At 37.6% G+C, this 288,358-nt stretch overlaps 4 protein-coding genes and 1 long non-coding RNA gene across 8 annotated transcripts in view; 3 read left to right on the forward strand and 2 right to left on the reverse strand.

Annotated features, from left to right (window-relative positions):
- Nucleotides 1–36,181, forward strand: part of RPGRIP1L (RPGRIP1 like) — a 72,160-nt gene extending 35,979 nt beyond the window's left edge. Inside the window, exons 17-26 of the mRNA XM_084294407.1 lie at nucleotides 1,268–1,631; nucleotides 4,276–4,487; nucleotides 5,665–5,748; nucleotides 7,263–7,334; nucleotides 8,887–9,049; nucleotides 10,164–10,264; nucleotides 19,461–19,644; nucleotides 25,664–25,748; nucleotides 31,561–31,694; nucleotides 35,545–36,181. Of these exons, the coding sequence (XP_084150533.1) occupies nucleotides 1,268–1,631; nucleotides 4,276–4,487; nucleotides 5,665–5,748; nucleotides 7,263–7,334; nucleotides 8,887–9,049; nucleotides 10,164–10,264; nucleotides 19,461–19,644; nucleotides 25,664–25,748; nucleotides 31,561–31,694; nucleotides 35,545–35,648 (1,503 nt within the window). The 3' untranslated portion in view covers nucleotides 35,649–36,181. The remainder of the gene's footprint in view (nucleotides 1–1,267; nucleotides 1,632–4,275; nucleotides 4,488–5,664; nucleotides 5,749–7,262; nucleotides 7,335–8,886; nucleotides 9,050–10,163; nucleotides 10,265–19,460; nucleotides 19,645–25,663; nucleotides 25,749–31,560; nucleotides 31,695–35,544) is intronic.
- A 43,194-nt stretch (nucleotides 36,182–79,375) lies between these two features.
- On the forward strand, nucleotides 79,376–91,577 carry AKTIP (AKT interacting protein). 2 transcript variants are annotated; one of them, XM_084294758.1, is made up of 10 exons: nucleotides 79,376–79,421; nucleotides 82,883–82,996; nucleotides 84,224–84,429; nucleotides 86,387–86,451; nucleotides 86,539–86,639; nucleotides 87,953–88,041; nucleotides 88,115–88,213; nucleotides 88,428–88,535; nucleotides 88,932–88,992; nucleotides 90,660–91,577. In XM_084294758.1, exons 2-10 carry the CDS (start codon nucleotides 82,955–82,957, stop codon nucleotides 90,768–90,770), a joined length of 882 nt encoding a protein of 293 aa, XP_084150884.1. In that variant the 5' UTR covers nucleotides 79,376–79,421; nucleotides 82,883–82,954; the 3' UTR covers nucleotides 90,771–91,577. The 2 variants fall into 2 exon arrangements, with proteins under 2 accessions (XP_084150884.1, XP_084150885.1); XM_084294759.1 differs by having other exon boundaries at nucleotides 90,663–91,577.
- Nucleotides 91,578–96,166: 4,589 nt separating this feature from the next.
- Nucleotides 96,167–118,248, reverse strand: RBL2 (RB transcriptional corepressor like 2). The gene is made up of 22 exons (XM_084294748.1): nucleotides 118,002–118,248; nucleotides 117,735–117,865; nucleotides 116,277–116,477; nucleotides 114,790–114,854; nucleotides 110,005–110,133; nucleotides 109,271–109,431; nucleotides 109,104–109,168; nucleotides 108,215–108,401; nucleotides 107,130–107,296; nucleotides 106,345–106,454; nucleotides 105,260–105,363; nucleotides 104,766–104,903; nucleotides 104,068–104,232; nucleotides 103,701–103,812; nucleotides 102,855–103,127; nucleotides 102,093–102,367; nucleotides 101,380–101,556; nucleotides 101,145–101,216; nucleotides 100,645–100,759; nucleotides 99,405–99,607; nucleotides 98,810–98,974; nucleotides 96,167–98,114 (listed from the first exon to the last, which is right to left on the reverse strand). Exons 1-22 carry the CDS (start codon nucleotides 118,236–118,238, stop codon nucleotides 97,944–97,946), a joined length of 3,423 nt encoding a protein of 1,140 aa, XP_084150874.1. The 5' UTR covers nucleotides 118,239–118,248; the 3' UTR covers nucleotides 96,167–97,943.
- Nucleotides 98,135–101,619, forward strand: LOC311214251. The gene is made up of 3 exons (XR_014618828.1): nucleotides 98,135–98,399; nucleotides 100,681–100,942; nucleotides 101,494–101,619. It is a non-coding gene; the product is annotated as an uncharacterized lncRNA (long non-coding RNA).
- A 3,353-nt stretch (nucleotides 118,249–121,601) lies between the features above and the next one.
- CHD9 (chromodomain helicase DNA binding protein 9) lies at nucleotides 121,602–215,047 on the reverse strand. 3 transcript variants are annotated; one of them, XM_084294781.1, is made up of 41 exons: nucleotides 214,963–215,047; nucleotides 207,273–207,344; nucleotides 206,517–206,602; nucleotides 197,675–199,278; nucleotides 174,610–174,947; nucleotides 165,369–165,480; nucleotides 161,736–161,882; nucleotides 160,300–160,368; nucleotides 160,158–160,213; nucleotides 159,468–159,585; nucleotides 158,864–158,950; nucleotides 157,609–157,746; nucleotides 155,345–155,466; nucleotides 153,761–154,004; nucleotides 152,465–152,641; nucleotides 151,514–151,657; nucleotides 150,603–150,858; nucleotides 149,598–149,808; nucleotides 147,463–147,658; nucleotides 146,672–146,839; nucleotides 145,903–146,082; nucleotides 144,260–144,370; nucleotides 142,581–142,777; nucleotides 141,070–141,269; nucleotides 140,424–140,583; nucleotides 139,405–139,494; nucleotides 138,370–138,473; nucleotides 138,140–138,257; nucleotides 137,432–137,489; nucleotides 137,058–137,100; nucleotides 136,687–136,906; nucleotides 136,340–136,542; nucleotides 135,140–136,048; nucleotides 132,904–133,064; nucleotides 131,763–132,035; nucleotides 130,786–130,954; nucleotides 129,808–129,947; nucleotides 129,099–129,320; nucleotides 128,196–128,324; nucleotides 125,846–125,950; nucleotides 121,602–125,021 (listed from the first exon to the last, which is right to left on the reverse strand). In XM_084294781.1, the coding sequence occupies exons 4-41, from the start codon at nucleotides 199,109–199,111 to the stop codon at nucleotides 124,158–124,160; spliced, it is 8,676 nt and encodes a 2,891-aa protein (XP_084150907.1). In that variant the 5' UTR covers nucleotides 199,112–199,278; nucleotides 206,517–206,602; nucleotides 207,273–207,344; nucleotides 214,963–215,047; the 3' UTR covers nucleotides 121,602–124,157. The 3 variants fall into 3 exon arrangements, with proteins under 3 accessions (XP_084150907.1, XP_084150908.1, XP_084150906.1); XM_084294782.1 differs by having other exon boundaries at nucleotides 131,811–132,035; nucleotides 132,904–133,067; XM_084294780.1 differs by having other exon boundaries at nucleotides 132,904–133,067.
- Between the last annotated feature and the right edge of the window lie 73,311 nt (nucleotides 215,048–288,358).

The following is a 288,358-nucleotide window of genomic DNA, read 5'->3' on the forward strand; positions in this document are numbered from 1 at the left end:
GGAACAGAGTGTTTTGTTGTAATTATTGTACAATTGCAAATTCAAACATGGCAACTGAAATACACTGATTATAAAGGAGAAAACAGGAGAACCGTCAGAAATGAATAACTGTTTCTAAAGAGCTGTTTGAAACACTGCAGTTATTAAAGATGTTTCATGGCGGAAACAAAAGTCATGTAGCTATAGCACAGATGGCTACATTATGTTAGGGATCCTATGAGTCTGCAGCTGCACAAGTAGCTTCAATTGTATGTTCCAAAATTTAGGCTTTCACTAGTTAAACATATATATAAAATTTTCTGTCCTGTGTAGTGGCAGAAGTCATGGAAACATGAACTATACACAAACTGCTATAAAGACTTTTTTTTTTTATTTTTATTTTTTCCAGTTCTGTGTGTAGCTAGAAATAATAGTCTTAAGGTTGCATATTCAGGACAATACGAAATTGTCAGGGTAGCTGTCTCTACCAATTCCGGTGTGGATTATTTAATCAAAATATACAACATTTTATCACACACAATTAAATTGATAGGTGTTTCTCCATATACCAGAAGACAGAACTCTGCCTTCCAAAAGCAAGATAATTTTGTACAATGAATGAAAATAGCTGTGACACATTACAGCAAAACAAAGTAGCCCTTTGAGATAGATGAAGATGGGGATTACTACTTTAACATAACCATATTATTTGTTTTCTTGTTATTCCTTAATTTTTATTAAAATTAATTTCCTAGTTTACCAACTTCCTTATTCCACTTCAAACATTTATTATTGCTTTTCACATACTGATTTCTATTTTTTGTGAATTCTTTGTGTAGATAAATATTTTGAAGGAAAAAAAAAACTAAGACAAATCTGCAGCACAGTTTTAATTATTGAAAAGTGTAAATAAAAGAGACTGCAGTTATAAAAATTATATCTTGACACAGAATAGCTGTCAAGGTCAGAATCTGGAACTTTAAAGCTGCACTGGTTATGAATCACTCTTAAAACATAACTGCTTTATGGATGATCACATGACAAGTAGATCTTAGTTTTAGAAGAATAAGGCAAATAATCACAGACCTGAAAGGTTTAACCTTTTATTTCCTTATACCAAAAGAGATGTAGTTATATTTATAGAACAAGTAAGATTTTGTCATAGAAAGTTAAACAGTAGTTAGAGTGTCATCCAAATAAGTTATTTGTTCTATTTATAAATTTCTTAGAGTGCGCCACTATAAGAATTCTAATGTTTTTAATTCCACTTCTTTTTCATTTAAAGCAGCAGATACTCAGAACTGCCCAAGTCAGCACTTCAACAGATGGCAATTTAAATGAACTCCACATTACAATAAAATGTTGTAACAGTCTACAGTCCCGAAAAAAACATCTTCAGCCAAATCCATATGTTGTCTACAAGTTTTTTGATTTTGCAGACCATGATACTCCCATCATTCCTAGCAGCAACAACCCAGAAATAGATGACCATATGTGTTTCCAAGTGCCAATGAATGCAGATTTAGACCGATACCTAAAATCAGAATCCTTAACATTTTATGTATTTGATGATGGTGAAACAGAAGAAGGTGGTTATTTAGGGAAAGCCAGTGTGCCTCTTATTTCTTTAGCACATGACAGATCTATTTCAGGTAAGAATTTGACCTCTCTAAACACAACAAAATCCTCACTTCCTGTTTCATATCTCTTTTAAATCTCTTTAAGAACCAAACCAAGGAAAAACCCTTATCATTCATCTGCTCCTCTTGTCTGACAGAATTTTAAAGTCCAATGAAATCTTGGAAAGAAATTTTGCATCACGGTGTTACTCATGGCTAAAGAAAAATCTGTGACAGAACTTGGAAATGGATGAATGATTTTTTTAATATAACCATTAAATTGCAAACATTAGAGAAAGAAAAGAGCAAACGAGAGAAGAAGCTTCAAATATCTCTTTTGCTTACTAAGACAGTACTAACAGAATGTTCCAGGATTGTTGCAGTTTCTAACAAAAATACTAAATTAGTGGGTGTTTGTTGTGGTTATCCACAAACTGCAATGAATCCTGTATCTTACAAGAAGGATGGCAATAGTAGAGTTTTCTTCAAAAACTAAAAAGTAAAAGAGGAAATTGAAGTCAGAAAAGCCGGCTGTCTGAACATTCATTTATGATGATCCTTACAGGGATAAAGAGTCTTAAAATTCTGGTTTGTTCTACTTACTGGTCCTGGTATGGAATAGCTAGGTTTTGATAAATAATCATAACTGGAATGATGTTTCACTCTAGCACTGACTAAATGCTAATAAATTATTGATATTTTTGTTTTTTCTTTGCATTTTAGTAATCTGTTTGCACCTTGTCTCTTTTACTACTGATTTTTGCCTTAAGAAGCCTACCAAATTTAGCAGTTATATTCCTCACACTACTGTATGAGTATGAGTATATTGATTATTAAATAGAAAGGCCCTCTTAGTCTTAGCATCAGGTGGGAAGGGGTGTTTGAAACTTGATTTTCAATATTTGCTGCTTTCATAACTGACAAGATATTTGTGTAAGAAAAATAGTAGGTGCTTTGCAATAAGTCTTGGGGAATAAAATAAAATAAACATTTAGTGCTTCTCTCTGGTACAAAAAGTAACCTAGAATTATTTAATATTTCCTTTTACTGGCTCTTTCTTAAATTCTGGTGATTTAAAAAATAGTTCCTTGGTATATGTACGCTTTCTCCCTCCTTTTTTTTTCTGTTGTTGCTGTTACTTCAGTTTGTCAATAATTTATAACATGGTTTCTTTCTCTGCATGTTTTAATTTTTTCTCATTAGTTTACTTTTCTAGCTTTAGCTAATGTGCACTTAAAAATAGATTATAAAATTGACATGAAAAATCAGCCTGTCTTAGGGAAAAAACATCAAGATCTAAATTTGGACTCTTAAAATCATTGTTGACTGGAACTCCAGATATGACCTAGTCTGACTGCCTGACCCAGTTAGACCAAGTTGCTTAGAACCTTGCCCGGTTAAGTTTTTGAATATCTCAGAGGACAGAGATCTATTATTTGTCTGGCCAACCTGTTCTGGTGTTTGACCACCCTTGTAATGAAAACCTTGTTCGTTTTCATTTTCCATCTCGTGCCTGTTGACTCTCATCCTCTTCCTGTGCACTGCTGGCCCCATCTTCTCTGTACCCTCCCATTAGGTGGCTGCAGACAGCAATAAGATCGCCTCAGAGCTACCAGTTCTGAAGGTGAAACAAATCCATTTTCATCCTTTTCTTCTATGTCATGTGCTCCCTGTCGCTCTTGGTAGCCCTCCACTGGACTTGCTCCAGGATGTCACTGTCTTGTGCTGGAGAGGCCAAAATGACACGGTGTTCCAGATGCCATCTCGTAGATATTAAACAGAGCAAGAAACTTCCCAGGGCCTGCTGGCTGCTGTCTTGCTGTTGAAGCCTGGGGTGCAGTTGGCCTTCTTTGTTGCAAAGATGCACCTTTGCTGGCTCATAATTTTCAAACAGGACCAGCTTCTTTTCTGTAAGGAAGGCTGCTTGTAGCTTCTACTGCTGCTTGACATTATTCAGGTATGCAGGACTTTGCATTTGCTGTTGGTGAACTTCATGAGTTTCCTGCCAGCCCATCTTTCCAGTCTGTGAGAAAGCAGCTTTGCGTTCAGTGCATCAGTTGCTCCCCACGACTTGATATCATTTACAAATTTGCTATGGTGTTCATAGCATAAAAGCTGATTAATTAATATTTCACTGTCAACTATAAGACATTTATGGAAGTGTTGAAAATTTTACAGTATGATTATTGTAAAATATAATTACCCCACAAAAGTGGATAATAAAGGAAAATTTGCAAGTAAATTTAAGGTTTCTTCTTTGATAAAAATGTATCAATTTAATGTTTTGGGGTTTTTTTTAATCATTTTATTTTCCTTAACAAAAAATAAACATTAGTAAAAAAAAAAAAAAAAGGGGGGGGGGATATATTTAAATTAGATATGAACCATATTAGTAAAAATCAGTTATGTCATTTCAGATTACCTGAGAAACCTACAAAACTCCTTGAAAGACAGTAATCCAGTCCCTTCCAAATCATGTATTTCTGAACGTTCTCGGTGTTATATTGGGTATATTTGAATCTACAAAACAGTCTTGACATTATTTCAATAATGAAATGGCTTCTAAAATTAAGACCATTAAGCTATTTTATTCTTGAATCACATTCAGCGTTGCATTGCATTTTATTGTATATATATAGAATAAGATAATTAGATGGGATTTGCCTTTTGCTTTCAGGTATTTTTGAACTTACAGATTCTGAAAGACAGGTTACTGGTGCTATCAGAGTTGAACTAAAATGGAAATTTGCCTACCTACCACCAAGTGCCTCTGTAATGGCTGCAGACTTACGGAATTACATTCAAAATGAGGAATCAATGGCAAGTAAATTACTAGTAGAGGAAGAAATGCAGAATCCAGTCCCGTCTCCTCTTACTTCATCAGTGACAGTGAGTAATCTAACCAATTTACAGAAGCTAAAAGATACAAAAGATCTATTACAGCAGGTCATTTAGTTCTTCCCTGATGACCAGGATTTGTTGTTACTGTAAAACGATGCATACTACAAATGATTCATATAACCACCATCTTGGACTTCCTTTGGGAAGTGAAATCTTTCTTGTGTCAAAAATTTTTTAAAGTCATAATGTAATGGTAGACAACTGGGTAGTAAAAGAAAGAGTAGGGAGAAGAAATAACAAACATTGAATATCATCCTTATCAACTGTATTTTCAGTGCTGCTGTCCTATGTAAAATGTAGCCACATTAGTTTAACTCCAGGACTAAGGTTGAAATTAGTGATAGTTACAAAGTTAGCTTTGTGCTATTTCTGTCATCTCTAAGAAACTCAGCCAGAACTCAGTCAACTGGAATAGCTTTGGGCCTAAAGTACTAAGAAACCAGATCCAAACCTTAGTACAGACACTTAGGTGTATCTGCAACGCTGTCACTATTCTGGCGTCTACAGCAGGGTGCTAAGATATCCAATAGCTTCATAAAAATCACTCAAATAAAAAGTGGCACAAGGATTATTTTTTTATATAAAAGTCAGTAAAGTGGATTATCAAGAGAGTACAGATTGAAGAGTAATGAGCCCCTTTTTATTTGTTATTTTTTGTCTTTTGTATTATAAAGTCACAGCTGAAATACTAGTGGATCACTTTATTAGTTTTGCAACTATTATCAATCTCTTATCTGTTTGTGACTTTAAAATTTTTTTGGGGAGTCAGGGGTAGAGAAAGGTGTCAAAGATATGGCAAGCCTATAGAAAAAGAAATCAAGCACGCAGTAAACAGTAACAATTTATTCTGCCAGATGCATGATGCTGCTGAGTTTAGTCCTACAATGATTTTGCACCTGGAACTCACTTTGCATTCCATGGATGTTCTGTAGAGTGTTACGCCCATTTGTGGCTTAATTCTGAAAGGCATCTCCATTTTGTGTGGGGGGGTATTCAAACAAGAACTAGATCATCTTGCCCATTTAGAATTGAAGGTAGTACAATTACATTTGTGTACAAGTCAAAAAAAAAAAAAAAAAAAAAAAAGGATTTCTCAGAATTTACTGTAAATAAGATAGTTAACATATGCTAATAAATGGACTTCAACCATATTTTTGTATTATAGGTACCAATACCCAAACCAAGGCACCGTGCAGCTCAAACAGAGAAGAAAGTATCTTTTCTGGATGCTAGTTCAATACAGACGGCAGTAAGTTTTAATTGCTTAATTAGTTTTCTTGCATGCTGAAGCAAGAAAGACTACTTATGTCACAGTATGGACAAATTGTAGAACTAATAATTGTGAACACTCAGTTGTTTAAGCAACAGACTGGCATGTCCAAGGCAGTGAGTGATAGAATAGCAGTGCATATAGGTGTTGGAAACAGTGCAGGGGTATCTATGATTCCCTCAGAATTGCTTGCTATCCTGCACAGCTTATGAGCTTCCCCTTTCGTGGACTTAGGGCAAATTCAAACAGAACCAATTAACTGTCTCTGCACTGTTTCTTAGCTCTCTAGGTTATCAAAATGTCTTTAATTAACCAGTCACACTGAAGCACAATTGGTTGATTGAAACCTATCTGAAGTGTGCCAATGGTGTTCGCAAGTTGAAACCATTTATAGCTACCTCTTTTCAACAAAGTTTGTCAGCTGTGATCACAAACACTGTGAGCCCCAGTACACTTCTAAACTTGCGATAAACTCATTTATGTTCTAGACTCTAGGAGGCTTTTCATGGAATTAACTCAAACATTTGCTAGATGGTATACGTTTTCTTTTTGGTCTTAAATAAACTGTCTTCTGAGGATAGATTGTATTAACTCCAGTAAGCTCAGGTGAGTTCTTTAATAGCTAATTATAAAGTTTATTATTAATATCATGTTGCAGTTAACTAATAGTCTTAAAAATACCAGCTGTTTTCTCTATTTACAAATACCTTGATTGAATTTATTATTTGAAATACCAATTTCGATTCACAGCTCCTTCTGCTATTGCTGTGGCTACAACTTCGTTTTGAGCTGTACTATACAGATGAGAAATAGGAAAAAAGGCAAATGTCAGAGAAATCAAATCTTTTTAAAGCTAACTGACCCATTAGCCATGTAGTTAAACGCACATAACTTCAGCTGTCCAGATTAGAACCTCTCAAAATCTGTCAGTTTTTCACAAAGGATGATTTTCCAAGGGAGAGGTTTAGCTATTTTATCTTTATCAGGAGTCACTCACTACCAGCTTTAAAAATCCAAATCTCACTGTCTGGTTATAGACAAGTAATGATAGTACTAACTAATGAAATATTTGGGGTTTCTCTGAAGTCTAAATCTTGTGGTGACGTTGCAAGAGTGTGCCCATGTAAGAGAATTAGAAGCTTAGCAGATAAAAAATGAGCAAGAATGGTCTGCTTCATTTTCTAAATAGCAGAGAATCTGTTCCTCAGATACTCATGTGACACGTGCCAAAGCAAATAGTTTTGGGAAAAGGAAGCTCACTAAAAAATTGGATGAATGGTTTGACTCTCATTAGGACCCAAACTGTATGAATTGTCCAGTGTCATGGGTGGAACCTATAGCAGTTGGTAGATGCAGTAATGCTAATCCAGAAAAGCAAAGGAGGGTGTAATTTCCTGTCCAAATGCTTCTCCACCAGTAAATTCATACCTAGGTTTGTGTTTTAATTATGTAGTATGCAATAAAGTCTTCCCCTTATTTTACCCATAACTTAGGGCTCTGTTGTTGAAAATGACATGGAACATACACGGAAGACAAAAGCTACAACAGGTCCAAGCACTTTAGAGGTATGAGATTATTCAGTTTTTGCAGTTTATATAATGTATTGCATTTGAATTCCAGGTGTATGTTATCTCTTCAGAGCCATACATTAAAAACCAAACTATCGTTAAGTAACATCTCCTAAACTTCATTGAAATATGAGGGGGAAAAGTGATTCTTTGTGATGACATTCTTCTTTTTTTTTTTTTTTTTTTGGTTGTTAGAAAAGAAGGAATTTGTCTCCTTATTTGTCTCTATGTTTGGATGAAGTGTTTGTCTTCACTCTAAAAATTATCATTATAAAGTGGGGTAGGAAAGAAGAAGAAATATATTATCTTTGGAATCTTGCTAAATACGTAGCATTTGTAGGAGAAGATAAGTATTAAATGCTGTAGTACCCCTGTTGGCTTTGAAAGTAAGTTCCTGTAGCAGATTGGCAAGCTCTTGGTTATGGTGGTGTTAGTGTTTATTCACTGGCTGTTAACTTCCTTTCACTTTTCTACTTAAAAGCGCATTCAGGGGGTTGAATGAAATGCAAAAATCTTCCTCTACCACATCAGGTCATATTGGTCAGGTAGAATAGTCAAAAACTAATCAAAAATTTTATCCACCAAAATGTAACTTTCTCACTGAAGGAATTCTTTATAAGGAATGCCGAAACATTGTCTAAAATAGTGTTTAGTTACAAGAGATCATGCGTGCCAAGGAGACACAAAGTCTGTTTCACTTATAGAAGGTTCCGGTGTTTTGTGAATATCGCATTGCTTTGTGTGGCTCCAAATGTCCTGAAGTAGTTAAGTTAAAATGGTTAAACTATTTTGTGTCCAAATATAAAACAAGTTTGGAAAATCTGGGTGTTCTGTGGACAGCTGAAAGTTACCTCACGTATTCTGAGGTTTGGTAGATGAGGCATGACTCTAGCTGTGAAAACCGCAGTCCTGGAAGACAATTATTAAATAATAAATGGAATCTTCCACTGAAATTTGCAATATCTCTAATGTTATGTCACTGATAAGGCATTATTATTTGTAATTGTGCTTAAAGTGAAAGAAGGGAATAAGATGATTACTTCAGAGACGGTTTGGTACTAAAGTTATTTTACCTTAGATAACATAGTTGTCATATTTTATAGCAAAACTGTTTCTGTCTTTTTTTATCTTTTACTTTATTTTTCGAAAAAGAAAATGTTGTATGAAATATGTTATAAAATTGCCAAGTAAGAATTTTTTTTTCCTATTTTTTTTTTCAAACTGAGTCTGTTAAAACTGAAACAGCTGAAATACAAATGAATCTCCAGAAATTTAATTGTATAAGTTGACAGTCACCAAATTATTATAATAGCTATGTTTTCACAACTGTACATTTATTAGAGGATTGTCTGTCTTCCATATCAGTTATCTGTTACTGCAGTTGAAAACTTTCAATTGCTTGTTATATTGCATAAACAATACAGTTGTTTAAAAGGCATTTGTGTAATGAATGTGAACCATAACTTTTCAAGTTTTGAACCTTCATAACTTTCAAGGAATGTTTTAAAAACTGAATTTATCTATTTTTATGTTGCATGTGGTATATAAGGTTAAACAAGAAAGGCTGGCAGATGGTAAGGTGAAGGATGTTGCTGAAGAAATTCAACAAGAAAAAGAAGACCTCTCACATCTGTCAGAAGGGCAGTTGGCTGACCAAAGCCCAGTTACCTCTGGAGATGAGACAGAAGTAACTGAAGAATTGGAATCAGAAGGTAGAATTCATTTTTTACGAATAAGTAGCTGTATTTCCTTAATAAATCTATCTTTCCATTTTTTAAGCATTTCTTACTAGCAGTGGGAGCTGCCTCATTATGAGAAGCTGCATGACAGAAATGATATTCTGGTGTACTTCATAGCTGAAGCTGGCTGGTGGGTATGGTGGTGTTATTTTCATCCCAAATGGAAACTGTATAGTAATTGAATGCAAAGATCTGGTATCTGACCTAGATTCATAAAAAATTAAAGGAAACTTGGCTTCTATTTTAAATGTCTTTATATTCTCCCATGGAACTATACTATTCTAAAGACTATTTTAATGAATATGCTCCTTTGTCTGCAGATAACAGCCAGTGCTGATACTGGAAATCCTTTCAGACAGTGAAAGGGTAGTATGTCTTACCATATTTGTGACATAAATTTGTTAAGAGGTAGATGTATTTCAAGATTATAAAAGCTGGCTCACCTCGTTGCAACTCTAAGCTTAAACAGTTTATTAGCAAAATAAACCAAGCCTTTGGTGTACCGTATTTAAAATAGACACACAAACAAGATGTTAAAATTTCAGATTCTTCTTCACAGCTTCTGTGTAAAAATTCATTAGTAAAATTGGAAAAACATGAAGTTGAATCCCTGTTGTGTTTTTAAGTAATTTGCTCCAGAAAAGAGAGACCTGAATACTCTTCAAAGTAATTCATCTGTGTTATAGAATTACTTTATTTAAGAAAAAAAGAGTACCTCTTTAGATGTGCATGGTGTTAAACTTAATAAGAGCAAATGCAAAAGTTCAGGCCATATCCTACCTATGAACTGTTGTTCATACTTCAGTTCATGGCAAGACTTGTATCATTGCACTTACCAACTTTTGTCTTGGAAATATTAGTATTTTTTAGCAAAGCAGAAAAAAAAAATGTATTTAGACCATGTTAAAGATCATTGATTTGCTAGTCTTATCTTTCGCAAGGAAGAGATTTACTTGATGCTGTTTTGCTATATTTATTAGAAATAGCTAATATATCGCTATCAGGTTTCTCAGCAAATCTCAGATGGACCACAAATTCAGGGTTGTTTTTTTAACTTCATTGATTCTTTTTTTTTTTTTTTTTTTAGCAGATCAAGATGATAAACATACAAATGATGCCATTGAATCAATAATAACTGACAGCGATGACTGTATTGTTGCAAGTCCGGTATCCAAGAATATTAAACAGGTCAGCTGGAATATTTTATGGCAATTACTTGTTAAGTCTAAAAAAACAAATGAACGAAACTTTTTAAGCCTAATTCCTCTAAGAGTAGCTTTCCTATTTCTAAGGTCAGGTTCTAAGGCATTTCCAATGAATTTGCGTTTTCCTGTTTCTGGTTGAAATAGACAATTTTTCACAGGAAAAGGAAAAATTTACCATAGCCATATTGTTCATGTGGTTTAATGTTTTGTTTTTAACTGGGAAACTGACTACCTGATGATGATTTTCCTAATTTTGTGCGAAAATAACATTTCTAATATTATAGTTTAGGAAATTTTTAGAATGTACCAAGGACTTTAAGGTAAATATTGTTTAACTTTGGGTTAATTTCAGCAGATTTTGGACCTTTAACTGTGACTATTTGTTGTCATCTTTTCCACTGTTGTCACCTGATATTTTGTTGCTAGCAAACCCTTCTTTTGCATGGCTGGGATTCCCATGTGCTGTACATGCCTGTGTTGAACCAACCAAAAACCAACCGTAGAAAATTAGGAGATAGTAATGATGACCGTTATCTTGTTCTGTTGCATTTGTTATGACTACTTAAAAGACTTGGAGCTAGAGATTTCTAATGTTTTTAAATCTGAAAGCAAATTTTAGTTCTGGACAATAGACAAAGATAACCGTTATAATGTGAATAATTATAATGTGAAGATCTTTGTCGTATTGTTCCATGCTGCCTGTTGTCTTCATGGCCACATTTAGGAAAATGTGCTTTTCTACTTCCTTTGGTGCTTCCTGAGGAAGGAGAGAATAATTTAATTTGTCAAGGCCTGTAGTAAATCTGCTGTGTTTTATCGCAGTATGGTGACTTGATGGAAAGTTGTTAAAATTGCATAAGCTTGGCTTGAATACATTTCAATGCAACCAAATGGATTTCTTTGACTTCACAATAATTTTAGAGCTAAAGATTTGTTTTCAGAAAAATTTGTGTATACAGTATCCGGTCACTTCAGTGTACGTTTTTTTAATAGACATGGACATTATTTTTTTTTTGGCATGGACAGTAATTGTATTCTTTTGGATTGTCCTTAGAACCTGCAATTAATGAGCATGAAGTCATACATACAATGTATCCCAACATAATACAAATGTGGAAAATTTACTTAAAGAAGTATTTCAAGAGCATAGTTCTCTCCAAACACAAGAATATTGTATACTTTTATAATGTTCACTGAACAGTCTTGAAAAATAGACATCTATTGTTTAATTGTAGTACTTCTGATAGTTAATACTTCTCTACTACTGGTCTGTCTTAGCCTTCTTTTAAAGGAGTAAGGGTATGCCGTTATATCAGCCTTAACTTTTTTAATGTTCTGAAATATGACATTCTAGAGGTAGTTTGATTTTTGTATTCTGTATTCAGGTGAAGGCTGTGTGAAATCTTACAAACTATCAATGTCAAGTAATGCTTCCTATGATAAGTATTGCTCCTTTTTCGTAAGTTGTAGAAGAGATTTAGAAATGCTACCACTTTTATAAGCTGAAGAGATATGCAAAAGGTGTTCTTGAAAATGAAATTGCATGGTATATATATATAAAATAGTTATTTTTTAATTTTTTCCTCTCTACCTGTGAGAACTAAAATGACTACTACTCGTCACTGTTAAGTCAAACTATAATAGGGTCGATCTATACATCCCTAGTACTCTTGGATTTTATGAAAATTATTTTAAAATATTTTGGAGAGGATTTTGAGTGTAGATTCATTTCAGATTCATTGATTTCTGTCATCTCAGATTTGTTCTTCAAGTAACAGTGCATGTTCAAGAAGGGTAGATAAGACAACAAAAACCTATAAGCTATTAAAGCAACACAACTGATACAAATTTCAGGTTAAAGTTATGCATTGATGTATTTGAAATCTTTGCAGAATACAGCATGTGACAATTGAGATCGAATTCATATTTTTTAAAAGACTAAAAATCAGTGCCTTTTATCTTATGAGATAAATATCCTGCTGGTAATCAAACACTGTAAATAAGACTTGTGATTTTTAGTGATCGTTATGCTAATTATCCTATGAATCTGAGTTGTATGCCAAACTGTTTAAGCCGTTTAAGATCATACTGTTTCTTTTTTGCATGTTGCAAATTAGACAGTCCATGGTTATTTCTTAGATATGTTGATCATAAAGGGAATCTAACAGATTTTCCAGTACTTAGCTATACCACTTGCTTCTTTCTCTTTTCTTCTTGTCTATGATGTATAATTAATCATAGATTACTTCATTTTGTTTCATTTCATTTACAACATTTATGAGGTTCACTTTGTCGGTATGAAATGCTTGTCCCCTTCTTTCCTTTCCAAAGTGGCGTAATTAGTGTTAGCATCTTTTTTAACAGGCTACATAAAGTTTAGTGGCTGGATTAAATCAAGTCATTAACATAATGTTCTATACAATTTGCCCCTATCTCTTTTCGTTTCCAGTACATCAAAGTGCCACCGAGTGCCAGTGTAATTGGGCCTTGCTAGCTTGTCAGGTTCAGTCAGGCTGATGGCTGCTGCTTTTACTAAAAAGCTTCCAGGCATGATAATTAATAGAGAAAAGAAGTCTGAGAAATGTAAAAGTTTGGACAGTTCTCTATGAATATTTCATACATTTGAATAATCAGAAGTTAACATTATCAATTTGATGTATAATACATTGATTAAAAGCCTTGTTTCAGATCCTCAAAATAGACATCAAAACTGGGAATTTGCATTTTCTGTGGCATGGTCTTTATATTTAAAAAAAAAAAAAAAAAAAAAAGGCTTTTCTCTCTCATCCCTCCTCCCCTTCACCCCCATGCCTATGCTTTATCTGTATAGGAGATGATAAAGCATTCGGTTATCACAATAAAATTTACTGCTGTCAGCTTCCAAGTTTTCTTAAAATGTGCCCATAAAGCAATTACTGGCAAAAACAATGTATTCTGTGGTAGTCCCATTCCTTGCTTTAGGAGTGTTTACGTCTCTCTTTTTCATTGCTGATGCTGTGAGTGCATTATCTTGCACTAATAGCAGTTTATTGAAAACTGTCCTTATTGGCTCCTGCAAGGTTACATCTCTGGGTCTAATTAATGTTGACATTAAAGTCTCTCTTAAACACTAGTAAAAAGCAACACCAATTCCTTGTGGCTCACCTGGAAAAAGAAATGTTATTGAAAATTTGGGTAGATTTAAATATAAATCCCTATATAAATTCCCTATATGTATAGGGAAACAATAAATACTTTTCCTTTTAAAATGTCATTTTTGTACAGATAGCTAAATAGTACACATCCTCCTATGAAATACCTGCATTCATCAAAAAAAAAAAAAAAGTGATTTGGACGCTGTGTTACAGTTTTACATTGTGTTTTACATTGTGTTACAGTTTTAAACTTTGGTTTCGTCAATTCCTCTTTTAAATTTATTTTCTGCACAACTTTAATACCTTTGGTGGACCTTCAGGAAAATTCCTGAGTACTCGATGCTTGTCTTAAACCGGCCTTTTCTGTGAATACCCAATCTGAATTTATGGATCTAAAAATTTAGGTTTTTAATATTACCCTGTGTTGTTGAGTCGCTGTGATTCTACTTTATCATAAATACTAATTCTTTAGTATTCTCTTGGTCTTGTCTAGATCTAACCTTAGCTGCTTTGTGCTTTCTTTTTTAAGAAACTAGGGAAGTAAGAATATTGCACCAGTATATTTAATGAAAAAGGAAATAGAATTTATGAAATAGAGCTGTTAGTAAGTAAATGGTACTTTAGTAAAAGCTTTATAGTCACTATTTTCAAAGAGTACCGATAGGTCTAAGATTAAAAATCAGCTTATGCTGTTCTCCACCTTAAAATAATTGTTGGCTACAGCATGGTCACTATTAGGCAGGAACTCAGGTGAAAGAAAGCAAGCTTGAAGGATCTGGGAGAAGCCTAAGTTGTTTGTTTTTTGGTTTTTTTTTTTTTCCTACTGATAAAAGCGTGATGTGGACCCTGTTTGATTGCGTATTACACTGAAATAATGAATTTACAAATTCTAGTGCTTGACAAATAAACTTTGAAGTAATAATTAAAACCATGTTTACAAGCCATTGGTCTTGATGGGAGAACTGAGAGAAAAGGGAGAAATAATACCAAAAAACAACAACAAAACACAGCTTTTAAAATGATTCAAAACCGCAGTCTTCAGTCTCTTAAGACTCTACCTTTACCTTAAGTAAAGGTAACACATTACTTTTTGCATAACAATTAAAGCTAATCATTCAGAATGCTAAATTCAGTAAAAAGACTTAAGACTGAGTATATAAGCCCATAGGAAAATCATCAACAGGAGCCATTTTTAACCTAGCTGGTAATGTTTACTGTGGTTATGAATATGAATGCTCCTCAGTTCTCACTTGGGGGGCTATATTTATCAGAGCTCATTGACATGGAAGTAAGTTACGGTCATTTCACAAGTAGAAATAAGTTGTTGTTTTTTCTAATTGGAGGCCTAAAAAGCATAGCATGGGATTTGAAACTAGACTTGAGTTTTGATTAGCTGCAACATATCACCAAGCAGAAGTTGTTGCGTGCTATGGGTAATATGAAAGAGAATCAATTCCATTCATTTATACGCATCTATATGGTCCCCATACGATACTCTAATGGGAGGTTGGAGAACAGTATCAAATGTTATATATTAAGCCTCTAAATAAAAAGAACAACTGTATTAAAAATGTGCGCTTTGATATATTCTGTCACTATAGTTACCCTCTTAGCAAATGAAAATGCTATACTGATACCTTCTTCCCATACTAAGGCGTTTTTTCCTAAATGGATTAACTTTCAAATAGAGATTTTATTTTATTTTATTTTATTTTATTTTATTTTATTTTATTTTATTTTATTTTATTTTATTTTATTTTATTTTTGAAATCAAGTTTATGATCCGCATATAGAAAAATACATGCATATATAAACAGGAATCCTCTCATGTTTGGTTTTGTGTAATTTTATATAATACTGTTTTTTTATTTCATCCTATTTCTGTAGCTTAAATGTTGATGAGTATTAATGTAGCTGAAATGTACGAAGTAACAGCTCTTTAAATTGAGAATTCTTCTGTCTTTTATGCTTATTCACCTAAGGATCATGCTTGCTTGTGAAATTAAAGATATTTTTAATTTACAAAGCATTTGAATTAAGTAATTGTGTGACTAATTTATATTGATATGAAGCTAACTGGCTTTGAGATTTGATATTTGTTGTTCATTTTATCAGTTAAGGAAGCTTATATCTTAGCGGTCAAACAGGTCCGGATATATTTGCTTTTATTTTTTTTTTTTTCCCATTTATTATTTCCCAGAAACAGTTTATCTTTACAAACTCTTAGTTGAGGCACTGCTGCAGGCAAATTGCAATAAGAAATGTTAAGAAAATAAATCATCTTCGGGAGTAACATTGAACAGTTTTATGTTAATTCTTCAGAAAGGATTGGGGTGGCAAGCCATTTGGAGGCAAAAAAGACAATATTTTGTTCAATTGATCAAAAGTTAGTATTATGAGCACTGTGCAAAAAGTTCAGGTGTGTGGTTGTGGTTGGAGAGCTTCAGATCCCTCAGTACCATAGTATTTTCTAAAATATTTAGTGTTTTGTACTGAATTAGAAATGGTCTTTTCTGGGAAAAAAAAAATACGGTGAATTGGTGGGCATGGTACAGATTTGTGCAGAAGAGGCAATATTCAATCATAGAATTGTCTCAAGCTGTAGCAAGTAATTCACGCCTTTGAAGATACTAAAGACAAAGTCATGCTCTGAAAATGGTCACTTTGGACTCTATGCGCTAGAAAAAAAGGCAGTAGAGATGTGCTAATGCAAAAATTATCACAAACTGTTTTCTTCTTTAGTGTACTCCTAGCTCTAGAAAGAGCTGATGGGATTGCACTGAACCTTGTTCCTATGCTAACCCTGTAGTGTTGCATTCTCCTCCCAGCACACGGCAAAGGCCAGTGATCCTGTGGGAAAGCCACGTGCCTTTCCATTCCTCCCAGTAAGTCTGACTCTAAAAGAGCTATAGAACAAGGAGAGACCTCCTTGCCCCTGTTTTTTTGGGGAGATTCTAAAGTGCATGCACTTAGGTTAAGTTCCTTCTGTTTGAAGAATGGACATAGTTACATCCCTCTTTATTTCCTCACATTTACACACTTACAGGGAAAACACATAAGTAGAGGGTGTTGATCCTGATATGAAAAGTTACTGCATTCTGAACACCAGTGCAAACCTTTGCTTAAATATCCTGACCAAAAAGAAAACTGAAATGTGGTATATACATCTTTTTGAATATGGTAGTCGACTTGCTATGGAAATAGACTAAGCTTTATTAATCTCAGATATCAGACAAATGAGAAAAGTTACATTGGGACTTTAAATTCTGATGTCATGTCCAGTGCATTAGTACTTGACTTAATCCCAGACTTTGTTGAATGAATTCAATGATTCTTGCAAATCTTTAGTTAATGTTAGTTACACATAGTTGATATTGAATTGCACAGGAAGAGAGAATATTTCCACAGACTAAGAATATTTCCCATGTTTTGTTTTTTTGTTTTCCTGACTTGAAATAAAAGCCCTGAACCAGTTTCTGAGAGCCACTCTTTTAAAGCATTTGGTATTCTCTATTTTTATATGTACTTCCAGCCTCTCTGTTAGAGGAAAAATCATATTAAATTGTTGTTTTAAATATTAAGTTTAAAGAATAATTGTATTCACCTCAAAATAGAATTATTTGCACAAAGTAATTGATCTAGACAAACTTTCCATTTTCACTTGCATAGTACCTAATAAATAAGAACAAGTTGAGGAGGAAGGGGGGGAGGGAAGACCTCAGGAAAAGAAAAGAAAATACTACACTATGCATCACAGAAGTGTAATTGGTTGTTGTTAAATATTAATTCCTATCATATATTGGATACGACATATTTTCACCACGGCTACATAATATGACCATTTTTATATTAGTAGTGAAATACAGCTTTGCTGCTCTTAAGCACTTCTGTATTTTTATTTGCAAATATTTTAATGAGCTTGTATTCTCTTTTATTTATGCTGTATCTTTGTTTAAGATTAATAAAACCAGACCTTAAAATATTTTTGACTGTTTAGCTCTAAAGTAATTTTTATTTTTTTTTGCAATTTTGTAGTGGCATGACTCAGTTATTTGTTTTGTTCTAAGTTAACAAAGTGCCATCAATACCTGATTTATTCTGCCCTCCTAGAAAAACTGCAATATTCTTTGCCTGCAGTGTGCAATTACAAGGGTTAAATATGTCAAACAAGTTTAAGTTACGTAAAAGAAATACTTTGTAATACAGGGTATTGAATTTGGACTTGATTCATAAACTACTTGTCTGTGTACAAACTAGTTTGACATAACTACTAAATACTTTGGGGCGAACAAAACCATTCAGCATATCACTTTAAATACAGATGCTCATACATCTGTTCAGTGCAAGAAAAAAGGAGTTGTTTCTGAAGTAAAATTAGACAATGGAGCCAATTTCATTTTTTATGCATGTGAATGTGGAGTGCTTGAGGTTATTAGTTGAAACTGAGTAACCTTTCCAGGCTTTCATCTCTTTCTTTTCAAATTTGAATATGAAAAGCATATTCAAGTCAAAGACCATCACTTTAATGACATTTGGCAGTCATTTGATTTATTAGATTTTGGAAAAAAAAAATTCCTTTAAATATTTCATCATTCTATGCTAATCCTAGTAATATTGCCAGCTGAAGCCGTGTACCTGTATTAGTGGAGACAGAATGGTGTGGAATTTTCTCTGTCATCCTAGTAAAATTTCCATGAATCTACTGAATAATAAAACAACCTTATTGAAATATTCAGATTTGGGTTTTTAGTTAAAGTGTCTTAGGATACATAATAAAAGGAAATGTCTTTTGAAAGGAGGGGGTAAAATTACTTCATCAAATATTGAAAGGGCTTGACAGCAATGGAAATTGTTCTATATGATGGATATTTTTACAGTAGGATACACCTGCTTTTCAGTTTGATTAATTATATAATTTGCTTGGAAAAGCATAAGCTATCTCCATAATAAATTAGAATATTGATTTGCAGTTCTAACTGAATCTAGAAAGCTGATCTTTTGAATATAATTTGACTTCAAATGATTTATATTTACCATAAAAATTTGTCAGAATATTTCCAAGTAGGGGAAATAATTTTAATAAAGTTATGAACTTGAAAAGAACTCAATTTTTTTGACATTTCTGAACTGCAGGGAGCTCTGTTTATTATTTGAAGAGTCTCATCTTTGAATGCTCACCTATGTACTCCAATTTTGAAACCATAGTGGCTTTTCTTTCTTTTACAGAGTTACTTAGGGAAATATTTGTGACTCCTTCTGATGAGTGTGACATTTCCATTTAAACACAATAAAATTTATTAACATTTCTATGTACACAAATAATACAGATGTTGCTGGGTGGTATGAAACAAGTTCATATGAGTAATAGAAAAATGTCATTATAGTTTTAAAAAAATAATTTTTATATATATATATGATAAAGGGTTCTGATGAAGACCAATTGGGATATTACTTTTATTATCATGTTGTTAATTTTACCTCTTCAATGTGCATTTGATATTACTAGAAAAGTTGAGTATATGAAACTGAGTTCCATGTATGTACAGTGTTACTTTACATACTTAAGTACTTCGTAACTTGATGGATTTTCATCAAAATAATTGTAGAATAGTCTGCAGTAGGCACCACATCTATTAATTTTCTTTCATTGTGAAAACATTGATACCTGGTATTGCTGAGACTATTTCAAGCAACTACAGGATTAAGATACAAAAGACTTTGTTGTGTAGCTAAAAATAACAGCAGCTGAAGTCTGTGGTTCAGATACCATTTATAAATGCAGATATCCTTAACTTAATCTCCTCCAGTAGAGTATGACTATTGTAAAAGTATTTCAACACTGCATGTAAATCAGGATCTGTTGCAATGATGCTCTTGACTACAAACCCTGGGGCTTTAGAATCATATTGTGTCTATGTCAAAATCAATCAAGCAGTGTTAACCATTCAAAATACCCAGTGATTTACATACATGTATATTTGTTTTAGTTAACACTTCAAGAAATGAAAAATATTTTTATTGCGTTTGTGGTTTGTTTTTAAATAGGCAACTGAAAAAATCCGGATTGAAATTATATCACTTGGTCTTACTGAGTCACGAATTGCAGCAGATGAAACAATACAACAGCTGTTTGTAGAGTGCAGATTATACAACTTAGTTGTAGAGGAGACCCCAGTGTCACTTCCAAAGCCAACAATTGGTCAGAGGGTTCACTATAACTACAGCAACGGTAAGTATAATGTCTTTCTTCTTTCCTCTCTTAAATTTTGTCTTTGGAAAAGCCTGTTGATATCTCCTCTATGTTATAGTTGGATTTGTCTGTGTACTAATTGTATTTGTTTTGTTCCTGGATAGTTTAGGAAACATTACAAGTGTTTTTAGAAATGCTAGGGATGCGATTAGCAAGTATAAAATCAATTGTTGAAGTAGGCTGCTGTATGAAGTGATAACATTACAATATATGTAAACATCCTGTTAGCCTGTAGTTTTTTAAGTTAGATTTTAAATTACATTTTTAAGATTTTAAGTTAATTTTTAAAGTTAAAGTTACGTATTCTTTCTCAAAGAACATGAGGAAATGATGTTTCTGTTGGTACGTGATGATACAGCAGAAGAAAGGCATTCCACATAACCATGTACAACAAATACAGTTCAAAAGAGAAAATATGTAATTGGACTAGAACATCACTAAGGAATATTCAGTGTTCCTTTAATAAGAACTTTTTGAAATAGGAATTATTTAGCAATGTCTAATACTACTACGTTTGTTTTTCATAGAATCATAGAACGGCTTGGGTTGGAAGAGACCTAAAAGATCACCTAGTTCCGACTCCCCTTCCATAGGCAGGGATGCCACCCACTAGATCAGGTTGCCCAGCGCCCCATCCAACCTGGCCATGAACACCTCCAGGGATGGGTCACCCACAGCTTCTCTGGGCAGCCTGGGTGTCCTGGTTTCAGTTAGGACAGAGTTAATTTTCTTCCTAGTACCTGGCAGAATGCCAGCTCTGTCCTAACTGAAACCAGGACACCGGGCCAGTGCCTCACCACCCTCTGAGTGAAGAACTTCCTCCTAACAGCTAATCTAAATCTCCCCTCTTTCATTTTAAAACTATTTCCCTTGTCTCTAGTTATCCTGCTTGAGTAAAAAGTTATTCTCCATCTTCCTTATAAAACTGCAGTGAGGTTTTCCTGGAGCCTTCTCTTCTTCAGGCTCAACACCCCTAGCTCTCTTGGCCTTTCTTCACAGAAGAGGTGTTCCAGCCCTCTGATGCTCTTTGTGGCCCTCCTCTGGACCTGCTCCGTATCTTCCTTGTACTGAAGGCCACAGAAAGTGGGGCCTCACAAGGGCAGAGCAGTGGAGGATAATCATCTCCCTCAACCTGCTGGCCTTGCCTCTGTTGATGGAGCCCAGGATGCAATTGGTCTTCTGGGCTGCAAGTGCCCTCTGAGTCACGTCAAGCCACATTTTCTTGACCATAGGGTGACTGCAAATTTGAGAGGAAATATAAAGGCTGGGGCACAATATTTTGTTATTTTTGGTAACTTTGAAAAAGACAGTCGTATGCCTTTATTTACAAAACACTGCAGACTGAATTTAATTCACTGAGGCCTGCTTGCTTTTAAAAATGTGAGATTTCTGACATCATGTAAGAGACATTAGACACCAAGTAAATAACTTTTTATTTTAACAATGCTCATCTTGCTAGTTGCTGTAAACACTTTTCCAAATGTGCTAGATAGGAAGACATTATTGAAATCAAATTTGTAAAACCTCATTGAAATAACACCTTAAGCCAATAAAAGAAAGCTGTCTAACAATTTCAATTTCTCATCATTCTTGAGTTCTCATTGCTTTGCATATAAGAAGCATTCAGGAGGTACAAAAATAAATTCTTGCACAATCTTTTGATTCCTTTGTATTTTGGGTATGATCTAAGCATAATACTAGATTTTTTTTAAGTGCTGACTACACAAAGTAGAACTAGCAAAACATAGCCAATTTAGGGCAGATACATTAAAAGTGGGAAAGTAGAAACAGAGATGAGTACAAGATGAAATTTCAGTCTCTTAAGACAACGATGAAACTTAAATGCATTTCAAGCTGGGATATTGGAAGACACTATTATGCTCTGCAGAGTCTGATGCATAAGGCTAATTCATGAGCCTAATTCATAAGGCTTTCTGAACTGGTAATGCTGTATTATACTATTTCTGCTAGTTAAAACTTGGCTTGATAATTGATCTTTCTGTTTGCTGCTCAAGTGTAGAAATGTTTAAACTTCAAAATTGCCTAACAAACAAATATCAGAATGTGGTTATTAGCAGCTCCAGGCTTGTATTCTGCAGCGTTATACTACCATGATTATTAATTGCAGAGTTGTGCTTAGATAATTGGTTATATAATTTTTACTTAAGGTTAGTTTTGCATATAAGAGAAGAAAAAAACATGTCTGCTGTTTGATAATGTCAGTTGGAAAGCTAGTAAGGTAGTAGTAATGAAATCTGCATGTGTGTTTACTATGGCTTTACTGCATCTCTTATTTCACACAGAATCACAGAATTTATTTGTCTAATATTGTGTTATTATGTCTAGCTAGATTTGAGTATGTTGAATATTTGAGGTTAATTGAATATTTTCTTTAATAAAAATGAGATTTGCATGGGGAGAAAGAAATTTACTTTGAGATTTGAAGGAAACTGATAGTCTTCTAGATTTTGTATAGAAAAAAAAACACATGGTAAATCCATAAGTAACCTAAGAAATCATTAATTATATATAAAATATTTTTTATTATTTATTACTTGAGCAGCTTGAGTGTTTTAAACGTGTTTTAGATGATACAGAAGGCTCCATTAGATTCTTTGTATAAAAACCAGATGTATTGTTTCTATACCTTTTGCATATCCTTCACTTTCATTGCTTCATATGTAATATACCAGAAGATTAATGGAATCTTGCTGAAAAACAATAGAGTAGATCTACATTTATCTGGACAGAGAAGACCTTATGAATTTCCCTTTTCACAAGTGGTTAGAGTATGTAATTTGACATTAATTACTTATTTTGACTATGACTTTTTGAGGAGAGGAGGTGTTAAGAGTTATCAGAATACCCAAGAATGCTCCCAAACACCCTAATCCCATGAACTCAGAGAAAAGGGGAACTTCCCAAAATGTGCTTACACCATGATTCTGTCCTGTAATTTATTTTAAAATAAATAAATAAAGATTCACGTCTTTGATAGGATTTAATTTGTGTATGATGTTAGGAAGTGTTAGAGATCATTATAAGCAATGTGTTCGTACTTTAATTTTTTAACGTACTTTAAAATTGTGTGCTGGAAAATACAGTCATGTCACAATAGATAACTTTAAATTGAACGTAATAGCAGTTTGCCATCTGAGAAACATTGGGAATCATCAGTTGCTTCAGGAAAACAAAGCTCAGTTACACTCATATAAATGCATCTGTTGATATTGGACTCAATTTCAGTAAAAGGAATACTTTCCTTGTAAAAGCCACAATTACGTTAATTAACAAGGTAAGGACAGTACATAAATGTTAAGAAAAAGCTTTCATGTTGTATTAAATATGAAGATTTAACTACAAAAATGCTGAGATGGCAGGAAAGCTACTAGAAGGTAACAGAAGATGCAAGATGTGCCATTTTTACTGTATGCAATGATTCTAGAGAACAGACAGCAGCAGAAGAAAATTTTCTGAAATCTTCCAAAGATTTTGAGTTCCTTAATCAGACAACTTTCTCAGTGAACAGGTGGTTACTTGGACAACCCAAAGTACAATTTCACCAAAGGGAGTAGGGAAGGTGGGGAGGAAGATGATGGGTTTTATTTTCATTGAAAATAAATTTCTGAAGTTCCATACCCTTAAAAAATGGCTGGTTTCTTCAGAATAATTCAAATGAAAGGCCTGGTATCAGAAACATAGTCATACTTCTTGGTGTTTATTCTTGTTCTCCATTAAGGCTCAACACAGTATGAGACATTGTTTTTCCATCGTTGTAATGAACCTCTGCTTCAAAACAGACTCATTTAGTTCTGTTAGAAAGTGAATTATGAAAAAAGTATGTTGTAACACAGCCAGCTATGTTAATGTTTAGAATTGCAGTGGCTTTTAACAAGGTTCAGGGGCATTTTAATCTTTCAGGTTTTAACGCTTCTTCAGGACAAATTTAAAAATTATAATTTTAGATGCAAACTGTCACAAGTTAATTTTGGATGATTTTTGCAATTAATTGGATAGAAATATGAGATGTTCCACGCCTTGGAGCAGTGTTATAATTCAGTGTTATAAGCAGTAGTTAGGGGTGATATGAAAGTATGTTATTCATCATTATCTAAAAATGTAAGTTTCTTTTCACTGCGGTTCATCATTTTTCCTGATTTGAATGGAGTTCTTGTGCTGAATGTTTTACTTGTTAGTCTGAATTTTTCCACTGACTGAAGTGAATTCAAATTCTTTAGGTTTGTAAATAGACTTCCATGTAAAATTGTTTTAGATACACAATTAGTAAACTTAGGAAGTTCCAGTTGGAATGCTTATGGGGAAGGGAAGAGTCTGTGGATGTGACAGCTCCTTTGAAGTTCTCTGGCTGTCCATCTGTCTCCCTGCTGCCTCCCCATCACTTCCTGTGGTGGCCCCAGGAGGACTTGGCCATGAGAGGAGCACATGTGGAAAGTCATCCACATACCCAAAAGAAGAGCAGATGGCAGTAATAGCTTTTTTTTTAACCTGTCCAAGAAAGTAACAGTGTTGTGGGTGGAAATTAAGGATCCCAAGATGGAACACCAGTGCTTTGCTTTCTGCTAGTAGGGAAAAAGGTGTTAGAAAAAAAGGTTCCTTCCATTGAGTGATTCAGATCCTGGCTGTTGTCTGAAAGTACTGATTTCTAGTAGCGGTTCTGCTGGCCAGGTAAGAGTTGAGGAGCTTTAGGCAAATTGGAAGAACAGTGGCTCTGCATGATGTGCTTCCTAGAAGGACTTTGATAGGGATATGACCACCAATAAATCCCTTTGCAAGGAGTTAATTTGAGCCTTCTTATCTCTATGTTGTATGCCTATATTCCGATACTCCCTGATCCTTGCTGGTAATAACTCCTGTTTATACGGATAAGTTTACTTTGGATAGCAGAGGAGGGTATGAAATTCATAACAGAGTATGTCAGCACAAAGGAAAAGAACCCTTAACATGATGTGCAGAGTGAAGGAAAGGTGGAGATTGTCATATTTTTTTTTCTGCAGTGACAGAGTGAGCCACGGTGGGAATAAAGATGCTGGAATTGAAAGAGAGCCAAATTTCTAGCTGTTCCTCCTGTTCTCTAAAACAAATGCAAAATGTTCCTAGGAGCTATGCTTATTTCCCAGAAACTTATATTTCTGTCCTAGTATTATTTTTTTTTCAGCTATGTTTCTAACTTCTTTTTAAAAAACAAAAATGTGTAATTCCTTTAACGTTGTTGTTCACATCCAGAATTTTTTATAGTCCTTCACAGTAGTTTAAGTTCTTCTAATACTTGTAGGCTGATACCATGTGTGAAAAAGAAGTGACTTTCTTAATACAAGATTCCCAAAAAAACGTTGTAACAAATTTCCTAAAACCCTGTTTCGTATTATTTTATTGTTTGTCCAAATCTAGACTATTTTTCACTCTAGGTTATATTAATGGTACAAAAATTAAACGCTGGGTCTCTTGTTTTTATTTTAAATTAAAACAATAAGAGGCTTTTAGAGCATTTGCACACACTCCCCGGTCTGTGGATTTTCTTCCGTCCATTGGTCTAGTTGTTTCTCTTACTGAAATATTGTGGCAGGAAAGGAGGATTAAATTACTGAGGCTGTCAAAAAGGACAAGCATTCTGCCATACATTATCATTATCACTAGCTTCCTCAGTGGAAGAAAATGCGCTAAATCCCTTCAAATACAAAGCAGTAAAGACCATTGGCTTTTAAAATCATGACTGCTATTGCCATTAACAGAAAATGACAGCTATGTGGCATGCTTAGATGCTGCTTGTATCTTTTCTGACAGCGTGCACATAGAACCGCCGGTGACATGCCATTAGATCACATGACCTTTCAAATTTGATTCTAGCGTTGTTGCTTTTCCTTAGGAAAGACAAGGGAATGAAATGTTTATTTTTCTTTGTTCTTTTCTTCACGCTTTTTCTCCTGGAAGATGAAAAACAGGCGGTAACTAATTATATTAATTCCAATTTGCTTTGCAGTGATACATGTGGATAAGGCAAACAATCGTGCAAGAAGAGAGTATCTCAAGTCTATACTTCAAAAACCAGATCTAAACGCTGACAGGTACATATTAGTGCTGAAAAACTCCATAAAAGGTCTTTGTAAAGAATGCTTTACGTTTTGCCATTTGGCTTGCCTTGTTCTTTGACTGTATTGAGGAAATACCCAAGAGAAGTTAATACGTAACTAACGAACAAGAGAGAATTTTGTTTCAGCTGGGAATTATACCTATGTTCTGATGTGGTGATTGATAATCGTTTCTTCCCTGAATAGGTTTGTGTGACGTGGAACGTTGCTATCTCTCTTAATGTTGTTTTAGTGCTGTGTTTTGTTTTTTGTTAAGTCATGTTTCACAAAAGAGAGATTCTGTCTTCAGCATTCTATCAATGATGAACTTTTAAAGCACATCTATCACAGTAATACGTCTTTTGCTTTCTGAATTTGAAGAACTAAAAGTATAAAAGCTTCAGAAAGTATTCCTTAGCTCTGGAATTTCCAGAAGCCTTGTATATAAATTGAACCTATATAAAAATTGATTTAGTAGTCAGCTATTGTATTTATACTTATGAGAAGGAGTATGGATTGGTCTAGTCTGAGCTCGTAATAATAAGCTTGTTTATTCAGATTTTTTGATTGAGATAGGATGTACATTCCTTTGAACACATGAATAACAAATGCTGATTCTGTTTACTCTTGAAGGTCAATCTTAATAAAAATGGGACTATTATTAATTTAAAGGTTGATTTTATTTGCAGAAGAGGAGAATACATTCTGACTGTGCTTGAAGTATAGGTGTTACTTGTTTTTGTTTTAAAATACTTGTTTATTCACCAGACACAGATTCACTCTGCAGTAGGACAGAGTGGTCCATCTTCATTCTATTTCCCTTCTAAAGTTGAGTTCTGTTCCTTGGCCTGTTAACAGATTTTACCAAGATGTAGCAGGGAAAACTGTGAAATGAGCTTTGTGGGAATAGGAAATATCGCACCAAAGCATTCTGAGGTTGAGATAAATATTAAAAAAAAGTCTTCATTCTTTAAAAAAAGCAAAATATTTTGGTGAAGCAAAATATTTGCTTTACCATACAGAATGGGAAAATGCTATATTAAGAATTTAATGATACTGAGGATAAAATACTCTTTTTTTTCTCTTTTTTTTTTTTCTTCCCCTTGGGGATAATTTAGTGAAGGAAACTAGCTAGTCTGTAGGTTGCAATTTCACCAATAAATACTTAGGTATCTATACTAAATATTCACCAGATCTAATGTAGATATGTTCTATTGAAAAGTTAATTTTTAGTATGAAATAAGTAACAGCAGCAAGCTTTTTCTCCAGAACAGAAGCATTCATCTTTTATTTTCACCATCATATAATGATGTTACAAGGTAGGTTGTTTTCTTTGTTGTCACGTGGAACAAACTGTTCTGTGGTGAAGTTTCGATTTGGTGTCGACTGAACAGTGAGGCAGGAGGTTCATCAGTAGTCCAGTTCCCTGCCTTAGCCTAGCACGAGGACCACCAAGAAACAAAACTTATGGAAAGATTCTTTTACACCAAACGTTTTCAGCCCTGCGCGTTTTTAAACCTGGCCTAGTTCTATCTTCAGCACATGTTTTCTATCACAGGCCTTACAAACTAATATCAGAGCTTTTTCAGCTGAAACAGGAACTGAACTAAACTAATGCTTTAAAGATCAGGAGACCAAATTATCAAGGATATAAATATCATTGAAAATTGTCTGCACATGGGTTAGCCTGACACTCTGTTGGTGTTTGTACAGTGCCAGATTGTAGGAGCAAAGTCAGTGTATTATGTGTTTAAGTTTTCAGGTGAACTTTTTTTTTTTTTTTTTTTTTGGTCACAAATGTTGTTAGAAATGATACTCATAAAGATTAATTCCATATTGGAACAAACACAGGTACCTTGTTTGCTATGTTTTTTATTCCAAAAGCAGAGTCATGTTGAAGGATATCCTTTGAAACAAATAAATATTCTCAAGTGTTAAAAGAAAAATTTGAATAGAATAAATAAAATTACTGCTAAGCCAGAACTCCAGGTGATAACCTAGTCCTATAATTGAATTGGGGACCAGTTAGACAATGAGAATAATGAATTTCACAGCTTTATATTCTTTAACTTTATACTTACAAACAAATAAATGTATATTGATGTGGCATTTATATGGGAAAGTATATTTATTTATTGGGAGTGTGGTTTACTGTAAATTAAAAGATAAATTTTCTTAAAAAGAAGTTGCTTTTTTTTTTTCAATTGTATATTGTGTGGAATAATCATGATTTTTGTTGTTGTTGTTTTTTAATGTTGATTTTAGTTCCATATTGGAATAAATGGCTTTATTGGCAGGAAATGCAAGAATATTCAGTATTTAACACTTTGTGTTTTCAGCAGTATAAATAATCAAGAAAATACAGTGCTAAATAGAATGATATAAAGTCTAAAATACATGAGCATGAGATGGTAGGAGACATGGAGGACTCTTGAAATCCTTTTTAGGTTGGTAATTGTTGCATAGCACAAAGATGCCTCTTCTTTTTTGACAAGCGTCTTTGTTTTTATCTACATTTTCAGACAGGCGATGTCTTTATCATTACTATGGAAATTTTGTCAGAACACTTGCTTTTTCTTATAGCTCTGCTGTGTGACAAGGGTAGCCTTTATGTTTTGTTTCTGCTGTTGTATTATAGAGATTCAGTTTATATTCCTTTTTTATGTTAGAAAGCTATACTTAATAGTACTTGTAAAACCTTGTGAAAATGAATGGGATGGTACAAAATTAGTAGTTTTTTGTTGTTCTTTTATCATCTTAGCCTAATGTACTTCCATGTTAAAGTCTTTAAATCAGGTAGTAAAAGGAGGCATTTGAGCCAGTCCATTTAAGATAACTGGAACTCAATTGCATTTATGGTTTGCCCAGTTTGTGTTCATCTCTTACCTTTCAGCATTTTAAGAGTGTGGAAATTTGGGTCATACAGAGAAACATACCTGATTCCTCATGCCAGATGATACTTGCAGTACTTGCAGACCTGGTGATATAGTACATACTCATCTGACAAGTGTCAAAAGAGACGTGTGTGAAGAATGGAAGAATCCATTCTTCTAACAGTCACCCTGCTGTGATAACAAGAGTGAACAGGTTTGTGCGAGAGGTTTCCAGGCTGAGCCTGACAGGTGTATTGTTTCTTGGTAGGAAATGATTTCTGCACCAAGAAACTGACTGTATGAAGTCATTGTTCACCAAAGAAGCTAAAGCTACACATCCATATCATAAGAGTATAGAACACACATACAGTGTTAGCTTCACATTAATATATTATATGCAAGGATTTCTCCTTGCTGCTTAAAAATGGCTGATCTGAGTAAAGAATTGGAACCAAAATCTGCCAACATCACATCTTCTCCCAGGCATTCAAAATTACCTGCTGGTGATAACACCTTTAAGTGCTATCATAACAATGTTTGTTTCAGGTTTTTCTGCTGCATTGTAAAACGTATTTTTAAGGTTGAAGCAATTATTATTTTTCATTTGGTACACTTAAAAGATGAAAATTAATCCAGCACTATTTCCCCTACCTATCATTGCCTAGCTGTTTTCTCCCATTAATTTGATACAACATTGACACTGAATTAGAACAGAATAGATCCGTTCCCAGATCCCAACAGTTTTATCAGGCTTTGTTACAATTTTTAACTTGTTTTTATTTCATTTAATAGTTATCTTGAACACTTCATTAATTCTTCCATTTTGATTGAGTTTTGGCACTTATGCTCATCCTTAGCTCTGTGCCAAAAATCTTAAGTTAGATCCATTATACTCCGTCAAGCCACCTGCTGTTGGAAATAGCTGTGATATTTTTCTTTTTTTTCTTTTGTTTCTAGAACCTTTTTTTAAAACAACATTTACTTTCAACAGATGTCAGCTTTTAGCCATAAACAAGTATTTAATAATCAAAATAATAAATATTTTTAGTAAAAGCCAGAACAAAACCAAAATGCTATAAAAGCAGATTGCAGTCATTGTTACTATACTTAAAGGCTTTTAGGAGGATTTGATTATAATTTGTCTGAGATAGTCTTTCCCATAGGCTTGGATTTTGTGCAGTTTGATTGTTACTCCTTTGGAATTGTGCTTATTGGAACATTTTTAAGTTGTAAATCTCACAGGCATTCACTGTTTTAGTAATATTGCCAAGACATACCAAAAAAGTAGTTAAATCAGAATTCCTGTCATTTTGTCAGTCTCAGTGCTTTTGGCCCCAGCACAAGCCACTAACTCAAGTCAGCTCCAGCACAATACTGTAATTATATGTTTAACAGTAAAACTATACTTGAGTACAATGAGTGTAATTTAAGTTCGCAGAAGAAATGCAAATATTTTATATAGTTGTTGGGATCAACTTAGATGTTTGGGATCAACAAACAGGCTTGCATTTAAACAGGATGATAAATAGACGACGGCTTTTGTGTCCAGGCTGTACTCGTGGCTAGTTTTCTTTGATTGTTGTCTAAAGTGTAAAACAATAATGGAACAATTAAGGTAAAATAGGAGGTGTATTGGTCGGAGAGAATGACTACAGGACAAATGGCAGTGTAAGGTACAACTTGAAACAGGGAATGCATGATACAGTATTAGAAAGGTACTATTTTGAGAGAACTGCCTTTAGGTTCCTGTTCGGTTTTGTAGAATGTGTTCTGGACTTGAACAGTGTTCTTGACAAGTGTCTTAATGATGTGTGAAAACTCGCAGTGACTTTCAGCTAAATACTTTGCACATGGTGTTATGGTGTTTGGAAATACTTCATTAAATATGGTTAGTATTTCTGATAGCAGGGAAATGTTAGATATGGTTTGTCTTAAATACTTATGTCTCTCACACCACTCATTATGAAGACAAGAAAATGCATGGTTTAGGATTTACTGGGTCTGCATAATCAAGTAGTGTGGACCAGTGGGAGACAGAGAATCTCTAGAGCAAAGCAGTTGTTGCTAATGGTCTGATATTCAAAGTACATAGTTCTTAGGATGATTTTCAGAAGTCAGAATACTCCAAATTGATCCCATTGACTGAGTGTCTATTTTCAGTGCAGCGCATTAGGGGTACTCCTGGAGCACATCTTCAGTGTAGTTTAGTCCAGTCCAAAAATAATCCAACGTGTTCCAAGCTTGCTTTGCAAACAGAAGTACCCTAACTGGGGACAAATGAAAAGTTTTACTTCATAAGTATGTTCTGTATCCAAGCCCAATCAATCATACAGGTCCATTTTATGACTAAATGAAAGTAATTGAACTTTTCTTACAAGTTTTGCTGTCAAAGGTTTTAAACAACAAAACGTAATGTTTAATCTAAAATGAATATTTTTGCCATTTAATTGTTCACATCTAATGCATGGCAAGGTCAACAATCTAAAAACAAACAAACAAAAAACACAGAAGAGCTATCACTATTTTAAAATGATTATAAATGAATTTTCCTAAAAGCACATAGGTACAATCTTGATTTAATGAACAGAGGAAGATGTAAAGAAATTAAGTGACTTGAACATTTTATTCAATAGCTGAGCTAGGAGTTTGAAATGTGAAAAAAATCTTTCATCCTTAGACTATTCTCTGTCCTTCTATCTGTTCTTCTAGTATTGATAAATAATGCTAAAGAAGGAGGGAAGATTTTGAAAAAAAAGGTTCTCAAACTATTGTTTTCTTGGAAAATGTTGCACATCAGTAATAGAGATCTGGTTTATGCTTATCTGGTAAAAATAGTTCATTTTTTTGTTTATTTGTTTGTTTTTTGCCTTTCTAATGTGTTTTTGTGATACTTTTCAACTCTTTCTGAATGTAAATATATCTTTTTTTATGTTTAGTCTACTGTTTACAGTGGTTACCGATCCCCCAGAAGATGAACAGGATCTTGAATGTGAAGATATTGGGTTTGCTTATGTCAGTTTGAGAGAGATATTCCAGAAGGAAAGGGACGTCATTGAGCAAGATATTGATGGTAAGTTTTAGAGGCTAATTTGTTGTAACCTTCCATAACCACCAATTATTTGTTCAATTTCTGCTTCTCTCTGCAAGCTTTGCTGTGTAAGTAGTTGTTTGACTTTGAACAAGAATTTCTTTAATGGCCTCCATGGCCTCTAATGGCCTCCACATTTGTCTGAAGAAGTCTTCAAAAACTGTATAATTTTGTTATTCCTTAAAAAGTGCTTTGAAGAAAAAACAGCATTCCCAGCTCATAATAATCAGTTCATAAAACCTAAGAACTTTTAGGACATGTCTACTTGTTATGATTCTCTATTTTGTACATCATATTTACCCAATAAGACTGTGAATAGGTATTATTTTGTTATTAAAACTTCTGTCAATAATTCTGTATTGCTAATGTCTTTATCTTGTTGAAAGTAATTTTATGATCCCCAGAGTACCTCAAGATTGCATCTTCCATATCAAACATATTTGAGGCAAAATGAAATACCGGTGACTTTTGTTAGGTCTGTCAGTTTAGTAAGCATTATTCTGTAACAAACCATGACTGAACTTTCACTGTGATTTATTAAAGCATGGTGAGGCGAGTAGGAGGTGTTGAATCTTCCATTTCCTCTGTTTTGTGATAACGTCTTTATAAAGCAGATAAGAAGACTAGAGAAGGTTATTTGGTCCTTTAATAGACAGCTAGCAAAACTATCCTCCTGGCTTAGCCTTTCCTCACCCCCAACGTAGCAGGGACAGGGTTATCAAGTATGCATTTTCATCCTTACCTGTTCCACTCCATCCTCCTTCCCCATTGTGGTAAAGCTAAGTAAAGAATAAGCTGAGAGTATATTTGTTTAAAAAAAAAAAAAAAAAAGCAACAGGTTACTCTCCTATAAAGGTGAGCCAACATGATTCCTAGAGGCAGTGTGCCCATGTTTGCAAGGTATTCTTTGTGACAGCAGGAATTATAGGTTAGCCCCAGTCAAATACCACACTAATGTGGCCTTACTACTCCTACTGTTGTGCCTAATTACCATACCTTGAGTGATGGGAAGCTGAATGGTGAGGGAAAGAAATAGGCTTTCTTATCCGTTCCTGTTATCCTGCATGATTTACATCCTTGCTGTAGCTAAATTACCGAAAGTACGCATTGAAATTCCGGGAACATGATAAAGAAAATTCTAAGAATCAAATTTCTGTACCCTGGAAAAATAATAGACAGATTTGATGCAGTTCTTACTGTGGCTGAACCACTTCATCTTTTCTCCACCAATAATTTTTCTCCAAGTAGATATTCAAAAGCACATCTCTTCCAAAAAGGTATTTCACAGCTATGGAAAATCGTTTGTGTTCTGGATTTTATGGCCTGTTTGTCATAATTCGCATTTGATAAGATTGATTAGTGATGTAAATTAATTTTGTACCCTTGAAAGTCACCTTTCACGCAACTCTTAGAACTCCTAATTGTCATCTGAGATGATTATGAAGACAGAAGATACAGTTGTTTAGCATTAGTTGTTCTAGGTAATCATTATTATGCAACGCCAGCTGCTTTGGGATAGTGAGGATCATTTCTTCCCCTAATCAGAAGATATTCAAACTTGTTTTTTCCTTATGTATGTTGTACCTATGAAAGTGATAATAGTAGCAGATAGAAATACATTTACTCTTATTCCTACCCACACTTCTTCCCATCACTGCAAATGCTAGATTTGTTTCTCAGTAAGAATCTACTAAAGCTTACAAATTATATAGAGGATTTTTTTTAAAAAAGGGAAAACAAAAAAGGCAAACAAAAACTGTTGGCTTCTTTTTCACTACACTAGAAATCCCCTGTCTGGAATAAACCAAACTTTGTGTTGTCTGTTAATTGAAGAGCAGACACTCATGCTTGACAGTTACTATCAATAATAAATGGTAGGTTAGGATATTCTGTTTCCCAAAATCCATATAAGAAAGATAATGTATAACGTTGCCAAAGAGGTACTAAACACAAAGGATAATTGGCAGGTGATTTATATATATTGGTATTTGTTTTTCACTGTGCAGTTTAGATTTTTTTTTATTGCATCCATAAGCATATTTTCTTATAGTTAGAGCATTCAGAGAATTAAAATGAATTTTACATAACAATATATCACATAATGGCAAAAGTAGACTATATTGATCCATTTACTTGAATGAAATCATTGTAAAAAGACCTGTTCTTAAGATCTGGATGCTTTTATACCCAGATTTCAATTCTGTGTAGTGGCACAATAAATGGCATTCTTAAATAATACTATACACATTTTCAGAAGTGGATATTGCTTTGAGGGCAAAAGAATATACCTAGATGGAGGAGACTTAGTCTGCTGACATTCTAATCATTCTTAAAAGTTAGGTACCCTAAACTTCTTTCATTCTTTTTGAGGACTGCAAACATAGACCTTGTTCATATCTTGTTCTTTTTATTGTTAATTGGGTGGAAGTGGCCTATATGAAACTTGAAGCAGTTAGAAGGCTAACAAAGCAAGAAGCTGGATGTAAAGGAGCTTATACAAAGGCATATGATATATATATATGCCTCAGAGATAACATGACAATATTAAAACAGAAAAAAAATGAATCAATATAATTTTCTGATATCATCAGCTGTAGTTACCCTGCTGTTCTTGTAAGTTAAATACATACATATATATATATATATATACATATATATATATGTATGTATGTATGTATGTATGCACTCTGAAGTTTGCTTTTTAAGCTGACAGTTCACTGAATGATTTGTCCAAGGATATGTGAAATGGTTTGGATCTGTAAGAATAGCATCTCATCTGTCCTCTAATAGCTCTGTCAACAAAGTAAATGATGGTTTTTGTTTCCCCAAACTTATTCTGAGCTGTCCCAGCAGCCTAGTCATTGAAGCATGCATTATCATTGCAAGTTCCCAGAGTACTTATCCCAGTCCATTTCATAAATACATAACCTTGCCATTTCTTTGCTGTATAATTTGCTTTGAGGAGACGTGCTGTCAAGATTATTTGTTTTTATTCAAATTCCTCCTAGAGTCACGTTAGGCAGCCTCATTACTTTTTATGCAGAACTGGGAAAGAACCTCATTCTCGACTGTTAGCAGCATGTTTTTAATCAAAGCAGCAGAGAACATGGCCCTCAGGGCTTGCATAGATACTGTAGAAGAGAGCAATTTTAAATCATGTTAGCTAATTTCTGTAAAATAAAATTTTTAAATACTACTTTAAAACACTCATGAACAAAAATGAAGGTAGTTAAATAGTTTAGGCTAGGGGAAATACCATCTTTGTCTACACTTCACTATTTTATAGCACGTAAAAGCCTGGAATTAAAATAATGTTCCATTTTACCATATGGAAGTAACAATTTACTATTTAAATACTGATAGCTCTCTAGGCTAATTTGGCCTGGTCATATATACACTGTACAAAATGTATTCATTAGTATATTTTTTTACTTAGTATTTATAAGCATACATGCATGTCTTTAACAGTTTAGATTCTGAAGTCTGAACATCTGTTTATGTATTATGAAAAATAAACAATTTGTATAGGCAGCTTTCATACTGATAGTTCTCTTTACTTCAAAATAGTTTTACTGATGTACTTTCTAGTTCTTAGATTGCTGAGTTTCCAGTGGGCTGAGCACCATCCACTACATTTAATATGAAAACTGTCTGAGGTCTTTCTCAAAATCATGTAGGGCTGAGTGCCAGAACTGGAAGCTATTTTTTTTTCCTTTTTTAAGCATATGCTAGGTGCCTTTTCATCTGTCCAAATCCTGAGCAAAATTATCAGAACAAAACCAAAGCCTTTAATGAAACCAACTAATGCTGTTTTCTGATGTTTCCTTTCTAGTTTTTGATGCTGAAGATGATAGTGCAGTAATTGGAAAGCTCAAAGTAACAGTGGAAGCCCTCCATGCACTGCGTTCAGTCTATGAGGAATGCAAAGATGACTAGGAGGCATGAAAGGGAAGTTTGCCTACAGAAGTTCCTTCTCCCAGTGTAAATACATGCTTGATAGTGCTTCAAAGATGAGATCTTTGTAATTCGTACGGTATATTTAATGTATAATTTATACAAAAAGGACTCTTGATTTGTAGTTGTAAAGTTTTGTATACTTTTCAGTCTGTTTGTTTTTATATTTCCCCCCTAAGGCTAAGTATCTCTCCACAATGGACAACGTCTTGTAAATAATTAATACCTACATGATTGAATGATGTGCTTTATTTGCATTTTCAACATTTTTTCCTACATAAAACAGTAATAAAAATGCAAGTCAAATTTTTAATTTTTAATAAAAAAAACATAAGCCTCAGAAAACTGATTAAAAATACTTTTATGTTATCCCTAATCACCCCACTAAATGGAATGCCTGTGATTAGTCTCATTAAGAATTTTATACTGTGAAGATTTTATTAAAAGCAATATATGAAAATTACTTGGATTAATGTGTTAATCTGCCTCTTTAAAATGCTAATATCCATTTTATGCACATTAAATCTCAGTATGTGTTTTCTTTGATGCATGCAGTTCCTATCAATTAAATATAAAAAATGAGGCTAGTTGCAGGACTTATTAAATTACTGCAACCTTTTTTAAATAACTTTTGCCCTTCTACTAACATTATAATCAGCTGTTTATGATTATCATGATTTGAAGTAGGGGGAAGGGCAGGCACAATCATTTTTCTATACAGTAAAAGATTTACTTTCAGCCAACATCTGTCAAAGCACAAAAAGAAGCCATAAAGTATCAGATTTTGCTTCACATAGTTTGAGCTGTGGGGACAGGCAACTGCGTTTTCGTTTGTTTTCTGTCACTTTTAGAACTTATATCAAACATACAGTGAATTGTTGTATCTGAATAACCAGTGTCTAGCTTGGAAAGTTAATTTTATAGCTTTTAACCAATCTCAATGAAGGATTTAATTGATATTTTTAATGGAGCTGTGAATCAGTGCTGCAAAAGGATTGTCTCTTGAGAACGAGGATATAATACATTTCATTTTTTAATTTACTTTTTTATTTGTCGTTTTCTTCAAAGGGTTTTATAGGCTGTGGGTTTCCACTGTTTGCAAACAGGCTATGTTTCTTTATAAGCATATGTAAAGTATTCAGAGAGATAAGTAATTTATTAAAATCTACCTAATTTGCCGTGATATATTAAATCTCTGCTTCAGTGATCACAGACCATTTCATTTAGAGAATTAGGCATTCCCTCTTTGTGTGATTAAAGCTCTGGAAAATGAGTTCTTTGCTCCTATTTGTGAACATTCAAAGCCTGCTAATGGCAAGAAGATGGAATAGATTATGAGACAATTCATTACAGTTCAACAGGAGAAAAAAAAAGTAGCTATAATGCAGAAATGCAAGTATGAATATCTGCATATAGTTTGAACCATCTGTGCTCTAATGGCTTCAGTAATGGCTCTTCGTCTTCAGTAGGCTTTGAAATGACATCCATACAATATTAATTTGTTGATGTACATTATGAGGCCATTGGAATGAATATATTCTGACCACAGAAATCTTGAAATTCCACCATGAACTGATTGTTGACTCCATTTTAGGACCTACTATCTTCAGGAGTAGTGCTTCTCATCCAGCTTTCGCCAATCCTCGCAGTATTTCATGGCTCTGGAACTTGGAGGAGACCACAGACAGCTGCATTCCTAAACCCCTCCATTCTTCAGTTAATGGCCAGATGTTTGTTGTCATTCGGGCTGGCTCTTAGTTCATCGTTTTGGCCACTATTTCTAGCTTTTTTTGGCTCTGCGCATCTATATTGTCAATAAGACTGTTATTATACATTACAATAATTTGAAACAGCTAGATTCAACACTGAGATTAACCGAGTGGCTTTTTAGAAATTTAGTTGCGGTATTCTGCCAGGAGGTTCTTATTATTCTTCTAATACTTTGCAAACCAAACTAAATATCCTGCACATAAACAAAGAAGCAAATTGTCTTGATTTTTTTTGTGTGTGACTGTTTACTGACTTGCAGGAGAACTATGTAACTGGTGCTTGTTTTCTTCTGAAATAAGCCATGTGGTAAAATTAGAAAATCGGTGATGTTCATCTCACTTAAACGTTTACAGTAACACCCTTAGCACTTAATCTTCGCCATCTGAAGCTGAAAACTTAGAAACCAAGCATTCGTATATTCATTAAACACAGACCTCTTTGGTAAGTTACTGCAAAATATTCCAGTTGACATTTGGTTACATCGTGTTAACTGTTCTCAGTGACTCCAACATTACCATGCATAATTTGCCTCAGGTTGCTGAGCACATTTCTTTGTAAGTCTCACTATTATCCAGGTTTTGATTTAAAACAAAATAAAAAATAAAAAAAATGAAAACTTGATTTCTATTCATGTTTATTGCTAAGCCAGATATATAATATTCAGTGAGCATTTTTCCAACAGATGGATTGTATTATCTTATGCAACATAAACATGCAAACGTACTAGTAAGTTTTGTTCTTGTGTTAAGCAGTCTGCATTTCCAACATGATCTTGTACCTTAAGACCAAATTCTGTGTCGTACAGGGAAAGTAGGAAATGTAATCTGGTGCTGTTTTGTCCAGATTTTAGCTATAAGTAGCCTAGAGAAAAATTCTATCTATGTTCTGTTTAGCCAAAGGAGAAAAAATATCTTTTTTTTTTTCTTTTTTGTATGAGATGTTAATAAACACATTCCTTTTTGCATTTTTAAAGAGAGACTTTATTAATGCCTAATACTGTCATGATGCTATTTATTTATCTGTTTGTGGTAGTAGAATTTTTTTTCTAAAGTATAAAGTGATGTAAAGATGCAACGACAATTCTTCATACAGTGACATGGGCAAGGTCTGATGATGTATATTTCCCATCTGTTTTGTCATTTTGTGTTTTTTTTTTTTTTTTTTTTTTCCCATTATTTGTTACAGCTTTGCTGAGATACATTCTTATGTGATATTCTCTACTGTGCTATTCTTCATATGTCCTAGGTATGTCTACTGATATGTAAACCTAAATTTATCTTAACCCTGCTCTTTTTCATGTTGCTTGTAACTTGTTACAACCCGTAACCTAGCAGTGGACATCATAAGAGTAAGCACATCATGAAAGAAGGTAACATCTGTGTGAACTCAATCAGTTTTGCTGTACAATAAGTCTCAGTTTATCACGTTATATAAGAGTAGATAGAAGACAACAAAAAATCAGGATAATAACTTGCCTGTGATAAAACTTCTACAACTGATGATCCATATTCATGTTGATAATACTGTTTTAAAACATTTCTTATTGTTTCAAGACATAATAATAAGTTAGCATAACCCAAGATGTCAGCTAAACATCAGCTGTTAAATTTAATTTTCACGTTTTGTATCAGAACTGAGAAATAATTCAAATTCAGACTTATAATTGTGCAACAAACTTGCACGTTTCAGTGCTAGAGAAATATGCTGCAGATAGGGAGGTTTCCATGCAGGTGATGGTAATGATTTGTCCATTTTTTTGAGATATATTTCAAAAGGTAATAGATCTTCTTTATAAGAAATACCTAATATTACTGTTTGTGTTATAAACAGACCTTAGTAACTGGGCTAGGTAGGTACAAATCCTGCAACTAATACCAAGTTGAATGCATGATGTTGCCTCTATGAAATTAACTACAGAATCTAAATTCAAGTTGATAATTCTGTATGTGATGAAAACTTGCTTTTAGTGTAGTATGCTACAGCTGTATTGCTCTGTGCTTTGTTAGTTTTTTGGTATTTTTGACAAAATTTAAATTCTATTTGCATCTTTGAACATGGGATGCGGTAAGCTTCGACAAATATGATTTAATCAGAATAATTATTCAAGGGAAGTATTTGGTATATATTTTATTTCTTATCACAGTACAATCTTAGCACTCAAAAGACTTGATCATGAAAGTTATATATAACGTGGAGACCCGGGTCCTATTTCTTAAGCTCCAAATTCCTAGATCTTGCATCTTTAGATATTTAGAGGGCTTTAGAGATATTTAAAAGTTTCTTATTTCTAAGGTCATTGTTGAACCAGTCTTCCGACAAGCACTCAGTACTTTGTGGGATCGAGGTCTAACTTAGTCCTAGCAAATTTTCCAAAGAAAGTTGATTGTAAAGTATCAGATACCAACTGAGGGTAAGTGACTATAAATGGTCAAACAGAAATGTTTATAGACTTTTGACAGTAGTAGTTCTACCACAATACTGCAGTAGGATAGGATTATTTAGCTTAGAAGGGACCTATGGAGGAACTGCTGCTCAAAGCAAGATCTGCTGTAAGGTTAGTCCACGTTACTCAGGGCCGTGTTTAATCTAGTCTTGTAAACCTCTAACAATGTAAGCTGCACAAATTGTCTGGACAATCTGCTCCAATACCTGACTGTCCTCATGGTAGCAAAAGGAGATAATACTTCTAAACGTAATTTCAGTTCAAAGAAGTTTCATAGAATATTTACAGTCAGTTTCATTTTCATTTGCAGTTTAAGCCAAGTATAGATCTAAGCATGTGAAAACAGCCTTTACACATAATATACCTTTTAATCACCTAATTTTATTTTAATTCTATGGATAGCATAAACATGACCTTGTTTCAGCCATTTAGCATTTTTCAGAGAAAAATAAATAACTATAGGCATTAAGTGTTGATTTCCATGCCTACTGTCTTGTAGTATGTCATCAAGCTTCCATTCGGTTTTGTGGAAAACAAAAAATAACAACATGATTTGCTCAGATAATTTTTCTTTAGATTTCCAGTTGTAACATGTTTTCTAGTTTACTGTAGTTTGTTCCTACTTTTGTTATACTAAATTTAGATTATTTTAAGAGTAAAAAGAAGCAGATAAATTGAACAAGACCAGACTCACATCGAAACTATACACTTCTTGGCCTTCATTCATTAACACCTAAACTATGTTCCCTAAGCTGTAAGAAACAGGGATCATCTACACATGGAACCTCTGTCCACACCCTTCCCTTTATCAAAATAAATATTATTCCAGTACTCCAATATCAACAGCTGCAACAGTGCAAGACAAGTATTGCACATGATCTACCAATGATTTGTTTAACATTTTTGTGGATTTGGAAAATACTCTTATTTTCTATCAAGACAAACCAGCATTCTTATTGAATGCAAAATGACTTCTGTATGCATTAAAGCTGCAAAAACTATTGCAAAAATATCCTTCTATTACCGAGCCCAAAAACAAACAAGCAAACAATCGCCAAAAGCCACAATAAAGTGAAGTTTCTTTTCTAGTTCTGAACAGCTGTCATGCAAGCAGTGAATATTCTGACTACCTACATGTAAGTGTAAGTGTCTACAATAGCTGATGGCCTTTGACTTCAATGATAATGAATAACTGTAAATATGTTACCAAATATAGGGCAATTTTGCCAGAGAGATTAAAGGAAACACCACTGAGCATCCTGCTCCAACACATAGAACGTGAGCAGTAAATAAACCACAACAAACTTCAGAAGAGAACATGCAGAAAATCCTTCTATGTTTTGAAAACATTTTTAAACCCTTTTTTCTGTGTTACATGCAGTTGTTGTAGTATGCCAAGACTAGACCTATTTGGAAACTTTCCAGTAAGTCAATAATGTCACTGGTATAATTTACATCTAGATGAACTATACAAGAAGAGAACTATTTATAAAGCAGTATCAGTCGTGTATATCAGCATACAATAATTATAATCTGAGCAAGAATATATATATTTATATATATATATATATATATTTTTTTTTGTAGCCAATCTATATTTAAGTCAAACAAGTTGGCAAAACTAAATAGTAATTTATTTTAGAATGCAATTTATAGTTACCTATATAAAATCTTTAGTAACAAAGCTTTTCATATAACTTTGTGAGAGTAATGTTGGAATGACTACATTTGCAACATAGCAAGGGACCTGCAACGTAGCGTCTGTACAGCTATCAATGGATCCTGCAACACATGATTTGAAAGCAGTGATTCATTGTAGCTTTGTAAAGCATCTCTTTTTGATTTGGCCCGTTCAGGGAGAGCACAGAAGTTGACTGTTAAGAAGTGTGTAGGGCGTGAGATGTGCTGTTTCTCCATTTTCATCATTCTATGGGGAGCACTCTTCCTACAGCAGGTAATTGGAAGAAAACTTTCTATTAAAGGTGAGTTTTGTTCTTAAAATCAATTTATAGAAAGGTGTTGGGAGAAACTGACCCCTGCAGTAAATCAAAATATTTACTGGTTTTGTTGTTGTTTTCCTACTAGGCCTATAACCTTAGCTCTCATGCCTGGTTGATTGTAAATTTCAATGAACTCTTGACAATTTTCATGGAGACAGAAAAAGAAACACACAGAAAGATGTAAAGCAAAGAGATTAAGCTTGTAGAGATTGTAGAATTTATTCATGCTCAAGAGGCAACAGATTTGGATATTTCCCTATTATAACAGTGGATATTGTTAGAATTTATTTTGATGTACTCTCAATCTTTGTAACCAGAGAGCACTGTGTCAAAAATCCCAGAATCACAGAAAGGTTGAGGTTGGAAGGGACTTGTGGAAGTTATTTTGTCCAGCCCAAAAGTTTCCTTTCCCCTCAACAGAAACCAGCCTTGAAAAGGCACCAAATAAAAGCACTTGGGCTATTTTGGAAATTGAGGCTTCTTTTTAAATGAATTAGCCATTTTCCTGGAAGTCTTCATTTTACCTTTATGCTTAAAGTGTGATAAAATAAGGCTTTCCGGTAGAGAGAAGAAACAACTGTCTGTTGAATATTTTGTTGTATTTAAGATAGTTGTAGGCAACAGTGCCCATCATTTGGGAGAAAACAGAAAGGTCTGGCCATCTTTCAGGCTGGCACTTTCCTCCTTGTTGCAGAAAAGCCTTGTAACTCCAGTCTATCCCGAGCAGAGGGAAGCTGGGTGCTGCCAGTGTGGCTTCTGTGCTGCCCACTGCTGGCCACCACCATGGCCGGGTCAGAAGACACCAGCAAGTAGCCTGGCTGCAACTCTGGCAGATGTTGAAGAAGAAAGTGGAGGCCCATAAGACCTAAAAGCTTTGTATACTTAGAGTAAGTTAAGTGCCTGGTAGCTTTTAAATACCTGAGGAAAATGTATTCCTTAACAGGTTTGCTGTATTGCAGTGATGAAACGGTGAGATAAGGTTGGTCTGAGGTAGAGAAAGTCACTCTGCAGATGTGCTGGGAGACAAGGAAGGAGAAAAAAAGTATCATGAGGAAATGAAAAAGCAAATGGAGAGAGAAGTAAGCGTCATAAAGAAATCTGTCCTGTAAGAGGTGAGCTTTCATACTGAGCTTTTCCTCCTTGCATGAGTCCATTTGTGTCTTTGTTCATTCACCTCTTTTAACATTGAACCTGTTTTCTTGAAGCTTTTGTATTAGGAAAAAAAAAAAGAAAAAAAAAGTTTCCAAAATCCTCTGCTGCTGTTTTGCTTTTGGGGCACACGTAAGAGGGATGAGACAGGACACAACTGAACTCCGCAGTTTGGCTGTCCCACCAGAATGATGTTTCTGTGGCTTGACAGCTCATGTCCATTTGAAGTGAAACCATGTAAAAGGGAATAGAAATCAACTGTTTGGCTTCACCTGGCATTCAGTCCTGTGAGACCCAGTAAAACAGCAAGATATTTCTTAGCCTTGCATTAAAAAAAATGAAGAAATAAAAAGCCCCTAACTAATTTGTAAGCATAAATTATAGGATCATGAGGTAATAATCTCTTGCGGTAAAATGTCTACTTGGCTTTTTTTTTTTTTCTTTAGCTGTGTTTTTAATGATTAGTTTTGTTTCTACATGAATGCTTGATACCAGTTACACACATGCTTTTTGAATACTAACATGAAAATGTAAGTTCATTTCAGGAAATGCTGGAGGGTGGATGTTTTTCACATCTTGTAATCCTTGTTTATGCTATGCTCTGTCTATTAAGAAAAATACAGCTTAAGTGCACTAACAGAAGTTTTCTATTTTAAGGTGGGGTTATTTTTAGAGAAATAATTGCTAGTTAAGTAACTGAAAAAAGCAGATCCATAGCATGTTTGGGCTGGGGTTAAAGCCAGAAGAGACATTCATCATCACTTAGTCTGACCTCTGAGCAAGTACTGTTGCATTTAGTTACCTCCTGGAGTTATTGAAGGATCTCAGGACACTTCAGAAGAAAGGCTTGCAATCAGTTTCTCACTTAGTTATTGTAGCTTGTCATCCAGTGTACTTTACTTTCATGTTTGAAGCTTAAATGGAGCGTGAAGTTCTGTGTGATTTGATTCCCGGTGTTTGTCATCCTTTACTTGAAATCATGATTTTGCCTAAATTTACTAAATCTCACCCTAAGCCTGACTGCTTTCATTCTTATAGCAAGACTAGCCCCGGGTTTTGTGGATGTATTAGAAGTGTTTGCATTGTGCTGCTTGGTTGGGTTTAGCATGAAAATACTTTCAGGCTAGCCCTACTTCTTCACTTTCACCAATCTGTGCAGTTTAAAAGTGAACTAGGAATTTTAAAGGGAAATCAGTTCTTTGCATATTAAGTTCTATGACTGATGTTCTCTTCTAATTCAGTAAAAATCACAGTAATACAATATAATTAAGCACAATTGAAAAAATGCTGTGTTGACTGCTTATATCCTCTGATGCCATGCCTGCCTATTTAGCATGTCTGGCAAAATTCATAGCAAGATTTTAATTTTTTGAGTGATACAAAACATTACACATGATATAGAACATCACATCAATTTCTTCTTAAACTTAGATTTATTGTTAAACATTTTTTTTAATTTTTTTAGGTTAACATCATTAATGAATACTTTGCTGTTTATATTAGCTTTTATATTACTTCTGGCTCTGTTTTTAGGGTACTAAATTACTGTTTTTATAAATAGCTTATTCAGGGAAGAATTGTTTATCAGATTGCAAGCATGGAAAAACATGCTTTATGAGATTGGTTTCTCACAAATCCTATGACAGCAAGCTAGAGGAATATATTGTACTTCTTTATTTCTCAACATCTTTAAGAGCGTAGTTTCTTGCTTCATCTCGCACCATTCTCTTAGTATACATGTATAAACCAGATATTTCCTCAGCATAGTGCCTGGAGAACAAAACGGGTTTGAAAATAAAACCTTACATTTTATAAAATTGATACAGACCACACAACAAACTTAGGTAAGTATTTAAAGTACCCCTTTCGTGTCATTATATTATATAGCAGAATGCGTAAAGTGTGACTTGTGGGTGAAAGTTGCCCCCTACTGTCTGATGGGACGTTTACATACGGAATAGGAATTCACAATAAAATTTGAGATTATCTTGTTTACTGTTTATTTAAAGAACATATTTTAATTCTGAAATTTACAATTTTGTATGGAAGTATGATACATGCAAGAGGAAATGTTATGGGGAAAAAAATAAGCTCCAAGAGATTTGAGTAACTCAGAGATCCTCTATGTGCCAGTGTGTACCTCCTTGCAGCATCTGGACTGGTGTAAATCGTGACCTGTACTGCAATACTTTCTCCATTCCAAGACCAGTAAAAGTCAATGGTTAGCACTGAACTGATTAAATACTAAGAATAAGTGATCTGTTTAGTTCTCTTAAGGGTTGTACCTGAGTGTGAAGTAGGTTTGGCATTTAATTGTGTATATATGTATTAAATTAGAGTTGAAATGACCTTTTTTTTTTTTTTTTTTTTTTTTTTTTTTTTTTTTTTCCCACTGCTTGTTTATTGCAATATAAATTTCATGGGATTCCATACAGTGTGACTCTGATTCACCTATCACACAAATTCTGATGCTGTTAGATAAAAAGGGAAAAGAATTGGAGTTAGTATATAAAATTTGGAGCAATCTGTATCCATGCTGGGTGTTGCAAACCTTTAAAGAGATTTGGTTTTAAATATTCAGATGTAGTTTCTAGTTAATTGCTTTAGACTTCCCTTTCTGACCTCTTATTTTGATTATATGAGAACCATAGTGTATCCTTCTATGATATATTAGATTATATATTAGACAAATTTTTTTGTTGTTCAAAGCCTTGTGGACATTAAGAAACAAATATATACGTTTATACTTTTTATGTTTTTTAAACACCTTTTCAGAATACTGTAAACCGCCTTTTTTTTTTTTTATCCCTTAAATAGTAATAGATAGTTCAACTTAATTATTATATGTGGATGCTTACTGAGAACTCTTCAGCACTGCAAGTGAGTTAACAGTTCAGAACTGTTACATGCACAAATACATGAGGAAAAATTAGTCACAAGTGCCAAACCTCTGGGAATTTTACAAAGCATTGTCCTAGTCACAATGTGAGTATGTGTTCTTATTTATACTGCACAAATTGTACTTGAAAACAGCTTCAGCGGTAACAAAACACTTGCCAATGTTTGTTTTCAAATTATGTCTGTTGGAACAATTTGCATGTAAGGATCTTAAATTATTCAGTAATAAACGCCAAACATAACATTCTAGCAGATGACAACTGATATCACATTGTTGTTGTTATTAAGATTTATCACATTGGTTTTATTAAGATTTAAATACCATTTTTGTTAGATATTTTTGTGAAGTAACAGTATTCTCAAATCCAATCTTTGATTTGCAGTTCCCATAATGAATCCTTAAAGCATTTTACAAACTGTATAGCACATAATACTATTTTGAAAAAACAAAAAGTAGGAAAATCTGCCTGGCTGCAGTTGGTGAGAGTTGAGTATGTGTCAATGGCAAAGTGCAACACAACTGTACAAGAACTGAAATTGCAGGGACAATGGTGTATTACTAAAGGTAATACACATTCTTTTCCTTTCACTTTTAGTACCTGTTGCTCCTCTCTATATTTCTTAACTTCTGTAGAAAACCTGTTTCTAATTTGGAGGATTCATTGGTTAAGGAGGTGGCAGCTCTTCCTACAGTGTTGCTATAAGGGCTAAGCTTTGCATGTCTGCAGGGGACAACAGGACAAGTTTAAGGAAGAGAAATGCATAAATACTCACTAAATACTGTGCCACTTGTGGCTCAGAAATGCCATGAGCTGAAAATAGGTAGAGGGTGAGAAAATGTTAGGAGAATGGGCCATATATTCTTGCCCTATTATTCTTTAGGTGTTCTTAGACATTGCATCAATCAGGATAATCAGTTAGATGGACCTTTGGCCTGGCTTCTCAATATAAATTGTGACTCATTTATGTATAATACGAGTATTTATAATTATGAGTATTTATAATACTCATATTATTTATGAAACATGAAATTAAGCCATATATTTAAGCTTCTTCATTGTTAGGCTTTCTACATTGACGCCCAAAGGAACTCTTCAACAATATAGCACATCCAATATAATCCTGTCTGGGACAGCAGTATAGCAGATGCTTTTAAACTGGAAAAATAAAAAATAAAAAGTATGGGAAATAGCATTATGAAAGCTGAAGCACTATACAGACTGTGTATTCTAATTACTTAGGTTTTTTCTCAAATTCCTTGCATGCCGGAGGCTGTGAACTGTACAGTTTTAAGTTTGGGGTCACAAGGGGAACTTGACTATTCTGTAACCCAGTGATCAAATTATCACTCTGTGGTTTGCTGACTTGCCACTATCTGTGTTGTTCCATCCACTGTTATAATTTCAAGAATGTAGGGTTTAGTGCATATGCTTTGAAGTTATTAGTATATGTGAAAATACATACTTGAACAAGCAAACACTGTGTTGCACAAGTATGAACTTCCTCTCATCTCAACTGTGATGTGGTCCCAAAACGTTCAGTTTAACAAGGTTTCACTGTAACCCAAACATCCACTGTAAATTTGTCTGCATTAAATTAAAAACAAAAAGAGCAAGATGACAAAGATATTTGTAAGCGTTCACAAACAGGGTCAGACCTAGCAACAGATCTGATTCAGTATTTTGGAAAAAAATGTAGGATGATCAACCCCAAAAGCAGGTATCAGGCAATATTTCAGAGGAGAGAAAGGGAAAAAATGAGTGGAGAATAAAAAATAAAAAGTATTTAAAACCTTAAAAAAAAATAAAGGTTGAAAGGGTCTTCAAGGAGGAGACTTTACCAAACTTCCAGGGTTTTGCTTTTTGACATTTACAGTTGTAGTTCAGGTTTCTTTGTATGTATCAATGTTAAATCACTTCTTGATTTCACTTTTATATTGCCAACTTCACATCAAATATTACTGAGTTCATTGCTGCTCTTGTGGCATGAGCGTCATAGCTGCATGTTTTGTCTTGTCTAGATCTACCATATTCCCACCGATCAAGGTGACCAGAACTGACACCTTACCATTAATTTGTGTATATGGTTGTGTAAATTTGAGTCATTGTATAAATTTTGGTGCACATATAATATGTAGTATGACTGTAAATGTGACATAGAATGTTGACTTTTTTTATTTTCCTATATATTTTTACCCTACAGGTTGTCATTACACCCTGTAGGTTATCGTAACATATTCCTTAGCTGATGAAGCACTGCAGCTGACTGAATTCTATTGATTGTGTTCTGGATCTGCATAAAAGCAACACCAAAGAGAGATTACACCGGCCAATCTAAAGTATCCCAGGGCAAAGACTGTTTTTTTGTTTTGTTTTCAAATGTAGAGCAAGCCAAAAATCAATCTGTCAAATTAATAATAAGGTGCTGGTTAGAGAAACAAATTCCTGCTTGTGTCAATACATCTACTGTAGTTTCCCATTAAATGCTGTTGCAATTTCTTTCTTTCTTCACTAGATGCCACATATTTGACTGAAAAGTAGTTGCAATAATGTGAAGTTTTCTGGAAAGTCATGAATACCTTATGTGAGTGGAAATGCGTTCAGTTGCCTGTTGCTCCACAGCCATTAATCTGATGAATAAAGCGTTCGCACATGGGTTCACTCAGAGAGTTAACATCTGATTTTACATGGAAATATTTGAAAGAAAAAGTACAGCATTGCCTGAAGCCTGTTTAGAAAGATTTTAGAGATTTATTTAATGCAGTTTCTTGCCTTGGTTCCTGTTGTCTACTTAGAAAAGAATGCTGTTTTGAAATGTAAAATGAAAGAAGGGGAAACAACTCAATGTCTCTACCAGAGGGGCGGGAAAATCCCTTGCCTCAAACACATACAAAAACTGTATTTTTTTCATTGCTCACCTGTTGTTCTGCTATTTCATTATCATCTACATTAAATCACATTATTTTCCACCTCTACACTGGTGCTTTGAAGATAAAATATGGAGACAAGAATTACCTTCATTTATCAAAGTGAAATAGCATCATCTTTTGTACTGCAATAATATTTATGTCAGTAATTCACTAAAAAAAATAATAAATAAATTACTGTTTTTTTTCTGTGGATTCATGTTTGAAGCAGCAGCTACCAGTAAGCTGAATATCTTAAGTTACAGGGTGATACTGAATATCACCTTGAACATAGATTTAGAATGGTTTTAGGTTCCTGGTTATCTCAGGAAGTCTTCAGACATAAACTGTGTCCCTGTTTGCTGCCTGTCTTACTGCTTCTGAATGTGTTGGCTATGGATTGCTGTTACTTGGAGTTGGACAGAAGACAATAATTAATGTATTAATTAGCTGAATACATTGGATGCTCAGTAAGATTGTAAGTACACAGCTTCTGAGTTATCCCCGTTTTCTTATTATGATATACTATATGTGAATGATTAGAGTAATGCTTGGGTGGAATTATGCTTGCTTTTTCCTATAGTGTTTATTAATGACATTGAAGAGACTTGATGCAAACTCTCGTGCAACCAGAAGTTGCGTTGTTGTTACAACAAATATTACATGTTGGGTTTATACTGTGTCCTTGGCTTTAAAAAACAAGACCATTTGTGCCACCTTTAAATACTTGTGTTCATCAGATTGCTCTTTAAGATGCTGTATTTTAGAATCTTTTCTGACTTGAACCAGTAAATTGTCCTAAGCTGGTTTTGATAGAAAGGACTGCATTAAAACAGCTGTTCTGTGTCTCGTGCCTTTGGTCTGAGATCTGACACTTGCTTATTTCTGAGTGAATCCAATTTGTTAATAGTTGTACATACGAAGTGTTGTTTGTTTGTTTTCTTGTTGTTTAGTGGAATTTGGTGACTTTTACAGATTTTCTAACTACAGGTGGTTACGGACTGTACTCAAATAGCAGCTGAGTGTCCTTAGATGATAAACATGTAATGTTCTTATTGTATTGCATATGGGGGGTTGCCCATAGAGACCAGCTGTCCCATGTGTACGCAGAGAAAGCCAGGACTCTTTAGATCGCTCATGACCGAAAAAAGAGAGACAAAGGAAAGAAAATGAGGAAGTTTTATTTGCTTTTAGCTGCTGCCATAGACAGCGAACACTGACTAGGCACAAAAGCCTCAGCTGCTTCAGAAACCACTCGGAATGTTTGGCTGTGACTTGTCTTCTAAGGAGCTTCCCTAAGAAGGCTTCCTTCTCTTGCCAAATCTTCGTGTATTCAAACAAAGCTTGTTTCAAAGCAGGCTTTGTCTTCATTTAGCTCGATTGTTAATTTTGGAAGATTATAAAAAGGTACAGATATAGGCTGTGCAAGAAAGGGGCTTTATTGGCCTGCTGCAGAGAGAAAAATAAAGCCACGCTGAGTAAGAGTGGAGAGTAAAATAAAGCTGAAACAAAACGGTGTGGGGAGGAGATCTTTAACTCTGAGCTGCAGTTGCATGCTATGGTGCAATCTTTCATATGAGGATGTTTCCAGAAGCCAGTTTTTCGAAATGGACCACCATTGCGTTGAGGTGAGCTTACTCTTTGTTTCTTTACCTGATGTCTGAGAAATGTGCAATAGGCAGGTATGCTCAGGGTGTGGTTTTCAAATAGGATGTTGACATCCACCAGTTGCTTCTGATAACTTTCATCTGTACTTTGATTTATAAAAGAAAGCATTCTGTTCACATATTGCATCCTGTTCTATTATGAAATCGATTTGACTTAAACTTGACTTTCCAGAAGTTGAATGCTCTTGAGTGGCTAAAAATAATGTATTAAAGAGCATTTTGAGTAAGTAAATTCTTTATTGTCTTAATGTATAACCTCTAGAACAATAGAGGCATGTATGTCCTGGAGTTAATGCATGGATGTGTGTGGCAGATGCAAGGCCTGCATATGGATGTTCAAATCCACATCAAGGCTTGTAGCAGCTCAGCGTGCTACAGCGATTGAGAGTGGCTGTTTGCAGAACTCTGGCCAGCATTAGAAACAAATAAAAAAATTAAAAAAAAATAAAAAAGCTGGCTTTGCATTCCATAGTGGTGGTGTAAGTCAGGCTCTGTAAACCTTCCTTCATGTGGGTGCACATCATTCTTCAAGCACATCCTTGCTTTAGACTAACAGTGACTCACATGGATAATGTGTTAATCTGACAGCTAATCTTGCTAAAAGATGGATTAACTACTCTGTACACATGACAGAATATCTAGGAAGAGGTATGATTTTGCTTTTCAAATACTCTATTTTCTACCAGTGGAGTCCTTTTACTCAAGGGGACCATCTGCTCATCAAAAATGGGCTATCCTTACTACTGCTTCTTGAAGAAAGATGATTCCTTATGGCCATATAACCTCAGAAAACTTCTTGAGTTTTTTTCTTTCTCCCCGATAATTCTTCTTGACATTTTCATATCATCAAAGTTAACTATCTTGCCCGTGAAGCTATTGAGGATGCAAAAACATCTGTGAACCATGCCCTGTAGTTAAACACTTCCCAAGTCAGCGTTAGCAGTCACTGTTTTGTTTCTGTTTTTTTTTTTTTTTTTGTTCCCCGCCTCCCCAGGGGAAAAAAAACTGCATGAGTCCTCAAGCAGAGGATGGGTTTCTGATTAAGTGAGATGACACCTTCTAATTATTAGCTTGTCTGTAACAAAATGTGAAAGTAATTAAATCTTATTTTTAGAAGAGACTAACTTCTGTAATGTATTGTCACTATGAGCTCTGAAGTAACTTGACAAGAGCTTCACAAAACACATTGTAAAATAGGGATGAGGTGAAGGTCGTTCCACCTGCTGTGAAGGTACTAAAACTGGCCTTGTTGGCCTAACTGAAATTCACAAAAAAGTAGCTTAGGACAGAAAGTTGTAAACAATACTGAGGCACAGTGAATACCTTTTATTCTTAGAAGCAGTGGTATAGGTAAATTGTCACCCAATAATGGAATTTAAAATATTTAATTGATAACCAAAGAGTTCTTTTTGATAGTAAGATTATGAATGCCATCCTCTGTAGTTATTTAAAAGAAGCAGAAGTTCCCAAAGTGTTATCATATCAGTTATAAAACTCAAAAGCATGAAAAAGTCAAAGGAAAAAAAAAAAAAAAAGTACATGGATTATTGGAGATAGATATTGCTTTTTTAGTTTGTTTGTTTGTTTATTTATTGCAAAACCTGTTTCAGTTGCAGTAATTTCTGAAGCGAAATCCCAAATTGAATTTTCCTAATAATTTTTCCCAGTAAATGCTGCAGTGTATTGTTAAATATTTTGCCTTACAGAGGCTTTCTTGCACAAAGCTGCATACATCCATGTGTTGGGAAATTTGCTTATATATTCACTGCCAAGTAGGGTTGTACTACTTCAATAGTGATCAGATATTAGTTTGACCATGCGTGGAAATGTGCAGTAAATCAGTGATGAATTTTTCCATATGTCTTGCATAAAATCCAAAAATGGTTATCTAATGTAAGCCAGAACAGCAGAAAACAAATTCTAATGTCATATATTAAAGAAAGGCCTTAGCACAGATAATAAATAAATAAAGTGAAATGTTGACCTTAATAAAATAAATTGCTGTAACTGTTTTAGCTAAGTAGATTCTTTTGACTAATGAATTTCTTGAAATAGGAGATGCTCTTGTTACACCTAATTATGTACCACCTTTGCTGCAGGGTGTGGAAGCTGCAGATATGTGATTCACTCTGTGGGCCGCCAGGCACCTGAAGGTATGCTGCCCAGGCAAATTGGATTTCTTAACTTTTCACGTGTGACTCAAGTCATGAAGCAGGGGCTGAAATAAGTGCTTTCAAACACCTGAGCTGTAAGGAGGGATCTCTGAACTTGATTGTGTTATTTTAAATATATCTGTCACCATTGTAAATGATACCAAAACTCCCAGTCACCTAAGTTGACCCTAATTTTGATTTATCTAGCTGTTTTTAAAGACGTACACAAGTTAGACTATGTGCCAAATATTTAGGATATATGCTTGAAAGCACTCTGTGAAGGAAACTGGCAACTCTCTTCCTGTGGCTAGTTTCAGTATAGAACTGACTTTTTGTTTCCTCACTGCTCGCTCCTTTATTTATCTTTATGCAGAGAGAGAGAGAAATGGATCTCTTGACTTTCTACAGTGCCTAGATCTATTAGGTTGTATTGTGTATGTGATTACAGATTAAAATAATAAATAGCTCTCATGAATTTATTGAGCATCTTTTGGACAGGACAGTCTTTAAAAGCAATTTAATCTTACTTTTAATTATTTGGGCAGAATATGATAATTAGTATTTAAATAGAGCACAGAGACATCTATGATTTTTGTACAATATAATTTGGAGCACATCTCAGCATCTGGATAAGCTAAATTTAATATAATTCATCTGCAGACTACTTTCCATTGCATTAAAAAAATGTGCAAAAATTACCAGATATCTCTGTCTTATGACTGAAAAAAAGAAATTGAAGTACTTGACAAGGGTTAATATCATTCATTTAGGAAAATTTTCTGAGTGATAGGAAGATAACCATTTGTTTAAAAAAAAATCATTTCATTATAAACAATTTCACATTTTGTAAATGACTGCAAAATAATTTATTCCAAAATGAGAGAAATTAACAAAATTAGGCTGCAACTCAGTACAGTATGTTCTTAAACTAAATAGTTCAAGACCAACTGAAGGAAACAATTTACAATAAATAGGATTCATCATATTTTTCTTCTGAAAATCCATTACCATGCAGTAAGTCTGGATATTCCCAAGTGCTTTTGTTGTTGGCATAACACGTTAAACAAATCAGAAAATCATCTTCTTGGCAATTACTAACATTAAATATAAAATGTATTAAATGTATAGGGTCTGTAATTGACTTGTCTAATCAGTACTTTGAATTCCAGTTTGTTTGACTTCTGAGTCTGTAATCGATGTAAATATGTTGAACTTAGAAGTACTGGCTACTTCACAGGGTGCTATCTGCTCCATCATTAAGTACTGTAACTTGAACTGACAATGGTTCAGCTTTATTGGACAATCAAATTCATTTTCATGAGCATGAAAAAAACAAAAAACAACAACAACAAAAAAAATACTATTTGGGGATAATTAGAGCTTTTAAAACCAGGGGTTTCACAGATATTTACCAGAAGCTGAACTCAGTCTAAAAATAAATTTATGTAACTTTCTGTTTCACATCACATTTAGGGATATAAAGTATTTGGGATCAACTGATAGTTTTTGTATCACCTGCAGTTTGTATGAATTTGAGTGTGGATTAAGTAATTGTCTTCTGACTATGGAAGGCAACACAGGGGCTTGTAGCTTCCTTGAGCTGCAGACCTGAAAAGGGAGTGAAGTGACCCAACCCCTTCCAGCGTGCGGTACAGGGTCCTTATTTGTGCTTTTTGCATGTAAGCTGTGGTTTTCCTTCCTTTTTTCTCTGGCTCTTTTTAGAGTGACTTTTGGCCATGTGAACTTTTTGGTGCTCAGTGTTTAGACCCAGGCAGATTTGCCAAATGTGATCTAAAGTTAGGGTTTCCCTTAACATTGTAAAATAATAATTTTAAAAGTGTCTGATAGTTAGAGCTCTCCATGTTCAGACTGTGATTCTGAATCCATTACTATCAGTCTGCATATATTTTGAGTCCTTCAGTGATCACCGTGAAGTGACACTTCAGTGATACGTGTTGCTTCTTAAAGCATGCAGCAGAAAAAAAAAAATAAATCTTGAATTATGAAAGAATATAGTGTTTCAATATTTCCACTTGGCTTTGTGGAGGTTTTTGCTTATGTTATTGCAAGGAATCAATACTTTTTTGTGTATTTGTTTGTTTGTTCGTTCGATTGTTTTTAGTAAAGGAAAAGATTAATTATACTCATGAACCCAATGTTGTTAGCCACAGTGACAACTGCAGACATATTTTGCTCATTCCTATAAATAGCTCCTCTTTTATCTCACATCTTTCAGTCAGATGGTGCTACGATCCCTCCTTCCTCACTAAGACTCCTACAATCTATATTTCAGCAGTATGTTTTATATGTACTACAATAAAACCCACAAAACATGCTGTTGCCTTACCTTTTAGTACAGTAGCGTAAAATTATGAACGGAATAATGGGTGTAGAGGATGGGTAAGAATAATCAGGTTTGGATTTAATTTTCTAAATGGATTCAGCTGGACTGACAGCCCTAGAGGTGCCCTTAAGCAGAGAAATTGTTAGAGAAGGTTAGATTAGGTGATAATTGCTGGACAGTAGAGAAGTTGGACAACTTGTTTTTCTTTCTTTTCGGACTTGTGAGGAGAAATGAATCAGCTCAGCAGATTGAGAAACCAGGAAAACAGTGGGTTTCTCACATTGTTTGTACTGAAAATTAAAACCTCAATAATGTAAAAATGCTGAAAAGCTTCGAAGTATATTCTACAAAATTCCAAACTTGTATTGCCAAGAGGGTATTTACTTATGTTATGGCTCCATCTACAGTCATGAGGAAGAAAATCTTACCATTGATGGCAGCTATCTGCTTCTGGGTCTTCATCGATTCACCATGCCTAACATCATAAACACTCTCCTTTAATTTGGGAAATATACTTCAGACTGGTTTGCAGCCAAATTTAGTGTCTGATCTCTACTTATTTCCAGAAAATAAGGTTGTATTTACCATTTCTTTATATGTCAGTATTGTGGTGTGGTTGGCTTAAATTTGAAGCCATTTTATTAATAAAAGGCCAACAGGCACAGGAATTTCTTATTGTTTCTCACACGCTTATCAAGTTCCATTTTCAAAAAATTTAGTTTTTTTTTCCCCTCACTATTTCTTGTTTGAGAGGCTCTTTAAGAACATTGTTCCTCAGATGATGAGCACCATTCTCATACTTTATATGTAAATGTCTTAATAGGCTTCTTGTATCCTCCTGATTTTATGGTGCTATTGACCTTGATTTCAAACAAATTGGATATGATCTGCACACTCAATTTAAGATGAAGTTTAGAAACCGTTACAGTATTTGTGTAACTAAATGACTGACATAGTGCTATTTCCTTTGGCATTTTTTGCCATCCAAATATGAATTGGAATTTGACTTAGGCTTTCCTTTTTTTTGGAATAGTCAACCAGAAGAGAAAACAGCTGCTCATGAGGAAAATGGAAGCTGAGCAATATCTAATTGCAACTATTTTTATTTTTTCTACTACTGTCTGTATGCTAGTCTAGCAAATAATTAATCGTGTGTAGGTTAACCAAAAAAATCCTTATTTTACAGAACAAGGAGAAGTATAATACAAAAAAAAATACATAATACAAAAAATACATAATACAAAAAGAAGGCAAAAAAAGTTAAATATGAAAAATGGCAATAAAAAGTAGCACTAAACATGGGAAGATAGAAAGCATTGGCATGGTTTTCTGAAATTCTTGCACTTCAGCAAATAGACAATTGCAGTTGAGAGGATAAAGCTTGGAGGTGCAAAGATGATTCCCACAATTATTGTATATGAACAATTCATTGATACTAATGAAAGTTTAGATACTGATTGCAAAATGGTGGCTAAGAAGTGTATAGGATACTGGCTGCTTGTTTAAGCATGCGCAAGAACGTTAAAAGCTGATAAGAATCTAAAAAGAATTTTGTGGGACAACTGTCTAGTAACTAATCCTGAACACTGGACTTTCTCACTGGAAAAGGAAGACTCGGTAATTAGAATAATGAATAAACAAATAGTTCTTTTTTTTTTTTTTTTTTTTTTTTTTCTTCAGTAGTTTGCAAATGGTTATTAAATGGCACACAAAAAATCACAGTCTTCCAGTTGCTGCTATAGGAAAATGTCAAGAAAAGGGAGTTGGAGGTGAGCACAAAAATTACATCTCTGAACTAATTTCATTGCAGTGCTCCTCCCCACTTAAATGAAGAATAGCAAAATTATCAAAAAATTGTGCAATTAAAAGTCAGGAGTAGTGCTCGAAATCAACAAGACTGATCTAACAGAAAATGGAAAATATAGGAAAATGTTGCTAATGCACTTACCAGTTACCAGTAAGGTGAAGGGAAATTTCTTTACAATTTGTAGAGCAGATAAATCCAAGAGGCATAAAAAGTTCCCAGCCTGGCATATAGCTTAACTAAATAAAAAGATTGCAGTACTAGACAGTTGGTGAACTATAGGAAATTCCTGAAAACAATTTTGAAGGTGTAGAGTTTTTGTTTGTTTGTTCTTATATAGATCATGAATATATATAAGAACATACGATTATATATATAAGAACATATGAATACATATATATATTTTATATATGATGTATGTATAAAAGATATATATATATATGATATATATAAGAACATATGAATGTATATTAGAACATATATATAACCCTTAACACTGTAGCAGGTTTCTGCTGTTCTTATAGAGTAGATTGTATTGGCAAACTGAAGGAGATGGGGAAGACGAGGAAGAGACTGGTTAAAGAGCAGACAAGGTCTGTGGTCATTTAAAGTGATGACTTTTTGTCTTGTGTTTGTGTCACCGTGTTTTACAGGCTTACAGAATATTATTGCATTCTCTTTCAGCCCAGCTAAATTGTATTTTGTTGTATGCACAATCTGGATGAGGAGGAACCAATGCATTTATAAACACAGTAACTTTATAGCATGATTTTAAAATTTAATCCAAAGAAATGTGAATAGTTTTTTTAAATAAGTAAATTATTTTGAGTATACAATCAGCGAGGAGAAACTTTCACAATGAAAAGAAAGCTGAGGCTGTCCAAAAACTTGCCAACTCTTTGGATGCTCACATATGTTCAGAGTTTTTAGGCCTCCTATTACAAAAGGTTCATTTGTAGGTTGGCCAAAACAGCAAAACCACTACATAAGTTGGGTAAGGAAAGGAAACCATTTCAGTGATCAGCAGTGTGTGATTTAGCATTTTGAGAGTCAAAGAGGCTCTTGTGATTGCTCCTGTTTTAGTCTCCCTGTGTTTCAAAAACCCTTTCATATTGTGCACAGCTGCTAACACTTACAGTTTGGGGATAGTGTTGACACAGGAACACAAAGGGTTTGAGATATTGCTAGCTTATTACCAGGGTGGGAGGTCAGGGGGAGGGCATGGGGGGGTAGAAGTTTTTCAAAGACAAATCATTGCAAAAGTAACTCATGGCTATGGTTAGAGACTATTTTCGTAGTTGGAAATTTATGATCAGGACAGACCATGCATCTCGTTCAGTGATTCTATAGATTTAGGTATCCTGAGGGAAACTTGCCAGGCAGTTACAGATCTACCACAGTGTGCCACAGACATGAACGTAATCAGGGTAAAGCTACTGTTGCATTCGTATGGCATTTTGATTGCTAGTTGCAAGTATTTCCATAAACAGGACGGTAGGGAATTGGTTGCTCAAAGGAATGAGTGAACTTGGAAAAATGGCCTTTCTTTTCTGTTCTGGTCTTGTGACTTGCTGAGAGTTGAATCTTGAAATCTGTGCAAGCAGTTGATAAAGCAGTTATGTGAGAAAGTTGTGGGGTTTTGGATCTATCACAGTAAAAGCTTCTTAAAGGATTCTACATGAGATGAAAAATAATTCATGATGGCAAGGGGGGTGTTAGGCAAAGATGGGGCATTGGTGTGCAAAGATAAATTTAGTTGATATGTCAGGTCACAGGGTACATGGAAAATGAACAGAATATGGCCCCTCTAGGTGAGGCTCATTTTATTTATGCTGGCCAGTATAAATGACCTGTAACATCAGAGGGTACGTATTTTTTTGAGAAAAAGGAGATAACATCATGTTTTTTAAACTGGTGGAAATAAATCTGCAAAAACTTAAACAGTCTAGCAGGTAGACACCTAGGATACCTAGGTGTACATGTCACAATGTCTCCATCCATGATTTTACAACCCAAGGAGAAAGAAAAGCAGGACTTTCACAGGATCCAACAAAATACTAATACATATGTAGAAGTAAATATACATATAAGAAGTAAAGAATAGAATACGTTGGTTCCCAAGGTTTTATTCTGCATTGTTCATAATGAGTATATGATGTGATAACAAGTATTTCAGTAAAATTACCTCAGCATAATGATTGTATGATATGACGGCTAATGAAGACTTTGAAGCAAGAAGCGAAGAAACAATTTCCATCTGTTTGTTCAAGTATTTCTTTTCATTCCTTATAAATGCCCAGGATGAAAGGAAACAAACACCTGATTTCAACATGTGTTTTGTTGTTCTTTTTTTTTTTTTTTTTCTCCCAATGGAAGCAAACTGAAGGTTAGTAAGCTTTTTGCTGCTGTGGTGGGGTTTTGTTTGTTAGTTTTCAAAATTCAGGTCAAAAATGGGGTAATGATATACCCAATAGTAACAACTTGGTGTTGCATTCATAGGGGAAAGAGTTCAGCTTTTTGGAAAAGTCAGAAGGGGTGGAGGGGGAGGGGGTGAAAGGCCAAACTTCAGAAGATAAATTTTGTACAAAATGAACACATTAATATGTTTCTACTGGCAAACAGTGGGTTGCCTGTAACCTCCAAGCTGTTTTACACTGTGTCAGTCACTGCACAGAGCTGTACCTTCATCTGATCACGATGATGCAGGTGAGATGTTCACAATTCCCTTCTCCTCCGGCATTATTTCTGTAAAAATTCTACATACCCTATCCTGTTGTTATACCTTAATCTGCTTGTGATAACTGATTTTAATGCTAAACAATGCCGCCAAATTAGTTAATGATTACTGCAAATTGAGAGGTTGGAGCTGAAAAAGTAGGGAAGCAACTATTTCTTGAGATATCTTGCTGATTGCCTTCTAACCAGTGTGATTCAAATTAATTTACCTTTTCACCAGCAGCATAAAAAGCATCTGTCTGAAGAGGATACTTAAGGTCTTGACATGTAACATATTGGGCTGGACTTTCTCTCCACTCTGTAAAGCATCCAGTGAACTGCTGCTGTACAAATGGATTTATAAAAGTCTCATAAGCAAGGTCAGTTACTGACTTTGTCTCTTCTTTTGTGACCTAGAAAGTGCTAATGTGTCAAGTTCAATTGAAGTTGGTTGCAGCTTTCTAGAAGTTTACTAGATAAATTGTTTTTGTCCTTAGGGCTTTTGTCCTCTGCAAGGAAATAAAACACTGAGAAACTGATTGAGATGGGGGAAGCATATGTAGCTTTCAAACATTGTAAGAGGAAGGAAAAAAAAGTTATGATGTACAGAATTCAATCAGTAATCAGTTGTAGTTTATCTTTGCTGGATAAATTTACATACAGAAAGCTAAGAGAACAAAACATGGGTTTGTTATGACTGAAATCATGAGACGTTTGTGTATGTGGCAGGCAGAGTTTTGATGTGAAATGTGAAAATTTTCGATCTTGCTTATCAGCAAACAGACAAAAATTCTGCTTTTAGCAATATGTATTGTGTGTTTTGTGGTTGATTCATGGTTGACTTGAATATGTTAGCTGGCATAACTTGCCCAAACAATAGCTGTATGTGGTAGAGTAGAAGGGAGCGAGTATTTGAATTGTGTAAGCATCAAAGATGGTGTTTATTTATGCAACTCCAAAGTGATGAGACTAGCAGAAAGTAGATCACGCTTAGGAAAGACAATAAACTTCATAATGGTGAGATGTGTGATGTTCTAGATAAGTTTCACAAGTGAGGTTAGGGAATCCCCATTGCTGAAGATTTTGTAAAGCTATTCCAAATGTGATGCATGCTCCCAGCAATAATCTGGAACAGGCACGAAGGCTGCACTATGAATTACAAAGCCTCCTACCCCATCTCAGTCCTTAATATTTCTCAATATGGTCATAATATATCTCTGTGTGTAATAATCAGGGATATTGCTGTGGAAGTAATTTGTTACTTATTTAAAGACATCTAAGCTACACCACACCTATAGATCTGTCAATCAGTTTCCTCTGCAGCTCCAGTTATTGCTCTCCTTGGGTCATTAATATGGGAAGGTACCAGGGAGCACCTGTGAACTTCTCATTCACACTTTAGCTTACTTCAGGGTATTTTGTGCATATGTCTTAGTTGCTCCGGAGTTACTTTTTCCCCAGAAGAGTTCTGGAGGAACCGCTCTCCCTGTGGATTATCTCACAGATTAGAGGGACTGCAGTGCCCTGCTGGGGCTTGGCTGAGACGTGTTACGTAGCTACTGTTCTGTAAATTCACACCCAAGTTTACTGAGGACCGATTGTCTTCTGCAATGGATCTAATTTTTGTTCTTAAAAATTTAAGGTTAAATAATTATTTTTTACAATTGTTATTTTTTTAAACTTGAAATAAGTTAATTTGTTTAAAAATATATTTTTCTTAGTAGTAAAATCTTATAATTCTACTTTTGGTATAATGTTTTCTAATTTTGGCATAAGTTTTTAAAAGTTACTTTGAGTGCTATCTAGCACTTGTTGCTGCGAAGCAGAGTGGTTGCTTTATAATTACTTGGCATTTTTTATACTTTTAAGTTGCATGCTTAAGAAAGTCTGATATTATCCATCCTAAAATGTTGCATCTTCATTAGAGAACAATAGTCCCTTTAATAAGATCCCACGATAAACCCCATGAAGTTGTACAGAAGTTGTACTAAGCTGCCATTTCACTCTTGAGAAAGCTCAGCTATAAAATGTAATGCAACTTGCCTGAAGCCACGCAGCAAGTCTTTAAGAAAGCCAGAGCAGATTTGGATTTATTCTTTCTATCTTTTGTGTTAAATGTAAGATATTTCTTCTTCCAAGTAAGGCAAGACATTTAGGGAGAAATTATAATGGTTACATACCCCAGAAAATAAACAGATTATGCAGTAGTGTACATTAGCATATGTTTGCGCTTGCAAGTTAAGATCAGTCATGAAAAATTTCATCTTAAATGAAAATTTTAATAAGTATGTGCATTTGAACAACTATACAGCTTTATTATTTGAACTGTGGCTTTCTCTAAAAATGCATAAATATGCATCTACTTGAAAGATTTCTAATATTACTATATTAAAATTCTTATGATCAATAAAAAAAAAATCTCTGGAATAACAAATGATTTTTCCATATGCAAAAATCTTTAGAACTGTGTGGTCTAGAAATGAGACATTTCCAAATAAAATTGTGCTATGCAGAAGAAATTGAGGGAAAAGTCCTTAAGGTGACTTTTAAATGAAAATGAAATGTCTTTTAGTAAGTTTCAGAGGTACAATATTAGAGACTGGTAGAATTGTATCTCATTAATTTCAAACATAGATTTTATGTGAGGCTATTTGATTATAATTTGATTATCTGACCCTGTAATTAAAGTTTATTGCCAATTTCAAAGCTTATGTGTAAAATGAACTGGTTTTCTTCAAAGCAATATACAATCCATTGGTCTCATTGACTTCTAGTTTTGCATTTAAATCGAAAAGTCTGTTATAACATGACAAACAGGTTCAGTTTTTGATCATTAATCCTGCTAAGCAATATTCATAAATTCAATTTTGAATCAGTTGGAATACTTTTCTTTTATTAGTTTCTGTGTTATTAAATGAGATTGTTTCTGACTAATATATTTCTGGACTCAAACTGTAGCTCCAAGCTGTTATTCAAATCAAATAACATGCCCCTTACTTGTGCCTAGCACTAATAAATGCCAACTTGTGATACATTTGTGGGAGACTGTCACGAATATTAAAGGAGGCAATAATGCCTCTAATGTCTCATAAGTAAGCTTATTTTTCTAAAGGGCTGAAATCAGTCATCCTACTGAGGGGGGCAAAGGGGGAAGAACCTTTAAGACTTAAAGCCTAAAGCATTATTTTACTCAGCTAAACATTATTATTGAGGAGGTAAATGACCAGGAAATTACCACTGGAGAAAATGAAAAATATAACATGTAACTTCTGGTGCCACCCTGAGCAACAGAAATGCATCCACTGGCTAAGCATATGCTGGTTTTAGTAGAATTGCATGTTCATTGGTTTAGAGGCATGTTTTTCTTCCTCTGAGTGTTTGAATTAAAGAAAGAAAAAAAATCCACTTTTACTGTTATTGCCAACCTCCTACTTCAGACCTTTCGAGATGTTCTGGGTAACGGTTCAGGTGTTTGGTGTAGAACACAAGTCTAATACACTGACATGAAATTATCAGGTCCATAAATAGGATTAACTTGTCTGGGAAGTCATCCCTCAGCCTGGGTGACTTGGAGGGCGGGCATGGGATACACGGAGGCATGGCAGGACTGAGAGGCACAGGAGAGTGCACCACTTTGCAGGTCAATGCTGAGATTTATACTCGAACATTTTACCCATGTTGCTTTCTCCTCTCTCAGAACATTGAACATTCCCTCCCTGCCATTTTTTTTTTCCTGAGGTAGAATATTGATAATGAAAGTGTGCTGTGTGACTCTATGTACTTTTTTAATGCAATCTTGAGCCCCATCTTCATCCTCTCATTTCTCTAGGTTTTCTCTAAGTGTTTATAAACTTAATTTGTTCAATAAATAAGTGGCTGAGGTTTGTATGTTGTGCAGTATGGGTTCTTAGCTTTCCTACACTCTGTGCAATAACCTTGTCTTTTCTAAAACAACAACACAAACTCTTATCTTTGTTATAGTTTATTAGTGTCAGTATCACTGAAAGTACCAAAATAACTGATAGGTTCTAGTAGAGCAACTCATGTATTTGGGCTTAGTTCACTTTTATTTGTTTTTGATGATGATTCCTACATCAAAGATGTATTTAAGTGGAAAGGATTAAAGGATTGGTACAAAACTTGATTGTCTGTTTTGTGATTGCCTTTAGTTTTTACAAACTGTTCTGTTTTGTACAGGGTTTCTTCTAATTTGATTAAGTTTACAAATTATCTGTGACGTCTGCATGAGCTGTTTCAGAAAGCTACTCTTCTGGACTCAATAACTGTGTAGCCTGCCAGCAATGCCCCTACTGTTCACGTATCAGCTGTCCCGCCTTGCCTTGGGCAGGCATCTTGTTGGAGTTCAAACACTAACAGGTGGGACTAGATGGATGGTGAGCTGGACACCTCTCAGGAGGTGTCACTCTGTACCCTGAGCTAGCAGGGAACCACAGACCTAGTGCTTTGCTTACAGGTTTTCACTTTTTCATGTAAAACAGAAACTAATCACAACTTCTCATCATTTCTCATCTTCATTACCTGGAGGTGAGGTGGAGTTACAGCTCACAGAGTAGATGAACAATACCTGCCTAAAGTGTCCTGTAATAAACGGTCTTTTTTATTTTATTTTTATTTTTTTTGTAATTCTAAAATATTTCCCAATTTAACAAATGTTGTCATCCTCCCCAAAGAGGGATTCATATCAGTTCCTTCTCCATATGTATTTTTTTTTCTGAAGTGCAGGGTAACTGTTCAGATTGAAAGGTTCTATATGAATTTAAGTGGTAAATTATTATTTGACACTTATCGTTATATATATTGTATGCTTTCTCGTCTTGCCGTGATCATTGAAAGAATTAAGATTGTCATATGTACTGCAGGTTACAGCTGATAGCATGTAATCCTAACTTTGGGGACAGTATGATACCAAAATGAATTGAAGTATATTTCCATTTTCATCTTTTTGCAACCAATTTTACTGTTTTCTTAAGGTAGATCCTTAATTATTATTGGTTCTTAAGCATATCAGTTTAATTTTTCTGAGAAATAACAGAATATATGAAGATGCTTTTCTCTGATATTTAACAAAAAATAAATTAGGCTTGGTGTGATTGGTAAGACATTCCTTAGGTTGCAGTTCTGGTTTGAAGTTTTATTTTAGACAAATTTCATGACACTGGCTATCCTAACATCTGGTTATCTCCCTCAAAGCATCCCTGAAAATAATTAAATAGTAATATTTCAGAAAATAAATGTAAAACGTATTTCTTATTTATATTTTAGTTCTGGAAATATTTCTTTTCCAGTACTGGACTATTAGCATTTTATTGTTAACCATAAATATTGTGTTAAAATAGTAAGAGAGATAAGATTTTGATGATGTGAAAAAGGTTGGGTCAGTGAATACTACTTGCTGCACACTTGATTTCTAAACCTCAGGTCCGTTAGATTAGGGTCTAAAATCTGTCTACTGATACTTTTTTTTTTTTCCCCTTTTTCTTTCCATGAAGGCCAACCTTACTATAGCTTAGAATCCTGATTTCCCAGTTGCAAGGAATAAAGTTTGTAATTTGCACACTTGGAAAAGAAATGTTACAAAGTGAGTCAACTTGATAATCTACCCAGTAATCAGTAGGCTAATGCCTGGTTTTGCTCAACTTGCATATCCATACCTTTCATAGAATATACATATTATTTTTTTAATAAAATTGAATTTCTTCCTTACAGAGAACAGATGCATGTTATGTGCTGCAAAATTTTCAGGTTTCCAATCTAAGTGAAAAGAATCTATTTTTTATTTAGTTATTTTTAAGGGCATAATAATACAATTTTAAGAGTATAATACAAAGAAATAAGACTTCTATAGCATTCATTCTCCATCTCAGTCCTGTTTCCCCACTTGTAACAACTTTGGGGTATTGTTTTGTTTTCTAAATTTTTGAAAAAATAACAACTTTGTGGGTGTGCATTACATAGAACTTAAACTGAGGATGGATGCACCTACCATATCATTGTCACTGGTAAATGAACCTGAAGATTGAGGAAAGATATGTGAAGTTCTACTCATACACTAAAAGTGGAAAGTAGTGTTTCACCACTCTTAACAAACTCACTTCTTGGAAGAAGAATTTATTTTCAATTCTATTTAAGTGTCATAGAAGTGACAACAACAAATATGAAATATTTGATCTTTTTATTTCTCCTTTTTGCAATGGTTGGCAAAATCTTGAAACTTTCTAGTAATCAGCTAAATCTCCATCCGCACACTGATGGCAAGAAGTGAACACGTTAGTATGATGTTTTACTAAATTGCCATGTTTCATTAATTTCCTACAATAACTTTAAATATTTTTTTTCAGAGAACAGTTAACAGCGTCTCAGTAAAATGAACAGAGATTAACAATATTTTCTCAAATCAACTTTCTGTAGTCTTAGAAAACATTGCTGTATCAGTTAACTTTGAATATGTGGTTAATATTTTTGTTTTTAATGGTTACAGGTTGTAAACTATCTCTTAAAAGAAATTTTGCATTTTAGATCACAATATACACTGGTTTTAACCTGGCAATAATGGTGTGGTTTATGGTAGAAGGCTCACACAGATTTTAAGAAAAATCATCTAATTGTTTTAATCAATTAGTACTTAACTTAAATTTCAAAATTATCTACTTCATGTTTAAATCTTAAAACTTAAACATGAATTTCATTGTAAAATCTAAGACATCTTCCTAGAGGAAAATTAATTTTAAAAATAAGCTTGTTTGGGCTTCTTATTGACTTATGTAGATATTTAACTGCTTTATGATTAAAAATACTGAGTAGTGATTCAGTTTTGAAGATGATCAGAATCTGTTAACCTGAGTTTACTCTGATATTTAATGACCAGAGAGTGCATCAACTTGGAAATGCTTTAAAGAAGCATTTTAGGCATGCTAAAAATTTCTAGTTTGTACTTCTTCTTAAGTCTATCTACCTTGAAAGAAAGGAATGAATGAATAATATTCAAATTATATTTAAAAACAACAACAAAAAACCACCATAAACAATTTTAATGCATAGTAAATTCTGATGGTTTTATCCTGGTGTCTAGATAGTGGTTTCTATACTTTTGTTACATTTTACTCCAATTAAAATGATGAAAAACACATACCCGCATTCTGATTTTCATATAATCCACAAATTGCTAATTCATTTCCTACAGTGGGACTTGGCATGGTTATAGTTAGCTTAGTACATTAATGTGCTTTACTGAATTTTCTAGTGTATTTTTTGTTTGTTTGTTTGTTTTTGTTTTTGTTTGTTTGTTTTTTGGTGGAATCAATATCATCTCATTTTTAAAAGATAAATTATAATATTTGAGTAAACACAATACTTATTGTAACAGATTATACAACATACATGTCTATAATAGCAAATGGATTTTGTTTTAAATATTTTACTGTATTTTTTTATTATTATTTTTAGTTCATACCCCGTGGACTGTTCATCAGAAGGCTCGCATCATGGAAAATGTATCTGTGATATCTTTCATGTAAGTCAGTAATAGAAGGATTAATTGTTTTTTTATCAAGCCTCAGTTATTCTGAGCATGTCAGCTCTTGATGCCTCTGTTGAAGTTTACTTGCATAGTTAAAGTAAGGCACAAAATTTGTAGGAAACAGCTCAGAGTAATACAGAACCTTCCAAAATTGCTCTGTTTGAAAAATGTCCACATAGATATTCAAATCAGTATTACAACATGAATCAGAAATGCTTTCTACATTATGCAGCGTACTTCATGTGACAAGAATATTTCCTTTCAGATACAGTTCTTTTTCAAAGACTGAAAATCTTCAACTTGATGGTACTTGATGGCAGAAGAGTGTTAACCAAAGTAGGGTATAAAGCTGTTGCTTGTTCACATTCAAATTTAAAATAATAATAATTTTTTAAAAAATGGAGTGAAGGAAAGAGAGCTATTTATCATGTCTTACCCGGTCAAACAATTTAAACTTGTAGGCCCACATTTATTCATGATCTTAATACCATTAGAGCACAGGTGATTTTATTCCTGCTGCTTTTTTTCCATGGGTGTGCTGTCAAAGCTTCCCAGCCACCTTGGTTAATCCACTCCATGTGCCAAAAGTAATTATCCTGAGTTCTGTGCCGACTGCAACGACTGAAACTTTGGAATCCGTGCACCTATGATGTCATCAGGGAGCCATTAATGTAAGAGCAGCTTCTGTAGAGGCCTGAAGGTCCGTGTCAATTCATCACATGCCCAAATACCTCTGCATGAAAGGTATCGATTTAATCATTCTGACAGCAGGCCTGTCAGAAATGTAATTGTCCACTGAAAGTACAAGTGTGTAAATGGACATCCCAGCAAAAGGCAGCAATCTTTCAAGGTAACATTTTACATTATTCAGATCATTCCCACTTGTTTTCTCCCTCCTCTTGCCCCCAGCCCAAGCCTGTTATTGATATAAAGGTTGAAGCTCAGGCAGCTTAACTGTTATGTGGAATGACCTTTACTTTTAATATTAATATATTATTGTAAAGTCTATGAGACTCATAAATGCAATTTTAGAATTCATATGAAATGCCATGTGCTGAACCTATTGCAACTTTTCCTCTAGTCCTGTGGCAGGTTGCAAACTATGTGAATTAATATGCATCATATTCTTTCTCCTTTATTTACTTAGAGAGGTTTGCCGAGCAACTTTATCAAGAGTAACATTATCAAGAGCTTTCCTGCAAGCTTCTTTATCATATTCACATCCGTGTCTGCTCGACACTTGTCACTGTCAATCAAATCGCAATAATACGCAGATGATTTGCTCATTTGGTTTAATAAAATCTCTCTGCTTATTTGCACTGCAGTCATTATGCCACATAATTGCTCTGCCGCTGAGGTGAAAGGCAGCCAGTTGCCTGGGGGATAAGAAGAGACTATTGCTATATGAAGGATTTGTTTCTTTGCCTCTGTCTCTCCCTAGTCACTCATATCCCTAAAATTAATATTGTATTTGAATCCAGTCCTGCTATTCTTATGCAGGCTAACATTGTTATTACTTATTATTTGGATGTGAAGTCATTTATTTTTAGTTTTGATGTCCAAGCTGTCAAGCTAAATTTCATTGTGTACTGCCACATACAATTTTTAACTGCCATTTAAACTAGATTCAAAACCCAAATTATGAAGAGAACATGTTCAAAGGAATGGGCTGACAGGAAGTATAGCTACAATTTTTATTTCCCAGGAAATCAAAGTATAGATCTTGTTATTGTTCTGTGGTGGAAATATGTGCAGTTTTCATACTTCATAATCTTTTTTGTATTGGCTGGACACTGTGATTCAGAAGCAGAAAAAAGGCGGCTATTTATGCATATGAGCAGCCCTTAGGGTGCAAAACAAAGGCATCCGCTTCTAGAAATGACATAGCACAGAACTAGCTCAACTTACTGTTGTAAATTCCTGAATGATTTGTACTCCATTTTCCCATAGATTCTGCTGTGATGGATGGTGGGAGTAAAAATGAGGGATCTGTGTGTGTAACGTAAGCCTTAGCTCCTTCACTGCACAGTTAATATAGCAGTACCTGCCATGCGATGATAGTAATGAGCCCACATTTTGGGGGTGATTCCATCTCAGTGGTCTAATCATGAGGAGCCTAAAGTACTCGTAGCTTGGAATGTATTTCAAACACCAAGTACCTGATGGTTTGTTTTAAAGAAAGTGAAAAACCAAGCTAAAACTGACTATAAGAGAATACATCAGTGTTCAGCTTGCCTCTTTTAATTCAGTCCTGCGTGGAGCCCTGTCGGTGTGTCAGAGGAAGTGCTGATATTTTAAGGCACTTGAACCTGAGGACATCTTTTCTATTTGTATAAATTTGATCTAACAGTTCTCAGATACACAAAGAGATGGTGATTTGTAGCAATACTAACATGGGAATAGTTTCTTTCGCTGCTCAAACTCAGAAAGCCCACATTCAAACAGAGGAGCCCATGAATTCAGAGAAGTCCACAAAAGGACCATTAAGTCACCTCCAGGCTGTTCCACTTCATCCAGTCGATGTTAAAGTGAACCCAGTAGCTAAACAAAATAAATCTCCTCTAAGATATTCTAATAAATCTACATCTAAGAAGGGATGTAAAACCAACTCCTTCTGGTAGTTAGATTAAGTGGTTAATCACTCTCACTATTAAAATATTTACTTAATATCTCTTTGAAATTGGTTCTTGTTACAGCTTTCGGCACTAGATTAAAAAGATGTTTATCTCCCAGCATTTTCTCTCTATTTTATTTTCCCTGGTAACTGAGTTCTCTCCAAGTTTGTTTGTTGTTTTTTTTTTGTTTGTTTGTTTTGTTTTGTTTTGTTTTTCAAAATTGATGAGGAATTTCACCAGCTTTTTATGCATACATGGCTCTTTGTCTTTTTTTTTTTTAATACAAGTAATGACATCAGATACCTGGGCAGTGTTTGGTATAACATTAATATTTACTTTGGGGGGCATGGAGGCATAGCAGTTGTAATGGGCAGCTGATTCTGAGCTTTTTTAAAAATTTTGTGTTTGGAGATACAAGGTAGGACTGTGTTTCCATTTTTTCTTTGGTATTTAGCTTGTGTTTTGTTTGAATGATCATACCTAGGAAGCAGCTGGGATCACCCTTTGACTAGGTATCTCAGTCATTATTTACTACTGTGGAATGAATCAAAAATTATATTATCCAAGTACGCTGTGGCTTGTAACTTTAATTTCCTAGGGAAAACTGCATTAGGTCTGTTATCAGCGCTCCCCTGGAGTCTGTTGTTATGGCATAAAGCATTCTAAATCTGACCCTGTGCAAAAGACATCAACTGAACTATGTGTGGCAGGATGGAAGAGATACCCAGACATGAGCATAGGTGTCAGAAGCATGCTCCAGCGAGACGCCACAGTGTTATTTGGCCAGGCTGTTACTGCTTCAGGAATAATCTTGGATACTCCTATTCTACGTTACCCAGAGCAGTGTGTGATGGTGTGCTCCCCTCACCCCACAACCTGGCCTTTCACCCAAAACCCTGGTCACGTGATAACCACCAGTGGCAGTTGTGATAGATGTGTGTGGTCCTGGTGGCTGCAACTGGCTCAGTGTGCTTTCAGGAGAGATGGCTAACACACAACCAGGTGTTCAAGGAGTTTAGAAAGCAAGGGAGGATCTCCTGAATGACTGGATTTAACCCTCTATCCTGTAAATATTTAACCCTCTATCTTGTAAATAACTGCACATACCTTGCCACCAAATCTGAAGTCATTGTCTTATTTACAAACAAACTTTGTTAAATCACTATATCAGGTAACATATTGCTGCTTCTCTCTTGCAAACGAAGTACATCACTTCCTTGCCCTGTGACACTGTATAGATTTGTTCTAACTCACATTGTCCTTCCTGAATAACAAAATGTTCATCAAAGGAGATTGGTAAGGGCATATCAATTTCCTTCAGGTAGTTTTAGCTGGAGATAGCGAGTTGGAAAAGGAAATTAATTCTCTCTCTCTCAAATCTGAGACTTCTAAACATCTTTTCACTTGTCTGCATGGCTGCTACAGCTTACATGGCAATTTTTCTGTAGAATGCTGTTTCTCCTCCTGTCCTCTTTCATAACTTACCTTTGCTTTCAGCTTTTTGTTCTAAGCCAAAAAGCTGTTTACTACACAAGGGTGATCAGGCACTGGAGCAGGTCGCCCGAAAGGCTGTGGAGACTCCGTCCTTGGAGATAATCAAAACCCAGCTGGATGCGGTCCTGAGCAATCTGCTTCAGTTGATCCTTTTCTCAGCAGGGCGGTGGAGTAGACAATCTCAAGAGCTCCCTTCCCACCTGATCCTTTCTGTGATTCTGTAATCCAAGGATGCAGAAGTGCTGTATGACTGTAATCTTAATCTGCATTACCAGTGGGAAAGAGTTTTGTTTTGCTTGCTTGTTGTTTGTTTATTGTTCACAAAATATGGATCTATTTAGCTAATTTTAGGCCTGACTGATTCTATGCTATTTTAGTCAACAGGAGCAGACTGAAATATTTTCATCTAGTAAACACTAAGTTTTAAACCAGATTTCCAGAGAGGATGATCACAGAAAATTTGAATGCCAACCCCCTAAGTATGCTTGGAAAAAAAATATCTTTACTTCAGATTAATCACAAGTACCACTAAGAGAGGAAGGATGGAGGGTTTCATTTTCCTATCTTCATGGTGGTTTTGATCCTTTCTAATCTCTGATATTAAGATGATTTCAGTTCTAAATGTGCTTATTTTGTCATGGTGGCTGATTTGGCTCTAGGAGATACAATGAGCACTTGGAAGAATTATTAACTATTGTGTGCGTAATGGTTTGCTCACACAGAAGTGCAGCTGTTGTGTTACTATTGTTTTAGTGTTGGCTCACTTTCTCCTTTTTTATACTGTCTAGATATTATTATTATGTTCCTATATAGTTTCCTGGTTGATAAGCTAGGGGGGACAAAACAAACCTTGTAAAAGCGTTTGTGCATTATATGCTTCTAAGAAAAAAATCATTCTGTAGTGACAGAAACTTGTGCCCGGTCATGAGCACCAGAAAAGACACAGCTTGACAAACTGTAATTCCTGCATATTTTACAGGCAGAATTACATACAGATACGACATACACTATATATTTCTGTTTTGTGTATATATACAAATAGAAAAAGTCATTAATAAATAGACTAGCATTAAAATCTCATATTGCCTAATAATTTCTAACAAAATATTCAGCACAGATTTTAAACCAGATGCCAGTTCAACATCCTTTTTTTTTTTTTTTTTTTTTTTTTTTCTGACTCACAAAGCCCCTTGAAGTTGGGTTAAAGATAAAAACAGGAACAAAAAAAAAAAAAGTATTTTAAATGCTAATATATGTTTAATACCAGTTTACTGATGCTTATAAATAAAATCATTGCCAAATGTTTTACATTTTAGTTTAAAGATTGAGATATAACTGTTTTAAAGCAAAAGAAAAAACAAAAACAAAAACAAAAACAAACAAAAAAAAGAAACCCTTGCAAATAGATCAGACTAAAATACTAAGGCAGTACTATAGTCAGTTCTAATTTCACGTTCCTTTTTAAGAGCATGATTATACAATTCATGATGGGAAGTAGCAACAGCCTTTAAAAGCAACTGTTGCCTATATTTTTTTTTGGTAGAGATATCTTAGTTCCAGACAAATCATTTTTAGAAGTTGATAGGCTTTTCAAACATACATATAGAACATACAAATATATAGAAAATGAAAATAATATCAGTTTATCTCAAAATACAGTGCTCAGATTGGTGTGCAGCTGCCTTGATGACCTAGCTAGGGTATTGCACTGTTTTGGTTGGTAGGTTGGTTGGCTACTTTTGTAGACACAGACTTGTGCAAACACCTACATGCAAACACATACAGACAGATGTGCTCGTAAATTTATAGCAAATGGAGAAATTCCTTCTAGCCCAAATACCCAGAGCACCTGTCTGTGTTCAAAACTTTAGTGGGCAGGACTTTTAAAGGCCTTGAAAGAGAAAGTTTATTTGTAATTACACAGTTTGAAATGAAATAATGAAAATTAATTCAATTGTGATGGTAGCTCTTTGCTTGGCTACTTAACATTTTTCAGCAGTATGCTTTGCTATAAATTGGAACTAATATATAAAATAACACAGACACTGCTTCATAAGGGAACATTCTATCAGGGATTTTCATAAGAGAGACAGATCTAATATTATACCCCACTATTAATTAACATTAGATTTATTATCTGGAAGAAGGTGTTTAAAATTCTGCAAAATGAGACATAATTATCTTCATATAGTCTCTTTTTCATAATCTTCATTTTCCAAAGGTATTAAGGGACCTTATATTAGCAAAGTGGAAATTATTAAGGATAATTAAGATGAAAGTTTTATTTGATAGAGGAATTCTCATGATGTTTGGACATGCATGCTCAGTTTAAATCTAATCTCAATTCACACTTACATTTTTTTAGTATGAAATTTGTAATAAAGAGAAACCACAAACAGCCAAACTATGTTTCAAAACTGCAGAGGCACAACTTGTTCACTCAAAAGAGAAGAAAAATTAGATTTCCCAACATTTTGTGCTTCTGGTAACTGTCAAAGAGATAGAAGATAGGACTGAATTAACTGAGAATCACTGTAGCTTTGGGAAATAGAAATAACCGAATGGGAGGTAGAAACTTCAACTAATCTACAAAAAAAGGGTTGCAGATGGCATAGAAAAAAATACAAAAGTTCAGATAAAAAATAAAGCCAATGAAACAGATGTGGATGGAGATGTTCCGTTGAGGATTTCCTGGGCAATTTAAGTTCTTATTCATAGATGAAGCATCTAAACTGAAGTCGTATTGAAGTTAATAGGAAGTTTTTCAATACTTTTAATTGGTCTGTAATGTCCTTTAAACATAAATTTGTGACTAGTCACAATTAGTTTTGACAAGTCAGAACTGGGCAGGCAGACTGAAGTTTCTGTACCTTGGTTGTGAGGCTGTTAGTCTTTGATTTCCTTTCATGTAAATGTTCAGACCAATTCCTAGTCTAGCTTTAGAAAGTGCTAAATGTAGTAAATGTTGTCTGTATATACTGACTGTGGTATTTCTGCTTACTTTAAGCCATAAATATGAATACAGATAGTTAAAGACAAACAGCAGCAAACAAATGAGGAGTGAGAGGGGTGTTTCTGAGTTTTAATTCAGTTGTTTCCATATGCAAGTACAGCGTCTGTGCCCTGAGCTATGAGCTCTGAGCAGATAGTGCCGGATGTCGCTTTTATCTGGAGAGGAGAGAAGCAATCTTTCTTACAAATCTTTTATTTACTGAGTCTTTTGAATCTTTTGAATACTGAGGTGCCCAGCCTCCTGTAGCAGTCTGCATGACAGGGCTGTTAGTGACCAAGACTGGCTCATGAAAAGGTGAGGTGAGCCCTACCGATGACAGTGCTGCTAAGTGGCATTCTATTTAATTAAGCATGTCTCTTTCTGCATGAAGGTTTACTAGGTGTCATGTTCATATCCTGCCTTTTCTTACTCCTTTTGAAGCAAGGAGCCCAGTACCGTTTTGTATGGCTGAAACATTTTTCTAGCTGAAGGGAAAGATGGGTGTAAACTTTCAAATTCTCAAATTTGAGCAGTGAGGTTGAATTGATCTATTGTGATAGATGCTCTTTCTTCATGTAGTGGACGTTCAGCATTATCACAGAATATCCTGAGCTGGAAGGGACCCACAAGTTTCATGGAATTCAACTCCTGGCTCCACACAGGACCACCCAAAAATCAGACCCTACATCTGAGTGCGTTTTCCATACGCTTCTTGAACTCCAGAAGGCTCGGTACCACGACCACTGCCCTGGGGAGCCTGTTCCAATTATATGGCTAAATATTAGAGCTTGCCAATTTTTAATGATGTGCTCTGGACAAAAGAGCAACAAGCCATCTCAATTTAGACTTGGATTAGTTGGGATACACAGACACAATCTTGGGTAGCTGTTCATAGCTGTTTCTCATTGAATGTGATAGCTTCCTTTGCATATTCACCTCACAGCCTTTACTCTTCATATTCACTTCTTTGATCAGCTATACACTAAATTCTTTAATATGCAGCTTTTTTAAATAACCAACCACCTACATACCTGCTTAATATGTCACTTTACTAGGAAAGTAATAAGAAGATGAAAGGAGGGAAGTGACTTTTGTGTAAAAATCTGGCTCCAGGTGTGAGTGGAGAAAAAAATGGTCCTACTTTATTATGTCTTATCTTCTCTGAAATTATGTAGGTATTTTTCAGTCAACAAATTAATTTTCAGCTGGAAAATCACAGTTATGAATTGGTTTTGGTCTGCTTTTCACTCATCATATCATATCGTTAAAGCAGAAACTGGAGTTCATAATGATATTGTGGAAACTGCTGATCAAAGGTTGTTTACGTGGGCTGTGTTCACTGATTTGCCACGGTTGTCTCATACAGATGCGCTCTAATGACTATTCTCTGCAAAACTGATTTTTCAAAAAGATTCTTTAATCTGATTACTCTGTAATCCTTAGTTATTCCTGAGAGTGAGTTTACATGCATATTTGCTTGGAAGTATGTTTTACATGATTATGAATCAAAATATTCCATGAAAGGAATGTATTTAAAACAAACGAAACCCTTATCGGTAAGTAAATAGTAATTACAGCTGCAAGTCTAATTAACGCCTTATTCAAAACCATCAAAAATGGTTGGAAAAATCTAAAATGAGGAATTTCTATTCATCAGTAGACAAATTTAGGTATGAATGTCCATGATGAGACATACTGAGGAAAGCATAGTTTGAAGGCTGTGGTGTGATCCCTAAGTAGTTTGTCATTGTTAGCTTCTGCTGTTCAGGAACAGCCAAGCTCTCATGTAGCTGAATATATCAGCAGCCATGCAAATCTAAAAGTGTCGGGATATTATATACATATGTACTTTTATATGAAGTGAATCTAGCAAGATGAAAGGCTTCCTATAGGGAATAAATATATTTAATAATTCTGATTCTCTGTTAAAGAAGTGAGTTTGTAGTTGAAGTTTTACAGTGTTGCTGACAGAGCAGAGACCCCAAGAACTACATAACAGATTTTGATGATGCAGTTTGGGCTGTTTCTTCTTATCTCTTCCACAAGGAAAATAAATATACTGTTGTTCTGGTTTCGGCTGGGATGGAGTTGATTTTCTTCCTAGTGGCTGGTATGGTGCTGCCTTTTGGATTTAGGATGAGAATAATCCTTGTTATTTCCCCTTCCTTTTCTGTCCTGTTAGACAGTCTTTATCTCAACCTTATGAAAAGATATGAAAATAAGAGGGATGGTTTTGATGACATATGCCAGGAGTAAGGTTAGTGAGGAGGCAAGGGATGAATGGGCACTGTATCATTAGATGATGCTGTGGGGTTTCTGATGCTTCTGAACACTGGATCCCAGCACTGACCCACCTTAGAGGCAGAAGAGCTGAACTGACCAGAGAAATACCACATGAAGTGTAAGCTAGGAGCGGGTTGTATTTGACTTGTTTCCAATCTTGTCACTAAGAGCCTTTACTTCTAATTAGTTTTTACTAATTTGATGTTTCCTTTGTTGTACTATGTTACCAGGCTTGTGTTGCACTAAAATAAATCTAAGTGGAACTGAGAGAAATGCTTTGAAATCTGCATGGAGCAGTATGCCAAAGCAGCTCAAGAGACCCCAAACCCAGGGCATGTTACGAGAATTATGGGTCTGGACAGCATTTTCTGTCAAGCTATGAAGCCCTGTATGGGAACTACCATTCTGGGTAATAAGTTTTGGGAAGGCATTCACAAACCAAATAACTTTCTGCAAGCTGGTCTAGTGGAAGGTGTCCCTGCCCATGGCAAGGGAATTGAAACTAGGAGATCCTTATGGATCCCTTCCAATCCAGACCATTCTGTGGTTCTGTGAGATACCTGTCATTACCTAGCAAGAAGGGCTGAGATGTTCAATAGCTCTAGCCTTACCTGCACATATCGGTTCCAGTTTACCTAGATCTTGTTTGTGTTATTGCCCTTCAGAATGATGAGAGAACTGTGGCATGATGTATTCCTCCCCATAGAAAACCACCCCTGTGCGTTGTGAAATAAGCTCTTACCCACTGGCTTCTTTGTAAATGCCTTTAAAATGAAAATACCTGATTTAAAGTATTCTTGTACGCTTGCCATCATATTTTAGGAGCCTAATAGTTTCTCCTAACTACTTCACTGTTTTCATTTGTAATTATATTGTTCCATAAAGTGACGATAGTGTTTCTTGTAGTATCTAAATCACAAAGGAATTAATTGCATTTGAAAAGGTGTTCAAGGCTTTGAGTTTTTAACAGTGACTATAATTCTGCTTGTTAGCTTTGAAAAAAATATATTACTTCACCTTTTGTTTTGGAGGAGGAAAAAAAGGCATGTTAATACTGATAGTTATCAAGTAAGGTGATGTTTCGTGTAACTATATATGGTATTTTTTCAAAATTCTTTTGTCAGTGTCCCCATAGAACTGCTGGGGATGGCAGTAGGAGAGAAGCATGCATATTTATCTGCAGCTGGCAGCAAAAGCCCTGATCACTTCTTGTCATACAGCATATACAGGCTTTCAGTCAGTAAAGTATTTTCATCCTTCAGCTGTCTTATGGATCACTTTACGCGACTACAGCAGCTGCAGAACACCACCTAGTGGTGCTAAGCACTCCCTCCAGCTAATTAAATACATGGAACTTCCTTCGTGTCTCTTCCATTCAGTTTATTTCTAAAAACTGCAGCCACCACAAGGGGAAATTCTGGCCCAGTCAGAACTATCAGGGTCTTTGCACGCTGGGCAATTAAACATAATAGTGAATATGCCTTACAGGATGCAGCCATCGTGGCCCCCCTTCAGCAGCAGAGCTACAGGTAGGTGCTTGGCAATTTTAGGTTTGGGGTTATGAGGATATGTGCTTTTGGGGTATGATTCTATGTATTGTGGAAAATCTTGGCCAACACCTTTTTCCTATGCTAGCCTGAAGACATTGTTTTAAATTAAATTCCTCCCTGCATTTAGCCTTCTGGGTGAAACAGATATGCAAGTATGCCTAGAAAAAAATGGATTTAAATATGAATGTATAATAATTTGGTTCTCTGTATTTTACAGCTTCTCTCTTCAGTCTCCTGAAAGATTTAAAATTGAAGCTGATGAATTTCAAATGAGTCCGTCTCTTATATTTGTCATTTTCCAAGACATTCTTGGCGTGCTTACACAGTAATGAACCTGTAATGCTTTTTCAAGCTGATCCAACAAACCTTCAAGATTGTGCACTTCGGACCTAACAAATGTTTATATGTTTTCTTCAACAGATAATGAGATATGGAAATGGAAAAAAAAATGTTTTCTGAGATGATTTTTTCCTAACTTCGGATACAAAGTAAAAAGGAATAGGACTTTTATTAAACTTATTTTCAACAGGCACTAATCCCTAGAAAAAGAAACTTTTTTTCTAAGGTATACAAATAGCACTTTAGGCTAGTCAGTTAAAATACCAATATACATGTAGTATGAAAATCAGTTAAGATTTTCTTAAGTAGAATTCATACAGATCTGGTGTGACTAAGAAGGGAATCCTGACCCCCATGTGATTGTGTACTTTAGCTCATCTCGCAGGACCCATTCAGTCTTAAGTTTATTTGAGGTATTTGATGCCCCGTGCACTGTTATTTAGCGCTGTTCTGGTGTTAGTGCCATAGCCGTGCCTGTGTTATGTTTTCACGTAGTTTGCTGGAGGCGTCAAGCTCCAGAAAATGTGTTTGGGTGAGTGTTTCAGAGGCGCAGCAGGGATCACTTTCTTACACCGCCCACTCAGGTGCCCGTGAGGGGCCGGCCCCGCTGCCCGCCCGCCCCCGGCCGCCATTTTGGGGCCCGCACAGTCCCTCAGGCAGGGCCGCCCCAACCCGCCAATCGCATCTCTCCCCGCTCCGCCCCGCCGCCCAATGGGAGAGGCTCGCGTTTCCCAGCCCCCGCCCCGCCGCTCTCTTCCTGCGGCCTGACAGGTGCGTCACCCCCCTCCCATTGGTCCGCCCGCTCTAGACGGACAGCCTCGCGGACCAATCCCCTTCCGAAGGGCGTTCCCCGCAGCACCCTCCGTCCCCACCCGCTGAGGGGAGCGAAGCCGCCCTCATTACCTCACGCAGCGCCCGGCGGCCCCCATTGGCCGCTTTCCCCCTCTTCTCCCCGCCCCCCGGTGACGCCGCGGCACGGGAGGGGCTGCGATTGGCTGAGCGCGAGGCCGGGCCCGGCTGTGCGAGGCCGAGGGGCGGGCTTAAAGGGGGGCGGCGGCGGCGGCGGGGCCTGGGCGGCGGGGAGCGGCCGGAGCGCGGTGAGGGCCCGGCGGGGAGCGCGGCTTTTAACCAATTTCCTTCTTTTTCACCCCGTTTTTGCCACGGGAGGGAGGGGCGGCGAGCGGGGTGGGGCTCCCCGCGGCCTCGGCGTTGTGGGCAGGGGGGGCCGGGGGGCTCGGGGCGGGCCCCGCCGCTGGGGCCGGGCGCTCCTCACAGGGAACCGCTGGCAGTGGGGTGGCGGTTGGGGGGGGGGGGGGGGAGAGGGTTTGATCCCCAACGGCTCCGTGCCCCACAGGCACCGGGGTCCCTCACAGCTGCCCGGGGCAGCAAAGGGGACGTGCGTACAGCCCAGCTGCTGCCGGCCCTCAGCGCGGTCACCCCGTGTGGTGCTGGCGGTGCCGCTGCGGGGTGTGCTGGGGGCGGCAGGTGGCCTGGGCAGCCACGGGAGGGCTTCCACAGTGCGAGTGCGCTATAAAAGCCAGGAAGCCTTACCAAGAAGCAGCATTTGAAGTGGTATCTCTTCACCTTATTCGTGTTTTCAGTTGTTGTAGCAGAAGGCAAATACTAGAGGAAAAGGTGCAGACTGATACAAGGCCCGTGTGAGGAGGGCAGCTCAGCAGCGCAGCTGTGGCGCTCGGCTCCTGAAGCAGCAGAAATCTGTAAAGGCAATGCTGGGCAGCGCGGTGCTCAGCCTCTGCGGGTGATGAGAGGAGCCCGGGTGATCGTTCTGAAGGTGTTCGTGCCTTCCATGTAAAATGAGCAAAGCCAGTGCGTTGGGCTCTGCTGGGAGGCTGCTGCTGCCGGTAGGTGCAGCCCCACAGAGTGCCTTAGCAGCAGGTACCCCTGTGGAAGGCGCTGTAGCCAGGGTGACGCTGGGTGACTGCACTGCCTGGAACCACCCCTGGATGATGCTGGGATTTCGCTCCCGTGGCAGCTGTAGGCCTTCTCCATGCTGGGAAGTAGGATTACCAGGCCAACTGAAACACACCAATAGTCCATTATTTTAATTTTTATCTGTAATGACTTGTAATTAATCTAGGGTAGTAAATTTTTAGGTGCAGGACCTAGCAGTTACAGGCCACGTTTCTTGTGCTGATACCGTGCTCAGCTCCTGTATAGTGTACCTAGAAAGAGTGAGCATGATTCAAAAGAAACCAACTTTGAAACACCTTGAATGGCTTTTTCAGTGACTGCGTGGGAGACTGGCACTCCAAGGCCACCAGTTCGCCATCATCCATAGGATCCTAACAGGAGAGGCTGAGGGCAATGCAACATGTTAAGGGAAACGCTGTGTATCGCTTGTTACTGGGGGGCAGCTGGCTGAAGGAGCTCTGTGCAGGATCCTCTCTGGAAGTTATTCTGTATTCTAACTAGGACTAAAGTAACGCTTTATTTGGAGATGAAACTGGTTCTTAATAGCTTGTAAATAGGCATCTCTGTAATGCAAAGCGTTTCAGCAGAGCTGGGAGCGTACTGAGCACGTATGGCTGCTTTCTGCAAGGTGGAGTCAGTGACGGAACTGCATCCAGCAGTTATCACGCTTCCAGATCAATTCCTGTCTTGCTGGTAGTAGGTTGGGCTGGTCTTTATGTACATACCTTGTTCCGTGTCCTTTTTGGCTCCCATGTCTCAGCTCTTGTTCTGGAATAGGGCAGTTTGTGTTAGTCCTCAAAGAAAAAAAAAAAATTCCCCCAAACCCATAAAGTAATCACTCCAGGTTCCAGCTAATTGTTTTCAGACCTGTACCTCAGCTCCCAGCAGTTTGCTCGTGTCAGAGCCGGGCCCTCTGTGCGTCAGTTCCTCCACCCTCAGGTCACGCTGAAGGTCCCCAAGGAAATCTCTTGTCTTTTGGTAGCCGAGCATCTCGCTCTTGTAGTCTGGCTGGGTTTTGGGTAAGAGGAAGGGCCTGTGGCATGGCCCTCTGGCAGGGCTCTGCCTTCCAGACAGGGGATGGGGAAAGGTGAAAACATCTGCTGTCCCACCGCTGTCCCAGAGCGTGCCCCTGTTCTGCCCCTCTGTTTTTGCTGGCTCGGAGCGATGCGTCTCTCTGGCTGCTGAAGAGGAAAAATATCTGGAGGAATCGTGTCCTGGAATGTTTGCCTCAGATGCTTTGGGGCTGGGAGACTGAATTAATTTTTATCGCTTTCCTGAATGGTGCTTGCAATTTTTTACTGCTGGGCTGCTCAGTATCTAGATGGCTGTAGTTAGATAACTGCATTTGATATCAGTTTCTTTTAAACATTTGCACAGCTAGGATTTATTTTTTTTTTTTTCTGACAAATAGTCTGGCTTAATTCTTTTTTTTCTTTTAACAAGGTTAGCTTTGATTGTCTTAGGAAGAGTCTGGATCTTAACGTTATCATTTTCTCTATAAACTGTTCAAAGCAATGCGTGAACAGGTGGTGGTGACTTGTGTGCTGTAGAAAACACTTGGTGTTGACCTCAATATAACTTGTGCTGTCCTGTCTTTGTCTCTCTCATCCTCTGAATTGTCTTGGTTAGTGTTTTTATGATTCCATATTAAAGAAATCAAGCAAAATGTACTGTCTCAAAACTTACTGTAGTGAGAAAGGGTGGGGTGGGAGGTGGAATATTGGAAACCAGGAGGACTGGAATAAAAAAAAAAAAAAAAAAAAGAGGAGTAGAGGAAACAGGCAGTGCCAGATGAGGTGGTGTAGGCGAGAGAGCTCTTGCACAAACAATAACAAGACATTTTTTTTAAGAGGGGGGAAAAAAAAAGACTTCTGGAGTTTATACCCAAAGGGGAGCTGTGCGAATGGCTTGAACAGACGAAACACCGAAACTCCAAATACTGCTGAAGTCCTTGTAATTGAACTGCTGATCTAATGAGCATTAAGCTTAGTGCTCATAATGAGCCCATTAAATAGCTACAGAAAATCTTCTGTGTTCTGTGGCTTTGTCTGTTCCTGGCAGGGCACCAATGCAGATGAAAGCAGAATGACACATACGTAATGCAGGCTCCATGGGAGGATCATCTCGTGCCCTGGGAATGGCAGTGATTTTTCAGGCTGGAGTGCCTCTGAAACCTGCAGAGTGTGCAGTGTGTGCGAGGGACAGCCCTTGGCCATGCTGTGAGAGTGAGCTGTTGTAGAGCTGTCCGATGCTGGGTGTGAACGCTGAAGTGATAACTTTCAGCATTTGTGTGTGCAGAGGATCTGTATTGACTGTGCTGAGCCAATAGATGGTCTTTGGCAGTTGGCAAGACAAAGAATATGCTGCAGTCTTTCTCAGAATATTGTTATAGCAGGAAGAAGGGAGGCGTTCAAGTGCAAAAATACTGTGTAGGCAGCTATAGTACTGTCCTGGAGTCTAATCAATAATAGAGCTCTGGTGATTTTATCTACCATTGGTCTTAACTCCAAGAAGCTCTCTTCTTTTACAGCAACATAAAGCTGGGTGCAAAATTAGATCTGAATCCTATTTATATATTGAGTCCTGTTTATCTGTAAGGATGCACATTCATTCTGTGTATTTTTAGGGTGTAAACCAGAGAAGCCTGACGAAACGGAAGACACTGAAAAATTGCAGTCCTTTATTTGGAATACACGTTATGAACCCTTTCTGGAGCATGTCTACAAGTTCTGTGCGCAAGGTAGATATAATGAGTGGGTGCTCTAAGGTGTTAAATCCTGAGGGCTGGGATTGCCTTCAATAAAAGGGTCAGCTGGCTGTGACTTGCAGGAATTGGAATGTGCCTGTGAACGGAGCCTTCTCCAGAACTCACTGCAATGACTTGTCTTATCTGAAGCATTTTCAAGTAGGAAAGACAAATACGTGCAAATAGTTTAAGGACTTGCTGCTTATGACATTTTTTACTGTCTTAAGTAGACTTTAGTCAGGTATTGCATGTGCAGTGAGCACTGGCAAAACTGCATTTCTAATGCTATTACTTGCTACATGAGACTTTGTCTAAAAGCACAGCACTTTGAAGGTTATTTGCTTCTCAGGTTTTCATTACTAGAGAAAATTCTATAACTTGGTTGATGGTGCTCAAGGCATAGGTATTGCTGCTGGCCCAAGTCTCAAGCATTTCGAAACGCTGTCCCCTAAATGGTGAGCAGCACAGCCTAGTCACGGGTCTGTAACCTGCAGGTGTGTCCTGGCAGCCTGCGGAATGATTTTGAGGTCTGTACCTAATAGCGATCTCTAGCAGCGTAGCAGTGACCCACTACGTAGAACAGTCTGTGTGTGTGTGTATATATGTACATATGTGAAACGACATAGGCATAAAAAGGTTGTTAGAGCAAAATTACTTAACCTGGGCTCGATGTCACTGTCAGCCAGTGATTCTCCCACAGCGGGAGCAGGCTGCACAATCAGTGCCAAGTGGGGTGTTTGTCTTCACGTATGTCACTTCCCACCTGTGCTAAGTTTTCCATAGAAAGCTCTGATTTCTTCTGAGCTTTACTACGGTACTTCTGAGAGACTCTTCAAAGTCATAGACTTTGAAGTCTATGAATGTGAGGATGCGCGTCAGTGGAAGTGACTTACCTTGATGTGCTGGAAATAGCCTGACTTTAAGCTGATGGTATATATTACCTGCTTCGAGTTCCTAAATAAGTACAAACCTCCGTGTCCTAATCTGCAGATTTCCAACCTAGCCTTGATTGCTTTTGCACTTACAGTCTGGGTTTGATTGAATAAAAATTTATATAAAAACAAAACAAACCCAAGATCACTAAAAAAAAAATAAAAAAAAATCTCATCGGCCAAACTTGTAATTACTAAGGGTGGGTTTAAGCCTGTGTTAAAATATGTTCCTATGTTAAATACTTTGAATTCCAACCTCTAATGCCCTGGTTCTGTTTTAATATAACAGAGACCCGAAGCTGAAGAGAAAACTTTGACTGGAGAGCTGAGAACCAGTCCTCCACGAACCTCTACGAAGAAACAGTTACCTTCTATCCCAAAGAACGCTGTGCCAATAACCAAGCCTGCCTCCCCTGCCGCGTCGTCCCAATCGACAAATGGAACACATGCTTCTTACGGGCCTTTTTATTTGGAGTATTCCCTCCTAGCAGAATTGTGGGTTTTCGCTATTTTTTTTTCTGTTATAGGTTACTGGGTGTATGCTTCAGTGAAAAAATAACTTGTAGGGGTCTAGTGCTTGTGTGGTGTCTGCCACAGCCCCTAAAGAATGCAGTAAAACTCTGTGCTACACCAAATTCTTCCCGAGCAGCAACCTCCACCTCTTGAGGTGGCAGGGGAGAAAAAGGGATGAAATTTTAAGGGCTGTGTTTAGATGTGATTTTCTGAATTTTAGTATTTCTCAGTCTTCAAGGAAAAACATTTTGGGTCTACCAAAGCTGGTCTACCTGACCACGTACCCTCATAGCATTTTGGTCAGAAATACCTCATTTGTTAAACAATCAATAATACAGAAGCCAGCAGATGTTTAGTAGGAAGATGGTTATGAAGATAGGGCACTGTATAATGGAATTAGGATGTGGAACACTTGAAAGTGCTTATTAAGTGGATATTAGGAGGGCTGTGTGTCTTCCTGTCTTTAATGGTACTTGAGAGGGAGGAGTCACTGCAATTTAAAGAGTTGTTGTTGGATCAGTTTGATCAGTTGCATTTGATCCGGTGTAGTGATGTGCAGAGTGCTGTGGGAGCACACACACAAAGCTGTATGTCTGCAAAACTTACCAGTTATATGGGGTTACTTAAACTGTTTTATGCCATAAAGCTGGAGAGACTTTGTCAGTAGTAGACGTATTGGATTCTCAAGTATGCAGTGCCTTTTGGAATGAAATCCCTGGAGTCCTGATGCAATACTGAGCTTCAGATCTTGCATTTAACCATTAAGTTGAAAGTGAGAACTCTCTAAATGTAAAACGTGGTGTTCAGGCAACTGATTCTGACTTCTTAATTCAAGAAAAATGTCTTTCTTCTGCAGCATGCAAGAATACGTTGTATTCCTCTTGTTTAACAATTTCACGTACAGTATGGAAATAGTTAGCAGAGAGATGTGTTAGTGCTTTTCTATAAGATCATTGTTTACTAGTGCAAGTGTGCTGAGTTTAATTTAATGGGCCAGTATGGCAACTAACTGGAAAATGTATGAAGTGAGTATTTCAGATTATCATTTATGGTATTCAGTAGAATCTGCATACCTTATAACTGTAGCTGATTAGATTTAGAAGGAACTTATTGTGTTCAATAATTAGAAAAATGGAAAAAGTAGCACGATTTTTCTCTGCAGTGCTGTTGTTTATCAAATGGAGCTTCCTAAAGGATAAAGGAAGAGGGAGAAAACCTTTCCTTAATTCAAGGGTCATTGATGGCTGAAGTAACTGAAGATAATTTGATCATCTTCACAAGAAATGAATTAACAAATAAGTGCAAGTTTACAAAAATGTGTTGGTCCCTACTGTTAATGAGATGCTGTAATCACTTGATGTAGATCTCTAATATACCCAGCCTGTCTTTTCTGTTCTCTGTTACTTTGTTTGGTCTCTTGCCAGTAGGATTCCTGGTTGACCTGCTACATAGTCTTATCTAAAACTGAAAATTTGTTTAAAATTAAAGGTTTGGTACACTTTCAGAATTAACTGGAATTGAGTGCAAGCCTCTGTTCAAAGAAATTTAGTTGCAATCCTTTTTTTACTCTTTACTTTGAAACTGGGAATTCAGTAGAAAAGTGGAAATCACACAGTGCTGAGAAGCATTAAATGCATCTTCTGGGGAAATAAGTTATTTCCGTTTCTCTGCTTACAGAGAGAAATTATTTCTCAGGAGAAATAATACTTCCTCTTAGTAGCTTCTTAAGTGGAGAGCTAGGAAAAGCAGAGTGAAAGTATATGGTTTTGCTAGTTACCTGCCTCCTCCTCTGAGCAATCAGCCCTTGGGAATTGAGTATAAGTTTGTGGAAGAAGTCTCCTGTTAAACTACTGGCCGTATGTTCTGGCTTTACTGCTGTCAGCTTGCTGTAGGTTTAACACAGTTGTGGAGCTATTCTAAATACTGATTCTAATTGCAGTACCTTGGTTGTTAAGCAGAAATTGCCAGGTGTCTACGTGCAGCCATCTTACAGATCAGCATTAAGTAAGTTTAAACTTTAACTTTTAAAATTGCAATACATGCTTGTTTTTAAATTCTTCAAATTTCTCAAGAAAACTTTCTCACTTGCAGTGTGGTTTGGAGTAATATTCATAAGACATGGGCTCTACCAGGATGGTGTGTTTAAATTTACTGTCTATATTCCTGATAACTACCCAGATGGAGACTGCCCGGTAAGTGGACATGGTTGTGTGTTTTGGGGTTTTCTGGTGCTCGAAGTCCGGCTTCCCGTTAAAGCTAATGCACCAGGTAGCTTCTCATTTCATTGAACTAGTTTTGTTCAGTTGGCTGGGCATGTTTGTGAGCCATCTTGTATATATTTCCTAATGTCTGTGGAAGGAAGTTGTTGCTCTGATTACTGAGATTGGTGTAGAGAGAATTCTATGAGCTTAGATTAATTAGAGTATTCAAGTAATCAACCAGTTCTTTACCACAACGTTTGATCTGCTACTTCCTTGGCAAGGAACTTGAAGTTGAAGCACTTAGTGTACAAATTCTGAGTAGCCTATAATGGAACATAAAATGCAGGCTCTTGTGCTGTGCTTGCTACAGTGCTGCAGGATTTCTTGCCTGTGTCTGTTTTAAAATGCATTGAAACAAAGAACTAAGAACTTGAGTTGAAAGTTGGTAAAATAGAGGGAAAGGGAATAGATAGTCTGCTGTCCCTTTTTCTTCTCTAGGGAAAAGAATGCAAGTTATTACATTCCTGTTTAAAAAAAAAATAAAAATCCCCATCAAAACAAAAACACACATGTGGCAATCGGACTCTTTCCAGAGCGGAGCATCCGGCCCTCTTGGCCAGATTTCTTTAACAGGAAGATCAGGGGTGGGTGTATGGAACTGCTGTAGCTGAGAAGGAGTTGCTATGTCAGGAAGCTGTCTGCTTGGTGTCAAGTTTTGTGTGAAGCTGTCACCTTTAAAAGGACGGAATTAGTAGGAATCAGTATCTTGAAAAGATTTTAAAGAAACTCATATGCCTCTCATATATCCATATTTTTTTTACTAGCATGGGGCTTTCAAACCTTGTTGAAGTATTTTTCTTTTGGAGCAGCACACAAATGCAAGAGGAAACTAACTGTGCACAGCTGAAGACACCATGGTGACATCACAGTTTACTTAAAAATGTGTAGGATAAAAAAAAATATTGCTTGTAGTTCAAGTATTTAAAAAGCTTTCAGTCATTAATAGCTGAGGGTTGTTTTTGGCTTTAATCTGATCTTATCTGATATTACCTGTGTTGGCACACAGGATTAGTTTCCTGATTTGGTAGTGAGCATGAAAGAGGACAAGACCCTGCACGTAGCCTGGGTATGTTGGGTTACAGTTTCACAGTTGCTATAAATCACTTTAGGGTGTTTTCCTGTTATCTAGTACTAGTTGATTAGTATTTGGAAGCAACATCTGACTGACCAAAACAAACAAACAACCACCAAAAAACCTTCACCCAATAGTTTTAACGTTAGGATTCTTCTTTTTTCTAACTCAGCGCTTGGTTTTTGATCTGCCTGTCTTCCATCCGCTAGTAGATCCCATGTCTGGTGAACTGGATGTGAAAAGAGCGTTTGCAAAATGGAGGTTAGTGGTAACATTTTGGTGGGTAGCTTGAAAGAGGCTCTTTCCCTTCTTCACCATGGTTTGTTCCTTTTAGGCGAAATCATAATCACATATGGCAAGTACTAATGTATGCTCGCAGAGTCTTCTACAAGATTGACACAACTAGTCCTCTGAACCCTGAGGCTGCAGTGCTGTAAGTATCTTCTGTGTTTATAGACATAGTCTCTTAAGAGATTTTTTTGCACAGAAGTGTAGAAACGAGATCTGTACAATCAATTCATGGTCTTTACCTTTGGAGATGGTTGCATTAGAAACTTAATTTGAGGCTTTGCCAAATCTGTCTGTGCTTCCGGAGCAAACTTGTGCTTCTTTGCAGTTAAGTGACATCGCTTATTTCTCTGTTGTAGGTATGAAAAAGATATTCAGCTGTTCAAAAGTAAAGTGGTGGACAGTGTCAAACTATGCAGCAGTCACTTATTTGATCAGCCCAAAATAGAGGATCCCTATGCAATCGTGTAAGTACTGTGAGCAAATTCACCACATCTTAATTTTTTGAGAACAAGTTTTGGTATAATTTTTATTGAAGCCTTTCCCTGCAAACAGATTAAAGTAGGTTGTCCTTTTGTCTTGTATGTTTGTAAGTACCTTAATTATTCCTGTGCTCGTTTCCTTCTGTGTAATATTGAGTAAATCTTAAATAGTGAAACAATGTATTTAATGCTGAAAAGATCCATGCCACTGTGAGTTAAGTTCTCAAGAAATGCATGTTTTAACACTGAAAACTCAGATTTGTAGCTGACTTGAAATTCATCAAACTAGACCAAGGAAAACTGCTGTGTTTTGCTGTACTGCTGCTTTGTGCTTTAGTTTCCAAAACTGTGAGGTAAGAGAGAACTGTACTTTCTCCATAGTTTTTCTCCTTGGAATCCAGCTGTGCACGATGAAGCCAGAGAGAAGATGTTGACTCAGAAGGTATGCACAAAGTCCCGATTCTGACTGTCAAAAGGGCTTGTTGCTTGAAAAGGCAAGGAAGGTTCCGCGTCTCTTTGAGATGAGCACGTACCAGGCAGACCTCACCCCACTCCTTTTCTGTATCTGCAGTTGTGAGGAAACTGAATTGGAGTCCTAACTGAGCAGTTATGTCACTGTTCTAACTTCAGTGTGTTAAGCAATGAATTGTTCGGCCAGCTAGAAAGCTTTGTTGGGCTGAGTACAATTGTTGGCAAATTTGGCAGATTTTTTGTTTGGAGATGGAAGGGGAGGGAAGAAGGAGAAAGGAGAGATTTGCTGACTGCCTGTTTAGCTTGTCCTGCATTTGTCACGGTCAGTAGTGCTGCATAACCTGACAGTCCCCACCTTTGTTCTTCTCTGTTGTGGAAAGATGTCTAATTATTTAATCAAAACTTGAAGGCTTTCTTCTCATTGAAACCCTTTCAAGCAGCACAAGCAGAGTACCTTGGTAACGTTTCTGATGCTGCTGTTTCCTAGTAAGGCACTGTCTGCTAATCAAAGGCTGCTTACAGTTGCATCTATCACAAAGCACTCTGATAGGGCAAGAATGTTACAGTTTATGACAGCTTTCACCTGAGCAATACCTTTGATATTTGTAATGCCAAGGGGCAGTAACATTCAAACAATGGCCCTTTATCTTTGCTGGAGCTGAAGTAGTGATGGTAACTATCTAATGGCTTTTGAGCATATAAACGCACACAGGACCAGAGGGTAGAAGAGGTTTTCTTGTCTTTCTTGGAAATAAAGCCAAATGGAGTAAGCCTGCATTCTGAAAAACTTAAGGCTTTAAAAATATTCTCTGAAAACATAGTGTCCCTGTCAATCAATTTATTATTTTTATTTTTCAAATGATTCTTTGCACTAAACAAGAGCTGGCAAACAGCAGTTCTGGGTCTGCCCGGAGTGGCGTGACAAGTCATTGCATTCACTGTGCCTCAGGATTGTGAAATGGCGCCTGGTGGCCTTGTTGGGCTGGCGGGGAGGTGCACTCTGAATGTGTTAGTTAGTGCACGTATGGCACTTCAGCTGTTGGAGTAGTTTGTTGATAGCAAGACCAGCCTGATTTCCATGGCTTAGGAGACTTGTTCCAAAACATCAGTGTAGCTGAGAATCTTCTTTGCCTTCCCTGTAAAAGGAAGTTCCCAAGTCCTGAGTTCTCTCTCTCCCTTCTGCTGCAATCCTGGCTCATTTGGTTATTGTTGTTGTAATTCCTGTACCTCAGGAGCCACGCTGGAGGTGTTAGTGTCGAGCTAATGGCTGACATGTTTTGATTTGGATTGACTCTTCTTTCTGTAGAATCAAAAAATTTGGCAAATAGCAGTGCAGTGGTGCTGGGTTACGGTTTCCAATCAAAGTGCTCCATCCAAAGAGTATCTCTTAATCTTTACAGTATAATGGGGTAGTAATATGTGAACTAAGACATTAAAACTCTCCTGTGGTGTCAGAGTAGTTCTACAGAAGCCACGCGCATCCAGAGAAATTAAAGCAATAGACTTAATTCTGTTCCTCTTTGAGGAGAGCAAACAATACCACTTTTCAGCTTGTATTTGCCAAACTTAAAATGGGTGGGAGAGGACAAGAGAGTTTGGGGTACCAAATAATTCTGACTTTAATTTTCTTCTACCTAGAAGAAGCCAGAAGATCAGCACTGCAAAAGCATGCATGTTTCTGGCCTCTCATGGGTCAAGCCTGGCTCAGTTCAGCCTTTCAGCAAAGAAGAGAAGACAATGCCTACCTAGCTCTTTTGGACTGTGGTGCACGCAACACTTTCTGCGGGTGGAGGGAATGTAATGGAGGGAGAAACAGCAAAGCAGCAGTTTCCTTCTTGACTATGGATTAGCAAAAACTGAACGGTAGCAGTGACTCCAGTAAACCTGCTTGATGGATTGCTGACTCAACGTTTTACATATGCATTAGGTTTTAAAGGCTTGCCTGGAGTTTGGAAGCATCTCTGAACACTGCAGTACTTCTACCTGAAGACTGTCTAGGGTGGGTAATTCCTCAGGGCTCTGAAATGCCTGGAGGTTTTGGGTTGGTTTTTAAGCTTTTATTTTTTCCCTCCAGGAATAGCAATTTTTTTTCTAAATCTTAAATTGCTGGCAGAAATATTAGCAGGAAATATGATGCCAGAGGTAAGCTGTGTTCATGTAAACTAATATAGCAGAGTTAAACACTATATTTAATGGTTTTAAATACTTCGGTTTCTATTGTAAATATGTTAGAATTTGAAATTGTAAATAGGTGGTCCAATGACTCCATTTAGCACTTTCCAGAGGTAAAACTGAGGATGACACTCAGTGTATGATGTATTATTGATTTGTAAATGGATGTTGTCACTAAAGCACACATTAGTCTGACAGGGTGAAAGCAGAATGTCAGGCTTAGTAGACTTTTATTCCATAAACACTAAAATCCAAGCTTTTAACGGTGGTCTCTTGAGCTAATAAAATCTTAGATGATTTTAGATTCCCTAGGTGGCCACACTGAAGGAATTACTAGGATAGCTCGACTAATGTGTGTTAATAGTGACACCTTAAGAAAATAAAAAGAAATGATGATCTTGCTTTTGTCCCTCTGTTCATCTGTACTCTAGACACTTAGCAAAGACTGGCACTGGAGTGGAAGCACCTGGCTGCACAAGTACTTGCAGGCACCCTGTTACGTTCTGCAGAGACTGGTTGAACAGTTTGGTTCCACGTCTAGGAAAACATTTTAAAGCTGGTGTAAGCTTAGGACAGAGTCTTTGTTTCCACAAGTCTTCCTAGCGTCATAACCCAGCAAAATGTCTTATTCTTGTCTAACAGGATTTTCCTATAGCTTCAGTACTTGTGATGCCAGCCTCTTACAGCTGCCGTGCTTTTCCTTTAACTCCTCATACCTGTACTGATGGCAGTAGTGCAACAAACATGTTACTGGTGACTTCATGTATAAATACGATGCAAGCTTTTGTTTTTCTTTGTTGTTTTTGTCTGACAGAAGCTACATCCACATGTCCTATAACAGGCTTTCTAATTTTTGAGAACAAATCCTTAGTTTTTAAGGAAAGGTATGATGAACTCACAAGTAATATGTTACAATATACCAAACGATTAACTTAATGTGCTGGTAAGGGTGACTTGCGTGGTTTCTATAGTGTTATATGAATTAAGTAATTATTCTCCTCCAGGTAATGCTGAAGCCTTAATGCATGACGGTGCTTTATGCCTTTTCAAGTTTCTGCCTTTGGGATGCAGTGGTTTCCTGGGGCTGCCTGGAGTGATGCCAGGAGTGCTGGAATTCCTGTTCAGATGAAGAGTGCAGGGGGTATGTGGAGAACAGCAGGCCTCTTAAGGCAACAAAGCGTATCCAAAGGTGCATTCTATGGGGCTGCTCTTCCTTCAATTTCCATAATTTTCGATCATAAAGATGGTCTGTTACAGGGCCTAGGTTCTTTCTGAAATTTAGTACTTCCATTGGTACTCGTAGTAAGAGAGCCACTCTAAATTGTGTTTCTTTGCTAAACAAATTTGAGGTTAAAGTAAGAGGAACTCAAAGTCTGAGTTACCAGCCAGGTGCTTCTGAAAAAGGTACGTGCAACTGAACTTGGATGCGGCTCTGAAAGCTGTTGGTGCCTCTTTGCATGAGGTGCAGATCTATGTAAATGGTCATGTAAATGAGGGCAGCCAACTGACACATACTTATTGGCTTCAAATGCACTGCGTTCTGCCTTTGGTTTTCTGTTGTTACAAACTATTGAAAGTGGTGTTCCAAGCGTGCTGGAAACCCTGCGAGTGCTCCCCCTCAGGGGCACTGATGGCACTCCTGGCGTCTCCTGGGCCAGGCTGGCCCCTGGCAGCCCCGGGGGCTCCTGGCTTCCCCGCCAGGCACAGCCCTGCGCCTGTCTCCTGCGCCTGTGTCCCCGGGATCTGCGCTGGAGAGGCTGGAGGCCGCGTCCGTCCCTCACAGAAAAGGGTGAGTGAGCGCCGCGAGGCAGCAAGGGGCAGGCAGCCTCCTGCTCGGCCGCCTGCCTCTCCTGCCAGGGAAGAGCGTGCAGGTGGCACGGGACTGGGCTGTAGCTGGGACTGTAGCGTGGGACTTCACTTGTTTGTTGCCACGAGTACTTCTGAAATGTTGAGTGGAAAGGCTGCTGAGCTGCTGCGAGTGATTGTACACGTGGACTGGGGTCAAAGAAGGCGACTGTCCAAAGTCCCTGTTTTGCGAGAGACTGCTTTGGTGGTTGGGCACGTTTTGCTTTCTTTTTTTTTATTATTTTTCTTTATTTTTTTTGTACTAGCAATTTTAGGAACCTGAAGGCAGTGCACAGGGGGAAGGGCCTTTCTCTCTCTTTCCTGGTGTCTCTTATTTAACGCTGTGTTTGGCAATGGATGTTGTTAGAAGTGGGGCTGCAGGAAGGAGCTCACGTGCAGCTTGCACCTTCCCCAGCACTTCTGTGCCCGGGGCATGGGCTGCTCTCAGCCCTGCGCATGGCACAGAGTGCAGCAGTCTGCCAGCTGCCTGACAACTGTCTTAATACTCAGAGAATGTTTTTCTTGTTGCTCTGGTACCTTTCTCTTGGTTCCCGTGCAGCTGATCTGCTGTGGGGGGAAAAAAATCCTTCATAAGCTTTTCTGGCTGTTATTTGCATTCTAGGGTAGCAATACCTGATAACACTAAACAGGCATTTGTTCTTTTTCACCCCATGCTCTGCTCATGGTGTGTGCTGTCAGTCGTTACCCTTTACAAAATGTGTTTATCCAGTGAAGCGTGGCTGCAGCTTTTCTGCTAGGGAGGCTCTAGAATGGGTCCAGCATACTGAGAGGGGACTTGAAGGCAGTGTTGGACTTGCAGAAACTTGTGAGAGGAACTCTGGATGTCCTTGTAACTCAGTGCAAAGGAAAAATATGGCTCTGTCACTGACCCTGTCGCTTCTGTGTGGCATCAGTGCCCCTACTAGCCTGTGTATCTCAGACTCTGATGGGCTGAGGAATTGCAAGTGTGTTGGAATTGTCACAGCTCTGTTGGAACTTGATTAGGAGACAGAAATGGAGTAACTGATTGGAAAGCTGAGCTTGTATTGCAAGGAAAGTGGTGGTATGGTTTTGTTTCACGGAAAATGCGTGGGGAACGTGTTTTGAGAGCCCAGGCACCAGCCTGCAGTGAAGCTGCTAAAACACTGTGAGCATTAAGTGTCTTGCTGCTGTTTGTTTTACGCTTTTCTGGGGAATTGAGATTTAAATACTTCCAACTCAGTTTGTGAAAGGTTCAGTGAAACAGAGACATGGGCCTGGAATTTTGGCTGAGCACAATGTGCCAGCTAGGCAGGGAGACAGAACCAGTGCTAAACTGGCAGGTGATGGTTTTTATCTATTTATATTATATTATTCAGAAGGCTCTGTAATAAATCACTGACTTGCAAATTTCCTAAGCCACTTAATTGAAGGACGTGCTTAGAAGTTTAATCCCTTCTAATTTTGGGCTGCTCTTTTATTTCAGCTGCAGCAGGATAGACACAAAGCTTAATTCATAGTGCTATGTAAAGCAGAAAAGTAATTTTTTCCCCTGAACTACTGGTGGACTGATGGTGTTGGGTGGAGGCAGAGGTAAAGCAATACGGAGCAAATCCATAGCCCACTGGCAACTGGAGATGTGGCTACGATTGTTTTGTGCAGTTGTTGCTGGGGTTTAGAAAACAAAGAGTAGTAAAAGCAATGACAAGAAAGGATGATGAAAGGAATTAGTAAAAATGATGGTGGTTTGAGCATGTTTTATCTTTGAGCTGTTATGGACAGCTGTAGGCTGTTACTGGGTTTCTCTCAGTAAAACATTAACAGCAGTTTGCTGATGTGGAAACAATTACATTTATTTAAAGAATGCTGAACTTCTTTAGTTTAGAATAAATAATCTGAATAATCTCCTTTATTTCAGGTTGAAAAAGGGGAGAGAATAACTGGGTCGTCTAGCATGAGCTTGTGTATTAAAAGGAGCTGTTCCAGGAGCAAGGTAGGCAAGCAAGTACCAAAACTGTACTGCCGATACAAAAGCCTTTTCTCCTTGTTAGCCGTTATAGCTCCTAGTGCTGGTATGTCAACTAATGAGAAATTAACTGAAAAAAGTTGTCCTTGCAATGCTTTGCTGAAGTGGCATTTTGAAAAAACACTTCTAAGTATCGCCTTTACAATTCTGCGTTCCGTAAAGAATGTTTCAGAAAGAGAAATGGAAATTTTAGCCTGCTGGCATAATGATGAAGTCTTGAAGCAAATTGTCTGTAATTGATTGAGATTTTTAAAAAAGACAACGTTCACGTGTGTTTTTCTTTAGAACACCTCTGAAGTAGTTTTTTTAGCTTTTCTTTCAAAGTGTACACTACAGATTGTGCATCTATTATTCTTTGCATTCTAAATTGCTGAGGTTCCTTAACAATCTGGTTTCATAAAGGGATAAAACCAGCAGAAGCTCATGAAGCAGGGCCAGGGCAGCTAACTAAATGCAGAGGAAAAACCAGTACATAGTTGTAAAAAATAGCACCTGGCTGCTGCTGGTCCAGACAGCTTTTAACTTGATTATGAATCGCCCCCTAACTGAGCTCAGATATGAGTGCAGAGGCTAGTGTTTATGAGAAGATTTCTGCTTTCCTTGGGCTAAAATGTGTTCTGTTACGTTACAAGCGCCTGAAAGGAGGCAGCCCCAGCTTGCTGTCGTTCTGGGGTCCTCTTCTCGCATGGAGCTCCTGTCCTGCCACCACTGCCTCCACCAGGAAGAGGAATGCGGCCACCAGCAGCCCATGCGGCCACCAGCAGCCCATGACTGCTCGCAGTGACACCCAGGTAAGGCAGGGCTGGGCCCTCCCCTCCTGCAGGCACCAAGTTACAACAGAGCAACGTGAGGAAACTCAACAGACAGTGACTAAACTGGGGCAAGGGTAAAGCCTTTTCGCTTTGTGTGACCAGTAAGCGCAATTTTTTAGTATTATTTGAAACTCTTAATTACAGTGTTTGTTTGTCCAGAGTTCTTCTTGAAGCACATCACGTACCTTACAGCTCTCAGCTGTGTCACTGTTCTGGTATTTTCTTTATGTGCCAATGGTCAAACCTAGCCTTTGGGAGACACGTGCTATTTTTGGCTTTGCACATAAGAAGCTTTTTTCACATGAGCAGTATTGTGAGTTTATAAATTCTTTATTGAAAAATACACTTGCAATATTTTCATACAAAGTATTGTAAATGGTACGAAGTAACAAGAATTGTCTGACAACTTCATAAATATTTTTACAGAAACATCTACACAGCTGCTTGACTTCAGCCTTTGTTACACAGGTAAGAATGAAAGATGCTTCTATTTTACCTTAATTGAAATTACTGTGAAATTAAGTCCTAAACTTTCCCATTATTCAAAGGAGCAGGAATGCGTGAAAACATCAAGCTTTTAATTGTTTCGTTATAAAAACTTACAGAATCAGTGTGTGCTAAATTTTACATTGAACAGCAACACTGTCCCCAGTTGTCAGTGAAAATGAGTACATGGCTATAGTATAGCGCACCAGGTATTAGGAAAGGACTTAATTCTAAAATACCAAGCTTGTTGGTATGCTTATTTCAAATGAAACAATTAGTCGGTCTAATTGATACATGCAGCGCTTGCTGATCCTATTAGTAGGGGAGGGATTTCTCTCCCAGGCAGCCTGATTTTTGTCCATAAAAAAAAAAATAAAAAAATCACAACCACTCTGGCCTTTAAAATCAAACAACAACAAAAAGCTAAGTATACATTTTTAAGAGGTTGAGGCTACCTGCCTCCTGAATAAGTGAGATGGCCAGTTCCTGACTCTCAAAAAGAGCAATCTGCAGAAACATTGCTTTTTTCAAGGAACTTTATATGCTTGTAAACATCCGTAGCTTCCTGCATTCATTACTGCATGCACATTAAGTTAAAATTAGTTAATGCCATTTGCTGAAGAGGGGAGCTATAGGATGTCAATTTGAAAATAAATACAAAAGTCAAATTGCTTCAATAAAGAAAAATATCTGAAGTCAGCCTTTTAAAAAAAAATATTCACATTTAGAAAGTGCCGTTGCAAATATACAGCAAAACTAATCTGCCTTAAAAATGATGCTTCACAGCCCTATCAAAAGTGCCACCTTTTGAACAAGAGTTCACTTTAAAACATTGCACAGCTAAAAACAATGCATAACAAAATCAGCTACTTTTATACAAGGTGCCCAAACATTAAAGCAAAATAATGTGATCGTTTTCAGGGGCACACAGAACATCCCGAATATAAAAGTATCCACTCACATAGGATTTTTTTTTTTTTTTTTTTTTGAGCCCTGAATTAAGCTATCTTCCTTTTCCAAGGGGAACAACTGGACTTTCCTAGAAAATCACGTAAGTCATTATTTCTGTGGAGGTCATTAATGTTATAAAGAAAAAAAGGCCCCCTTGAATATGAGCATCTTGGCACAGAGCTCCCATGTCTGATACATACATAACTTCCTCGTCCAAAGCTGAAAAGGTAAAGCACTGACAAAAACAGTGTAAGTAGACTGGTTAGAGCAAATGGATTTAAATACCTGTTGCAAGGTAAGAAAGCTGTATTAGGGATGCATCCTCCAAGCAATAAAAAGCTTTTTAACTGCTTTCTCAAGCCAGAGCCTGAAGACAGCTCCCTTGCCTTATAATTAGCTTAATGATGGGGCAAGTTTGAGTTGCAGTTTGAAATGCATCCTCGGTGTCCCAGGCATCGTAGGAGACGCCTCCTGCTGCTTCCTGCCATGTCCCAAGGCTCAGCACAGTCTGGCAGGAGGCAGGCATAAGGTGGAAAGACAACAAAAGACGACTGCCTGGTGTTTGCAAGGCTCGGTGAACCCATGCAATGTATGAAGCTACCTGGCTCCGTGCAGCAGGAGAGAGGGAATTCCTGTGCTGGACCACTGACCTCAGTGAGAGCCCCTGTCATTTGCCACATCCTGTAGTCGCCTTAGCAGAGCAGTGTGATTTTCCTGACAGATCCGCTTAGCTGGTGCTTCAGCACCATCTTCTAAGAGAATGCCTCTCTTCTTCGTTGGAGTTTCTCCTGTTTTAATCATGCTGTTAATTTCCTTTAGCCTCTGGGGAGAAGCAGGAAAAAAAAAGGCAGAATTATCTCTCTGTATTGTGGCTACCAAAAAAGTGAAGTATTGTTAATTCCTTTACTGTGATCTTACACGTGCCTTATTTCTAGCAATTATACAACGTGCTTGCTGTAACAAACTAACCCTGTGGTTAGGACTTATCTCACACCACAGATGCAGAAGTTCTGATCCTGAATGAAGATGCTTCCTGAGGAAGGTTTCTACTCCATTCTTGGTGACCAGAGATCACAGGATATATTCAGCCTGTTTTGAATTCACTTGGTAAGTCTGTCCACATTGAGATGTTTCTCCTCTACTAAGCAGTTAAGAGGGTATGACCATACTTAGTGTTCTACTCCTCCAAGTGTCTTCATGCCAAATCATCCCTCCTGTTACCTGAAAGCAAATGGCACCATGGCCATGCCTCTTGAGTCTTCCGTGTGTGCCATTGCAAAGGGTAAGTTTTCCAAGTACACAAGCAACTTGGACACCTAATTGCTTTATAGCTTCTGAGATATGTGAACTGTCAATTAGATATGTGAATTGTCAATTTGGAGAGCGTTAGGTGACAAAGTACACCTTGAACAATGCAAACAGAAAGATGTGTTGTACAACTTTCTCTAGTTGCACTACCAAAAAGAAAAGGTAGAAGTAAAGCTTTGTAAAATCAAACTAAAGCGCTTTCGTCTTACCTTAGATGGGCTGCTGCTGAAATAATAGAATATTTTCTCTCGAGGGGAGAGAGTAGGCTCATTTTTGTGTGGCGAGATGTATACTGGGTGATTCTGGGACAGCTGTATTCTGCGAGGGGAGACGATTCTTACAAACGGGTAGGGCGAGAGCGGAGGAGAATCTGTCTGCTCAAGGGAAAAAGAAAAGGCATTCAGTACAAGCTGCCTACTCTCAGTAAGCTACCCACAGTAAGGCTTTTGTAAGTTGGTCACCTTAAGCATGGTTTAGATTTTTTTTCCAAACTTAAGTCATACCCTTGCCTATTTAGAATATGGGCAAGTTCGGTCATACTCCTAGGTCATACTAGTAATTTACTTATTTTAACTGTATCCGAGGCTGGTGGATGACATGGCTTGGTGTTGTGTATTTCATACATGATTAATTAACAGAAGTGCTTAATATTTCAGCACCAGAGTATGTCCTTGAACTGAAATTACTGTCACTAAAGAAAAGCCCTTGAATTTCCTTCCCTTAAAATGAGGTTAGCTGAGTGTATTTTACTGCATGTACAACAAAACAAGATCTATTTACTAATGAAAAGCAGAGTTAACTTACCCCATTTGAAGTATACTTCAGGGCAAACTCTTTAATCTGCTCAATATAGATGTTGTTATAGAATTGTATAAGGTCCCCTCGCTCCTCCTCCTCAGTGTCGCTGTTGGCACCGGTCAGCCGGGTCGGCGTAGGGGGAGCGCTGTTGGGGTGAGGTACAGGCAGGGTGCTGCTGGATCGCATCACGGGGCTGGAGTCTCTGCTAGCTGAGGAGACAAGAGCAAGCTCTGCCTTATTCAGTCACAGCTGCCTTGGGCAATTCAATCATTCCAATCCCAGACAGTCAGCTGCACACAAGAGCTGCACACCACATTGTGAAATTGCAGTATGGTGACCCTGAATTTAGTGTCGATAACAGAGATGGTGATTTTGTTGCCTTAGCATCCTTGCTTAAAAAAAGCAGTATGTTCAAGATATACCTGCTGAGTATATGTACAGACACATGTGTTAAGCTCAGCTAAAACTCCATTTCTCAGGAATTTTGCTATAATTTCAACAGTAGCTTGCTCTAGTTGCCAGCTGGCACAATTTCAAATAAGGAATGTCAGTCTTTTGTCAGCCACTGGTAGGAATAGATGTCTTGGTAGTACTTCCTGCTGGTTTAATGTGGGAAGTTGCAAACAGTATGTACCTTTTTTGACAGAAAACATTAAGATCTATTTTTATACTGTCATCTATTAAGTAGCAGGTGGTAAGAATATACAGCAGCAGTTACCTGTTTTCCTGTGCAGAAGGTCATTTGAGGAAAATGTGTTAGTTCAAATGTCAAGGAAAGACTCATCTACACTTCAGAGACAACAGATCTACTAAAATAGATGCTGTGGGTGGCTGCTTTGTTCTTAGCTATGAAGCCAGACAGCTGCTGCTTCTCAGCTAAAATATTAAAAGAAACTGCTGCAGCTCCATGACGGTTGTAAGTAAATGAGGAGCTGAACAGGGGCCAGCACTGGTCTTCTCTGATTCACAAAGACGTGTTCCTTGGCGAACCAGCTCATTTCAGGAGTTCAAGCCGCCACTGTGGTAAACTGAAGCTAAGCTGTGCAGTGACTGATTCAAACAGGCCTGATTCAAATGTAGGATTGAGCTTGAGTTAGCAACTCATTAAAGGTGTGTTCTTAGGTGTACCCAAGTGTACCAAAGAAAGACCTGTTTGGTGTGGGGCAACACAAAATCCAACTTGTACTCCATGCATAATGTTTTGGAAGGGGGATTAAAAACACACATACAATTTGGAAACACTCACTTTTTTCTTTGTTTTTCTCTTTACTTCTGTCTGTAGGTGAGTTCTGCTGGCTGCTATCGCTGCTGCCAGACTGTCGACGTCGTCTCCTGCCTTTTATCAGGACGCTCCGATACACCTGCAGGGAAAAAGAGGAGCATAACATGGGAAGTAAGATTAAATGTGCAGTTACACAGTCAGGAAACAATATGCACGATAGAGCTGCTTTTTAGAAGACTTCTCTGTGGTATCAGATTGTTTCCTACAGGGGAAAATACAGCCTCCTACGATGATTATCCACTAGGCACTGGTGCTGTAGCTTGTAAGTGAAAATATTTTCATCTATAGATATAATTCAGCATAAAAAGCTTTTGGTAGTGCAGGATTTTGACTCTGTCTTTAAGGAGAGTGCTCACAGACTGCATATATTTAACATTAAATCTTATTTTACTTTGAAAATCTCTACATTCCTAAAGGCATTTAATTAACTAGAAGCCACATCATTTAACATTAACTGTACTTACATGACTCTTGGCTTGTGGTTGTGTCCGATAGCAGCGCATAATGTTCTGAAATGATCTGTCTTCCTTAGTAACCTAAGGATAGACAAACAGACAAGATTAAAATTGTTCCTGTGTTCCTTTTTTTTCCCCCATGATTTGTTTAGGGGTGGTTGTTTTTTCGGTAGGTTGTTTGAGGAATTTGTAGTCATAGCATATTAAGCCTTAAAAAAGCAGCAGGTGTTTTTATTCACCTTACCTTAGACATTACATAGATGGCACACATGAGCAGCTGATCCAAGTGTCTGTCCATCATGATTTCAGGGCAGTGCACCAAGGAATACTCAAAACAAGTCCAGATCTTTTTCCGCAGCTCATCAGATATATCGAGTTTGACACAGAGGTCCCGTAGACGAACACTAGCTAAATGATACACCTGTTGACATTGAGACTGTGCTTAGGAGCACATTAATACTGCTTTTCTCATCCAAGCTAAAGCACAGTTCAGGCTTGTACAGCCTGTAGAACTTGTGCAAATGGTAAGTCAAAAGAAGAATAACTAAATTTAACTTTTGTGTTTACTGGTCTTGATGGTAAGAAAGCATTTGTTTGAAGCTTAAATTCTGGAATTATTTGGAGTGCAGGAACAGCACCACATAACCGCTGTATTGAACAAATAAGAACAACTCAAAGGTGAATCTCTTTCTTGTAAAGAGCCTTAAAGAAAATGGATACCTTTAAGCGGCTGCTGGCCACATCTGTTATCTACTCCAGAACTAGAGCAGTTACTCTACTCCCCTGCCAGTGCGAAATGGTCTGCATGCTCTTAAGGTATGTATCCGAATAGACTTAAGGTATACATTAACTTTTAAATTTATATTCTCTTACCATTATTAAAAATAAGTAAATATTTTTAAGCCCTAGAGGACCTACCGCAATACGAACTAAACAAAGAACAAATCTGAAAAGTACCTTTCTAAAGAAGAGCGAAAGCGAGCCCATCTTCCGGGGCCTGGCAGACGCGGCAGTGGCAAGTTGCTGGGTTTGTCTTTGCTCTCCAGGAGAGATCTGCTGCACAGTTACCTGGCCTGGTAGCTGTAACGTTGCCCCAGTCATCTGAGTGTTCAGGGTACCAGCAAGAGTCTGGGCGCTGAGGGGCTGAATGGAGCCAGAGACAGCTTGAGGCTGGGTTCCTACATTTACCTGGACTGGGAAGAAAGTTATTCCCCCGTTTTCATTGGCAATACCTGTAATTTAAGAAAAAGAGTCTGAAATGAGAGCAGGTTTTGGTGGTATGAATGGTATTTTGTTTGTTTTAATAATTAAGTAATTCTTTTATTTGTTGCTTATAATATATAGCATATTATAGATAGGAAATTGTTTCATCAAAATGCTTTGGAATTCTTATCATAAGAAGACAGGAATATAATGGAATTGAACTAATTTTTAATAATAATGCTACTTTTAATAATAATGCTACTTTCTTGCCCTGCTAGTCAAGGAAGGAATGGTTATTGAAATATCTAAGTTCAATAAACAGCTGCTGGCAGTCAGAAGATCTTTGTGCTGTCAGTGTTCTGTCTCTAAATTCATATCCCCTATGCATATGGTTTTCCCCAATTATTAATTCTTAAACCTGCTCTTTCACCACTGGCATGCTGTTCTCCCTAATGTACTCGTCTGTGTACAAATACTCTCAGAACCAGCCTAATCCTACTGTTGCTTTTCCCTTACCTTGTACAGGTATTGTAACGGTTTGCCCGTTATTGGCTGTTACAGTGGCAGTTGCCACTGTGACCAGCGTCTGGCCAGGCACAGGAGTTACGGACATGGCTTCGGGATTCATGTTCTGCACAGGCACCGTATTTACCACGGGCTGCTGGGGAACTCTTACTGGAGTTCCGTTGTCAGAGGTATTATCGTTATCAACAAACAGTCTTCTCCTGGTGGGATTGGCTGTAGGAGAACTGTATCTGTCATACAGGGTCGTGGGAGAAGATGAGAGGCCTGAAGATTTAAAAAAATATATATATTTATATATATATACACATTTAATTCTTGTATAATCTCTTATTATACAAATACATGAAAGAAATCTATTAAGAACCAAAATTCTTCTGGAATCATTTTTTAAAAGTTGTCTATGTTTATGGCTTACAAATCACTGTTACAGATGACTTGATCTCACATAATGCAGTGTTCAATGTTTTTCTAAACTAACAGGCTTCACAGAAGTAAATATATAGCAGAGCTTCTATTCTGGTGTAACAATAAAACAAACCGTTTAGGGGCTACTGATTAGAATATATGTATTTATATATTTGTCTATACACATACATATAGACTCTTCATACACATAAAACCCTGAAACCACCCTAACGAAACACTATTTTGATTTGAAATAATGAATGTATCTTAAATATCAGACTTAACTACATGAGTTGCAATAGAAATACCATTTACAAGTTTTGCAACTAATCCTGCATTGCCGGAGTAGCTTCCTTCTGTAACACCATTTAGGTTTGTAAGCTAAAGATGTGGTCTAAGAACAGTAACTGTGTTATGCTTTAAAAATCTCACCTTTTCCAAGTCCTCCACTTTCAGCACGAACCTCGTTTATTCGTCTTGGCGTCAGTGGAGAACCTACAACACTGTTCCCAGCAGATCTCTCAAAATACTGAGGTGGCATTACCTAAAATAATTGTGCTTTTATTAAAATGTCTCTATCACAGATTCACTGCATAACAAGTTTTTAAAAGCTTCTAACCTAAGACAGTTGAATGGCAAAGTATATAGAAGAAAATGAAACACTGAAGAGCATTGAAAAACTACTCCAAGTCTAACTTAAAACCAGTGTAACAATTGTACAGGATGTCATGTCCACTCTCAATTATTCTGTCTGAGTAGGAAAACTATGTGAAGCTATGTAATGTAAAGAAGTGCTTACCTCTTCACAACTAGGAACTTTGTTTTCATTATCTCTGATTCTGTCCCACAATATGGATTCCTGCTTCCATGCCATGCTTTCCAGGATCTGTTCTTCAATATGATTAAGGTGTTTTACTACTTCCCGGCAGAGGCCATCTTCTGCTCTAATAAAAACCTCGATTACCTGTAAAGCAAAGAATTATGAACTCCACATAACGCTAAATAAACAGTGAGTGATAAGTGTAATATACTTGTTTTCATGTGTTTCTTCTTACAGAAAGATCTAATTCCTAATTTTCAGGGAAGAGACTAGTAGAAGTATCAGGCTGCATCACTATGGTTCAATCAGCTGTTGTCCTGCTGGTTTATCAGAAGAGAGGTATTGGTATTTTTCTGAACAAACAATAAAAGATGTCACGCACTGGTTCAGAACAGCTCATTAGCTGGTTCAAGATGAAATGATAATCTGTTAGTTACTATTTGGGTACGCTGCTCCTGGGTGAAACTGAGAAACAGTATTTTGATTTTTAAATGCCCAAGCTACATCACAGAATGACAGCCAACTATAAAAAAAAAAAAAGTCTTTCACCACAAAAAGGGTAAAAATTGAGAATGAAGAGTCAAAGTACAAATTAACATCTAGGTGAGGAGATTACTTAATACAAGGCAAGAGTATGCATGACTTGATCAGCATTTTTTAACTGTTAAACGCTTTACCTTATAAAAATGATACACTGGAATGTCAAATATTTCAATGATGAAGGGGAAGTTTCCAGGTGGCTTATAGGTAAAGGTAATGATCTCAAGGCAACACGCCAGCAGAGACCGGTGAAACACATCTTGCTCCAGTATTGCCTGCGAGAGAATTGCAAGTTTTAGTGCTTAATTTACAGTGCAACAGAACAGTAAAATGCTTTCTATTCCGTCTCAACAGCAAGAGTATCAGGCGTTTAAAAAAATACCTGCATGTGTACGTGGCAGAACATAATCCAAAATGAGACATCTTTTACTCTTTAAAAATGTTACATATCCTTTGTGTTTGCAAACACAAATGATTTCTTGTACAGTTTTTCTTTAATTCAGGTACACTTTCAGGCTACTTTTCAGAAATTTACCCTCATTTAAAAAAGTAGTTTGTCATGCTCTACAACTGATTTCCTTATTGCATATCCAACTTTAAAATGAGGCACAATATGATTAGTTTTCCTTACAGATAAGTCAGTGTCTCCCAGTCTCCTCCTCTCTTGCTCAATAACTGACTCCAAAACCTTGTAGTACAGTACCTCAGCACGACGAAAATGCTTACTGGCAACATCTGCAGGAATTTTAAATAGAAATATCATGAAACACAATTCAAAAATCTTTATTTATTTGTTTTATCTCTATAGCTTAAGACAATTTACTTGGATTTCTGTGCGTCAGGGGCTGCAATACTTGCAGAACTAAATCTGACTAACGTTAACAACTTAACACTAACTGTGGTATCTCTTCCCTATCCTGCAGAGATTTGTGGTTGCAGAACAGAACAACTTACGACTGAACCTACAATTTGGTAAAAACACCATGTACAAGAACCAAGTACACCATGTACATGGTGTATAATACACCATGTATTCTAGCAGTTATATATTGCTATAATATAATGCACATATTTCAAATTCAGAAAATACAGTTTGGAAATGATCTATATGGATCCAACTTGCACTGTGCAACAGAAAACACTGAAGCAGCTGTGGTGACAGGAACAGACACAAAGAGCATCTTCATAATTTCCAATCCGTCTTTGCTTACTTCACAAATCTTGACAGCTTTGCAAACAATACTTTGTGTTTATACTAGTACAGATATTAATTAAAATCTTGCTAACTAAACCTTGTATTTAAGCCAAATTTGCTGTAGGAATTTTGAAGAATATAATGAGTCAGGTTTTTCATTACTATTACAAAAACCCATGCTTGAGATGAAAAGTAGTACCCTCTCACAATGGGGCTTGGAACTAGATGATCTTTAAGGTCCCTTCCAACACAAGGCATTCTACCCTTGAGAGTGCTTTTTCTTTCCCTTCTGCAGAACTTGTAAGTATCAAATTCCAATGATTTAAGCCAAGTTTAATTATGAAAGTTTATACAGGGTTGAATGTTGCCATGTCTTAAGAATACCAGGAAAAGACAGAAGTAATAGAAAAAAATATTCTTGTGCTAAAGCAGAGCCTCTATAAAAACACAGTTTACTTAAAAGGGATAAGCATTTTTAAATACATGAATAGAGATTAAAGTGCAACTGAAATGTTTCCTACCTTTAGAAAAATTACTGAATTCTCCTTCAGACTGCATACTCTGGCAATAGAGTTCACACATTTCTTTTACTCTATTTGCAATAGATTGAGAAGGATCTCTGGAACATGCCCTGAAAATACAAATTAAATTTTCAAAGTCCTATTCCTACTAAGACCAAAAAAAAAAAAACCAAAACCAAACCAAAATCTACCATTTGGATAATATGATTAAAGCATAAAGCTGGAAATATCTCAGCACTGCAAATACATGCATATGTGTGTAGCTGTAAAACACCCACAGCATAGTAATATTATTGTGCATATTGCAGTAAATATGCACATCTTTTCATCGTAAGGGTTTAATACTTAAACAGCATTTTCCACATGATATAAAAAGTGGGTTAAAATACATAGTACCTAAGGTAAAAATTTATCTGCATGGAGAAAAAAATATTTTTAATTCCTACAGTATGAAGTGACTTGCTAGGTAGTGAGGTTTGCTAAGTAAGAAGAAAAGTCTTGAAGAAAATCTATTAGCAGTTTGCTGTTCAAGAAGCTCAGAAAGTTGGGTTTAAAATACTGTGTTTTCTCACAGCTGTCAATCTCAAGGACAAAAGGCAGAGAAATAAAGAAAAGAGTGTTTCGAAAGCTTAGTATCCCTCTGGCTCTTACATTACTACAGAACCTTTCATGATTTTGCATTTTTAAATTACACTATCTCACAATAACATTTGTTATTATAACCCTATGTTTTAAACTTTTTTTTTTGGTTACCAAACATCATATAACATAAACATCAAACTTACCTGAATATTTGCTCCAGATTTTCGCTGGGGGCATTTTTCAGCCCAGCCAGCATGGTGTGAAGGCGGCTCAAGCTGTATGTTGCTATGGAAACAGGCGTCACATACGGGTTGCTCTCTTTAATGTACTTGCGGCCGGTAAGTGGGGTTGTAATCCTCAGGGATTTGGACTAAAAAGACAGAAAATAAGCACACAACTGTCCAGTGTTACAAAATTCTGAGCTTACAACCTAGAAGTGTCAGTCTCTAGAATTCTTTCTTAACTTGTTACAATACATGTCTGGGGAAAAAGACAAGGAATCAAACAGCCCAAACGAGTTATGTCTCAGATAGTCACCAGCAACGACTTCCCTCTGTCACCTGGATCTTGGTATCAAATGCTGGTGGGTGAATGCACAAACAGAGACATTCAATGACCTCACACTGAAATACAGATACTGGAGTGAAGCACAAAAGAGGCCTAACTAAAAAATGTCACCAGTCCCCTCCCATCCTCTGAGTACCAAAGGCAGCAGAAGCTTGTAAGGAAACTGTACTGAGCCAGGGTTTCCTGTCAGCAAGTGTGACTCTTAGATAAAAAAAGAAGTCCTCCTGAATGTAGCATAAACAATTAGCACTTCTATTCTGTTGCAGAAAGTATTTTTTTTATTATTATTTTTGTCCTCCTGAATGTTGAAAGCCATCAACCAACTGTCACACTGGAAAAAGATCACATTTCAGTGCTCCAGCCTGCGTTACCCTTTTGTACTCTCTGATCTAACTGTACTGATAGAGCTCACATCCTTCCGTTGCCTGCCTCATATCCCTTCTCCTTTAAGATATTTTTCCATCTTCAAGAACATTTTGGTGTTCTGTAATCACAGGTAAATATGTCTGCTTTCTGCATGGAGAAATATTGCCCCAAAACCCTCACAAAATTACACAATACATCTAAGCAGTTGCAAAATGTAACTCAATTATGCTGTGTGCACTCCCAGAACAGCTTTTCCAATAAAGATGGTAATTTTTTTTTAGCATCTGCTACAACCAGATGCAGACTAACTCAATGTCTTCTCCATAAAAACAGCAAGAGACCATGTCAGACTCACCCTGTCAAAGTGTTGCTGCAGATTATGCTTCACTTGCACTCGTTCGGCTGTTTCCATTCCTGAAGTTGTATTTAAGCACCTTGTGAGAGTTCCTATTTCTTCATCTGCATCCTCCCCAAGAAAGATTCGCTCATCCAGATTTCCTACTGACAAGACGTACTCCTCATAGGCCTTGTTGATGGCTTTGCTACAACAGAAAGGAAAAGACAGACATATAACCCCTTTATTTAGTGCTTTGTTTACCTCTTTAGTGAATGAGCACACTTCTGGCCTGTCAGAAGTCTACCTCAGACTACCTTGACCATTTAAAACCAACAATATCTAAAACACAACAGCGGCAAGAACATTATTTTTCCATTATATCTGCTGGCTTGCCATTTGGTATGACCATGGGAGGAACATAATACTGAGAGCTGGTGTTTGGCTGGAAACTCCTCCAACCTCACTCATCACAGCACCATAACCTGCAGCTGCCATTTTCATACCATTTAAAAGAAAAGAGTAAGTCCTACTCATAGCATCTCTAGGTTTAAGAAGGAGTAAACACCAAACCTGATTTTTCCCTCAGGCTTGAGCCCCACTCAGTGTGCCACCACAGCTTTTTCTTCCCAACATTTACAATTATGTACAAAAAAATCAAGGACACAAAGAAACCAGAATAAAAGCAGACATTAAGTAACGCTACAGTAAGGAATCATTCCTCTTATGCCTCAGGCCATACCACCTCAAAGAAAAGGAACTGAAACACAATTCAATGTAATACATAGACAGAAATATGCAAATCAACCAGCTAGCATTAATGCTAAGGCACAAGAGTAACGCAAGTGCGATTGTGTTACAATTCAAGGGGATACAAACACAATCCAAACCACAAATAAAGTTGACTCACAAGCTATCGCCAAAGTTTCCAGGATCTAGAAATCCAGTCAGATTTTCCTCTTTTCCTTTTAAAAGCTGTAAGAGAGTTAAGAGCAAAGGATGGACATTTCAGTTCTTAAAGTCCTGAAGATAATGACTAAGGAGAATTTTTTCTGCATCAGAAATGTATTGACCAACCTTTTTGTCAAAAAGTTTCCGAATGTATGGCTTCCAAAAATGTTCCTTTATGCCTTTTGCTTCTAAAACTAATCCATAATGTAATGAACACAGTTCTTCAATGATGCAGGGAGGATCAGATGACACTTTATAATCCTTACTGTGAAAGTCTTCAGGTAGACCTACAATTAAGAACAGTGTATTATTTGATCCTGCAAATTCGTACCCTGTATTCTTACTAAACTAAAATTATGTGCTGCGTGGTCCCAGGTAGTGTGAAATTAAAATGGTAAACTAATCAGTTCCCTTGAAAGAATAACTAATTGTACAGTGCCCACTCAATGTAAACAATCAAGGTGCCAGCCTTGTTTTTGGGCAGTGGAGCTTTCCAAACAGCTGCCTCCTGAAAGCCCTCTGGTCTGACTGTGTCCAACAACGCCCTTGTCATTATGAACCCTTTCACTGATGTTAACGTGTCATTAACAGAAGTGTTTAGATTGGAAACTCCTTCAGTGGTATTTCCATAGTATATTAAGTTCTTGACTTAATGTACTATTTACAGAATTCAGTAGTCTGTTATCACAGATGACATTAGTAGGAATACAACTGTGTGGCCAGACAGAGACAATAATAATTCCCCCATATTTCATATGAGTATTACTCAATTTATTCTGTACTATGTATGTTCATGCTCATTTCAGCAGCTTAAGAAATTCCTGCAGACTTCGGATAAAGACTTTTTTTTCCCAACGTACCTTTAAAATTAGGATTCAGGAGTTCTTTACGGTTTGGACACTGCAGAGCATTTCCATATACTAGATCCAAAGCACATAACAAGAGATGGTAGGAATTGACCAAGTCATCACTGATCATCGGAAAATTACCTTCAATTTCAGAAAGACACATGAAATTAGTTAAAATTAATTAGCACAAACTTAAAATTATTTTACAAAAAAATACTGAGATTTGTATTGCAATCAATAATGGAATCTTTGAAGCACATATTTGGGTGACTAAGATTGGAAATATCTGGATAGAAATAGAGGGAATAAAACGGACACACACTAGCATATAGCAAATATAATGATAAATACATTTTCAGGAACAGCAGCAATCATACAGGAACTCAAATACATTGTGCTGTTTTGAAAACAAACCTTACGGAGATACTGCTAAGCATACTGCAGGCTCCCTCTTTCGCAGTAACCTGATCAATCAGTACCTAAGTAACCTGAAGCAGCATGAACTAATGTAAACTGCCCTAAGGACAAAACTTTGTTACCCTAGCTCTGGGAACACAAGCCTCAGTGCCTGGCAGTGTTACTTTTTCAACAGAGTCTTCCTCCACCTCTCTGAGGCGGAATGTTGTTCTGAAGTCGTGTAAGGGGAAGAATGGGTTTTGACTGAGACTATCCTTTTCCCCAATTTTGCATTGCTATGGAATGTTGCAAAAAACTTTAACTTCTGCTAGGATAGAGTCAAGTGTTCAGATGTCCTGGGAACAGCAGCCCCCCACCCGTCCAACAGCCCCCCATTCCTCAAAACAAATCTAATTCTGTTAGGGGCATGCTCATTACAAACATACATTGAACTTTATTTCTCTTATGCTTTACAAAAGTCTAGCTTTACAAATGTGCATCTTTAATCTGGTTTACAATGTACTTTTCTTTTACATACCTCTAATATAATTTTTGTTCATCATCTTTCTTTAGAAAAGAATACTTATATTCTTTTATCACCTTTCACAGAGGTTATATTCAGATTCCTAACTCTTTACTAAACTCATTTAGTTTTATGATATTCCTTGAGAGGAATGGTCAGAGCTAAAAACAGTTCTAAAATCAACTGTGCTGTTAATTCATATCATAAATCACAGTTCCATGAAATTATATATACAGCATGATTTTCTATCATTTTTTCAATATTATTAAGTCTTTTACTCTTTTTTTCAGGTAAGGTCCTAACCAGTTAGCTGAATTCACAATGAAAAACGGGCAGCTTCCAAAAGAGATCTACCATATAGTAATAAACTCATGTAGGACACAACAAAATATATATATGATTAAAGCATTTTCCTATACATATTGTCACTCTTCTACCAGTAACGTACCAGTTTGTTCAAATTTATATCCAGTTTTCTGATTCTATGTTTGATAAAAATATTTTGAATGTAGATAATTGGAACTATTTAAAATAATAAAGTCTACATGAAATCTGTGTTAACTGTACACTTTCATCAGAGTTATTTCCAAATCATGAACACGTTCACAAGAAAGAAATCAAACTCCTAAATATAAAAGCAAAATTTTAATCAGTATCTTAAAGTAACTTTCATGACAGGATCAATTTCAGAAGCATAAAGTCTAGCATGGCAATAGCTACTGCCAGCAGTCAAAAATAAATCTAATTTTACATTACCGGTATGTTCATACAAGTGATTTGTTAAATCAGTGACATTTCAGATAATAATTTACCACTCTCTTTCACAGCTGTCCTGGTTTTAGCTAGGATAGAGTTAATTTTCCTCCTAGTAGCTGGTAGGGTGCTATGTTTTGGATTAGGATGAGAAGAGTACTGATAACATGCTGATGTTTTAATTGTTGCAGAGCAGTGCTTACACTCCGGAAGACTTTCCAGCTCCTCTCTCTGTCCTGCCAGCAGGCAGGCTGGGGGTGCAGCAGGAGCTGGGAGGGGACAGACCCAGGACAGCTGACCCAAACTGGCCAAAGGGGTATTCCGTACCATATTGCATCCTGCTGAGCAAGGGTGGCTAGCTGGGGTGGGGAAGCCGGCTGCTCGGGGTTAGGCTGGGCATCGGTCAGTGGGTGGTGAGCAACTGCATTGTGCATCACTTGTTTCATACACATTATTAGTAGTAGTACTATTATTATTATTATTATTTTCCTGTCTTAACAAAAAGTCTCTACCTCAACCCACAGGCTTAATTTTCCTGTTTCTTTCCCTCATCCCAGAGACAGGGGGGAGGTGAGCGAAGAGCTGTGTGGTGCGTAGCTGCCGGCCAGCTTAAACCACAACAACCAAGCATGAACTAATAAAATCTCAGTTATCTCAGTTATCTGAGATAAAATCTCAGTTATCTCGGTGCGGCAAAACAAGATCTTTTTTGAATTGACATTTTAAGTAAGTATGTTATAGAGTTTAAAAATAAATTCTTAAAAATAGTAGGCGAGAACAGCACTATCGCTGAACAGTCAGTATCTTATGTGCAGCGTGTACCGGAGGTGCGAGCAAGACCTGCACTTTGTGCACTGGTGGAACTGAACGCACCGATCTTGAGGCGTGCAGAAATATCACAGTGACAAGCCTCAACTTGCCGCTGCTGTGTGGTTGCCATGATAAGGGTTACTGCCAACCCTCAAAACACAATGAACAAAACTTAACAGGAATTTTTAATTCCTCAAATGGTAAACATTCAGTTTACATCTTTGTACTGCCACACTTTAATAAAGTTACCACTAGTCACTTTGTAATTTCATAGTTCATCAATACTGTAATTTTTTTTTTCAGCTTAACTGGCAGTGTTATCAGCACAATATTCCAGTCTACAAATTTACTCCAGATGTCTGAAACTGCTCACCAGTGAGCACGTAGTTAATTGATGATGCAGCTACTCAAACATAACAACCAAGAATCCAGCAAGAACAAGACTCATATTAGTCCCTTTGCGCTTTTGCCGCTCTACCCACAGAAGTGGGGTTTCCATAGCAAGGAAAAGAAAAACCTGAGATGTTTCAGACTGACCCACTTACTCTCTCAGCTGCCCAAGTGTGCTAACAAAGCGAAGTCCTGACTACTGGAAAGAGGTACGGTACTGACTGCTCTTGTCTCAGGGGAGTGCACAGAGACACTCCATACTGCTTGAGAGCACTACTCTGGAGTGCAGGGAAATAAACAAATAAATAAAAGATGTAAAATAATACTGTGTTTCAAGGATGCAAGTAACATGCTTGTTTAGGAGAAATCTCTTTCCCTGAAACATGGAATTTCCAACCTATTGGAAAAGGCAGCTTCTACATCAGACACAGGTGTTTGGTACAGCACCCGTGCAATACCACAGCCTTCCTGATCTTTGCGCCAAGAGATGATGATGATGGTCCAGTGATATTGCTGGTAACTCTTCCAAAAAGAGCTTGCTGACAACCCCCTGCTCTGTGGTACAGTGTAGCAGGAAAGGTTAATCTGTATTGGACAAAATGAGTGCCAGATAATTCAATACTGTAACAACCTACTCTGTCCTATCCTCAAAAGCAACCAATTAAGGAAATCACAGCACACTGCACAAACCGTAACACTATTCTACTTTTAAATTCAAAGCAAACACCCCACAGTCTTTCTTTTCTCCCTTTCCTTGTAGAAATGAGACTACTAGCTTTTTTCAAGAAGTTGTCATGAAAAATATAAAAACTCTCTGGAAATTATTAATGGATAAGAATCTTCAAAAGTTCCCTCAATTCAGAGCATAAAGTTTGTTTTTATTTGCCTAATACCAAGTGTCTGACTTATACGGAATTCCCAGAGAACTTTCACCCAAGCCATACCTGAAGTCACAGGTAAGCAGAAACACTGTAACAACAACCAGATTTGATGAAAACAGACTATACATTATATGATAACTGAACAATTTAAGGCTAAAATTTTGGGGAGCTTCACTATCCTTTGTGCAAAAGGATTTACTCCTGTTCCCTTCTATGGTCCATCAGTCATTATCAAGAAAAAAATGCTGCAATTCTCTGCTATTCATACTGGCTTTAAGGGTGCTTTTACAATAGCAAGTATACATACGTTGCAACAACTACACATACATTGCAATACACTGCCTCTTCACTGCACCATTTCCATAGAAGCCTATTAACAGAGGATTTCCCCTTGTGTCTTTCAAAGGAATCTTTAAGGCAACCAGACAGTTGCATATACACTGTTATGTCCAAAAAGCAAGGGACAAATCACCCTTGTGTGAAAAACATATGCAGACCTACTTAGTAATGCACGTTATCATTTGATATAGTTACTGTGTGCACACTTTTTAAAAAGTGAGAGGGACAGGTTATCAGAAGAATTAGAACGCTATCTGTGATAACAGCATGAAAGTAATTACACCTAGAGTTTTATGATACATTCTTACTGCTTTACAGAAAAAAAAATCCATTAAATATTATAACCATTGTTGGAAATTTACGAGGAATTTAAATTATTCTTTATTCCTAGTGAATATATATCTATATTTCATATTAATTATAACCGTCTCTAAATACGAATTCACTAAAACTCTCAGCTAATTTTACCTTGCAATTACAGCTTAAATTGCCAAAACGTTGGAAAAATCACAGCTATATTTCACGTAAAAGCTACTGTTGACATACAGCTTACCTCAGAAGTGCAGTAAAACATACAGCTGGGGAAATTAAGACCAGATGAGCCCTTCTGCAAAAGGCCTGTAACTGCCCAATGTTTGGGGATTGATATGAGACAAAGACAACAAAGCCAGGTCTGCAGCGTTTAATCCCATTCAAATCTCTTACCTTTTGCATGAACAAAGAGCACCCAACAAAAGTGGAACACTTCGGTCACTGTGCATGGTTGTCGTCTTTTGGGGAAAAATAGAGCAAGACACAGAGTAAGCTCAGTGAATTGAGGCTGACAGAACATCACACAACAGTCAATCATTATGAAAGAAAATTAGGCTTTACCATGGAGTAGCCAAAGCCTTAACTATGCCCTCTCCCCCCAAACCAAACAAAACACACAAAAACCTGACAGAGGTAATAAAAAGGCTGCACGGTGCTTTACTGCAGACGCAACTGGAACCCTGGTCTCAGTCTGCACGCAATGATTTGAATGTCACCATGGCAGTCCAACATGAATTGAGAGCTGGAGCTGAAATGCCTTCTTCAGGAGTATTCTAAGCGATATAACCACGTATACCTACGTGTTCTTGGAGGAATGTATTACGCAGCGTGTTGATGTTAACATACTGTTTGTTCACAAGTGTCACCTATGTACTTAGGTAAAGCATTTTTGTATGTAACTTTACAGGGTATACAAAATACAGGGTAAATTAATTCAGGGTGAGGACATGTTCTCCATTTTTGCAGTTGTCTGGTCAGCCTTAAATAATTTATTTGGTTACATCAGGTTACATAAGGAATGTCAGAACTATGTATTTCACACAAAAATCAGAAGTATCATCTTCTGACTTGCTTTTCAAAATTAGTTCACACCTCACCACCCAAGCTAGCCAACTAGCAGGGCTCCTCCTCTAACTGTAGAATTATACACACAGCATATTGTAGGTTCAACATTTTGTGTCATCTTAATACATCTCAATACATTTGTAACTCACTATTGGTTAGAAATAACACTAAGTTATGCTCACAAAAATTATAAAGGAAAAAAAGAAGAAAGCAAAGAAATGGATTTTTTCCTAACATTTACAGTTTATGTAGCACAAGCTGTGCTTAAGTGCTAGCATAAACCAATAAAATCTCGATAAGATCAAAATAACCAGAGAAGAAGGCTAGTGCATAACTTTACTGCTCTTATAATATCAACAGTGACAAAGAACCAAAGCTTCCACTATAAATTAAAACATGCAGAAGATCTGCCTCTATGGAGAAAACTACAGGAATTAATGTGAAGTGAAACAGACTGAGTCGTTCTGTGAGCTACTGAGGCTGTCGGACCATAAAATCAAATTCTTCCAGCCTTCCTCACCTTACAAATATCAGTACTTTCTTGCCTACAGGCTGTTTTTAATTTTTCGTCTTTTTCCCTACCCCTAAATCACAGAAACTTAACAGCTTTGGGACTTCACGCATCCTGTCAGATCTGACAAGCTGGAAAAAAAGATTCTAAAACTTCGGGAAGCGAGGACAAACAGACCACCTCTGATATCGGAAAGAACTACTACAAAAACACAGTTAAAGCACATTTACGACCACCAAGCAATTTCAGGATATTGTTGTGACAGTGATGCTCAAAAGTCAGTCTGGAAATTACAGAAAGGTACCTCTGTTTTCTTCCTCTCTGTTGACGAGGTTGATCTTCTTGAGGATATCTGAAGATGTCCTGAAAAATGGGCTCATACTTCTTAAAAATTACTGCAGAAACTGTGAAGTTTCTCTCCAGTCTCTCGGTTCGTTCTCTGAACTGGGGGGGTAGATTTGCCATGTCTTCCCATTTTTTCATCTTGTTAAAAAACTCAATCAGGCTGAAAATATGGAACAGGTTAGATCTCGGAGGTTGTTGTGGTTTGGTTTTGTTTTTTGTTTTCCCAGAAATATACCATACATTTTTATTTATTTACAACAAAAGAGCAATTGCTACTTTCCTAACTACTGATAAAATAGCAGTATTGCAAATATGACAGCTGTAGTGCAAAGTGTTCAGAGCCAGTCCTTCACCTACACACACGGACGGGCTTTTGGGTAGCTCGTGGCATGTTGTTGATACCCTCTGCTGATGACCCTGTTAATTACATGTTCAAGGTTCTTGGCTTTTCCTCACAAAGATACCATCAGCTCCAGCAGACAGCTTACTATAAAAGCATATTGCTGTCATTTTTTCTGAATAATCTGTCTAACGAAATAAAATAAAATCTGACCTCTACTGAACACTAAAAAGCTCTACAAAGTAGGAAAAAATACAGCGTACCACTTTTACATAGGTACATTTCAATTCATGAATTTGGCTTCCATTCACTTTCACTCCTTTTTCTAAGCACGCTTTTTCAACGTTATTAGTCTTGCATAGTCCAAATCACAAGAACTTTTTGTCTGTATTCAGTTCCTTGAATGGCTAATTTGGAAAAAAACGCTTTTGAAGGAACTCTTCTGTATTGTTTAAACAAATAATAGTGCTCCAACAGTAAAGGACACAGGGAGAGAAAATGCATAATGAACAGTCATATAAGCTTTCTTTTTTTGCCAATCTACTAAATTGCTACAAAACAACCCCACTGCTGATAAATAACATCATTTGTTTCAGGAAGTTCTTCGTTACGCTATAGACAAAAACACTCGAGCAAAGTTTGTCAGAACCTGACATTGCTTTCGCATCGGAAAGCAAGAACAGATGAAAAGTGAAAGTCTTGACAAAAAGAAAAAAAAGTGAAAAGGTATTGATGTTGTCAGAAGCAATGAAAACGGTTACTCTTGTGGTAAGCTCGCACTTCGTTCAGTGTTCAAAAAACTGTTCCTCACAGGTTGGTTTCTTCCCCTTTTGAGCAGAGGAAGTTAATCGCTAATTTTAAAAAGCAGCGTTCTTATGACACACTGATGACCCAAATGGAACTGTCCTACTCGTGGGGCAACGAGCTCCAGCGCACAGTTTCCCGCTGTATAAGTTTGATCTGTGACAGCAGGAAGCAAGAATGACATCTATCATTTATCCACAGTTTCTACGTTTTTCAAGCTGACAAGCGGCCCTTGAGACTTCGTGTTTTGCACCTGGCCAGAAGAAGAGTTACCTTTGCTCCGAGCAGCGCAAAATCCTGGTTAAGGACACGAAGTTTCCCTCCACCGTCCCCCTGCCCATGGTCGGGATCGCCTTTCGGCAAGCCACGTACAGGGCGCAGGCCAGCCAGTGCAGGTCGTTCCCCTGCCAAGCAAAAGGCGGCGGTGTAGCGGCTGTCAGGGGAAGGGAACCTGCCGAGGGCCGCGGGCGAGCACGGCCCGGGCCCGGCCCCCCCTCAGCCCCCTCAGCCCCCTGAGGCGCCCCGCGGCCGCGGCCCCACCTCCAGCGTGTAGTTGCGCCTCATGCTCTGGAAGCTGAGCCAGGCCTCGGAGCGGGCTCTCTCGTCCATGTTGAGGCTGCTGCACAGCTCCTCGTAGCGCTGCCGCGTCTCGCCCTCCTCGGCCGGCGGGGACGGCCCGCGGGGCCCGCCGGGGGGGCAGGGGCAGGGCCCGGGGCCGCCGCCCCCCCCGGCCGCCGCCGCCGCCCGTCCCTCGGGCTCCCCCCCGCCGCCCGCCATGCCGCGCCCCGGCGCTAGGGGGCAGCGCCGCCCCGCCCCGCCCCGCCCCGCGCACGCGCCACCGCCCCTCAGCGCCGCCTGCTCCCGACGGGCCGCCGCCGCCACCAGCCCCGCCGCTCATTGGCTGGCGGCGAGGAGGGGCCGTGCGCAGGCGCGGTGGGGAGGGAGGGAGGGGGGGAATGGCTCCCGGCGGGCAGCGCGGGCCCTGTGGCGTCATCAGGCGGCGGCGCTGCCATGGCGCAGGGAGGGGCCCGGGGGCGGCTCGGCGGGGGGGAGCTGGTAGTGAGGGCAGGGGTGGGCTGCCTATGGGCTGCCTGCCCCTTTTCCAACGCCTTGAGGGAGAAAGGACTCCTCCACGATAAACAAGGGGAGCCCGCTGCATGCTGCCCTAGTTTCTGATGCAGCTGGGTTCTAAAATACGTGACTGAACTTGACGCTTCTCCCTTCTCTAGGAAACTCAAATCTTGTGTTGTTTTTCAGGTAGTGGTCAATTCACACATGAACCCTTCAGACATGGAAACCACCAATACCTTTTTCAGCCCAGAGGATGTGGCTTTATTTACGTGTTCCTCCATGCCCTCCCTCCCTCCTTATTCCCCCTCTCACAAAGCAGCAAGAAGGCTGAACATCACTAATGTCTGCAGTACACACTGTAAATGATTCAATAAAATATCATTAATCATGTCAATGGAGTAGTTCCCACTACGGGACTCGGTTCTTTATCTCCTGCTGTTTTAAGAATAAATTACAGAATTACAGCCCCCAGCATCAGCAATTTACGCAAATCTCTACTGGACTGTCCCCCACACCCTCACTCTCGGTCCCTGAGAAGGGCTAGGCCTTCTGACAATAAACCACTGTTATCAGTTTTCAGAAACTTGGCTTATGAACCTGTGATGAGACAGACTTGAATTAATTTTAGATGATACTCCTAGACCATGAAAGGCCTCCACGTCTAAGTATTTCCTTGTTTTGTTCCTCCTTCCGTCACAGTGGGGAGCTGCAGCTTCCAAGCTGAGCTCTTAGGGAGGTGGCACTCCTCTGGTACACAGCTGCACGTCACAGAGCACAGAACAACTCGGACATCTGCAAAGTGGGGTTGGACAACGATGAGGGAAACAGCCTCATGTTTTTTCATCTCCTGGTGACTTGAATAAGAAACTATTTTTCCTGCAAAATGCAAGAAAGGGGTAGCAAATCTTGAGGCCAAACAACAATGGCAGTGATGCACAGGCTGTAGCTGTACTGACCCCACACAGTGAAGACTAACTCAAACTTCTGAAGAGTGGCTAACATTTACCTCCTGAGAAATTAGGGGGACCCCCAGACAAGGCAGGACAGATAACAAGCAAGGTCTGACGTCCCAACAAGGCAGGTCCAAGATGACAAACTCTCAGAAGTACTACCGCAGGGAGAAACATCAACAGAAGGCTTCCTTCCAGTATTCCCCCTGGGACTGTCCCAGCACAGCCAGTTCTCCTGCTACTTCTAATGTCTTTTTGTCAGTGTGCAGAATGTTAGCAGGAGTCTTCCAGCATTTGATGTTTTACAAAAGCAAGTCTCAGTGAACGAAGACCAATGATTACGTGAAAATTTTCAGCTTCCGTTTGAAAAGGACAACGTGCTCCCCTCACAACTCTCATACGCTCATAACGAAAAAACAGAAATTACAACTTATTTAGGTTATAACTGCTGACGCATTGAAAAAACAGAGCAGTCTATGTACACTTTTTCTAGAACCAGGATTTAGAAGGCCTCCCTTAGAGCGGCAAAAAGCTGAACTGTAGACAAGCCACTTGATTTACTTGAGAGGTGTGTCAGATCAAACAACATGAAGCAGAGTTGCTGACAACAGTTACCACGTCAAAAGCTGTTCTGAGAACTGAAACAAGCTTGACGACATGCTCTAAGTTTTGGTGAGCACTGGTGAAAGATTCTGACCCCAAATCTGACATCCAGTTCCCATGTATTTTCCAAACCAGCCTGCCTTACATGCAGAAGTGACAGAAGAAGGGGGTAGGCACAAGAGACATTACCTGGAACAGTACTAGCTGCACCAGTGCAATTATTCTCCTCTGCAAATCCCAGCATGACCCCAACACCCTGCAAACATACAGATGTGAAATTTGAAGTGTTCATCAACTGCAGCAGTGCAAATCCCACATTACACTGACACAGTTTGCTTATGTTAAGATATGGGTATAGTAGAACTAGGTCGGAAACTGTTTACACAGATAAATGGGTATATAAAAATACTAAACAACACATTGAGAGCAATTTACTTGGACAAAATATAACAAAAAGGACAGGAATTTGTCTGGGATGGCCTGTTAACAGCCTTATAGCTCAAATCAATGTATCCAGATGGGTTTTCAAAAAAACTTGAGCACAAGAAATTAAATACTGTTCCTCCATCCTCTGTTCCTTGGAAATCTCATTGAAGATAGATCTATTCATATTTTACTTTACAGACTAAGATGACTGAATTACAAGTTTACAGGATTATGAATATGCATTATTTTTTATTTACTCAAGTCTGTGACAGTTCTCTAATTGGCCTGTTAGAAATAAATGAAAAAATATTATTACGGTTTCTGCAGAACTTTAAAGGAGAAAAGGAATGGATGAGAACATGAGAGCAAAGCACATACACATTTTTATCACCTGTGTAGACAGTTGAAAAAGTAGAAGCTTAGAAAGGATACATGTGATCTAGAGACAAAATTCAGAGTGGAATAAATAAGAAGGATACCACAATTCAAGTTCAGTGACATGTTAAAAACAAGAAGGCACTTGACAACCAGGAGACAATCTGCATTCCGAAGAAGTGTCTGTACTCTGTAGGAAAAAAATGAAAAATAGTTAAGTGCTGTGTACAAAATTAAAATATATGGTAAATACATAAAGGAGTAATGCAGGGTTTTGAAAAGCAAGATTCAGAAAGGTAGTCCACTCCCAACACGCTGACCCAGGAACATTAGATGCGTTCTCATTTCTAACCAGAATCTAGACTACGTACTCCTTCCACAGCAACTCAAGGGCTGCAACAGCAGCCCATTTTGCTTGTAAGACAACAGAATACAGGAAATGGATTCAAACCAATCCCCAGAAAAAATATACAAAAGTAAAATATTTGTCTGTTGAAAAAAAACCACAAAACACAACACACATCCTAAGCTTGATTTTTTTTTTTAAGGCCTTAAGAGTAATTTCAGTTTCATCTGTAACGCTGAGACTTACCTTTTGCTGCTCTGAGATGCACGTTTAATCATTACACAGCATTATTTTCATATATTGAGGCTGACATCATGGGTAGTCAAAGAATATGTTTAATAAAAAATAATTAAACTTCCATTTGCTCTATAGAACATCATAGAAAGTAATTCAATAAATTACAAATGACTTTTTAAGACGCTTGTTCAACTACAGAAAGCAAATTCAGACTACACAGAACACAACTGGCAAATATTGCAAATGTCCAAAAGAAAAACTGGACTAAGACTTGGATCATGAAGCCTGAAACAAGGGATAGAAATACAAGGCAATAACAGCTAAGGTTCTTTTAGTAACTACCAACACACACTTTATCATCACCTTGGATATCCTTTTAATTTTAACTTCAGTATTAGTGTAATTCTACTGAGGTTTCCTTATAACCCTTAACTTTATACAACCGTATTTGCATATAGTCTAGCTGATAGTGGGACATTTTTCCCCTTCTGGTTCAAACTGATTAAAAATAAACCCAATACATTATGTTCAAGTCTGTACCAGCCTTCATTACTTGAAACTGTAATTGCCTTATTACATAGAAAGAATCACTAGAATGGTAACCAAACTCACTTGAGCATAATTAGGAAAATACTTTATTTCATAAATCTGATATAAATTAGGTTTTAGCCACAAGATTTAGGATTTCTTTTGTGGGGTAAGGGTGGGAAGTGATGGTATTGTTGACATAATCCATCAGCAAACTAAGTTAATAACTGTTTGTAGAACTTTGGCTATTTCATAGATGCATCCTAGTTAAATAAAAGTGCTATATTACAAAGGGCAAAATATTAAATATGCAATACTTTTTTCTTTCCTTTTTTTTTTTTTTTTCCATGATGAAGAATTGCTACCCCCTTCTCTTGGCAGTTTTTAATTTTCACTATTGCTAAGACACTGCATGAAGGGCCAAAAATCAGAATACTATTTGGGAAAATATGTAACCAGCACAATCCAAATGGTACTTGTATAGCTGTGTAATTACATGTAATACTGCTTCTAATCATGGGGTTATTTTGCACATAGAAACTTATATTTCATTGGTAAAGTTCTCGGTAAAAAAAAAAACAACACAGTTGTTTTACTGTACAAGCAAGCAACAGAACTATATCAAAATATACAGTTTTTGTTTTTATTTTTAAATTTATCCCTTTGTAAAGCTTTTTCAATGACTTCTACTAGTACCTGTATCTATTTTCTCTTAACACTTGCCTTTTCTTGGACTGCAAATGATGGAACTAAGGTCAATTGAAATCTCAGTCAGTTCAGATCTTCTGTAAATGTGAATCTGGGCCTCTACTGTGTCAGAGTAATAGCAGCTTAAGAAGGAGGAGGGATCAGATCACACATCAAATATTTAGACAGATTTTATATAGTAAAGGGTTCTAAGGTTTTGGACTTCAACAGATGCTTTATGCCCTGTTACTGTTGTTTCTAGGAATAATTTATCTTCCTTACTATTCAAAGTGCTTTTTCTTTAGTGGGTAACTCAGCATAACATATGAAGTGATATCCCAATAATGATTTGGGGTAATATTTAATATTTAGTCAGATTTAAATCTGCAGAGAAGTTTAAACTCAAAAGGAGTTCAAAACTATCTATACTTTATTTACCATTATTAACTGGTAACTCCAGGAGGTTTTATGACATAAAACACAAATAGAAATCTACACAAACAAAGCAAACAAACAATTTTTACATGAAGTATGCAGTGTTGAAAGGTCTTTTCAGTGGCACTTTATGACAGTTTGCCTCTTCTGAGTCTTGGGGAAACTACTCCTCATTTGGGGACTTTTAATTCTGCGGAGGGAGCCCAAAACTTTGCAAGGTGTAAACTAAATAGATCTATATGGTGCCAAGTAGCATGAGATAAGACAGTTTTTGTTGTTATTTCCCCCTTACTGCTGTCACAGAACAGCTGTAATGATGGGGGAAAAAAAAAACACCAACAGTCATATCTCAGCTCAGATTTTAACATGATATACAGGATGTCTTTAGAAAACAAAACAAAACCTGAAAACAAGTAATAGAAACCAATGTAAACTTCCTAAACTAACTCAGCTGAGGTAACAGGTAGCCAGTTTAATTGGCTGATTGGGAAAAATTTATCTTTTTAAACACACTTGTACCTGAATTGGAAACAGCAGTGCATCACAACACTAGAGCATTTTCATGTAATTAAAGCAATGGATGGTGATGTAGATTCTACAGCTTTCATGACATTCATTAGCTGCCCAAATTATTGCTGAGTTTTGATCTGTAAATTATAAGTGTCAAGGAGGCTGTAAAACTATATTCAAATTAAATCAATAATATGCATAAAGTATTCTGTGTTCACTGCAAATATATTAAATATACAGCTCTTACTTGAGCATTATTTTCATAAAATTAACCCCCCAACAAAATTATAATGCCTTTTGTTGTAATTTTACACCATTGTGTATTTGATAGTACGTACAAGTTCAGAAACTTATGAACTTCAAGAAATATTACATGCAAAACGTCTCTGAAAGCAGTTTGCACTTCTAAACAAATACTGAAATGTTCGGTCAGTAAATCATTGATGCACTCAACACTGGGTTATTTACAATGAAATAATTAAAGAATAAATTCAAAATCAGTTCATAATTTAAGTGCAGAGTCTGGGGTCAGTCTTCATCACTAGAATCTGAATCCTCAGATGAAGATGATGTACTATCAGATCCAGATGAAGCATCTGCTTTCTCTGAACCCTCATCTGTGCTGTTTTCGTTGTGAGAGCTTGGCTCTGTTCCCCCTTTGTCTTCCTGATCTCTAACCCTAGAATTTTCCTCCTTTTCTTCTGTGGGCTTGGCTGAGCCCGTGTCATTACTTTCACTGTCCTGTACATCAAAAATATTAGACTGAGACAAAGCTGGGTTATGAAGATTAAGGCCTGGAGTGAGAAGCATCCCTGGATAAAATATGTTGGACAAAAGTAATGGGTTAAGAGAGAGAGGATTGGCAGCTGCAGCAGCAGAGGATGTCGAAGGAGAGCTCAAAATAGAGTTTTCACCACCAGTATCTGTATTTTGGTCTTCTGTCCTTTCTTTCTTTATATCCGCCTCTTTTGAATCGTTTCCCTTTTTATCCTCTGAAATAGACTCCGTAGACTTGGTTAGAAGTCCTCTCATGCCCAGCAGGTTTGGTAATCCAGCCATCCCTGACAGCAGCATGGGGAACATGGCGGCCATGTTCTTGGCGTCTCCTCCAGCAGTTAGGCCAGCCGGCATTCCCATTAGGCCCGCCGTTACTTGCAGCGACTGCAGGTTTTGCAGGTTTTGTTGTAAGGCCTGGAGACTAGGCAGATCCACTCCCGGCAGCAATCCGTTAGCTAGCAGAGGGTTAACCGACACGCTCGCAGCAGTGGCAGCGGCTGCAGCTGCTGTTGCCTTAGCAATCTCACTTTTCGGGCGCCTTCCCCTCCGGCTTACTTCTTCCCGCACAACAGGCCCAGTGAGAATACGGTCAAACATAACTTCTGGGAGAAATCCCTGCAAGAAACATTGTGTATCATCAGTGTTTTGATAGCATAAAGATCCAGAAGTAAAACCCCACAAGCATACAGTAATGGTGGCAAAGATGATTCCAGTATGCTGGCACAGCAGCTCCATCTCTAGACCACTCACTGGAATTTATGGTGGCTTTGTGCTATCACATCTCAAACATCTGAAGTGCCATTTCTACAGCCAGGTCTAAGCAGGTGTCTTCTCAGACCCATTGCTAACTCATCTTCAGACGTTCGCACATCAACCCGAATACAGCTAATTAGAGGAGCACTCATTTCAAGACCTAAAACATAGCACTGCTTTGCAATATTATCACATTCTAATCACTTAGTTTGATACCACTTAATTAAAAAAAAAAAACAGTTAAGGTTAAATATAGACGTGTGACTGCACACAGACCAATCTCCAAGTCCTTTTTATTATTGCCTGTATCTATTTAATGTCTTTATATTTCATCTTATCCATAAACTTAAGAATAAAGACTCACTTTCAATTCTATTAAAATGGGATTCAGACCACTTCTTTTTAAGGCTTGCATACTATTTACTTCACCTCTGCAAGCCCTCATTTATGAGATGAAGTCACAGCATTATAGCACCTTCAACCAAATCTCTAATTTGGGGTTGCCAGTTACTGTCCCTTCTCTTCCGCCTACTCACAGCTGTGCCAGCAAACCACTTTAAGGAACCAAGCTGGCTGAAAAAAAAGCTAATACTGACTCATACTCCACATTTAATATAATTTAATACCAGAAATGAAACCTTGCCTTCCACCCTACGTCACAGATATCTCATTTTGCCAATACTCACAGACTGTTTTACAACATCTCCCCATTCAGGAGCCACTCCATACTCTGGATTTTCTTTCAAGAACCTGCACAAATCCTTCAGAGGGGGAGCAAATGCACCCCCCACCTGAGAAACAGAACGGAGAAGTTAGTGAATATTTCTCTTCTGATAAGAAAAAAAGGCAACAACCATAACTGACACTGTTTCATTTTTGTCTTTCATAGAACAACACACATATAGTCTTACAATTATCAGTAAGTATAGCATAGCATTTAATTGATTTCTGTCGGTATATGTGAGACATTCCTGATTTGTTCTCAACCTAAGCCCTAACTCCTCCATTACACTCACATGCCACAACTTCAGTATCTAACATTCATTCTACGCTAAACATCAGGAAATTATTTAGACATGTAACAAAGCAAAGAGCAACACTATGAATAGAAAATAGTGAACAAGTAATAGCAAGTTTGTAGTTATAATCTCATTTGTTCACCTTTTCATCTATTCACTAGATCACTCTTATCTCAGTCTGCTTCTAAAATACTTCCACTGGGAGGCTCTGTTTCTCTTGTGAAGTTCATGTATTTTTTCCATGCAAAGAAGGTAATTTTTGAGTTATGACTGCTAGACAGCATGTCTTAATAAAATCATATAAACAAGGAAGTAAGCTTTCAAATTAACCAGAAGTATTACTCAGATCTATATTATTTTGTGATTCTATTCTATGATCCAGAAAGAAAGAAGAAATGGCTGAAAGAGAGGGGAAAAACTTGCAGTATCTATTCAGCTTTGTCTATAAACTGCAGCTTAAATTCACATTTCCTAGGCTACTTATGGTCCTCCCACCCCATGTTACTAAATATGTAATTCAGAAAAGAAAATGAGAGAATATTTTGGAGAGTTCAGTGATGCAGATAAGTCAGGGGCAGGTTATAACTGGGGAAACTGAGTAATAAGGTAACAGAGGAAGACCGCCTCAACTTGGGTGCGGGAAAGAAAAAAGCCATCATGAAAACATAGGCTCTTACAGCAAGCAAAGACCAAATCCCTCATTTGTCAGTAATCAACTTTGAAGATTCCTCAGGGCACAGCTTACTATAGAGAAGTGTTTTTCAAGAGACTAGCAACCATAGAGGTTCCTCTTCAGAGCAGCTATCCCAATGCATGGAAAGGATTAAAGACCCAAGTTCTGCCTCACTTTCCTCTACAAACACACAAAGCTTCTGACCTTAATGGCAGCATTAAAATAATAACAACAATAAAAAAACTGCTTTCCTTGCAACTACTCTCTAACAGAAACTGGCAGCAACACAGAGAAAATGCTCTAGAAGGTGATGCAATCAACACCTCGAAGACTCTCCCTGGATTGCTGCTTTAATACTACTCTGACACTCAGAGACACCATCCCAAGAATCTAAATTCATTCCATAAATAACAGGAATGTTCTATATGCTTTTCTTGAGTATGGCCCTTTTGCCTTCCCCAAAGCACATTCAAGTGCATTACATCTTTTGAACTTTGACCATATATTCATATATCTGAAAACTTGTATTCAGCATCTGGCTTCCCATCTTCCACTGTTCAAATTTTAGACCAAAAAACCCAACAACCACTACTTTTGACCCCCTGATCAAAACCTAGCAATTTTATGTACAATGCATATATGCTGGTGACCCATAAAGGTTGAATGGCAGAGATAACAACAAAAATAAAGAAAAAATGCAAAATGATCCAGTACACAGGATTTAAGCAATACCAATGGGCAAGATGCTATGAGAGATGCACTACCAATCTATTTTTAATCTTTTTGAAACGCAATCATGTAAAAATGATATGGCATGCCCAGAATTTAGAATTTCTGAGAATGCTGTTATTTGATTAGAACATACAAAGAATTACACTAAAAAAAACGTCAAATTTAAAAACAGGTCCTTTTTAAAAGCATTGTCTTTGCTGCTAGTCTTCAAGTAGATTAAAATTATACAGAGACTAAAAACTTTCCCTGAAAAAGTTTCTGTAACAAGTCCGACAGTTAAACTGAAATAGTGAGGTACAAAGAGTCATTTTTACAACAGAACAAAAGATTTCAGTGGCCATGCTTCTGTGTTAGTCAGTGGCACAAATACTGCAATATATTGAGTGTTCAATTCACTCTCAACCACAAGGTAAGTTCCTAGCAGTATCTCGTACGTTTTCAAAGTCATAAAATGCTTACTAGAAGATTGTGATCTATGTTCTTGTTCTGTGCCAAACCCCTATCAGAAAACCTTTAACTTGTACACAAAGTTACACCTGATAAAATACTAGACTTCATTTCAGATAACTTTTAACTTGGGGAGCATATAAATGAGAAGAGCAATATGAATACCTTTCTTGCATTTCTTCTATTTATGAGCTGAACACGTTCTTCACCAGTCAAACTATTAACATCCAGTTTATTAGGGTTTCGACAACGATGTCTTTTTTGTTTGGGCCTCCCATCATGCAGCTGCGTCCTCTATTATAAAGAAATTACAAAGCCAATTATGTTTCTGATATAACTGTTTCAAAAAGTGGTAAAAATTACTTTCAGAAACATGTTAACATCAGTATTCATTTACAAATCACAACTATGTAATGAGAAGACCAAGAAACAGCTTCTATCCATTGTTTGTTTTAATATTTTTTTCAGTTTTCATCAGTGTGTTAACTAGCACAGATGCTGTTTCTTTTTGTATTATAACATCTTTCTGAAGAAATAAGGCTGTTATTCAAGATGTCATAAATAAGACTTCTGGCATTCTGTTCAACATTAACAAATCTGAATTCAGAAGTAACTTGAGAAAAATCACGCCCACATAAAGATCACTACCATACCCTGTAACGCAGATAGGGGGTACATCCCACAGTAAAGTCTAACCCCTCTTGCACATCACTAACTATGCTGCTACATGTTTTCAGCTCCCATAATTTCTCATATTACCATGATACCATTTAGCTAATTAGGTTTCTTATCTTAGATAATTTTGTAAATCCTATGTACAACTATACAAATATCAAATCTCTTTGTTTAGTATTACTTTTCTTAGCAATTACATTTGGAAGGAAGGGAAATAAATGAAAGGCTTGTAGAGCTCAAATGTGTAAGAGAAACCGGACATTTTCCTTCCTAAACAACAAAAAAGAACGAAGAAAGAAAGATAATTCCATGAAACATGCAGTACCAATTGAAATGTATTTTATGAGAAATGTTTTGCTGTTTCACTGAAGTAGAGCTGAAAGGAATACTCACAGGAATACAAGCTCCTAAATCTTCAACATAGCCGGGATGTTCTTTCAGCCACCTTTCTAAATCTTTCCTTTTGGGGGCATCATCACCTGCAAGCCTTGTTCCATCTTTGAGGTTAATAACAGGAACTGGACTCTCTGCATCAAGCATGCCTTGTGACTGCGTGTAGGTGAGCGCTGGGTTTATTCCTGCAGCAACTTGGCAGGAGTTAATACCTGGATTAACCTGGAGAAATTCGAAACATTCGACTAAGTTCTCCATAGAAGGCAAACCATCACGATTATTTCATGTATGATACAATGAAGGCCACAGTCCTGCAGATCATTACGCACAAACTCAAGGACTCGGGGAGACTAATTAGGTGCATAAAGATAAGCTCCCTTTAAATCCCTGTAAGATCAGGTCCCGTAACACATGAACGTGTGTAACATCAGAAGGTGTTGCTAAGACAAATATCAAGTTTTTTAATAATACACTGTTAATCAAAACAGCTTATCAAAACTAGAATTTTTTTTTAAATTGTAATGTTTCTAATATTTTAGTAAAACTCCACCAGTTCTTATTGGTGTAGTTATACGCATCCAGTGAATAGTTTCAGAAAAAAACAGCCGTGTAATAAATTTTTCACTGAATGTTGACAACCAGTTACACTCAGGTAAGGAATTAACAGTAATCTAGGCCTTATTTTGGATACATAATGGAGTTTACTTACATGGTTAGGCTGCTTATTTCTATTTATAAAGAGGACATCAACTCCTTCCACATTCTTTCTTCTTCCCCTTCTCTTTTTGACTGCAGGCTGACTGTCGACTATCACTCCGTTGGCGCTGGCTGTTATGTGACTGGAAGTACCTAATGAAATTACACAGCAAAATTCATGTCGATGCTTAAATTGTTCATACGAAGAAACACTTCAATTTTATTTCCTTTTTTTCTTTTAATTCTGAAGTTGTGCTAGTGCAGATAATTTCTACATGTAATATATTTAGCAGAAAATGAAAGCTAAGGATGGTATTTTCAAAGGAGATGTTTTCATATGCATAAGCATGCAATCAATTACAGCCATTTGATCAGAATCTGGCCTAATGCAAGCACCCAATTCTAATACTACAAATATTTTAATCCAAATTTTAACTGCTAAATTCAAATGCTTTTTAAATTAGCCACATACACTTACTGTTATGAAAATAAGCTATGAGGTTTTGGCTGTAAGCCACAAACCTTCTTCTAGACTATTGTCTTCCACTGTTTCATTACATGAGACACAGGCAAGAATATGAAGAGTGCAAAGACAACACAGGCATAAGTCTAGAATTCTTCATCTTTACTTCCAAACTAGTTGTAATAAGCTGTAATTTGAACTCGTTATTTACAGTGGAGACTGATGAGCTTTATAATTACTACGATCTTCTTGTGGGGGTGTTTAAAATGCAAGATGGCATCCTTCTAATAAATGAATTTTACAATTAACTGACACTGTGAGAGTACTCGCAGTCTGATATCCTAACTCAGGTGCCCAGATTCCCTAACACACTGCACAGAATTCCCCTAAATAGCAGTTTAGAGCAAAAAACACTGCCAACATCTCTCTCCACTGCCTATATACATGGAGTTTAACAGAAGAACATGGAAGAAAAGATTTATTACTAATCCTCATGTCCTCCGACATTTAGGAATTCACAGTATATACCCGATTCAGGAAGTGATTTGGGGAAGTTGACGAGGCTGGTTTCTGAAGCGTTCTGGAGTTCACGTAGCCGAGCCAGGTATTGCTGCTGTCCCAATGCACCTTCCTCGCTTTCAAATGGCCTTTTCTGAGACAGTCCCTGCTTCTGAAAAGTCAATTTCAAACCACCTTCCTGTTAAATAAATCCCAGGGTTAGAAGAGTCTCTTCTGAAGCAGAACGACTACTTCATAATCAGGATTTTTGTTGTATGAGTTTCAGTTTGTATGAGAATACAAACGGTTACTCCAGAGGAGTTAATGAAGAACAAAAAACTTACATTAGACCTTAAAACTAGTCTTGATTCTCCTCCATGTAAAGGAAACTGACTGGAAATTTTGTGGAATTGCCTCTAAGAATATAGATTATATAACATCTTCATATAACATCCTAATTGAAAAATCTAGACACTAAACAGCTGCCTACCTGATAATATCCTAAACAAGTAACAAATCCAATTGCAAGAAAAAAGTTTTGTATATTTTTTACATGCTACCAACAGGTCACAAAATATAGATAAGAAAAACGTTTGAAGCTTCTAGCCTACATTCTAGCTTGAAAACATGCCTGTAATTCTCTAAAAGGCCATGAAAAAAAAACTAGTTGCTGAATAGGATATGCTGAAATGTTCAAAAAAGCCAAACAGAAATACTGTTTATTAAACCCATTTTTTAAGGAAATGCGTAAAACAGGCTGTCTGAAGAAGCAATATAACAGCAAAATTTCAACTCAAAGAGCGAAATAGTGGTGATTCCCCTCCAGAGTTTTATGAAAACTAAAACCAACAATGAAAAAAAAACAAAAACCTCAGAAGAAGCAGACCCAAATACCCACAAACAAGTGTGTGAAGGAAGTGAGAATAAGAGCAGGCAGCCACTTGCAGGTAAAGCATGCCGCACACCGCAATCGCAATCAGGTCCTAGGGCAATAAAAATAAACATACGTCATTGATTTTCACTGTAAACTCCTTTTCTCGTACATGCTTCTTCACCTTTGACATCTGTGGTGACTGATCATATTCTTCTTTAACACCTGCAAGAGGGGGTGTTGGTGCACTGGGCTCACTGTAATCTGCAGCTGCACCCGGACTATCCAGAAGCTTGGTTGTGTAGAAAGATGCCACCGTATTGCTGTCATAGTTCCTTCTTGCTGAAGGCCATTTACCTTTCAACACTGTTTGACAAATACTATCGAGCCGGTTAATCATAACTCGATCCTAAAAACCAGAGAAAGTATTTTTGTAAGTGTAATGCTTAGTAACACTGCATACATTACATTTATGTAGTATGCAACAAACTGCTCTGCGAACTTCCTAACTATGAACCAAATCACATGGATCTTCTCTCTGACTATTGAAAAACAGCAAAAAAGCACATAACTCTCAAATGCAAAAAATATATTGTGGAAGACCGAAAAGCAAACAATCAACCACAGAATTGAAATTAGTTATGTCAGTCATAGGAATTTGGACACAACTAAAAAGCTTGAAACTATCCAGAACTTATTTCAAATAAGATGAATTTGCAGTCCATTAGTACAATTATCTTTCCACATATACTGGACTGTTTCAACATACAGAGTCACACAGTAAAAATTCTAACACGAGAGCTGTATTAGATCACTGCCTCACCCAGTCTATACTTCAGCACAACTTCAGGATTTTACTAGGATTTTACAATGTAGCGGGAGGTGTCTGATATCCCCAAATAAAATAGTTTCTAACATGTAGCATAAATGATTTCTTGCTCTACTTTTGACATACTTTTGAACTACTCTAAGGAATACAATCACTGACTTAAAATTCAAATACCTGATCATTTATCTCATCTACATCCAACATATGCTTTCTTTCACATTCTGCTTCCCAAGTGAATGTTTTCTCATGTACAGATACAGCTCTACAACTGATGCGTAAACTGCTTAACTGCAGTTTTACTATAATTTACCCTGAAGTCAATTGTTTTCCAACCCCCCCCCCAAGATCTTCTGTGATGTGTTGTTAGCATATTTAATTGAATACTAATGTATGTCACAGCCCACCTTCCTGTTTAACCTTGATTTTCAAAGTAGTACGATAAACTTGCCTTTGGCCAATAGGATGCTGCCAACATGTAGCCACCTTGTAGGAGGTAACTGGAATTTGGTGTCCCATTGTTCAGCTGGAAACTGTCTTGCGTCTCATCTTGCGTTGTACTCAGAGAAGCTACACTTTCTTCATCATATGCTTTTATATGAGCGGTTCCTTCTGCTAAATAAAACCACTAATATCACTTGATGTTGTAAGTTAAAAAATAGGCTCACAGTAAGAGGCTCAGGTAAACAACATATAAAGCAACATTCAAAGAAAGTCCAAACTCCAAATTACACTGAACAATTAATTTATTAATTTGCAAGTTTTTTCAGTGTGACTGATGACCCTTTTCTAGGCATGTAAGTTCCATATGTATATATATATGTGTGTGTGTGTGTGTGTGTGTGTGTGTGTGTGTGTGTGTGTGTGTGTATATATATATATATATATATATATATATATTTCTGTTAACTTTTTGAGAGCTTAACATGCCAAATTTGAGATATTTGAAAATGGGCATGCTACACGGTAAGCTGATAGGAAGTCCTTTTTTACTTTAAAATTAGTACTTTATTTTACAGGTAAACATATTAAAATACAGAATTAGATTGAAAAGAAAGGTGTCTATTACCAGAGTGTGGCAAATCTATTGGGATACTACTTTTAAAAGTAGTATGCCATTTCATTTACTATATGGAACACTGGATGTTCTAATTTACTCATTCATATTGAAAATGCACTTCTGCATAATTGTAATTTTATTTACTTACTTATTTTAAATCATTGATTTCCCCCCTCTCCCCCACCAGTCAGTGTGTCCCCTGACTTTCTTATATTTCTCTCTTCATCTTTATTTTACTTTTGCTTCCATCTCACAATAGAAGTTTCACTATGTTATAGGGAAACAGTCAAACTGGAAAAAAGGTGCTGCCTTACAAGGAAATACTACGTCAGCAAAACAAGCAGGATAATTCTACTGAACTCGTATCTGTCCTTAGCTATAGCTATGTATTCAGTGACTTGATATTATTTTACTCTCTCAAACTATGTTTCCATTATGGAAAGTACACCAAAGGTTCCACCATACAATATATGATGCAAAAACTGGGCCTACAACTGAAAGCACAGATGAATTTCAAGAGAAGCTTTCCAGCATTTGCCAATCTCTTCAATACCAAGTTACAGTAAAATAGCCACAGAAAGAATTTAAGATTTTGCACATCTGAGAATGGCACAATTACTTGCATAAACAGACTGAGCTGGCAGAAAGCAAGGCTAATATTTTGACTTGCAGCACATGTTATGGTATCCACCATCTAGAACTGAAGATCGAAGTCATGTAAGCTTTCCTTTTCTCTCACTGCTTTTATTTTTTTCATACAGCTGTTTCCTTTGAACATGTCCTCCCACTGCTACAGGGAGCAGCATCTTAATTATTTTGCCTAAGAGGCATTTAACTTGCCCACTTTTCCCAGTATATTAACCCTAGGGGTTCTAGCTGTCATTTCCAAAGAACAACAGGATCTATCTGATTAAATATTTTCTTTTGAGGTATCGGGAGAATAGTCAGCTTATTTAGTCATGCTGTAATGCCACAGCTTAACTTCATTCTCTTCTCTTTTCTATTACCATTTATTATCACAGAGCAGAGAAATATTTCCACATTCTGAGTCTGAACAAGGCAAAAGTCGAGTCCAGGTCAGAGTATCTAAAAGTAAGGAATGTTTCAAATAATGATTGGTTGGCTTAGTGCACATTTCAAATCAGTTCACTGATCAGAGGCTTTTGTTTTTACTTTGAACCTTCCAGAAGTGTCTCTACGGGTTCTTGGGTCCTATACTCTATAATCACTGCAGTTTTGAAGTATGTATTTAAGTGTTGGAAATTTTTCAGCGCAAGTACACTGCTTGGCCACCTCGAGCTTTCAAGAAAAAGCAGCTTACATCACAAACTTGTACACTTGTAGATTTCCTGAAAGAACAGTGAGGAAGCTACATATGCAGGAGAGCAAGGCTGAAAAAAAAAAAAAAAAAAAAAAAAAAAAAAAAAAAAAGGCAAGCAAAACCAACTACCTCATCCAAAGCACTGATAAGAAGCAAAGCAAAAAGCTCTCTTGAATTTTTTCTGACTCGCTTCAGATCAAGCAAAAACTTTTCTGGGATTCAATAACCTTTTTTGGACATTCTTTCATTATGAATAAATTTGTTCAATTTAAAAATTGTATTTCAGAAATAAGACTACCAACATACCACGTTTTTGTGCCTCCTCTTCATCACTATCACTCTCTTCAGACGATGATGATGATGAGGATGATGAAGAGGATGATGAAGATGATGAGGATGAAGATGCTGAAGAACAAGATGAAGATGAAGAAGAACTAGAGCCTGATCGAGAGTGCGAACAAGATGAGGAAGACGAAGAGGATGACGAAGATGACCTGGAAGAACAGGATGATCTATCTGAGTCAGAGTCTGAGTCAGAGCTAGAGTCAGATCCTCTTTTGCTGACTCTCTGTTTTTTGGAAGCTGGGTTTGGAGTTAGAGGCTCTGTCCTTGCTGCCACCATGCGCCTGTCTGTTTCAGTCTTCACACTAGGTCTGTGGTCTGTATTTTGTACTGGTGTGCCGTTTTTTGGACTCAGAGGTTCAGATTTCATTATCGTCTGTGTCTCCTCTGTAGACATAGATTCCTCTCCAGAAGACTGAGCATCCTCTTTCAGATTTTCATTTTTCACTTTTGCATCCTCGAGAGCATTCACTTTAGCATCTGGCAATCTTGACTGCGGTGTAAGAGGAGAAGCAGCTAATGCCATCTGGTACTGATGCAAGAGCGGAGTAGAAGTCCTTGAGAGCGCCACTTTGTTCTGACTATAGTTCCTCTGGGCAGACATAAATGACAGTTCAGGATCACGAAGGATATGATAATCTGTCCTGCTAACTCCATGTTTAGCAGCTCCAATAAGCAAATCCCTGTCGTGAGTCCCACACTCCCACCAGACAGGTAAGTCTGGGTTTGGCTGACATAGCTTTAGTCGCTCAAACAGCTGGGGGTGTCTAAGGGCCTGTTCTCGCACCTTCCTTAGGAGCTCGATGCGATACAAAGTCCGGGAAGCACGCTCCTCTGTAATCGGTTGGATAAAAATGTTCGGGTCTACGAGTTCTGTTTTAAAACAAAACAAAAAGATGAGAATCTGGCAAAAAAAAAAAGAAAAAGAAAAACAAAAAAAGTGCAAAAAACAACCACTGCAAAGCAATACTAGAAGTAGATGGCTTCAATCAGTTATGTTCCCCCATTACAAGCTTATAATTTTACGCTTCACTTAAGATCTTTACTTATTTTCTTTACCCCCATTTTTATTTCAGAATACATGAACAAAGAAGGCAATAATCAAGAAAAACACTTTAAATAAAAAGTAAAGATAAAACTAAAGATAAAAATATATACACCCACCTTCTTTTGAGGGGAGACGACAGACCCTCCTGCACATTGACATAAAAGCATACAGGTACTTTTCTAAGCTCTCATCAGTTTTCTTATGTAGCCTAGCCATTGCTCTAAATTTGGTCCAATCAAATCGTCCCCGTTCCGGATCAAATACCACTCCAAATGTGGACACAACTCTGTAGAAATCAGCTTCTTCTCTTCTTGTCCACCTTCATGACCAAGCAAAAAAAAAAAAACAAACAAAAAAAACCACTTTAATTTTCTTCACTATATCATGTGGCTAGCAATTACTTCTCTCTAAATATATTTTAAATAAGTATGCATAAACATTCGCATTTCTATAATGCATATACCTTTGCTGTCTTTCTATCTTAGCAGCCATCTTTGGGTTTAGAGCAGCTTCTTCGTATGGAGGCTGCATCATACTAGTTTGTATTGGGAATGCTGGCTGGATCTGCTGGGCCTGCCTATTTTTACTGGTTCGTTGATAAGCTGTTATTAGGCGTCGAAGACGTGTTGTTAAGGCAGACTGGGTGGGCCAATAGATTTTGTCTCCTTCCATCATTTGTCCATCTATATTAAGACAAAATCACAGAAAAAATAAATAAATTAATCGTTGCTCGTCTCCATGGGTCTACACAAGGCAATGTCAACAAGTTTTAGTTAAGTCAGGGGAATTAAGCAACCAAAAATAAGGTGCAGATTTCAAGTTCTATCTATTTACCTCCATCTGCTATTACCAAATCACCCGGAGATGAAACATCGTCCTGTAGAAAAACAAAAGTGAAACAAAATAAATGTATCCTTCTCCAAGGATTTAGGTAAAATGCACTTCTTGTAGACAATTTACAAATAATGACAAAGAACAAGAGTAACGTGAGTTTTGGACAGGCAGCTAACAAGGCACACAACACAATTACACAGTAAATTGCTCCTGTTCCCCACCCCCAACTGCAGAGAAACAGGGAGTAAGGTCTATCAATTTTGAAAAACACAGAAAAATGTAATTATTTGCTCAAGAAAAAGATGGAAACACATTATAACATTTAACACATTTTAAGTGTGTTAAAAATAGCTATTAATAGATGGCTGTTATACCTCTATGTCATCTTTAAACAATGCTGGTGCTGGTTTATATTCCGGATCTTCTACGTCCCTGTTAAAGTTTTAACACAAAACACATTTTAACAATATTTAGGAAGACCTTACACTCTTTCAAATCAAGCAAAACCCATTTCAATTTAGTTACATACACTGTGTTTAATTTTATATTTGAAACAAGGAAAATATTTCATAACAACTTTTGCTTGAATCCTGCCCCCCCTCCCATTTACTGTCTCACTCATATTCTTTATCAGCACAGTTGCTAATATCATTGATGAAGCAATGAGTAAAGAAGTTATCTCTTTCAGAAGTTATCCAGTAATACTCAAAGCGATCTACTGGTGTCACTGGTTAACTACACATGAAAACACATCAAGGTGGCCAACCTAAAATCAAATTAAATAGATCTGTGCTATTCAGCCTCTGAAGGCTTGTACACTTCAGCATTTATTATTTCTTAAGTAGCAGCACAATGCACAATCCCTTTAACATAAAGTTGATGCATTTCTCCCTTAAACGTGAAATCCCAGATAATTAAATTTTGTCACACTTCTAATTCTGCTCAAAGTATTGTTCTTCACAACAATGACATCAAACTAGCATAAAGCTAGTTAAGAGGAGAACAAAGTACAACACACACAAATTGAGTCTTGTTTACTTTAAGTCCTTAAAACATTCATGCTCCGTTTGAAGCACTCCTACCCATCAATATAATCATTTGCTCTCTGCTCAGCAGCAACCGCTTTATCATCTGGCTTGCCAACCCTTTCCAAGAAGCACAGTGCTGGGTCTGCTCTGATAGTGTTGTATTTTTCATAACCTATAAAAAAGTGGCACAGAGTCATCTTTTAAAGTAAACTATAAAAGAAAAGATGGTAGAAGTTGATATTGAGGGATGGGGAAGTACATATGCAGTCATTCATATTACTCACCATGTTTAAAAACTCCAATTAGAAGGGATTTATCTGCATCTGCATCCCACCACTCAGCAGGAACTTCTGAGTGATCTGGCTCAGGGACCCAAACATCAATTTCACTAAGGAGAATCACCAACAGCATCGACATCAGTAATATTCAGAGGCAGAAGTACATTTTAAATTTGGAATTTGTACGTTATGGAAGGTTTTCAAACTCCTCTCTTCAAAGACCCATGTACCACATTCCATGTCCAACAAAACAATTCAGAAATTATTTTGAAGGTTGTAAAGATTCTTTGGATATAAACTTTTTTTTTTTAAAAGCACTTTGGTAATTAAAAGCAAGTAACAGTTAACTAATGTAGGACTATGCTACTAAGAGGTACATAAGCTACACAATACAGTATTAAACAGCAATACAAGACAGATAGCTTGGTATTTTGTATTTGGCAGAGACCAGTAACAGGGAAAGAATACAAAAACAGAAGGAGAATACAATATTCTCTTTGAATTCTGCCAATTTCTAGCAGTTTGTGTTTACCAATCTTAGTAAAACCAAATATTACCTGCTTTTGTGTTTAATAGCACGAGATGGACTACTCCATACATGTTTATAACAGCTTTCTGAACCCAACTCAAAGTTCCTATTTACTGCAAATTCTTGCAGCCATGAGCTCAAGGATTCTCACACACAAATTCTTCCATAAAAAAATTAATGGAACTTGCAGCACTTAACTAAAGTGTGCATAAAGAAGCAAGGAAAACCTGCCAATTAGAATGTCAAACATATTTCATCTTTCACTTACTTTCTCATTCTATTTGTTTTTAATAATTTCATATAGCTAGATTCCTAAATAGGAATCAAGACTTCCTGTGTCAAGTAAATACAAAGTGTTTTGTTAACGTGGCAAATAAAAACATGTTTTCCTCACAACCTAAAAATAGAAATATTTGCTTGCAACATCTTTTATTTGGGTTTAAGACTTCCGAATTTTCATTTAATAGATTTACATCTAAGATAAACAGGCAAAAACCCTCTGTATAGTTCACCTGGCATCAATTCCTTCGAACACCTTTTGGAATTCATTACCAATGACTTCTTGTTTTAGGTAATACAGCATTCTTACTCGAAGCAAGACCCTAAAGAAAAAAAAGGTTAGATATATTAGTACTTTAAAAGCTTTCATTATTTTGTGTGACATCAGAAGGTTTACAAGCCGTTTTCCTAAAACATACTTCCTTCAGTTATGAGAGGAGATAACCTCCAATTCAAGTCACGCTGCACTTTTTTATTGCTACTGTTTCATTGCAAAATACCTTTCAAATCCTAGAGAAAGACCAGAGCCAGCAGAATACTCACTTGCTTTATAAATTACTGCTAAGAGCAAATTTCTATTTCCCTCTTCCTACGTGGAAGATTCCCTTAAAAAGATTCCAACAGGCTGACAATAAACATCTTTCACATCCCTTTTCATTCCTCCTCACTTCAAATTTAGTTCATGACCTCAATGGTCCATGCTTTATCTCAATTTTTGTCTATAGTTGCCTGAAGTTTTCAAGCAGAGTATGACAAGCTTTGTTATAAAGAAATGCTTTATCTAAAATAACCTTGTTCATCGTTGTGAATAAGCTTTCAACAAGCAAGCCAGCTCAGATTCTCAGAAGCCTAGAAACAATACCAGGTTAGGAAAAAAAAAAAAAAAGATTTAGGAGCAACAACTTCAGCGCTTTCAATTTCTTTGCCAAGTGCTCTCAAGTTCCTTAGTCTTTGGCTGCTACAAGGCTCCAAAAACATGCTAGCAAGATTCTCTCTCTCTCAGGCCCCCAGCTTTGCAATGTACGAACATACAGTTTATTTAAAAAGGATAATAAGGTTATTTTTAATACAAAATATTCATTTCGCCTCATAGTATAATACAGCCCATTTGTCCTAATCAAACACACACCATGAAAACTTGTTTTTTCATAGCAACACAACAAGTACTTCCAAGTCTAAGACAACAAGGAATTAGAAGAAAAAAAATCTTTACATTAGAAGCAAAAAATATTCACACTCAACTACTGCTTACTTGTTGCAGTGGTGTTTTATGTGCTTTTTGTATCCTTCATCTTGCAACAGATGTTCTGGATTGTATTTTCGAAGCCATTCTGCTTTGTGTATGTCAAAAGTGCTAGCCTGGGTCTTCACCTTTTTTCCTTTTCTTCCTCTAGGCACAGGGGCTGATAGGCCTATATAATTTAAAATAATACAATAACAGCAACAGGTAGGTACAGAACCTGTGATATTTATAGCTACCAAATCCTATACCAGTATTGTGACCTACTAGAAAATACACCAGCCTTCCAGCTTGTGAATACAAGTTTTGTTTTGTTTGGTCTGTTAGAGCATCTCTGAACTACATTTCACAAGCTAGGGACAAAGCAGGAGATGGAGACAGAGACAAGAGCATGTTGTCACCTATATTGAAACAAAATAGGTTCTTACGAACCAAAATGAAAAAAAGCTTAAATACAGTATACCAACCCATTTGGTTAAGCAATCAAAAAACAAAGTGAAGCAGAAATGACATTTTTTCCATCAGTTGAATTAAATGGAGCTTACTCCAGATACCTATTTCAAGTAGCACGCTTTCAGAATTTTTAGCTGCTTTTATCCCATTGTCACTGGCATGCATATGTGAAGCTTTTTAACCACAAAACCACTTTGGTCCTTACCAAGGTGATTCTGCAGCTCTCGTGTTTGCCCATCTTCTGTTGGGGTAATGAGATCCCATATAAAACTTTTTATTTTCTCATCCCCTCTGTAGTGAACAAGACAGTAGGCTAAGAGAGCTCGGCAAATTATCTCCACATCCTGCTCATTTAGCTGTCTCTTGAAGCGACCGTGTGACAAAATCTCTCTCCAGCGACCCCACCTAGTCCAAAAAGAATCACAGGTTAGCATGTAAAAGTGAAACACTGCAGCAGGTTTATTTTATAAAAAGAAATACTAAAAATTTTAGAGAAATTCTATTTTTTCCTTCCATTTAAATTACTGAGTGGAAATATGAAAGTAACATTTCCAACAAGACTACCCGTTTAAAATGGTTTTAAACAAAAACTACATGTTTAGAAAAAAAAAGATCATTTTAGGCACAAAGCTCACTGGAACTCAATGATAACATGCAGTCATTTATCTTTTCAGGTGGATGAAAAGAACACCTAAGACTTTATTTATAAAATCACAACATCTGATATAAGAATGCTTAAAATGACTGGTTAGATTTTCAGTTCCTATTCAAACCTCACGGAAGTGCAAGATGTTCTGCAATCACGAACAAGACAGTTACCAATCCGTTCATTAGCTTATTTTAGAAATCTATGTATACAGTTTTAAGCCTGCCTGCAGTCCTTACAGTAATTTTTTTTTTTTTTTTTACAGAGACTACTTGAGTGCCCATATAAGATATGTCTACCCTTCCCTGAAGAAAGCTTTTTACCTGTTTTCTTTAATATTTCTTCAACTGCAAATTGTCAGAAGGATTTATACAAGGCACATGATTATATCAAATTTATTCATAAAATAAATTCAAATTTTAAATAAAATCTCTCTATAGACACACCAGGTTATTGCAAGTTTAATCTAAAACTTGTATGTAGTTCATTTTAGCAGAACAAACAACAAAGAGGGTAGCAATTAAAACAATAAAAGCATAATAAAGATTTAAATGAGCTCCTTTAAATGTAGGGGGGAGGGAAAAAGGCAAAAATGCTATGAATGCCATCAGTACATGCTTATTCGATATTGCAATATGTATAAATATGTATACATATTGCAATACTGCAATATGTATAAATATTGCCATTTACGTTCCCATACCCAAAAGCCCCCAAAAGACCAAGGTGAATCTTAGTCTTGCTACAAAAGCAAACACCTAAAATTACAGTTGTGTGATTAGGTATATTTTACTATTCCTTAGAATTTCTGCAAAAAGTAATTCATCTTAAAATGCTTAGGATCACATCCAATGGATACGTTAAGGAAGCCATATATACAGTGTCTATGCACTATAAAAATACCTATTTATTAACTGGTCAGGATCTGTACTTCAACAATGTAAGTTTCCCCATAAATACAATTTAGTACATGGAAAAACAATTGCTTTTTTCCCCCCCTCTTTTCTCTTTTTATTTGTTTAAATTTAATTTTATTTTTTTCCTAGAACAAAGAAGGATGTACACCATACCCATAGACCAGTAGGTTTTTTTCCACCCGAAAGCACTCTGTTCTTCCATATCCATTGGAACGGTCACACGGCCTGCGGAGTTTCGGTTTATCCTCACCCTCGCTTTCCACTTCAGACAATTCAGCCAGCTCATCTTTTGTAGCACTGAAGGGCCTCGTTTGTTTTCTAATTCTTGGGGTATCAATAACCAGGCTGTTCTGCAAAATTTCCAGCAAACCATATCAGAAAAACAGTTGGAAAATTTTCTGTAAATAGCTTGCTTTAGTTCAAAAAGGAACAACCTCTGTCTAATGTCATTAATAGGTCTTTTGCAAAGACATCATGGAAAACACCTGTAAAGCATGTAAAAACATTTTGTAGTATTTAAGGCAACAACAAGAAAAAAAGGATTTCATGCAACGATGCCAGCACACTACTTAAAAGCCATATTGAACATTTCATCTGAGCTGAATACTTCCACAGACTATGTATGACGTAGCCTCTATCAGTAAAAAAGGGTTAATGAAACCTTTTTAGAGCTGACTTCATAGGAATGTCTTTGCATGTAAGTCACAACTTCCAGTATTGTAAAACCAGTATTTACAACTCTGTCTGCTGTTTTGCAGATTCCAGAACAGTTACAGCCAAAGAAACAAGGCAATCAGAACAATTACACACTTTCAATCTTTTCCAGGACTTCAACAAAAAATCAAAACCACCCAAACCAAGGCCAAGTGCCGGGTCCTGCACCTGGGGCGCAATAACCCCAAGCAGAGCTACAGGCTGGGAGAGGAATGGTTGGAAAGCTGCCAGGCGGAGAAGGACCTGGGAGTGATGGTGGATAGTCGGCTGAATATGAGCCAGCAGTGTGCTCAGGTGGCCAAGAAGGCCAACAGCATCCTGGCTTGTATCAGGAACAGTGTGACCAGCAGGGCTAGGGAGGTGATCGTCCCCCTGTACTTGGCTCTGGTGAGGCCGCACCTCGAGTACTGTGTTCAGTTTTGGGCCCCTCGCTGCAAGAAGGACATTGAGGTGCTTGAGCGGGTGCAGAGAAGGGCGACGAAGCTGGTGAGGGGCCTGGAGAACAAGTCCTACGAGGAGCGGCTGAGGGAGCTGGGCTTGTTCAGCCTGGAGAAGAGGAGGCTCAGGGGCGACCTTATCGCTCTCTATAGGTACCTCAAGAGAGGCTGTAGCGAGGTGGGGGTTGGCCTGTTCTCCCACGTGCCTGGTGACAGGACGAGGGGGAATGGGCTTAAGTTGAGCCAGGGGAGTTTTAGGTTAGATGTTAGGAAGAACTTCTTCACTGAAAGGGTTGTGAGGCATTGGAACAGGCTGCCCAGGGAAGTGGTGGAGTCACCATCCCTGGAGGTCTTTAAAAGATGTTTAGACGTAGAGCTTAGGGATATGGTTTAGTGGGGATTGTTAGCGTTACGTAGAGGTTGGACGCGATGATCTTGAGGTCTCTTCCAACCTAGAAATTCTGTGATTCTGTGATTCTGTGAAACTCTTTTAGGACAACAGGGAAATAAGAAATACTAAAGTTATCTGCTGGTTGATTATCCACACAAAGTAACCATCACACAAACTCTGGTTCATAGATATATTAAACAAAGAAGCACCAAAAATTTGTATTGCTTTCTCAGACTTCAACAGCAAGCACATACATGGAAAAAATGATACAATATGAGAGAAATACTTACTCGGCCACTGATGGCATCTATATCTATTTCTGCTTTTTTGGCCCATTTCTGCCAAAAGTTGGGATCATCTAGTGAAATATCAGTCCTGTTTCCAGATGCAACAAAGCTAGCCTGTAAATAAAATATAATTATATATCTTACCAACAGCATTCATGAGAAGTTTGTAGAGTTGAATGCATCAGTGTGACATAACTTTATTCGATCAAAATCTCCCGAGCAGCTGTTAAGCCTTTAGAAGTTACTAATGGTGCAAAGTAACTCAAAGTTCTCCTCCCCCTTCATTTTTTAAATTCATACCCATAATATATCAGAAAAATCTAATGAACTTTTATGCACCATCAGGGGAGAACTACATTAAGCAGCAAGATTATTCTGCTTCCGAGTCTGAATCTAAATTACTTGAATGGAAAAAAATAGAATCGTTTGAAGAGGCTTATCAGCATTTGGGGATTTCATCTCATGAAAAAGTACCCGCTTGAGGGAGATTTCAAAGGAGTACTTAAACTACCAACAATCAAAGCTTGAAAGCACGGAATAAGCTTAATTTCAGAAGGCCTTAAAAAAAACAACAACACACCACTTTTTGGGAAAAAAAAAAAAAGAAGTAAATAAAGTTTTCTAATGCTTGTGATGAAAAGACAGTCATGATCATGTTCCGTAACTGGTTACATATCGCTTCTTTAGAAAGCTTTTTTTTTTTTTTTTTTTTTTTTAACTTAACTCACAAATAAGCAAGATATAAGAGATCCTCAATAAATGTGCATTTCAAAATAGTACATACACATCAGCTTAAATAGTTTTCTGTTTAACATCTTTTTTAAATGTAACAATCGCATTACTGCATTAGTGAAGGACACGTGCTCCAAGCTTGATTATACTACCTGAGACTTCTTTTCTAAATTTATCTTAATTTATATTTGTTCAGGTTCATTTTTACAAGTTTGGAAGTTAAAGGATTCAAGTTTATTCTTCATTCTTCTTGTCCAATTTTCCAGCACAGGTTTTTGGATGCCACAAAATTACTGTTTTTCCTATACCCACCACAAATTACAAACAGAGTTTGTCTTTTTTTTTTTTTTTTTTTTTTTTTTTTTACACTGTTACTCTTAAGGCCTTATATTCTTATTCTCCCCCCCCCCCCCCTTATTCCTTTTATCTTTACTCCTAAAATATATATGTATTATTTGACTTTTCAAAACTCTTACCAAAAAAGATCAGATTCAAACTATAACCCATGTATAAATAGTTTTAGAGTAAGCCTAACTATCTGTAATCTTATTAAAAAATTGTCTTATATTCATTTTCCCTTGCTCTTCATATATCTGAATATGAATTAATCTATAAACTGAAGTCTTTTAATATTCTTGGTTACTGCAGCCCATTATGTCCTTCAAGTCCCCTTTTCCAAAGCAGAACACACAACTTTCATCTTTGTTTTGTGTCTGGCATTTAGTCAAGGTGTATGTGTAAATTGGATTTTGCTACATGCACATGCTAATAATATAAATAAGATCTCAAAAAATGTACCTAACATACAAATGCACATACAAAAGTCATCTGCTTTTATCCAAGTATAAATTTTTATAACATTCAATTAAGTTTACAGGCCTATGCTGTTAAAGAAAAACTTGCTGCTTCTGTACCTTGGCAAATGTGGAGCCCCTTCCTTCTGATTCAATTGTGATAGTTTTAGTACGGCGCTGCAAAATTTGATCGATGTCTTCCTCACAGAATTTAGAGCCTTCATCTTCTTCATCCATTATGGCACCATATGCACCTCTTCGGAGCAAGTCTTCAATTTCTTTTTTCGAGAGTTGTTGGATCTGAGTAAATAAAATGGGTGTTAAAAAAAAATAATAGAAAAGATCTCCAAAAGTAATTCTTTCTTTCTTTCTTTCCTTCTTTCTTTCTTTCCTTCTTTCTTTCTTTCCTTCTTTCTTTCTTTCCCTTTCCAGTCTTTCTACAACCTAACAGGGTCTTGTAACTTCTGAATTTAAAATCTTTATTATTGAAGATGGAGATAAATTTAGTTAACTGCTAAAGTAATTTGCGGTCTTTGCAGTACCCACTTATACATGCACCTGTCTCTAGTTTTGGCTAGTCTCAATACTGGGATGAATATAAGGTTTAAAAACCTACCCTTTAACGCTAGATGTAAATCTCACCTTATATTGAAGTAACACTTTATATTGATACAGGAAGATAAAAGGAAAACAAGAAAGAAAATTTCCCTTTGTTTAACTTTGACATTGTTTACCTTAAGAGGCACAAAATCAAGGAAGACTTACCAGAATGACTGCTACGTTATTACTGAAATAACTTGTAAATTATTTCAACTATTCTTATCTTACATCAGAAAACGTAGATTACAAAATCAAAAGGAAAATTATGTCAGGAAGCAAGTCTACATACACCACCAACACTGTTTTCTCTTCCGCTCATACTCTGTAAGACAGCCTTATCGAGTCCCAGTTTCAGGCTTGCTCGGTCAAACATCTCTCTTTCGTATGAGTTACGAGTTATCAGTCTGTAGACCTTCACTGCTTTGTTCTGACCAATCCTGTGACAACGGGCTTGAGCCTTTTGAATGAAGGGAGAACAGTAAGAATTTAGATCGATCTAGGAATAATGTAAGATTAAGAAAATATGAACTTAAATAGAAGTCATGTGCCTATAGTTTTTCCAAAATCAGAGTAATAAGAAAAATGCAGATGAATGTGCTACTGAATGGTATTTATCTCCCAGTAGCACTAGACAAAAAAGACATGCTAACCCCAAAGTTATCTGATCTCCAGATACAAACTCTAAAAAGTTGTGACTTGAGAATGTATTCAATTTCAGCATTCAATTCCTAAATTTGATTAGTTCACTGTTCCATTATATGAATTTGTTCATTTCTATATGTTAAGTTTAAATAGAACAGTTCTATTTCTGTAAACAGTTACTCAATATATGCAGAATCTAACCCCACTGCTGTCTCAGGTTTCATAGTGTCATCAAAATCTTAAAGATTTATAAACTTGCTGACTTAGTTTTCTTGTATTGGGCATTTAATCAGTTTGAAAGAAAAAGTTAGAACCGAACCTTAACATTTAAATGTGATACATGTGAACAACAGAGACTGAACATTCTGAGAGACCAAGTTTAATTTAATTCTATCAACCAAGTTTAGTGTCTTCCATCTCAATATTAAACAAATTTACCTGCAGATCATTTTGAGGATTCCAGTCAGAATCAAAAATTATACACGTATCTGCTGCAGTCAAATTGATGCCCAAACCACCAGCTCTGGTGCACAGAAGGAACACAAAGCGATCGGAATCTGGTTTGCTGAACCGGTCAATTGCAGCTTGCCTGAGGTTACCTCGTACTCGTCCATCAATTCGTTCATATAAATATCTGGAAATTGTCACACACACAGATCACTACAAAGTTTTTCATAGTTTAAATGGGGATTAGAACAAATCTGCCTGCATATTTATTCTTTACAGTGAATAAAAGGTCACAAACTTCGATTACCGGAAATCAGGACAGAGCACGGTAGTACTAATATACATCAGGAAGTCCTAACAGCAAATATTTTAAGAGATGCTCTTCGTCCATTACAGCAAGTACCTGACTATACATACCTGGAAACATACATGTACGTTATCACGGCATTTAGTTGCACTAAAAGACACCACAAACTCAAGGCTACTGGGGGCACCTAGAAGTTTTTCCCATCCTACTCTTGGATCTCAGCCTGTGGCCACAGAAGCAGGCAGTGTACTTCTGTATTACACACCAACTTGTCTGAGCACAGGAAGGGTAACCAAGTAACCAGCACAAAGGAATACTTAGTGAGCTGGCATTCAGCAAACTGCACATCGATTCTGGCAAGACCAAGAGAAATAGAACAAAAAGGACTTCACGGCACCTCTCACTATCTTTTATCAAGGCATCAATGAATCTATGACTACTTAAACTAAAAGTGGCAAAATCAGAAGCCCAAAGTGTAATTCCCGCTTCCGTTACCTTTGATAATTACCAAGACCCCTGTAAAACTTTGGAAATGAAACAGACCCTCTCTGTCTTGCTTAAAAAGGGAGCAAATACTTCTAAACGTACATAGGGTAAGATGCCAAGTGTGTATCTAGTTAAAAAGCTTCACAACCATTTTTCTTTTAATCAGCCATAAAATGGGACAGCAGATAATCCACAGGACCACAGGCTATTTGGCAGGCAGCCATCTCCTACAGTCATGAATTCTGGTAAGTCTAATCACGTGTGCACTCTAACATTTCTAATCAAACAGCAGCATAAAGCGAGCTGCAGCTTCTGTGGATATCAGAAGATTGTACCTGTACCTATCATGCACCAATCTAAATCTTGCCAGATAGTTATAAAAAATGAATAGTTTCATACTGGATTGTAAGCGCCACTATGAAGTTACAATTAGTGTATTGAAGTGAACACACACAAAATACAAAACGTTAAGCTCAGTTCGAGTAACTACATTCATGAAACAAAAAGCACAGAATCGTGTAATTTATATACAATTAAGATAAAAAGAGATACTAGTAATCTACAAACAATTTCCAGTATACGTTCCAGTATTGCACTGCATGAAGGCATGTCTATTCTTTTGTTAGATGTTAACACTGTATTACTGTGCAGTTTACTGACAGATACACATTTTAAAATAGTATTTAATTTCTAACAAATAACCAGAACCTTTTTCATTTTTCAGGTTGATATAGCAGCTACTGGTTGTAGCTGAGTTTAAGGGCAGATTTTACGTGCTAAGGCTTTATGTATAGTACTTAGTCATGTACATCTGTAAGTGCTTAGTTTCAGTGGAGTCGACAGTATAACCAAAGGGTGCTATTACACACGACAACACAAGGCCATCTAAGGAGCTGCATTATGTCTGGCAGTAAACAAACTGGCTTTCCGTTCTGCTGCAAAATTCAAAGCAGTACTAATTTAGGCAAGATAGGAAGCCCATTTTTCACATTAATGAAGAAATTAAACCTCCAGTTATTTCCTAGTTTGTAGTAAGGAATTGTGCTACCCATATCTGGTCCAAGTTCAGCATGATGTAAAGAACATATTATATGCTTCCTGGAGGTTGGATGGGCAGTGTTGAGCTTGAATTTGGTTGGTTTCCGATAAGTAATACCAACAGTGTGGATATATGTTAAAGAATGTTTAATAGAAAAAGCAACAAACTGAAGGTTTACTCAACCAGCTTCCGTTTCTCTGTGAATTTGTCCAGCTGTTGCTGAACCACAACAACGTCCAAAAATATGTCCACTGACATCAATATACTACAAAGACACAGCATGAAGTATCTTACCTTTTATGTATAAGGTAATCCTCCAAAATATCAAGGCATCGCACCATTTGAGAGAAGATAAGGACCTTGTGGCCTCCGGCTTTCATTTTTGGAAGAAGTTTATCAATAAGAACTAATTTCCCGGCAGACTGGATCATTGCTTGTAGATGGAAGTCAGGGGCACTTGGGCTGTAAGTTTCTTTAAACTCTCCAAGGATTTTCTCTTCAGCACCTATCAAAGAATAAATCTGTGTCTACCAGCATACCTACACAAATATCTCCATATACATAGAAGAATAAGTTACCAAAATCAATGCTTGTACTAATCAAAGTTCCCTGATTAGCCAAGGCTGGAGACAGAACAGCGTTCTGGATGGATCTCAAGTCTAACAAGATTTATTTCTATGCTCTTTGAAAAGAAGTCTTGTATTTTTAAGCAGAACACAGAAAAAAATATCTAAAATTAGATGAATAACCCCAAATTGCAAAATCAAAAATACAACTCCAAGTGTTGTGTAAAAAAGTTATTTAAAAAAACAAAACAAGTCCATTTACCTCTGTAATATTTCAAGTGGGACATGAGTCTTAAGAACAGTATTTTGAAAACCTTTTTTAAAGTCCCACTATGTTTGAAAACATAGCAAAAACATTAAGAACTTAAGGTGTATTTTCTTGCAAGCGGGAAAAAACATCTAAAATGAGCAACAAAAGCAACAAACACCAAAACAGACTGTATCTATTGCAAGTAGTAAAACTTCAAAAATTTGCTTCAGAAGCATTCATTCATACTGCTTTTAAAGTCAAGTAACACTTTCATAAGGTAATCAGTTCTAAATGTTCTGTGAAATTGTACAAAACAACAAGCTCACATTTCATGTCTCAAATATGCAACTGCCTCACAGCTTTGCCTTACATCTGTCAAATAACATTTCCTCCTAACCCAGTACTTCATAAGTCTGATAAAAATTTTAAGGATTGCCAGCAAAAGTTGTTATATAATTCCAATAAAAGTAGAAAAGTATATACCTTTGATGAGATAAGGATGATTACAACATTTTCTGAGTTCCATCATAGTGTTAACCAGATTTGGTACATTTGCTTGCCCTGCTCCTTTGGATAAGAAAGCGAAATTTTTCTCTAGAATTGCTCGATAATATTTCTTCTGAATATTAGTTAGTTCTACTTCAATTATAGTTTCCTCCTTAGGAGCCAGCTTTTTTTCTACATCTTCTTTTAACCGTCTGAGCATCATGGGTTTCAGGATAGCTTGTAGTTTCTGAACCTGAATGAATCAAGTTTGTCGGGGAAAAAAAATTGAACTCAGCATCACTTTTCATTTCTGGACTTATATATTCTATCTGGAAGATATTTCATAGTCTCATTTTTAAACTTTAAATTACTAAAGAAATGTTTGATGTACTTCAAAAAAGAAAGGGGTATCTTTTTAGCATTTGTTTGCAAACTGTCTACAAAGCCAGAAAACTTCAGGTTTTATTATTCTCCCTGTTTACTTCCTATACTTATAAAATCAGTCTAAAAATGTAAACACAGTTCTTTAACATTAACTGAAATTCTGCAATTTATAATCTGCTTTCAAATTTATCAGTGTTTTTCCCCAAAAATATTAAGCTCTAACTAAATTCCCAATAAACATAAATGACATCTGAGAAATATTTTTAAATTGTGATTTTTTTTTCAGAATGTCCCTAACACACCGTCTTGACATGTTTAATAACTTCAAAATAGTATACTTAACTACATTCTTCTGCCTGCATGATTTAGGAATATTATATGCATGACAAAAAAGCAACTGATATGTTACATAGGAAGGGGCAAGGGGAGAAGCAATAATGGTTCCTATACAAAACAAGAGTCTCTCCTACAAATCACCCATTCAGATACTGAAACTCAAACCAAACTAATTCAATTTCCAATACCTGTTCCTCTGTTTTAAGGTCTCCAAATTCTTGCATGAAGGTAGATTCAGCAGGGAAACGCAATGGTTCAAGAAAATGAAGGAGACTAAATAATTCTTCTACTGTGTTCTGCAGTGGTGTGCCAGTTAGCAGCACTTTATGCTCCTATAAAAGGAAACAAAAAAAGTCTCATAACTTAAGTGCAAACACTTGCTAGAATTTTTTTTTGTCAAGTCTGACTGTCATAACTTCATATGACCAGCTCTGCGTGTCACTAAGTACAAAGGTAATACAGATAAAAGAATCCATAGAAGAAGAATGGTATTTTCAAATAGCTTTTCTTTAAATCTGTCTTTCTTCATGTGTAATGAATGACTGAATACTTCAACTTTTCCCTGTACTATTCACCCATATAATCCCCTCTCTTCATACTACAGAAAATATACACTTAAGATTCATTGTAGTGTTTTTAAAATCTTCCACTGTATCAAGCAAAATCTGAACTACAGTATTAGAAAACGACTATACCTTAATAAATAACAGGAATTTATTCCTAGCATTGCTTGCTTTTATTGTTAACTAACTTGTTTTTTTTTAAAAGCTATAAGGTAGTTTAAACATTAATTAATGTAAAAACATTTGCATTAAAAACATTTTAGTATTACAAAGACCATCTTAAATGAAGTCAGCATTGTAATCTAAACAGGGTATAGAATACGATCATCAGGAATAGACTGCTTACAGTTAGAGCTTTTCACGCTTTCTTTTCCATCAGAAACATACCAGTATCAGGTTTCAAAAATACAGGCAGCATTCAAAGAGAGCATCAGGAACAGGTATTTCCATAGTAAGACTGCTCAAGGCCTCTTTTTGACAGATAAGCAAGCTTGTGATTTATCATCATATCATACATAACTATTTGTACAGGAAACAAATAGAATCAAACAACAGAAGTAAAATAAAGTTACTCACAAGGTTCATTAATTTTAGTCCTTCCAAGAGTTTGCAATTTTTATTCTTCAGCCTGTGTGCTTCATCAATTATAACGCATCGCCATTCAACTGCATTTAGCTCTGGACAGCCACCAAGAATCATTTCGAAGGTTGTGATAATGGCTTGGAATCGGTAGGTACCTCGAACAATACGTCCCTATAGAGATTCATCAACACAAAACTTATATTATCTCAAATCTACTCATTTCAAAGAATTTGTCGCTGAAATCTTATCCAAAGCCAGACATTAGTTCTTACATTATAGATAAATGTGTATGGGATGACAAAATGTTCTAACACTGCAATTAATACTAACAATTATTCACCACCAGGAATTCAATATTGTCTAGCCAACAGTCACGTTCTAACCACTTCAAAATTACTGATATAGCCCATATAATAAAAACATCTTCTAAGGTGTTTGTTGACAATACTACATTTCTGAATCTGTGAAAATCTGAAAGACTCTCTAACAGAAAAAAACAGTCAGTAAAAATATGGCAGCAATACATTTAACTGTCACACAGTTACGTAATAAAAATATCAGCTAACAACTAAACAAACACCTTTTATCTAGTTTGCTTTACTCCACTGGTCTGATAAAGAATACGGAAAGCCTTCGATAAGACAGTTAGTATACAGTAACTCCCTAGAGAAACAAGACTTAATTTTAGTATCTAATACCTAGGACTGCTTTAAAAAAAAAGGTTTCCAGCCTTACCAATTTCACAGAACTGCCTTGTTTTTTTAAAAATAAATTGTTTGTCTATGCAGAATACATAGACATGGAAAAAAACTGTTAAAAAGTCAGATTTCAGGTCTTTTTTCTTATCAATTAACGTAAAGTAATTAAGACAGAAAAGCAAACTGTACATGGGCAAGGCTAGTTTACAGTAGAGAAAGGAAATTAACAGCTACATAAAGGCAACAGAGCTTAATCGGCTGTATTTTTGTTCATACTGCTCTTCACATTCAGGGCCCAACTGCAACCATCTGCATACACTTTAATCTCCACACGTGTATCAGCATCACTGTTATTCAATTGCAAAATCACTCAGCATACTGAAACAACATATATCTTGCTGCAACCACTTTCACAAAACTTACTCAGTAAGCATATGTTAAAGATTTAGGCAAGCAAAAAGCTTTAAAATGCATCATGGGGCGTACAATGACTTTCTCAGTCTATGTACAGATAATGTAAAACGTACTTTTCATTCCTACTACCTGAGGCAGTCTTTGGGTTAGATAGTTAATGCAAGCAACATTACAATACCTGGGAGTCCCTGAAGTACATTTCGTACTGCTGAATCATCTGCCTGCTGATCATACTTCCATGATACACTACAACATTAAGGTCAGTCCACGTGCGGAATTCTCTTTCCCAATTTGTTATAGTGGAAAGCGGAGCTATGATCAGAAAAGGCCCTCTTATACCAGACAGGAGGATTTCATAGAGGAATGTAATTGACTGAATGGTTTTGCCAAGACCCATTTCATCCGCTAAAATGCAATTTCGCCTGAAAGTAAAATATATTTATTTGTTATTAAGGTCAAAGAAAGTGCAGTATTCAAGCTATTATTCAAATGGATAAAAATATAAAAGCAAAGCTCAACTATACCAGTTTAAAACAATAGTCAAAATCAAAGTACTGCAGAAGATGCTCCTAAATGTTCCCTGTTTAAGGGCAAAGAATAAATTTGGCACACAAAACCACAAGCTTTCAGTTCCATTTAGCACTGGCAAAACCATAGGAATGGAATGTTCTGTGACATTCTCCTAGAAAATTACTCCAAATATTCTTCTGGGACCGTATCTGTCCCAATTAAAGGAATTTAAATTAATTGGATTTCCTATATGTGTGTTCACCTTGACAAGTCTGCTAGAAATCAGTGAAGATTCCATAATAGTCACAGATGGCAAGTATCCCAGCTACCCTCACATTAACAGAGGATATCCTAACAGCACAGCCAAACTTCCCCCACGTTTCCCAAACTCAGACAGATGCATATAACCAAATTACTATGCAAAGAACCACTAGCTGCTCACCCTCGGCCATGTATTCCAACCCTTCACTGTTTGCATAGGTGCTCATACTGCTATAGAGTGCCTTACACAGAGCTTAAGGCAATTTTTTTTTTTGCACACCATAGAACTTATGTGGTAAAATGGTATGCTCACTGACATTGCCTCTAAAGGACAAGCAACAGATGCTTTGAAAAGAAAGCAAGCAGGACAATGCACAAATAGATATCTGAACTAGATACAGAGACATGCTTCTGGAAAAAATCCTGAAAGCACTTATACTCCAGTTAATACCATACTGTATTTATGAACGGAAGTTAAATTAGCTTCTAATGTAAGGAAATAATTATTTACTAGTCTTATGTTTGAAGAGAGGTAACTGTATTTGAAACATATACTAATTCTAGAAAATATTTTGCAAGATGAAAGTGCAGCAGTGAGACTATAATTTTTTTTATAGAAGTAATTTTATTTGGGTATTTTGATAGAGAATAACACAAAATTATATTCCCGTTCCAAAAATTCTCAAAGTTTGTACTTTGGTGGAAGTTTTTTTTTGTTTGTTTGTTTTTAATAATTCCTCAAGCTATTGAAAATTTATGTTCAGTTAGGTTAGTTTTTCTCTTTACCATTTTTTTTTTGTTGCCATTATTGATAAAAAACATAGCTGTATACACAGCTTCAAAGGAAGAAAATTTCCCATTTTTTCCAGTTATACCTTTTTAGCTGTGAGCAGAGAAGCTAAGATATATTTAGTCAAAACAGTATTCAACCCCGTAGCACTTGTTCACCCCCATATTTAAAATTTGCATTAAAAAAGATCTATGAATATACCTGTTGTACCAGTTGAATAGGAGCCAGTTAAGTCCTTCCAGTTGATATTCCCTGAGCTGATTGCCATTTTTATATTCCCTGGAGTGTTCTATCTTCTTCCAGGAGTTTGGAGGCGGTCGGTCCTTCAAGGGAAAAACACACATGCAAATTGGCACACTTTTTTTCTTCCTCAAAACAGTTCTACCCACTACTTCTCCAGTCTAACAGCTGAGATTTACAATGTAATTATTCACTCTTAATATTGGGAAGGTGTCACTGTTGAAATTACTTGCTAATAAGTAGTTTGCTGAAACCTGAAATTCATATTTTATTTATTTAAATTAATATTTTTAAAATTATTGAGATAATAATACCAAGCAATTGATTTCTAAAATTAAACATACAAATAGCTTGGCCCTGCTAATTTGAAACACTAATTCATTCAGATGAGCCTTCAGAGAACCCTGTAAGAATCTCTGAAGTTTGACTTGGTAAGCTCTAAGAAGAGCTGTCCCACAACTACAGGCACCTGAATACTTAGGTGATATTTCTCAAGATCACCAGTCTGAGTAAGTTTGAAATAGCTTGGGCAGTCTACAGAGTTAACTGTGATCTTGCCCTTTCCTCTCAGAACTTGCCACAACCATCAATGATCAGAGTCAGCTAGTTCAGAAAGCCAATGCTGGGAATACAAAAAGGTTGTGTAAATACAGGGAGGTTTAGTTCCCTGAATCAGTTTCACCACGAGATCGGATGAAAGACAGCATCAGCATAGGCAGGATCATGATACCGTGGACATGACACAACAGACCTGTAACCGTATCAAGGTGCATTATCTTCATCTCCCTAGCAAACTAGAAGACAGCTGAGAGGCTACACAGACAGCCTAGCTCCAAGCTTGAATGCTCAACAGGGTGGCAACTAGCTCATAGCAGGCAACTGAGAAAAGACAAACTGCTGCTAGGTGGGATTGCAGCAGAAGACTCTCTTGAGGTAGATTCTAAGTTTCAGTGTCAATAAACTCTCAAAGTCAAGCAAAATAACTCTTCCTAAAAGCTTCTCTGATCAGCTGTGCTTTTGACATCACTCAGGATTTCTGAAAGCTCGCTGTTGCTCCACGCTGATGCGGCCTTATCTGACGAATCTGAACTGCAGACGTGCAATTGGTGCGCCTGTTGCCAGCATCAGCAGCATCTGCCCCCACGTCCCCGCGGCAGCGGCTGGCCTTCCCCAGCAGCTGCAGCTTCCTCCCCTCGTGCACGAGCAGCCATCTGGCCGCTGCCCAGCCCCAGGAGCGGCCGCGCTGCCGCTCGCAGGGCTGCAGTCAGCACATACTTCCTCGTACGTGCCGGAGCCTGGGACAAAACCTGCTTGCTGCTGATGCCGAGATGCCTATCGGTTGGACGGTTGCGCTTTAATCATCTTTTTTCTCCCCGAGCCAAATACGGTAACGGAGATGTATAAAGCCCTTCTTCCTGCATGCCAAAATGGCAGGATTTTAAATAAATGTTAGAAAAATAATATAACGTAATCTGAAGAAGTTAACTACGACCTCTGTCATTATATGAACATAAAAGAAAAGAGAAATAATATAAAATCCAAAGCCTATAGAAGAAGATACTGTGCATATTCAGATATGTAAAATAAATTAGAACAAGCGCACTACAACACACTGGATATGTCTTAAATACAAGTAAGCTACGACCAATAACACACAGAACTTTAAATAGAAAAAGTATTTTTTTCCCCCTCCTTCTCTAAGACAGAAGATTGATAATTTAAAGACAACATGAATTTCCTCATTAGAAGTATTTTTCTTCCTTTCAGCTAGCCCTTGATTAAAAGAGGAAAAATAAAGGCAGGAAGCAATTATGGAATCTGTTTGACAGGCCTGTTTGCTAATTTCCTTCAGTGTTGAAGCACAAGACTTAACCGTTCTCCGCAAGAGGATGTTTTCATTTTATTCCGTTCTCTCCTCATCTTAATGGTGTTTAGATTCTGTAATAGCCAGATTCAATGTGGTGTTCATCACTCAGTTAAAAGCTCAGCAAGTTCTAACACTTCATATTTTCTCCTAAACAAAAAACTTTTATTTTTTTAATCCAAGTAACAATTTAGATATTTATCTATGCCTACGTGAAAACATTATTATTCCTAGCTAACAAGGCACACAGATCCTTTACACAGATTGTCAATAAGCCTTACATTTTAAACACAGAAGTTTACAGTTAGGAAAATCAAATCCAATTTGCCAAGACAGACAGGTAAATTAGGTATAATTTTACCAATCTCCTTGAATCAGGCCTGGAAGCTTGCAATTGTTCAAATTCTTCTATTTTTGCTTGATCTACATCTTCTTTCAGCTCCCACGTACTGTCTTCATATGGCAACGAACACCATTTTACTAAATAGTAAATAACAGGCTGCAGAAGAAAATTCTGAATGTTATCAGCTTTTAATTTAGTATACATACTAATATACCTTAGTTAATATACCTTACTATTTGAGGACCTAACTTAGGTGACAGACCCAGAAACAAAAATACATGTCTGATACTTTTTACGGTGTTTTGTGGAGGCTCTTTTTTAACTACCTACTTATCCTTGGCTTCTCATACTCTTCTACTTGGTGTAGACCCCCAGAGTACTTTTCAATTTCACCTTCCCACAAATAAGTTTCAGTCTTTGGGAAGATAAATTACTACAGTGTGATGTTTGAAGAAACAGGAAAAAAAGAATTTAACACAGAGGTACCACACAATATGAAGTAATTTTAACCCTCAACCTTCTTTTAAGATTACAGCTGAAATCACTGTTTAAAAGTCTGTTCAGTTTGTTATCTGAAAGAACAGATTAAGTTATTACAGCTATTCCAACACCCTTAAATAGACAAATTTACTGTCTTTGGTTTCTGCTTGCCACTCACACACTTTCTGAATTTTGGCACTTCACTTGCTTGACGGGTTTTTCTTTTTTGATTTTTTAAAACTTGCATTCTTGGTCTGTAATAGCTTTCCAGGAGAGGTACGCTGGGTAACAAGGGTTTTGATAAATACAGAGAAAAAGCTTCACTGATAGCCACACTGGTGGCTATCAAAAAACCTCTAGATCACTGATTGTCTAAAGGCTAGGGATAGAATTAGAGAGGAAGAAGGTATCACCACTGGACCTATTTATGGCCTGCCTTCTTGTGCTTCTTTCAGCAGATCCCTCATCACTATCAGAGGCAGGACTGTGCATGGGATCAGTCTTTTGTCTGAACTCACATGGTTCTTACCAAAACTTGCATTTATATTAATAACCACCTAAGCTTTATTTACTCTTATATATTAATACTAATAAAAAGAGAAGCCATTGCACTTTGTGATTTCTATTTCAAAAAAAAAAAAAAAAAACACGACTAGCATAGGAAATGACAAGATTGACATGGCTCATTAAATATATCTTCAAAGCTTAAAATCATGAAAATGTTACTCCAAAACCTGCTAGAAATACAATTATCAGAGGTGCACCTTCTAGATTTGCTTTAGGATATATTTACCTCACCGGTGTCCTTATCTTCACAAAGAGAGACTTCTAATACCCGGTCTACTTCAACATAGTCAGGATTAAAAGGTTCTTCTTCCATCTGCAATTCAAGATTAATAAAATTAGTTGAGAGGCCAAAAAAAGATGGCACGTGCTGAGACTTGGTCCCATCATACAGAAAATCCGATCGGGTATGTATGAATGCCATAGTTATGGACTACTGAGGCTTTTGCAACTCCACCCTGCCCTCACCCTTTTCAAGAGACAACTGGCGCTGAAGAAGGATCTGGCATTACGCAGATTCATTTAGGCATGAAGTGCTCTCTTGGAAGCAGAGAACCTCGCCACACTAAAATATCCCTTCCCTCCTTATCACTTAAGTAGTAACCCAAATAATCCTCTATTTAAAACATGCAAGTCAGGTTAGCTCAGTGACTCCAGGAGAGTTGCTCTTAGAATTATGTTAAACAAGCCACCTCCTGCTGCAACCCAACACCCAGTCGTGATGGTTAAAATTCACTTTTCAGCATTCAGTTCTTGTATTTTAAAAACTAATATTAATCACAATTTTGACAAGGAAAAAAGCAGCTTATTTTAATTGCATATTTCATACTCACATCTGCAAAAAAGTGAGCTCTTTGTGCTTGCCTTAGTTTGAACCGTTTTATTTTCTGCTGGATTCTCTTATCCTTTAAAAGCTGCTGTTCTGTGGCCCACTCACAGTGGAGATAAGAGCTAAAATTACAAAGATTAACGTTAATATATTAGTGTAAGCCAAAGCTTACTATCTATTTTTAACACACAGTTCAAATAATATAGTTTATAAACCAGAATTTCACTCAAATAAGAGACTATTTTACCATTTAAGACAGAATTCACTGTAAAGATTAAAGATTTTTTCTTCCGAATAATCATATTAAAGCATCTAGTTAAGGTGGCATATTTTTGTTCTAAGATCCAAAGAACTCTATGGATTCCTAAATCTCTTTCAAGTGATCTGAGAAGAAAAGCATGGGCATTTAACATGAACTTAAATGAAGTTAAATAAAGGTCTTTTAGAGTACCTGACACTCCAAAAACATGTGAATCCAGAAACGCTTAAGTTACATTTATCAGCAAGAATCTAATAAAATTAGTCACATAGGTAAAATAAAAAAAAAAAAACTTAAAATTTTAAGTTTACAAAGAAAAATGTGAAAAAGACAAAAAAACAATGACAAGTAATCTCCAAATAACACAAAACTTTTGTAGATGAATATGGTCCTTACTTTAGTCAACAGCTCCAGTGAAACAACTCTAATACTTACTAGTTTTTATATTTTACAAAAAACTCTTCTGTTTCTACAGTCATCCCAGCAGATATCTAGAAAGGAAATTTCAGAGAATTGTAAAATGATGAAGCAAAACCCATTTTCAAATATGCAATTTCATCCAATGACAATCACTTACTTCTTTCTTTATTATCCTAGAGGATAAGATTTTGTCTACAATTGCTGCATCTTCTTCACTTGGATTCTCCTATAAATGTAGAAAACCCATGACATCATTATAAATAGCAGTAAATGCTCTCTCTTCAAGCTGATCAGGCTTAAAGGTTTCATCAGCACCAATGGCTTGTTAAAAGATCAACAGCAAGGGTAAATAGGAGCTTTATCAGTAGCAGTCTCTACCATACTGGCAGACAAATTTAAAGTACGATGAATATTACTCCTTTAACATAGATTAAATGGAAAGGCAAAAGCAGATGAGTATGGTTGACATTATGTTATTTAATATTAGTATTTGATTACTACTATTTAGGCCAAGAAAATATGTTCCCATACTAAACCAAAATATTTTTCTTAGGATGCAGGAGGTTAACTGCCAGATGTTTATCTTAAAAGGAAGGCCAATATCTATCCAGAGAGAAATATAAGTAAAAGTTCAGTTCATCTTCCAAAGACCAGACGACTCAGTGCTCACCTGCCATACACACTCACTGTGCAAGCAATGGTGATTTCCAGACACAGACTCACTGTGTGTGCCCTGTTAAATTAATCTGATACCCTGAGCTCCATTACACAGAGATAGAGAAGCAAGAACTCTAGTAGACAGGTTAAAAAAATTAGTAAAATGAAAACCTTGTAGCATAATATGTCAAGCATAGATTTACTCTAAACACAGATAGCAGAACTATGCTGTGGAATCAGACAGACAAGGTCATGCCTGTGAATTCCAGCAGGGCTTAGGTGTGCGACAGACAGTGGATTATTTAGCTCTGCCAACACTCAAGCTGTGGTCCCAGAGACAGTGAGCCCATGTTTAAAGGTTGCTTCCAATAAGGTCAACCTCCCTCCTGTCCGACTTGTTCCCAACCATAGCATCTCCCTTACAGCTTGGACATTCTTTCAATTGTCTCAAGAACACTTTTGTAAAATTTATATCCTGCCACTTTATTTACCTGGAATTGTTCAACACCAAGTTCAAGTACCAGAATTGGCACAAGTTAAACACTGAAGTGTGAACCTGAGGGGAGAATGAGGAAGGAAAGGAGCACCCTTCTTAAAATCTTGCTAAGCGGAGGTCCCCGTAGGCTCAACTAATTTTATATTTTGGGAAGTCATGATAACAGTAGTGCACAGCTTTATCCTGTACCAACAAAGCACAGCACATTACTCCAGCCATACCTATCCTTTGTCTTACCTTTATGCTTATCCCTAACTTCTGTTAAGTCAGCAAATGCTTTTAACAGAAAAAGAAAATGGCTCTAAGTCATTTATTTCAATTCTTAAGACCTTGGCAAGATGTCACATTGAATGATTAGTAATGATAATTCTGAGCTTTATTCACTGAACTCCTTGAGACAACTGGGCAGTTCCTACTACTGACCAGTAGATTTTACTTACCACAAATAACTGTAAAGGCTGTTCAGCAGGTAAAGGAGCTGAATTCTTTTTCATTTTCACAGAAACTTTAGCTTCTTCTTCTGACTGCTTTCCTTCTCCTTCTTCAGCATACTTTTTCCGTTTAACTTGACGATTTGATCTTCTCTTCTGCATGGAGTAGAATAAAACGAAGAGGCTTTACCAAAAACTTCCTTCAACACAAACTGCAATTTTCAGGGTTCTTTAAGCAATACTTCAGCTCTGTCTAAAGTCAGTGGCCAAAATCTGATGGAATACATCAAGCATGTGAACCACAGGGTAAAGAAGTAGCCAAATCCTATTTTGGACCAATTAGACTATTTTTTTTTTCCTAATGCTTTTCACAGGAACATTTGATGCTTTTATTTTTAGCATTCACAAGCAAACACAGATCAGTAATTTGAGGGTGGGTGAACTAAACTGACACATAATAGATCTCCCTTAAGAAAGCATCAGTATTTCAACAGCAGTTGAAACAGTAAACAGCGGAACAGCTGTATGTTCTTGTCCAATTCAGGAATCTCAGTGAAAGATGCAAAATATGCTTTCTCTGTTAAACAACAGTAATATGAAAATTAAGAAGATATTCAAAAACAGTAAGAGGAAAGATTATTAGATGTTGTTGGTCAAATTGTTGATCAACTCTGATTTGATTGTTAATAGCTTGTTTCTTTATTCATTTTTCTGCTTTCTCCTCCACCTTGATCAAACCTATTTATCGCAGCATTTTGCCTACTCAGCTTTTTCGCTATCTTCCACTCTTGTTTCAGCTGAGGACAACAAGCTCCAGCTGGAGAAATAATGTTATATTATATTAAAGAAATACTGTCTAGGACAGCAATTTCTTCTCATGTCTCTGTTTGTCAAAACTTAGTAGTGACGCTTGTCAAAAACTTAGATTACCTTCAGGTATCCTTTCCTTCCCCCACAGCACAAATTTATAGGACACTGCATGTGTCCTAAACAAAAGTCAATCCTATGATTGACTTGTAAACCTACTGCATAAATAGTGATAGCAGGATCATGACAGTCAGTTAACATACAGCCACTAACATTTGAAAACATTGCAATCTGCTTTAAAGAACTCATCATCACAAATAAAATCTAAGTAGAAGAGCTTACATTAATAAAATTTACTATACTGAGCTACACAGAAAGCATATTGTTGTTTAGGAAAAGCCACTGCTGGTTGCAGTATACTGCAGTAACCAGCTGGAAAAGAAAAAGTTGTGGATAGACCAAACCCCAACATCCTGTGGTCATGCTGGCCTCTCCAGAGCAGAAATGAAGCAACGGTACGATTGCAGCACAGGAACTTTCTTCCTGACTGTTAAACTCAAGCCTTGGTCTGGCTGCTCTCTGGTAAAAGACGTTTCTATACTTTAACAACTATTTGAGAAGTATTTTAGTAAGGTAGAAGTTGTAAAATATATACAATACAGTAAACATCAAAGAATGAGCATCCGACCATTCTTCCGTAGAAACTAAATGTGCATAAAACAGTCAACTTGCCACGAGAAAAACAACCAGACTAGCTATTCATTGATACTAAGTGTGCATGGGGGGTAGTTTGAGGCAAAAATAAACTTCAGGTTTAAACAGACTCTAAGAATGTGACCGTATAGTTTAAATCAACAATACTTTGAAGAAAGTAGGCAAGCTTTTATACAAATAGCTAGTTAATAGAAGCAATGCAAAATGATGCACGAATTAAGAACAAAAGGGTTAAGAACTAGGTTCAAGTTTTACTCATTAAGTCGTCGTTGATATTTTATTTAAGTTATTGAGTCATTAAAATGTATTTTCAATCCTTTTCAGTATGTCTTTTCTGAATTTATAAAATGATTAACAAAACATCTACAAACCTACATTCTCCAAACTATTTATATAACCTCTTTTGTTTGAAAGAGGCTGTATACTTCCCTGTGCTGAGAAGTATGGTCATAAAAATGATGCAAGGAACAAAATAAAGTACTGAACATTTTTCCAACACATAAATCAACATACTAAAGGAATACACTTACTGAGAAACTAAACATACCAAATGAATTAGGGCAAATTACCTAAAAATACACTAACCTTCCCCACCTGGGTTAAAATAGAAAGCTACTTGCAACAGGAAAAGAAAATCATGTTCAAATATTTAACGGAGAATGAATTAAAGCAGAGACTTAAGTAAAGCAACGGATGTCTTTCCTGTTATGCTCCCTAACTCTTGTATGTAGGCAGAGCAGTGTTACGTGACATTCTGCAGCATGACTTTTTGCTGTCCCATTCCACCCGTCAGTGTCTCCACGCTCTGTTCCCTTCATACAAGGATCATTTAATACCAAAAATCAAATAGCTAAAAAAACCTTCCAAAACAATAACCAAAAAGGAATGAACTTCAGTCTTTTGTATTAAAGTTGTTGACCCAAAGGATTATATTCATGTGTTTACAGAACTCTGTTGGTAAGTTGCAGTACTTCAGAACCATGAAACCTTTCACCTCCTCTCAAGTCTGCTAAATAGGCCTTCCACATCAAGACAAATACCCTGAGGAATAAATCATTCCACAGTCTCTTCCAGGTAACCTTTACCTAGGGCACTTCATCATTTAAATTAATAAAAAGCCATTCTTGGAAATGGCTTTGGATCCTCTTTTCCCCAGCATTATCATCTGCAAAATACTAAAGGTCAGCTCTGCAATTCATGATTATTTTCTGACATTGTCATCAGATCACGCAATTAATTTTTACTCAGCAACTTATTATGAATATTGATTACATCCCCTTCAATGAAATTGCTACAGAATAAAAACCTGTGCATCTTCAGAATGAAATCTTAGGTTTTAATGCTGTCCACCCAAAGGAACAGAGTTGCAATTCTGTTACTAATCTGCATATAAATAGGGTACTATCTCTTACACAGTTCATATTTCTTTGTGCATAAAGTTTGTAAATGATCAAATGACTATACCAGGGCAATTATTAAAAAACGAAGACAGAAAAGTTACAAGGGAGAGATGCCAGGAGAGAATGACCCCACCCCTTCAGTTCTCAATCCTGCACTTCCTTCAGGTGCATTTCAGAAGCAACTAGAGCCTGCCAGCACACTGAGCATAGCTCCTTCTGATCCAACACTGTAAAAAAGTAATTCTTCAGTTTCTACAGAAGTAGTGCTCAGAAAAAGCGCAAAGTTTGCCACAGGCCTTTTAAATGTTCTCCAAGAACCGGTATGACTGATAAATGCCCCTTCTATTGGGCAGTTACCACATTCTCCCCTTCTTATGACAATGTCACCCACAGTAGGCATCAGGTCTAACAGCCAACTCAATAGATGAGTACTTACAGTCTCAAATCTACACACTTCTGTACTGAAATGCAGCAGATGCAAGCAGGACATTGATGTCCCATTACTACAGAGGGACTCCAACCTACAGGATTCTCTTATTTCAAAAAGGGAAAAGTAGACGATAATGTGAGGATTGTATCTATGAGAGACACATATTACTGAGAGAGAGAGAAAGACAGTAACTCACGATACCAACAGGAATATAATTCTTTGGAGAGACAGGAAAAAGCCTATAGACATACGAGCACATACAAATTAAAGAGAAAAACCCTGACTGCTTACCTGTGAGTCTTCATCTTTCACTGGCCGCTGCGGAGTCTGCTTAGCATCAGACAACTCATCTGAAGATTCATTTTTTCTTTTCTGCTTCTTACCCAGTGTGATGATTAGCTTTCTGTTAGGGAAAAAAAAAAAAAAAGAAAAAGAAAAAAAAAAAAGTAAATGCTATATACTAAGTTTACTTACCTTCAAGAGTAAAAACAATGCCACAGACTAGCAATTCCATTACTCGTTACTATAAAAATAAGGAAGCACCACGCCCTTAAAAAGGAAAAATACTTCTCAAAACAAAAAGCTACAATTTAACACTAGGTATTTTCTACTCATGTGTCTGGGTTTCTCTACAAGAAAGCAGTTATCCAACTACCTTACACTCCTCTATCAAATACTTTATATCTATAAATGAATAACTGAAATGTAAAATCTAACATTTAAACTAACTGACAATGGTAAATTACCCAGACAAAAACTGGCATACCTATCATCTGCAGGTGATGACAGTAAATAACTTGCTGCAAATAACTTCTCATTGTAAACTGTATCTTTTCTTATCAATATTTAATAGATTAGCTAGTGACAACAATCTAAAACAATTCAAAGCTGTCTGACTTGCAAAGCTTGTATGCTTAATCTAGTCATTTAATGGTGAAAGTGAGAGAATTACACGCATCCTTTTTGCCTTTAAGAAAATTAAAAAGAAGCTGTATTCAAGCCCCAGTAGTTTTGTCTCCTCTAAGAACTCAGTATACTCTGAGAGCCAACACTGCGCTGAAGAAATTGGCTAAATTCTAATGAAAAGCACCAATTATTTCTCAGTTGAGCTTTAAAGGTTATACTACAAATTATGGTACCAATGTCATCTAATTTGTTTGTATTTAAAAGGTGTCAAAATATTTCTTTTTTCATATTCGAGATGTGCCAAACACTAGTCTTCAAATATGTTTTCAGTGGAATAATCACAGAATGATTACAAACTACCCAAAAACACAGACATAAAAATCTGTCCTAAAACACATATTTCACATAGTATCTGATCATCAGCTCTGTGTACCAGAGAAAGAGACAACTGTTCCGGCACACACGTCTCTGCTATTTACGGCACAAATTAAATGGCTGACAATAGCTTTTAGACAGACAATTCAAGTTATTTTATGCCAAAGTAGCATCCAATATATTGGCCACCTGAAAAAACACTGATGAGAATGCGGTGGTGGTTGAAACACTTATCTCATGTGTTTTGGGTTTTCTTTTTTGGAAGTGTCCAAAAAAAAAACCAAAAAAAAAAACAAACTATCACGTATTTACTACAACCAAACCAGCACTCCAGAAAGAAAATGAAAATCTTAAACTACCAAAATATTATGGGTAGGATTAAACAACATGGCTGCCAAAAGATTACAGACATTTTTTAAAACACTGAACATTTTCATGTTTTCAGTATTTAGCCGCTAAGTGTGGAAAGATCAAAAAAATAAAGAAAATATTTTCCACTCCCATTTTTTTTTGTTTCATTATGAACTGAACAGCACTGGAAAACGCGCAATGAAATTACATTGCAATGAGCGTGATCACAGAGCTGCCTGCTCAGAGGGAAATCCTGGTCTTCAAGTCCTTGCTTATCATTAGGCATCCTCAGCTTGGTATTTAGAAAACACTTATCATAATTGCTGGAAATAATTTCAACAATGAATACAATGGTTTTCCCCACTGTATATGAGAACTGGCTCTTGGATTTTTCCATTGCTTTTCCATCTCTAATGAGGAGTTTATTTATGTATTGATACTGTTGGATCCTCAGATATTTGTTAAATATGCTTCTTTCTGGAGGTAGGCTTGGATAAACCACTTCCTTCCTTTTTAATCTCACTTTCTTTTGTAGAATTTAAAGGTGTTATATCAGCACTTATCAGCTACCATGCCCAATTAGCTAATATTTTTGGAAGTAGTATTGGCAAGGCACACCAACTGACTTGCTGAACCTAGTTATACCGAGTTGCAGATACTACCATTTACCACTGACTTAAAGGGAAATATGACAAACTGGTGGGATAGAATTTGTTGGAAGACCAGCAAACTGACAAAACCATCCCTACCCCAACAAGTTCTTGAGCTGCACATTTGGAGTTTGGGAAAACATGAAGAAGCATCGGTAATGCTTCTCCTGCTCCTGAATCCTGCCTGTCGCATCTGCTTCTGACCGTGGCTGGAGACGGAATACCAGGCTAGCTGAGACTCTGGGCAGACCTGGCCAGGCACTATTCTAAGCTTTGCCCTTCTGTTACCAGTAAGTGGAACACACTGGGCTCATCTCTAGCTGTTCCTTGCTGATCTTTTCACTGAAATACCAGACATAGAATGTATTCAGACTAATGAACTCATAATTTGTAGATTATTATTTTTCTCCAATACAAATTTTTTCATTAACTAAGTGCTGAATACAAGTGAAGCTGGACAGGGTCTTGGCAGAACATTTGGTCCAATTCCTGCTCAAAGCCATGGGCAGACAGGACCTTGCCCTGCCAAGCACTGCCCATCTCCACAGCTGATACCTCTCTGGCCAACCTAATCCAAATCTGGACTCTTTTTACATAACAGTGAGTTAAAATATTTCCTAAATGCATGCTGCCACGTTAAACATTTGTACCTGTGCAACTAGGTTCATCCTTGTTTCATACCCTAGTGCCTAACATTCTAGGTTCAGGTTCCTTTTGGGTTCAAGCAGCACAGTGTGATGGAAGGCCATGACCATTTTCCTACAGCTTCTAGTGTTATCCACAGAATAGCAGATATCCAGCTTCAGAACATGGGCTTGTTTGGGGATTACAGACTTCTCTACATCTTTTCCTGCACATTTTTCACTTCCTTCTCTGTAGTTTTGGTCTCCCTGTGTGCTTACCTCTTGACCTGTCCCTGCAGTCTTATAAATATTCCACTTGTCCATCAGCTGGTATCTTCTCTTAATCTTGTATTCCCTACCCTCGGTACTTTTCTTCACATGCATCTCCCTGAAATTTTCTTAACATTATCTTTACACATTACTGATCAGAACGTTTCATCCTCCATGTGGATACGACGCCAATGAGGAATAATTGCAGTTTCACTTCCTTCTGATCCAGTGCCCAGAACTACCATGCACTTTGCTATCAAAAGTTGCTGAATGACAGTATGGTGCTGAAGTCATGCGTTTCTCTTAGTAAAAATGCAATCTGCTCATATTTTGGCCAAAAACTTCTAAAAAAATCTGCTATGTGAAAACAATGACTTTCAGAAGCTTGTAAACTGGATCAATTCTGTGAAATTTTTTCATTGACAGAGCAAGTTGCCTTGCCAGTTTATAGATTTCTGCAGGAAAGCATAAAGATCCTTGGCTAAAATCCCTTTTTCCATGCTGAAACAAACTGTTCTGAACAGAAACTATCTATTCTGTTTCTATGAAAAGGAAGCAGCACACTGTAGACACAGAATAAATAATGCCACTCGACTCCATTCCAATTTCATTTTTTCTCGCCTTCTTAAACTTAAAATCTGATTACATAACATCTAGAAATACTGTAGTTTGCTTCAACGTGTTTTTTTTTCTTCTGTATCTTCAAAGTAAACCAAAAATGTTGAGCAATGTATACAAACGGAAGAGATTAGAAAGAAGCCATCTGAGGAGCCAGTATTACTCTTGATCCCTAGCACATAACTCTTGACTTTGGTCTCAAAACTAACAGAAGCCATCAGCAAGAGCATCAGGAACCACTATTTGAGGAACAAATCTCTGGACAGTGTAACTACTTTCCTATAAATTAAGAGCTAATTAGAATCTGGTCCATTCCTCCTGTTTAATAGCAGAAGAACGTGATGGAAGAGCTGTCAGCACTTTTAACAGCTTTAAAATTATGAGAACAAATCTCAAGGCCTTCAAAATATTGAATGTGAGCAAGTATGATAGAGGAAAAAAAAGGAAAACAGCAAATTTGTATTAGGGGTGTAAGAAACAGAAAGATATTGCTGACTTTTAAAGTATCATTTCAGTTCTGTTTTCTCAAAACCAAGAAACACTAAATAACTAATCATTAGTATCCGAACAGCCACCTCCCAAATACTTCATTTGCAGTCGAAGCATTTTATTAACTCATGAGTAATAAAATGCTGTTTATCTACATCATTAGTGTTTATCACCAAAAACTTAGCTAAAAATCCAATTTATTGGCAAAACAGAAAGCAGGTATTTCCTTGACAAGATAGCATATCCTCTTAAAATGAGAAGTATATTGATGGTATGAAAACAGTTGCTCTCATCCTTTTAACATGTTTAATAAATAATATCAACACCTTAATATTAGCCACTGTCTCCTCCAAATATGTCTCCAATTAGTAACTTTTGAATTGGAGACAGATTTTTAAAACACTCATCTAGTCTTACTTGGAACAGGCAGCCATTTCAAGCTCAGACAGAACTGGAATAATAATGCAAGAGAAAAAACAAGTGTGTTGTTTTTTTGTTGTTGTTAATAAGACCATATTGTTTGGCATTCAAATACTTCGTAGTAGGTTAGCAGACTTCAGATTCTGTCACTTAAACCCAACTGGTGCATCAAAACTAGAGTTTGGGAGCAGAGAAAACTACGCCAATGAGTCACAGCTCAATGCAAACACATCCCAGGAAGATGATCGAATCTGAAATGTGTGTGATTTCTAGTCACGAAAAAAGAGGGTTATGATCTGACGGAACAAAGACATTCAGTGACATCTCCTCTACTTGAGCATAGATCATACAGCCTGCATTTCCCGACTTATATAAAACATACAAGACAATTGACAATGTCTACTTTCTAGGAAATTGACTTCAAGTTCTTGCATTTAACCTTAAATGATGCAGGATCAGCTAATAGGTGAATCACTTCCGTTTTCTTTTCCATCCCCACATCTCCTGCTGCTGAGTTTAGAAAGGATTCAAACCCTCTGGACAGTACCATATCAACAAGTGATAATGTAAAAATTTTTCTACCAGGGTCTTGGGTCCTAAAAAGGCTCTGTACTGTAAAAAGTACATCTGAGACCCATTTCAAGGCAATAACAATATTTACTATGTGAATAGGATCATGTAGGACTTCCTGGATTCATTATTATGCAATTTAAGGGTTAATACAAAAAGCTTCAACACTGTCCTTTTCAGCACATGAAACGATACACCCATTTCTGGTAACGGGAAACAGTTTTGAACTTATGGGCTATGACCCTCAACTGAACTTTTGTAAATCTAATTTCTATGGTTTGGGGAAATTTATTTAGTTATTTATTTGAAAACAAATAAAAAATGACCTCATGATTAAAAAAATCCTAAATATAGTCTAATGATATTGCCCTTTATATCACTATTGCTGAGCTACTGCTTTTAATCAGGGCCATGATATTTAATTTTGTGTTTGAGTAGGTGGGAGTACATTGAGAGCTATAAATCTAAATGCCAATCTACTTTCTTGAACAACAGAACGTTCACAAATTCCTAATTCTTCTATCCTTTACGTAAAATGCTGAAGGTAGACTTTCGAGTTTAAATATGTATCACCGTAAATGGAAGAACTGGAATCATAAGCAGCTCAAATGCTTGTAAATACATACAAGTTCTATGCAAAAATATTAAGTATTTAGATTTCTAAAACTCAATATGCTTTGCTAAATCAACAGTACATAAGAAGCAGTTCTGCAGTCCTGAGAAACCACTAAAGTAACTTAATTTTTAAACAATTAGCTTTATCAGTAATGAACACCCAAAGATAACCATTTCCATATCTGGTAATACTAAATACATTATACATGCATCCTTATACTGCTAATAATTTGTCATACACTTATGACACTTTTGGTAATAAAGGAATTTAGTCATTTATCTTCAGCAATGCTTACAGCATCAAAGCTTTACTAATTATTGATTCTATTTCTAAACCAGAGGACTGAAATGAACAAGTCTTGTTTCTTTGACTTCAGCGGGTCAGAGGATAAAAAACCTTAATCGGAACCTTTAGAAATAAAATATAGCCTGCCTAGAAAGTAATTCCTAGTAGTTTATAACTAGCAGTGATCAATTGAAAACAACTACTGTGGCTTTTATTTTTTTTATATACCTGTATATCTCAAAGGAATCGTGACAGAAGAGGTAAACAGCTAACATGAAGCCCCCAAAGACATACCAATTAATTATGCTTAATTAGGAAAAAAAAGATTAAAATCATGCTGTCCCTGATATCCAGAAACACGGTAGCTAAAACTTATCTTGATCCTAGATGAGGGCTACTCAATGCCAGTAACAGTTATATTGCACTATATTTAAATGCACATTTTTTCTTTTTTTCTTTTTACTAAAGCCTGTTGGCTAGCAGGCCATTTTAACGAGGTCTGTCCAGCAACTAGTGTGCCAGCTCCAGCTCTGCCAGGTGAGCCAGGCAAAGCATATCATTTTCACAGCTGAGTAACTGTACCTCTCTCAATCCTCCTCAAGAGGAGCACACAACATGCTACACGGTCGGGACCTAAGATCCTTGTTAAATCCTTGATCCCAATCTGTGTACGAGCTTGCTGTTTGAGTACTGGACCAGAGAAGGTACACGGTACACTTGTGCTTGTATTGGACAGGCTATGTCTGATGCATGAAGGATGTGAGAGATGAGATTAAAGACAAACAGGAGTCACCTGGAAAATGAGTGCGACTTCACATCTCTCAAGCACTCACAGCTCCACACCACCTCCCAAACACAAAGTTCTCACGGAATTCAAGTCCTCCTGTCTCCTTGCCCAATAAAGGGCTCAATCTTCTAAAAGTATTACTTGAACACAGTAGAGCTTTTTCCCAAGATTCAATGGGAGCTTGTTTTATTTTAAGATAAAGGGGAAAATGGATGTAGCAACCCACACATTTAAAATCCTAATACTATTTTGATGTCACAATTTGCAGAATGTGCTGAGATTCATTAAGAAGTATTTTTCTAATAATGTAAGACAGGAAGAAACCTTTAGAAAACGTGTTTTAATCATCTAAAACCCTTATGAATTATTGGATTTCATTTCATTCTTCCCTAGGTAAAACAAATTTTATTAAAAACCTTGGTAACCACACTTTCTTAATCACCTTCGAATAGCCAGTTTTAGCCATACTATAGTAAGTGTTCTACTTCCGTAAGATCAATAGGTACAATTACAAAGAAAACAGAATATGGTAGGATTATTTTAAAACAGAAAACAGAGCCTGCTTGCAATTAGTGCTATTCAGTGTGTGTGCTATTCCCTATGGTATACACTCATGCTAAACACTTGGTATTTTATTTATATAAAGATATGTATTTATTTATAAAACTGTAAAATAGTGCTAACCCAACATAAAACCACATCAAGCTATTCAGATACAAAAATGAAGCACGTGGACATCCAGAAGCATTAGATTTACAGCAGTCCACTAAAGCATATGGAAATTTGGTAGAATCCCTAAATTGTGGCTCTAGAAGACTTTCACAGCTCTCCAATATGACCTGACTCCTCATTCTTCAGGTATCTGTCCCATGTTGTTAACTGAACTTACCCATGCTGCAAGGTTGCATGCTGCTGGGGCATTACTCGATCAGACTGGTAAATAGCAGGGAGGGAAACCTTCGCAGCTCAATGCAAAATTACACAGAGTTGACTGTACCGAATTAAAGCTGTCTGCCAGCTTCAGCGTACTTGGGATCAAGCACAAACATCACTTAAAAACCCAGTTTGACAAATGTCTGCTTGTCATTTGATACTACCTTGTGCAATCTTGAGAACTGATGCAAATTGATGTGCACAGCGAAGCATTTCATGAAGATAGAAAACCGAACGCAGAAGTGTTAATCAAAGGTAAAAGCTCGTTTCACTATTCTGACTAAAAAGCAGCAAAAATATTACGGGAATTATGTATCATATCATAAGGATTCTTTTTCAGTATGTTTTGTTAATTACCTAGAGAAACGGCTACAAAGCACCTAGAGCAATTCACATAAAGGTTCCAGAATCTGACAGTAGCTAAACAACAGTGTGCAAGTTTCCTGGTTAGAAAGACCCACAAAACGCCTACCTGTTATAGAACACGAGTAAATTCAGAAACGTGAAAGGGAAATCAACTTTGGAAGTACATATCCAACTCGCCCGCCTTTAAGCGAGACCGGAGGGGTGAAGGGGGAGAGCAGGAGAAGGAACCACAATGAAGTGCTAACAAGTATAAGCAGCATTCATTTGCAAACCCTTAAGTTGAAGGGAAAGAAATTAAGACCAGGAAAGTTCAGGTTAAGAATCAAGTTATATTTAGAGTAGTAACCTTTATACTATCGGGTAACTTCTCAAGGAAGTGGTTTGTTTGGAGCATGCAAGCAGAGAAATAGGCTGATTAAAAGAGCATTCATTTCTCCTCCGTATAAATGAAAATATACATATGCATATGAGACATTTAAATATGGACAGACATGCCAGTTCCTACGTCTGTTACTGAAAAAAGGGCATACCATTTCAAACAAAAATCTAATCGTAGCTAAAATTTCCCTTTCAAGTCCTGACTGACACACATTAACATTAGAAATCACATTGTTTCCTTTAAAAGTATTCTGGAGAACTAGGTTAGCTCTGAAGTCAGGAGGAGCGCCATGTATCGAATGTTCTGCAGCGCTCTAACACCTAACATGTCTTTTGAAGGCTTCTCACCCCCAGGGCATCAACCCAGCTTGATCCAGCTGAGTCTGCAAAATCTTTAAGAGGGCAGATTAAGTCAATATGACTGAAGGCTACAAAGTACTTAGAATTCAAATTTTCCAATATGCACTTTACTTATAATACCCCGTGTGGTATCTGTAAGAATATTCAAAGTATCACACATTGAAGATATATACCAGAATTGATAAAGACAGCATTTATAATATCAGATGAACTTAATTTGGAGTCGGAACCGATTACAACAGTAGGCAAAAAAATACTAAGATACTTTGGTGTTGTTTATCCTTCAAAATAAGTATAAAGAAATGTAGGAAATGGATTTGAAACACAGAAGCCATTCCTTTCAAAGGACAGTTCTAAAATGATTTTATCTGAAAGGAAAACAAAGCATTCTTGTTCCTGAACAACAAAGTCCACACATGGACTTAATTAGGAAGAATTTTGTGTAGGCAGCGAAGGAGAATATTATCAGTAAGCAGTTTTCATTTTAATCACAGATGTGCAATCTGAGGAGAAGACAACATTTAAATCTACTTACCCAATTTTTGTTTTCTCTTTAATTTTGGTTGAGGAACCAGTTTTTGGTTTTTTGGTCTCCTTGTCCTTGGGTTTGGTTTTAACTTTTCTGCCTTTCTTTTCCTCTTTTCCTTCAGCTGAAACACTGGGGAAGTTTTCAGGACTCATTACTCGTGGAATGTTTCTCTCTCCTCTCTCTTTTGCTTTTGCAATTGCTTCAGATATTATGCGATTTGCTTTCTCTTGTTTACTTTCAGAGTCTGCTTTTTTCTTCTGCTTCTTTTCAGACATTGCCCTCACCTGGGTATTCTGCAACTTAGTATATGATCCTGAACCATCAGTCTTCTTGGAGGAAGGAGGCTGTAGACAGAGACAAAGTAAACAAAATCCCCTTATTTTAACAATCTGAATTATTTCTTAAAAGAAAAAAAAAAGTGTTTTTAATCTAGAATTGCATATAAAAAAATTAAACTGGCAGAGACTTACACAGACACAACAAAGAAGAAATTCTGTTTTTACCACAGAATGGCGTGGGTTTCAGAATAAGTACATCAATTGTTGGTTTTACACAAGCAGTCTGCATACCGAAAAACAGGAAAAAAAAATCTTCACAAAATTCTCTCCGCGTTCTTTCCTCCTCTGTGGTTAGACACACCGATCCCTAACCTTCCAAGCATTCCCATACGTTTGACACAAATCTCAGACATCTCCAGTAGATATTCTTCTCACAAAATCTGAGAAAGCCAAGAACTCCCAAAGGTAACAGCATCAGTATTTCTTCTTCGGTATGATACCAGGACCACATAGATCTTATGGTAGACATAATATCCACGAGACAACTCAGTGCTAACCAGAATTGATGCCGAACAAAATCAGGATTAAAAAAGACAAAACCAAAACTAAGCCCATGCAGCTCTGTATCAACCCAAAAATACTGCTTTCTGATCATTTTATTTAGATCAACATAGTACGTTCGCTCGAAAATGCACGTCTTGTTTTTGCTTTCGGGTTTTTAAGCACTATTTCATCGATGCAGGTTGTTTACGCAAAGAATTCAATTCCAAATGAGCAGCCGCTCTTTAAAGGGAGCAGAAGACATGTTTTTGCTTTCTTCCCTCCTGCCCCCGCCCCCCTTTGAGGAATGGAAAGAATTTCCTATTCAAACAGACAAAAAAAAAAAAAAACAACCAGCAGATAACAGTTATGTTACATTCTCACCCGTAAATGCGCCTCTGACTACAGCACGAAGAAAAGCCACCAGGAATTTCCAAACACATTTTCAGGCCAAATCCAGTGCACTTCACTGGATACATTTTCTATACGTGCCTCATCAAAGGCTTAATAGCAGTGCTGCGGCAGCAGGAAGGAGGCAGGGTTTAGGATCACTCTCTAAAATGCCACCTTAAGGCCTACAGGCTATAACAAATAACCAAGACTCGAGAAAACAGCCACAAGCTCAAGATGGCGATGCAGCACGGCTCCCGCAGCAGCAGCCAGTAATAAGGAAGGTTATTCAATCCCATTAGCCTTTTAGCCCAAAGAACCCCTCCTCCTCCCACTCATTCAGGCTTTCACTTACCCTTCCTCTTGGCCTCTTCACTGAAGACATTTTTGGCGTCAGACAAAGGCTTGCCCTCTGCTTTTTCAGCACCCCAGGCAGTGCTCAAGAGAAAAGCATTGAAAGAAGATTGCTAAATGGCCTATTTAGCAAGCTGCAGCCAAGATATGCACAACCCTCCACAAACACACATTGGGATTTATCAACATATTTCTCCCTTGGCAGGCGTCCGTCCACCGATCGTCCAACTCAGGTAGGGCACAGCCCGCCTGCCGCCCCTCAGCAGCGGGGCTTCCAGCCGGGCCGTAAGCAGATAGCCAGATTCCAACAAAGCACAGAAAGAAATGAATGCACAAAGCATCAAAATGCATCAGCATGAATATTAGAGATGTCGTTAAAAATACTGACTCCTTCTGCGGAAGTAGGCCAGCAGATGGTGCTACCAGTTATTATTCCATTAGGCTCTGCAATTTAACCCCCAACGGACTGCTCTTCCCTACATGTGGTACAGGGATTAACTCTTCCCCTTCCACCGCTCGCCGTACACCGCTGCTGTGCCTGGCTTCGGGCTGGAAACCGGGGGCACGGAGCGTTTGTGGGGCCGGGGCTTCCCTGAAGCGCTCCAGGTCTCGCATCGACGCGGGGGGCGGCGACGCACACTGCACTCCGAGCCTCGGGCCTCAAAGCCAGTTTGTCCTCCGACATACCTTGCTCTTTTTTCCCCCCTTCCAAAGGCAGTTCAGCACTGTAAGCAAGCACCAGTGACCACATCAGGACTCGTTTACAGGCTTCGCTGCTTCCTAGAGAAGGAAGAAATCCTGAACGGGATCTCAGCCTCACCCCCAGCCCAGGTCTACGCACACCTTGTGGTGAGGGCCCCCCCAGTTACATGGGGCATGGCTTTATGGAAAAGTCCTCCTCATTTTAAGGTTGTTTCAAGTGCTATTTTAAAAGAACAGACACATTTTTACATGTGTTCTCAAAAAACACAAAAGTTACTAAAAAATAACTCTCCAGAGTTATTTAACCCACCTTTGTCATCACAGCTACTCCCTAACAAAACCTCCGTTTATTCTTTTCCTCCTCAGAAGCCCACTAAAAAAGAATCAAGAAATAGCTCAAGATATGATTTCTGTTAGGATTTTGACTGTTAAGACTAGGCCTTACACTTGACCAGGATTTTACTTCTATTTAAGATTCACTTCAAAATGAACCTCAATTGGTACACTAGCGGTACCGGCACATGAAACAATCCTTTAGTTAACAGTATCACCTAAATTCAGAAGGTACTTCTGCACATATGCAGCTTCACTACAGAGACAATTATTAAATTTTAATTTTGCTTTTAGAACCCTAGCCAAGATGCTTTCACGTTATGGTTATGCAATATATAACAGACACTGCTGTCATTTATCTTGCAGAGTTACCATTTCATAACTCAGGACGATGCTAAATAATGCACTATTTTAGCTTTTTGAGATCAGTTAAACAAAAAAAGTTTCCTAAGGCACTCACAGTATGATTTCAGCTCTAAGCCAAATGCTACTGAAGTTGGTACGGTTAGAGGACTTTGAGAATGAACGGATGCCTTCCTGAACCATTCTAGGGCTGCAAACAAACAAAAAAAGCGTGCCCGATAATTAAGTGGGCAAGAATAACCATGGTAGCTTTTGGGTAATTCTTCTGAAATCCTATTCCTAAGTGTTTTGTTACTTTAGGATGAAATTTCTCAGGCTACATCTCCTCAGAGCTGCCCCGCAAGTTATTCCTCAACAACTTGTTTTACTGTCTTTTTGTAAAATCCTGAGTATGCTGGACGAGGCTACTGTGTGTTTTAATTCCTGGGGCTGGCCCACTGCTTCGTGCTCCATAGTATTCCTTCTGTTTTTAAGTTACATCTCCTGCACTCCACCAACAGTAAGCCAGCTGCTGGTTAGCGGGCTGAGAACGTACTCTTTCGGTTTTGCTGTGCCACTTCTCACCATACTGGAATGACACTGACGAAGATACCGGAAGGCTCCAGCCAGCCATTCTGAGCTAAATAAAGCCGTAGTGAAACCTCCATCAGGGAAGTCACATAGGTCACAAAACACAAAACTGGAAAGCAATGCAACTGAGTTGAGATTAGAAGACCCAGAACCACCCGTGCATTACAAAGGACAACGTCTGCATGTACTTAGCAACCACAGCGACATAAAATATCTGATGCTGCAGAGGTCTTTTCTTTCAATTACCAATTCATCCTGAAATAAACTCATAAGCAGTTACAAAATCATGCACACTGGAAATAAATTCTGAAAGCTACACAGCATCCACAAGGAAAAGGACAAAGCCTTTTGCCAAGCCAAAAACACCCCTTCCCCCTCGCTCCGAGGGGACGCCAATCAAACACCCTCAAGGAGCACGTCCTTTTGCCAGTGGCATACAAACCTATTTCATCTATCAGCATCGAGAAAGAAATGCTTAGCTGACAAATGTGTAGGAGAAGGTGGAAAGAAAAACCCTGAGGCAGACGCATTTATAAACTGAATATTTTGTTCAGAAAAATATGCTTTTAGTTTTCGTGGCTGCAAAGATAATCATCCCGATAGAGCCAAACGTAAACCAACGTGATGTTGTCTCAAGCCTGCACGGAGCAAGCTCCAGGGTGTGTGGTGCTGCTGACAGCTTTGGCGAGCAGCAGCACAAGGACACCACCGAGCTCCTGCCAGTTCCCTGTTGCTGCTCTGAGAGCTGTGGCAGCAGGGAGACGTGGGGAACCACGTCAATCCCGTGTCGGCTTCACGCTGCCACCCACTAAAGCCATTAGCAGCAGCAGGTACGGGCTGCCTGCTGGTCACGTGGAAGAGCTATCCCTAAGAAATATTAAGGGTGGAACAGATAAAACAAGAGCTGTAGGCTTCCCCACATATGCCTTGATTCACAGCTGCCAGCAAAGCATCTTCCCTTCAGCGGCACTGAAAAGACACTGATGTGGTGTCTTACAGGGGCAGAAGGTACTCGACACGTCTGATTGGTATCTTAATTAAACTCACGTAAAAACAATCAAATTACCAGATGATACCCAGAAACAATCGTGACAGCAGTCTTCTGGATAGCTGGGAATACTGTACCAGGGAGGCTTTTCACAGGAAGGAGTTTCTGCAACACTTCAGCGTGGCTTTCATCAGCCCAGCACTTCCCTGGCCTAACAGCATTTCCCACAGCAAGGACAAACCTCTGCTTGTGCTTGTCTTTTTTTTTTTTTTTTCTCTCCTCCCCTTCAAGACCTAAATGCACTTTGAATTTGCTCCATGACAACACACAGTTTCTCCACATCCCCTGCATATCACTACAAAGGAAGTCCCAAGAAGAAAAAAAGGAGTTTAATATAACAAAAGCTTCTACCTCCTAGAAAACCCTCCCAGGCGCTGCCTTACCTGCTCCATGAACAAGGCGTTGCTTCTACTGTATGAAACCCTGCCTGGCGGTAGGCATGGGCACCATGCTGGAGCAGTATGGCTCTCCCTTCTGTGCGCACACAGTCTTCAAGACCAAACTTCTCTCTTGAGTTGTGTCCATTCTTGATGTACTTACTCTAAGGCCTAGTGATGCCTTTCCCTGGTATTTTCATTAGTCACACATTCCTGACTACAATTATACAACCCCCTTCCTTTTTTTTTTTTTTAATAATTATTTTCACTTGTGGATCAGCTCACCCAAACAGCAACTACCACTACAAAATAAATTATGATCCCAACCATCCTAAAAAATAGAAAGCTAAGGGTCACATTCGCAATGCCTTGAAAGTCTCTTCCTTCTACTGGCAGCAGACATCTGCAGGAAGATGCAGAAGATCTGCAACGAGGTCCTGTATGGCAACAAGTTTTTGCTAGTCTACCAGGTCATTAGGCAAATCAAGATGACCTTGACATCAACTGCACTGAAAGCAGCTAAAATTAGCCACCTGGAAACCTGATCTTCACGCATTACCACTTCATCATCTTTGTCCCTGTTTATTACTAAACAAGGAATCCCTTTGTGCATGTCAAGCCACCAAAATAGTATCAATATCCCAGCTGTGACACAAATATAGGAAGAATAGTAAAAATGATCGTGATCAGTATTGTTTCTATTTCTGTTCAAATTAGATTGTCGTATATTTTCCTATTAGAATCACATCAGAATTCGGAAACTGCAAGTGCTTTAAGCTACCCCAGAGAAAACTCTTAAAGGAACATACATTTATCATTTGAATCACAAAACTGTAGTTAGGAATGCAAATCAAAAACTGCATGAACTCAATTCAATGACTTCTGAATTCCATTTGAGTATTCTAAAATTTTTTTCTCTACAGAAGCCTGCATAATTAACTCTAGTGGTGGTTTTATGACAGTTTTATAATCAAAAAGAAATCTATTAAAAAAGAAGATACCAGCTCACTCCCTGTACAGAGTCTATTTGTAGAAGATCGCTTACAAGACAAATGCGTCACCCCACGTGCACGCAGAATCCTCTGCTGAATGGCAATTCCAGAAGAGGCAGTGATTTGTCTTTTGATGACTTACTGTGACAAAAACTTCAGTTAAATCAAGCTGCTTCCACACAACTGACAGAAAGATCATCTAAACATGCACGAGGGTTTCTTTTCTCCAGAAAACCTTTTTTTTCCTCCCTTTCGGAGTTCCTTCTGACTTGCTTGTTATTTTCTGCTCAACAGTTGCCCCATACCATCTGTTGGATTGCTCTACAGAACTAAGAGCACTGTTGAACGAAGATCCATGAGGTTCTATAATTTTTCCTTCCTTTTTGGTGTATATATGGAACCAATAGGAGAGTCAATGAAGCATTCTAAATTGCGATTCTTTCATTATGCTGAGAATACTCCGCACTCTGCTTGGATCTTATTATCAGCTCTTATAAATGATTCAGTGTTTCAGGGATACAGAATTTTAGAGATAGATATATGAAACCTAACCCGAATTAACATTGAAGTGTTACAAATAGATTTAAAAAAAAAAAAAAAAAAAAAAAAAAAGATACAGGGAAAAAAATTACCTTTGCTGTCTCCCATATTTGTTACCTGTAACGTTGATAAATGAATGGCTGACAACTACAGCAAAGTGATGAGCCAACAGTCTGTGTCTGTATAATAGGCACTTTTGAATGTAAATTTGGCTACTGTACGTCATACCTTACCCCGCGTTTAGCACTGGGCTTATGATAAATTTTCAATTTACGTAGAAATGAAAACATTTATGTAAAGGCCAGCAACCTTAGTCATCTTCCTATGAAGAAAGAAGCAAGTGCTTCTCATGTCACACACGCATACCAGCAGGTTGTTGCTACAAAGGCAGCATCTGATACTGGAGAATGAATCTGTAGTGTGCATTTTTGTGTGTGGAAGATTTTGTTTGAGCAGAGGCATTTTGGGGCTCAGCACCAAACAGGGTGAATTGTTTTTCTGACTATTCGGTAGTGGTATAAAAACCATCTCCCAGTATATCTTAAAGGAAGCACTATGTAATGGAGCGTGTTAAACTGCCAGGAAATGAAAGAAATTGAGAACCTCATCCTGCTCACCCTGCCAAGCTACTGCACTGGATGCGTGTCAGCTTTCAGTGGCCTGCAGTGCTGTGCCTATCACGTACCGATTTCTTTTGTTCTAGTCTGTAGCACCGAACACAGCTATTTGGAAAATGACATACACCAACAAAACCAACTTCCTCGGCAGCGTTTCTCAGGTGCTGTCTGTCACATGCCCAACTAGCAGCACTGAGTACTTGCACTGATCCCAGGCTGATGCACGGCAGGGGTTTTGCTGCAGCCACAGGGCGGGCACCCTGCCAGAAGAACCGCTGCGCTCAGCGTGAGCCTCAACGCCCTGCTCCTACGTATGAAAAAAGTAACGACCACATTCAAGTCAACTGGACTTGTGAATGCGCTGTAGATTTGAATTACTCAAGTTCAGAGCAGTTTTGGAGCCATGCCATACCTCTGCAGATTTTCTAAAGCTTCTAATGCCAGTCCTCTGGATCCAAAAGTCTTAGCTTTATTCCCCCAAATACGTGAATGTTTCCAACAAAAAAAGCACCCCTACTTGGATTCTTTCTTATATTCTCGACTGAGCTCACCTGCCAATTTTTACAATTACTTAACCTCTTAAAAAAAAAGTTCACTTAACTCAATACTCTATAAAAGGAATGTCACGTTTCAGCTCACTGGTTTCACACAGGACCTGTGCAAGTATCTGGAAATAGATGTGTAATATAATTTGCCAAATACAGACAAGAAAACAATGCAGATCTTTCTGATTTTAAAGAGACTGGACATTAGAGTACAAAACCCCCAAACGAAGCCCTACAAATGTATTGATCCACTGAAATCTCAAAACATCAAAGATATTCTTAAAAAGTACAGGTAAAAGGCAGCTTCTGCTGGAACATACTCCTGGTTTTGCAATAGGACAACTTTTATTTAACCGGTCAAGGAAGTCTAATAGCTTCTGTAACAGTGTGGAGCAGAATGCTGCAAAGCAGCAAAATGGAACAGCTCTCTCCAACTTACCTATTTTTTATTTTATTTTTTTAAAGTCCTTTGTACTCCATAAAAATATATTATTAACCCAAACTGCAGTGATTTTTAGTCTTTCACCACTGAACATGGGTTAGTTAAAATCATCTCTCATTCCAGCACAAGCAGTGCTTCAAGAACCTGCTAAGTAACAATACGGGAGCAAAGCAGAATAAGCTGCTAATTTTGTTCTGTACAAAACTTTTCTCTGACAAGATTGAATTCAGTTGAATTTTACATTATATTGTAGATCCAAAGTAAGGGGACTCCCGGTACAGATATTACATGTAAATATAAAACGCTGTTAGGGAAGGTAAGAAATAATTTTTACCGTACTGAATGTAAGCTTTCCTTTAGACAAAAATACTCTAACATCTCCAATTTCAAAAAGGAAGAAAGCTTACTGAGCTTGTGTTCTCTGTTCAAAAAAAAAATGGAATAAGATTACACTTTATTTCCTAACTTTCATAATGCTGATAAAGGAAAAACAAAACCACATCACAAAATGGAAGCAAGCAACAGGAAACCCCTAAATGACTTAACTGAAGGGTGTTTTTTGGTTTTTAGTTTTGTTTTTTTCTTCCCACAAGGTAAGTCATCTTTTCAGACATTTTCCTGGAGTTATTTTTGGAGGCTTTGCAAAAAGAGATAAATATACAAATACTTATTATAAAATTTCATAAACAATCACCACCAAAATAAATACACAAATAGAAATTGAATTCTCCTCCAGGAGAATGATTCAGTATTCCCTCTTTCCTGTTTGCAAACACCAGGTCTCTTGAAAATATAGCACGTAGCAACACAATGTAGCAAGTAAAAGCTTACTGTGGAACATTTTCTATTCCTGCTACTATGTGCTGAATTGCTAAAAAGCAGCCTGGCGGTGCCATGAGCAAGTAGAGCCGAAATGCCAGCATCACAACTGTTCGCTGAAAGCAAGCACGCTGCAGGCACTGCCAGACCTGGTCCCACTGCTCCTCATCCAACACATCCCGTGGCAGCCAGAACCCTACCGAGGCAGCCTCAGTAATCACATACTCTTTGACTTGTGTCTTAAAAGGAAGATTGAGCTTTAAAACATTCAGCGAGGCTGCTGCCCAGCTCACAGCTGCTCAGTTTTCCTCCAGCTTGTTTAAAAAAAAAAAAAAAAAAAAAAAAAAAAGCAAGGCTACACAACCATGTCATACCAGGTTGTGCATTTACGCCTCCAAGTTCTCGGTAATTTCTAGCCCATCGATCAAGTTTAGCCAAATTAGGTACATCTCTGAGATAGCTGTTCTTTGGCAACTGGCATGAAGCACACAGGATTTAAGCAGGATCTGGGGCAAGGAAAATGAGCTCAGTCCTCCTTAGACCTCCGAGCATCCACTTGAGATGCTCTAGGTGTTGGGACCACCAGCTGCAAAAGGCAGCCCTTCAACACCACATCATCTTCTCATTCTTCCCTTTGTCCCTACTCCAACCAAAGAAACCTTCAACTTCCCTCTGCTTGAGGGCAGTCTGCAATTCTCCAAGCAGTCTCCTCGCTACCTCCCTCCTCTCCCCCCTATCCCAGAAGCCATTCCAGTGCATCAAAAGGAAAGAACCACGGATATCCTATTGGGACCCAGATTTCTCCAGCAGCTGTTTGGTCTGAGTGGCCAAAATCTCCATCTTTCACACCCGGTTTGTTACTCCTGCTGTAAACTCAAGCTGAGCAGTGTTCACATCACCTTGAGCTTCCTGGTCCTCCTTCCCAGCAGCTCATCGGAGCACCTCCAACCTGCCCAACTGACGGGACGGTTGAACTGCCCACGTTACGGAACGGCTGAACTCTTGGAAAACAGCAAAGGCTGTAGTGTACAGGCCTATTTCTTACAATGTTTAAGCTACTGGTCCTGTTGTGAAGGCCTAACTGATATAAGCATAGTATCGCTCTCTAGAATTAACACGTGATTGAAAAGGAACTTTACAATGTATAAATTAAAATAAACCAATTCTAGAGATTCAAGAAAATTATGTATTCACAGAAACACAGGGCTTATCACTCCTCCCTCTCTCAAAAAAATAAAAATAAAAATAAAAATAAAGGTTTAATACAGGAAATGCAGGAAATATAAGATTTAGGATAATATATCATGAAAAAAATTAATTTCTGTACTTCCATCCTGATTACTCAAATTTACTTCAATTCTCTATGCATAATAACATAACAAAACAAAGAGAAGAGTGCTGTAGATAGTTTCCTGTCAGTTTTAGAAACTACTACTTTCTACACTTTTTTTCTTTTGATGTTTTATCGCTCCCACCCTGAAAGGGAGATAAACTCACAAGTTTGGCTGTCTGAAGTCAGGAAGAATTCACATGCACAGATTTAAATGCAGAGACAAGTCTGATGCAGTGGTCTAAAACTTAATTTTATTTTTTTTTAATTATTTTATTTTTTTTACTGCCAGAAAGGAAGTTAGTCTCCGATGGGAAAGAATCTTTCAGAAAGTGCCTCTCTGGAAAGGAACAAGATCTGCCATAATGCAGCAGCTTACTTGGAGGCCTTATGAGTCAGAAGAGGAAGCTAGCTAAGCATTTGCATTTTTCCAAAACTGCAAGAATGATCAAAAAGCAAAACAAAAAGCCAAATAAAATCCAAGCTTGTTTTTTCTCAGAAACTCAGAAAGACTTTTAGTGTTCTGTAATCAGAGTCTTATGAATAATAAATTCAATCTCTAACTAAAATAAAAGTGAAAAATTAACACCTGAAATAAGATACACCCCAACCACAATATACGACAAAAAGACATTTGCACACAGGATACACTGAACTCTTCCAGTTTTCCTTTTCACCAAAAGCTTCCATTTTTATTTATTTATTTTTAAGACAATTTTGACAGCAGCTCAAATAAGCTGGCACCAATCCACTGGAACTCTGTTACTAACCAGCTCAAAGACCATCCCTTGAAAGTCTATCAAGCAGACGCAGGCTAGTTGTTCAACAGCCCAACTTCTGGGTGTTCCAGAGAAGAAACCACGTGAGCCAACCCACAGGTGAAGCAGAGCAGCAATCCTGCCCCACAGCACCTATGTGCTGTTGTCCAGGCAGCCAAGTAATAGAATTCAAGTCAACGACTTGGTAGCAAAACAGATAGGAACTATTGCGTGTACTGTGAAATAAACACTGTGAAAACTGAAGACGCAATTATGTTTGATCCTTGCAGCTGTAAGCACTTACAGACATGCCTGCCATTCGCCATTTCTGTGTATAAAACTACCCCACGTTAAAACTGACACGAGGGCGGGCGTTACAAAGGTGTGCAAACTCAGGCAGGTTGAATACGCTGAGACAGCTTTTATCCAACCTTTTCACTGCAATTTAAACAACACAGGCCCTACTCAGATTTATAGCCTTCAGTCAATTTCCATATAACTTGAAAAGTATTCACGTTTGGGCTTCTGGGTCTTATATGAAGCCATTTTGTTTCTGTTTAGAAACTATAAAAAACCGCAAAACCCTTAAAAATGCTGATTTCAATGTAAAACTACAAAAGCCTGAAGAAGAGAGAAAACAATTACAAACAAGGGGGAAAAAAGCAGAGCTCTCCACTTGCCATTTTGCCAAGTTGCTGCCTGCCCACTCATGTTCTAAGTTGCCACCACTTCTGCGCGCTGCCGAGAGATTTTCTCCTGCTTTTCTTTACCGACCAGAGGGAGGACAAAGAGACCAAACAAAGACAACCCCAAGCCATCCAAATAACCCCCCAAAAGAACATGAGCTTTTTGATCACCTTGGTGATCCACACCTACCGCCAGCAAGCAGCACGGCCCGCATACAGCTCGCAGCAACAAACCGCGCGGCCCGAAGGGTGGCTGCTTCTGGTCACAACTCCATTTCACATCAAGTGCTCCTTTTCTACACCTTCTGCTGATGCGAATGGCCTCATAAGAGAAGATTTTTATAATTAAAACCCAACCCCCTTTCATCCTTATGGAAAGGATGCCACTGTTTCCTCATGCTCTCCCCCCCAAAGCCCTCAGGTTTGCCTGCCCCACAGCCTGAGGCGCGTAAGCACTGCAGCCAGGCAGCCGCAGGCGAGGGCGGCAGACACGGAGCCGTCCCCACTCTCATTTCTGCACTCTGCTTCTTCAGCGGAGCCACTCAACCTGCCGGGGCGATGGGAGCGAAGGGCAGGAGGCAGCAGCTCCACTGAACTAGCGTGAACCTGCCCTCCTCTTGTCTCCACACCTCACTGCAATTACTGACAGAAAGGCAGGCTGGGCTAGGCCCCAGGAGCAACTGCGGATTAACCGAAGCACAGACACGGGCTCTCTTCCATCAGATGTTTTCACAGCGTGGCTTACCAAACCCAACTCAAATTTCGTAATGCAGAATGGATGCGGCCTTACAGTTCACTTGGAGGCGAAGCCGAGCAGCTCATTGAGAACATGAAGGCCGCTGGAGCTGCAACCAATCGTTGTCTCGGGCAATGTCAGGAAATGATTCTGTGATAGCACCCTCTTTTTTTTATTATTATTATTTAAAAACAGCATGTACTTTCACTGCTTGTTGATGACAAAAAAAAAATCAAGTGCTGTGAAAGAGATAACAGATGTGAAAAAGATATGATTTAATTCCACATGAACATGAAAATGCTGATCATAAACTATCTGTGAATTGAAACAAGCTACATCTTCAGTAAGTCTTACATGCAAGACTTCTTTATTTACAAATAGGGAGTTTATTCATTAAAAGCACTTAAGTTTAGAAGTTCACTCAATCTGTGAGCATGGCATTTTTGTAGGATTCCTTGATACCTAACAGAGTAACCAAAATGTCTTCAATGCTTGCAATTTCAGTGAAACAAAAAAAATGAGCATTTTCGGTACATTAGAAGACACTGACACAAATTGGGAAAAGCAATTTATTTTTAACATTACCAGCTAGGAAGTCACATATCATTAAAACCAGTGCTGACTGCACAGCATATTTCCATTTAAATCAAAGGGGGACATACTTCTTCCTCTTCAATTCAAACTAACTTGCGTATCTGCTGTGTCAGCTTCAAGGAATTACTTTGATGGCTTTCTCTACCAAGGTGCTAGAATATCCAAGGTAAAAGAAGAGCACTTTAGCATATATATAAGCCTAACAAAACTACTCCTGCATACAGGTTTCTCAAATGTTCCTGAAAAAAACCACTCCTCTCAATGAATAGGGAAAACCAGACGCCCACAGAAAAGGCATTTATTAAAAAGAGGTGCTGGTTTGAAAACAATGCTCACAAGTTGAGGGATACTATAGGGGACCAGCAGGATTCAATTTCAGGCAAAGGAAAAAACAAGCTGTTGTTTTCCCAGAAGTGTCTTAAAAGAGAGAGAGAGAGAGAGAGAGAGAACATAGCACCCAAGAGCTTCACTGGGTTAACCACAAAAACCAGTAGTGAGTAGGAACTTTTGGTAGGGACCAAACAAAGTTTTAAGACAGCTCACTAGAAGGAAGCCTAGCAGTCATTTTCTATCTCAGCCAAAGCTGGCTATTTGCACAAGAGACAAGACTAGGTGTAGGGCTCAAGACAAATGAAATTTTTATCATCTTTAACGGAGTTTGAGTCAACAGCAACTGCTGTTAACCATACACAGAAAGACAGGCTGGCTAGAGATGGCCGCGTGCTGCCAAGGACATCCTGTGGCACAGCCAGGACACCAGCACCCTCCTGCCTCCATCCCCGACCAGGAAGGTTCGCTCACCATGTCCCCAGATCTCCCAGAGTCAGTGAAAGCCCACTCACACTTGCAGTTAAACTCTATTAAGTGAAAGCACCCAGTAGGCTGGCACCATAAAATATGCCTCTTGTACAGTATCAGGAGCTTGATCAGATTTCAGAGTAAAAAATGACTGCAGGTGAAAGAATCCTCCACGGGATGACAGAAGTAAGAGCTCCAACACAGAAACTTCAAAATAAATCTTTTTTTCAAAATTGTTCTTACCAATCTTATAGACAGTAAGACATACTTCTGATTTTGCCTCTGTTTACTTAAAATAAAACAAACTTTAGGAAACTTTGTTAAGCTTGTACACATAAATCTCTCTCTGGAATCCTACCAACAATGAGAAGATGTTAAAGACACCTTTCCCTATCCGCATAGGGATGCATATTCATGTCACACGATGATGCTTTCAGTCATGCCACTTAGCTTCCTGGACAGATCTCATTTCAGATGGCTATAATTGGCAGGACTTTGAAAAAAACACACATCAAAAGCCACATAAAACAGGGAGGCAGGGGGTAGAACAGAAGAGCACATATTCAGGTTATGCCTGGAACATCACCTCTTAATTCTGACATGGTTTTTATCCCAGAACAAAATCCCCAAAGGAAGAGATAAAGCAACACTTGGCCTACAGAACAGGAACTGAGCTCCCATGCATCAACAATCCCTTGCTCAAGCACAGGCTAAGTGATAATTTCAGCAGGAGAGATACTGCTCTAGTCTGAATATGCTGAACTCAAACTTACATTTTTACTGGTGAATTTAATCATACTAAAACCAAGACAGCACGACTTAAAATCAGTGGTCCCTAAGCGTAAAGCTTGCAGAAAAATCACAACAATACACAGACCATGGAAAAGCTGGCACTTCCCTCTGTGTACTCCTCTCCCATAATAAATCATGACAGGCCAGATGTTAAAACCATACTTCAATTTCACAGCTCCATCTGAGTATTATTAAAGCATTCAGCACTGTAACACTTCCCGACTCCAAAAACATTTTGGAGAGCATCTCTGTGTCTGTGTGCACGGGGCTCTGTGTTGTGTTTAAGCAATCCCTGACACAGTTCTGTCTACGAGTACGAATGCTGAACTGCAGCCTGCTGACCTGCCACTTGTTAACGCTACAGCTGGAGAGAAAGGCTCCTGGAACCTCTGAACAAACACAGGGCTTCAAGCCTGGGGTTAGAATTCAGAAATTCTCCTTCTGAAACAATCTTTCCAAGCACAACAAAAGAAGCAAACAAAATGCTCTAACGACAAGAAGTGAGATATCTTCTTCAACATTAAGGGCAATACTTCTTTCCAGCATATAAACTGGAACTCAGTTGTGATGTTATGAACATCTCCTACAGTAGGTCTTTCTACTAATCTATGAAACTAGTTCTGGCTTGCTGTTCAATAGCATTTTGTATGCATATGCAGGATGCTACTAACATGGAAATTACCTTACCACCTCCTGAAAAGGCACTACAGAAAAGATTGGAACATTTTCCTAGAATATACATTAAAATGCTAGCCTTCACAGTAAGACATCAAGAGAGCAAAAAACCAAAGTAAGTGCAAGCACAAGCTAAATAACCCACGCAAAAGAAAGCCTACCACAGTTATGAAAGAAACATGAATAAGTAGACTACAAATTACACTATGCTCAAAAAATATAGGACTTGTCAACTGTTCCTAGCCTAAAGCTATGTTCCTAGATTCATTTATCAAATTTATTCAAATCAAAATATTAATTCTCAGCCCCACCACCCTCGAAGCCCACTCACTTGTATTTACTTTCTTTAAGAGTTGCCAAATTCAATCCCCTCTCAGCACATAAGGATAGATACTGTCTTGGGAATCCATGCAGCTAGGAGCTTGTGCAAATTTTTTATCTAGATAAACTACAAAGTAAACAATACCCCCCCAGTTCTGGAAGGCTATTGAGTGGACAAAGTGCTGGGAATTGTTTTGGTTTCTCTATATATTTAGACTTAACGTTACAGCTAAAAGAAATTGTAAAACCTGAGTGCACATAACACACTGACACCTGTATAAAAGCCACATGGATTCCAAATGTACTTAAGATTCTTTGGCTTCAAAAGCAGGCCACTGGTTAACATCTTTAAAAGCTCTGCTTCTCTTTTGGCAGTAAGATTTCACTAACGCTTTAGAAACACACTGATCTTCTACAAAATGTCTCAAGGTGGAATGGCATTCTGGAAGTTTTGGAGGCAAAGCTATGTCTTAAGCCTTTTGGAAAAAAAAAAAAAAAAAAAAAAAACGTATCAGGCTTTAGCTAACAGCACTGGACAGCTGGTCTCCGCCAGTACCAAGGGAGAGTTCCCCTGTGAGCCCACTGATGTCCTCTGAGCCTCTGAGGCGCGTGACAGCACACAGTTGGTTGCCTTACTGCAGCACAAGGTGCTTCCCAGCTCATCACGCCTTCCTCTCCCGCTGCCGCTGTCTCTAGCGTGTGCAGTTTTGTCCAACTACGCAGCAAACCAAGTCAGCAACTCGTATTCTCAAGAAACAGCTCTGGCAACAAAAAGCCATTTCGCAGCTCCTGAATCAGTTTTGCAGTTCAGTTCACAGCACAAATGGTTGAATTAACACATGATGTAAGAAGGGAGCTTTTTCCCCATAAAGTTTTTCCCTTAATCTAATGGTATTTTAAACAGACACTGAACTACTGCTTCAACAGTCTACAGTACGGACTGCTGTCTTTAGAGGACGATTCAAGACAAGTTTTATTTTCCTTTTTTCTCCCTTTCTAATTAGGCACCAAGCTCAGACACTGAGCTTGCACCATTGCATCATTACTCATTGCTTTACGGTTCTTCAGTGTTAACAAGACATCTGTTTGCAAATAAGTATTTAGATATTCAATCTTACTTATTTGTGCATTTTTTTAACATCATCCATTTTACTTGCTTCTGTCAACCTGTCTCACCCTGGAGGATTACCCCTGTAAGCTGAGCTAGACAGAAGCTTCCTGCCTGTGCCTGCCACCCATTAACAACTTTTTACAAAAAGGTTTCTCTTTTGGAGCATTTTGAAGACAATTATTACAGTCATTTAACGAGTGTGCAATTATCTCAGGAAAGATTACATTCTTAAATTGTAACAATCATTACAACAGCAGGTATTGCTTTTTAAATAAGAAATGTACGCAAAGAATTGGACAGCCTAATTATTTGACAACTGAGGAAGGTTCAGAGAGACTTCAAAAAAACAGAACAAGCATTAGCAACAGCTAGCACGATTCAAAACTGAATGAGAAGAATGATTAAACATTTTAACTGGTGGAAATGTTAGCTACTGACAAACTCATAAAGCTTATAAAATGCTAAAGCAGATAGCCTGGTACATTTTTCCAGCAATTCTGTCCTTCCCTTGTTATGCAGCTGTATTTCCTAAAGAAAAGCAAGGCAAATGAAAAAATGGATGAAAGTTAAATATATCAACAAATATTCATCAGTAAATGTGTTACAAGCCAATTTCATACACACATACTTCCTTTCCCCCATCCTATGCAATTTCTCGTTTTAAAAAGAAATAGGGAGTATAAAAGGCTTACCTAAAATTTGTATAAAAAATATAAAAAACAAAATTCTTTGTATACATCCAACTGTAAAGCTAGCAAAATATTGCTGTCTTGAGTGATGAAGACATCCATGACAAAAAGCCACAGATTGGTTTTGAAACACATATTAAATACAGTTAGAGTCTGAAAGAATTTGCTCATTCCAGGAACTGTGCTACTCAGCTCCAAGATGATGCCCTACTCATCTCATTAACTCTACACACTTGACACAGCTTTGCCACTTTCCACTTTCACTTCCTCCCATTTTTGTGGGCCCTTCTGAAAATAGAAAGCGAAAAAGCAGGGAAATACAGTGCAAAAAAAGGTCAGCGAAGGGAGTACTTTGTTACTTGTACAGACATGATAAACCTGCTAGGTGCTGGGAGATGACAACTGAATTCTGCTGCCTCACAGTGGCAGACAATTCATTAAGCTGCTACAACTACAAGGAAGGTGAAAATTGTTCCTCAAACACAGAAGTAAATCCAGAGCATGCAACTCCTAGAAATGTTTAAAAGGCAAGTTCAAACAGATTTCCATTTGTTAACGTGGTGACATCACCCATAAAATTAACCATAATTAAAAGGAACGAGTACAATATAAATACAATGGATATGCTTAACAGCATTTTAGAAGAAAATGAGGTTTTTAGGGCTCTCTTTGGGTGGGGGGAAGGAAGGGCTTTAAAAAAAAAAAAAAACACAAAAAAACACACCAGTTGCAGATTACAAGCTAATGCCCCACCAAATACAAGTGATTTCAATACACCAGATGTCTAGATTTCAGTTCTCAGATAATGCAAAACAGGGCAAATTTTGAGTCACAGATTTTATTATGCTTAGCCCCACTGAAATCTGTCATACACTGCTTCACAAACAACGTTAATAACAGGATCGTAATTTTACAACATGGTCTCATAAGAACACTTAAGAGCAATAAGCTTACTATGCAGAAAAGCCGGTCTCTGCTACGAAGAATTTAAATACAGCCCCACCAGCTCAGGATTTGAAAATATTTCTCATTGTGGGCTCTCTTAAAAATAAACTACGTGGAATTTCAGAAACGCATTCTGAAAAATACTCTAGCCCTCATTTCTATACATCTTCCTTAAGTGCACGTTGCAATGAATTGGCTTGTTGGGCCAACCATAGCTACCCGAGACAACACATCACTGCTTCCTAGGCATGTCTTGCATTTGCGATCTGGTATATGAATAGAACGGCAATCAAGAGCAGAGCAAGAGGTTTTTGAGTGGGATAATCCCAGGGATACTTGCAAAGCCAAATTTAGAGCCGATACAAAAGGGAGGGAGCTGCTAACATGGGTGAAAGGCTGCGACCACGCAGGGTGTGCATCTCAGCCGCACCAAAGCCTGTGCCCTGTGCTCTGATCAGGTGAAACTTCCACCTCTGACAATACCCTCATGCATCAAGTTACACCATTCTGACGTATGGTCAATATTTCTTCCTAAGCTTTCAATAAGGACAAGATAAATTCTCTCCAAAAGCAGCGTCACCTGTCGCTCTGAAACAAGCGGTAGGAAAGCAAGCACTTGCCAGCAGAACAGCACTTTCAAGTTTCAAGTCAGTTTCAAAACAACAACAAAACAAAACAAATGCAAACGTCAGATGCAAGATAGTGGACTTCATGAATACACTGAATTATCAAGTTAGGTGCCAAACATTTAGTCACAAAAGGGGTAGAAAAAAGATTCAGCTGATACCAAGAGCTGAGATCAACACCTTGTCGTGTAGCGCTTCCAACCATTAATGAAGTATTATTTTCCAGGCCAATCTCCATTAAGCTTTGAGATATGTAGCCAGAGGAGCACCGGGGCCCCCAGCCTAAGGACGTGGACTTGAATCAGGTCCAGAGGAGGCCGTGAGGACGCTCAGAGGACTGGAGCCCCGCTCCTACAAGGAGGAGCTGAGGGAGCTGGGGCTGCTCAGCCTGGCGAAGGCAAGGCCCCGAGGTGACCTTACAGTGGCAACCTTCGCTCAGGCCACTACAAACCTCAGAATATCACCTCAACTTCCTTTTCTTCTAAGCGTACAGAACTGAACATGGATACCTACATTTGTCACCTTCTTTCACACTCATGAAAAGCAAAGAGAATATTTTCAAAACAGTTTTAAGAGGAGGCAAAAAGATCAGAAGCGTTATATTAGTCGAGGGTGAGACTACACGGATCTCCAGTGTATTCCTTCACTTCATTTCGCTCCCATAATCAAACTATGATGAAAAATGCATGATGTAAAATTAAGAGGCACGATATATTTACAATTATAATCTAATTACAGCAAGCATAGAAAGTATAACAGCAGCATAAGACATTTTAGATTGTTTTTAATTGTGCACTATTACACTGAACTATTAATTTTTAAATTAATTTGTACTGAGAGAATAGCTTTACAAGTTACACTGCGATAAGCATGCTTCCTTTCAAACAACGGAGTCACAAGTATTTCATCTTGTCTCATTTTTAAGTGATCTTAGTGTAACTGCAGTTGGGGATGTTTGGTTGTCTAATGTTGGGTCCACTCCAATAGCCACAGATCATCAACTACTTCATAAAATTTAAAAATAGTTCTTTTTCAAAACCCCTCAATCGTTATCAAAGCAAAACTGCTGAAAACAACTAAATCCACTAGTAATTGTTTCCTCCAGTTGCCATACTATTACTAAGTCATATTACGCACGCTGCAGGCTCAGAGAGGCTTGCACACGGTTTGCTCCTATCATTCCCCCATCGATGGGCTCCTCGCAGCTGTATGACAGCTCCCACTGCACAACCAGTTCCTGGAGGAAACACTAAACATCTCTTCTGTTAGATAAACTTAAAGTCTGAAACCAATTTATACCATTTATTGCATACCCTAGAATCATAATAAAAAACAACCCAGCAGCTGATATGCCTACCTGGTTTCTGCCAGTGTTATTTCAAAGTTCCAGAAAGAAGTAAGAAGGACGAAACAAAGAGCTGAAATCCTGTGAAGATGCGTCCTTCTCCTGCCGCTACCAAAACCAAAGCAACCCTCCCAAACACTTGAACACTCTGTACAGGTCTCAGAACTTTCCCTCTGTTCCAGGCTACAAAACAAGGCACTGACGGTGATGTCAGTGAGGCTGATGCAGTCTTAAAAAGGTTCTGAGTTACGCTACAGAAAAATTACAGCACCAGAAAACATCTTGAGACCTACTTTTCACTGCCTGGCTTATATGCCACACGCTCCTCACAAACTATCCCAACGCATGCATTTCTTGCCACCGCCACTTTTCCAGGAAGGCACATCCCGCTCGTACCGATGGGAGACCCGAGGGTGCAGCTAACAGCTCTGGCTTCTGCCCTGCAGCCCCATGGCAGGGAATTGGGCTCTGTTGCTTTAGCAGAACCCAGCAGTACCTCAGTGCCCTACCAGCAGCCCAGCTCCGTGCCCGTGTTAGGGGCTCATATCGGACAGAACCAACATGAGGAGCCATGCAGGCTGTGCCCTCCTCTACACACTCCCTACCCTCAGAAAAAGAAAAAAAGAAAGTACATCAACACCAACGGGTTGCACCTACCGCATCATTCGATCCATCGAGCTCATCTGAAGTACACTGCTGTATGCATACCCTAGGGGCAACACGCCAGCACTACACCAACTGAAGCACCAAAAGTTTCGCTCATAGGAAATGAAAATCACATGCTCCATGCACATCAGCCCAGGTTGTAACGGAGGAGAGGTCATCTACTGAACCAGGCCCAGAGATTCAAGTGTGAAAGCCTCATCTCTCCGCCAATGCCACGAGGCAATGGCACATTTTACAATGCCTCCTTCATAGGACATGTGTCTTGCAAGCTAACTAAAGCAAGTCTCAGCCACTGAGCTCCTTTCCTTCCCAACAACTCTTCCAACAGGACACCAATCCATACTGTAAGGTACAGAGCGCATCCGTAAAGAGAACAGAGAAGTAACACAACAGTTGTAGCTTTTTAAGGCCACATGCACGTACGTATTTGATGTTAGTTGCCTCTATTTTGAAATGCACAGATGGAAAACCAGAAAACATTGGTATTTCCTCTCTCCTTTCCCAACTAGAAGCTAAATTCCTACTAGAATTTAAAACACCATTTAAAAATCTTCCCATTTTTACTGCTCAGATGCACACAGACTTGAACAGACATCCTCATGCTTTTGGAACCCCAGATTACCAGCAAGAGCGGCTGAATATGTAGATGCATCATACAGAAGCTGCAGCTCCTGCTGCCAAACCATTAGTAGGAGTTTCAGTCATTCCCGTCAAATCAAATTCGGGCCTGAAGCTACCAAGCAGTGCCAAAAGGCAACAGCACTCAGGAACTAACTTACAGCTAATGCAGCGATGGCACTCAAAGAAAGCCTTAACAATGGAAAGTCACTAAACCAGTCTCACAAACGGCAGCACCAGCTTAAATGACTTACAGATTTTAAATAGTTCTTTGTGTATTTGGTTACCACATCTCTATTATATTCAAGATACAATTTCTTTTGAAATACATTTTTTTGTGTGCTGAAAATTCCTGCAATCTTGCACAGTGAGTTTTCCAATAACTGTAATCAAAACAAATGATTTTGCTGGTCACAGAGTTGTGAACAGAGAACTTTTACGAGCTGCTTCAACAGGTATTTGTTGTTCTTGTTAGTTATTGAAAAGTTTAGCTACTCTCAGAAGAGAAAATACCAGTCTATACTTCAATTTATTACTGCTCACACACCTTCAACAAAAGACAAGGTGATACAGATGAAGATAGGGGTCAGTGTTGGGGGGGGGGGGGGAGGGGGGGAAAAAAAGAACTTACTATCACAATCAATTAAAACTACTTGAAAATTCACTAGGCTCACTAGAGAAAACATTAAAAATAAGTCTATAAAACCTTGCATTTCATATATTCATGTCATTGCAAGATTGGTTTTCTAAACTCTTCAATGTTCATACAATTTTTATCTTTTCAGATAATATGAAAACCACTGTCTGCAAAGTTAATTTCTCTTGTATGCCATTAGAACAGTACAAGATAATTTGTGTGCTTTCATGTCCTCCATACCACGGGCTTTAATACATGTAGTAGATGCGGATGTTATGCAAGAACAACTGCACATTTTTTTCTTTTACCCAAAAGTAATGAAATAAATAGCTATAGCCATTTCTATTATTGCTGATCATATAAAAACAAACAAAAAACCTGTATTTTTAGTTAATGACAATGAGCACAAAGTTACCAAGCAAAGGACAAAAGCCAATCAGCCACACCAGTACCTCTTATTAAAGCTCTTAAAAATGCACTGCTATGAGTACTTTAACAGACAATAAGCCACGATATTTACACCTGAAGCATAAAACAACTGTTCTTCTCTGCTGTACTTAGGAAATACATGCAGTAGAAGGGCTGGCTCCATTTTCTCTGAAAAACTATCTCAGGTCATATAAATCTGGTTTTCTACAATGCTAAGAAAACAGGAGAAGAGAAAGCAGGCTTGCATCGACAGTTTTTTCATAAACCACGAGTTACGCAGACTTCTTGAGGACCAATTACCAACAAAAGCTCAGTGTCTCCAGTCACCCTGCTTTGGCACAAGTACCAATACCAGAGCAGCCAAACCAGGCAGCTCAAAACCCCATCCCCTAAACCCCCACATACCTGTCCTTGTAAGGTTATACGACTTCTCTCTTGCAGATGCTGACTGGAAACTGCAGAATGCCAGGGATGAATCTGACTTTGCGACTGTGCCCGACCAATATCAGACGCCTGTGTTACTTGATGGGGGCTTATATGGTGTTCTAGGTCATGCTCTAAAACATGGCTTGTGCTATCCTGAACAAACGCAGAGTCATCAAACTGTGGCAGAAGGTCTTCCTGAAGGAGGTCATCTGGGTCAAGTCCTGTAAACGGTTCGTTTGGAGCCTCAACTTGATGAAGTAAGTTCTCATCCAGAGACGTAAAACCATTGCTCTCAATAGGGTCTGTGAAATGGCTTATCTGAGAAGCAGAACCAGCAGAAGCTGGAAAATTAATATTCACAGGAGAAAGTTTTGAACTACTAAAGTTGCCCTGAGGATGCGCAGAATGCAACATTTGAAAACTACTTGAATTCAAAGGTGTATTAGGATTCAACATGTGCTCCGTTGTTTCTTGCTTGGTCCCTGTTTGAGATGTAAAGGCATCGCTTCCAGTGAAGTCAGAGATGGGGTGTGTCTGCTGGCTACTAGAAAGAGCTGTTGTAGACTGAAGAAGGCTGGTAGGAGAAATGTGGTTATTAGAGTACGAATAAGGAGATGAAAATTGTTGGCTATTATTGACAGAACACGGAGTAATAGTTGGGGACTGTCCATCAAAAGTTCCTTCTTGATTCCCACAAAAATGTATTGAAGCACTTGCAGTCTGAGAAAACTGTTGAACAGACAGAGGCTGCTGTGAAGTTGAAGGATTAGAAACTGGAGGTGGGTGGTTAACATTGACTCTGTGAGAAGTAGATACATTAACTTCCAGGAAGTCTTTTGGCTGACTCAGAGCATCTTGCCCCGTGTTGTTCCTGCTTTGTTGAGATCGTAGTGAGGCACACTGATGCTGCGGTTCATTAGCCTGAAATAAGGCAAAGTCATGGTGTGCTACAAAGCTTTTGTTTTGCTGCATAGACTGAGAATGTCCTTGGTGAAAGGGGGACCCATTTTGATTCGAAACAGTCGTGGCAGTTTGGTGACCCCACATAGGACTACCATCAGCCACATCTGGAAACATCCCATTAGACTGGGTTTGTGGATGAATTGGTGAACAGTTGAATTGAGAGTGTGGCGATAAGACGTTGTCTGCTGAGCTATTGAAAGACGTACTTACTTGGTGAAGTTTCAAAGAATCAAACTGATTCAGCGGCTCAAACTCACTTATCTTTTGTTGATTCTGAGCATCTTGCACATGGTTCAAGGAGTCTATGTGCAAAGGTTCAAATTCTGCACCTAAATTCAATTCATCAACAAGTGAAACAGGTCCAGGTTGAACAAAGGCATCATCTGACAAACCTTCTAAGGTCTCGCTAAAAAGATTGGCATCATCAAAAAAATCCATCATAGGATCAGTCATCTTGGTAGGTCTGTACTGCTAACTTCTCTCAACTCCAAAAGGAGTCAGTTTTGGCTCTCTGCAGTGAACAGAAACAGATTACATCCAGTGGTCACCACCTTATCCAAGGCATACCAGCATCCATTAGTGCTTCTGATGAAATGTTCGTCTTAAAGTGTTAAAGCATCCTATGGGAGAGGAAAAAAAGAGAAGCATAATTACACACAATTGCTTTGTATTTCAAGTCATTCCTCATACCTCCTTCCCCTTCCCAATATTGCTATGGATTTTTGACATTTCATTCATAATTTTAATAGTTTAGGTAAAGCACAAATCACTTAAGAGTTATTTTTTGCTTTTAGCAAATGTCCTCTACAGCTCTTATAGTTTAAGCCTTATGCATCTGATGTTTTAAATACATGGGTTTCAAATTGTTTCCCGTTTGCTGTTATCTAAGCACAAATTCAGATTCTCCTATGCCACTTTCATTAAAGCTACCAAATTGTAACACTCGTGTTTCTCAGTAGTCCAGAAGTAAAATAAATTTGCTTATGATCATATTCAACAGAATGACAACTTCCCCCATTCCAAACACCATCAGACAGATAAGCCAACGCTAGGATCCATGCAGATGACATGTTTTACAACACTTTTTGTTTTAATCAAGGCAGTAGTGTTTCCCAATAGAAAGTGACCTAGTAAGGCAACTATCTATATTTGATGGAATTTCAACGTATCATCTAGTAAGGATTTTAACTATAATTATTTTTCTGCACTTTTATTAAAAGATCCATGTTCAGGTACTTCCACCTCTGAACTATTTCACTATTCTAGCTAGGTAATTCAACTAGGCTACTCCAAGATGAATTAGATGAGCTCCTATATCCCCTAGTCAGTAAAAGATATAGAATAAAACAGACCTACTGAACACACACATTTTTCAGAAAAGTACCGCAAAAGATGAGGAAAGATCTCTATCTGCATTTCTCCAAACCAACACCTCCGAAAACCTGCATTGTTTTCAAGCATTTGTAGCATTTCTAATAGAATCATCTCTCATCTTAGGATATTTCAACTCAAAAGATAAGTTGGGGGACAAAGCTATTTTAACTAAGAAAATAAAACCAAGTAAGATTAGTTACAGGGAAAGAATATTGTAGCCACAGAATAATCTAATTTAATAGACGCCCACCTGTGGAAAAATAGATGGTAATTAAAGTAGCCATGTGTAAAATGTCAAGTTCCAGGTTATCGAGGACTCAACTGTTAAAAACTCAGCTTTGAAGCCTGTAACAATATAAATTTACATACTGAGACTGAGCATAACCATCTCACCAGACTGACGTAGCTCCTTGGTTATGCCCAGATAGACTCTGTTTCACTGTGACTCATAAGAAAGGCTATTCAGTTTGTACTAACAACTTGAGGGGAAAAAAAAAAATTCTTCTGTCTTTAGTGATACCGATACAACCAGATGTACAATAGTTTTATGTGGGGTAAATGATGTACAGTTCAGCAACTCCACAGTAAATATTATACACACTCTTGAGTTTAATTATACAATGGCCTAGAAGTATCAAACAGGAGTAACAATGGCCATGTATTGAAAAAGCACGTACCAGACAATCTCTCCATGTTTTATTGCTGAATAACTTAAAAAAAAAAAATTAAAAAATAGCAAATATCATTACAGTCATGGCACTGTAACTCTGAGCTTGCCTCATGGCAATTTTCTTCTTCGCTCAAAAGACAAGAAATGCTTCCCATCCCTGTTCTTCCAACTTCCTTATAAGATAATGAAAAAAAGTAAGAAATAAAGAGACTACAAAACTTTTCTAATATAAACAGCCCTTTTAAGATGCAAAGGGTTTATAAAACAAAAAGTCTTCGTATATGTAAAAAGAAAAGGTAACCTGAAGATGTCAGCATCAAGCATTCAAACAAGATGGACTTCCAAATGAGAAATCTGAAGGCTAGACACACGAGAAACTTCTCCAGGCTAAGCAGATGCACATAAATACATCATGACAAAAGTTGTTATGTAGACAAGAAATTATCACGTGGGAAAAAATAAAAATAAACACTTTATTTTCAAAAGAACAACACTGCAGATAGCCTGAACACAATTCTGTTGCAAAGACACCTTGTCTTTTGACCAGAGAAGTACTTTTACACTTAGCTTTTTAATTCACCGTCCATAAAATGCATCGTGTTTCTTCAGCCCAAAGAAAAGCATACCTGGGAACTTCAGCAATACCTGATTGGGATAAACTAGCCCTTGCACTCAGTCATCTTCCAGACTTACTTAGTGACTGTGCTTCTTGTGTCTCTGCTGTACTTATGTATGAAAAAGTTAAATGCTCAGCTTGCAAATCATGAAGGGACATGAAGGCAAACCGCAGCACACTTCTGATTTATACTGGCACATAAGCATGATTTTCCTTCCCTACCTTGAAAAAAATTTCTGCATTCTCTCATCCAACTTAATGAAAGATTAAGATTCTCACACGGAAACTTTCGCATGCTGTAAGTGCTTCTCTTCCCCTATTTTGCTCCCCCTTACCCAGAAAATGATAGCAGCTACAGTTAGGTTTTAGCACACTTTCATCCAGCCTTTTCTTTTCCCCAACAACTCTATTGTACCAAGTTGAATTTTGGACATTCTTTTACCTCTGGCTGGCAGAAGAACATTTTAGGAAATAAGTGTTTTTAAGACTTTCATCTATTGTACTTGACAACCAGAGGTTTAACAATGCAAGTGCAGACAGTATTTTATGAGTATTTTTCCAAAACCCTTCTCACTCAAGACAAGTTCCTCTTGCAGTCACATTCTAATCAGAATGGGGAAACCAGTTTTGAATCCCTACTCAATGAAGCAAACTACAGTAACAAGAGGCAGAATGTAAAAAACAAACAAAAATACAACCAAGCAAACAAATCCCACCCAAAATCCCAACACTGTTTTGTTAAAACTATTTACTTCCCATCAAGCAAACACTGTTACGGTTAATAATTCTATTTTACAGCAATCCAGTTTGATTTCTCTTCATAAATAAAATTCAACATCCACGTGCCCCTTATACCCCGAATTTGTGATAATCACACTTGCTACAGAAACTAAGATAACTGTAATACTTTGTATTTCTCAATTCACCATTATTTTATACTGATTTAACATTAATCTTAACCCAGCTTAAAGTCGTTAAGATCCTTCTACGACAGCGAAGTCTAAGACCTACTTGGAGAAATTCTAGAATATAAAAAGGGCACCACACCAGAGGTACAACCTGACAAAGCAATCAGAAGACCACAGTCTCTTTACTTGAGTTTAAGAAATTACTGCCCCCCTATGAGCTGGAATTGCTTCAACAGCATTTACCAAGTATAGGACATTAGGTATACTTGTAATTTTCCACAGTGTTGCACTTTTTTTTTTTTTTAAATATAGTTTAACCCAGAGACATCCAACAATATTTCTTACTAGCATTTAGTTTCTTTCTTTCTAACCTCTCAATTTTGTATCAAGCTGATTTATGCAAGAAAACGGAACAAGAGCTAAGAAAAAACATCAAATGTGTTCTTCAGACATGCTGAAACACATTTCAAGGTTTGTCATCCTTGTATATTCTAAAGCATTTCTCGTTTAAACATTAAATTTCTCCAACTGCTAACTCTACAATTTTACCTCATACAAAGCACAGCATGCAAGTATCAAGTTATTCTGCAAACATACCTGAATTAAAACAAAAACATCTTCCAGCTTCTATTTTTATCACTTCACTACTCATTAAACAGAACACTTATAATTTATTAGTTCTTAGCATAAGCTTTATAGTAGAGATCTAAACCAAAGTTTTAAAACAGAAGAAATGGTATTAAAATGGATCTTACAAGTCCAAGTGAATGCAAATATACTCACTGCTGCATAGCTCATGTTTTTCATTTAAAAGTACACAACTTGGTAACCTAGATGTTTGTAAAAACATCTTTTCTATTACAAACAATATAAATCAATTAACTACTCCTGTTCCTTTTAATTTGCAAAATCAGCTCATTTACTTTTTCTGTAATTCTAACTTCTTTAAACTTTACATCTTTCTCAAGTTTTATTTATATCCAAAACCACTTAGAAATGAAGCTGGGTACACTCAGCCCTATTTGATCCTTTTCATTAAAAAGTCCGTGTGCAACAAGACAGAATCGATACCCGAGCAGAGGTTAGGAAACGGAGGTTTCAAGTGAAAAAGGTTAATGTAACTTCTTGCAAAGGGAAAAAAAAAAAAAGCAAACTTTCTCCATTCTGGCTGTCCATCAGAGTTTAGTAACAACCTTTTTTTGCTCTAGTCAGAGAGAAAGGCCAAGAAGAAATAAAGACAGCCTGAAAGTCTCAAAGAGATGAATTTCTTTTAGAGTAGATTAGTGTGTGGAAGGTAACAGTTGCAAAAAGACAAGCTATAGCTATAGGAACAAGTGAGAGCAGAAATGAAGGCAATGGTAGAAGATACAATAAGCAGACAAAAAGTACAGCAAAATGTATTTTATCACATATATCAAAAAAAGAATGAACTTGTAAGAAAAAGACAATTTTTCCTTGCAAGAAGAGAAGTAGTAGTCAATGAAGAGTAGCAGTAAAATGGAAAATAAAACCTGATTATTTCATTAATTGCACTGTTGATTACTAACGATGAAGTGACAACTGCAAACTAGCTGCTTTAGTTATGAGCACGCCAAACAGGTAAAGATTCAGACATTACTAATGACGTCTGCTCTTTCATCCTTTGAGGGACTGAGTATCGCAGCTTAACATGACAGATGTATGACAGCATCACAGATAATAGGAAGCAGGTGACTTTGATGGACATTTTTTATGTGAGAAGCTGAAATAATGGCTATCCAGACACAGAATAAAAGCTGCCTCAGAAATAAGTTGGGGACAAGTTAGTAGAAGAGATTAGAACTGAAGTCATCGAAGCATAACAGAACAGAAATCCAGATTACATATAAAGGAAATAGAAGAGGTAAACACAGATGGCCATAACTAGGGAGGAGTTTTACATTATATGCATGGACAGGTTGGCTTTTTGTTGTTGTTTTGTTTTATTTGTTTTAAAGCAAGACAACAAAGCATAACAGACTTGCTTCCAAACAAGATCTGTGAAAGACTGAAAAATAGTTTTGTTTGCTAAATTTTATGTAGTATACAACAGCATGACAGGCAGGTGGATTTGTATCATTTGCCCATCTAATAGATGAAACACTATGTCAAAAGAGGTATACTGTGGTAGAAAAAATACTGAAAAATCTGATCACTTCTGCATGATATTCAGAAGTGATAGAGCTCTTCCCTCCCCCAATATTAAAAATAAATTACATTTACACTATCATTATTTATCTGATTTAATTATAACCAAAGCTTTGGCTGAGTTCAAAAAGCTGCAGTAAATTAAATACAGAAGTAATCCCCCAGTGATGCTCAATATAAATGATAGTCTATTATAGATTTTAAGATCAATGTGCATGTTAAATTTAAAATGCACAAAGGAACAGAACAATTCGCTCAAATTCAAGAAATACAGAGCATAGAAAAAGAATATTTAGACATTTAGTAGAAATGAACTGTTTTAGTCTCTAACAGAAAGAGAGAAGCAAGTCTTTGAATAAGAATGCTTCGGTACCTATAGCAAATATGGATCAAAGAGGTGAGTTTTCTCTTTCTTGTATCACTAAAATCAGTAAAAAGTTTGCTTGGGTAGCCTGTTTCATTGAACAGAGAATAAACATCCACATTTTAATTTATACAATGCATATTTATTAGTATGTTGTGTATTATATCTATACATGCACGTGTATGTATATATATATAAATATGCATTTTTAATTTTAAAATTGCCTTTCATATATATGCATTTCTAACTATTTTGGAATAATAAGCTGTACCTTAAATAAAGTCACACCCTCAACATGATACTTTTGTTTAGAACTCTATTCTACTAAAGAGTTCAGAGACATTATATTAAATACTCAAAAGATAAGTCCTTCATATTTTGATTTGAAGGTCAGAAAAAGATTTGAAACTGCTTTAAATTCTCAGGGGATTCCTGTCCACGGCTACGGCTCCAACTCTGAGTAAGAGCATACAACTAGAGCACACTGACTGGGGTGTACTTGCCATATGGATACAGGGTGGTCTGGTTGCATATCTGCACTTATTTTGCTTACACCAAATACTTCATATCACTCACTGCTCCCCCTTGTACCCTTCACAAATGCAATAACTGCCATCTAACACCTCTCCTCCTTTCCCCTAAGCAGGTAGCCTCTGGGAAATAAATATTGAAGGTTTACAGGAAAAAATAAATGACAAATGACAATTACACACTTTTAAAGTTTTTATATAAAAAGTTCAAGCGAACCAACGTGACAAAGGACATCTCACATGGAAATGAAACATCTTTCAATGCAATTAATGCCAAATTTCTACCATTAGCAAAGAGATTGGCAGGCACTACGTATGGGACAGATCCTTCATTGAGAACAGCTTTGCTTAAGCTCAGAGCAAAACCACACCAAAGAGAAAGTGTATCACAAAATTTTTATATATAAAATTCCATGACATCATGCAATGATATCAGCAATGTTTGTGGTACTTCATGTACTTCTTCAAGGATCCATTAATTTATAACTCAAGTTTAATTTATAACATTAATTTATAACTCAAGTTTATTTTATAGTCTCAAAATGATATTTCAACAAGCAGTGCCTAATATATGAAGGGAACACATTATACCAAATTCTGCAACATATGAAGTTATCTTAGCTGTTTTATTTAGAGACATACAAAAATTAAAATATTAGTAACATTTAGAAAAACTCCCATTCTCTAGTTGGATTTTTGCAAGCTTTTTGTTTCTACTTTTTTGAAGTAGGAGTAACACCCCAAAATTTCTTCAGATGAGATACAGCTTTTACTACTGAAAAACTGTTTTTGTTTTTTTAATTACATACAATTCACATCTATTTTTGTTTGTTGTTTTCTTTTCTTTCTAGAGCTCCAAATTCAAAAGATGCATGGTAAATGTCTAATGAAAGCCAGTAGAACTGTTGTATATATCCAAAAAGGAATCAAAACTCACTGACCAATTTGTAATTATTTAGAATTATTGTTCACCTATATACAAAAACTCTGTCCCACTATCTAACCAAAAGTTAATGTAATATAAAAGTCAGACCACTGATATTTAGGTATTAGAACTACTAAGTTGCATGAATAGCTTGGGTCAAAATTAAGAGCCCATACATGCACCTAAGGAGCTCTATACTGAGTAACTGATGAACCCGTAAAACACCAGTTGCTAAAATCTTAGAAATTAACAATATACCACAAGATACTACATAAAAGCATGCAAGTTAAGATGAAACTCCTTACCCATGAATACAGAACACATCTCTTTAACGAAGAATTGAGTTCAGAGATGCTCTTTATGGCCAGATGAGCACCTCATCATTAGAGACCTGAAAATGAAACATATTAAACAAGTCACACAAAACCAATTTTAAGATTATACTTGAAATAACAGTATATTATTATGCAAATACAACAGTTGGAACTTTATTATTTAATAGATACCATAAAAACAAGAACACCAGAATTAATGTACAATCGGCAACAGCCATGCTGTTATAGACATCTCATAAATAAGGAAGTGAAGTGCCTATTTTTACTAACTCTGGGAGAAAAAAAAACTGCAACATCCCAGTAATTTTTTTTTTTTTCCTGAATACTATTACTACATTTATCCTTTTATGTAATGCCAAATAGATCTCCCATTATGCAAAAAGTCCTCTTCACACCCAGATGTTAGAATCAAGTTCAAAATTATTCAACTGTCAAGTACTATGCAGCATTTCAAAATATACTTTAATTCCTAAACTTGTTTATTTAAAAGTTGTTGTACAATATATAAATTAATTGAATAAAAGCTTGAAAAATATTATTTATTATATTGCAATCAAGTAATTGCTCCTACATGTGAAAGCGAAGCAGTAAAAACCAGAAGTCTAATTAACCTGTAACTACTATACAAGACAAGCACTATCTTAAATTCCTTGCTATCAGAAAACATAGCTGTCCTCCCTGAAGCAGTGTGTTCAGAAATCTTCAAAACAAAAAGATACTACTTACTCTTCAGGCCAGCTTCCTTGAACAGCTTCCAATATGGAGACAACTGTGGAGTACTTAGCAGTTTGAAATATCCTATGTTGAAAAGAAGAAAAAACGTATGTAAATAGAAGAACAGAACTACGATACATTATTCTAACAGTAAAATATAAGTAGTATTTCGTACAGAGAAGGAATCATTGATGATTGCACTGAGTGCCGAAGAAAAACACATGCAAAAGGAACTTAAAGCTTTCTTAAGATGCAAAACAAGGTCTGTCTCCCCAGATTCTCAACTAAGCTATGTTGTACGCGAGCTTTAAATTACACAACTATATACATGTCTGTATGGTTAAAAAAAGTTCTGCAAAGTTTCCTTCTTTGAAGCATGGTCTTAATTCTTCTTCTAAATCTCAAATTGTGAAAATTTGCTGATATGTGAGGAAGCTTATATTAAATAGAACCAGAACTAAAGTTATGTAGGACTAGATGCAGAGATATTAGGCTATCTTAGAAACTTTTTTTGTTTTTATCTTCCACTGACCAACTAACATAACCTCATCATAAAATACTCAAAAACCATGCACTTCCCTATGGGCACAAGGATTTTCTTATGTTCTTGACGGAATCCTAGAGAACTAGGATTCCGCACAAGATTTTGAACAATAACTACCTTTCTCATTTTAGACCCAAAATGCAGACTTTTATACGCATTACTGCAACAGGATATAAGCTGTGCATTTCAAATAGTGTAAAAAAATCATTTTAACCCTAAGTTCCACTTCTTAGTGCACCATCCTAGATTTAATTAAAGAGTGTATTAAGTTTTATACAAAATCCTTGTGTGTTTTTGTCTTAGGTCTTTGGCAAATACCCTTTAGAGAACTTAGCAGCAGCAGATTGAGAAATTATTCTTTTCAACTCCTTCTTTCACCCTATCTGCCAAAGGTTACTGCCCTCAAATCACATTGCTCAGAACAAAACACGTACATGTGCCTCTGCTGCTTCGGTGCATAGTGTCTCAGCTCAGGTTTAACCTAGCCTTTTGGCGTTAGACATTGCATTAAAATGGCTGAGGTGTACACACACTTTCCATTTTCTCATTTATATTTTGCAGGCATTAATTTCAACAGAGGAACAATAACAAAGGCGGTACGGAGAAGGGCAACATGGTACAATTGTTCAGGAGCTTGGAAGATGGCTAGAGTTTCAAGAAGCATCTTGTAAAGAGTGTAAGGCTTATCCTTGAGCCAGTTTATTTTACTGAACATAAATGTTAGAAAGTTCAAGGGTTCTGCCACAAGACTACTGAAGGAAGCTATTCTAATAACTTGCTGTGCTCTTTAAGCATTACCATCATTCTGCTTCTCCAAAGGGAAGAGTCAAATTTCAGAACTTCAGAGGTGCTGCTTATTTTGCTAATACAGCTCACAGAATTTCCCAGTCTTCTCTTCTTCAGGTGCAAATACCACTCTGCAGAGTAACTTCTCTTTAAGAGATCTGCCCACAAATCTCAGCATAGCCGCACTGAATAGGAACGGGCTCTTTAGTTCTCAGAAGAGTTAGAACAACATATTCAGTGTAACGTCCCTGTAACTTACACATCTGATCACTGGAAAGGCAGTTGCACAGGCTTCCCTCTAAGTTTAAAAAGAAAAACCTCTTGGTGCTCTCTAAATTTCTCGTGTGTGCAATTAGAGGGTTTCTAATTATTTGCCAGCTGCTTTTATCATGAACTCCAGCATTATACCCGAGACTCGTTTCTGAATTCCACTATCTTCCTGAGGAACTTTACTGCAGTTTTTAAGAGGTAGAGAAATGAATGCGCTGAAAACCAGAAAAAAGCGTTCTTCTTTTCACAGGGCCTAAAACCAGATTTCGTAAGGAACCTTCAGAGACAGAAAGACTTCACAGCACAGCCCTCTTTCAGCTCACAATCTGTTAGTATATTAACTCCCAACAATTCCCATGTTCTCATCTGATAAGCATCTTTATGAACTACTGCAATTTTATGACCTGGATGTACCAACTAGAACAATTCAAAGGCTCGCGTCTGTTCTACAAATGAGCTGTGAGTACAGACCAACAGTAGCAAAGACTTGACACTGACAGAGAGAAACTCCTAAAAATTTGCAAAAAAAAACACACCAAACAACACAAATTGAAGTCTGGACACCACCAGCTGAGGACATAAGAGGACCATGGACATCAGTGCCATGACAGCACTCTGCTCAACAGAACAGGTTGGGACGATCAGGTTCATGCTACACAAGCTGGCATCAAGTGTTTCACCTATTACACTCATCTGTATCTTTCAGAAACAAAGCTGCATGTAATTTTTCTCCTTTAAAACTATTTTCAAGCAAATTTGGTATCCAAGTTTCTCAAAAAAGTCCCTCCCAAGAACATGCTAAGCAAAACCTTCTGAGTTTGTAACTAGTTTAACATACTATTCTTAAGAAAATGATGAAAAATGATATTATCTCAAGCAAAATAACATTTATCATCTTGTTTCATTGTTTCACGAACATGTTCTTGAATTCACTTACAATAGACTGCCAGAGAATCTGGGCTCCTGCTGTAACACCAATCCTTTGCCACAAGCATGTGACAACGCGGGCTTCTAAAACACTTCCCCTGCTGAAATGGGACAATACTCATCTGTCTCTCAAGGGCAACCAAGCGTTAATTCTTAAAAAACTTTCCTGAAATTCTGGCTCTGAACCTAGATTTTAGCCTACCTTTTGCAAAACAGCAAAAAAAACAAACAAACAAAACTTCCAAACCCTGGATACTGAAACCAGCAGCACGGCGCCCCATGGCATCAGGCCCGATCTCTTCCCCAAGACGTGCCAATGCTGGTGGAAGCCACCCACTGCCGTGGCTTCGCTACAAGGTAAGGGAAAACAAAAATGGCCAATTTACCTCTCAGATTCCCCCTAAAACATGGAGTATCAGAGGAAAATTTCATGCCACTACACAGACCTAAACTCTATGAAACTTAAAGTTTTCTTTGTTCAGATGTTAAGGACCAAATGTAATAAAAGAATTTGCTCTATAAAAGCCATCTGCAGAATAAATTGTGGAAAACTCCCTCAATTTTAGTGACCAGAACACAACTGAGCTTTCTAATACTGCTCGTGCAACACAAGGAAAAATGACCAACAGGACACTGCAGAAGGAAACCATTTGATAACCAGAGTTATTAAATTTTCTGAATATGACTCAGATAAAGAACAAAGTAAAAAAAAATTATTTGTCTTCAGAAAAAAAAAAAAAAAGATAGGAAATTTTTCTATCTGGCTGCAAACCTTAACTGTTGATTTAAGATGAAAACAAAAATATTTACCCTATTTTCTTTTTAAAAAAATTAAAGTAACATGCATTTACTACTATTTCATGTCTAAAGACATGAAAACTTGACTTCTCCTTGGTAAATCCTGAGAGAAGTTGAAGATCAATGCATTGGCTCATTGACAGATGTCACATCCTATCAATATTTCTGCTGAATTCTGAGTTAAAAGAACTGCCTTTTCTTGTAGCCTCGTAACAAAGCAAAGGCAGCACTAAAGGAGAACTCAACCCAAGAGTAGCCTTTCACTTCAGCACTAAAGCTGGTTCTCTAAAGCTGTGTATCCATATGAATACTACTACACATGCATTTTGAAAGTGTTACTGAGATGCTAAAAGGTTCTGAAGTTGAGCTACAGCTTTGCTAACCACACCATTTTAAAAGTGTTTGATTTAAAGCTCATCTTCCGCAAGTTTTGAACTCTGCAGTTCCTCGAAAACATGGTCATTGCAAACCACATCATACTTCGTCATGCAATACTTAAAAGAAAAAAAACTGCTTAAAAAAGACCTCTCTTCACGCCCTTGTAAACTAGGAAAGTCCTCTGTTCAGCCTTTCTGACATCCGGCCAGCTCACGTTTATGGATTGATTACATGGGGCAAAAAAAAACAGAGAATCCTGCCATTCCTTCATTCAAAGAAAGAGCTGCAAACCATTTCTGGTGGTAGCTGTATGGCCAAAAGAATTAAACCTTAGCACAATAGCTTATATTGCTGAATGGGAAAGAGTTATTACTTCCAATAACATCCTAAAATATTTCCAGTAATGCTAACTATCAGTTCTTGAATGTTTGGCTTAAGAGACAACTGGTTTCTCCATCCCCCATTTACACATACACATTACCATTGCATTCCTGACACCAACTGCAGGAAGAGCACTAGAAAACGGAATTAGAGCACAGAAGATAAGCCTGGGAGCGGGAGATTTCTAGGTGCTCATTAAGCACACTGTTTGATAGAATAGGCTATAGAAAAGGACAAATGAAGGCAGCTGAGCAGAAGAACACAACCTATCTGCCGAACTAGTTTAGTTAGAAAAGAAACTGAGTGTGAAAGTTACCAGATCTCAGGTAAACCCAAAAACATACTTCAACTGAACAATTTAAGAACCTAGGGCCCAAAGTTGACTGACACCTTAGTTAACAACAGCGGTAGAAAGAAGTCTAATACTGCAATCCCAAACTGTGTCGGCTCATGCCGCTTGACTCCATCAGATCCAACTTCTCATCCTAAACTGCATGAACAGTATCCAAGAAAGAAATGTGTCTGAACACCAGGCCATTATCTACAAGACTGATACCAAGGAAAAAGAAGAAAAGGGAACTGCATTGTAAGAAATTTAGACCCATAAAATGCATGCATAATTGTCCAGCTTACCTTTACTTCTGAAGTGTCTGAAGGATTAATATACTTAAATTACACTTGTGAGATACACAAAAAAAAATAATCTTACAACTAGACCTCTAAGACAAGAACAAAAGTGCATCCATTTACTTTATGGGTTGCACAAACAAGGTAATTTTAAAGCATCATGTGGATATTTTTGTTTTAATCCACCTGCATCGCTAACTTTTCCTTCTCTTTATACAGGGAAACAAATGAACAATGTCTGTTTTAGGGCTTCTGTAGTCTCCTAGTACTGGCTCATGTCATACATCACTTAGATAACATCACTAAAAATAGTTTTTGAAAACAACACTCTGCCTTCATCAACATTTCTCCATGACTGAACCCTTGGAGGAATCTTCAGGAGCATTTAGCACCAGCAGCTCTGAGTAGGTGCTGAGATCCCTCAAAATCCTTGAAAAATTATGGGGCTTAAAATCCCAGTTCTTCCTCCAGCCAAAATAACAGCTTTCATCTGAGGGAGAGAAGTTAGCACACCTTCACCATGAAGAGCAGCATAAATTCTTACAAATGGGACTACCTGGTTAAACACAAACCAGTAAGCACAAAGTAAACCAGCAGAGGCATTGTAACCACCTATGTGCCTGTCCTTATCATACTATAAATGCACAGTAAACTGAGGCAGTTTGCCCCCCTCTTTCTCATTAAAAAAGAGAAAGCTCCCTCACATTTAGTGTAAGGTTAGAGGGTTCACAGTGGGCTGTAATTGGGCAGCTACCGATACCTCAGGCTTGAAGTCCACTCTATTTCCCACCAATTTCTCTGTGTGCCCTCACCTGGCACACAGTTCCCTGCATTGGTTAACTTTCAAGGCCATGTATATTAATTTTTGCTCTTTGGATGACAAAAACTGCATATTTAAGTCCGTGGTGCTTTGGAAATCCCATCTGCCAGATGCAGGAACAATGAAAAAGTCATTATTAAGCCTGAAAGAAAAAAGTATAAATGGGAGGTGGTAGAAACTCTGTCAGTCGATAAAACCAAAAGATATTAACTGCTGCTACTCATTCTTTAATAGTTAACAAAGTATACAAAAGGAATAATTACTAATTTAAAAATATTTATCCTATGGAAGAATCTAGCAAAAAGTTGATCTACGTACCAAGCCATCAAAACTCGGAGCCAGGTAAAAACCCAGGTATTTCTCAAGGATGACTGAATGTTAATATTCTGCCTTGAATGCTAACCGTGCAATCATTTGTATGCAAATATAAGTGAAAGAATGATTTTACCTCACACCTACCAAATAGGAGCTCGATGGTGTCAAATGACACAGCTTGAAAGAGATGCAGAAAGGTCTCACACTTGATGGGCCTAATCTTCCTGAGAGGCGAATTACTTTTCATGGCTACTTCTCGCACTCTCAAAAAAGACACGCAAGGAGAACTAAAAACCTTCTCTATGGATGTAGATTGCTGTTTTGTGCCCCATGAATACGCACAGTGCTGCTAAAGGGTTCAGATTTCTTCTGCGTAAGGCAGGAAGACCGAGCTCTATTTCCTCACAGTGCTGAAGTTGAACAACTTTCACGAACTGAAGGAAGTTTGTAGTTGCTGAAGATTTATGGCACTTATACGAAGACAGTGAGGAGTGCAAAATACTTCTTGAGAACTGAAAGTGCACACATCAACCTTCGTGTCAGAGCCATGCAACCAAGCGAGAGAAGCCTGCTCTCCTCACCTGCCTCGTGTCCCTGCCCACAAAAACGTGTGCGAAGAGGGAACAACGAGGTTTTCACATCTCACCGCTTTATGCTTCAGGAAGAACCAGCACGATGTCTCCCCTTTAGTGGGGAATGATGCACGCCACCAATTCACCCAGCGTGATTTGCAGTGCTGAGCTGGCCTCGAAATCCTCCCCTTGTCATCCCACAAGGAAGTCAGCCTGCTACCTGGGAAACGCCAGCCAACAGATCCCAGCCCCGTGCTCCCACCGGCTGCTCTCAGCTCCCACCCATGCAGCAGGGACCTGCGGCCAGGAGCCCCGGGCTGCCCTGGCAGCAGCGACCCCCAGCCCAGCAGAGCCCAGGGCCGCCCTCCCCAGCACCCGGCCTTCCCCTGCCCCACTCCCCACCTCCTGCTGCCGTGGATGCAGCCCAGGGGCTGCCACAGCCGCCCCCTTTTTTTCCCCTTTCTGCTTCCCCCGCCTGGCAAACCCTTTTTTTCTGCCCACCTGGGCGGGGAGCGAGGGGGGGCCGCCCCGCTGCCCACCCTGGGGGTGCCGCACCCCAGCTCCCCTCAACCAAGGAGCTGTGTGGAGCCCTCCCCTCCCTCCCCTCCCTCCCTTTCCCTTCCCTTCCCCCTCCTCGCCGGGGGGGCCGAGGCGCATCCAGCCCCGTCCTCGCCCTCCCCGCGGCGGGCAGCGCCCCCTGCCCTTCCCCTCACCTGGCAGCGCCCAGGCCCCGGGGCCAGGCCCCGTTCTCCCCCTCCAAACTTTGCGGCCGCCGCATCCCTGCCCCTCCTGCCCCGCACCCCCGGCAGCGGCCGGGCCCGGCCTCCCCCTCCCTCCCTCCCTCCCGGCGGCGGCCCCGGGCCGGGCCGGGCCGTGCCGGCCGAGGGGCGGAAGCAGGGGCAGAGCCGTGCGGGGAGCAGGCCGCGCCGAGCCTCCCGGCGGCAGCAGCGGGAGGAGGAAGGAGGGGCCGGGGCCGCCGCCGGGGCCGGGGCCGGTGCGCCCGGAGCGCGGCCTGCTCGGCGGGGCGCAGCCCGGCCCCTCTCGCACGTACTCACCGCCGGGTTCGCCATTACGCCAAGGCGGCGGCGGCGGCGCCCGGAGCCTCCCCCCGCTGCCCGGCACGCACGGGCGGCTGCGGGGGGAGGGAGCGGAGCGGGGCGGCGGGGGATGCCCCGCGCCTGACAGCTCCCCACCGGGCCGGCCGCGGGCACGCGCAGCCCGGCGGCGGCGGCGGCTTCCCGGCGGCCCCACGCCCCCCTCCCCGGGCTCCCCGCGGGCGCTTACCGGGGCCGCGCCGGCTGCCGGGGCCGTGCCGGGGCCGTGCCGAAGTTTCAGCCGCTCGCCGCCGCCGCGACCCCACCGGCCCCAGCGAGCCCGCGGGGCCGGGCCGGGGGGCTCATTTGCATATTTCTCAGCCCCGCGCTGATTGGCCGCGGCGCGCGGGGGCCGCCGCGCGCTGACACGGCGGGAGGGGAGGGGAGGGAGAGGAGGAGGGGGGGGGGGGGGGAGCGGGAGCGGCGGCGGCGGCGGCGGCGCGGGGCTGAGGGGACCCGCGGGTGGGAGGAAAAGGGGGCGGGGCCAGCGCGCGGGGCGGGGCGCGGGGGGGGGCGGGCTTCCTGCCCCCGGCCCTGGCTGAGGGGAGGCGGTGGCAATGGAGGGGAGGGGAGGGGGGGGGAAGGAGGGGATAAAATGGAGCGCGGGCGGCGGGGCCGGGCCAGCCAACATGGCCCCCTCGGCGCGCTGCGGCCAATCCCTGCCGCCTTTACTCGGCAGGCCCCGGCGGGGGGGGAGCGGGGATGGGGAATCCCGGGGCGCTCCCGGATGAGCCCCTCAGAGGGGGGGGGTTGGGGCTGTGAGGGGCGGTTGCTGCCCGCACTGTGAGGGTGTTGGGGGTGGGTGCGGGTCGTGGCCCCGGTCATGGTCCTGGCGTGGCAGCCCCGGCCCTGCGGGGGTGGGTGGGTGAAGGCAGCGCCGCCACGGCCTCGGACACGCCGCTAAAGGCCCTTTTTTTTCCACAGGGGATTCCTCGGGTGTGCCAGCGCGGCGCGTGGGGCTCCCCTGCCACACTGACTGACAGCTGTGGCAGGCACGCGAAACCAAGTACTTCACACGTCGAATATTGATTTGGGGATCCAAATCGAGACGTAGCAGCTCACAAAACGCTTAGAGCTCGTATCACTGAGGTGGCTCTTAACAGGTCGTGGGCAGGAGTCGTTAGGGGATCGCCTCCGGGAAGGGGCACCCGGCTGGGGGGCTCCTGCTGCCTCACCGGGAGCAGCAGGGGGAGAAAAAGCCCCACAGGTGAGCGGTTATGCAGCTCTTCAGAGGAGGCCTCAGCACGAAGATTTGGTTCCCCCGAGGACTGAAGATGCAAAGCAGTGCGGGGGGATTCCCAGAGTCGCCCTCCCCTCAGCGTGGTGCCCAGGACTGCATGGGCTGTGCGGGGACGGGCAGCAGGGATCTGCCCCTTCGGCATCCTCTGCAGCCTGCTGAAGAGAACTAGGGACGCGCTTCTAGTTCTCAGCAACCTGTTGCTTATGTCTTCTAAAAAGAGTTTTTATTGTTATAGCCAATATCAGGTTTCTTACGTACTTCAGATAACTACATGTTGTAATACATGGATTTTAGGATCTCTAGCTCAAATAAGCTTATATTGATAGAAGTGTAAGATAGGTTTTCATTCCGCATTACTTCAAAACGCAAACCCTCAAGCAATTTATTTAAGTTTCAGCTTTCTAATATTCTATTTCCCTTCTTCCCCTTCCTTCATTGCTAAAGCTTTAATTTTTTTCTCTCAGACTGCTTTTAACAGTTATGCTAAAGTTGTCCTAGAAGTTCTCTTCTTTTAGCCAGCCCTATAGGTTTTGCTTCTGTATGTTTTCTCTGATGAACAATGGAAGATAACTTCAAAAAATAAACGTGCCTGTTTTTTTTTTTTTTGTATGTCTTCATGGTTTTGAGAAGAAAGCACATATGTCTCTACTTTTCTCTTCTCTCTGAAGAAGTGTTCCTTCAAAAGAAAGGCAACCTTTATCTTCTTAGTACAATTAGCCAGCCAATCATAGTGCATCCTTAATAAAGCTATCAATGCAATTATAACAGTGTGAAGGGCTTTCAGATGTAGATAGTTTGAATGGTAATGTCATAAGTTGAAAACACAGGCTTAGAATGATAAATCACATGAATGACTGAAAACGGGATCACGGGACTGGTTATTCTGTTGCTGAAAAAGAAAATTGAATCTCATGAACCTCTTAGAATTTAGACAAAAGAAAAAAACACAGATTGTTTAAATGTGCGGAGTTAAATGTAGATTTTTGTTTGGGGTTTCATTTTCTTAAACATATCATCAGTTCTGGGGATCACTGTCACAAAAGTTCTGCAGAGTGCTAAATGTTTTCTTTCAATTTCTCTAAACTTCTGTCACTTTATATCACCATCCAAAAGGCTACCAGTATTTAAAGCAATTATAATTTTAGCTGGTTTCATACATTTTGTGAGATCTTTGTTTTCTCACCACTGCTGTTCCCTCACAAGCTAGTTGCAATGCTTTGATCTATCAATACATACAGATGACTCTTCTAAAATGTTGGGTTTGATAAAGTAGGAAGAATACGGTGTGTCTCCCCTCCTTTATGGATGTCCTACCTACAGCAGTTAGAGCACACGCATGTTTGTGTTCTGGATTACCACAGAACTCCAGCAGCTCGTTCTGCCTTGGGACCTACCACTCGCATGCATCATAGGCTGTAGGGGGAGAAGTCCCACACTTTACGGAATGCTCATCTTTTATCCTGTCTGGGTGCAGGATAAAATTTTCCAAGAAAAAAAAAAAAAAAAAGGAAATTGATTGCTGCACTTGCCTGGTTTCCTGTCCTTTGATTATCCATGGAAGCTGCTGTAGGGGTATTGAGGTCAGGACTGGAATGAGGTCCGCAGGCACTGCATCAGCTGCTGAGATCCCATTGTTGCCACAGTGACTGCTTTGATCCTTCTCTGTAGCCACTCTGTGGGACTTGGGAAAGCAAAGAGCGGCTGCCTGCACAGATTGCAGCTATTAGAGCAACTCTTCATATGTCTCTGTCGACACTCTCTAGAAGCCTGGTAGGAATCTGTGATGCAGGTGAGGACTTGCAGTGCCACGCAGACTGGGCCTTGGTTGATGTCTCGTGGCTGCTCGGTGCACTGCCTTTACAACACGCTGCACGAACGTGGAAGAGAACACTTTCAGATCACTTTTGGAGCCCTTAACAAATCTGCAGGGTGAGGGTAAGCTCGTGTTATTTTACCTCTGAACATATTTACAGTCATAGGTTCCCATACAGTTCAAGCTGGGGAGGTCTACTTTGTTTTGTTGTGTTGTCGGCTGGCAGTTTGTAAACACGTTTGATCTGAAATATACACGGGAGCTCCTGCAAGGAGGAGCTGTGCTCCACACCTGCAGATGTGAAACGCTGCAGATGCAAAGTGAGTGCGTAGAGGCAGATGGTTTCTCTCATGGCCTTGCAGAGGCAGATGTAAACCAGACTATAGTTATAAATCTTTTTAGGTTAGCACTAAGTTTAATTCTTTTGACTGTGTGTGGGGGGACAATTGCATCCAAGGGTCTGGATCAAAAAGAGATGGAATATTGTCATAAATAACCGCAAATAAAAATCTGATTGCTATTTATACTTGCAGGCAACCTATTTTGTAACATGGAAACCTCTCGGCACCCAAACTACTTGATTCTGAGTGATATGTCCTAGAAGCTTGCCTGGCAGTTGGAAACTACTGATGTGAATTAAGTAACCCTGCAGCTGGGATATCAGAATACTGCTTCCACTGCTGTTTCTCCAACACCTACATCCGTAGTTTGGTTCTCCGCTTGCCACAATGACAGCCACGAGTACACTGCTAGCTGATAAAAACATAATTGTAGTACTAAAATGAAGTCTGCCATGAAACAGGCAGTATGAGAGGAGAACGGTTGAGAATCTGAACTTAAGTCCTGTTTTCAGTAAGAAAATAAAAAAGCCCCCTCCCCCCCCCCCCCTTTTTTTTTTTTTAGGGATTTGTTGGTAGTAACCAGTTTTGTGGACTTTTTTTTTTTTAACCGTTTGCTGTGCTCCTTTTTGAGAGAATCACTCATCTCTTGGTAGACTGAGAATACTTACTTTGTGAGTCTGGGTGCTGAGATGAGATTTTTGAGTCAGGGTTTAAAGCATAGTCTGCAAAGATCATGTCTAAACAGGAACTGTGGTAAAGAACCACTGCTAAACATTTGTGTTAGGAAGAAGGTAGCTGATTCAAGAACAGAACTGGAGGTTTTGATGACCAGGTAGAGCACAGGACTGAGGGTCACCTGTCTCTCATTGCGCTACGTAAGACAGCACTGAAGCCTTACTGTTGTTTTTTTTTTTTTGATAGAGGAGTCAAATGGGGAGGAGTTTTCAAGAGAAAGAAAGTAAAGATAATCACTTTAGAAATAGCAAGTAAGGAGATGTTATTGAAGTAGAAACATGTTAGAGATGCATAAGTCCAGAAGTATCTTGGAAGTGGCTACGATGATCTGAAAATAGCCATGAGTATTTAAAATCATGTTAGTAGACCAGTTGTTGAGAACATGTAGTAAAAAAATAAATAAATAATAATTATTTTTATTGTTGTATTTTTCTTGTTTTCATGCTCTATTTTCTGTTTCTTTACGTTACCAAAAATTGAATGGATATGGTATTACCTGATATTTGACTGCAGCGTTTAAAGTAAGTGTAGTATTTTATTTGAAATCTTATGCCCTTGAAGATTCTTTATTACGAGTGTCTTACTCTAAGACTCACATTTGTTGTCTGTGGACTGGCTTTAAACTTACAGAATGAGAAGAAAGAAAAATAGTATGTAAGGGATTTGAAGTCTAGCTATGGGGTACAGTGTTTTTTTTTTTTTTTTTTTTTTTTTTTTAAATAAAACATTTTTCTGGAGGTCATTTCGCAGCTATGAGATGATAGCGGGTCTCCTACTAAAATAGGTATTTTGTTTGTTTGTTTTTGCTTCTGTTCTCTTTTGCCACTTGTCCTGGTAATAGAAATCTTACTTTGATAGTAAAAAAAGCACAGTTGTTTTCAGGTGTTATAAGACAAGAAAATCTATTGAAATCTATTGGGAAAACTACTTCAAAGATTATAGCCACAGGGTTTTCTTTTTAGAGATGGGCAGGGGTTTAGTGGTAGCTTCTACTCCCTGGTGAGGGTTTTTGGTTCTCTTACTCATGTGAAAACAGTGAGTTCATACTATAGGAAAATCAGATACATCTTAAGGACTTGCGGCTTCTGATGAAAGATTGGGAAGGAGTGGGAAGACAGGTCAGTGCCAGTGTAGGGCTTTATCTCATTTTGAGTACTGAATAAGGAAACACTTCAGACTACTTAAAAAGGAGGCTTAGACAACTCTTCAGGTAGCCTGAGTGTACAAAACAGAGTAAGTTACTACCTTGTCAGCTGCTGTATTCGTGGACTGCTGTAGGGAAGCAACTCTCTTGAAGGAGTAACAAAACTATCATCTGGAAGTTACCCCATAAATAGAGTTACTGCTTTAGGGTAACTACACACTACTGCTGATAGGCTTGTGGCACTTCCCTGTGTAGCTTCACTAACCATACTAGGGTTCTAGCTTTGGGACTGCTGTTGTGGTCTAAAACTAGTTGTAAAACCAATTGTTAGTATTGTGCCCCCCTGAAAACTTGCCATGAAACGTACTAATTCTGGTGCTGGTGTGATCCGTGTACCGGCTTTTCTTAGGCACCTCTGAACTTTGAGTCCCATATATACTTTGTAAAAGAAATTCATGTTAGTGTCATCAGTTGTGAGTGGCATATGAAGTAAACTCCTAAAACATTAAGTTTTAGTGCAGTCTTCTGGCGTAAAATGCTATTTATTCTTCTTTCTATGTGAAGTGTACTATAACAAATAGTGAACTGCTGATAATAACTCTGTAACTCTTTATTTCCTTTTCTTTTTTTTTTTTTTTTTTTTTTTTCTGTAATACCAAGCCAGTGAAATACACTCTGAAAACTGAATTGTGTATGGAAAGCTCTACCGGCACAGGCAGGTGTTGGAAGAACTTGGATTTGGTACCTCAGTTTTGTGTGAGGCGTTCATTTGATGGGACTGGGAACTGCAGAGCTTGACTGGGCTGCGTGAGCTGGTGCTCAAACCATCCTCAAGGCTTAACTTTGTATGTGTGGAAAGCTTCTGCTGCCCTCTTGTGATGGTTCTGGAGATAACTGTGTAGCTGTTAGAAGCCCATTTTCTTTTAAAGCTGTGTTTTAGCTGGTAATGAAGTTAAAGATGTCCTTTTACTGGTAAGCAAGAGCTTCTAATCTTATAGGCTACAAAGCATTCTTTTTAAGGTAAAATTACCAGTGGATGTCATTTATCTTACCTTTAGCGAGGCTTTTCATACGATCTCCTGCAATACTCAAATGCCTAAGGATTTTATGCTCTACATGGACAAAAACTATTTTATTTTTTTTTTGGACTTTAAGAAAATAAAAACTGTCTGGATGATCAGGTGTGGAGTACTTAGTACTCAGCTCAAATGCTGGTAATGAATAAAATACTCCAGGGATCCATGGTGGAACTAGTTGTGTTTAACACCTGTGTTGGAAGATGCTGAAGTGAGAAGGACAGGCTGCATTGCTCAAAGACAGGGCTGCCACTGAGAGACCTGGACAGCCTGGGGGACTGGCAGGAGCTTCCTTTCTCGAAGCTTGCTTTCTAACCTCAGATCCCTAGAACATATTCAGAAACCTCCTGTGCAATCTTCAACATATTCAGGCATCTGTTTTATAAATCCAGATGATGTAACATGCCAAGCCAATTGTTCTGCTGCCTGACAACAGGAATGCGGCTTATCATAGGTTTTTTGGTAAAACTGACGATGAAGCGGTGATTCAGTCTCTTGTCAGTGTTGACTTTGGGTAAGTCATCCTCAAACTTGCTCTGAGGTAATACTGAAGTAATCACGAAACTGAAAGTGAGAATGTGTTCTCTGTAGTTCTGTATTTGTAACCTTGGGGTGAAACTCACCTGGTCTTAGACAACTTTTAACTTTGGACTTTTTTCTTTTTGGTGTATGCATTGTATCTTTGAAGTGAACTTGGCCTGGTATATGTTAGACACAAGATTTGGTGTTCAAGTTACCTGTAAAATAAATTTGGTACTGTGTGAACTTCATTGTTTCCATTTAGCTTGTCACAAGACAAATCATCATTCTGTGAGCTGTTGAGGTATCAGGGAGTAGCTGCTAACGTCACTGATTTCTGTGAGTTGTGCAGTTGAGCACCCGAAACATACACCCTGCAGAAATCATCCTGTCTAGACCAGAGACCGCGTTGGTTCATGTAGTGCAAAGCAGCAGTGGCTCTGCTGAGCCTGCCCTGCAATTTTAAGTATGGAACAAGTAAGGGAGGGTGCAGCTTGCAAACAGAAAGTTTTACATCTCTTTGCTTGAGGACAAATTCAGGGTAGGCTGTGTGGGATTCAGCAGTCATTTGGTCCCAGGGATTTCATCAATCCCTAGTGATCCCAGCGTGCTGTAAGAGCAATGCAAGCAGGCAGCAGCAGCTCTCCCCATCTGCAGTGCTGAAACCCTCAACTGGGGAGCTGAAGGTAGAACAGAGATGTGGCTGTCTGCCAGAGGTTTTAGGAAGTCGCTGAAGAGTGCTTTCGTTTCACTGGGGTTTTGCAGCAATTTGGACCCGTGCACCTAAATTCAGTTAAATTGATTCTTTGGATCTGTGCCTGAACAAACGAAGCTCCTTTGGACCTTGACTCTCTGGGCTGAAATCAAATATTTAATATCAGCTTAGAAGTGATTACTTGATGTGGTAAGATGAACTTTTAAGAACTTTTGAATGTTTTGGCTTGTGTTTCTCATGCTAAGCTTAATTTCTGTGAAACTACTAGTCATGAAGTGCAAGAATATGGCAAAATTAAGCTTAAAGGTCTTTTAAAACATTACCTCGGGAAACTGTAGGGAAACATTGTGGAGGTTAAACATAGCAGTGATTGTCTTCATTGAATTGTTGACTATTACTGTGCATAGGAAACCAGCTCTGTGCACAAGAAACAAAATTTGCATTTTATAACAAAATACATATTGGCAAAGACTGCTGCATTTCAGAAAGTTAATTCTAATGTGTGGATCCTAGGTGATAGCACTTGTGAGGTACTGTTTCTGAGCTTTCTGTCACTGGTCTAGTTTGTGACTGATGCCACAAAACTAAAGCAAATATCCAGATATTTGTACTTGTATTTCCTAAAGATGTATAATAAAAATTGGATTTTGTGATGACAGAGCGCTGACTTTTGGGAACTTCTGTCTGTCTGTTCTATCTGAGTAGCCTTCCTTTATCTGCACAGACTTTAATTGACATCTCCTGATGCTTTCCTCACAGCCATCTAGGAATTAGGATTGCATTTGGCTGTACTGGCTTGTTTGTTCAACTGCTTTATTGCTTTTTCACTCCTTACTAGAACATCCTCCCTCCCTTTTTGTTTTAAACTTCCAACAATAGTTGCTGTAACCTCCAGCACCTCATCACTTGTTACCTAATGCTTAAATGGTAGGGAAAGGTTCTTGCATATGTGTGTGTACATGCTAGTGTTTTTGTTTTTTTTTTTTAAATGGTATTTAATAAAACAAGATTGTGGCCAGTAATAGCAGCTTGAAGCAATTGGTATCGATTTTTCATATTTCAAAGTTTTGAAGGGATAAATGAATGAATCTATTCCCCTGTTTCTTAAGTTCAATTGATTTTAAATATTATTTAACTTTTTATACAAATATCTTCATTGGTTTCAGGTATGCTAGAAGCAGGAGAACTCTGTGTGTCTATATGTAGGTAACCAGTTAAAAAGTATAATGCTTCTACTTTGGCTCAGTTTGTAGCATTAATGCTGCACCCCCCTCACCCTATCACTGCTGAAAGTACTTCTGCAAAAATGAGATTTGACTGCTCACAAGAGGGCACTGCAACTTTACTTTTGTGCACGTTCTTGTGAGATGTAAGCATTGCTCTGAGGTCTAGCAACAGAAGGTAAATAATATTGTTACTGTCTAGCCTCATTCATTTTAAAACCTAGTTCTTAGCACTAAAAATTGCAAACTCTTTTTAAACACAACATGAAATTGAAGTTAGTGGAAGTAATGGAGAAAGTTGAGTGTAGAAGTTTGAAAAGGAGTGTCTGTGTTAGCTTTTGGGTCCAAGAATTGTAGCTGCTGATGACTGAAGTAAGGAGAGCCACATAATAATCTATGAGCTCATTTAAAGAAGAAGAGGGACTGTAATGAACTAATTTATTTACTTATCAAAGCCTTAATTGTTCTTTGACAGCTCAGTAGACAAATCATCATAAGAGGAGTGTTCACTTAGTGGAGATTAATTATAGCCTCCAGCATATCAAGTTTATTATGTCCAATAAGTATGGCAAACAGCAGTAAGAACATGTTTGTCGTTACACTTGATAGCATTCTTTTGCCTCAAGGCTTGACTCCTGTAAGAATGATTAGATGTGGGTGAATTGCTCCTAATTCTGCAAACTGCTTTTTTTTTTTTTTTTTTTTTTTTTTTTTTTTTTGGGGGGGGGGGGTTGTGCATTTAATCCTGTCCCTTAAAGCAAAATGAAAGTATAGGGTCTAATACTGAAGTTATCAATACATAACTGTTTGAACTCTTAAGGAGAGACTTTTTGTTGTTGCTGTTGTTGTTTTGTTGATTTTTTTTGTTGTTGTTTTGTTTTTGTTTTTTTGTATTGGTTACCTTTAGTCCATGCACTTTTTGGATTTAAAGAGGCTTTAAACTTTTGGTCTAGAATGATTTTCCTCAGTGGAAAATGGAAGACAGGCAACCCAAAGAATGGCTGTTTTTTTAGGGACTGCCTGCTGAAGAAATGTGTTTTAACAAGGTGTTTTTCCAATTTGCCATAGTGACTTTCAGCTCTGAAGTTGTTTCCTACTGGTTAGCACAGAAACTTGTGAGTTGTGTTAGGGAAAAGCATGTATTGCTGAATAGGCAAGGCATATTCAGAGCTGAATTACGTGAATAGCTAATGGAGTCATAAGAATCTGCTGGGGAAAAGCTGTACTTATATGTAATTTTTTTATTTCTTTTTGAGAAGCATACACACTACAGGATTATGACTCAAGCTGGGAGGAGGGGAATTACAAAAGCTAATGAAGTCATTTAAATAGTGAGAAAAAGGGTTACAGAGGAAATGAATAGGCAGTGTAGAGTCTTTCAGCAGACTAAGAAAAGCCTTCTGATAACTAAGGTAAAATAAATTTGTGATCTCTAGAATAGGTTTTTACTGAAGAATATAAACTTGCTTTTTATTCAGTTCTCTGATGGACATATCAAAAAGGGAGACTTCTTTTAAAACAATGAGAACTTGATATCCCAGTGACAATTACTGAGTTCTGGCAGTTCAGACTGAGCTGTGGGGATGTGAGCAATTGTCTTCAAGTCAAGGTGATTGTAGCATCAAAGCCAGATACCGCTTGCTGTGTGCCATGTTGAGTCCTTTTAAAAAAAAAAAATCTGTAACTGTTGTCCAGGGGAAGTGTGTGTGACCCACCAAATTTGATATTATCCCATGTGGTGAGCATTTAACTACATCAGAGTGTTACGGTGAATTTGTAAAGGTAGGCAGTCCAAGTGGTATGGTCTGACTTGGCAGTACTAGCTAGCCCAAGTAGCTGGCTCCTTGTGAAGGCTGGCTCCTACTAGCTGGCTACTATTAACAGTCAGTTATATGAGGACTGGAGCTTGAATTCCAGATCATAAACCAAAGTTGGAAATAGGGGCTTATGCTCTAGACCCCAAAGCCCTGCTGCAGCTGCTTGCCGCATGGTAGTGTTGTGCCCTGCCCCGGTTCAGGCCTGTCCCAAACTGGGCTGTTTCAAGATGGAAATAGGAATCACTTGAATTAAACAAGATGCCTCTCTGTTATTGTAGGGAAGAGCTCAGTGTAAAATGGGAGGAGGGGAACACCAGTCCCTTAAAGCAGGGAGGAGGCTCTTCACCTGTGATACAGACAAATGTGTTTTGTAATCTTGGGGTATTTTTCTTTGAAACTTTCTGATCTATGTTCAGATGCTGTTAGAGAAGAACTGTTTGCTTAGATTGCTTTAAAATGGTACTGTCTGGTGCTCTGACCTACTTGTTGCCTTTGCTCTTTTAGACTTGAGTGGTCCTGGTCCTGGTCATTGTTGTTGGCCATATCCTGCCAGACAGATGCTTGCACACGTAGAACGTTTGTTCTGAGTTGAGAATGGGACGCTTGCAGGGCTTGGAACTGGTGTGTTTAGAAGTTTTGTTCTTAACCTTCAAGAGAATGATTTAATAAGTACTGTGCCTATGTCAATAGTCATATTGACTATGTCAATAGCAACTAACAACACCAGTTGGATAATATCAAATTTGTTGTTGCACAGAGCTGAACAGACTCTCAAATATAAAAGAAGGCACAGAGAAGTACTCTGTGCTGCTCTTTATTCTTCTAAATTTACTTCTGTTCAGTTTTTCAGTAGCTTAGTTACAAAATTCTGCTGTGTCTACTCTGGATCCTTGCACCTTCAACTCCTAAATAATCTTATTTCTATATAGTGGTGTATATAATTGTGTTGTAAGGATTCAAAAGCAGTGGGCATAATTCTTATGGGCAGCTGGAGCTTCTGGGCATGGAAGAACAAGAGCAGAGCTTGGTGGTTATGAACATAGCTACACTGGCCAAAGCATGGGGGAGTGTTTGGTGAGGAAAAAGGTAGCAGTGGACAGAAGATAGGATTGGATAAATTAAATAACAGAAAGGAGAGACTAAGCAGCTATTTACAAAGGGATAAAAGAAAATAACCCTCTACTTGGAAGGGTATTGATTGTGTTGACATGAGCTGTTAACCTGTAGCTCTTTCATGAACGTGCTGAACCAACAGCATTTTAAATGTCTGATGTCTGTTTAACCTATGTGTATCTTAATGTTTTTAACCAGTGTCATTGTTGGGTTTGAACATGCTTATTTCCAGCTGTACAGGTTGACTCCTTCAATATACAAGCTGCTTGACTTGGAATAAATTGGGTTGAATACTGCTGCTCTAGCTTACAAACACAAAACAAAATCTCCCACTTGACAAAAGTGAATGTTAAGGTACTCATTGGTCTTGGAATTAATTTGTGAATTTGTCATCTTGATATTTACTTTTAATGAGTCTTTAGGTGATTTCCATACTTAAAGCCTTGGTTCACAGCTTTGCAGTCGGTATAAGATCTCAGCTGGACTCAAACTTGCAATAGAACGGGCTTAGGTTACGTTTTATTCCTACTTAGGGCCTTTCATCTGGTGGGGGTATCAGGCTGCTTAGGAATGCTGCCTCTAAACTACAAAGAGTATGTTTGATATGGCTGCTTATATTAATAACTACTGCTCGTGAACTTCTAATAATTTTAAATAATGGAACAACTGGAGTCACAAATAAGCTCAGCTAGATAAGGTACTATGCAAAATATATTACAACAATTTTAGAAGCTCTGAACAGCAGGTTTGTGGAATTTGTTACTTGCTTGTGCTAATATTTTAACAGGCTTTTACACTTAGTTGTGCAGATTGCTAAGCCTCTAGACCCCCCAAATGCTGCTACTGTAGCAGTGGATGCCTGGGCAATAACTCTTTATTTCTGAGGTAGATAAAGCAATACTTATGTGTGAAGGGAAACTGGGAAGGCACTTGAGAGTTGTGTGCATTGAGAGGAGTGCAGAATGGGAATTCCCAGGTTATGAAGCTGTGCTCTAAGATCCTGCCGTGATCTTCTGGAGGCTTGAAATAATTGGGTTCATGTGTTTGCACCCCAGCACCCCCCTGCCCCTTAGAAACTTCCCAGCTCTTTCATGAGCTACAGGAAAAGCAGCACTTGCTCATCATTATCAGCCTGTGCTTTAGTTTGAATCTCCCAGCCTGAGCTCTGTATTTTTTCTCTTTTCTTTTTGATTATACTTTCTGTCCCCAGTATAAGACCTGCCTCCATGCTGCATTTTTTTTACCTTGGTAATTTGGAACAAAGACCATGATTTCAGTTTGTTAATCTAAAATGTTTGCTTTCTGCTTCATTGTTACAGGAAGTTATGCCATTTAGTTAACTATTAGAACAGTCTAAATTAAAAGGGATTTTATTTCTAAGTGTGTGCCTTGTTAACATCTCTAATAAATACAGTTATTCACTTCTAAAGTGTTTGTTCTTGCATCTGTTTGCAGGTACTTATTTGACACGATTTGTATTTGACATAGTATTATAGGTATTGAGGTAGTACTTGAATATCCAGCTTCTCACTTCTGCAATGCTGAGCTGTGTAACAGCCTGTTAATTCTCTGCTCTAATGCAGATTTTGGAATTAGGGCACATGAATCTAAGCTTCAGGATTGCTCAAAAAACTTTGTGCATTATCTAGGATTCATTAGCTGCCAAGAGGAGACTGGTTTCTTTTCTTGTGAAATTGCACTTAAGGTGCAATGCTGTCCCTGATATTTAAAGATCCTGAAGAGTTCTCCTACTACTCAATGTGTAAGGAAGCTGTGTGATCTGGCTGGTTACTTGTGAAATCATTAATAGATGTAATTTTGAGTTGGCAATTTCAGACTATGAAACAAGACTGTCAGTGCAACAGGAAACAGGCTTATGACAGATACCCATTTAGTGCAGGAAATTGGCAGTCCTTTTTTATGTAGACTTAAGTCTTCTGGAGAAAGAGGAAAAAGCTTACACTCTCCGGTCCTTAGCTCTGTCATGTCTCATTGCAGACGTGCTGCTTCTCTCCCTCACCTAGCAGATAGCAGGAATTTGGCATCTACCACTACAACGATACCTCCCTTTCTGATGTTCATGAAGCATACAATACAGGCTCAGAGAGTGGCATAGCTCATTCAAATTCCAAAAGCTCATTTCTTAAACTTAGTTTGGTAAAATTGTCAAGTACTGTAACATATTTACTAGCTTGACAGACTTTTTTTTCTTAGCCAGCCAAACACAGCTTGTGTTTTTTCAAGAGAACAGATTGTCGTGGTTCCTCCTTCTTGGTGTACAGCAACATGGGCGTGTGTGACAGCAACAGAACAGCAGCTAGGACTCAGAGGCAAGGAGGGCTGGGGATCCAGGGAGTCATTTCTTGTCCAACTACTGAATATCTGCTCCTTATGTTAATAGCAAGTAGGAATGCCTTTGAGAACATTTACTAAATTAATCCTGGTTATCTACTAATTTTAAACGAAGAAATAGTCTATTATGTAGCTATTTGGATCTTAAAGATTAAGTTGAAAGACTGAAATTTCATAGCAAAATGTATCAAAGGTATTTATCTGAGGTCAGCAGACCTCTTAAGGAGCCATAATTAATATAAGGCTGGAGTGTCACCGTTCCAGCTGAGCCATTCAATTTCAGAAATCTCTGGTAAAGAAATGGAGGGGTGACAGCATGTGCTGTGCCACTGGAAATTTTAACACTTCTTATTTGCAAAGGAAGCACAGAGCACAGCAGTGGGGAAGTCATACCTTATGGTAAACCCAAAACTAAAATAACTTGATTATGTACCTGCATGTGGAGGCTGTCTTCTGTTGATAAACTCACATCTTAAAAGAAGCACTGAGATGTCCTTCTAAATGAGGTTTACCTAGGCAGCCTTTCCACCTTGGAGAAGGTGGATTATTTGTGAGTTTAATGAGGTGATCTCCTTTATTTCTATGGGAAGAAAAGAGTATGAATATACTCATTTAAGGCAGCACAGCATGTTCAGTATATTGCAATGTGCAGCTTGCTTTGTTGCTTTTAGGGTATTTCTGTAAAGTAGTTCATAAATAATATTTTGTTACTAGACAGACAAAGGAAAAAGACTTTGTTTTAGCTTATTAATCCAATAAAGATGGGGTGAAGCAATATTCAGAACTTACTGTGCAGTAGACTTTCCTATTTGCCTGGTTATTACGCATTTCAAGTTTTTTAAATGAAACATGGGATGGAAAGCTAGTAGTGTTGCTATGGGAACAAGAATTTGCTGCAGTGGTGTAGTTGAAGTTTGTAGCACATCGGTATGTTGACTGCTGCTCAGATGTGAAAACAATGCGCGGCCAGTTTGAAGAGGGCCCAGAAACTTGAGGAATGGGTTAGAAATGTAATTAATACACCTCAAGCCTTCTTCAAACACTTGTAGATAACCTTCTGCATTTATTGTCCAGTTCTAATATGTGACGTTTGCTATCTGAATTGCACTGAACTTGAGCCTGCTGCTACAAGCAGGACACGAGTACTTCAGCTGAATGATTGATTGCTTGTTCTGAAGAAACCTGTTGTGGAATTTTACAATATTAATTTTGGGGGTTGTAATGAAGAGCTTTCCAGAAAATGTTATCTTTTAACAGTGGAAGGAAGTAAATATGTTAAATCAAGATCTTCTAAAGATTTCTATGGCAAAAGCTGGCAAACAGGCATTTGTTCACTATCACAAACAGAACAGACTGAACCAAGTGATCTGTGATGAGACCAAAGTAGACTTAAGTAGCAGGACAGTGTAATTATCTTTGTGCCTCTTATCCAAACCTGCTTTCTGTTGAGAAAGAAAAAGAAAGAAAAAGGACTTAGATGTTGCCAAAAAATAATGAAGACTATTTTTAAAAGTGATAGCGAAAGGTGCACGTATAGCCATTCAAGGAAGTTGAAATGGTGTAGGCTTGTTGTCTGTAAGCACCGTAGCTTCCTTACAGGCAATGAAGCCACAACCTGCAGGCTGGTCTGAAGGGTTGTCTGTACTACCCCTTCGTGTACAGCCCCTATAAGAAGGGTTCTTGCTGCACCTAGACTACTGGTTCTAACAGGGCGCAGGGGGGTGGGTGCATTCAGTTCAGAAAGGCTGCAGTGCCAAGCTCTCTGTTCTCTCTTGTAACCAGAGTGGTATCTAGGTCTGGGCCTAAACTTGTTATGTTCAGTACAACAGACTTAGACTTCACGTCTCAAGTACAAAAATTAAGGTTCTCATACTAACAAAGCTTTTAGGGTCCATTGCTTCTGGCTGCTAACCTTGGAAACAAATGATTTGAGAACTGAGAGCGTCTACAGTTTGCTTGCATGTTGTGATGGGTATTCATGCCTGAGAGCATTTGGACAGTTTTTTCCCTCCCACCTAAACTGATTTTATCCTACTTCCTGTAGTACCCCTTCCCTTATTTTCTGAAACATGTATGATGAAGCCATCTGTGACAAGAACATACAAGGTACATTTTTAGCAAGATCTACCATTTTGATGAAGCCCATGCTCACATAAAGAGACTCACTGGTGCCAAAGGCATGACATTAATGGATTTCACTTCCTGGTTCAAAACTTCTGTGAAATGTAAATCAGTCAATATTTAAGACAGTGCCACCTCTGGAAAGGTTTTATTTTTCTTAAAAGATATTGGGAGTAATCCTTTAAAAATTGTAATCAGGTGCAACTCCTAGGGCTACTCTAGGCTGTGTAATACTGCAGAATCAGCATAGTATTCAGCTACCATCTAGTGGGGAATTTGAGGTAGTGTTCTGAAAACGTGGAGCAGTAAATGCTCCAGAATCGTTAATTCCTACGTAGGCAGACTTAAGGAGTTCTGGGAATCAGTTTTTGCCCGATTCTTTTACATCCTTATAACTATTCTGCTTTCATGGGAGTAATCATGTTCAAGGGAGGAAGTATACTAATGTGGATTAAGCACTCAAATACAGAAATACAGAAGTGTAGAGTTATATTCCTGTTTTCCTACAAACCCAGAAAATACACTCGTGCCTTCAGATTCTGAATAGCTCCATCTTCCTCTCATTTTATCAGACATTCTGGCTTAAATCAATCTGGCAGGTACAAATTCTATAGTGTAGTGACTAGGTTATGGTTGCTCTGGTGTCTATGCTGCACATGCAATTAAATGCCAAGAGTAACAGTAGAAATTCAACTAGCAAATCATACCTGAGGAGCACACAAGTTTATATAATATTCTTTTAAATAACTTTTTCCTGCTCTGTAACTTGGCTTATCAATGCTTGTAAAGATAAGTGGGTGTTCCTAATGTTAGCTGAATAAAATGGGAGGTAGTAAATGTAAAGTAAAACAAAACACCCTCTTGCCTAACAGCCGTTAGTAAAAGGGAACATAACACAAAAGCCTTGAAGCAGAGAGCAATGTCCCTGGTGGTAGCTGGGCAGCAGTAGTCATCTGAGAAGCACTGAGTCATGCAGTTAAACTGCGTGGTGGTGCTTGGACTTGCTTCAGATGCACAAGTCTGATTCTCCTGAATTTGGGGGGAATCTTAAATATCATGCAATATATTTAGCCTCTGCCTCAAAGGAACAGTGAGCAACTTTCCCTTTATTTCTGCTGAGCATGTTTGAGGCACCTGTACCCTGTTCCCCATATGGACATCCTTCACATTAAGACAGCTCACCTTAATGTACCTCTATTACTGTTTGCAAGCATATGCAGATCAACATCCAGTAATGAAGTTTACTGCTGTTTTTTTTTCTAGGTCTAGAAAATAAGGGCCTATTTCGTTGTGTACCGGCAACCCTGCAACTGTGGTCCCAATGCTTGTTATATTAAGAGTAGCTGATTATTAAAGATCAAGTCAATTAATGAGGGGTTCCATTTGTGGCTGTAAGGTCTAGTACTGTTGAGCACTTACCTCCTATGTAGTTGTGTGAAATATCAATATGATTTTTTAGCTAAACATATCTCTGCATTTTTTTTAAATAACTCACTTGTTTCATAGGGGGAAACACACCAATGAAGTTGACCTGCGCGTGGAGGTACTACTGGCTTTAGTTTGTAGTGGATAGATGATAGGAGTCAGCCAGTCACTGTGAGCTCATTGTATGTAAGTTTTTATTATAAAATTGTTTGAATGTTGGGTTAGAATGCAAGTTGGCTTATTGGTTTAGCTTCTGGTAGAGACCTACTGTTTTTGGCATGCTTGAGTTCTGAGTGTATTCATTTACTCCTGCTTTTCAGCTGAAAACTTTCAGCTACTTCAGTGAGATTTTTGGGGTGCTTTTTTTTTTTTTTTTTTTTGTTTTGTACTAGACTTAATATTCAAGCTGATATTTTAAGTGTTTTTGGGCACATGGATTTGTGTAACTTCAGAGCTTTCTATTCAAGACTAGTGTCTTAAGTCAGGTGTCTACATAACCTAGTAGTATAGATTACAATACTGAAAATGCTTAGAAAAATATGTAGACTTGCTGCTGTGACTATTTTTTTTTGTGTGTGTAGCAAGGCATTGTTTCTTAGTAACTAAACTATAGGGTGTTTAGAAGTTAAAATTAAATAGGCTTCCTTGGGCAAAGCAATCATGAGTTACTCATCTAGGAAAAATACGAGTGAAGAACAGTTTCATAGGCTTTTTAGAAAGGCAGCAAAAATTGTCTTTTGCTGGCTGCATTAAACTGTAGCTCTTTATTGGCCAGTGCTTGATTAGCAGGATCAGTGTGTTGTCACAGAAACCAAACATACTTGCTCTTAACAATACAATAGGGAAAGCTATTTAGCTAGGAGTTCGTTTCCTTGTTCTTCATTCCCTCAATGCAGTGAGCCTTCTATAGACTTCTACCAAAAAATCACAGAACCTTCATTGACTGAGACCAAAATGGGCTGCAATACCAGTAAGAGCACAGCAGTTGTGGAATCTTCCCAAAAACCTGGAGAACAGCCTGAGGAAGAAGAAAAAGATGACCCTTGCATGGAAACAACTGCTGATGCTGCCCAGAATTCGGCTTTGAAGGACAGTGCTTGTGACAGAAAGAGTTGAAATAGGATATTGATGTACTTCAAATACAAACTGCAGCTATGAAGTAAGCAACTTAATTATTGGTGTTCTGTGCTTGAAGGGATTGATCTTTGTATTACTGACAGACTGTGCAGATCAAGTCAAGTTTCATACAGGATTTGAAGGAAGTCTGTATTTACTGCCGATGGTGCGATATGCCATTGAATTTGATGGATTCCCTGTGTGAATACCCAGGAGTTTGTGTGTTGCAGAAGAAGCAAGCCATCAACATTGCTTCCTGGAAATTTGCACTGAAGTCTGAAGTAATCTCATGGAAATCAATGGAGCCCTAAATCTAAGGCATTAACTGATTTTTTTTTTTTTTTTTTAATGTATGTGTATGTATCTGTCAATTTTGACTCTGACAAAGTTTGTATTGTAATAAGTAGAAATAGCAATAATATATGTTGAATAATCTGAAAGTGTTATGTGATAAACACAAATGTACTTCAGTATATACAAATTCAACTACATGTGAAGTTTTGTCTATTCTCCAAACTGTGCATGTTGATCCATTGATGTACCTTCATATTTACTACAGTTCATTATGATCTGATGTGTTGGAATTTTGAGCAGTTTAAAAATCCTGATTATAATCAGTCTTCAGTCTTGTTGATGCAAAGATGTGCAACAATTCCTGTGCTTGAAGATGTAAACCAAGTAAATTAATGTTGTAACATATTTGGTTCTTCCAGTTCTGAACACGTGCAGTAAGAGATGTTCACATGCTTAGACATGCACACACCTTGGTGTACAGTTCTTTGTGGGCTGACCTATACTTAACTTTGGACTGTTAATTAAAAGACAGTCTGGCATTTCCTAGTTTTCTCATGATTTAAGCACTTGTGAATAGTGTTTATATATGTCCATTCTGAGAAGACGAAATCTTTATTGTATGTCCACTAAACGGTGGATGGTGTGCATCTTTAACGAAGTATGGCACTCACTTTACAAGAAAGGCTGAATGCCTACTCTGTAATAGCACTGAAATGTTCTTGATTGCCATATGTAACAACTCAAGAACAGTATATTCTGGAACTTTTTTTCATAAATAAGGCAGATTTTAAAGTTATTTCAGTAGCCTATTCATCTGAGTTTGGTGTCTGATAGTTTTACCTCATTCTACTTACCTATTTTAATTGCTTCGAACTATTCTAGCTTGAGAGCAAATGAGTTGATTGAAAACAAGTAAGGTGAGAGGAAAATAAACTTCTAGCTGTTTCTGAATTGTGGATAAACTCTAGAAAAGAAGAGGATCTGGCTTCAACCCTCAAAGGGGCATATATATGATATATTTGGTCATCTGCCTAAGTTTCTGAGGGATGGCAGTGTAGCACTTCAAACTGACTAGAGGGTAAAGCTGGGTGTTTAAGACACTTCTGTTAACTAAATTCATGTACTTCTGAGCTAAAAAAGTTGTTTGCTGTTTCTGCTTTTTCAGATGTGTTTTGTCAGTGTTCTTTGCTTAAAAACTTAGCTTCTTTTAAATCCTGTGTCTTACACAAATGAAAACCTGCTGTCTCTTAAGGGGTAACACTAACTGTTGGGTAGAGAAGGAATAACAGAAGGTGACTCCTCTCTGAAGGGTCTGTTTCTTGCTGTGGTGGGTATCTAACATGGAGATGTATATTCAGTGAGTAGTCTGAGTTCAGTAAATATAATTTATTCAATACGCCTGTTGGGCATACCTCAGTTGGCATGGAGGTGGTGGTGGGAAGCAGGAAAGATCAGATCTGTTACTACTTGCTGTGTGTTCATTATAGCCTCAAAAGCCAGTGAAGACAAGTTAAAGGGGGTTGGCGCTTCCAAATGGGAACTTGACACTTGGCAGAATTAAGCCATAATTCAGCAGATTGTTAGAGCTTTTCTTTAGCCAAATGCATGTTAGTTGGTGTTTTTGTATGTCTACATTAGCATATCTTGTTTAAATGCTGGCGACGCTCATTTGAGAGTATGAAATATAGCTGCTTTCACTGTGTAAACTGAGAATTTAGCTAGAGCAACCTGTGCATAATTTCTCTGCCAGTGTGTAGGCTACCAGACCGTGTTTGTACGTGGGTACACCTAGCAACCTGAAGCTCTTGGAGGTCAAATCCAGAAGTTTACAACAGGAGTTACCGTCACTGTAAGGATGTCTCACTGCTACACTTGCAGAGGGGCTAGTGTCTTACCTTAGAGTACTATGGGATGATTAGTTTGAGAAGTTCCGAAAATACTTTGCAGGTGGTTCTTCATCTGAGTGACTGGTGGCACCCATGGCATTTCAAAGGTGCATGCAGTGTGGCTGGGAGTGGCAGGTGGCCAATGTAAACAGCAGCCTGTTGCTGTTGCTTGCATATCTGGTATGTATGCATTCTTCTCTCACACACTGGATCCTATATTCTTAGTGGTAGCTTGGGACCTGAGGTAGGTATCTTTATTTTAATGGTCATGTGGAGAACTTCATGTCCTTTGCTCTCCCAGTGACCCAGTGCAGTGTTCCCTAAAGTGGTATATTTACAGCTTTACTCCCTGATGGGAGGGCAATGTTGTGCTTCCAGAACAATTGTACTTCTTTCTGTTGGGACTACCAGTTCAGTTCCCGCACTTCACAGCTGGCATTTCTAACATGAATTTTTAAAATGGCACTTGATCCTCAAGTACTTAGCTTAAGGCATTGGCCAGATAATGATTTAGCACTTCTTGATACAGACTTCAAGTTGCAGAACTTACTATGTACACACTACAAACTACTAGTACGGAAATTATTTATAATGTTCTAAGCATATTACATTTCTGATTCTTACATCCTGGAAGTTAAACAGAGGATGGCATAAGTTACCAAGCTAGTGGTACTCAACATCCTGTAGTTTCTCTTTAACATTGGATACAATACCTAGTTTCCTCTTTTCCCTGGGAGATTATCCTATAACTGCTTTTTGGCTTCCTTCAACTCAGACTTAGGTAATTTTCAACAGTGTCTCCCTTTCCTCACAAAAAAGGCTTATAAAATGTTGGCCTACCATGTTCTTCATGATTTACTCAGTAGCATAGCTAGTCTGCACATGTCAGAGGAACTGCTCTGCAGAGCTAGGGATTTTGGGTCTAGGCTGTTGTAATAGATGAACTGTAGTGATACTGTCAGGGAGATTCAGATCAATTTGTTCATATCTGAAATGATATTGAGAACTGGACCACATGCAGCAGCATGGAGCCCTGGGCAGGGCTAGCTAGCTGTCCTGCTAGCAATGTGTGTACTAGCTCAGAAGGTTGTGCGTTGTGCTATGATGCACCACAAACACTGAAGGAAAGGAAAGCTGTGTGGTAGGCACATGATCTTGGAGTCTGGTGTGAGAGTACTTGACCTCCAAACATCAAGGGTTTTGTTGGTTTTGTTTTCACTCTTCCTGCACTCTTCCTATCTACCCTATTATGTAATCTTATCTCTGAGAGTTGCTATATGCCCTTATGTTGAGCTTTCTGTTTTTCCCATCGCTTCTCTGTCTCTGGGAGGGAAAAACGGTTGGTTTATTGCTTTACATTCAAAGGAGGAGGAAAACAATTACTTGGACAAGTGTTAGTAAATATCTATTGAGCAAGTCTTTGATAAGCAAACAGTTGCGGAGATGACTGAAAACTCCCTTGTGAGCAGGTGCTGGGGCTGTGTGGTCTTTTGTGTCCTGCTGCCCTCAAAATAACACCATTTTTTATAATGATGCTGAGAGCACGTTCTTTGAATTTTGGCATGTGGATAATTGATTATGAAAGCTACAGAGTGGCAAATGGGACAGAACAGTTAATAGAAAGTCTATGGAGTCTTGCCAGTGATCCCAGAAATAAAATATTTGCTACAATTTTGGAAACCAGAGCTGATCTGGGGATTGGAAAATGCAAAATAACTTTCTTCTATGCAACCTTCAGTGATCATCCAACTTCCCATCTCATGCAAGGAAGTTGATCCATCTCCCAAGGATCTATAATCATACCTCCCTCACTCCTGAAATGGAGTGTCTTCACTTATGAGTTCGGTCTCTCACCTGTAACCATTCTTATCCTATTTTCTGTGCAGTTTTTACTTTCCACTGTTGTCTATTATGAATAAAAATATATTATGAAAGCTTTTTGCTGATCCAGATCAAAAATACCACAAATCACTGTTGGAGCATATGGAATTCTGATGTTAAAAAAAAAAAAAGGAACATGCTTAGGGAAAGCTTGCAATTGTATTTATGGATAAGACTAAAAAAAATAACATGCTACATCGTAGGTAGGCAGGATATTTAATTTAGCTTTGGGTGTCATGGAACAGGATTAATTATATCTGTGTGGACATATAGGTAATGACTTAAACTAACGCCAGCTTGGTTGCTGCAGTTCTTTGAATTGTCACTCCATTGCTTTTTAGAGCTGAAATCACACAGAAATGGTTGTTTTGTCTTTTTACTTAGCTGGTTATAAAATACTAACATGCTTTTGACTCATGGTATCACTGTCTTTGCAATTAGATTCTTACTGGGCATTATGTAAATCCACTATACTATCTAGCAGGGGGAGGAGAGTAATGGGAAGGAGGTTTGTAATGTTTTGTAACAGATGGCCTTCATCTTGCATATGTAATTACAGATACTCCTCACTTAGATGTTGCTGTGTCCCAGTAGTACCTGCTTTTTGGAAATTAAAAAAAAAAATAAAAAAATAAAAAAAATACTGCCTCAGTGCTTGTTTTTCCTCATTTGCCATCTAGTAGTGGTGGACAACCACTTACATTTCTCAAATACTTACCTGTATCCTGAATCCTTAAGTGTGTGCCCACATATTTGTATGTATAAAATTATATAAACAACCCCTTTTTAATATAAAAACTTTGCGTTCTGTAGTAAAATCAGTTTAAGATTGGGTTGTTGAGCCTGCAGAAGAGAAGATTCCAGGGAGGCCTCACAGAGGCCTTCAGTACCAAAAGGGGGCTACTGGGAAGCTGGGGAGGGGTTTTTGTCAGGGGGTGTAGTGACAGGACAGGGGGAATGGTCTTAACTAAAAAAGGGTAGATTTAGATTAGGTATTAGGAAGAAATTACTGTGAGGGTAGTGAGACCTTGGCCCAGGCTGCCCAGAGAAGCTGTGGATGCCCCATCCCTGAAGTGCCCAAGGCCAGGCCAGATGGGGCTGTGGGCAGCCTGGGCTGGTGGGAGGTGGCAGAGGTTTGCAATTAGATGGTTTTAAGGTCCCTTCCAACCCAAATCATCTACGATTCTATCATAAGGTTAGTAAGATTGACTGAAATGCTACCTTTCAAGTCTATTGCCCAAATAAGCCTATGAATGTGCTATGTGTCTCATTCTCCACTTTGGTGACAACATGGAGTGACAATTAAATCAGTAGTCTCAACTGCAATTTGTGATGAAATGAGTGCTCTGGTTCTTCAGGATTAACAGTCCTTCCTATATGCAAATTATACTTCTTACAGTGAACTGAAATGCCAAGAAGTTTGGGTTAAATTAAGTGAGACCTTATCTGCATATCCTTCATCTCCTCTCCCAGCTGTTGAACACTTTTTGCCTACAAAAATACTTGCTAAAACGTATTAAACTTTCTTCAAAAGTATTAAATCCCTGAAGCAAGGGAGATGAGCTGCTTCCAGAAGATACCTGAGGGTAATAAACACTAGAGGGCGATGTTGTAAAAGGAATTAAGGCCACCGCTGTGTAAGGGAATGCGGTACACAAGCTTTTCCTGACGACTAGTAGGGAAAAATGTGAGAAACCAGTATTACATGTAGAAGTTTTCGAATTGGAAAAGCTATATATTGCTAACTATCAAGGCTTTAATGCACATATTTTTTTTTTTTCAGATGTTATAATTGAGTGCCTCAAGTATTCTTCTACATAGTGCTTAAGTTCTGAAGCACTTTCTGTTGTCATTGCTGCATTGTAACCAGTGCTTGTAGGCCACTGCTGGGCTATCTGTAACACTAAGCTATGGAAGCTGTATTTATAAGCAGACTTCCTCTGAGTCTTGACTGTGTTGAGCTCTTGCGTAACATTTTAGAACAGCTTTAGTGTTAAACATGGCTCCTAAAGGGTACAAACTACCTACTAAAAATAAAGAAGCTCAGCAGGACAAGGTAAGGGCAGTGACCTGATGGAAGATCCTATTTGGAGACCTTTCAGGTAATACATGTTGCCTCTGGACTCTGGATACTTTGAAATTTACAGTAATTATTACTACTTTTTTTCCTGTAATGGCTGAAAAACATATTTGTGCTTTGCTTTAGAGAAATGTGATGGGAGCACTCTCGGAAGAGTTCAGTATAATGCTGAAGATGCACATTTTTTTGGATGTGAATAAATTGAACGGCTGTGTACTCCTCTTCAAATGTAAGACATATTTCTAAATTGTGGTTAAAAATCATCACAAGTTACTCCATTAGATGATGATCCTTAACAAACCGGAGAGAAACAACTTCAGGGCTACCATTGAAAATTCAGATTGAAAATCAATTTTAATTCATTTCACTTTTACAGTGGAGTAAGAAAATTAATTACTTTTCAATGCGTGGTGGTATGGTATGGCTAGATGATAGCATTAAGAAGCTAAATTCTTCAAATGAAATACTTATACCAGAGCAAAATGACTGATGTTTTATTCATGATTTTTTGCATACAGCTCTAGAAAACTCCAAAAGCCATGAATCCTTGCAAGCAGACTTTGTGACTGCAACCCATTTCCTGTATCTGTCAAGCAGTTCTGCAGTAAGAAGTGATCTCTAATTAAAATAAATTTGTCATCTATAAAGTATACGAAAATTTACTTAGAGGTTGTCATAATAAATATTTTCTTACTGCTTTCCTTGATTCATTGATCCATCTGACTTCTGTAACTTCTGTCAAACCAAAATTACTTTTTTTCTGATGAATTTATTCTAAGGCATCTACCACAAGTCTCAAGTAATTACTATGAATACTTGCTGTTTATCTGGTCAAATTCCTAGGCCCTGTTGTGATGGGCAAATATTACTCCAAACAGATCATTCAAGAGAAGCCTGTGAAAGACTGAGTGCTACATCTCAGCTGTTCTTTTGGCCTTCGCTAAAATTGCTTTACAATTTTAGCTCCCGGGTCCTGGAATCGTTTCTGTATCTGTAGCTCTGAACTCCTGGCTCCTGATCATGCTTGTTCTGCCCTAGTCTGCTTCCTAGTCCTGGGCCATTTTATTCAAAACTTCTGCAGCTTGTGTTGAACCTCTTGTTATCTGTCTGGCTCCACGTATGTGTTTGAGACCCATGAAATCTCTTGGCTTGCATGTTTTTCACTTTGGCTTGCTCTGGGATGATTGTCTGAAGTGTTGGCATCAGATCCAGTCTGATGAGCTTAAATCTTCTGGTAAAATAGATGTTAGAACTGAGCATTTCTTGCTTGCAATGTTCTTACTCAAGCTGGTTGTGTGTTATGAGCTATGTATTCTGATGAGAAATTGCTTTTTGGATGGCTGGCACTTGCAAATCCATAGTTTATCTAGGACTCCTCTGGTATCTGAAACATACGTATTACTACGTGATTCCTTAAAGAATGTTTTTACTGCTCTGAAAAACTTTGAGGTGGCTGAGTTCATGGTCACCTGCAGCTTCAGTAGTTACTTGCATGGTGATTATAGTCACTGAGAGGGCTGAAGATTGTCCGGTTTCTGCTTCTCACTTGTTTAAGAAAACATAACTCTTTTGCTTGTTTCAGGTCAGTTTCTTTACAATCCCAAACACCTTACATTCCAGTTGTTAAATATTAAGCATTGATCGTTCTTATTGTATAGTGCTTCTGCATTTTGCACATGTTGTAGGTGGCAGCTTGGTGAGCATCTGTGCTCAGTAAGGTGCCAGACCTCCAGAGCTGAGAGCTGTTGGGGCCAGGCTTCTGTCCTCAGTTTCTCCAAGTGCAAAGCAGTGTTTATAGATATAAGTATTCCACCCCATACCTCACATTTTCATTCCTCTTCCTCTTGTGGTCCTTTGGTACTGAAGCAAGCTATCAATTTGGTCCTTTGGTACTGAAGCAAGCACCCAATTTTCTTGGTCCCTTTGCTGACTCTGGTGTTTGGACACTTATTCAGAATCCAGCATTCTTTTCATTGTTCCTTAATTATTATCTCTTGAAAGACAATAATTTTGAAGTGAAATCTAATTGCTTTTAGTTCAAGCATCTGCTAGAAGATTTCAGTAGATAATGATACTTTGAATTGCTGCAAGCTGGAGTTTGTTACTGATGGCTGGTAAAAGTCCTTGACATATTAGTTTTGGAGTGACATTGACTACTAATAATAGTAAACAGGTTTTCTTCGACTTCTCCATTTATATGTACTTAAAAGTGATCCTGATGCTGTCTTTTAAAACAGATTCATTCTGACTGGAAATGTTCAAGTTTATTAAAAGTTCTAAATTCTTTGGAAGGTTTTAACTCTGCAAAGCTATATCAAAGCTAATCATCAATTGGAGCCAAAAATATTGGAAAATCATTTATATGAAAACGGAAACTGTTATAATTTAAAAAGGTGCAAATGAAACCATACTTTTTCAGAAGGAGATCAATGAAAACCACTTTATTAGAAAATATAAATCACTTTTTAATTTCAGATTCAGTACAGGAAAATGCTCTGGTTTCATCGAAATTGATTGGTACACCTGCAGAGAAAAGCAGCTTTATCATCTCATTATCAGTCAATTAATATTCAGGTCTAAATGTGAATACTGTTGCAGTTAACTGTAAATGAATGATTTTATTGAAGTCTTAATAGACCAGGAAAAGCAGGCTTCCACTATGCTAAATGAGGTCAGGTGGGGGGAAGAAAGTAAAAATGAGTAATTCTGTTAGCGATTTAAACATCTTTTCAGTGTTTCCAGAGCTTTAAATGGACACTTTCTTGAACTGAGCATCCATTTTTTGCTGTATTGAAGTTTCCTTCTGCAGGGTGCTACTACTCATATGGGGAAGCTTCCACATTTAGCCTTTCTGGTATTTAAGTGTAGAAATGCATTTCGTAAACTTGGAATAATATATTTACATACAAAAAAAAGCACTAAATATTGAACAGACTCAGATAATTCAAATTCATCTTGGATGGTACTATTTTCTCCTTCAACATATGCCTTGTTAGCAGTTTGCTGGGACAGTTGGAGAGACTTCTGAGAAGGGAGGGAGTTGGGGAATGACCTTTTCTCCTGCTGTAGGAGACAACTTTCTGCTAGGCCATAAACAGAAGGCCATAAGCTTGCTTCAGTTACGCTTTGAAAGGTTTTAGGATACAAAAAGATGAAGTCAGCTGATCGCAGCTATCATGTTCAATTAGTTTGTGTGTTTCCTTGTTGTGTAGTTATCTCCCTGGGCTTGTAAGTTAGTGCTTTAAATTGGGCTCAAGTGTGGTGAGATTCCCTTTTTTGCACCCAAAAAACAGGGTAAGCAGCAGTAAGCATAAAGCTTTACAAGCAACTGCACAAGAATTAGAAATCGGAAACATGCGGTTGAAACATGGTGTAATCGATTCTTGATCATGGATTTTGTTTTACAAAATAGTGTTGTGCTGCTGGGACACCAGATACTACGTATACATAGGTCTAAAAGAATTGCCCTTGTGGTAAGATTGGGATCCCTCTGAATTTTATTTGGTTTGAGAAGACCTATACTGAAACACCAGATATTTTTATTGACTTAAAAAATGTAGAACCAATGAAAACTTTTACTTTCAAAAGTGACCTTTTACAAGTTTGATCTAAAGAAAACATTTTCAATGGGAAATTACTTATTAACTTGATGATCTCTGAAGCTGTTTCTTTTCTCGCTTCTTCTATCCTATTTAAAGCTTTTCTGATGAAGCTACAGTGTTAGTCAAACAACAAAATTGCAGAAAGAAGCCCTCCTCCCCTGGCTGCTCCTGGGATTATTTTGGCTGTAAGTGTGGTCATGGTCATAATGTATAATCAAAACAAACCTAACTTGAGGTTATTTGGATATTATCTTCCTAAACCTTTTCTAGTTCATGGGACTAATGAGCTGGGAAGCCTGTACAGATACCGTTATTATTGTTGCCACCCAAATTCATGCATCCTGACCATATGTTCAAAATCCATAGTCTTCCATTTTGTCTGGAAGAAACTCATCTACTCTTTTAGGTAACAAAAAGACTTTACAAGAGAAGACTCTTGCCACCATATCAGCACCTTACTGTCTGAAGGACAGTATGGTTGTGTGGATGATGCTCCTGAGCTTTTACAGTTTATAGGCTTGCATGTCAGTATGACTACCTGTTTGTTTCTTTAGAGTGCTCTCATATTTCAGAAATATGTGCTCCTGCTGAAACATTGGTTTTACTGTCTGCCTGGTGTATCTGCCAAGCAGTGTACACTGGCATTAGTTAGATTTCTCATGTATGTAAAGTGTGAAAGTTGAAAAGCAAATTGCTATTCGATATATGATGATCCACAAACATGCAACTGCAGATGTAAATCAGGTAGAATTGAATCGTATGGAAGATGAATACATAAAAAGCTCGTTCAATGTCTGCTTTAATCATTAGCAAGCTTTTCCACATGATCCTTAATTATCTCATTTATCTAATCTAGTGAGGCATAAGACACTAACTGCTGCAAGAGGACCAAACAATCGTTAGATTCCTACTCCTATGGATACGATAGGTGGAGTAAGAGTGTAAACTCATTAGAGTCCTTTTTAGAGAGAACCTCTGCAGGCATCTGCTTAAATACACTATTACTGCTGATACTTCCCAGCTTCTTTATTTTTAAATTGCTATAGCAAATCCGGTTATTGATCTGAAGTTCCCCACACTCTATAGCTCTATTGAATGTTCATCAGAGGGAACTTAATCTTCTGCAAAAGATTTGTCATCTTCTTTTCTTCATTTGAAACTAAGGCTTTGTTATCACTGTACTGCATTTGATCTGACTTTTGATATTTGAACTTTTTGCATTAAGTTGTCTGTAGCTCTCTGACCCTCAAAGAGAACGTGTATGCCTATTTCTTCCTGTTTTGTTTTCTTAATATGACTTAGTGACCTGGTCTGACCATATCATATTTAGTCCTGTAATAGGTGAATTCTGAAAACTTACATTTAAATATTTCAAGTTAGTCCATAATTGTGAAATCAAGCTGAGTAGGTTATTCTGCACAAGGGAATTATTCTTTTCCTTGAGAATCTGACGTGTTTTTTTCTTTTTTGAAAGTATTGGTATTAAATGCAAAGTTAATTTTTATTTAACTTTGAACACTTTAGTATATAGATGTTTGTTCTATGCTATCTGTTCTTGTCAAATCCCTTCTAAATTCCTTTAACTTATCAGCATAATTCTGGAATTTGACAAAGCAAAAAATGGGGGAAGGGAAGACAATTATTGTCACTGTGTCCTGAAAGCTCCTTAATGAGGCAGCAGTGAAAGAGATCTTCATTTGTTTTGATTCTAGAGTTCATGGGTGACTGCTCTTAGACTTCAAAAATGCCAAGGTGATCTCATTGCTTTACTACTGAGCATATGTTGTAATTTATGTGTAGGGATGGTCCAATAATTTCAAAACTGTTACCTAAAGAACTAAGTAAACAGTGAAGAGGAACTTTTGATGGCAGGAACTTAGACATGTAACAGCACATGACCACCACTACCCCACAAATGCCTTTGGCAATTCAGCCAAAGCCAAGTTTAACCTTTTGAGCATTTCTGGTGTAATTTGTTTGTTAAAATAAACAAAACCCATTGGAGATATGCTGGAAATTGCAGCAGTATCTCCGTTTTCTTCCTCCAGAAGTATTTTAGATTTATTCTTAATGGGCTGGGAGGCTGTTATTTCCAGATAACTGATGTGTGGCAGTAATGTGTTTACTGGTGGTGTTCCCACTCAGAAGTGCTGAGTGACTTACTCATTTTCACAGCCTCAATACGTAATACAGGCAGCCAACCTAATGGGTCATGGGATCATTGGACAGATCAGTACAACATGTATCTAATTCAGTGTTTACCTGTGCCTTCTGTAATAAGCTGTGAGCTAAGCGTCTGCTTAGTGCTTTCTTCTAATCAGTATTGTCAGAAAACCTGTTGATCTAATTAGTAATATATAGATTAAAGCTGTGAGCATGTAGCCTGCAGAACACTTAAGGGCTAATAAAGACCCTATTCCCTCCTGTCCTGTTCCATGCTGCCCCTGCCCCTTTCTGTCATGGCTGAACAGAGTTGCCACGCAGTCAGCATCTTCCACAGAAGTACCTTTTCAGGTGTACTAGATGACTGTTTCTACCATGGCACATCAGGGTGCATAAGCTGTATCATGCCATATTGTGTACCATGGTATGTCAAAAACAATGTGATGCATTAAAGAAGAGATTTTAAGAACTGCTACATTATTAAAGCTAATCAGAGAAGTTTTCTATGTTACGAAATATCTACTTTCCTGTTTCTAACTTGAGTTTCATAAAGAAATTGTAGAGAAAACCCATGTGCTTGTTTTCATTTTTAGCTTTGAATTAAATGGTGCAAATGTAAGCTGTTTCAGAATCAGATCAGGTATAAAAACTACTGGAGAATCAGGCTCTTGTGAGTATTGCAGCCAGCTGCTGACTCAACGTAACTCCAAGACTTTCCTAGTCTTGACAAATGGATTAAAGTGTCCATGAATTTGGAAGCGAATGTGAAAAATCTCTGGCAGTTGGCAGTTAAGACAGTTAAATCACTGTACTCAATGTTTGCCATTATTCCTGATCATATTTTCATAAGTATAAAACCAGTGGCAGGGATGAGTTGGAGTCTGAATTCTGTGAACCAGCAGCTGGGACTGTCTAAAGCTTATTTAAAACAAAGAAACAAAATCCAACCCATCAAGGTTCTATTTTCAAGTCTGTCTTTTATGTACAAAATTTATACATATAAATGTGTACATATTTACATAGTGTATATTGATAATTTCAAGTAGGAAGAAGGGGAGGACAAAAAAACATCATAAGCATAATCTTTTTTCGTTAAGTTTACCTCAAGCCACTCATTAATTGCTGCCCATAGCATTTTTTTAGTCTACCTCAATTAAAATAAACAATTGATATGGGAATAGATAGGTATGGAATAGTGATGACAAATGTACCTGCATTAGCTAAGTCTTGATTTGTATTTGATTAAGCATAAGTTAACAGATCTCTGGAACCTGTTGATGTTCTTTGAATCAAGATATAAGATAGATTTTTATTTTTTTTTCCCCTGGTACCAGAGCTTTGTGTTGTCTCTGCTTCAGGTGGACTGTGACAAGAACTACTGAACTATAATGACTTCAGGTCATTATAAGAAAGACAGCAACTACTTCTCTACACGTTCAAGTTGAAAGACAATTCTGGTCAGAAGCTTGAAATCACAGATCCCAGTAAGTTGTGATAGTCTACTTGGACTTCTCTGAATCTGAGCTAAGTTATTTACCTATTTGCTCTAGATATTTCCTATGTGTAATCTGCTGCTTTATTCCTTTCCTTGCATCTCTGCAGCTTCTTTTATGCATTGTTGTTCTCAGCTTTACACTGTGCTCTGAAACTCCTAAAGAGGCAAAGTAGTATTTACTACTTTGCATAATGGAAGCAAGTGTTAGGGAGCTACACTGGAGGATGGGAAGAAGCATCACGACTCTACTCTTCTAGCTTTCAGTTCCCTTATATCTATCTGTAAATCTATTCTGTTTTTCCCATTCTGCTACTAAGCCAGCAAAAAATAGTCCTTTTTTTTTTTTTTTTTTCTTCTTCTTCAAGGGGTGACCTAAATCCTATGACTTTAGTAAATTTCAAAATTATTTCAAAAATCATCCCGTTTTTTTTTTTCTGGTCTAGTAGAATAAACTGAATACGTTCCTCTGAGTCGAAACAAGGAGCACAAATTTGATTTCTTAATGACAAGTAGGATTCTCTGTTCCCTTTTTCTTTTTTTCCTCAATGATCTTGATATTACAGATATATGTCCTTCCTGTCTCTCCTAAGATCTGATTACTAAAGAAATGGGTGTTGTTATAAACTTACTCTTCCAGTAGTTATCATCCACAAAAGGGCCTGCTTATAAACTGTTGGAAACTTGCAGCAACAGTAGCTCCATATAGGTTTCTGACAAGATCAGGCCCCAAAATTCATTTCTTAAATCTTAATAGATCAGAAACTAATTTAGCTTAAACAAATGAACAAAAAGCCCCGAAGGTGATGCTCTTAGTTGATGATAACTCACTGCAAGCTTTTCCCATTTAAGAGCAGAAAATAAAGAGCATTTTGGGAATCTGTGTGGAAACTACTTAAATAATCATTGCTCTAGCTCAATGTATGAAGTATAACGTAGCAAATCTTGCATTGTTACTTTTTTGATTTCATGCTGACTCTACTGGAAAAAATGTGGTGGCTATCTGAATGTTATGGTTCAATAACATTGTTTGTGCTACAATGTGATGTAAACAAATCCAACTAACCCATTGCTTTTTTGTACACATGAATCCATTTGTATACGTGGGTGTATATTTGTGATAAAATATAAACTAAATATAATATTTAGGTACTGCTTGAAAAGAATATCCAGTAAATCTTGGCAAATGCCAAGGAATAAACTCACAAAATAGGTAACACATTTTATCCTCTGATTAGGTGGCAATACCTGTATCTACAGCCACAAAAACAATCATCTGCCTCTAGTTACATCTGACACTATGACAGGGGATCCTAAACAAGGTTTGTTGTATTGATTTTGCTTTTATGTGTTGGATTAGCAATGTATTTGAATGTAAGGACCATGATATTGCTACATCATATCCAGTAAAATCTAGTTGGACTAATACTTCTCAAGGAATGCACGAATGTTATCCAACCACATAGGAGCACAGGTGATATAGTAGCATCGGTTACATAAAGTAAGTTACTGTGCCACCACAGTTTCTGTCGGCTTATTGGCTTTATTTCTATGGTAGAAAGAAAATACCTTTTTATTTATTTTTTATCAGGTTATCATGAGCATGACTGACTTTGAACAGTTTTGGTCATGTTGCCTGTAGGGGGATTATAGTGCTGTTAAACCAGGCTCCTACATTGTTTGTTCAATTAAGGAGCAGGAACAAATGTTTTAAACAATAAAAAAAAAAAAAAGCAAAACACAGATACACACACAGACAAACCACCAACCTCAGCTTATATTAGAAACCTCATTTATCTGTTGTTCAGGAAAACAGGAGCAGTAGACACAAGTTTACTAGAATCCTCAGGAATTTAATTAAATTTGTGACCTGGTATTTTGTAAACATGTATTCATACAACTCTGAATTGATGTTTTTAGACCCTAATGGAAGAACTGTATTGATATCTAACTGCTGCTGGATGCAAAGGCTTTACCTGCAGATTAGGGTTGGATTTTGTTGTGTTTTTATATATTTTCCCTTTTATTTTCTTCACCTTTTATGATCTGTAATACTATCTGTATCTTCCTGATGCTGAGCTGGAAGATGCTGTTTAGGTTGTGAAGTTGTAAACTGACATTTTTCTAAAATATCTGTAACTTATTTTTCCCTAACTTGAGCAGTGTTGATGCAATGGTTTTTCCCTTGAAGGTAAACAATACACTGTTATTTAAAATCACACGTTAGTGGACTTGCAGTATTTGAAATTCCTGTGGAAAAAAAGAGCTAAATATATTGAATTGCTCTGTATAGCACAGGTAGCTGTCAGTCACATGGTGCTACATATGATAAGGCACATCTTCAGACTTCTAAAAACTTCTTTGGGAATTTGTAGGGTAAAATGACTTGAATCCTGTTGTTTGTCTTCCAACTGAGTTGGAAGACGATCTTAATTTGACTGTCCTACACCTAATGTAAGTGAGCACTTTGGCACTCATCTTTCTTAATCTGAATAAAAGTTGAAGGTACTCTGAACCTTACAGCATCAGGCTGTTGTAAAGCAAAACATTTATTGACAGGTTTCAACTGGAGTTTTGTGACTCAGTTTGTACATAGGTGGTTGTGGAAGAGAATTGTTTTCTGGTAGTAATATACTACAGTTTGCAGTGTCTCAAACAAAAGTCATTGTTAATTTCTTAGCAGATAAGATGAAGTAAGCGTGTAACAGGCAGTCTGTCTCTAGCAGTCAAGTTTATTTGAAATACATGTATACATAGGGGCAATGTCTTTTAAATTCTGTCTTCTGCTGAAATGGATTATTTGTTTTAGAGAACTTGACCTGTTAATAGGTCTCGATATTTTACAGATTTCAGGCTACATGTTTGTAAGTAGAATTTAGGTGAAAAAGCAAATCTGTTTTGTCATCTTGACTTTGGTTTCAGATGTTATTCCCTCGCACTCATATACAACAGTTAGTGCGGCAGTAGAAATGTGTTTTTTATGGTGCTGGGTGTAATTACTTAATAGTTCCAGGGGATTATAGTTAATGGCAATGGTCACTTTTTTTCCTAGGAGCAAGACATACCACTTCTTAAAACATTTTGCCTTGATTTGCATCTCCTTGGTAGAACTCATTCTATTATCAAGGGTGGATGGAACTTGAGAGAATCTGGTATTCTAAAGAGTTGCATGACAGACCAATACTAATGAAATAATATAGTGTGAATCCTTTACAGATTTCTCACCTATGTAAGGCATCCATTCATTGTTTTCATGCCTGAAAGCAAGATATTAAGATGTGAATCAAGTACACTAAGCTCTAAGGCAACTCTAGTTAAGTGGCATTATATTAGATGGCATTTAATGTAGAAAACAATGCTTTTTTTATGGGACTTGCAGTAGTTAGTGTGGTATGGACATAGCAAATCTGTATTCATGCTGCAGAAGTCATCGATTTCAATGCTGTATGGTGTTCTGTGAACCTAAGTGCTGTGAGTCTTGGCTCTGATCTTTACTTTTGCTAGTTATATGAAATTAATCTTAACAGCTGAGTTAATTGGAAAGAAAAATGACATCAAAACCAGAAATAAGCTTAATGAAGTCCATCAAGTAATTTAATGATTACATAATTATATTCATTTAAATTCAGGAGTTGATCACTCCAAAATTAATTTTTGCTATCTTTATACTCTTTAAACACATTTATTGTTGAGGTGAAGCACCATTTTAATTTCTGATCATCATTCCACCTTTTTTATTATAAAAAGAATGATATGTTTGAGTGAATTTATATGACCATTATTAACCTTTTAATAGAAAGTCTGTTTGGTGGGGAGATGACTGCAGTTTAATGGACTTAACAATAGTGCCCTAACCAAAAGGGAAAATTGAATGAGCCAAAATATATGGTAAAAGACCTTAATTGCTTACATTTTAATAATCAGGGCCAGACTTCTGGCTGACCTCTACTAGCTGCTCTCTTAAGTGTACAGATTTTGTTCCTATATATGCAGCAGCAGGCACAATGCTGTGATTCACATTGTCCCATCATCATTCTGTTTCCTTTCTGTATCTTTGTTAGTGTCGTTTTTCTGCTCTTTAACTAAGTTGAGATGTGAAGATTGTCTCAAAAGTTTCTATAATTATGTTGCTGTTGTAATGCTTCAGAACTACATGTAAGATCTGATAAGTGACAAGGCTTAGAGAAATGCTTTAAAACGGTAGGAAGATCTTTTCTGTGGAATATCTGAAAGGAGCAATGTAAAGCAACAATTGTGAAGGCCTTCAGTTAATTCTCTTTTCTGTTTACCATTTCTTGTAAGACCACACAGATATGGAAGTCTCATGTAACCCTATTCCAGAAAGTTTTATCTTGGTATGTTTCAATTTTGCTGTTTATGCTGCATAAATTTGCATTTGTTTAAGCCAGCAGATAAGAACACTGCATATCAAGGCTTTAAGTAATTGACACTACAGAAACCCTGAGCTGGTACGTGTAAGTGTACCAGTCTCTCCCTGTTCCTTCAGTGCCTCCCCCTACAGTGTGAAGCTACCTGCAAGCAGCAGAGAGGTTTCACTGAGGTTCCTAAAAATATCTTAAGCTCAGGGAAGATGAATGTTTTACCTTTTGTTTCACAGAGCTGTGTAATGAAGCAGTAATGCATTTTGTTTGGGCAGGAAAGTGCTTTCAGCTATGCCCAAGTCTGTAGAACAATTTTGTGCAGGAACTAAAGAGTTGTAAATCTTCCTGTCCCAAGTGCAAGGAACAACTTGTTTCATCTTCTCTTCATAAACACAAACGTATACCTATTATACATTAAAAAAACTACAAAACTGCCAAACGTCACATTGCATGTATAGTTCTCTCCCTGAGTAGCAGATGAAGCAATGACCTGTGTTTTTTTTTGTTCACCTGAGACACTGCTTAAAAGATGCTTGAGCAGCAGTAGAAATATTGAATCTGTATTGAAAGGAATGTTTTACTGGCAAACAACTTGTAAGAGCCGGAATGCTGCAGTGTTCTTGTGTTGGTTTTATGGATTCCTCAGTAATCGAATCATGTATTTTATTTTTGCCACATTGACTTCATGGTTTGCTATGCATAACCATTATTTGATCATGACAAAGTTAGTTTTTCACGATGCAGCAGGAGTTTGTTGTGTACTATGATACTAGCTGGTTGCTGGCTGAACACTTGTAGCAGTGAATATTTCATTCTGGAACTGATTCCGCGTAGATCTTCAGTATCATAAGTGTACAAGTATTTGTTTCTCATCAAACCTGTGAATTGTCCTTCACAAATTCTGCTTTGGATGTCTTGGTTGGGACATCACCAGAAGGTTGAACTGAAATATTTCAATGCAAGACTTTGAACTGGGAAGAACTGTTTGGGAGAAGGAGTTTAAGACAAGGTGTTGCTTGGTTTTCCTTTGTTTCTTTCTTTCTCTCTCTCTCTCTCTCTTTTTTATTTTTTTTTTAAACACTTATTTTCTGCATTCTTCTTCCCCCCAAATAATAAGGCTAAATGTGAAAAATCCTTTCCTGTTTAGTTCCAAAGCTACTTCTTTTCTTCTGCTTGATTAAAAATATCTGTGGGAGAGGTAGTTAGTCTAGTGTAGAAAGTCAGACTCCATAGACATTCCATTACAGTTGTGGGCAACGTTTAGTATCACTTCTACTTTCTATTAGTGCTGTTTGCTGCAGGAAGAAAGTAACATCACGTTGTATGACTTGAAAAGGAGATTTGTTGTAATAATAGAAGAAAAATTGTGCGTTTAAAAAAACAATAATTTGAGGAAAATTGGATAAAATGATACAGAATAGGGGTGCTGTTTTTTATAGTGATTGGAAATTGTTCCTGGCCAACTTAATGGGTGCTGCTGTTTGATAGACTCAAAAGAAACTTATTTAATGGAAATAATGCAGCTGATAGTTACACAATAATGAGCTGGTCCACCTGCCTTTCAAACTGGGAGAAAAGTACAATGACATGAAAATCACTGTTTAGGAATATCTACATTTCATGTATTTAACTGGCATTTATTCAATGTAATGTTGGCTTAATACTATAAAACTGAGTCTGTTTTGACAACATATAGTCTTATGAAACTGGATTGTGCTTTGTAGGTGACTGCATGCTAATTGAAAATGTATGGAAGATTAAAGGCTGTGTCCACTGTTTACACAGAAGAAATCTGTAAACTGCCAACCTTACTTTCATTTTGTTACAAAAACAATCAGAATCAGAGGATCAGATATAGAATGGCATGTTCTGTTCTGTTTAATTGAGACAGGCTTCATGCTAGGAATCCTAGAAGCCAAGTAAAAAAGGCTGGGGATCTGACACCCCTTCCAGTATTGATTGGCAGAAGGACTAAATTTCAATTTTTGTAATGACAGGACTCACTAAAGTGTTTTGATTTATAGGTAAATTTGTTGTTATTGCTAAATCTGTTATTATTGCTGTTTCTTGTAAATATGTACGATACTCTTTTATTGAATAATCTTCATAAAAGTCTAGACAAGAAATTCTATAAACCATTAGGTAGTTCTCCTCAGAATGACTCAAATTATTAAGTTTTAATGGGGCTTTAAAATCCTAAGTATACGCTATTCCCAATGTAGCTTATCGTAAGTTCTTTAAGTGCAGTTCTGCTTTTCTTTTGTTTTGAAGCGTACATAGTCATGACAGCTTTGTGCACAAATATTCAGAAACTTAATCATCTGTAATTATTGCTTTTGGGTTTCCCAAATTTAACGTGGTTTTACTGCACTGTTAGAGATTTTTTTTTTTTCCTCTAGCATTTCACTTATTTTCAAATTTCACAACTGTATATAATTTTGTGAATTTATTGGGCCATTTGAATTTGTGTGTTTTCTAATGGGCTTTTTTTTTTTTTTTTTTTTTTTCTTCTAAACTGCTTCTTACGCAGTTTATGCTTTATACTTTTTACATTTTTTTCCCAGGACCAGTGAGTGTTTTTTTTAAAAATGGAATTAAGTGTAATTTTAGATGAGTACAGTGTAGAAATGACAGATGCATTAAACAAGATGAAATTGCTTGTTCACTGTCATATCAAGATTCTGCGGCAGAAGTGGAGGGGAAAATGAAGGAGTCTTGTCATTCAATTCCATCTGATGTGTGAACTTAATAGTAAATAAATATAATAGTAAATACTAAGAAGGACTGAATTATCAGCATAATTAAAACGTTTCAAACCCCCAGCAGTCAGGAATGCTGTAAGTGCATGTTTCCTGTATTTTATGTAAATACAGAAAATTATCCACTTTGCAGGAAATCTGATGTTACAGCATTTAGAGAATCATGTTCTTATGGAAAACACTCTTCATTTTGTACTTATTAAAATAATATATATATATATATTTAAAAAAAGACTAGTTACACGAAGCTAAAACACAAGCAAAAGAGTTCTAGAAATGCAACAGTTTGACAAGGATAAAAAGCAATGTGAATGTGTAAAGTATTAGTGCAGCTTGAAGAGCAGAGTATTTACTTAATTCAGCAGTAAGAACAGTATTTGTGCCAGCACTTCTTCCCCAGAACTGGGGCCAGAGTTAATCTTATTTTCTATGCAGTGTTAGATTTCCATATGGAAGATTTTTGTGTGTATAATCCCTGTGCACTGCTTATTAAGAAACTATGGTGGAAAAATCTGTTGTGTAAGGACTCCACAGTTTCCTTGAGGGAGCAGCATGGTAGAATGCTCTTTATTTGAGGGACCTTAAATTACGTTGAAATTTCAGCTTGCCCCTATTTCTACTACAGATTTTCAGGCATAACAGTTTAAATATCTCATGCTACTTGAAAAAATCACACTCAGAGTCAAATGTGTTGTAAGGTGATAACCTTTTTGTAAAAATGAATAACCACCTCTTAAAAGAGGGTGCTTATCACCTCAATTTTACTTTTCTCTGGTTGTAATGTGAGCATCAGTAGAACATTCTCTTTAAAACATCTCTAGTACTTTGTACAGAATGACAGTAGTTTTAAGCTAGTTTTAAACTCTTAATTCAATGAAACTGGCCCTCTTCTTGTTTGCAGTTTACCTGGCCAGAGCTTCATAGATCAGTACCTATGTATTCTGAATTATTTCTTAAAGTTGTGGTTTTAAATTTTAATTTCTATTAAGTAGAGTGATTTTATTGTTAAATGCTATTGGCTACCTCAGCTATTCCTGTTCAAACATGAAGGATGCAACATATGTCTGGGGTTGGAACAAAGGGAAATGAAGTTAGGAGGTTGCTTTCTGAACAGTGTTTAAACACTGTTTATTGAATTCTTGGGCAAACTGTATTCACCTAAGTGTTGGAGAAGTTGATTTTTAGTGAAGCTAAGATATTGATGTTCTAAAGACTTAAAAATTTAAGTTCTAATTCAAACTATTTTTAAGTTTTTTTTTTCTTTTTCTTTTTTTCTTCTTCTTTTTTTTTTTTTTTTCAGTAGAGCCTTACTTTTGTAGAGCCTGAAGACAGAATTACCACTGTGGTGCCTAACCTCTGTCCTTAGTACACTAGTGGAGACTAGATGTTAAATTTTGTTTGTGTCTGTTCTTTCAAGTATTTGTTTTGAGCACGTTTCCCTTAAAGCACTTAATGGTAATCATGGCATAAGGAAAGCATATTGTTTATCTATTTGGAAGTCAATAATGGCTGTTCTATGGGTGAAACCTGAAAAATCAGTCTGTGCTGAACCCTAAAAAATATATTTTATAATGATGTCATAATAAACTGACATATTGTCAACTACTGTATTTCTCCCTCAATTCTGAATAACAAAATAAATGAAGTAGTTAAGTGTCTGTCCCCCAAATATTCATGAGTCTGCTATAAGAGAATCTTTCAGGGAGCAAGGTCTTAAACCTCTCCTCTTCCACTGTTGGTGTGGCTGCTAGTGGTGTGGGCCACACCGCTGCTACCTTGTAGACTACGTAATACAATTTTGCTATGTTTCTCCTGTAAGGTATCTTGCTATCTACAAGAAATATATGGAAACTATTTACCAAATTGCTCTGATGAAATAATTCACTAGCTACTGTTGTTACTTTATTTTTCAAGCAAATACTGATAACTGTCCTAGCAAGTTTCCCACCTCAGCTTTTCTTTACTTTGGGAGGGGGAAGAGGGTGGGGAATTACAAAACAAGCAACCTTTGCATTTGTAGGGCATGTCCAGCATAGCATGTCTGGAAAAATATTACGTTAGCCTATATTAAAGATGTTACCTAATATACTGTTCAGTCTGGAGCTAACTATGCATTACTGCATTTCTTTGAACTTGGAAGTAATTTTAATTTTTTTAAGGCAGCTTTGAACAGAATACCCCAGAGATCAGTTAGCATTCTGCCTTCACTGCTGCACAAATTATTTTAGGCTTTTTTGATCCACTTCCATTCACAGTTAACAATGTCCCTGACACTTAGAAAGCTTATAAATGAAAAAAAAATCGAAGGTGAACCTTCAAAAGTTAATGTGAACATGAGTTTTAACAAACATATTCAAGGGGTTCTGAAATGACAGGCAAAATCATCAAGTGTAAAAAGCAATGTTTAAAAAATAAAGGCTCTTTGTTCCTCATATGATGGTATTCACGTACCTTGTCAAACAGTTTATGTACTGTATCAGGTACGTTTTTAAATAGCTTCAGTCATTTTCTCCCACCACTTTCAGCTCTTGTGCTCTTAAAAGTAGTTTCACAACACTGTAGAATTGAAAGGGCAAAAAGATGCAAAAATAAGAAGTGATAAACATGTATTCCATGAGGTTAGTGTTAGATTCTCGCAGTTACTAAAGTTGTAATAGTTGGCAATACTTTTTCAATTTCTGAAACCTTGCACTCTTTTGGAAGTGACTCGAAGTACCCTGGTAGGAGTGGGTCCAACACTGACTGGAGATGTTGGTAGTTTGGGGTTATGTGTTTTGCATAGTCTGGCGCGTGGCGCGTAAACAAAGATCTGGTTCATGCTAATGGAACCTAAAGAACATATTTTATTGTTTTTCTGAATTTAGTCATAGTGATCCTAATATTAGTTTTTCTAGCTGGTCACAGTGTAAAGATGCTTCTCTTATATATCCTTATTTTACCATTTTAGTGGAAATTGCATCAGACGACTGTACTCTGACTTTTTTCATGATTTACACCACGCAAAATTTAACTGCTTACTTCTGATATATAATATTCCAATGTTTAAAAAGTCGTGTTTGTTGCATTCAGGGGTGTAGCTGAGTAACTGTTATGGGTCTGCTTGGATTCAGGGTACTGAACTATCACAATCACAGATTCACCAATAATGCATTAACCGATATGTGTCTGGTCAGATTCAGAGCACTGAACTATCACGGTCATGGATGCACCAATAATGTATCACGCCCTTACTCTAGTCGCGTTCAGTGAGAACTATCATGGCTAGGAACAATGCAGTTAAGTGTAATTCATTACAGCAAAAGGTACACAGGTTCTTTGGATTGTTGGCAATAATTTACTGTCTGCAAAAGCAAGGTAGCGTGCATGAAATATACAGGTGCACAGCCTGGATATTACCACGTTAAAAGGCAGAAGGACTCTGTAGACATTTCCAAGTTTCTGCAGAGACACCCAGTATAACCAAGTGTTCAAATCTCACCCAAAGGGGAGAAGAGAGGCTCAGCCCATCGACTGATCCCAGAAGTCAGGAGGTCCTTGTGATGGTATTTCCTCTGATGATGGTAACTTCCCTCACATTCCCTCTCTTAGGCCAATTGATATTATTTTCTATCTTTTAGGTGGAGCTTGAGTGACTCTAGTCAAGCATATCTTAGTTATGATTGGTTTCCTAGTCACTCTATGCAATTATACCACAGTGTTTCACGTGGTTGCTTTTTTTTTTTTTTTTTTTTTTTCACCAGAAAATGTCCTTCTCAGGCATACTTATCTGTTTTTGAAATGTAAGTTGTGTGGAGCTGTTTGTGAATTTGCAATATGCTCTGTATTATGAGGAATGTTATACTATTGCAGGTTTTCCTTTTTTTTTTTTTTTTTGAAAAGATGTTTTCACATTGCGATAAGACTATATGGAAATTGCAGGTTAAATGAACTTCATTGAAAAACAAACCCAAATTTAACATATTCATGCTCTGTGTAATCCCTTTTGGTACCTGTTGAAGGAATCTGCACGAATAAATTGAAGGAATATGAGCAAGAAAATATACAAGTGGTATGAATGAGTTTGAGAAGAACACGTATTTAGCATCTGCCCTCTCTCTAATTCTTTCACCTAATTTGTGTGTTCAACAATGAGAAACTTGTGTTCTCCATGGCAACCCTTTCATTTTGCCCCTTCATTTCCTAATATGTAAAATGGAAACAGAAAAATATATCACATACTTCTGCTTTCCCTTCACTCTGCCTATGCCCACACTTCTGAAATCTGTGTAGAATGGTTTGACTAGGAAGAGATGTCTTCAGCTCTTGGTGTTGCTATGCTATACGTGTGCCTGAAGTAGATTGTTTGGGTGCCCTCTGTTTCACAGGTCTTTTGCCAGAGTGTGAAGGTCATCTCTTCTGTAAGATACATACTCTGAGCCTTGAAGGACAGAGCCCTAACAACAGGTTCCTTGACCAGCCTATCCTAACTAGGAGGTAACAGGACCTCTACTACCTGCAGCTTTGAATTTGTACAAGAGTTTCAGCCCAAGTTAATCCAACTGTAGATAAGAATATGTTCTAGTTAAATAACTCAAAAAAAAAAAAAAAAAAAAAAAATCTGATCTATCCTGTTTATGAGATGCATGTTTTTTCAGGGCAAGTACATCTTTGGTTACTGGAGGGAGGAAATGCCAGGAAAAGTTGAGTTAACTTTTACTTAACGTTATATAAGAAGGTAATTGAGGTACAACAAAAGTATGTTTTAGTTCATCTATTTGCACATCAGTGTGACGGGATGAATATATGTTAAAGTGTATCTGGTTGCTGTATCTGGTATCTTTTTTCTAGCATTTATTATTAATGGGGACCAAATGCTCTCTCCATGTGTGCAGGTTTTTTTTTTTTTTTTTTTTTTTTAAAAAAAAAAAGGCACCAATAACATCTGAAGTATTTCCAGGTTATTTAGCACTGACTCTGCTATGAAAAGTGGTGGTACTTGCTGCATTACTTTAAATATTTAGGTATTCTTAAATTGAAGTGATACCTGCAAAGATAACTTAATCACTTAAATTATGTAACTGTCATAGAATGAAAAAACACAATGTGAAAAGAATATTAGGGTCATACAGTTTTCATTATTTGCTTTGCTTTTAGAATAGTATTGGCTGGTTAGGCACTGTAATAGGAAAATGTTCATTAATTTCTTCCATGACGGTGGCTTTATAAAATAGATTGTGTTCTATGAAGACAGTTTTTTCACCATTTACTTAAACAAAATCCCAATTTATTACTCACATGCTGTAAACAGTATATGCTTAACGGCTAGAATGCACCAAATATGATGGTTAGAACAACTGGTAGATGTTTGGCTAATTTAAAATATTTTGAATCAAGTATTCCCAGCCAAATCAAAAATCTCTTGGGCTTTGCAATGGCTTGAACATTCGTGAAATGATACCATTTATGTAGTATATAAAGATATCAGTATGACTCTCTACTGCTTGGTGCTTTGCCTCGGTATTCAAAGTCAAATTGGATAGCTACCATGTACCTCATCCAGATTAACTGAAGATTTGAGAACATGTAGTCAGTAAGAGAACCCTTATATACACATTATGCTACTGGATAGATACTAGCCATTTTTCACAACAGAGAAGTGGTAGTTGTCTTTGCTCTCAGTACAACTTTTCTACTATAAGAGTACGGAATTTTGACCCAGGTATTATGTAAACCTCGCTTCCATGAAGCCAGAACACCACTTTATATCTGGCTTTTGATATAAGGTGCATTTTTATGTGGTTGACTTGTGGTGCACTGATTTTGAGGTACCCTTTTTAGCTCCAGTTTGTGCTTTTTCTCCTACTGCAGTTTCCCAAGAATTTAATGGGCCTGTACTAACCAAAATGGCTGCAGGTTTTCTAAGCATCTGTCAGAAGATGTGTATTTTCTAATTCTGAAATACCAGAGTTTGCACTTTCTGATGGTATGCAAAATGCCATATAGGACTAGCAATCCAACTCTACTACTTGTAAATCATCCCTGTGGACAGAGAGGAATAAAATCAGGGATTGTAGCCCACACATGCATTTGAATTTTGTAGGACTTAAAAAATAAAGACCAATGTTAAATGACAACGTCTATTTAGCAATTTCCACCCATCGGTATCCCCAAACATTTCATGGTGATTTATGCAATATAAGGATTGTTTCATTCTCCATTGACAAACAGCGATTCTGCATAGCTGACTTGATCCTGAATAGGATTATGGTATAGTTTAACCTGATCTGGTGTTCTGCTGAATTCCTTCGTTTCAATTTGCACTTGAGTTTTGTATTGTAGTAATACAAAAACTACAACATAACAGTTAATTTTAACTCAGATTAAACATTTTAAACTCAGATTGTGATGATTACTTTTTAATGTGTACTTCTAGTATAACAAGTTCTCATGAAGACAGTTATATCAATATCAAAGTGTGATAAACTAGTATGTATTTCCATGTATATTTTTTTCTACACAAGATAGCTAAGTATACAGACTAGGTTTTCTTTAGTCTTCCTCAAGTGTCCTTAAATTCTGCTTGTGCTTAAAAGGAAAATGATAACACTTGACTGACTTGGTTTGTTGAAATTTATCTTCCCCCCTCAAACTTCCTTTTTCATATGGAAGGTTAGCCTTCTGAAAAACCTCAAAAGTTAGAAGTCTGTCCTTCCACCCTGTTATCCCAGTGAGTTTTTAAATAACATACACTTTCTGTAAGTGTTCAAGTGAGGAAAATTGCATGTCTTCCTAATAATTCATGCAAACCCCAAGGGGAACCATACAGTAGAATGAAATGAGTTAATTTGCAGTGTATTCTTAAAGCAAAAAAACTCTTGTAGACAGTTGTTTTTCAGCATTGTCCTGTCACAAGGATTTCATCCTTTGTGCTTCCTCTTGGCAGATGCCCTGCCTTTTGGAAGATCCCAAGCATCAGTTACCATGGCTTGCTGTGTATTTTTTCCACGAAGCTTTTTGTGTGCTTAGGTGCATAACGTACCTTCTTAAACTCTGATCTGCCAGCTAGATGGAGCAACTCTTTATGTAGCAATGCACCATCATCTCCTCCTGCCCTAGAGGAATTCTTTTCTTTCAGTGATAATTGTAGTACCTGGGGCTCTACCTCCTGAATGTGCTGGAAATGAGTGTTGAGAAAGGTGATTTAGGATATTTAAAATGTAATCAGGGACTTGAGGAAAGAAACAGCTGGTGAAATATTGGGGTTGTGAGATAGGTCTGAGTGCCTAGACTAAAATGCTTTGGAGAAGTTGTAAGAAAGCTGTCAATGAGCCCCTCTGGAGCAGCCTGTCAGATCAGCTCAGTTGATGGCTCTTTGCATTGTATAGTTTCACTTTGCCCTCTCTGCAGAAGGGGTGTTGGAAGATGAATACAACAGGTGTTTCTTTACTGTGTGCTTCCCTTTGCTATTTTTTTTTTTTTAAGCCTGAAGATTTTAGTTATTTTTCTTACACCTTCAAGGCCGTTTGAATTTGAAACCTTTGTTAAAAGTTGAGCATACCACCATTAGTTGTAATTAGAGCTTTCTGGGAGTGCTCTGTTTGCACATTTGACCCCAGTTATTAAATTTGTCTAGCACACTATCAAGATAGCCTTGCTTTTTGATAGGTACAACCTTGGATGCTTCAAAGGAGAAGTATTTTTTTGATGGCCTGGAAAAGGCATTCTTGCTCCTCTGTTACAGATGGCCCTTTTTATCTAGGTAGTTGAAATAATTTGTCATTACTCCTTTATTAGTCTTTCATGTTTCTCTTACCATTGTGCATTTGGTTGTTTATTTGATTTTTTCCCTGTCTTCCTGACCTGGCAGTCAGCACCTCTACTAAATTGTGCTGTTACTGGATATACGTGGCTTCAGGCCACGTGAATTTTGTTGTGTGCCTTTTCTGCTGAGGGGCTGCAGAAGTGACTCCAAACTGAGCTGGCCATAGCAAGCCACATGTAGGAGATCATGTGGGCAAGATGAGCAGGTCGTGCAGGGACACAGGACATCAGTGGCATGGCCCAGTCCTGTGGTGCTGCTGCTGACAGCATTTCTGCTGGAACGAGTGCAGTTACTTATTGTAAACCTAACTGCTAAAAACGTGATGGAAATGGAAAGATTTTCTCGTAGCTCTTGTTAGAGTATTTTCAGACCCAGAAGCGTGTGTTCAACCAAACCACTTAAATCCCAGGAATACCCAGCAGATGGCAGTTTGATCAAATATGTGTTTATTGGATTTTACATAGGACTCTGAAAAGCTTTAAATATTTATCCAAATTCAATACAACTCTGCTCATCAAATCATATGCTTAGAATTCGTTCAGTACAGTGAAATGACATTAAACTGGTAGTCTAGCTTCCTGCAGTGTTTGATTATATATAAACCTAATATTTTGAGTTTTGACTTAAAGCCATAGGCCTAGGCTGAAACTTTCTTTTCTGATCCTTGCAGAAAATATAGGCTGTCTAAAATCACTTAAAGCTCTAAAGACTCAATAGCACGGTTCTGTCATGATTTCTTGTGCTCTGTAGTTACAAACCATGTCTTTTTGTACAAAAGCCCACCTGTGCGTGGGATAGCTAGGAGATTAAAGACGTGAATGAGAAGTAAATTCTTGTGTGTATACAAACACGTGTGTTTTGTACATATGAGGAGATAAAAATTATAGTGTTTGATGGCAGGAGTCACTTTGCAGCTTACACTGCTCTAATATGATCCAAATGGAGCTTTTTTGATATCATTCTGTAGTTGAACGGAGGTGAGTGCGGTATGCGTGTTAAACCTTTAATATATGAAAAAACACTCTACTGCAACATCTAGTTAAATGTAGACAAGAAGCTGGTGGTTTATTCCCTATAGAATGCAATTTTAAAAATAAAGGTATTTCAAAGTTGTGAATGCCCACCAAGCCTAATAAAGGTCTTTAAGAAGCAGCTTTGGTCTGTTTTTCTCGTGTGCTGTATTTGTTTCCAATAAGGTATCTATTTAAATCTTTTTAGATGTTACTTAAATATTTGAAGTGCTTCAGTTATGTAAATGAACAAGGGATCTGGACTTCTGAAACAAACAATGGCTGCACCTCTTCCTCTGAAGAGGAAATGTCACACGTTATAATGGCTGTCACCAGCTGTTGTGGTCATTCCCTGCACTCCTACCTGTGTCTGGGGGCTTGAATCATTCAAATACAAGTTCCAAGAACAGGGTTTTAATGCTTACCACCAAAGAGAACAGTAATATGGATTGATTGGTTTTTCTGTTCTGCTTTTGTTTACATACTCTTACTTGAATATGATTATTATCCAGGACATGACCAAGAAAACCCAGTTGCATCTTCTAGTGTTCGGTTACGCATTTGACTTCATACTTGATGCTAGGTCACTGGAATAAAGTATACTCAGAGAAAACTGTATGACTTTAATAAAAATTAAAAAAATCTAGTAGTTCCTGGCTAACTGTGAAGAAGACTCAGAGGGGATATCTAACGCTTTTACCTTTTTAGTGGATTTCCCCTCTCATGGAACGTTTCCAAGTGCTGTTACTTTGGTAATTCTTCAGTTTGTACAGGGAGACTTGAAATCACTTTAAAGTGAAAAGGAAAACCTTACTTGTACTAACAAATGCCTAGACTGAATCAATATTGTCAGTTGTCTTAGGTCCTTTCATTTGGCACAGGAGATGTTAATACCTATTATACAAGCCTGAGACTGCTGCACAGTCTGTGCCTTATGTTTTCTGTTAGTCCTGCACAGTTTCAGGGGGTGGGAGGGAAGGGTTTCATCACTGAAATACACACAGCAAAGTAATATGATCAGACTCAAGCTTGACACACTGAGTAATCTGTAATATGCTAACATTTCAGTATCATGTTAGTATTGCATTAGACTAATATGACACTAATACAAAATGACAGGAAAAATGACTAATACAATAAGACTTTCATATATTACTTTAGGGCTGCCATATCTGTCCTTTTTAATTCACCTGAAACCCTGCTTAAATGCAAAGTGAGAGCTGCATCCAGAACATAGCTGAGGAAAAAGCCCATTTGAGGAAAAAGGACATTTCAAATATTGTGTAACAACTAAGATAGAAATAATTCTACAACACATGAGCTTTCTGTACTAAGAATGATGGCAGCTTTCCCAAAAGGATACAATGCAGCAGTAGACTGTAATTTATTTGTGCTGTTGGTATCTGCAGTGATGATTCATTCATCATTGAACAGAATTGGTTCACCATTTAAAATTGATAGCAAATATAATTTCAATAGAAAGGATGAGAATGTGATCCTGTATGTCTGGGAACTCAGACATGATGGATTGATTCTGAGAAAGGCACACTTGTGGATTTTTGACCAATCCTGTTAACTTTCTAAATGCAAAGTCCAAGAAAAGTAGCCCTGTGCTTCAAGGGAAAATGCTGTTTGATTTTTGTGAGTGCTTGCAGTTCTGAATTACCCAGAACAAGATGGTTCTCATTCTAGATCTCTGTGCTTCCTGTTAATTGTGCTGCAGAGCTGCAGTCCTGTATTTTTTTTTTTTTTTTTGTTTACAATGGATTATTTTGAAAAGCATTTGCTGAAGCATATTACTGGCTTTACAACTCATCCCCATGTCCTTATTTGAATATACCAGTGAAATTATTGAAGAAGGTTAAATTTCAGGCCACTAAGCCATGTTCAGCTAGTAACGCGTGTGTGTTTACATCTGAGCATTTAAACAGTAAGCTGAATGCAATCGGGAAGATGTTAACTTAATACATATTCTTTTTGTACAAGTCTAAAGACCTGTGGGGCTTCTGGATGCAGTCTCAGAATAACACAATGTTAACCCCAGTGCAGGTCACAAACAGGGGAAGAGAAGTTCAAAATCAAAATGCCAGGTTGTTCCCTTGTGTGTTGCTTCTGTGGTCAACAGGCAAATAAGAAATCTATTGAAAAACGTTTAGCTTTCTTAGTGAAATCCTCTCCTGTCCCTTATGCTTGCCTGGTACCAAGTATACGATGCTAGAAGATGGACCTCACTCTGTTTTTCTCCTCCCCAAATTTAATCAACCTTGAGTACAACAGATGGGCCAAATGGAACAACCTGCTCACCGTCCCCACGTTAACAAGTCTTGCAGCAAGTCTACCTGAACACAAGCACTTACTTTTTGCTCTCCCAAATTCCTGTATTTGTGCTTCTTTCAGCTTACAGAGTGCAAAGTAGCCAATAGTTGGTCAACTACAAAACTGACTTCAGCTGTGAAGGGCTGTGCTCAGGTACTCTGCAAAAATTTTAGCTCTTTTGCCTGTTAGAAAAAAAAATAAATGATTCTTACTGTATTAAACATTGTAATTTTAATAAGGATTTTTTTGATCAAGATCTTAATGGTCACTGTGCTGCAAAGCTGTTGTCTAGTAATATTTATAAAGGAATTGCTAAATACCCGACTCCAGAAAGTCTTCGTGGTCACAGATGGTGGTAAGTCAAATTCATGCCCTCTGGAAGGGGTCTGTGTTGTGCTTCAGATTTCTGGGTGTGTTTTTGCTATTGCACTGGACTACAGGGATAAACAACAGCATCTATATGTTAATCAAGTAGTTAAGCTACTTTCATGTACCCTTCCTTCACTTTCCTATTCAAGTAAGTTTGTGTGTTTTAGTAAGCTTCCCAACGTAATCTCAAAATAAAGATTAGTAAATTCATCTTGCTTTGTTCTCTTACCTAATGTGTCTATTTGCTGACTATTTGATATAGTGGTCATAACAATTATGATGCTATTGTTGGTCAAACTCAGCTTTTGTGAACTGATGGCGAATTATTCCTCAGTGTATGGAGTTTGTAGGTACAACTCATTGCTGCTGAGTTCATAGGTAGAGTTTTGGAAGTTACAAAGTGATGATGGATCTTTGCTTGGTTTTAATCAAGCCCACAACGCTATTTTAATGTATTTCACATTCCTTCAGGACTGATAATAAAATAAAATTCAGATTTTAATATTGTACCTGCTGCGAAGTAGCTTTTAATATAGCTTGAATAGCATTGCATATGTAAACTGCAGGAGAGCTCATCAGTTTGGAGAGCTTATTTGGAACCTTGCCACGCTTAATGTATTGGACAGTTCAAAGCTCAAGATTTAGGACAGATGTTTGTTGAAGCTACTCTCAGAGATCAGAAATGATAGAGACTGAAGTCTCCACAGGCAATCCCTTCTAGTCTTTGCTAATAGAAGGGGTTTTGTGCACATTTAAACTGAAGCTTTCTCATTGTAATTTAAACCCATTACTAGTCCTGTTCATGGTGGGCATGGAGAACAGATTATTTTCTTCTTTGTAGCAGTAGGGGGTTATAAATGTGTCCCTTTCTGCACAGAAACTTCAGGTGAGAGTTGGGGAACCCTGCGGTCCTATTCTTGTATACTGCCCATGTAAAGCTACAGGGAAGTATCTTTATGCTGTTCTCATCAATATGTAAACTACGATTCTCTTCTCGGCATGAAGACACTCATGAGACAGTGGAGAAAATTAATGTGTATTATCACTGCTAGCATTTTAACAGGGGGCTCCCCATAGTTATTTCTTAGCCTGACAAGCCTTCTAGGAATGGAAAGACTGGAGAATGGAGATGAAATGTTTTTTTTCTGATCTTCCCAGTTAAGTAATTTGTCAGCAGTGAGTAACATGGCAAAAAATCATACTTTGAGCCAGATATATTAGAATACCTTTGAGACTTGGTTTAAAATCAGCTGAAGTAGAAAATTATTTTCACAAAGTATACGTTGGATGGTACGATAGCATAGACTTGTAGCCACTTGGTATAGTATGCAGAAGGATGAAGCTGTAAACCTTTATAAAGGAAGCCATTTGTTTCCAAAGCAGCAAATCAGAAGCTTTTAACAAGATGTCAAGGTATTCTTGAAGTTCTCTAGCAGCCACTCAGTCATCCTGCAATGGTTGATGAGCTAGAGAATCTCAAGACACTGCTATTTTATATTTATACAAAAATAGAAAGGTGCCTAAGTATTTTTTGTATGGATTCTTTAGATATTGTAGTTTCCACATCACAGGCAGATTCTCTGCTGTGTGTTACTTATAAAAAACACACTGGAGCAACTGCTAGGAAAGCCAGCAATAGAACTGGGATCAGAAATGAGTCAAGTGGTGAGTAGCAATCCAGAGACAGCAACTATTAAGCAAGAAGTTGGATGTGAGAGTTACGAATGGGGAAAAGGTCTGGTGCATTACTACAGAATAACCTGTAAGGTTTTAGATGTTTTAATGCTGATTGTGCAGGATGTGACCTAAATGATGTTAACTCTTGTAGACCTATGTGGGTCATGTGGGGCAATGGCTTTACATGAACTTCCTATTGCTAAACTGCCTTTGCTGAAGTCAGGGGAATAAGGTTTATTGAAAAAGTACACAGAAGAGGAAGGGGGGTTCACCTCTGTGCAGATGTGGATTCTTCCCCAAAGGAAGATATCCTTGCAGAGAATATAACCAAATCTAAATCTTAACCAAATTCTGAATTTCATAGTACTTGCATGATTTTTGAGTTGCTTTTAAACATTGTTTTCCCTATGGTACCCTTTTCTTGCATAATTCACATTCTCAGCTTGCAATTTCATCAACTACAGGATAAGACATGAAGAAGGTCCAGAGATCCCAAGATACAAACACCAAGCTACATTTGAAGGAAAACATTTTCCTGCTTATGCATTCAGTTAGTGTGTATACTACTACTGTCATGTAACACATCTGTAGACTAGAAGGGTATGATGAAGGTAAAGTCCCTCCACTGTAAGTGCAAACACTAACTGTAGTTAAAATTTTCAGTGGATTATATTTAAATGAAAGGCAAATGCTAATAAAGGTGAATCCAGGTTTGGATTGACTGGTTAATTCCACCTGGATTCTCAAGTATCTAGAGTTTGACTGCTTAATGGAAAAATAAGTAAGCCACAGTACCTGACTCTACTGTAGTATCTTCAGCATTAAAAAAATACCACAAAAACAAAGTTAAGTTAGTATAACTGAAAACAAATCAATGAAGTATTCAAGTCAAAGTGAAAAAAAAGAAAAAATCATGTCAGGACAATGAGCCCTTTTGGAAAGAACATTTAAATCCTCATCCTGAGATCCAGGCTTCTGAACAGTGATTCATCATCCCTTCTCAGCATTCTACTTCCAACTTGAAGTGAAGTGTAACGAATATGTATATGATAACTTTTTTTTTTTTTTTTTTTGATTTTGAGTTTAAAATGTGTGGGAATGTGGGACATCATTTTTCAGATGCTTTTGTTGTACAGATTTTTTTTTATCATGTGCACAGTCACACTTGCTCACCTACTAAAATACCTAAGTGTGTTGAGGCCCCTTGCAGCACTGCTTCTGTCCAACATAAGAAATTAATTGGATGATTTGTGTTATCTTTTTTTTTTGCTTCAAACAAAATGAACTCTTCTGTGCATTTAGACTTCTGTCCTAGTTTTTGTTATTCTGTTTTAGTGCTAGATTGGGATTTTATTTGGCTTCAAAACAGAGGCTTTGAAGATTATCACAGACAAAGAAAGATTTAAAAACTGGTTTCTATTGCACGCTATTAGAAATACTTACTACATCTTAGCAGTTTTCTCTTAGTCATTTCTTTTTGCCCCTGTATTTTTTTTTCACAATTGTCTTGTCACTCTTCATTCAAACTTTCTGTTTTTTGATATCTTTGAAAACTCAATTTGTATTTGATGAGGAAGTATTTCAGTTTAAGGTATTTATATAAGTTATGTTATAAGTTATATCCTTTATCCTGTGTGCAGAAGAAAGGGGTTAGGGATTGTGTGGCAGCTGGTACAAACCAGACCAAGTGCTTGATTGACAGGGGCTTTCAGTGGCTGCCCCCAGGTAAAATTATTAAAACCAAGTGTTAGTTGGTGACTGTTACTACTGCTTATTTTAATATTTTGATTAGTTATTAATGTGAAAAGTAATATTTAAATTAAAAAAAAAAAAAAGCTTTTCAAATTCCTGGTTATATATGTTTGTCAGTTTGCTTTTGTGATATGTATGTTTATGCTTGATCAGTTTAACATTTATGTGAGTGATTTATGATGCCCCTAACTATTCATTACTTTGCTTTTAAGTAGATGATTTGTAAACAACATGCTAGTTTAGTTTGTTGTAGCTCAGCAACCTCAAATAGGCTTTGAAATGTTTGCTCATAGAACTTAATGCACGCATGACACATGCATGAAAAAATTAGAAGGAGATTTTATCCATCAGTTTTGTAAGTAAATAGCTTCTTTTCCCATAAACCAAACTGATTTTTTTGCAAGTACAGTTGGAGGTGTCTTCTAATATCTTACTGATGTTAGTTTCAAATGATAGCAAACATCATGCTCAATTATTTGAATGAACGCCTGTAATTCCAACAAAAGCCAAATGCCATCTATCTCTAAATCTAGTGTGCAGGGTTCTTATGAGGGAGGTTTCACTTTTTTTTTTTTATTTTTTACTCTTTGGTGCCTTCAGGTCATGTGTTTGACAGAGCAGGTATGTATTTTCAGAGGGTTCTGCAGAGTTTTCTGAGTGGGATTGCACAGAAGAAAGATTTTTAATATGTACAGTGACTTGTGGTGTGTTGAGGTGCCATCATTTTTTACATGTCATTAAACTTGGAAGTACTTGAGAACCTTTATTTTGCACTTGGTCAGCCTTTTAATATTGAATTCTGAACTTTGCATGTGTAGTAATTACTTTGAAGTAATTTTTCTGTTTGCAGTTTCGAAGGCTGTTATACTAGGGGTTTGCTGTCTGGTAGCTGCTTCGCTAGTTAGTGTTGGTAGCGTCTATGGAGTTAATCTGGTTGGGCTGATAGAAAAGCATTGATTGTCCTGTTCTAGCTACTATGGCCCATGCATAAAAATAAGGAGAAGTTTGAAGAAGTGATGGATTTTATTAAACTACCTGTTATGGGTAGAAAAAGCAAAATTACTGCTATACAGAGCTGGGGCCTAGGGAAGGGTTATTTCAAACAAACAAACAAAAAACCAACAAAGACTTATTTTGCTAGCTATACAAATTTGTAGTTAAAACTATCACTTCAAATTTTGAAAGAAAAAAACAATAAGTATACAGTTCTATACATCTCTAGAGAAAATTGGAAGCTATTTTCATGCTTAAAGTTTATTTAGCTGTATTTTTTTCAAGATTAATACCTAAGGGTTTGTCATGCTGATGAATAACAAGGAATTAGGAGATCATTTGTAGATGTACATTTGTAGATGGACTTGTTAATAAACAAGCCACTAAAATAATATTTTGTCTGAAAAATAATGAACCCTCCTAAACTAAAAAAAGTTTGCAGTGCTGAGATGCTTAGTGTTTTGTAGCCCATAAGAATCGTGTAGCTGCAATAATGAATAGCAAGTGATAAATGCTTAAATGGTACCATAAATCACCTTTTACAAGTCTGCCAATATGTTTTACAAAACGGATTTCTATGGACAAATGGCAAAATACGTAAAACAAAAGCACACTGAGAATGTTAGTAATAGAACAATGTTTTTACAGCAGTATGTGGAGTAATTTAAATTTGAGAATGCTATAAAATGAAATTCTGGTAACAGCAGCTCTGTTGTAATACTGCCTTTTTCGTTTTTATTATCTAGCTGGTCAAAATACACCCTATTTAAGACTTATTGGGGTGCAAATGGGTATCTGCCTTGGAAAACTAAACTTTGTTTCTGACTCACTATTTGTAAATACATAAAATTAGATTTATAAAATACAGGTTACTGTTGGAGCAGAGGCTTAGTTTTGAAGCACCATTGGAAGCACAGGACCTTCTTAATTTTATTCTAAAGCTCAACAGATGGCAAGTAACTTTTTAATCAGGAGGTAGTTAGGACTCCCACGCTCTGCTCCCAGTCATTGCTGTGTCATATTATCTTTGACATACCAACTTATATTTGTCATTTGGCTTCCTCATAAACCACCAGAAAAGGTAGTGCCTAACACACAGGCTTCTGGAGACCATTATCTTTAATGTTTTTCTCAGGAGAGCTGTTTAAACGCATTGAAATACACAATAATCAAATCCTAACATCACATTCCTTCAGAAGCTGTGCACTGACCACGTAACTGTTAATACTTGATGACCAGGACTTCACTTGGTGTGTTGTGTCCTTGTGACTACTGAACTCACCAGAGGTGTGTAACTCTTTCTTGGATTTCTTCTTAAGCATTTCATTTGTCTGACTTCAACACAAATGGTGTGTGATCATCATCAATCTTGATGTTATCAGAGAACGTTTTTGTCAACAGGGCTTCAACTTCAAATACATAACCGTGCTTTAATTCTTTTAAAAATTTTCCTCTGTCTTAATGAATTGACATTGAGAAAAGTTCAAAAAGTGGTAGCAACCAACTTCATACTTAGATGTTGTTGTTGTGATTTTTTTTTAAATAAAAATAAAATCAAGTATGTCTTTTCATACTGAGTGGAAGGAAAATTGCACACTTAAAGAATGTGCTGAACTTAAATGAAATAAAAATCTGCAGACACTTGTCTTTGTATCAATCTTTAATTGAGGCTGGTATGCATACTGAAGCTTCCTGTTGATCAGTTACACAGAATAACACGAACAACAGAATTGGTAGAGAATAAGTTTTGCTAGAGCTAAATGGTGTCTGGGTTTGAGGATTTGGTCTAGCCTGCTCTTGAGTTGACTGTCACTTGAGAACCAAAACTAAGCTCGCTGTTTGGTGCTAGAATTTTGATTTTTGAATAGCATTAGTATAGAATTGACTTCATAAAACATCAGGTGCTTTTCTGAAACGTGGTTAAGTGTATCTCTAAATCCTGATACATCTGGTGATGAGGACAAAAAACAACCAAACAAAAAGGAAAACACAAACAACTGTGCCATCAGGACAGTTGGTTCTGTAGTAGGCATTAACAACCCCCCTGACTGATAGAGACAAGAAACCATGTGCTCCCTTCAGAGTTATTCTCTTTATTATGCACAACAGTTTTAAAGTTCATATGGTGAGAATCACTTAACCATGTACAAAACTACTTGAAAGTGTTTTTAATTACATCTGTTTCTGAACTTTAATTGCCTATTCATCCCAGTTTAACTTCAGAAGAGCCCTTGCAAGTAAACATTTTTTTTTTTAAATGTTACTTCTGAAAGCTGATGTATGTAATGTATGTGAAAGTAATGTAATGCCTATACCAGATCAAAGGACATGTTTATACAGTGATACATAATCCATGTTCTGTGTAGTCATTTCCTCTATAGCTGTAATGAATGCCACGGGCAGGAAATAGTGAAGAATTACTGCTGCTCTTGTTTGGCTCCTAAAGTTCTTCCCCTCTAATTGATTAAAAGATACCAAAGATGCTTTGGAAGCAATCATTTAATTTTCTTTAGTATACAAGGTTTCTGAACTGTACAGGCTGTAGGGGTCTTGTGTGGGAGAGCTATGAAAGTGGCCCCACCTTCTAGGAGAGGATGTGGCTTCCAGGACAGGGGGCAGTTGGCATGAGGGGAGTGCTGTGGTGCTGAGCTCATGGAGGCTGGGCCTGCAGCCCGTCTGCCTGGCTCACTTGGCAGTTTTAGCTCTGACAGATGCTGTGACACACTCTGAAGACCTCCTGGAATGGGAAGGGTCTTTAGGGGTTTCTAGGAGATACGTGTGAGCCAGCAGCAACAGCGAAGGCCCTTCAGCTGTCTACAGATTTGAATGCATGTCCACTGGAGTGAGCCAACGTCCTTGATAGAGCAGTGGTGATACCAGCTCCTCATGCTGTGTGTCCCCTTCTGTCCCAGTCAGTTGGAGTTGGCCCTTGGTCTTGGACCTGACAGCCAGTCAGGCTGTCAGAAGCTGGGGACCACCATGGGCATGTTGCAGGTTGTTAGAGTCCTACGGCTCTGCTGGTCAGTAATGAAGAAAAGTGAAGAATAGATCATTAGGTTTAATACTGCATGGAACATCCAACAATATGCAAAAGAACAGTGAAACTGGCTTTTTCTAGAAATGAAAATGTTAAGTAATATGGTAAAAATCTTAATGCAAACAAGTTTAATACACATTTAAAAAAAAATCTAGTACTCCAAATATTAGGAATCCTTAATAGTCATCTGAAGTTTGTTTATATTTAATTCTGTAAACATAGTATATATCTTACAGTTAATGGTGCTCTCATTTGGGAACTTATTTTCAAGTTTGGTGGAACTACTTGAGTACAGGTAGTTGTTTACTCTGGTTTTGGTTTTGTTTTTTATTTCATGTGTGCGCATGGTCCTTAGAACTCATATTTCAAGCTGTCATTATTTCATATCCTACTTTTTTCCATAGCAGAATGTGTCAAAGCCTTTTTACATGTTGGCCATATACGCTTTAGCCTAAACTTAAAGAGACTGTGCTGAGTATAAAGAGGTGCACAGATTTCATGATTAACCCTTACTTCTCTTCAGAGTTCACTTCTTTGTGTGGATTCGAATGTGGAAGAATGGGCAAGGACTCAGAGGCCCTTAATACTTAGCTAATGAATTCAGGAATATGTGAGGTGCCTGCATTGCCTGGTAACTGAAGTCTGTGACCCAGAAATGCACAAAACGGTGCAGATGTTTGGTATAGATCACAGGCACATGCAGTAATAAATTGTTAAGAAATGTCTTGTTTATCCCTTTCCTAGATGAATAATTGTATTTAAGTCAACAAGTTTACTTAGATGACAGTCAGTCAATTGCTCTGTAGTTACAAATAGAGTAAAGGTTGTTCTGAGAAATGATCCAGGTTCGAGATTCAGAAATGGATGAGAAATTGAGGATCCAATCCATTTTAATATGCATCTGCTACTGTTTATATCTGGTGCGATCCAGACTTGCCCTAAGGTTTTGCAAGTGTTTTGATGATGTTGATTATAGCTAGAGCAATTTTAGTGAATAATTTTACTAATTTCCAAACATGTTTGAATCAAAACAGCTCTTGAATTTGGTCATATCACCAACAGAACTGTTCTTAATGGGTAAGAATAATAATTAATACCTCTTGCTATCGTAATAAATCTGGCAAATAGACTGATATTTGTAGGTTGCTTGTTTGTGCAATTTGCAGAAGAATACTTTTTCCATTTAAAGAAACTACTTCCAGCCACCCTATACAAAAAAGCCCCTATCTTACTGCTTATTACTTGGCATATGAATGTGCTCACTACAAAATGCGCCATAAACTTTGCCTGTGGCTTATTTAAATGTGAAAGAACACATGTGGGTAGCTGGGAAACACATTTTTGCAAGCTATTATCTTTCTCTTCCCAATTCAGTAATCCTAAATACAAGTATGCTTGCCTGCCCCTAGGTAGCATTGATATGTAATTGCCTTTGACGGTTAGTTGTATTTAGCATTGTCATGAAAAACAAATCTCTGAATTCTGTATATTAATTATAATATTCTTAAAATCATTTTTCAAGATCAATATAACGAAATCTAGCTACAGTGTCTTTGCATGCATATAATCGTCTACATCAGAATCCTTGAGGAATCACAATAACAGTGATTCATTCATAATTCACAATTTCCATTATCTTTCTACATTTAGTATGTGCTAAAATTTATAGCTTCATTTACATTGTGTTCTATGAATAATAGAAGAAATACAGTGAAGACCATGGGAAATGATCTTGTTGCTGCAGATGCACTCTTAAGCAAATCTGCATTACAATACAGCATATTGCCTCCTGCACTACAGTTTCTACAGAGCCTGCAGCTGCAATGGGGACACTTCAGATGGTCTTCATTAAATGTAAACTCTTTCATTTTCAGCTTCAAAGCAGTGCGATGATGAAACCTTGAATAAATTGCTGTAGGTAAATGATATAGTTGCAGGCTTTAGTATAACTAGAGTATAATATCTTCATTTGAGCACGCTCATAGACAACAAGTAGAAAAGAGTACTTAAATAAGCAACTACAGTTTCTAAGAATGCTCTCCTTACTTTCTTAGCTAGTTAGTACTCAGAATTTAAAAAAGCATGTTTAGGAACCAAGACAAATCTTTTCAGTGATAAATTCAGCTACCGTAGTAACTTTGGCTTGGAGCATATCTTGTAATCCAGAGAAATAGTCCTAACTGCAGTGATAGAAATATTTAGAGAAGTTTGGTAGTGACATAATAGAATCCTTTTCTTTTTGCTTTTGCAACATGTCACATTTAATTTTTTTTTCATATTCTCGTAAACTGTTTCCAGCATTCAGCAACTTTACTTTATTATTATTATTATTATTATTATGTTAGTACAAGTATGTTGTAATTGGTAGAAATTGCCTTACTTGAGACTTTTTGGACCCGACAGTATGCTTGTGATGAATTGTCTAAGACATTACATAGTTTGATATGTTAAGGTAAGCTAGTTAGCTCAACAGAATGACAGAATTTAGTTTTGTCTTTAGTTGTTAAAAGCTCAGCCTGTTTCCACTGAGATCACACAAATAACTGCATGATCTTTTGAAGCAATAAAGTCTTCTGCTTCTTAAACAAACTGCCACAATAATGCATTTTTATATGTAAGTTTTTATTTTTAGGTAGTGAGGAGATCAGCATGCTCTTTTTGGGGTGATAAAGATGCCTAATCTGTTCAAAATAAAACCAGCAAGTTAGCAAAAAATGAAAGCAATCTTTTGTTGTTGTTGTTGTTGGGGACATGTCTAGGAAAGGTGTACGGTACCTGTTTTGAATAAACTGCAGTCTGTAATTCAATTGACTTAATTTTTATCTTTTTTGTGCCAGTACTCTTTCATCTCTTTTTTGTGCCAGTACTCAGCTAGGCATACTTTAATGAGAAATGCTTTGAGAAGAGTATATATTTTCCTATAAGTAACTGCCACATAGTCATTCAAACATAAAAATTATGACAGTTAAAAAGAGTGGGATATGTTTCAGTTTTGGAGAACACAATGTTTTACGCTAAACTGCATAGCATGGCTTAGTTTTCTGAAAAAATATCCAGCGCTGTACTCAAATATCTAAGATAATGTCAGTACACTTGTTTTCTTCCCACTAGCTGGTTTCCTATCTAAGCTGATCTTTCTTGTGCTATGTAAAACCCACTTTCTCTTGTTTAGAAATCTGACATAAGGATTCACAAAGCTGTTTCTGAGGCACTTCAATATTTCTCTTAATTGCTCCTTCCCTGAAAGTGTTGATACTCAAATTACACTCTTATCTCTGAAATATTATTGCTCAGTTCTGCTGGTTTTGTTTCCTAGAACACAAGCCTTTATCTAGCTTTGCAGACATGTCAGATGCATCCATGCTGCATCTTTACCATGGCTTTAGCCAGGCTGCTTTAATTGTTTTTGATAATTCTTTCAATGAAGTTCTTCAAGACAAATGGGACCTAATGTGCTATCGGACTTGTTGGCTAAAATCCATGCTCTGCATAGGTCAATAGGAGCTTTTCTACTGATGTCAGTGAAGCTCGGGTATTGACCGTTTATTTCAAAATAAAGGAATAGCAGATTCAATCCCAGAGCATTTTTTCCTTTGGCCTTTTGGAGATGACTGTTACTGTTCAGTTTTAACCAGTAGTTAGAAATATATGTGGGACAAGATTTATTGTATCTTTTTAATTACAGTTCTACCTGATCAACATAATTCCCTTTCTGTTGGCCAGACAGGATACAACTCTTGACAAGGCAGAGCCTCTTTTCTGAAGCTTTATAGGAAGAATGTGACTGGATGTGCAAATATGAACGGTGTGTATGATCAGACAGATTGGCTTGAGTCATCCTGGAAGGACTTGCCAAGCAAAGCAGCAAAAAGAAATTGCAGCTCCACCTCATGGTTCTTACTTCCTTTTTGCTGTCTGCAGCTCGCTTCAAGGTGAATTGCTCAGATAAATCAGACTTAGGTGTCAATAATATGCTCGCAAAACCTTTGTCTATCTTTATCATCTATGGGTCACAGGATGTGACCACACAGCTTTTGGGGAAATGCCACTTCAAGTTCACTATCTTTCACACCACACCACTGCAAAAGTTGTTAACTCATTGATGACACCCAGCCCTTTTGCAAAGTGTCTCCCCACACTCTGCATATTCTCCTAAGAGCAATATGAGCCTACAAAATAACTTCTTCCTTTGGCCATAGAATAGGACTTTAACATGCGGCTGAAGCAGGATGATTAGGTGATAAAATAATTGCTATTCTAAGCAAATTCAGTGGCTGTTTGGCTCATTGATTAGACTACTCTCCAACTTTAACTTTGTTTTCTTTCTCTCTCCCTCCATTCATTGTAAATGTCTTCACATTCAGATGCACGTATTTTACAGATATACGGAATAGTTTTCTGTAATATATCTTCTTAGCTTTGCAGTGAATTGTTATGAACAGTCCTCTCCATCATCATGTATAAAAGTTGACGATACCAACTTTAGATAAAACATTAAAAGTCACATAGAGTAGAACTGTGTAGTATCATTCTTTCCTTCTTTACAGTAATAACCAGCAAAAAAACATGCTCTGTGTTTCTTAGAATGCTTCCATAAACCTACACCTGTCTACCTAGCTGAGGTGTAACAGTCACTGTGTTTTGAATATGTAGTTGCTGAATGGCAAGAAATTTCCCAAGGTGTACCGGAAAATACTGGAAACACTTTTCTGATGTAGCAGTAAACTTGGCTATACACTTAGAAATGTGTTTGTAATGCTAAATGAATTGCATGCCAAGCAGGGAAGCATATGTATGTAGTACGTGGGGTAAAACTGTTATTTGATAGAGATTCCATTGTGAAATCTCAAATAGTCTCATAAAACCTGTACTTTTTGGGAACAAAATCATTCTATTATTAATGATTGGGTTTGAAATATGGTTGATCATTCTATTTTTATGGCTATATGTTTGAAAAATTACTCTCCCGGCTAGATTTTGTTCTGCTTTGTCAGAGATGAGTTTCCATGTTTTATAACTGAAAATGAAACTAGGATCCTTACATTCATTTTATGTCACTACCTGATGTCTTGCATAAGTCAGTTTTTCAATTGTATGGTGAATGAGAAGAATGAAGAAGATGGTTTTCTGTCATTTTATATTAAAAAAAGAATTATATGGTTAATGAAGATACAGCTTTATTATTGTTGTGAACTTGCTTTCTATGTAATAATACTAACAGGTTCACTGAATTGCTTGTCAGAGCAGTGTTAAATAATAACAGTGTTGCAATAATAGTTTAGGGTGTAATCTAGCTATTAATAACAAATAGAAAATGCTTGTGGTGTGCCCAATTCTGACCTCTAATTGTATACTGTTCTGCTAGTCCTACCTGTTTGAACTATGAAGAGCTTAGGTTTGCGTTTAGATAGACATCTGTGATTTTCTTTGACTTAGAGAAAAAGTACGAGTCCAAATGCAAGTTCTAGTAATATTTGTTTTCCTTAAAAGTTGCTGAGACCACTTAAACATTGCTCGAGTATAATAAATTTCAATTGGTATCTGAAGGATGAAACTCCTAATTGCTTTTGTTTTAATGTTTTTCTTACTGTACTTAGAGTAGTATGTGCCCTTTAATTTTTACCTGTGGCTTCAGTCAGCATCTTTTGCTGTTTAATGTTTGGCCCTAGTATATTATTTCAGTTGTATTTGCAGGACTCCAGTAGTAGGGAATAGTTCAAGCCAGTCTCTGCTCAGTTAGCTTGGCTCCTCATGCTTTGGCATGTGAAAGTGTTAAAGTTTCCACATAAAGCAATGTGAAAGTGTTAAAACCATGTTGTTCTGTGATCGTCTGTGTGGTTTCTGAAATGAATTTGCTAATATATGAGCACATAACCCAATCTTAAAAATACAAAGTTTGCTGGGGTGGGAGTGACTATAGAAACTATAGCCACCATAACCTGTGGCTTTTCTATTAATAATAACAAAGTTATGTTTGGTGCTGTCAGCCCTATTTTTTATGAAGGCTAGAGATTTTATTTTAAAAAATAAAAGGCTAAAGAAACTCGTAATCAGAACCACAAGAAATAATGTGGTAATGCAGTACAGGAGGAATGATGTAGGTAACAAGTCTGAGGAAAAAAGGAGAAAGCCATTAGTATGGGAACAAACAGTCTTAGAAAGACTGAGGACGTAGATGAAAAATCAAGTGCTGATCAGAACTGGAAGGCAGATTTGAGTAAACAGCAGAATGGGAACCAGGAAAGATGAGATGAGAGAAAAATACCATACTGGACTGCAAGATAGGTAAGAATTTTGAGATGAATAGTAGTAGAAAAATGGTGTAGGTATCTTAAAAATAATCACTGCTATCTTTTGAAGCTATGTTGTGATGTCTCTGCTATTGCTGGTTTTTTGGTTGTCAAGCTACAGGCCGAATTCCAGCCCTGCTGATGTCCCTGGTGAGTGTTGGTGCGACTCTATAACATAGACTATTACAATCCTGTATTCTTTTTGTGAGATGTCTGCCTCATTCAGCATGCATCTCCTCTGATGAATCAGGGCTGTGTAGTTAGAAAGGCTCTTTTCTGTGAAATTGTACCTGAAAAAATATAATACGTGAATTGGGTGGCAACAAATAGTGTTGTCATGTCAAATACCAGATCCTCGCCTCATGGGAATAGTATGAGAAGTCAATACTAATCCATGTTTGGTAAAATGTAGGAGAGAATACTGATGAATGCTAAAGAAAAATTATGTGGAAAAACTAACTGCCTCAAGAATACTGCAATAAATAAAGCGGGAGTCATTTTGGTTCAATGACAAAGAAACCAAGTACTGAAGAGCTGCTCATTAAGCAAACTGCCATTCTCTGCGCTGAATAAGGCAGGATATTCATTAACTTGGATGTTTCCTAATCTAAAGGCTTGACTTTGTAAGCTATCTTTTTTTTTTTTTTTCCTTAATTTTTATGTATATTGTTTACAATTCAGCTATTCTAAATGTTAGGATATTCTTCTTCAAATTCCTCCTTTGTTTTGAAAGAAATGCAATTACTAAAGGAGTAAGTAACTTTGTTTAAATTATATATATATGATAGTTGAAAAACTCAATGGAAGACTAATCTTCCATAAGTACAAAACTCAATTGTTCTTCATCATGAAACAGTTACAATTCCCAAACCCCATTAAATTTTTTTTTTGTGTGTTTTTGTCTATATGTCGGTGTTATTTTTTTTTTGTTTTTTAATCTGAATATCTCTTTAGTGATTTACTGCCATTACAGATCACAAGAGCATAACTTATGTAGCACATCAGTGTTGTTATTTGCATGACACTGCTCAGTTATGGAATAAGTTTAAAGGAAGCATAGGAGACTCATGACTTCTGGTAATTAAGATCTTAACTTGTTTTTACTTTTTAAAAAGCAAGTAATTTTTTTAAAATTTATTTTATTTTATTATTTATTTATTTATTTATTTATTTTTTTTTAGGACCAGTAGATGTAAAGAGCATTTGAGTTGCCTATTTCTAGCATTTCCTTTTTCTATACGTGACTTAGTAGCTTTGCAGTGATCATATAGCTAGGACTGCAACAGCAAATCTGAGGTACAATCTTGAAATTTGACGTACAATTTTGCAAATAATGGTTAAGCGTTTGATAATAATAAAATGCTTTTTCTTCATTGTTATGAAAACTCCAGCATATTTAAGAGTAAGGATCTTTAAGCAGAGTACAGTCAATCCAAAGAAGATCTGTCTAGACTAATAGGTTGTGCGGGTAGAGATCTGTGGTCAAATCATGTTTTCAGTATTGCCAGTGTATGCTGAGCCAGATTAAATCAAGAGCTTAGTCAAACTCAGTGCTTTTCTAGAAAACCCAAGCAATGCTCAAGGCATTATTCAGGTCATTGCTCAGGCAGTGAGCAGGACCAAGCAAGAGAGGTGTGGCTCTATTCTCTTTGACAGTGTGTGATTCTTACAGCAATGCCTTCTGAACTACGGCAAGTGATTTGGAAATCTGGGCTGAATTCAGTTGAAAAATCAGACCAACAAAAACAAATGAGAAGCTGAATGCAATTCTGTGGTGTTGGTAGTACTTTTTTTTTTTCTCAATTTAAGGTTCTGCTTACCTATTTATCTTTGACAGAAAGGCATTGTAACCCAGCTATCTTGGCTGCAATTCTGTTGTCCTCACAAATGTGTAGATGTTCCATCTACTTAGGTGGGTGACTTTAAAGCAGATTTTCCTCTCTGTTGGTAATGATGTTGTCATAAGATGCCTTGCTCTTTTCTTCAAATTGGCTGTAAATTTGTGCCGTAGTGTAGTGCTAGAAGGCAGTATACTAAAAGTGTTAGAGCGTGTCATTTTTTTTTTTTGTAAGATGAAAGGTATTAGCACCTCTCATATCTGGAGTATTTCCAGCTCTGCAATTGAGTTCTGTAATTATCGGCAGCAATTTGAAATGAATAACAATAATTCTTAATGTCCTGCCTTAAAAACTTATATGTGCTGCTGAATTGCTGCTATACCAATACAGAAATGGCTCCATTTCCCTGATGTGTAGAATGGCATCTTATCTGCCCCTTCCGAGCTTCTGAATGTATTTTGAATTTGATGTATAAAATATTAAGATGTCAAAACATATGAAAGATAGATTTCATGTTGTCTTCTGTGATCTGATACTGCATTGTTATTTCAGATAAATCATGACTATAATAAAACTACAGAATTTTTACTCTACAAGTCTATGAGTCTACCCTGTTCTCCCCCCCCCCTCCCCCCTTTTACCCCCTTTACTCAAATATTTGATTACTTTACTCAGGAATATTTACTGTCATTTATAATTTTAATCAACTTAACCCTTTGGATCAGCTATTTAAGGCTGTATCCCAATGTCAGTGAGGGAAAACATCTGAAAAAAAAATATATATATATATTGTAAGGTTGAGAAAATTATTTGAACAAAATTAGATATAATTTTAACTAATTCAGATTACTGGTGTATTCTAGAACTTGAGTAGATATTAAGGAAGTCAACTATTTTCTCTGAGCAATATACAGCCCTTTTGCTCTTAGAATGATATTGTAACTCCCCTCTGAACTCTTCTGCTCCAGTTCTTCAGATCTATTTTCTCTGAGTGCAGTTAGTTGCTTTATGGCTTGAAGAAATGTATTGGTTTATTTACCTGTTAGAACTATAATAATATTGCCTTTGGTGTCCACCTTGGTAATAAATCTGTACTCTTTTCCCCAGAATAAAATAATTAAAGTAAAAATTGCATGTGCCAGAAAATGTACTGTACTACTGTACTACAAACAGAATAGAATTGTTGGCTATAATTCTAAACATTTGACTTGGCAGAGTGTTCTATATCATGAGAACAAGAAGGATTTCATTATAAGGCTGTATTTCACAAGCAACTTAAAACACTATTTCAAAAGTCTTTTTTCCCCCCAAATAAAGTTGCACTTAGTCGTACTGGTAAAACTTACAGTATAATTAAATTATTGTATAGCTCTAATTTTAAAAGGTGAGCTACCTATGTGACATGTCTGGAATTTAGTACGTACATATGAATGAAGTATGGCAAAACTACGGGTTTGAGAAAACTACGTCTATTACCACTACCTAGTCAGATACTGCATTTTGTGTTACAACAATTGCAGTTGAGATGTTTTGAGTGAAGGTACTGTATTGCAACTTCATGTTTTTATTTTTACTGGATCTTAAAGCAAGCACACCCCCAATACAACAAAATAGTAGTGTGTCCTTATGCTCTATTTCTGACCATTATACTCCTTTTCCATCAGTGATCTGACGCATAGGCCTGGTGTTGTACCTCTCTGATGATGGATGGGTGGAAAGTCTATAAAAGATGTTTATAGAAGGACCATCTTTTAATCTTTTGCACATTTAAATGCTTTTATACTGTTTTCTGTTGGCATTATTACTGTACATGAATTGTTACTGAAAATAGTTTCCTCTTCAGAGAATATTGTGGAAAACATTAGATCCTTATCAATCTTGATAGGATATTCCCTCTGTGTCCCTTTGGATGCTATATTTAGTTGATACTGAGCTCAAGTTGTAGTTGTTGTTTTCCCTTAGCATAACTTAGTAGTTTAATTCTGTGTTGATGAACCAGGAGCACCTCTGGCAGATGCTCCATTTATTCCATGACTTACTCTTTATTCTGTCACCTCTTTCAGCTATAGTTTATTTTTAGGTAATAAAACTTGAAGCAATATATTCATGAAGATATAGCTTATGAAAAACCAATTCAAATAATTGTATTTCTTGTAATACATTAAAAATGGTTGGGTTGAAATCTCATCTATATGAGAGATGGAAAAGGCATGCTCATGTTTCCAAGCTTGTAAATTGCACAGGAATGGAGCCTGTCCTTTGACTTTTTCTTTCTTGAAAGACCAAAAAAGATGCACAGAACAGCTAGTGCAATGTGTTAAACTATTCAGATTTTTATTAGGAATATCATTGTTTGGAAGCTTACCCCTATTCGACTCTTAATGAACTGGTATTTGTGGCATGGATTTCCAGTGCTCTTGAGAGCACCTCAGGTCTTAATGAAGGTTGTGACACAATCATGGAGCTGTAGGAGGAGCTAAAGCTATTCCAGTACTCATTGTACTCTGTAAATTCTGTGCTGCTTCTTCTGAAGAGCATGAGTGTAAGTTAAATTTACATCTTTCTCCAATAATCTGGCAGCACTGGGAGAAAAAAGTCTGGTTTTCATAAGCTTTCCACAGGTTATGCAGGTGTTTGTGTTGGAATAAAATGTCACATCATGATCATACAGGCATAAAATTAATTTCGTATTAAAGCATGGCTTGGAGTACATAGGCAAAAACAAATTCTGTAGTGACACAATTGCAGGCTTTCAAAGAAGTCTGCATCTACCTTTCCCTTAGCATTCTCTGTTGTTCCTGATGGAAAAAAAGAAAAAGTTATTGAATACTACAGTATACTCTTTGTCCAGACCTATATTTGAAATAGTAATAATGATAAAAAAAAAATCCATAAAGAAATAGCATTTCAATGTACAAACAGTTCCTGAGTTAAAGTAATTCACTTATTAGATGGAAAACAATAAACTGACTTAATATGAACTGTGACTTGAATTTCAATAGAGCTCGTCCTCATGGGATGCTTTTTATAAGTCATGCATACAGTAGTGCTAAATATGCATTTAAAGTCTCAGTCTTTTGGGATTGGATTTTTTGTCACATTCTTCCAATTGGCATCATGTGTGCAGAACAGTGTTGCTTGAAACTCTGGGAAAGTAACATTCCAAATGTGTTCTGTGTGCTTTGCACATATTAAGTCTAACTTAAACACTTACATCGATACAGAGGAAGACAAGCCAGAGCATGAAGCTGCTTCTCCAGGCAGTGGCTAATTGACTTTATGAAGGCCATACGATAACGCAGAGCTAGGATTACACTTGTGTTCAGTATTTCTGTTCCAGGCTCTAACTCATCTTCAAATCTCTTATCTTTTAATCCTTGTTAAATATGCTTTTTCCAATCTGCTTCCATGGGGTGTTATTCAGAACATCTTTCCATTTCAGGTCACACAAAAAATTGTTTCCAGAGCTCCTGTATTTTTTTCTGCTGATTTGTTTTTCAGTACCCTTCCAAATACTCTCCAGGCTGCATTCTAGCAGTATTTCTTGCACATACCACAGAGCAACAAAATCAATTGCTTCTGAACATAGGCCTGAACGTACTTGTAGGCCTGAGAGGAGCAGTGCGGTGTTTGGGGATGGAGCATGAGTGACTCTGCAGAGTTTAATGTTGCTTTAGAAGCATAATACCTGGACTGTAGGACAGCATGATGGTGAAGCACACAGAAAGTTATTTATCAGGCACTGTAAACCTAAGAAAAAATGGTTTTTGGAGGGAGTATGTCAGAATAGCTTAGAGGTCATGGTGTGTACTTGTGTAAGAGTGGGTAAGTGTACTGCAGTGCTGTGAGTGTAATGAAGGTTTTTTGTTTTTATTCTTGCCTTCGCATTTACTGTCAGTGCAGTCCTGTTAGGGAGTGAGACTTCTGTATGTATTTCGATGTCTTGTAACAGATCAAAGTAGAGATTCATTGAACCACTTCATTCAATGAAAAGAGGTAACTGCCAGCTTACGGTAGCACCTACAGTAAGACTACACAGCAGTAGGCGCAGGTTGAGCACTGTAGTCACAACCCATACTTCTAACAGGCATTGAATGCGTTTTGCTAAGTCATGTGCAGCTATATTTCAGTCTGCTGAAATAATGTCTAATTTAAATACAGCACAAATATAGAATGCTTCAAGAGCCAGCATAGTAAATCAGTTTTCAATAAGATAAATCCAGAAGATATTTACTATTGATTTACTATATTATTCTTCGAAGTCGTATTGATTTGGCTAAAAAGCAGACAAAATTTTCTCTCTAACAAGTTGCACTGGTCTAGGCATTCATTTCTAAACCTCAGAGAGGAGCAAGTGTTCCAAAGATATTGATTTGGCAAACAAACTGTATTAGATCTCTGTGACAAGTTAAAGTGGATTTGCAGTGTCAGGGGCAGAAGAACCCTGCTTTGAAGCAGTTGTCAATGTCACCTTTGCATCAGGTTTTCTGGCAATAAGTGAACTTGCAGAAGTTGGGGACATTACCTTTATCAGCTTGTCTTTAATGTGAAATTTACAAATCAATGTCCAGGTGACACACAAAGAAATCGATCAATTCATCACAGGGTTATTTTATGAAATATTACTGAATTTCACTTACATTTGTCAGGTTTTGGTGTTTTAGGGAATATGCAAGATGGGCCCTTTTTGGAAAAGGAGTAATCTTACTTGTGGACTTGAGTTCGACAGTGTTTCTTTTGACCCGAGGTAAAATACTGTTTTTCTTATATCACTCATACTTTATTTTATTTTATTTTTTGTTGTTCATGGTACCATGAATAATGCTGGATGTCACCACTTGAAATTGCTGCTTATGTTCTGAGCAAACTTTTCAGCTTTGATATTAAACTCTTAACTCCTCCACAGACCTCTGGAACTTGTTAAGATATCATAATTTTACAGTAGGTGCACAACTGCAAAGAGCACAGGTCTTTTAAAATTTGCTGATAATGCAATGAGAGATGATTTTGGATGCCTTAGCATTTGAGAATCTAGCTTTTTTTTACTGGTATGTTTGCTGTTATATCTGTAAAATTTTGTTCCATCTGTTCTTAAATCTTGCTCATGGAACACTGAGATAGGTAGGTTAAAAAGAAATCTCTTCATTTTCATGAATTGAACTGAAACACTTTCTTCCAGCTCAATTTGCTATCGAAATATCTTTCTGAGATGCCCTTTGCCTTATATGAATTGTAGATTATGCACTTCATGCCTCTGCTGTATTCTAATGAAGGCAAGGCATATTTTAAATGAAATGCCTATAGAAAGAATATGGGCACATACAATATCTAAACTACAATTTCAATGAAGCAGTAAGTAGGACAACATTTGAGGCTGAATTGATAAATAGGCACTGTATTATTTCACTGTAATTTGAAATTGCAGTATCTCTTGTATAATTGCCGTGAGTAATTCTGGCACTTTCTTATGATATTAAATGAATTTAAGGAAAATATTGTACAAGTATTTCTAGTGAGATGTATATATTTTACCTAAATTGTGATTTTTAGATCAATAGTGCTTTCTTTGTATGGGTTTTGTGTGAAAGATATAGATGTAATTACAGCTATTTCAACAGTGATATTATAAGTGAGAACCATTTTCAACCTTTGTAGCAAAGAGTTCTGTTAAATGCTTTTCCCTAAACCCCCTCAAATGTTCCTGATTTTCAAGTACTCCCCTGATTGTTCATTCAAAATTATTTCTGTCCCCTTTTCATCTGTGGTGTCTCATTAAAAACTGAGACTTGAGTAGGATATAAAAGTTTCAAACACATTTAAAAGTACTTAAATATACCACTTTCTGAGCCTTTATTCTTCCATTTCAAAAGGTATCCATAATTGTGGCCTTTTTTTCCATGATTTTCACCTTTTTTATTACAGTTGTTCACTCTGCACACTAAACCCCTGAGCAGTGCCCTCATATTGCTATTACAGGTTCTCTCATGCTGCTATTATGTATGATCCCATGCTGCAATATGATATGTATAATGGTTAATCATGAAATGATTTTTTGTTATTAAAATAACCTCTGCTAGTTATCTTTGTCCTTTTTTTCACACATCAGATTTGCATTAAAGGCAAGCTGGACAGAAAATAATTGCTACCAATTCTTGTATGGGAATAGAAAAGGTGCACTTTTAAATATTGTTTTTAATAAGAGTCCAAATAATAAGTGTTAAATCCTAATAATGCTTTAGAGATGTATTATTCAGGTTCTAACCTGAAATTGGGCAATTGTGAGCAAGCATTGGGAACCCTTCAAAACAAGTAAATCTGAACAGACTGTCAGAAATGCAGGGATTGGATACTGTAGATATTCTAGTATTATAGCTAGTGTTCTTTCTGAGGTTAAATGTATTCAGGTGTAATCTAAATAGTTTTTATTATTATTATTATTATTTCATGAACATTCTCATCAAGCAATCAGTGGGGCTATATGCTTCAAAACCTTGGATGATCTTATGGAGAGATAGTTTGGTTCTGTAAAGAAGGCAGAGCTGTCCCAAGTCAGTATGACATGATATAGATTTCTTCCTTCAGCTGTATGAGTCACTGCTTCTAGAGGATCTGTTGGGATAAAGATATTCTGTATCATTACCAGCACAGGGTGATACCATATTAAAAGCAGAATTAAACCTCAGCACAAACTATTCATTGCTATTGTGCTTGTTATTTATGCCCTTAAGAGGTTGCCCTCCAACATTTTAGTTGGATGCTTTTTCCACTAGATTATCTTTCTCTCTACTGAAGTTCGGTGACATAGAAAGTATTGGTGTATTATGTTGTATGTTAGCTTCCAAATCTATCATGTAGTAGCACAAGATAACGCTGAGCATACTTAAAACTAGATAGTATTGATTTGCCCACCTCTTCTTGTGTTCTTCCTTCCATACAGAGAGCCACTTCTCTAACCGGGCTTATTGCAGTGTATTGCTGTATTGTGATTTCTAAAATGTTGCCTGTGGGATGATTCCATACAAATGATGCCTATCATCATCATCAGTTGTATTCCAAAGCGGTATTGACATACCTTGTAGGCAGGTTGTATTCTCACATTGCTAAGCTAACTTTCAGTATAAAGTGAATCACAACAGATAGTGTAGTTTTTAAAAAACAAAAGAAAAAACTTGCAAAAACATAAATATTTTGAGGTACTAGTGGATTTTGAAACT

This window comes from Netta rufina (genome assembly GCF_964035555.1).
Source record: "Netta rufina genome assembly, chromosome: 13".
Taxonomy (NCBI): Eukaryota; Metazoa; Chordata; class Aves; order Anseriformes; family Anatidae; genus Netta; species Netta rufina.

What these genes read in the sequence shown, in the direction of transcription:
- AKTIP (XM_084294758.1), top strand. Translation starts at nt 82,955, where the DNA reads ATGAACCCTTTCTGGAGCATGTCTACAAGTTCTGTGCGCAAG. An exon ending in TATTCCCTCCTAGCAGAATT is followed by an intron (nt 84,430 to 86,386) that starts GTGGGTTTTCGC and finishes TTCTAATTGCAG; the next exon opens with TACCTTGGTTGTTAAGCAGA. An exon ending in AGAGCGTTTGCAAAATGGAG is followed by an intron (nt 88,042 to 88,114) that starts GTTAGTGGTAAC and finishes TGTTCCTTTTAG; the next exon opens with GCGAAATCATAATCACATAT.
- RBL2 (XM_084294748.1), bottom strand. Translation starts at nt 118,238, where the DNA reads ATGGCGGGCGGCGGGGGGGAGCCCGAGGGACGGGCGGCGGCGGCGGCC. An exon ending in CGTTACAATACCTGTACAAG is followed by an intron (nt 102,368 to 102,854) that starts GTAAGGGAAAAG and finishes CTTAAATTACAG; the next exon opens with GTATTGCCAATGAAAACGGG. An exon ending in TCAGCAGCAGCCCATCTAAG is followed by an intron (nt 98,115 to 98,809) that starts GTAAGACGAAAG and finishes GCTTCTCCCCAG; the next exon opens with AGGCTAAAGGAAATTAACAG.
- CHD9 (XM_084294780.1), bottom strand. Translation starts at nt 199,111, where the DNA reads ATGACTGATCCTATGATGGATTTTTTTGATGATGCCAATCTTTTTAGC. An exon ending in AAAGAGAAAACAAAAATTGG is followed by an intron (nt 165,481 to 174,609) that starts GTAAGTAGATTT and finishes TTTCCCTAACAG; the next exon opens with AAAGCTAATCATCACACTGG. An exon ending in AGAGCTGCAGAATCACCTTG is followed by an intron (nt 140,584 to 141,069) that starts GTAAGGACCAAA and finishes TAAATTATATAG; the next exon opens with GCCTATCAGCCCCTGTGCCT.